Source organism: Notolabrus celidotus, chromosome 2 (genome assembly GCF_009762535.1).
Source record: "Notolabrus celidotus isolate fNotCel1 chromosome 2, fNotCel1.pri, whole genome shotgun sequence".
Lineage (NCBI taxonomy): Eukaryota > Metazoa > Chordata > Actinopteri > Labriformes > Labridae > Notolabrus > Notolabrus celidotus.
In genome coordinates this window covers 21,714,888-21,999,231 of record NC_048273.1, presented here as the reverse complement: position 1 = coordinate 21,999,231, position 284,344 = coordinate 21,714,888, and the positions used below count along the sequence as shown (strand labels likewise).

At 43.3% G+C, this 284,344-nt stretch overlaps 20 protein-coding genes and 1 long non-coding RNA gene across 47 annotated transcripts in view; 9 read left to right on the top strand and 12 right to left on the bottom strand.

The window, feature by feature from the left end:
• ptbp1b (polypyrimidine tract binding protein 1b) overlaps nt 1–9,278 on the bottom strand; it is a 20,293-nt gene extending 11,015 nt beyond the window's left edge. For 4 of the 8 annotated variants that reach the window (XM_034703523.1, XM_034703549.1, XM_034703540.1 and 1 more), the window contains exons 1-2: nt 8,929–9,278; nt 3,097–3,130 (exon numbers count right to left, since the gene is read on the bottom strand). In XM_034703523.1, the coding sequence (XP_034559414.1) occupies nt 3,097–3,130; nt 8,929–9,263 (369 nt within the window). In that variant the 5' untranslated portion in view covers nt 9,264–9,278. Of the gene's footprint in view, nt 1–3,096; nt 3,131–8,510; nt 8,530–8,928 lie in introns of those variants that run through there. The other 4 variants (XM_034703531.1, XM_034703567.1, XM_034703561.1 and 1 more) reach the window with 4 other exon arrangements.
• Nucleotides 9,279–12,943: 3,665 nt separating this feature from the next.
• stil (STIL centriolar assembly protein) lies at nt 12,944–28,730 on the top strand. Of its 2 annotated transcripts, none has more exons than XM_034676377.1 (16): nt 12,944–13,342; nt 15,264–15,371; nt 15,673–15,788; nt 15,894–16,078; nt 23,507–23,754; nt 23,838–23,921; nt 24,185–24,271; nt 24,343–24,490; nt 24,565–24,671; nt 24,775–24,883; nt 24,992–25,990; nt 26,321–26,405; nt 26,725–26,920; nt 27,044–27,134; nt 27,216–27,484; nt 27,761–28,730. In XM_034676377.1, exons 1-16 carry the CDS (start codon nt 13,263–13,265, stop codon nt 28,323–28,325), a joined length of 3,477 nt encoding a protein of 1,158 aa, XP_034532268.1. In that variant the 5' UTR covers nt 12,944–13,262; the 3' UTR covers nt 28,326–28,730. The 2 variants fall into 2 exon arrangements, with proteins under 2 accessions (XP_034532268.1, XP_034532276.1); XM_034676385.1 differs by having other exon boundaries at nt 12,945–13,342; nt 24,568–24,671.
• Nucleotides 28,731–28,825: 95 nt separating this feature from the next.
• serpinc1 (serpin peptidase inhibitor, clade C (antithrombin), member 1) lies at nt 28,826–34,770 on the top strand. Of its 2 annotated transcripts, none has more exons than XM_034676418.1 (8): nt 28,826–29,192; nt 30,185–30,557; nt 31,117–31,332; nt 31,425–31,562; nt 31,956–32,174; nt 32,568–32,742; nt 34,284–34,348; nt 34,514–34,770. In XM_034676418.1, the coding sequence occupies exons 2-8, from the start codon at nt 30,186–30,188 to the stop codon at nt 34,688–34,690; spliced, it is 1,362 nt and encodes a 453-aa protein (XP_034532309.1). In that variant the 5' UTR covers nt 28,826–29,192; nt 30,185; the 3' UTR covers nt 34,691–34,770. The 2 variants fall into 2 exon arrangements, with proteins under 2 accessions (XP_034532309.1, XP_034532317.1); XM_034676426.1 differs by lacking the exon at nt 28,826–29,192 and adding an exon at nt 29,524–29,566.
• Nucleotides 34,771–35,164: 394 nt separating this feature from the next.
• Nucleotides 35,165–48,909, bottom strand: zbtb37 (zinc finger and BTB domain containing 37). 2 transcript variants are annotated; one of them, XM_034676396.1, is made up of 4 exons: nt 48,439–48,905; nt 45,692–46,633; nt 45,517–45,616; nt 35,165–42,327 (listed from the first exon to the last, which is right to left on the bottom strand). In XM_034676396.1, exons 2-4 carry the CDS (start codon nt 46,612–46,614, stop codon nt 41,800–41,802), a joined length of 1,551 nt encoding a protein of 516 aa, XP_034532287.1. In that variant the 5' UTR covers nt 46,615–46,633; nt 48,439–48,905; the 3' UTR covers nt 35,165–41,799. The 2 variants fall into 2 exon arrangements, with proteins under 2 accessions (XP_034532287.1, XP_034532297.1); XM_034676406.1 differs by having other exon boundaries at nt 38,705–42,327; nt 45,517–45,610; nt 48,439–48,909.
• Nucleotides 48,910–49,526: 617 nt separating this feature from the next.
• On the bottom strand, nt 49,527–59,552 carry s1pr1 (sphingosine-1-phosphate receptor 1). Of its 5 annotated transcripts, XM_034676473.1 has the most exons (5): nt 54,479–54,655; nt 53,951–53,983; nt 51,883–52,173; nt 51,500–51,790; nt 49,527–49,975 (listed from the first exon to the last, which is right to left on the bottom strand). In XM_034676473.1, exons 1-5 carry the CDS (start codon nt 54,639–54,641, stop codon nt 49,782–49,784), a joined length of 972 nt encoding a protein of 323 aa, XP_034532364.1. In that variant the 5' UTR covers nt 54,642–54,655; the 3' UTR covers nt 49,527–49,781. The 5 variants fall into 5 exon arrangements, with proteins under 5 accessions (XP_034532364.1, XP_034532338.1, XP_034532350.1 ...); XM_034676447.1 differs by lacking the exons at nt 49,527–49,975; nt 51,500–51,790; nt 51,883–52,173; nt 53,951–53,983; nt 54,479–54,655 and adding exons at nt 55,592–58,316; nt 59,303–59,494; XM_034676459.1 differs by lacking the exons at nt 49,527–49,975; nt 51,500–51,790; nt 51,883–52,173; nt 53,951–53,983; nt 54,479–54,655 and adding exons at nt 55,598–58,316; nt 59,518–59,552.
• Nucleotides 59,553–69,667: 10,115 nt separating this feature from the next.
• On the top strand, nt 69,668–78,263 carry dph5 (diphthamide biosynthesis 5). The gene is made up of 7 exons (XM_034711043.1): nt 69,668–69,979; nt 72,320–72,444; nt 73,278–73,386; nt 75,576–75,696; nt 76,932–76,971; nt 77,351–77,457; nt 77,665–78,263. Exons 1-7 carry the CDS (start codon nt 69,845–69,847, stop codon nt 77,895–77,897), a joined length of 870 nt encoding a protein of 289 aa, XP_034566934.1. The 5' UTR covers nt 69,668–69,844; the 3' UTR covers nt 77,898–78,263.
• On the bottom strand, nt 78,261–89,172 carry slc30a7 (solute carrier family 30 member 7). 2 transcript variants are annotated; one of them, XM_034711031.1, is made up of 11 exons: nt 89,057–89,172; nt 88,550–88,651; nt 85,778–85,891; nt 85,607–85,694; nt 84,112–84,241; nt 83,377–83,580; nt 83,091–83,141; nt 82,296–82,431; nt 79,181–79,271; nt 78,934–79,083; nt 78,261–78,812 (listed from the first exon to the last, which is right to left on the bottom strand). In XM_034711031.1, the coding sequence occupies exons 3-11, from the start codon at nt 85,861–85,863 to the stop codon at nt 78,765–78,767; spliced, it is 984 nt and encodes a 327-aa protein (XP_034566922.1). In that variant the 5' UTR covers nt 85,864–85,891; nt 88,550–88,651; nt 89,057–89,172; the 3' UTR covers nt 78,261–78,764. The 2 variants fall into 2 exon arrangements, with proteins under 2 accessions (XP_034566922.1, XP_034566914.1); XM_034711023.1 differs by having other exon boundaries at nt 88,933–89,152.
• Nucleotides 89,173–97,736: 8,564 nt separating this feature from the next.
• vcam1b (vascular cell adhesion molecule 1b) lies at nt 97,737–109,652 on the bottom strand. Its single transcript, XM_034673246.1, has 10 exons — nt 109,460–109,652; nt 106,719–107,021; nt 106,123–106,428; nt 105,620–105,880; nt 105,089–105,361; nt 104,556–104,834; nt 103,065–103,367; nt 102,087–102,362; nt 100,181–100,441; nt 97,737–100,045 (listed from the first exon to the last, which is right to left on the bottom strand). The coding sequence occupies exons 1-10, from the start codon at nt 109,494–109,496 to the stop codon at nt 99,885–99,887; spliced, it is 2,460 nt and encodes an 819-aa protein (XP_034529137.1). The 5' UTR covers nt 109,497–109,652; the 3' UTR covers nt 97,737–99,884.
• Nucleotides 109,653–111,090: 1,438 nt separating this feature from the next.
• On the bottom strand, nt 111,091–130,393 carry cdc14ab (cell division cycle 14Ab). Of its 2 annotated transcripts, XM_034709103.1 has the most exons (16): nt 129,873–130,383; nt 128,201–128,291; nt 128,012–128,087; nt 126,291–126,383; nt 125,967–126,046; nt 122,488–122,554; nt 121,928–121,990; nt 121,000–121,087; nt 120,641–120,871; nt 119,623–119,761; nt 117,925–118,102; nt 117,631–117,731; nt 117,394–117,441; nt 117,114–117,242; nt 116,489–116,852; nt 111,091–113,490 (listed from the first exon to the last, which is right to left on the bottom strand). In XM_034709103.1, exons 1-16 carry the CDS (start codon nt 129,967–129,969, stop codon nt 113,461–113,463), a joined length of 1,875 nt encoding a protein of 624 aa, XP_034564994.1. In that variant the 5' UTR covers nt 129,970–130,383; the 3' UTR covers nt 111,091–113,460. The 2 variants fall into 2 exon arrangements, with proteins under 2 accessions (XP_034564994.1, XP_034565001.1); XM_034709110.1 differs by lacking the exon at nt 116,489–116,852 and having other exon boundaries at nt 129,873–130,393.
• Nucleotides 130,394–134,647: 4,254 nt separating this feature from the next.
• Nucleotides 134,648–138,348, bottom strand: rtca (RNA 3'-terminal phosphate cyclase). Its single transcript, XM_034673702.1, has 11 exons — nt 138,161–138,348; nt 137,943–138,043; nt 136,831–136,974; nt 136,558–136,681; nt 136,323–136,381; nt 136,098–136,239; nt 135,858–135,979; nt 135,577–135,635; nt 135,282–135,376; nt 135,061–135,165; nt 134,648–134,894 (listed from the first exon to the last, which is right to left on the bottom strand). Exons 1-11 carry the CDS (start codon nt 138,200–138,202, stop codon nt 134,796–134,798), a joined length of 1,092 nt encoding a protein of 363 aa, XP_034529593.1. The 5' UTR covers nt 138,203–138,348; the 3' UTR covers nt 134,648–134,795.
• A 1,656-nt stretch (nt 138,349–140,004) lies between these two features.
• Nucleotides 140,005–141,037, bottom strand: LOC117805107. The gene is made up of 3 exons (XR_004629348.1): nt 140,905–141,037; nt 140,663–140,822; nt 140,005–140,308 (listed from the first exon to the last, which is right to left on the bottom strand). It is a non-coding gene; the product is annotated as an uncharacterized LOC117805107 (long non-coding RNA).
• A 1,448-nt stretch (nt 141,038–142,485) lies between these two features.
• On the top strand, nt 142,486–151,773 carry dbt (dihydrolipoamide branched chain transacylase E2). Its single transcript, XM_034673689.1, has 11 exons — nt 142,486–142,751; nt 144,544–144,676; nt 145,056–145,131; nt 145,294–145,475; nt 145,555–145,682; nt 146,646–146,901; nt 147,060–147,226; nt 147,307–147,384; nt 147,901–148,092; nt 148,202–148,273; nt 148,755–151,773. The coding sequence occupies exons 1-11, from the start codon at nt 142,707–142,709 to the stop codon at nt 148,920–148,922; spliced, it is 1,497 nt and encodes a 498-aa protein (XP_034529580.1). The 5' UTR covers nt 142,486–142,706; the 3' UTR covers nt 148,923–151,773.
• A 129-nt stretch (nt 151,774–151,902) lies between these two features.
• lrrc39 (leucine rich repeat containing 39) lies at nt 151,903–157,208 on the top strand. Of its 2 annotated transcripts, XM_034706978.1 has the most exons (9): nt 151,903–152,017; nt 152,824–153,038; nt 154,143–154,251; nt 154,391–154,547; nt 154,689–154,825; nt 154,938–155,083; nt 155,160–155,312; nt 155,515–155,702; nt 156,924–157,208. In XM_034706978.1, the coding sequence occupies exons 2-9, from the start codon at nt 152,911–152,913 to the stop codon at nt 156,947–156,949; spliced, it is 1,044 nt and encodes a 347-aa protein (XP_034562869.1). In that variant the 5' UTR covers nt 151,903–152,017; nt 152,824–152,910; the 3' UTR covers nt 156,950–157,208. The 2 variants fall into 2 exon arrangements, with proteins under 2 accessions (XP_034562869.1, XP_034562877.1); XM_034706986.1 differs by lacking the exon at nt 156,924–157,208 and having other exon boundaries at nt 155,160–155,368; nt 155,515–155,630.
• Nucleotides 157,162–161,543, bottom strand: trmt13 (tRNA methyltransferase 13 homolog). The gene is made up of 11 exons (XM_034706930.1): nt 161,401–161,543; nt 160,994–161,043; nt 160,829–160,895; nt 160,590–160,649; nt 160,433–160,502; nt 159,883–159,989; nt 159,420–159,605; nt 159,074–159,146; nt 158,929–159,003; nt 158,357–158,750; nt 157,162–157,448 (listed from the first exon to the last, which is right to left on the bottom strand). Exons 1-11 carry the CDS (start codon nt 161,509–161,511, stop codon nt 157,271–157,273), a joined length of 1,371 nt encoding a protein of 456 aa, XP_034562821.1. The 5' UTR covers nt 161,512–161,543; the 3' UTR covers nt 157,162–157,270.
• map1sa (microtubule-associated protein 1Sa) lies at nt 161,072–177,160 on the top strand. Its single transcript, XM_034706923.1, has 8 exons — nt 161,072–161,168; nt 163,458–163,766; nt 168,570–168,671; nt 169,201–169,283; nt 170,059–170,199; nt 170,981–174,098; nt 174,567–174,799; nt 174,885–177,160. The coding sequence occupies exons 1-8, from the start codon at nt 161,087–161,089 to the stop codon at nt 175,038–175,040; spliced, it is 4,224 nt and encodes a 1,407-aa protein (XP_034562814.1). The 5' UTR covers nt 161,072–161,086; the 3' UTR covers nt 175,041–177,160.
• A 1,724-nt stretch (nt 177,161–178,884) lies between these two features.
• Nucleotides 178,885–193,005, top strand: palm1a (paralemmin 1a). Of its 5 annotated transcripts, XM_034706941.1 has the most exons (10): nt 178,885–178,995; nt 181,853–181,898; nt 186,421–186,501; nt 187,055–187,182; nt 187,453–187,516; nt 187,730–187,751; nt 187,830–187,898; nt 188,973–189,038; nt 190,445–190,576; nt 191,973–193,005. In XM_034706941.1, exons 1-10 carry the CDS (start codon nt 178,991–178,993, stop codon nt 192,560–192,562), a joined length of 1,203 nt encoding a protein of 400 aa, XP_034562832.1. In that variant the 5' UTR covers nt 178,885–178,990; the 3' UTR covers nt 192,563–193,005. The 5 variants fall into 5 exon arrangements, with proteins under 5 accessions (XP_034562832.1, XP_034562835.1, XP_034562843.1 ...); XM_034706944.1 differs by lacking the exon at nt 188,973–189,038 and having other exon boundaries at nt 178,886–178,995; XM_034706952.1 differs by lacking the exon at nt 190,445–190,576 and having other exon boundaries at nt 178,886–178,995.
• A 4,549-nt stretch (nt 193,006–197,554) lies between these two features.
• misp (mitotic spindle positioning) lies at nt 197,555–204,698 on the top strand. 5 transcript variants are annotated; one of them, XM_034702014.1, is made up of 5 exons: nt 197,579–197,737; nt 200,557–202,609; nt 203,462–203,664; nt 203,816–203,854; nt 204,198–204,698. In XM_034702014.1, the coding sequence occupies exons 1-5, from the start codon at nt 197,678–197,680 to the stop codon at nt 204,285–204,287; spliced, it is 2,445 nt and encodes an 814-aa protein (XP_034557905.1). In that variant the 5' UTR covers nt 197,579–197,677; the 3' UTR covers nt 204,288–204,698. The 5 variants fall into 5 exon arrangements, 4 of the variants coding, with proteins under 4 accessions (XP_034557908.1, XP_034557905.1, XP_034557906.1 ...); XM_034702015.1 differs by lacking the exon at nt 197,579–197,737 and adding an exon at nt 198,652–198,738; XM_034702016.1 differs by lacking the exon at nt 197,579–197,737 and adding an exon at nt 200,162–200,289.
• A 5,620-nt stretch (nt 204,699–210,318) lies between these two features.
• Nucleotides 210,319–221,177, bottom strand: plppr3b (phospholipid phosphatase related 3b). Of its 2 annotated transcripts, none has more exons than XM_034677415.1 (8): nt 221,127–221,177; nt 219,950–220,043; nt 217,907–218,092; nt 216,455–216,581; nt 216,100–216,295; nt 215,956–216,013; nt 215,616–215,789; nt 210,319–214,040 (listed from the first exon to the last, which is right to left on the bottom strand). In XM_034677415.1, the coding sequence occupies exons 2-8, from the start codon at nt 220,031–220,033 to the stop codon at nt 212,622–212,624; spliced, it is 2,244 nt and encodes a 747-aa protein (XP_034533306.1). In that variant the 5' UTR covers nt 220,034–220,043; nt 221,127–221,177; the 3' UTR covers nt 210,319–212,621. The 2 variants fall into 2 exon arrangements, with proteins under 2 accessions (XP_034533306.1, XP_034533299.1); XM_034677408.1 differs by lacking the exon at nt 221,127–221,177 and adding an exon at nt 220,650–220,996.
• Nucleotides 221,178–221,464: 287 nt separating this feature from the next.
• Nucleotides 221,465–229,276, bottom strand: med16 (mediator complex subunit 16). Its single transcript, XM_034676996.1, is given in 17 exon segments — nt 221,465–221,726; nt 221,953–222,036; nt 222,527–222,740; nt 222,982–223,098; nt 223,101–223,173; nt 223,283–223,416; nt 223,530–223,740; nt 224,053–224,259; nt 224,377–224,594; nt 225,191–225,346; nt 225,441–225,546; nt 225,812–225,961; nt 226,036–226,317; nt 226,504–226,673; nt 227,874–227,981; nt 228,121–228,305; nt 229,118–229,276. Coding segments are annotated over 16 exon segments (2,496 nt in total). The 5' UTR covers nt 228,260–228,305; nt 229,118–229,276; the 3' UTR covers nt 221,465–221,599.
• A 1,851-nt stretch (nt 229,277–231,127) lies between these two features.
• tmem259 (transmembrane protein 259) lies at nt 231,128–247,584 on the top strand. Its single transcript, XM_034677000.1, is given in 15 exon segments — nt 231,128–231,571; nt 238,101–238,509; nt 240,323–240,628; nt 240,756–240,870; nt 240,873–240,938; nt 242,535–242,552; nt 242,555–242,614; nt 242,617–242,643; nt 242,832–242,954; nt 243,447–243,547; nt 243,700–243,757; nt 244,427–244,514; nt 245,140–245,274; nt 245,483–245,582; nt 245,771–247,584. Coding segments are annotated over 14 exon segments (1,989 nt in total). The 5' UTR covers nt 231,128–231,571; nt 238,101–238,284; the 3' UTR covers nt 246,338–247,584.
• A 5,047-nt stretch (nt 247,585–252,631) lies between these two features.
• grin3bb (glutamate receptor, ionotropic, N-methyl-D-aspartate 3Bb) lies at nt 252,632–284,038 on the bottom strand. The gene is given in 11 exon segments (XM_034699701.1): nt 252,632–253,677; nt 253,877–253,944; nt 256,588–256,752; nt 257,054–257,205; nt 257,793–257,902; nt 258,085–258,217; nt 258,220–258,229; nt 261,954–262,057; nt 262,060–263,045; nt 271,781–272,412; nt 283,427–284,038. Coding segments are annotated over 11 exon segments (3,705 nt in total). The 5' UTR covers nt 283,952–284,038; the 3' UTR covers nt 252,632–252,857.
• Nucleotides 284,039–284,344: the final 306 nt, after the last annotated feature.

The following is a 284,344-nucleotide window of genomic DNA, read 5'->3' as shown; positions in this document are numbered from 1 at the left end:
AACTGAAACACAGATAACAAGCCACCAGCCTGAGACCTTCATCATTACTGTGAGACACCCCTTCAGAACCCTCCCCTCCACACACACACACACACACACACACACATACAGCAGGCCTGAGGGGGTGGATTCCTGTGCTGCCGAGCTCAATGGAAAACAGATGTAGTAAAAACAGGCCGGGCTTCATTCAACACATTGTACAGAAAGAGACTCTCGCTGCAGCATTAAACTCATCCTGCTCTGATCTGATTTGTGCACTTCCTGTTGTTACTGTGTCACAATAAAAGCCTCATGCAGGATCCATCAAGTATTCTGTGCCTTTATTTTGTGTGGGGCTCTATCGATGGAGAAGTGTTGTCTGGTTGCTTTTATTGAGCAAACATTGATGCCCTGACAGCTTTCAGGTCCTCCTGTTTTCACTGTGCAGCTATGTGGATCAGTAAATGTGATGTGTTGCGTTTGGGTGACGGGAAAAAAATAGTCATAATTAACAAGTAACAAGTACTGGCATGTAAAAGCTGAAATACCCCAAATACAGGACCATCCCACTTTATCACAAGCATGACACAGGGAAAAAAACGTCCATATTCAGAGCAGTATGGTTATGATTCGGCACGTTTTCCTACTGGACATTTTGGACGATTATATCTTTATCTGCCAGACAACTGCACAGGAAACTGGCAAACGTACACACGCACGCAAACACACACACAGGCAGACATGCACGCACACAATCCTGTGCAGCAGGTATATTTAATTTATAGCAGACGGGCCTAGACTGGCAGACCAATGGTTTCAGATGTACTAGTTTCCTGTTTCTCTGTGAAGCATCTCTTCAGTAAACTAAACATTTCCTGCTGCGGTTTCAAATTAAAAGTCTCACTGAGGCGCCGTCTCTTGTGCTTTTAATGTGAAACATCTGCAGGAAGTGCTCAGTTTTACTGGCATGTGTTTATCTGTTGAAATGTGAAACATCACATCACTCTACCCATCCACATGACTCTCAAATCTGTTATCCTGAAGTCTAATTAGAAACTTCTGTGGGGCTTTATTTGGACGGTTGAGCTCTCCTGTTCGGTTTTCCTGTTTGTAAAGAGAGGAGGAAATGAATGCTCAGACAGAACAAAAGACCCGAAGACATCAAACACACCGACACCTTTAGGAGTAAAGTATTCAGCAGCACAGGCAACAATAAATGGCTCACAGTCACACTGAAATATCGGTAATAATGAATTGTCCCCTCAGCTCTGTCTTTCAGGCTACAGTTAAGAGGAACCTGAGCAGGTTCCTATGTTAACAAAAGCACCTCAGATCTTCTTTCAGCTCTTCACATGAATAATAGAACAGAAACCTGAGTCCTGGTCCTGTCTCTGGATCTGAACCTGCTGAACAGCTGCTGATCCACAGACCCTGCAGACCTCTGCCTAAGGCTACAGAGGGGACAAAACACCCACAGACACTCAGACACTTGACTGATTCCGCTAAAAGAGACCAAACCACACCTCAGTGCACCCGGATCACTGCTTGTATTATATCATACACAATAGGGATGGGAATTTACAGTAATCCTTGTAATCGATTGCTCGAATTTACTAATGAACGATTACTCGAGTACTCGCTTTTTTAACCATAAACAAAAATAAATAAATAAAAGTCCGTTGGACACGGACCTACCAGACCAGAGTTGTAGTAAGTTCTGTTGCTTTTTCTTCAGACATCTTTTCCACTCTCATAGTTGTTGTTCTCTTTGATGGTAGCTCGTACTCCGGCTCGACTAACGCTGTCAGCTCTTTGAAGCCTTCTCCTTCCACAAAACTTAATGGGAGCATATCTCCAGTTACCATTTTGGTGATTATCAGGCTAATCTTCTCCGCTCTGGTTTCATCACAACGACGTGTGCTAACAGGGCGAGCAAAAGACGTGATGCGAGACTGCCTGTTATCGGTCTCCGCTGTTTTCTCCTTCTGCTTTAAGCGCATGTGGTTAAACATCAAACTAGTATTTCTATGGTATGTAAGTTCAACGCCACATATCTTGCACTGCACATTAACTTCAGCGTTTTTTCGAAGTACTTCCAGTCATCACTTTTTATGTCGCAGGTGTCGCAGACGGTTCTGTGTTCGTTGTGCTTTCGCTTTCGGTTGAATAACGTGTCCCTAGAGAGTTGCCGTAGCTGCCGTAAAACTGTTGTTTTTGCTGAAATCTGGCTCGGTGTGTTCTAAAGCTGAAGCCGTGGCCGGAGAAGTCAAACGTTTATATCCCGTTAATTATTTTCCTACCTGGTATATTCATTTAGGCGAAAACACAAAGCACATGGTCACACATGAAACGCTGTTTGATTATCTTGCCAGGTACGCGAATAACAAAATGCTATTCGAATAATGGGGTCAACGGCGAGTACTCGAGTAATCGTACCCATCCCTAATACACAACACAATTAAATACAATTGAAACCCTAAAGGCAGGGGCCACAAGCTGCAGCTCCTCCAGTGTCCACTTGAGGCAGTGTCCTCAAAAAGTGAGTCAATCCAGATAGACCTCCATGTTAGAATGTCTATTTCAGTGAAAAGCAGACAGGTAAACGCCAGGAACACCAACATCTCTGTGATTAAACAGAGGGGATTGAACATTGAGGTCCTGCTGATCTGTGTCTGGATCAGGTTTCTGACTTCCTGCCTGTCGGACTTCCTTCCTTCAGGCAGCAGAGAAAAGTTTCAGTTCATCAGATGAAACAGTCTTGTCTGTCTGTTCACGTGCTGTCTGATCTTTGTTGTTGATTGTTTCTGAGACTAACCTCTGACTGTAACACATCCTCTGTCTGTCTGTGTCAGAGTTTATACTGAGTGAAATTCAGGAGGTGAAATTAGCGGTTTGCTCCTTTAGGACTGAAATCAGTGCGTTGTTTTATAATCTGATTATTCTCCGACCTGAGGAGGAATGTTACTGCACACTGAAAACTATATCAGACACACAGCAAACAGCCTGAAAGACGAATCACAGCAGACAGCAAACCAGGCAGAGGAGGAAGAGGAGGAGGAAGAGGAAGACATGCAGGAAGAGCAGCAGGGGGGAGGAGGAGGAAGCAGAGGTGCCTACCTTAGTACCAACTGTTATATCGTGGTGGACACTGCTGGGAAGAGAAGACAGCGTGTTAGCTGCAGCAGGAGAGGAACTCAAAACAAAAAGCAAAACAAAGTTAAAATGAGGTTAAAGAGAGTGTGCCTGAGCAGACGAGCTCAGGGGGAAAAACACCCAGCCTGAGCAGACAAGAACGGGGGAAAAAACACCCAGCCTGAGCAGACAAGAATGGGGGAAAAAACACCCAGCCTGAGCAGACAAGAATGGGGGGAAAAAACATTCAGCCTGAGCAGACAAGAGCAGGGGGGAAAACACCCAGCAGAGAGCAGACTGATAACACAGAGCAGTGTTTTTAAGTCTTTGAGATGAATTACAAACTTTCACTGTAGCGTGATGCTTTCACTGTCATCACGTAGCAGCCTGTACTGAAAGTGTGTTTTGTGAGCAAGTGGCAACCCCTGGTCTCAAACTATGAAGCCGATGCGGAAGTGTTATAAACTGCAATACATCGAGAATCTGCTTGAGGCTGGCTGCAGAAACACCAGAAACCACATAGACACCAATTCAAAAAAGACGATCTTTACAGCATATGAAGAAGATATTAAGATTACGAGTTTTTGCCCAAATAAAGACATGACTGATTTGACTCCTAGATGGGAACACATAGCTGTTGGTTGAGAGGCTGAAACTCCGCTTCTTTACGTCACACTATGCCTGGTTGATTTCCGCATTTCCAATATGGCTGCCGCCGACGATTGGTTTCAAAAGAGCGCTCAAAAACAGATGGGTGACGTCACGGATACTATGCTCCATTATTTACAGTCTATGGTTGTGAGAGGATGATCAAGTTAAACCTTCGGAGCAGTCCGGATCTTTTGAATCTAAACTAAACACAATCTAAACCTCCTAAAGCTGAACTTACACATGATAAAGAGTCATCATTAAAAGTTATTAAGACTGACTTTAAAATATGAAAATGGTTTCAAACTAATTTTTTCTTTCATAAAAACACTTATTTAAAGAGGTTATATTACTTGGATTGAAGTTTAACTATAGGCTTCAGGGTTACACAGCTGCAACTGCCCCTGCAGTCACCACTGCAACATGGTTGTTGTTGATAAAGTTATGTTGACAGACACTTCCATGAGTGCTCAGGGCAACCGCCTGAAGACTTACAGTGTACAAACTAAAATCACCTCACAGATCATCAGAAACATTAAAGGTTGGGCTCGTTACAGCACAGAGCACTGATCAGAGAACTGATCCAGGATCTGTTAGACCTGCAGCTGTGCAGTGTATGTTAACAGTTCTCCATCACAGCAGGTAAGACTCTCAGAACAACAACAACACCTGTTTATACAACAAACACCTGCAGCGCTGTGGGTCAGTGATGACACTGTCAGCAGGGACACGCTGCAAACACAGGTGTTGAGACAGACATGAAGAACAGCAGGTACACATTTACACTGTCAGAGCTCATGCACACCATAATAATCACACTCATTATACTGAAGCTGTGGCTGGGGTCCAACATCAATGTCCTGTTTATTATTTCATTATTAAGTAAATACAGTTAGGTGAACCCTGAATGCTCAGTTACACTCAGTGACAGCTGACGTTCGTGATCAGGCTGAGATGATTGCTTGAATTGTGGATCACCAATCAATTATACAAAATGCCCTGATTTGCTCTTACCTGATTGCTGAGATCAGAAGCGGGACATTCCTATCAAACATACGAATAAAATATTCAATTACGACCAGATCTGTTCTGCTTAACGCTGCTAAATAAACACACTGAGCCTTTAGACCTGGCTGAGGATCTAATACAAGATCTCTGCAAGGAAGCTGCTATATCAGTTCCACCATACAGACAGGACTCAACTTCATTTCCTGTCTGTTCTCTGACTGGTCCTCGATCACAGTCAGAGGACAACAACCCACAACAACAACTGACAACAACCATCAACCCCCAGCCCACAGTCGGATCTGAACCCCGAGTCAGTGTGAGTCCGGTGAAAAAAGCAGAGCTGAGTTTAAATCATGTGAAATAATAAAGAATGCTTCCTGTTATCAGACATGATGATGTCTGAGAGCTGATCATTTGATTTGACTGATTTGACCTCATATAACCTTCTAACTAATGAGTGTAGAGTAAAAACTAATCCTTACTTCATATAGCGTGTGTGTTATGCTGAGCTGTCATTTATAACATAAGAAAACGCTTCCTGCAGAGAAACAGACTGGTTCCATGTATTGAACTCATGCAGGTTTTGTTCCATTTCCTGCTTTGTCTCCGAACTTCCTGTTACTGCCAAGATGACATCATCTCTAAACGGTCACTCCTGATTCACAGAGCCTGCTCGCATTTTACTGAACACAGGAGGTGATGTGAGGAGGAGGAGGAGGATGCTGGTCTCAAAAGAGGAAGGTAAAATAAGATGACTGAGGGATCAAAAGAGGGAAATATGGGATTCAAAAATATAACTAATATTACTAATAATAAATCTATACACCATGTTCATATTTACACCTGGAGGTAAATACTTCAGGTAGTTTGTGTTAGGACATTTCAAAAACATGTGTGTGCCGTATCAAGATCTGACTAGTATAGGGTTAAATATGTCAGAAAAATATTTCACATCATAGAGGAAATGGTTGTAAAATGTGCATTTGTATCAGTGTTAAGCTCAAATATGAAGGTGTCACATGGACGGAGTGATGTAAAACTGTGTTTGTGTATTTTCTAAACATCTAATAAAGTATAACCAAGAATAATGACTGATAATACATCCTGCAGAGTGTGATCGTGCTCTACTGTGTGCGATGATACTCAGACTCAATCTTTAAACCACAGACTGCTGATTTAATGAGAGTCAGGTAAAGGTGAAGGTGATCACAGGCAGCAGAGAGGCAAACTGAGCCTGCTGTTACTCACAGCAGTTTAGTTCTGATCTTCAAATCAAGGTAAACATGCAGTCTTCATTTTTTGTAATCACACTACGTGTATATATGATACCACAGGCAAAAACAAACACATTCGAGCCTGGAGCCTCTAAAAAAAAGACCAACAAGCGAACCTCTTCAGACACGTTTTCCTGTTACTCCTCACAGGGTCAGTTTGATCTCTGATGATGTTCATTCAATCTTTAGTTTCTGGTAAATAATGTTCAGATTGCAGAGACACACCTTTAATTCATTCAACCATTAAGTGTCCAATAGCTGTTCACTGGCTGCTCTCTAGCTGTTCACCAGCTGCTCACTATGTGTTCACCAGCTATTCACTACCTGTTCTCTAGCTGTTCACTGCCTGCTCTCTAGCTGTTCACTGGCTGCTCTCTAGCTGCTCTCTAGCTGTTCACTGTCTGCTCTTTAGCTGTTCACTGGCTGCTCTCTAGCTGTTCACCGGCTATTCACTACCTGTTCTCTTGCTGTCCACCAGCTGTTCATTGGCTGTTTACTAGCTGTTTACCGGCTGTTCACTGACTGTTCACTGGCTGTTAACTAGTTATGACTCCATGTGTTGTATCTATATAATAAATGTACTAAACCAGGGCTATTGAGTTTAAATATTTGGTTAGGCCAGATTTTCAGACTAAGGACATGAGCTGTGCCGGACATTTTTAGCAGACAGTGAGCAAAGTTGACCATTTAAAAGAAAATCAAATAGATAAGATAACAAACACACTGGATGTTCACTAACGTATTAGCACATCCAAAAGGGCATAAACACATTAAAAGAGCAGTACTTATGGGTTAGTTGCTAAGTTACGATAAGTGTTGCATTCAATATTTTTAATAATGTTTGAATTTTTGTAAGAACTTGTCAGTGATAGTAAAAGATGTTTTTCCATCTGGACCCAAGTCACAATCACTCTGCCGTTGCTTTTGGGCCGCTAAATGAATAGGGCTGTACAAAACTGCACCTTTGTGAGACTTTAGGGAAGAACAGACCCATAAAAAGACAGGAAAACAGAGCTCCTAAACTGCACGGACACTCGGCACATGCATGTGTCACATGTGGAAAGAAACCTGCAGCAAAATTGGACTTGCGGCGTGAGAGAGTGAAGGGAAACACTGAAACAAAGAGAAACCGGCTGGTCAGGCTGAATCTGACGTGACTGTACAGACAGTGGAGAGGACCCTCGGGGTGTGAATGAGCCCTGACAAAGCACAAATATTCACAGCAGGAACTCAGACGTCTCACGGTCTGCAGCTCCACGCTGAGGCCTACATCACACCGTCAGAGCATGAGAGTACAATCCTCTGCTGATAAAACACACAGAGGAAACCTGCCTCCTGAAAATGATTGCAAACATGTTCTCTAAATCCTCCTCATTAAAACCAGTGCTTCAATCATACAGTGATCAGCTCAACCTGTCAGGGTTTCCTCAACAGTTTCACTGTTGATTACATCTACAGCTGCAGGACGGACTGGTTGGCACATTTCCTCAATTAGACAGGGAAACATACCTGTAGATGCATATCATTAACATAATATCTGCAGGAAAAAGCTTAACAAGTTCCTCATCAATATCTGCACATTTGAACATTTCCACTTATACATACTGCCCATTAAGTTGCTGCATTTATTATACCCACTCAATGACAGCTTACACCAGCAGCGAACTCCAACATGTCAGCTGTCCTCAGCAGTTTAACGTGTTGGCAACAGAAAGCTCAGTAGGTATGTGCAATGCTTGTAAATCACAGGTGATGAAAGAAGGAGCCAAAACAATAAAACGGATTAAATGGTGCATGTGAAGAACAGGACCAAGACAGACAGCCTCAGCTTCAGTTAACAAAGTAATACAAGAGATATCACAGACTCCATGTTTCTGAATGTTTGAAAATAAAGCATTTAGAATATATTGTTGTCTCTCTTGTTTTATCTCTTTCTAAAACACAATAAACTTAAAGGTGTTTAATGTACTATGAGTTATGCTAATAAAGAGCTGACATGCATGCATATAATTATTGTTTTTATCTAAAATGTGAAAATAAGTGAATCTATCTCGGTGAATGAACTGAGCCGCGTGTGTAACCCGATCACTTCTGCACAAACCAAACTCCGAATAAAAAACTGTACATTTAAAGATCTCCTCCTGACCATCGAACCATAAACCATTGACAAGCTTATCCTTTACTCTAAACACAACACGTAGAAACACTCTTTGATTCGGCACACCTGTAACACCTGGTGAAGTCATGTTTTAGTGACTCCGACCTCTCAAACAAACATGTTTGTGTAGACTTCCATCGGGCCTCAGTCACAAACAGCATTTCTGAAAATCAATTATGATTTTTATCAAATTAAACTGATCTGCTCATAAAAAACAACCCACCGGATCAAACGTGTTTATTTTACATGTCAATAAATACATGAATCTACTCTTCCATTCGGCTCATATATAACACCTTAGCTTCCCTTACCTGGAGCAGAATCTAAACTCTCACAGAGGAGTGTCCGCGGTGGGCGTGAGAGCTCCGAGCAGCGGTGTTAGAAATCACTTTAGCTGCTGAGTGATCTCCAAATAACTTCACGGTTACACGTTAAAGAAACAAATTTTCAGGTAACCGGGGACATTTTTCACCTGCATGATCTGTGAATGGAGTTTTGTTGTGGAGAATGGCCCGTTCTCAGGCTAACACTAACACGAGCTAACTCGGCTAGCTCAGCTTCCTGCTACAACAACAAACACAACTTTCCTGAGAGCTAAGCTAACACCATCAACACTGCTTTCATCTGAATCAACCTCATCTGACGACATGTTTGAGTAATTGCTGTGAGATGTGCATAAAACAGCTACAAAACTAGCTCGAGTGTGAGTGTAGATGAGGGAGAACTCACCCGTCCATTGCACAACACGGAACTACGGAGCAACAGGTTCCAGCCAGCGGCCAGCAGGAGACCCCAACCACCGCCGCTGGAGACGGACAAAATGGCGTCCTGCCTGGAGCAGCCATCTGATTGGATGCCTGGTATGCTTTGTGGGCGGGGCTGTCTGGAGCAGGGTTCTGATTGGCTGGTTGGATAAGAAGCACAACAACAAAGGCTCGAGATTCCAGCGAGCGTCGATTGTCTCTGGGGGAGATCCACGCCTCCTCCTCATAGGAGAAACAGACTACTTTTACCCGGGTTAGTGGGCGTTGTCCCGGCAGCACGTTGTTGTGCGTGTGCCCCATGTGAGAGGACCGTGGACTATATAATAAAAAGACCCATGTGCTCGAGTCTGTACCATCATTAAAGTCAATAAAGATGGTGTTATAATGGATAACAGAGAGTAACATGAGGCTTACTGCATCTTAATCATAGTTCATTAATTACTAATTCATAGGATAGTCGATAGAAAACAATACATCCAAGGAGAGGAGGTTTGCTTTTTATATTAGCTATTACTATTTGGTTAATCCATACAGATTGAAGATTCAAGAAAGCTTTATTGCCAAGTGATCTCGCACACACAAGGAATTTGACGTGGTGAATGGAACACCGGTACTTAACAACAAGACAGTAAGGACAATAAATAAATAAACCTAAACACAAATCCAAAAAATTCGAAATACAAATAAAATATGTAGAAAGAAAGGTATAGAAGTACTTTTACAAGAGGTTCAGAATTGGAGAGTTCATTCAAACTATTGCTTTAAATATTTAGATGATAAATTTCATATTATTATACACACATTTCTGTTTTAAGTAGTCAGTGACATCTGACTTCTTTCACCTTCGCAATACTTGTGTTATAAGTTGGTTCACAAGGCGTATTAAACTCCCACCATGGCTCAGCCCCTTTGTCTCTCCTTTGAAAACTTCCCCTGTTTGTCCCTGTGACTGGACTTCATTTAAAACATCTGCAAACAATCACAGGCTGACAAAAAGTGTCCACACTGATGGGCCCAGCACAGCAGACCAGTTTGAAGAGCTCGGTGAGGCCTTTGCTGACATCAGGTTTATTTATCATCTCTGACAGAGAACCATGACTTCTTCAAGACCTGAAGTCGTTCTCCTGTCAATGCTAAGGAAGAGGAGTCAACAGGGAAGGGCCTCCTCCACCTCAGTCTCCTCATCCTCCCTCTCCTCCTCTCCTGAACGAAAATAGTTAGTTTGTCCTGGAGGTGTTGTTTGATCTCTCAGTAAAAGGAGTTTTTGTTTCCTGTGAGCTCAGAGCTACATCAGTTAGACCTCGTTAGACCTCATTAAAGCTTGTTAAAGCTGGCCTGAGTGCAGCTGCAGCAGAGCGGGGATCACACCTGCGACTGATCAGGTACACTGCAGCATGGTGCACTGACCTAATGTTACATTAACTGAAGTACTGTAGAGAAAGTGGGCATACAGAGGTCCCATATAGACCACAGTCTGAAACTGGCAGCTGGAGAGGTGGGTCACATGGGCTCTAACAAAGGCGCCCTCGAGCAAGGCACCAAACCCTTAACAGCTTGAGACTGTGTGCAGCCTCCTTGCTCTGACGTCTCAGTCAGTGCATGTTCAGAGGATCCTGTGTGTAGCATGGTCAATGACTGAGTGAAATAGTTGAATTCCCCTTCAGGTGTTTACAAAGAACGTCTTCTGTTTTTAACAACATTGTGTGGAAAGTATGAAATCTGGTGTTTACAGCTCAAACCGTAACCTGCCCAGCAGCTGAGGGAAACACATTTTAGATGTTTTTAAGTCACTTTTCTGGTAAAAACGTTTCATGTTTCATCTCATCAGATGTTTTATATTTGTTGTTTATTTGGACTGTTGCTCAGTGAAGGTGAATAAAATATAACTTCAAAAATCTAATCTGCTTCCCTCAAAATAGTCAAAATAATCTAATATCTAACATAAAACAACATGTTTCTACTTTTGACTTCAGTGGTTACTAAAATTCTTTACCAAAGTGCTTCTTCTCCATTAGAGGACGTGAAAATGTGACAGGTGCGCGTGTCTGTGTGGCTGAGGGTCCTGTGTCACGCTGATGAATAATTTGTCCACATGCTGCTCTTCAGGAGATTACTTTGTGTGTAGGAACATGATCCAACTGCTCTCACGTGAATTATTCATGACATGCACACACACTCGCACACACAGAATGTGTTGTGGTGTAACAGACTGAAACAGTTCCTGAAGTTCTCAGATCTTAGGCTCGCTCATAAAAACACTGCAAGCTTAAAAACTGTGCAAGTTAAAGATGTTCATTCAAAACAAACCAGAAACTCAAACACGGCACGCATGATGAAGTTGTTAAGTAAAATGACGGAGTGTGGGGGAACATCTCTGGGCCTGAATGAACTTTTAATGAATCGTAAAGCTGACATGACCTTCTTATCCAACACATTAATGTTTTTGTTTTTTTCTTTTGGTACAATGGTGATGATTAAAGTAACTTCGACTTACAAAGGCCTTCGAGAATGAAGGGAAGTGAGTACATCCTGCACGAAAGAGACATGGATGTGATCTGTGATATCAGTGGAGGACGGAAGTCAGCTACCTGACTCTCCTGGAGAGAGTGTAAGTGGAAAAATATGGTCATGTTCTTTATAGCACCTGCACTGAAGCACACAGAGGGGCAGACAGCACACCGCTGTAAATATGAGACTATGAGAGCTAAAGATAAGACTAACTTCTGTTTTCAAGTCTTAAGATGCCTGTAAGCTCCACTGATCTGAAATAGGTTCCATTTTTTTCTACTCATCTTCTCAGTTCTGTTCTGTACATTGTTTTATACCTATGCTACAAGTCTGTGCACACTTTTCACCGCATCACTGGTTCTGTAAATATTTGTAATTTTACTTATGGGTTGTGTATAAACTTCGTAAGATAGTTTTATTCTATAATCTTAATTGCTAATAACTTTTTAATAATTGTTGTATACTGTTTTGCACTGTGTACTTTGCTGCTGTAACACTTAAATTTCCCTGTTGAGGGATGAATAAAGGATTTTCTTATCTTATCTGAGTAACGCTGGTGCTTACCAGCGTTAGAAACACAGCCACAACAAAAAACACCAAGATAAGTACCATGAGATTAAAAAAGAAGAAAAAGATGTTATGGTACACAATAAACAGAAAATGTTCAAAAATACAAAACATAAAAACAGAGCAGCTGCTTTCACTTGAACGTGAATTATGTTTGGTATGTTGGCAGAACATCTTTCCCATTCTTATCTGTAATCATGTTATATGATAAATATTAAGCTATTTTATTATGTGGAACTTACGAATGACTTGTTCTTCAGGTTCAGGTTACTTTATCTGTACCCGTAAACGATGTTAGGTCAATACAGAGATAGAAGACAGATGTCAGACAGAACAAACTACTTAATGTGGAAAACATACAGAAATATCCTAAAGATAATCAAACAATAAAAAAGGTATAATTAATAGACATGATAAAATGGTAAAAGTGCTAAAGGTTCCATTTAAAATGCATATCAGAGAACAGTCAACCAATAAAAACTCATAAAAACTATAAAATCACGTAAATAAATAAGAATATCTGGGCTCAAGTCTTTTTTTTATACATTATTCGTTGACTTTTATATATGGACATAATGTCTTGTAAATACATGTCTAGAATAAATATAGGCCTATCTATGATGAAGAAATCATTCGTAATGGCCCTTTAAAACAAGTTCAACACTATCCTGACCGGTGGGGGGCGGTGTTGTACCTTTGGCCATTCAATCTGCCCGTCACAGCACACAGAGGGGGAGAAAAAGACAAGGACCAAGAGCCATGCCATTGGACAGAATCACTCCGCCGGCGCTTCCTATTGGCTGGTTGAGTCGCCCCGCCATTGGTCAGAATCACTCCGCCGGCGCTTCCTATTAGCTGGTTGAGTCGCCCCGCCATTGGTCAGAATCACTCCACCGGTGCTTCCTATTGGCTGGCTGAGTCGCCCCGCCAGAGGAGCGTAGAAACAGCGCCATAATTAAACAGCGCTTAACTCTTGTTTTCTGAGGACGGTTTGCGGTGGAATAAGCCTAAACATGACTACTTTAACCTGTGGGAAATAGTTTTACCAAGCTCTTGGTGACCCTTTACTTCCGGGTATTGTCAAAGCGAGTTTAACCTACATGTTAACCTAACAGAGTTAACGGATGTGGTCCAAGTAGGAAGCTAAGCTTGCTAACGTTGTCAGTTGCGGTGTCTCAGTGTTTCTCTCCCGCTATCAGGGTCTCTTTGTCGGCCACAGCAGGGATGAGCTGCCCCGTTAATCTCACAGCTCTGCCTTCCGGATTGTTTGAGTCCGTTTTGACTCCAGAGAACATCAGAGGAAGGTAAGCAGACGTCCTCGAACTGGGTTCAGGTAAACTACACCTAATGTGGGCGTCACACCTTGACACTGTCCTGAGGGGAAAGTGTTTTATTCAGTGCTACAGTTATCTATTTTAATACTCTACTTTTATTACTTACTAATTTATTACTGTACTTTCCATCTCTTTATCTCATGGACAGAGTAACTGTTTGTGTTTGAGAGTCATTTTATTAGCACAGCTTTTGGAAGAGTCTGTCTGAAGTGTGTTTTAAACTTGAATGCCCTTTATTCTCTCTATCATCCCACCAGATTACACAGATTATTCTATTTTAATTATTATTTATTTAACCAGATGACACCCATTGACATCAAGACCTCATTTACAAGGGCGACCTGGCCAAGAGGTCAGCAGCACACCTCAAAATAAATAGCACAACTCAACAGCATGGAGCATATATACAGACAGTATGTAGAAACAATCAATAATTTAAAAGTGCAACTAGTTTGCAAATAAAGTGCAAATTGTGATCATTAAAACAGCATTTTAAAACACAGGCACTGTTCTGGGGTCTGTCTTTCATTTAAGATGGAGCCAAAGCCATCAAGTGAGGTAAGATCTGACAATCTCAAGTCTTTCTAAGCAGTAGGAGCAGCAAAACTAAATCATCATTTACCGAACTCTGCCCGAACACGGGGAACACACACTTGTAAAGTGTTGCAGGAGCGCAAGGCATGGTGGCTTTTTGTTCTTTGTAGATACTCTTTATTCATTAGAGGAAAACTCAGGTGTTACAGCAGCACACGTGTAGAAATAAGAACAGATAAATCATACACAGATGTAATGTGAAAGATACAAAAAATTGCAAAAGCGTTCACTCTCCATCTTAAAAGTTCAGTACCCAAACATACTAGACCAGTTTGACTAAAACTGCTGGTACAGAGGATTACAATTAATATCAAAGAGACGAGTGGGTATTTTACAACCCCTATTCCAATAAAGTTAGGATGCTTACTGCATTAAAAACAAACATGACTCTGTAGTGGAAATCACTGTATCGGCTCAAAAACACTTCTAAAAACCATCCTCTGTGGGCACAGCTTAGGTTCAAAATGTAACATGCAAATAGAGCACCATATATAAACAGGATCCAGAAACACAAGAGACTTCTCTGGACCTGAGCTGGACTGAGGGGAAGTGGAAAACTGTCCTGTGGTCTGATGAATCCAAATCTGACAATCTCTTTGGAAATCATGGATGCTGTGTCCTCCCCTCTAAAGAGGAGAGGGACCATCCAGCTTGTTACCAGCTCACAGTTCAAAGCCAGTGATGTATGGGAACGTATAGGAGTCTATGACATGGGTAGCTTACACATCTGTGAAGACTCCATTAATGCTGAACAATATACACAGGTTTAAGAGCAACACATGCTGCCATCCAGACAATGCTCTTTTCAGGGAAGACCTTACATATTTCAGTAAGACAATGCCAAACCACATTTTCCACATATTATAACACCATTCTGTAGTAGAAGGGTCCAGGTGCTAAACTGGTCTGTCTGCAGTCCAGACTTGTCACCCAGAAATCATGAGACAGAAACTAAAAATACAACAAAGGAGTCCCTGTCCCAGCTGTTCGAAACATGTTGCTGGAATAAAATTTAAAATGAGAAATCATATTTTTCATTAAACAACAACATTTCATATGTTGTCTTTGCTCTATTTGCAGTTGAATATGAACTTTAAATGCTTTACAAACCATCAAAATCTTTTTTATCAACACTTTACACATCATCCCAATTCTTTTAGAATACGGGTTGTTTAAAGCTTCAGTAGATACAAGAAATGATGGACTGATGTATATTGACATTGAAGTCGGTTTACTTTAATGTAGACACACAGTAGTTCCTTTAATGCCACATTTTCTTGCTCTTGTTTCTGAACAGAGGCTCGATGAATTCTCTCACTCCGCTGAGTTTCCCCAAGTCAAGATCAGCACTGTGGGATGGCAGCCCTGCAGGACAGAAGCTCCGCCTCCAGCTCTGCGCTCGCAGGTATGCTTGAGCTGTATTCACGCATGCACTAAACTCATGCAAATGTCTTGCTATCTGAACACACATGGTAAAACTTCTCCCTCCGACACTACCTGGAGTTTTCCTCACCAGTGGTATAGTTATTGTTAGGAGTTGGGGTGGACCAGTGAGTTAAAATACAGCAGGTAAGAGTAAGGAATATTCATCACTATATTCATGTGTGTGTGTGTGTGTGTGTGTGTGTGTGTGTGTGTGTGTGTGTGTGTGTGTGTGTGTGTGTGTGTGTGTGTGTGTGTGTGTGTGTGTGTGTGTGTGTGTGTAGGAAGCCTCGGTTGGTGCTGATGGAGAAAGCTCTGCGTCTGGCTCAGCGTCACGCCCGTCAGAGCAACAAGCCTCGCCTCCTCTGCTTCTTCCTGGGATCAGTGTCTGTGGATGCAGGTCAGAGGTCACTACCAGCTCACTCTCAACACTGATTTGCTTTTGTTTGTGCATCATTTATATTCACTCCTGTTCTCTGTGTGTGTGTGTGTGCATGTGGACCAGACGAGGAAGGAGTCACAGTGACCCTGGATCGGTTTGATCCGGGTCGGGACCAGGCTGGATCTTCAGGCAGGACACCCTCTTCTCTGCTGCCTGGAGATGTCCTGGTTCCCTGTTTGTTCTCCTCACAGAGTGAGACATCTGACACTGTTGTCCAATCAGAGGCTGAGCTGCATCACTGCTTTAAGGTGAGTGTGACCCCACCTGCAGCTCAGAGGTCAGCATCTTGGCTCTGAATCAGGTGCTCAGGTTTAAATCCAGCCTGACCCAGACTGTTCAGAAGTGATTCCAACATGGTTAAACTGATTTAAAACCAAGGAAGAGGAGAGAATTTTAAAAAGAGTAAAACTACAGAAAATACAGAAAAGATGGTGCTCTTAGTTTGAGGGTATGAAACTCAAAAAAACTTGGCACTCTTTTGAAGAGAGAAGGTTAGGGTTACTTTATTAACCTGGCAAGTTCTAAATGTAGAACACAATTTTGAAGTATACTTGACGCGTCTGTCCTTCATCAGGGAGTTACAGTTACATGGTGAAACACAACTGACATACAAAGGGAGAACACATCCTCAGGTGTCAGCAATCAGTGTTTAACTGTCGGAATTACACCGGCAATGTAATGTGAATGTGCCTACATGTACAAGTGACAGTGATGATTCCTGATTGTCTCTGTGTATAACTGAAGTTTAGTGACAGTGAAGACAGCAGCGACTAGGGATGTCAAACACAAACTCAGAGCTGGTTGTCGTAGTTTGTGGTTTGATTGTAAAATATTGAAGACGTTCAATGGTCCCGAAATCATGACCAGTTTGCTTGGTAGCTGTCGTCTGTTGTCACGGCAACATCTCGTTTATGTCACCAGCAGCTGATTCCTCTCTGTGTGTTGTAGTTTGTAGTAAGAATGAATGTAATCATGTCACAACGATGTTAAAGGCTTTAAAGCTTCGTGGAAAATCATTTAGAATTTTCAAACAATTTTTTTTATTTTTAATCAACTGATGTTTTAATTACTCTTAAAATGATAGATAGTTCAGAAAATGCTCATCAGTGTCCTGACAGCCTGAGTTCTAGTCTTTTTGCTCAAGAAATTAAAAGAGAAGTAAAGAGATCATAAAGATATTTAACCTTTTGATCAGTTAACTGATGAATCAGTGCAGCCAGGGAGTAAAATTAACTTTTTACCTCATCTGCCATTGGCTAGTGACCTACAAAAATGTACCGGCCAAAAATATTTTTCACTGGCCAAGTAAAAAAAGACTTCCTTATTTGATTTAAAATATTTACCATAAGTTTTTATTATGAGAATCCAGCTTAAGCATCACTTAAAGAATACAGTCATGTACAGATAAAATTCGATTATTGCTATTTTATTAGGTTATACTTCATTTCAAGGGGACTGCTGCATCATCATGTATTAGAAATATTCAAAAGTGCAACCTTTTACATTGACTGAGTGAACCAAATGTCTGTCTCACAGCTTTAACAGGAATGTTCCTTTTAACCAGCAGGAAAAGGGATTTTCCTTTGGGATGTTTTCTTTGAAACGTGGTATAGTGACATTACTCCGTTTAGCTGTCTGTTCCTCTTCTTGATCGTCTCCTGCCTCTTTGTTTATCCTTTTTGTTTGTGGTGGCTTCACGCCAGGAATGTGTTGCCACATCTTTGTGGAAACGCTCTTCCCGCCGTGCTTCTTCAAGCAAAGGGAATGAATAGAACTCCAGTAGCTGACGTCACACCGTTCCCAACGTACCAAATCACAACACAAGTACAGCGCGCCATGTAGGGCTGGGCGATATGGAAAATGATGTTATCACGATAAAATATTTCATATCAGTCGATATCAATAATATCACGATAAACATCAAATCATTATTTCGTTTAAATTTAAATGCAGATTTTGGGTCCTGAGTGAAAGTTGAAGAAGCCAGACAGTTGTTAGTTTGTATCTGGATTCAGTTTTCTGATAAAATTCTTGAATCCATCATTTCTGATGGTGCTAATAGGAAGCAGGTCTTTTGTGTAAAATTAGATTTTTGAGAAGTTTTAGTTTGTAGGTTCTTATTTTTCTCAGATTTAGGTTATTTCCACAATTTGATTTACATTTACAACAAATATATATCAAATTGTGTCCTGTGTATCAATCAATCAATCAATCAATCTTTATTTGTATAGCGCCAAATCACAACAAACGTTATCTCAAGACGCTTTTACAAACATAGGAGGTCTAGACCACACTATGTCAAATTATGAACAGAGACCCAACACCAAGACAGGGTAAGACTCAGTCTGACCCCACCTTAATCCATCATGAGCATTGCACATCGCAGTATTTAGCTAGTTACAGTGGTGAGGAAAAACTTCCTTTTAACAGGCAGAAACCTCAGGCAGAACCAGACTCATGTTAGACAGCCATCATGCCTCGACTGAGTTGGGTCTGGAAAGACAGATAGAGGGGAGTAAGAGAGAGAGGTGATAGTGATGAGACGAGTCGTAGAAGCTGTTGCCGCTGGAGTCCAGCACGTCCGTATCAGCTGGAGTCCAGATCGTCCGCAGCAGGAGGACGTCTACGGCAGCTCAGAGGAGTCTACGAGACAATGGAGCTCAGGGACTCCAGAAAGGTCTATGGTTAGTAACTTTAATGGGACAGGCAGAGTTAAAGTAAGTGATGAAGGGGTTGGGGGGAAGAAGGTGAGCTAGGATCCCAGTGTCAGTGTGCCAGTTCCCCCGGCAGTCTAGGCCTATAGCAGCATGACAAAAGCTGGTCCAAGCCTGATCCAGCTTAACTATAAGCTTTATCAAAAAGGAAAGTTTTAAGTCTACTCTTAAAAGTGGAGAGGGTGTCTGCCTCCCGGACCCTGACTGGTAGATGATTCCAAAGGAGAGGGGCCTGATAACTGAAGGTTCTACCTCCCATACTACTTTCAGAGATTTTAGGTACAACTAGCAAGCCTGCATGTTGGGAGCGTAGAGTTCTAGAGGGGTAATAGGGCACTATGAGCTCTTTAAGATACGAGGGTGCCTGATTTTTAAGGGCTTTGTAGGTTAAAAGAAGGATTTTAAATTCTATTCTACATTTTATTGGGAGCCAGTGTAGAGAAGCTAACACTGGAGAAATGTGCTCCCTCTTCCTAGTTTTAGTCAATACTCGAGCTGCAGCGTTTTGAACTAGCTGAAGAATCTTTAGAGACTTATTAGGGCAGCCTGATAAGAGGGAGTTACAGTAATCCAACCTGGAGGTAACAAATGCATGGACTAGTTTTTCTGCGTCGCTCTGAGACAGGAAGTGTCTAATTTTAGAAATATTGCGCAAGTGAAAATAGGCTGACCTTGAGATTTGCTGAATTTGGGAATTGAAGGATAAATCTTGATCAAATAGGACTCCTAGATTCCTAGCCGAGGTGCTGGATGCCAGACTAATGCCGTCTAAGGTACTTATATTATTAGAAAAAGTCTCTCTGAGGTGTTTGGGGCCGATAACAATCACTTCAGTTTTTCCTGAGTTTAGCAGTAAGAAATTTCTGGTCATCCAGGTCTTTATGTCTTTTAGACAAGCAACTAATTTAGATAACTGATTGGTTTCTTCTGGCTTCACTGATAAATAGAGCTGAGTGTCATCAGCATAACAATGAAAATTAATAGAGTGCTTCCTCATGATGTTACCTAGAGGAAGCATATATAAGGTGAAAAGAATTGGTCCTAGCACTGATCCTTGTGGAACTCCCTGACTAACCCTGGTCTGCACTGAGGACTTTTCATTTACGTGAACAAATTGAGATCGATCCGTTAGGTACGATTTAAACCAAGCTAAAGCAGTCCCTGTAATGCCAATTAGTTGCTCTAATCTCTGTAACAGGATTTGATGGTCAATCGTATCGAATGCAGCGCTAAGATCTAATAAAACAAGTACGGAAAGAAGACCACTGTCTGAGGCCATTAGTAGATCATTGGTTACTTTTAACAGTGCAGTCTCTGTGCTATGGTGGGCTCTAAACCCCGACTGAAAGTCCTCAAACAAACTGTTGCTCTTAAGAAAGTCCCAGAGCTGAACTGACACCACTTTCTCCAGGATTTTAGAGATAAAGGGGAGGTTAGATATCGGCCTATAGTTAGATAAGGAGCCTGAATCAAGAGTGGGCTTTTTAAGGAGAGGTTTAATTACAGCTACTTTAAATGATTGAGGTACATAGCCTGTCAGTAAAGACATATTAATCATACTTAGTAAAGAACTGCTAACTAGTGGAATTACTTCTTTTAGCAGCTTAGTTGGGATTGGGTCTAAAAGACAGGTCGATGGTTTAGCTGAAGAAACTGTTGAAACCAGTTCAGGAAGGTCAATGGGTGAAAAACAGTCTAGGTATACATCTGGCTTTAACGCCGTTTCAATGATCCCGCTGTTGGTAAAGGGTCCTACACTAGTTAAAGGTAAGAGGTTACTAATTTGATCTCTAATCTTTAAGATTTTATCATTAAAGAAGCTCATAAAGTCATCGCTGCTGAGGGCTAAAGGAATACATGGCTCAGTGGAGCTATGACTGTCTGTCAGCCTGGCTACAGTGCTGAAGAGGAACCTAGGGTTGTTTTTATTCTCTTCTATTAGAGAGGAGTAATAGGCAGCTCGAGCATGCTGCAGGGCCTTCCTATATTTATTAAGACTATCCTTCCAAAGTGAGCAGGTTTCAGTTGTTTTATTGGAGCGCCATAATCTTTCTAGTTTTCTAGAGTTTTGTTTTAGTTCACGGGTTTGAGCATTATACCACGGAGCTAGCCTCTGTCGTCTAATAGTTTTCTGTTTAAGAGGAGCGATTAGGTCTAGGGTAACCTGCAGAGAACCTGTAGTATCATCTACAAACTGATCTAGCTGAGAGGAACTGGAGCTAGTATACAAGCTTTGAGCTAAGGTTGGACTAAATACTGAGTTTAACGCAGCAGGGATAGCCTCTTTGAACTTAGCTACGGCACGATCAGACAAATTCCTGGTTATTACGTTTTTATTACCTTGAGTAGAACCTACTAGGAGGAAATCAAACGTTACTAAACAGTGATCTGATAAAAGCGGATTTTGTGGGAAGACTAATAAGTCCTCAATTTCAAGACCATAAGCCAGAACAAGATCGAGGGTGTGATTGAAATGGTGAGTAGGTTTGTTAACAACCTGTGAGAAGCCAATTGAGTCCAGCAGGGACATAAACGCAATGCTAAGGCTGTCATTATCAACGTCTACATGAATATTAAAGTCACCTACTATGACTATTTGATCTGAGCTGAGGACTAAATTAGATAAAAACTCTGAAAATTCAGTTAAAAATTCAGAGTACGGGCCAGGAGGGCGGTAAATTATGACGAATAAGATTGGTTGCACTGTTTTAGAAACTGGATTGGGAAAGCTGAGAACTAGGCTTTCAAAGGAGCAACAGCCCAGTTTGGGTCTAGGGTTAATCTGAAAACTAGAATTGAAAATAGCTGCCACTCCACCACCTCGGCCAGTTACTCGAGGGTTTTGAGCATTAAGGTGACTAGGAGGAGTGGCTTCATTTAAACTAAGGTATTCATTCTCACCCAGCCAGGTTTCAGTTAGTGAGAATATATCAAAGAGATTGTCTGATATAATCTCGTTTATTAAAACAGCTTTAGCAGACAGAGATCTAACATTCAGTAAACCACATTTAATTTTAATATTATTCTGTTCAGCTGCATTCGAGGTTCTAATTTTAATCAGATTGTTTTGATTTACTCCTTTGATGTTTGGATTGTTTAACAAGAAGGGTCTCAGTCGGGGGACAGACACAGTCTCTATGTGATATAAACAGTGGCTGGGAGACGGCCCCAAAGGAAGCGCAGAGGAGCGTGTAGGACTGCAGCTCTGCTTCCTGGTCTGCACTCTGGGTTGTCACTTTTCTAAACTAATAAAATCTGCCATGTTTCTAGTTAAACGGATGGCACCATCCGAAGTAGGATGAATGCCATCTCGGCTAATCAGACCAGGTTTGCCCCAAAACGATCTCCAGTTATCAATGAAACCCACGCCGTTCTGCGGACACCAACCCGACAGCCAGCGGCTGAGTGATGAGGTGCGGCTAAACAACTCATCACCGGACTGAGTAGGAAGGGGTCCAGAGAAAATTACTGAGTCAGACATCGTTTTAGCTAAAGCACACACCGATCCCACATTAAGCTTAGTTATTTCTGACTCGCGTCGCCGGGAGTCGTTAACGCCGACATGAATTACGATCTTTCTGAATCTATGTTTAGCCTTTGCCAGCAGTTTTAAATTTGCCTCGATGTCACCCGCTCTGGCCCCAGGAAGACATTTGACTAACACCGCTGGCCTTGCTAAGTTCACGTTTCTGACTATGGAGTCTCCAATGACCAGAGTGTTAGCCTTCTGAGGCTTTACAGTCTTAGCAGGTGTGTTGCTAAGTGGGGCAAATCTGTTAGGAACGTGAACCGGTTGGTAGTCTGACATGGGATTCTTTAGCTTACGGCTATGCTTTCCCCCTCGCACCGTAACCCAGCCACTGCATCCCGGCTGCTCGGGATCTGCCGTGGGGGGAAGCTAAGCTAGCTGAGCTAGGTAGGCTAGGTTGCCCCGCACCGGCTACAGGGGGCTGGTTAACTGCCTCTGCCTTGGTGCGGAGCCGCGACTCTAACTCACTAACCCTCGCCTCCAGGGCTATGAATCTGCTACACTTCCAGCATTTACCATTATCAGTAAAGGAGGACGATGTATAACTGAACATCTGGCACATCGTGCAGCACCGTGCAGGAGAGGAGACTGTATCAGTTTGGTAGAGTATTGTTTTGAGTTGTGCTCTCCCCTTTAAGATTACTACGGGTTACAGGCAGAGTGATGTTGTTTCCGACAGTACTGTGAATGCATCACGCTCGTTCGGTGCTCCGTTCGCGGTGGACATTAAACATGTTAGAAATGCACAGCAGAAGTTGTGTCTGTGCTCTTCCTTTACCCACATCCTGAAAGTTTATTTAATGTAGTGTGTTAAGTTAATAGTTAAGGCAGAGTCAGCACAGTGTCAAACTAACCAATCGCTGTCCCTCGTCTCAGCTGTGTTTACATTCTGCTCCCAACTTCTTTAAGCCCTGCACCCCTCTCACCCTGCGACATGATTGGCTGTTCAATGCCTCTTCTTCTACTGTCTAATGTTGGGCGGCCACTAGCGTTTAAGGCTTAAGGCCCCCCCTCCATTTTATTTGGCTGGGGGGGTGTAATTACATGTTTATTTATATTGAACTTTTATCGAAAATGTTGTTATTTATATTGAGAAAAATTATATCGCGATAATTATCGTTATTGAATTATCGCCCAGCACCATGAGGATCAAAGCAGCCTGACAGTCGGCAGAAATGGTCGAAAGTATAAAAACAAAACCTCACAAGCAATACAACATTTTCCATCGGCCACTGACGGGTGTGTGTTTTTGTTTTACACGGCAAACTAATTTTTTACCCGCCATTGGTGCTTAGCGGGTGTTAATTTTTCAGCCCTGAGTACAGCGCTTAACAATCCCCTTCACAATCCCTCCTTCAGATCTCTCTTTATCAATCAGGACAGCTTTCTGTGAGATACCAAATCTTTACACATTGTGTGTGTTTGTTTGGCAGGCATTGCAGCAGTGTGTGAGCAGCAGACAGACTCTGGATCTGGGTCAGCTGATAAAGTTCAGAGGTCATGTGGTCTGCTGTCAGCAGTATGATGCTGCAGTGTTCAGCCTCAGCTGGTCGTTTGTCTGTCCGTCCATCAGTGTGGACGTGCAGCCGGTCCGGTCAGTCCCCATCATCCCCACCGCTCTGCTGAGGAGTTTGACCAGCTTCAACAGACCACTGCCGCAAGCCGCCAGCCGACAAAGAGGGTAATTACGTGTTCCTCTAAGAGAAGAGTCCAGGTGCGTATGATGGACCCGGGTCAGGTCTGAGCTGTTGTTTGTGTGTGCAGGTTTCTAACCATGGACCAGACCAGGAAACTCCTCCTGCTGCTGGAGTCTGACCCAAAAGCCTCCACATTGCCGCTGGTCGGACTGTGAGTCAACACACGGCCAATCAAGAGATAGAATTTAATCTGACCCTTAAACAAGCCCAGTGTTTTTGTTATACCATGATACCATGAATACTGGTCTCTGATTGGCTGCACAGCATTGACACCTGACCATCAGCATTATTTCTACCATCACTGTTCAGCTTTACTTCAGGCTGACTGCAGACACATACACACACACACAGATTATCAGGTGTTCACTCATCAGATATTTGTGTGCTAACGTTTCTGTCCCTGGCATGTGACAGCTGGCTGAGCGGAGTCACACATGTCTACAACCCTCAGGTGTGGGCTTGGTGCCTTCGGTTCCTGTTCAGCTCCTCCCTCCAGGAGAGGTATGTCCTCTCACCTGCTCAGATTATTTCACCCCTGCGTTGTTCCGTGTCTGACAGTTCTCCTGTTTCAGAGTTTTATCGGAGAGCGGCTGTTTCCTCCTCGTCCTTTTTGGCTCCACACACAGAGCGCCGCAGTTCTTCCAGTGTCGACGACCAGGATCAGGTCTACAGCTAGACTACCAGCTGCTCACTGCCTCCCAATCTGTTACACTGTACCAGGTAACAACACACCTGATGGGTTCTCTGGGGAAGCACTGTGCTCTGATTTGGACTAACATGGCTCTGTGTCCCAGCAGCAGGCGGTTTGTGTGGAGGGTCAGACTCTGCGGTGTGAGCTGGGTTCAGAGGATCTCAGCAGACAAACTCAGGTGTTCAGAGATGCCATGAGCTCCTTCAACAGGTAACAGTTCAAAGGGACAGCACGACAAATTCTGCAGAAAAAAGAGCAGACGTGTTGTAGCCCAGCGTTTGTTTTGTCTCATGTTGTCCCTCTGTGTCCTCAGTGCCGTCCATCCAGCTGCCGGTTTGTCTGTCAGCGATCAGGACTCCGGAGTCGAGGATGAAGATCTGTCTCCACGGCCTTCCCCTAGCCCCCACCTCCCTGCCCAACAGGTCAGTCTTAGGTGGAGTTAAAGACACCTGCGCCTTTTCTCTGTCCTCTCTGCGGAGCTGTGATGTATTCTCTGATACGTCAGACATTAACAATGGTTTGTGTTTCAGTCTCGCAGAGTTCAGCCGTCTGTCCCTGAACTGTCTCTGCTGATTGACAGCAGCTTCTCCTCCAATCCCAACATCTGGCAGAACCCTGGCTCTGCCCACAAACCTCCAATGCCTGCTCCTGCTGACAGACAATCTGTTCCTCATACTGGAAACACCGCTTCCAACTCTTTAGCCCCTACAACTGCTCCTCATCCTCATCTCCACAGCACCCCTCACTCCAACCTGCAGCAGCCCTGCACCTGTTGCTCCTCCCACACCTACAACTGCACCACCATCTATTCCTCCTCCCCCACCCTCCACCCTGCACCTGCTGCTTCACCCCATCACAGAAACAATACTCCTCCATGCTCCCGTCATCAAACTCCTCCTCCCTCCAGTTTCAACCCCGCCTCTCCTCCATCCTCACAACACCACAGCAATCCTGCTCCATCCTTACACCATCAAACTTCTCCTCCTCCTCTGTCAAGTTTTCACCCTGCTTTATCCTCCAAACACCATCACACTGCTTCTTCTGCTCCCTCCGTCCATCGTCAGACTCCTCCTCCCCATGCTCTTCGCTCTGCTGCTGCATCTCCTACACCTGCTGTTTCTCCACATCACCACAACACTCCTCCACCACCCTCCCATCATAGAACTCCCCCTCCTACCAAACCCCACCCTCCGTCTCCATCCTCCCATCATCAAACTCTTTCTCCTCCCTCCGAAAACCATCAAGCTACTCCTCCCTCCCGTCATCATTCTCCACCTCACTTCTCAACCCACTTAGCTCCTTCTCCCTCCCACAGTCCCGTCTCCCTTCCCTCTCTCCACCACCACCACACGCCCCCGCCCTCTAATCACCTCTCAGGTCCTCCTGCACCTTCCCCCAGCCTCCTAACACCCTACCCGTGTCCCTCCTGTGTGAATCAGTGCTGTGATCTGGTGGGTGGAGGTGCATCAACCGACACCTATCAGCTCCTACTCCATCAGGACCGACAGCTACGCCTGCTGCAGGCTCAGGTGAGAAGAGAAGCTGCTGTAGACCTCCCCAGGTTCTTTATAAAACCTCATCAGAGCAGGAGAACCTGTATTTATTCCACATATACTCATGCCTACATCACCCATAATGCACCTCTCATTCTGACTGCTGTGATTGGATGGGGTTTGTTAGCTGAGCAGAAACTAATTTAGTCTGGGCCCTTATAAATCTGACAACATTTTAAACATTCAGTGGAGAAACTAATTCAGCTCCAGAGCCCTCTGATTGGTCACAGTTGGGGTGTGTCTTTGTGTTGTTGTCATGGTCACTGCATACTGACAATTAACAGTGTATTTGCTGAATATTTTCAGGTGCAGATGTTGTTGGAGGCTCAGGGGAAACTTCAGGTGGACACTCCAACACCCCGCAGCACCGCCAGCATTGCAGTAGGGACAGGTGAGACTGGAGAGGGCTCCGTTTAAGAGTCTACCAGGTTTATAGACTTGTGGTCTTAGATTTTAGATGACAGATTTATGTCTGAAGACTGAATCAAGCACAGTCTGGATAAGGTTATGATGGTTTTCTGTGGATATTGTTTTTCTCGCGACCTTCCACATTATTTAAATCTGATGTCTGATACGTGATGGAAAATAAATCCTTGTTTAAAAGTTAAATTTAAGTTTAAAGTGTTAAGGAACCCTGGAGGAGACAGGTTATAGAGATACCTAGTGGACAGACTGTTGACTGACACACAGGTGTGTTTTTTTTGGTTCAGGTGCCAGTCTTTTCTGGGGGGATCCTTGGCAGCCCCTCCCTCATCAGGAGGACAAGGCTCTGCCCACATCATCCCCCAGCCCCACCTCCTCACCCAGGCCTCTCCCTGTGTCCTCCACTGCCCCACACACTGACTTGTCCTTCATCAGGCCAGCTGAGGATGGTGACATCAGAGATCAGGAAACTGCTGGGCACAGGTGAGAGATCAAAGATGTTCCTAAACAACAAGAAGAGTAGAGAGGAAGATGAGGGTTGATGGTGATCACAGTGATGAATGCGCTGATCATGATGATGATTATGATGGTGGCTTTCTGTTCCAGTCTCAGTGGACTGCAGAGTCCGGTCCTAGGAGAGAGTGTCAGCATGTTCACACCCGCAGACCAGCAGCAGAGCTTTTATCAGCACCTGAAGGTACCTGAGAGGATCAATGATGCCTTTAATGTCACTGATGATTCTCGTTGATAAATAAACCTGATTTATTCTGACCCTCAGAATCAGCTGACCAGTCGTCTTCAGGAGTCAGACAGTAAACAGGAGGAGAAGAGAGACTCCAGAAGGAGCAGCCTGTCTGCAGCTCCTGACTCCTCCCAGTCCTCCTCATCCTCCAGCTCCTCTTCATCCAGGAGGAGACAGCACAGCCTTGGTGGAGACCCGGTGGTCAGTGCCACCCTGCGGCAGCTGCAGCAGCTCGGAGTGAACGTGGATGAAGATGATCTGACGGAGTCTGAGAGAAGAAAACACCAAACTGTGGAGAGCAGCAGGTAAAACACACATGAGAGCTCAGCTGATGGTTACCTGTCTGTAGGTGTCTTTAATGTCCCCACAGCTTAAAATCAGACCTCGGTGACTCTGTATTAAACATTCCTGATCATCTCTTTAGCGACCTCTGCTGGAGAAAGATAGACGTACAGCTGAGTGATTAGCTTAGCATGTTTTCGGTTATTCACACACAGTAACACAATGCATGTTCTCACTGTGTGTGTGTGTGTGTGTGTGTGTGTGTGTGTGTGTGTGTGTGTGTGTGTGTGTGTCATCAGCACTTTGGCGGCCATCAACCCAGCTGCAGTTCTGTCCAGACTGAGCGTGTCCGAGCCGTCAGCCAGCACTCTGTTTCCAGGAGCCAGCGTTGATCTAAGTCTGGAGGCCAACGCCATCGCCCTGCGTTACCTCAGTGACTCTCAGCTCAGCAGGCTGTCTCTGGGAGGCCACACCCCCCTGCCAGGTCCTGCTTCCTCCTGCAACTCCCTGTTGTCACCTAGCAACATGTCCATGGCCACCAGGAAGTACATGAGGAGGTACGGTCTGATCGAGGAAGAGGATGATGAGGATGAAGAGCAGGGGATCAATGCTCAGGAGGCGTCAACTCGCCCGCCACTGGGTGAAGCTATGAACGTCAAGCTCCTCCCACAGAGTCAGCTGATCAGAGACCTGAAGCCCAAAATGCAGCTGTTAGCAGACAGCAACAAACCGCACACAGCGGATAAGGAGAACTGTTCCAGCGGGCGGCCATCTTTAGTGAGGGCAAGCAGCCGTCAGACAGAAGGATCAGTGGGAAACATCCTGGACCTGAGCCGCCTGAGACAGCTGCCCAAACTCTTCTGACGACAACAAAACTGTCCACTCATCGGATAGAGACGCTTTAATTTAAACTTTTATCTTTTAAATTGTGTCTAGTTTAAAACTCAGTCAGCTGCCTGAATTTCTTCTGATAACACAACCCCAGAAACCAGCCACAGTCTGGAGGTACCGGGTGGATCAGTTTGAACAGACTCAGACTCAGACTTCAGACTTCAGATGTAAGAAGCTGTAGTTTCTGGTGTGTTGGATGTGATCTGGGTGCTCAGACTCTGGACATGCTTGTCTCTGGAAGTCTTCCAGCTTTACTCTGTCTTCACTTGTTTATGAAATATTTTCTGTGTTTAATCTTTTTTTTAATAATTTTTATGTTTTTTTGCACAGATTTTTTAAATATTTATGATTCCACAATAAAACTCATGAAACTTTAAACTCACGTGTCTTCATAGAGCTCATGGAGCCTTTAAAACCTCAGTGTTACAGCCTTTATGAAACCCTCTTCCTTTGTATGTGCGTTCATGTGGAGGCTCCTCCATTTCACATCATTATTGATTTGATCTATTATGAACCTGCAGCTGAACCTGCTCCCTCCACCTGATGAAGACAGCTCTTCTCAGTTGTGGGTGTGACTTCAGAGGTCAGCCGAGTAGAAGTGGGGAGGTTGCGCCTTGTCCTCTGCTGGTCAGCTGTCCGTCCTGCAGCTGTTTGTGTTATTGATCTGTGATTGGTGGAAGTCCTGTGGCAGTGGATGTTCCAGGAGCTGTGAGCTGTTGACTAACAGACGATCAATGTCTCAAAGGTTGCTGTGATGTTTCAGTGCTCTGCAGGACACTGACCTGAGTTCAGCTCACACCGACGATCTAACCGTCTGAATCTGCTCCACTACCTGCTCAGGTAAGAATCTACTCCTGGAGCTCTCTCCTGGATTCAGGTGGAATATGTATGTCTTGTTTTTATTCTGATACAGTGAAGCTTTTCCTCCTCTGGTCCTCTGTCACAGGTTTTAAACTATTTGTATTATTTACTCATTGTTATGGTTCAGTGTTACCTTTGTTATTTGACTAACGTCATACATGAACAGCTCCATGCAGGTCACTCAGTTTGATCTGTTTGGAAACAACCTGATTGTTAAAGTACATACATTTTTTTTATTGATGATGGTGGTTAAATTTAAAGTCTGCGTCTCTGATATTCGTCTGAGCATTAAGGGTTTATTTTTTAACTGAGCTTTAACGTCAGAGGAGTAGACACCTGCAGGGCTCAGCCAGGTAACGGCAAACTTGAGATTACAAAGTCTGAAAAGTTTTCTTAAACTGACGTAAAAAAGACAAAATCAAAGTTTGAGGCTCAAAGTGCAGTGTGGGTGTGTGCGTCAGTGTCTGTTAGTGTGCAGGTGTGTTTGTTGTGTAGTTGTGTGTGTGTTAAAGGTGTAGACCCTCAGAGTATTGGTAGCAGATACTCTTTCCTCTTGTGACTTTTTATTTGTTGTTTAAAATCTTTTTTTTCTCTTTGATCTTCAAACGGAAACGTCCTGCTCTTGAGGGTTTCAAGTTGAACTCCCAGACATGTTATGACTCTGAGTGTCTCACCGTGTGTTTTTGTTTTGTCTCAATCAGTCAATCAATCAATCTGGCTTTCTTTGTAAAGCCCTTTTCATACAGTCTGAAGAAGTTCATCAGATCCTCTAGCAGCTCAGGATGAATATCTGTACTGTTTTCACATTTAATTATATTTTATGATTGCGATTTGTATATTTTACAAGTGTCCATATATTTGATCTGTTGGTTGGTCGATGCTCTGAGATGTTTGTGATGATAAAAGATGAAACACTGTCCTTTGCTCCGATTAAAGAAAACAACATTTTTTCTGATTGGCTCTCCATCCAGGATGAGGGCTTCTGATTGGCTGTTGGTTTTGGTGTCCCTGCTTCTCATCTCCTTCACGGTTGATGCCGACATCTGCAGCGCCAAACCCAGAGATCTCCAGCTGGAGCCGTACTGCATCTACCGCAGCCCTGACTCGGACCCAGAGACCCCCGAGGACCCAACCACAGAACCCGAGCCAGTCCCCGAGTCCACAAACCCCAGAGTCTGGGAGCTGTCCAAGGCCAATGGCCGCTTTGCCCTGGCGCTGCACAAACAGCTGGCCCTCAGCAAGACGCCAGACTCCAACATTTTCATGTCCCCCCTCAGCATCTCCACGGCGTTCGCCATGACCAAGCTTGGTGCATGCGAATCCACGCTGGAGCAGATCATGAAGGTCAGAGAGAACCTGAGGCTGCAGAATCGCCCCCTTAATTAAACAATCAACTAACCAATCAATGGTTTCATTTATGGAATCAACTCATAACCAAACTTATAAAAACAAGGTGCTCCGACAGAGGAGAAGACACATACATAAGAACAGAGCAGAGGAACCAACAACAGAGCTTAAACTTCGTAACCCAGACTCCATGAGGAACCATCAGAGCCAACAACAGAGCTTCACATCATCAACCCAGACACCATAAGAAACCTTCATCGCTGCCTTTAAAAACTTGAGGGGGTAATAAAAAAAACCATTAAGGATTTGGATAAAATGAAACATAAATACATGGCTACAAAATATAGGCATCAACAGCTCTGATATGTAGCTTGGAGTAAGACCCAGACAAGCTTTAAAGGTGATCAGAAAGATCTTAAAATCAGTTCTCAAACTTACAGATAGAAAGACTCACTAAGACCAGAACTAGACCCACCAGAGACTAAAACCAGACAGACTTGAGACTGGATGTAGAGAGGAAGAGATGATGAATTGATGTTCCTGTTTTTGTCTGCAGGTGTTTGAGTTTGACACCATCAAAGAGAAGACATCTGATCGGGTCCACTTCTTCTTCGCCAAACTCAACTGCCGTCTGTACAGGAAAAAAGACGAGACCACCGAGCTGATCTCTGCAAACCGCCTGTTTGGAGACAAATCCCTGGTCTTCAACGAGACGTACCAGAACATCAGCGAGACCGTGTACGGAGCCAGGCTGCTGCCGCTCAACTTCAAGGTAACCTGGTCTGACAAAAGTCCACACAAGAATCTCTCAGGGCTCATTACTAAAGATCCCTGGTCTCTAATAATCCTGGTTCTGTGCTGAAGGAGAACCCAGAGAATGCCCGGGTAACCATCAACGAATGGATCTCCAACAAGACAGAGAACCTGATCGAGGACACCCTGCCACAGGGGGCGCTGGACTCCAACACTATCCTGGTCCTGGTCAACACCATCTACTTCAAGGTATCTGAGCAGATTCCACGCAAACACACATACACACACAGCGAAGAGCTTTGATGAGGATGGGAGGAAATGTTTGAAACCTGCTGGTCACAGATATGTTACGTGTGTTCTTGTTGAACCTGATTCAGACTGAGAATCTCTGCTGGCACTCCCAGAGGAAATGTTCAGACTGAACAAAGTTTGTGTTGGAGCTCTTTAGGAGGAAGTGATTTCATTTTAAACCTGTAAGAAGTCCAGACTGGTCTTGATGAGTCTGTGAGCCAGCATTAGAAATATAAAGCCTGGTATCATCTGCGTAGAGGAAGAGGTTGTTCGCACATGCATCAGCCATTAAAAGGAATGAAGGAGTCATGTTTTTGTGTCCTGAAGCTCTCCATGTTTCTTGTCTCTCAGGGTCAGTGGAAAAATAAGTTCGACAAAGACCTAGTGTACGGCTCAGACTTCCACATCAGCAAAGATCTCACCTGTCGGGTCAACATGATGTACCAGCAGACCAAATTCAGGTACAAGTACTTCCCCGACGAACAGGTGCAGCTGCTGGAGATGCCATACCGAGGAGACGATATTACCATGGTGATCATCCTGCCCAGCAGAGGCACCCCACTCAGTCAGGTAAGCCTCTGACTCTGCTCCCTGTGATACACACCCGAAGGTTTGTTTTCTTTGTCTGGGTTTCTGTCTGGGTTAACTCTTCATAGTTTCCACAGGTGTCTCAGTTCTTTGTTTCTTACTTGTTATTTCTCTGAACATCCGAAAGAGTCCAAAAATTTTACTCTACCAAAGTTAAACTGGACTGAGAATCAAAGAGCGCCTGCCAGAAGCCAGGGCTCAGAGATAATCTGAGTCTTCAGCAGGGGATGGAAACCATAATCTGAGTCTTATATGGTTAACCTAGCTTTAGATATAGAAGAGGCTCTAACACGGAGCCCTGAGGTACTCCAGCAGAATAGGGAAAGTTATTCAGGAACAGGGATAATCACCTGTGTTTTACTGTGTGTGTCAAAGGTGGAGGATAATCTCGACCTGAAGAAACTCACTGGCTGGATGGATGAGATGAAGGAAACCACCGTCTCAGTCCACGTCCCTCGCTTCAGGGTAGAGGACAGTTTCAGTCTGAAGGAGAAGCTGGAGGCGATGGGACTGACCGACCTGTTCAGCTCCGACAAGGCCAGCCTGCCAGGTGAGCGGGCGGGGTCACACATTTGGTATCGAAGTGATACCTCAGTGAAGAAACTGTCTTTAAGAGCTAACTCCAAAGTTCCCATTCAGAAGAAGAGTCACAAAGGAGAGCATTGAGTCAAATATAACGTCTTGGAGGTTTAAACGCAGAACAGAGGAGCTAAGCCGAGTATTAATCACTGTCAGAGCTGTACAGTAACAGTAGTGTTGGCAGGTAGTTAAAACTTTAAGTGTGTAAATTAATGAACACAAGGTGGTGTATGATATAACTAACAGTACAGTTCAATGATGAAGAGATATATTACACATGATCTAAAATAAAAAGATCAATCTAAAAAGAGTTCAGGTCCGCCTATCACATTTCAATCAATACTCTCAGCAAACAGCACACACACCTGCAGCTCAGAGGTCCAACAGTGACTTTGGTCAAACATTCATCAGGTTGTTGAACACCGGGACATCACTGTGGACTCCACCGAGGATTTAAAAAAGTTCAGATGTGTCTGTTTTATTTTTATTTAAATATCATTTTAAATCAATGTTGCCTCATCTGCCTCACTCATCAATGTCAATCAGTCCTCCTGTCTGTCTGTCCTGAGGATTAATATTCTAATCTTAACTAATCTACCCTAACGTGATTTTATCTAATTTAACCTTCTCTAATCTAATCAAATGTAATGTAACCTAACCTAATCCAGTCTAATCTAAGGATGCTAATGGAATCTAATCTAATCATATCATCCTAATCTAATCTAATGTAGCTTTACCTAACCTATCTGTCTAATCTAATCTAATCTTTCTGTGTAATCTTATCTAATCCAATCTATTGTTAATTTAATTTATCTAATGTAACCTAACCTAACCTATGTCTTATTTCCGCTAAACTAATCTTATTTTATGTAATCTAATCTAATGTAACTGAATCTAGTCTGAACTAAACTCAACTAATGTAATTTAATCTGTTTAATCTCAGCTGCTGTTGTATAAATCCCGAGTCGTGGGTTTGACAGGCAGCAGCAGAGACTTAACAAAGTTAACTAATCTAATCCTATCTAATCTCATCACATCTAACCTTATTTATCCTAATCTAATCCAAAATAATCTAATCTGTTTAATCACATCTGTCTAAGTGCAGGATATATTTATTGTGTTGTGCATGTTGACAGGCAGCAGCAGAGACTCTGATGTTTGTCCTCATGTTCAGACTCTTCAGGGATCCTCTCCTCTGAGGACTCACAGCTGAGTGCTAATAATCTAATCTGGAGCTAATCTGAAGGTTTTGACTCGTCGCTAATCCCTGTATGCTGGAGTCGGCAGCAGACTGTTTTCAGCTGCCTGTGGTGTGACTCGTCAGGAGTCATGCAGCTGTGGGGTCATGATGAAGAGCCAGGAGTCATAGCAGATGTTTTCAACAGGTGTTATGACTATAGGAGATTGATGTTTCTCGTTCTGTAAAAGTAATCAGATTATTTGGTTTATTCTGGAGCGCAGCAGCGTGTAGATATGTAGTGATCTGTCCTTAATAAGGTCTGTGTGTTTCAGGGATGCTGGAGGACGGAGGTGATGGTCTTCACATCTCAGACGCTTTCCATAAAGCCTTCCTGGAGGTCAGTTACACACTGTGACATCACCGACAGCTGTTTACTGTTGAGTGTTTAAACTGGTCCCCTGTGAATGTGTTTGTATTGGAGTATGAGACACTCAGAGGTGTGTTAGTGCTGTTGTCTCATCTTGCCCTGATCGTCCTGACTGAGCCTGTCTTTGACTGGCAGGTGAACGAGGAGGGCAGCGAGGCGGCAGCAGCCACCGCCGTGGTGGCGATCGGGCGCTCTCTGAACTTGAACCGGGAGGTGTTCACTGCCGACCGTCCATTCCTGCTGCTCATCAGAGAGTCCACCATCAACGCCCTGCTGTTCACAGCCCGAGTGGCCAACCCCTGCAGCCAATAAACACTCTGCTGCTCCTCGCCCCGCGTCAGCATCAACACCTGTTTAATACTTCAAAATAAACCTACATCCAACCTTTTCAACCCTTACAACCTCTGAGACACTCTTTGACTTCAACATCACATCTTCCCTTCCTCCTGAGGGAGTTCAGGTCAACGCACCTGGGCCCAGAGCTCAGTTTAACCCCATCAGGTGCAGACACACCTGAGCCCAGGGTATAACTATTGACATCACTGTGTTTAGTTTGATTTGGCTTTAAACTTTGAATCCATATAATCCAGCCTTAATCCAGCCGTCTGCTGGGGTAAGGACAAAAATAATAATAATCCTGAGTTTTGAAACAAATCTTACCTGCAGGTTTAATCATTGCTGGACACTGTGAGCTGATTTTAACATCTGTCCACCTGTGCAGTGCTCCCTGGACTGGTGGACAGGTGTATTGTGGGTTACTGAGTGAAGAAAGCAGAGTCATTGCAGTTTGACACTTAAAGTGCTTTATTTCCTCTGAAGGAGATGCATCCTGTGAGTGATCTAGTGGTCATGGTGAAAGAAGCGTCTTCACATTTTATTATCTAATAATCGACCTTTGACCCACCCCCCCACCCCCCCACCAACAGAGACATGCAACATAAAGATCTTCACATAAACCTCTACAGAGCGTTCAGTACCTCCTCTTTAAAAAATGTACAGTAATAAAAGTTAAATTTACTAAAGTTGTTTTTCTTTGTTTGATATATTAGGATATACTTTAGGAATCAACAGTTCAGAGTAATCTCATGACGTGAAGAAATGATCATCGTTAGGCATGTCGTGGTCAAGGTTACGGAGATTCAAAATGATTCACACAGAAATAAAAAGAACACAAGTTTGGCGTTTATAAAGCAAAAAGAGAAGAAGAAGAGCCTCGACCGACCCACAGACACCATGAGACCAGAGCGTGATGATGATAATGATGATGAAGATGAGGTTTGGCTGTTTTCACAGTTTGAAGATGAACTGAAATAAACTGAGGAACCATGGAGGAGGAGGAGGTGCCAGCATGTCACACTCAGGTAAAAGTTTATTCTGAGTATAAAATGTCTTCAATGTGGGCGGAGTTTACTGACAGAGGTCAACTGGAGACATCCTATCCACATGAAGCTGGATGGGTTTAAATCAGCGTCTGCTCTGTAATAGATAACAGATGTTTTTGATAACCAGCAGTCTTTGAAACACCTCATCATTAATCAGACGTTACTTTATCACAGATTGATTTTCATTCGGCTATGAAGTCAGCGATAAGAGAACCTGCTGATGCTGAAGACTCTGTGGTTCATGTCAGACCTGAACCTTAACTCTGACTTGACTCTTCCTCCTTCATGGATCCTCAGACCTGACCGGACCAGCTGATCTGGAATCCGCTGTTTGATAAAAACTGGCTTGACATGAGTTTAAAAAAAAAAAGATGTTTCAGTGCAGAGAGGAGAAAAGTGTCCAGAGGACCCGACCCGTTTATTCAGAGTGAAACATGAGGATGGAGTTCAGATGTTCCTCCTGTTCAGGTGATCAAAAAAACTGAAGACATGTTTATTTAGGATGAAAGGACTCGTCTCTTCACGTCTCTTCTGCACTGAGGTCTGTCTGTCTGCTCCTCGAGTTTCTACAGGACGAACGATCGAGTGTCTGAGCTGGACAACATGGAGACATTCTGGTTTTCTAGTTTGAGAGTAGTGTTTGAGGGTTACTGTTTGATGATGCATCCATTCAAAACTAAAGCACAGACCTTGGATGGTTCAAGCTTCAGACCTCCAGAGTAGTGCACAGACTTGGCTCTCTGATGAGTTGAGCCTAAAATTTACTTTTCTTTATGTTAGCCTAAATGAAGACATCATGTTGGTTAGCCTAGCACAGGTGAGTATCCAGACTGTTTCACTGGTGATTCTCATTAGCTAAAATACATTACCCATGGCACACTGTGTTACGGTCACCTGACTGTTTTAAGCAGAGTCGTAACCCAAAGTGCCCCGAGTGCTGTATGGTTTAAAAAACCTGATGGTAGAGTGGAGACAAGCTCAGTGATGAGTCTTTTAATCATCTTCAGGTGTCTTTATTAAATGTGGAAATTTAGAATGTAAAACTAACGATCACTGATAACGGTCATATGATACAATGATGAGTGGAGTACCAGGACTTAAAGAACAATTGGCAACACTCTGGCTGTTTTCGAAACAGCCTGCTACATACTACCTACTAATGTAGTAGTCAGTAGGTATTGCCTACTATGTTTGAATTTAGTATGTAGTATGACTGTTCTGTTCGATCTGTGTTGCAGTACACTGGGTCAGACGTCACTGAATTTCCGGTTTCAGAAAGCGGAGGTAAACAACGGCCAAGCCGATAGAGAAACTGCTTCTTTAGCATCACTTATGATTAAAAAAGGTAGGAAGTGGTTTATATGGAATTGAATCATTTTCACAGCACCTAAAAACTGAGTTTCCCCCGTCCAAAAAAGAAGAGAAAACAAAAAAGCGTAACGAGCGCTATGCATTGTGGGAAACAGTACGCAAGGCAGACTGGTCCAATGCAGACTGAGAAATGTTCCCGAATCAATACGACATCCGGGGAGTTTTGGCTTACAGCAGATTTTGCTCTTTTTCACATACTACTTACTACATACCGACTTTTGGCCAAATAAGTACGTACTGCTAGTATAGTAGGCGGTTTCAAAAACAGCCTGTCTCTAATCCTCCTGGAGGCTAACTCATTGTTGTCCAGCTCAGGTGTGTGTTTTGTCGCCTCCTGCAGGGACTCAGAGGAGTATCTTACCTGCTGCTGCTGTTGTATATTCACAGGTGAGTTTTGTTTCTGTGGCCTGCAGCTCACATTGAGGTTTAGCCGTTAGCATTCTGCTACGTAGGGAAAGGTAAACGTCTGATTCACTGATAAAGAAAGAGTCTGTATACCTGATAGTTCCTGGTTTAGCCTGAAGAGGGAGTGCGGCGGTGGCAGCGGCGGGTTCTGGGAGGAAAACGGAGTCCAGCCAGCCGAAGTGAGGACAAGCCGCTGGCTTCAGTTGCATAAAAAATGATGGGTCCTCTGAGTCTGATTCACAGCTGTGTAGAAAAACAGTAACAGCCAACCTGTGTGCTACCTGCCTACCTAGCATACATCTGCACTTAGCCTGCTTACATAATAATGCAGAAACATTGTAGTTGTTTAAATATGTGTCTGATAATATGAGGAGTAATAATTCAGTTCTTATAAAAAGTTCAGTTTGATCCCGTCTCTCTCTCGCTCTCTGATAAGTGCTGAAGTTGTCTCGCCAACGTGCTCATGTCGTCAATCCTTTGGTTGCCAGGTGGTCCCACCTGTTCCCCCCTCCAGCAGGTGAACTTTGACCTCTGGAGGGTTCTTTTAGTCCAGCTCCTGCCTGGCTTGTACATCCATCTGGTCTGACAGGGTCCAGCTCCTGGTCCTGTCCCTACTAACTGTGTCGACCTGATCAGAGCAGTCTGCTGTGGCGATGCATTACCTCTGCTGCTCTGGTGTGAATGAACATGTACCTGGTCACTATGAACACTCACCTCACCATAAGGGTTACATTATTGTGAAATTAAGGTTCTTTGGATCATGTCCTATTAGCTGGTGAGCTAAAGTTAGCTACAGATTTAACACATGCTTGGGAGCCTGACTCTCTTCAGGTTGAGCCTACTGTGTCTTTGTACTAAGCTAGGCTAACAAAATTTCTGGCAGGAGGGGAGGTTTCACTTTCCGTCTGAGGGAACAAGTTTTCCTTTAAGTCTTCTTTCTGAAGTTGAAAATAGGACGTTAGCATGCTAATATTAGCTCCCTGGTTCACATACATTAGCTTGAATACAGCTGAGCTAGCTAAAAATGAATCTGTTTTTACACACGGTAAATAACACACTATCTGACGTTAGCTTAAAGTCATGTGGTCTTTGTGCTCTGAACCAGTAAAAAACAATTTGTTTAGATACATTATCTTAAATATGTTAAATCTAAATAATAAAAATTAGCTTGATAAGTAAAGCTAGCTTTATTAGCAGGAGGCGCTGTGCTGTGCCATCAGTAAAGCAACTCTTAACCACCAGAGTTCACTTCATCTGCTCTATTAAAAACAAATGGTTAGCTTGTTGGCTAAATAAAAAAAAAATTGTCTGCTTGAGGCTTACAATGTTAAGTAATTAGCATCAGTTAGCTTGTGTTACCTAAAGTTAGCTCTTAAATTTAGGTCTTATATCCAAAGAGATCTGGGATGAGGGATGGATTACTGCAGCACTGTAAGCACATGTAATCTGACACAATAACTACCCTAAAGCTAAAGTTGATCTCTATAATACATGTTAACATCAACTAGCTTCGCTTGCTAACATTGCTCTGTTAACTATGAGGTCTTAGGTTTGTACTGAAACTAACAGAGAACAATTTGTTCATTATTATTCAGCAGATAAATTTAGCTCCTATCTCAGTTTGTCCCGTTTCTCTGAGGATGAATTAAAAGCTTTTAAGGCTTAAAAGCTCAGTAGGTCCAGTTTGACGTCTCAGGGCGTACTCTTGGTCTGGACGGGCGGCAGATTTAAGGCGTCACCAGCCCAATAAGACACTGTTGATCAGGTCGACTCTTCCTCCTTTACGTGCAACTCCTGTCGTTCATTACACACATTGTCAGAGCAAAAAAGTGTCCGAGAAAAACAAAAACAAAGAACACATGCTTGTCTATAAAAATATCTGAGAAGACTGACGGGGCATTCTGTGTGAGTAGGTCAGAGCGCCCCCCGGTGGTGCTGTGCTGTGCAGTGCAGCAGCCGTATTGCGTAGTGATGAGAGGTAACTGAGCTATGTAGCTTATCTGAGGCTGGACTGAGTCCAGATTTCCTGCGGTGAGTCAGTCAACAGGCTGCCGGATGGTTCCTTAAATCTACCCCAACGAGAAACTCCAACGCTAAAGAATTTGAATTTCTGCCAAGTTAACAGATCCAGTGTGATCAGAGTTTCAGTCCGACTGTTTCTTCTGCAGGGAGCGTGAGGAAGATGAGGCTGGAGATTCATTACCTCCTTTCTGATTCATCCCTTTATAACTGGAACCTCACATGCATGCCATGACCTTCTCCAAGAGCTGAACCTGAAAATCAGGTGAATGTGAGTTTTGAGGCTTGAACTTGTTATCAACATACATTTTAGTTTCCTGTCATGTAACACCAGCTGTTCACTGAAGGCCTTTCTCAGTGGGCATTTTTATATTGTCTGTGTTCTCGTGCCCCCCATGGTGTCCCAAATCACAAGTTTACGCTTCACCAAGAATGGTTTTAATTAAAAGTTCTCGACCGGCCAATCTTACCCAAGATGCACTGGAAGTTAACTTGTGTGAACTTGCAGATTGCCCCTCTGCTGGGAGTAACACCTGGAAGATAACAGCTTCCCAAACTGTCAGCGCGTTTAGTTGGTTCGAGAACTTGTGAGGAACGCCTTAAAAGCAAGGACTCCATGAAAGAACAAGCCTGTTTTTTACATTCTTGGTTTTAAAAAGCAGAGACCTCTGCAAGGGTCACCTGTTCACACCTGGACAGGTTCAGTTTACTGGAGAAGTTCATGAGACACAGTAGAAAGCTCCAGAGAGGTTCACCAGGTGAGTTCTGATTAATTAACGCAGAAGATCAAAGATCATCTACAGTTCTCAATCATTCGATTTAGAAAACACACTCCCTGCTTTAAAACTACATTTAAACTGACCGTATCATCTTTAATCTAAATCTAGATTTCAAATGTGTATTTCAGTTGTTTAACTGTATATGTATCAGCATTTTATTCCGGATAGAGCTTAGGTTTGTGTGGTGCAGTACGCCAAGGTTACCCAGGGATTACAGCCAGGTTTGTGTACTGAAACAAAGTTTTAGGCCATGTCAGTGCACCCTGTTGTTGGGATGCATGTTTTCATCTGAATTGGAGATCAGTTGAAAGTTGTTTTATACGAATTAAAGGTTATATGGAACTAAAATGTATAAAAATTGATCAATAAAATTCAACCAGAAAAGTGCTCTGAAGGTGTTGCTTTAACCATGTTAAGGAGGTTTATCAGAGGTTGAAAATGGATCACAACAGTAGAGATTATATACTGATGCTACTGAAGTTCTTAGTGCTGATTATAGAAAATGTTGGCTTGTTGAGTCTGGAGAAAAAACAGAGTCAGACTTCTTCAGCAGCATCAGTCAGTAAACTGAAATTTAAAATTTAAACCTCTATTCTCATTTGGATCAGGACAAACGCTTTTAAAATTATCAGACAATTTTTAGATAAGTCAACATGTGCTCTTTAAGATTGTCACAAAGTTGTTAACCAAATGATTAAACTACTTATCAGTTTCAGGCCAAGTGAAAAAAAGACATGTGGTTTGTAGGATTAGGTCTAAGTGATCAGTTCTGTCGGAACAGGATGTGACGGGTTTGCTTGAGGTTATAAAAATAAGTGTAGAGTAGTGTGAAGCAGTGTAGTGTGAGACTGTCCTCAGTGCTGAAATGTACTGTATATGTGTGGACACTGGCATCTCAGGTAAGAAACTCAGATCACACTGGAGCAGATCTTAAACAGTCATAGTTTTCTCTTTGAACCTTTTTGTGCAACGTCATCTTTTCATGCCGCTTTGGCACTTAGAGAGCACGCAGGATTATTATTAGTAACCTCGCTGCTCCAGATTGTCTCAAGGCAAAAACGAAGGATTAAACTGTTAAACTGGCACTGAGTAGTTTGGCAAGTTTCCACCAGACAGACTGTTGTGATGCTGCATTGTGAACCTGTAAGAAGAACCTGTAATACCTGTAAATATAAAAGTAGAAATCTGTAACATAACGAACTAGACGGAGGCAAACGAGGACCACTGAGTGGTTTATGAGGTTGTTGGAGTGTGTGGCGTTTCTTCATTTTTAGCTTAATCTGTTCCATTCGGTTAGTGAAGGTAGATGCGGTTTAAAGCGGAAAATCTCAGTTTGGACTCTGAGGTGTTCGTTCGGTTGCTGCTTTGACTTCAGCGGGTTCAGTTTCCTGTTGTTTCAGGTACAACAGGGTAAGACTGTCATCCCCAACCCAACCTAAACCCTGCCTTTCCTCTTCCCTCAGGGTCAGTCGGGTCCTGTGGTGGAGACCGAGGCCTGGGGACCCTCACTGTACTGGCCCCCACCGCTGCTGCTCCCACCACCCCCACCCTCAGGATCCTCCTGGCTGGGAGAGGCCTCATCGCTCGGCCCTCCCCTGGACGTGACAGAGGTGGTGGTAGTCTCGGGGGATGCACTGTGGGCCTCCTGGGGGGCACAGCCGGGGTGGTTCTTGCGGAAGTGCTGGTTGAGGATGGCCTGGAAGGGGAAGCTCTTGCCACAGACATGGCAGTGGAAGGGCTTGTTGCCAGTGTGCTTGCGGATGTGGTACTCCAGCTGGTCCTTGCGGGTGTACTTCTTCCCACAGATGCGACAGACAAACGGTGTGATGCCCATGTGCAGGCGCATGTGGCGGTCCAGGCTTCCTTTCTGGTTGAAAGACTTGCAGCAGTAGATGCAGGTAAGCCTGGGGTTGTAGCGGAACCAGCGGTCCCCTACCTGCTCCCTCAGGTAGTCCTCATAACCCCCCATGTCAAACGCGGCATTCTCCTCCCCCTGACAGAAAGAACAAACAGTTAACCCTCACTCATCTCATAGCAAACTGGATTTCAACTCTCTGGATGAGCATTTAGCACTGACTAACTGCTGTGGCTCAGGTAGAGGACAAGCCAGGTTCAAGACCTGGTTCAACGCTCTGAAGCATTAACAGGTGTAGCTTATGGATGGTTACAAAGGAGGTTCAGGGGATCTTTTCAGAGGATATAGTGGTAGTGCTGATGGCTTTTCGGGTTTTTGAAGATGTTCTAGTGGTAATTGAGGAGAAAGGCAGATTCCAGGGAACTGCTCAGGTTATGATGACCACTGGATAGTTCTACATCCCACAAAGGAAGTTGGAGGGGTCACTGGTGGATTTTAGGGTCAATTAAAGAGGATCAGGAGGTCTTCAAGAAGGTTCCAGTGGCAACATGGGGAGTTCTTCAAACAGATAGAATTTTGTGGTCCTTACGGAGCAAGTGGTTGGAAGTTATTAGGTTCTAGAGGTAACTGAGAAGATCCTGGGGCCAATTAAGGAGGCAGGGGATATTTTGGGATGTTCCTAAGGCAAGTGACAGGGTTCTTGGAGTAGTTGTTTAAGGGCTTCTCAAAGGGTATCCAAGGGTTGGTTTGAGAAATTCTAGAGGTTACTGTGGAGATTATCTGGTGAACTTAGGTTGATCAACTTTTAAAGATGATTCCTAAACAACAGTGGAGGTTGCCTATAAATAAATACTTTAGCCATCCTCCAGCCTAGTAACCCTGAGAACGTGAAAGCCAAAAAAACCTCTGCATAGTTTTTGTAGCCCACCTGCTGGGAAAACAGAGCTTCCAGGACCGATTGCCACTGATTGCCAGTCGTTTGTGTGGAAACATTTCGGGTACCTGATGAAAACATAAAACAGCAACTTGCTCTGCAGTTGGTTTCAAAAAACAATACAAATGTCTTTATTCTGTCCCAGCACAAGAGGACTTTTCATTTCTTCCAATGGTGGCTACAACTGGTGCTGATTTGTTTGTTTGTACCAACCACTTCACCTCGCACTGCTTCAAAAACGGGGGCCAACAACATAAAGTTACTTAAAGGGATATTTCAGTTTTTTTGAAGTGGGGTCGTATTACTTACAGTACATTAGTGCTCCTGCTAGCCACAATGAGTGCCGGTGAGCTCTTCCCCTTTAATGAGAAAATTCCCAAAGGACCGGCCGGCAAACTAAGCTACAATTCTCTGCGGACGGGGCCTCCTATTTCAAGTAATTTCGCTAAAGTTGAGAAAATATGGTCCAGGCACTCATCACGGTGCAAATGCATGCACCAGTAGAAAAAAATGGAGCTATTCAGTTTGCCGTCAGAAAACCCCCTTTGTTTTGGCACTATTTTCGGACGCACCTCGCAGACCGGTGTTCTTCCGCTGCATGAGCACGGATACACGCCGATCAGCTGTTCGGATTAACAAGCACATAGCAGGATCAAGTAGCGGTATCGGTCTTTAGAGTAAATTAAACTCACTTTTCTGCAAGTTTAAAAGATGGGACGTACCTGTATTTATCCCGGCTGTTCAAACAAGCAAACCTCCTGTAAGGCAGGGAACTCTGGATGATGAGTGATGCAGACTGGAGCCGTATGTGAGCCGCTGGTATCCTCTGATTCAGAAAGGTCCTGAAGTATTATTGTCACTAAGTCCCTCTCCCGACAGCAGAAGCTCTCTGGGTTCATTGGCATGGGCTCACATTTTACACACCGGCACCACCAGGTAACGTGGGATCTCTCCTGCTCACTCGTTAGCACAGAACTTTCTCCCCTCTTTTCTTCGGTACGTTTGGTCTGCATCTGGAGTTCTTCCTCTGTAAACTCTGGTTCATAGAGAAATCCTCGTGTCCACAGTAAACGGCATGTCATCGTCGCCGTCAGAATCACTTATTTTGTGCAGTTTGTAGTTTTTGTTCCTAAAAGTGTCTGCTAAAAATGCTACATGCTTGTTGATCCAAACAGCTGATCGGCGTGTATCCGTGCTCATGCAGCGGAAGAACACCGGTCTGAGAGGTGCGTCCGAAAATAGTGCCAAAACAAAGGGGGTTTCTGACGGCAAACTGAATAGCTCCATTTTTTTCTACTGGTGCATGCATTTGCACAGTGCTGAGAGCCTGGACCATTTTTTCTCAACTTTGGCGAAATTACGCGAAATAGGAGGCCCCGTCAGCAGAGGACATAGCCAGTTTGCTGGCTGGTTGTTTTTTGCAACTCAACTCAAACCATGGCTTTGGAAACTATTTAGAAATGATTGTAACAGCTTAAACACCATTATATGGGACCTTTAGGGGATCCTGTAGGAGAAGTTAAGGGCAGTGAATGACGTTGTAGAGGTCACAGAGGAGATTCTGGGAAAAACCTGAAATGGTTCAAGAGGCTTTTTGAGGCTTTTTATTCCTTTAGGAGGATCCTTTGGGATTTCCAAGGTTCTAGGGGTTATTTTGAGATGATCCTGTAAGTTTCTGGGTGTTATCAGATAGGACGTATCTTTAAGGGGTAAAAAGGGCTCTTTAAGATATTCTAGCACTATCTGTCGAGATACCAGTAAGGTCAACCGCGTCTTTGAAAGGACTTTGTGGCAATGGAGGTAGTTTGAGAGAGTTTAGGATTTAAGGGTCCTTAATTAGAACTTAGGGGTTACATGTACAGTAGATGATCTGCAGTTCACTGAGACGATCCTGGGACAAACTGAGGAGGCTCAGGAGGTCTTTTACGAGGTTACTGAGGAGTTCCTCCTCAACACTTAGATCTTTGGGGTCCTTTGGGGGTATCTGGTGGGATTTTGTAAGGTTCAATAGGCCACAAGAGATTCTAGGGTCAAGTGGGGAGTTTCAGGAGTTTTTCTTTGGGGGTTCATGTGGTGAATCAAGATTTAAGTAGTCCTTTGGGAATAATGAGAGGTGACATTAAACAGTCACAGAGACAATGTGAAAGTAAGGAAGTTCTTGGGAAAACATTGGCATTGTTTTTGGAAGCGTACAGAATTCAGAATTCTAAACAAATTTTAAAGTTTGAGTGATCAATGATGTGGTCAGAGTAACCATCTGTGATCTTATAGGTGGCATGTAGGTGGTTAACAGCAAATGTCAGAAATGTACCTGGTTATTATCTCAATACTTTCTAATCTCACAGGACACAGGCACTGCTATGTGGGCTAGTTTTTGGTCTGTTTTTTGGTACCTGAGAGCTCGGTTGTCGCAGCTCGTCTGCTCTGCTGGGAGACTCGCTCTTCGCTCTCTGACGCTCCGCCAAGACGACCACACTGCCGGTGGGACTGAACCTGACACATAAACACACATTCATAACACACACTAATAACACACACTGCAGCCATGTTGTCATCCCAGTATCTCACCTGTCAGTCTCACTGAAGCTGGAGGATGGTTGAGTGCTCCGAGTCCCCAGCGCTCCCACTGGCCCAGTCACCAGCGTGCTGCGTCCTGACGTGTCAATCATTACAGTGGTCCCCTCCTCCATCGCCCCCCCCTCTTCTTGGTGCTCTCCTGCTCCAATCCAGTCCTCCATCCTCTCTGTCTTGATTCTCACTCTCTCCATGCCCCCGCTCTCCTCAGCACTGCCGCTCCTCTCTGGCTCACTGCTCGTCTCAACATACCACTGACCAGCTCGATTAATGCGAAGAATTGGTTCTTTGCCCACTCTGACGGCAGTGGCTTCCGGACCTTCCAGTCCACTGTGCTCCACTGTCGGTGGGGGACTGAGAGGCTCCTCCACAGGGCTGATCGCCTCGCAAGCCTCTGCTGCTCCTCGCGGGCCGAGGAGTCGCAGGGTTGCAGGATGACCAACTCCTCGCACCACCGCCTCCAGGGTCCGGTTGCCCCTGGACACTCGTATTGCATCCTCAGAGGTCTCCTCATCCAGGTCAGCCAGGCTGATCTTTAGGTGGATTCCCTCCAGGATCTGAGTGCAGCGGTCAATGATATGCTGCATCTGCAGGTAGCTGGCAGCCGTCAGGTAGCTGATAATGTCCGCAAGCTGCAGGCAGAGGCGGCCTGTGTAGCAAAAGGACAGCAGCTGCTCAAACACGCAAGGGTTGCGGATCACGGTGAGCGACACAGTGCTCATCTGGCTCAGAGACATGTGGTCCCTGAAGTATGGTGAACTGGCAGCAAGGACTACCTTGTGCGCCCGGAAGCTCTGGCCCTGAACATTGACCACAATGTCACAGAGCCGGCCCTGAACACGCAGCTGGTTCAGGTGTGATAGAACAGAGTTACTGAAGTCTGGGATGTCCAGCTGGATGCTGCCAGAGCGCTCCATACTGCGGCCTGCAGGATCACTGCAACAACAGGGACCAGGTTCAGACCAGAACAACATCAAAATATTTAAACATTTAAATCACACTCTGAGGATAGCAAGTGACAGCAGGTGTTTTCTACCACTGCTAAAATACCTGCAGTGACATCACTGATTGGAGGCGTGGCCAGAGGAGTATTTGTATTTTAAATGTCTCTCCGTTGTTAGGGTGACAAAGCTGTTAGATCTGTTATTAACACAGAGATAAATGTCTCTCCCTTAGCTTTTGTTAGGACAGATTTATGGTTTAAGGATATAAATCAGACGGCTGTGGTTTGTCTAATAAAACATAATAATTAACAATTACCTTCTCAATACCTGTGCGAATTACTAGGCTGGATGTTTTCTTTGTAAACAGTTTAAGCAGGTCATCGGTAGGCTGCTTCATCACCTTTACAAAGTCTATTTTATTATCAGTTGTAAACCAGCTCTGCTGTCTCTTCAGGTGCCATGTTCCCCTACCTGTGCTGGGAGGACTGAACATTGTTTCCATCTGCTGTACAAACTTCAAAACAACACCAGTTCTAACACAGTTAGAGTAATTTTCAGAATCTGGGCTAATTTATTGTCACTATACCAAATACAAAGGAAATGTGTGACAGCTTTCTGTGACAAAAGAAATTATTAAAAACAGTAAACAGGTGCAATCAATTAGAGCTAGGCCAATTAATCAGGCTGATTAGTGTGCCTGCTGTAGAGTAATGTAAACATCTGACAATGAATGACAGCTGATAAGATCAAAAACACAGACTGTCTGGTGTTTTAATAAATTCTGTTACAATGTTTAACATTGTTTACATATACATACATATTACTTTTGTTGCTGACATAAATATCAGTCATGTTCTCAACTCTGTACCATAACACAATGCATTTTTTTTTTAATATTAATAATCTATCTAAAGCATGTTACTGGATAAATCTGCTCTGCACACACCCTAAATTATTTCAGGTCAGATTTGCCTCCAGCACTAATCGGGGGCGTGGCCTGAATCAGGAAGTGTTGTAACCTATTATTTGTCCTAATACTCCTCAGGTGTGTGGTGTCAACATGAATACTGTCAGCTCCAGTAAACACACTCCAAGAGGACCTGCTTGTGGAATTATTCGTCATACCACAACGTGATATCGGCTTCATATATCAGCCCTCAGTCAACCTGCTCTTCACTTATCGGCCGATGAAAAACCTATATACAACAAGCGCTACGATCAGACATAGAATGATAAAGACTGATCATTGATGAAAACTTCGAGGAGTCGACAGAGCTGATCTGTGACCCAAGAGATCTGTCTGCACGCCGCCGTGAAATGTTCTGCAGAGACACTTTGTGTTGAAGAGATGATCCTACACCTGAGAGAGACTTCTGAAGATATTTAGATCCGAGACAGAGACACGTTTATACTGAACCTCGTGTACCTGAGATCACCTGAGCTACAAGACACCTGGACTCTTCAGAAGTTAATCAGGCCCAGACTAACATCTCAGTCTGAGTCCTGCTCAGGCTCCACAGACTGACCTGGACCCTGAGCTCACCTCTTTGCCACGTGACTCCGAGACCCAATGTCACTTGATCCAAGTTGACCAGAAACCAGATGATCAGAATGTGTCAGGTCTCAGCTGTCAGCAGAACACCTGCTCCAGTCTGACAGCAAGACTAAGAACCAGACCGGGACCAGAAAAGTCTGTCAGCAGGGCCCATGATTAATATATCTAGGATCTGGGAACAGGACCAGGTCCGTGTTGGTCCTAGGGGACCAGGTGCACCGTCAGGTGTGTTACGGACTTACCTGATGGGGGTCAGGAGGGATCTGTTGGGGGTTCAGGGTGCGGTGCAGTCGAGGCTTCAGACCAGCAGCTAGCTGGGCATCGTTAGCAGGGAGGGAGAGGACGGCAGCTCAGCTCAGCTCAGCACGGCTCGGCCCGGCAGGCTGCAGCTCCACCCGCCGCTCCTCCGGGCTCCGAGGCTCCAGCGGCGGACGTGACGAGTTCAAGGCCGGGGAGCGGCAGCTGAGCTCGGGCTCCGGTCCGTCAGCAGCCGCTCTGCCTCCATCCCGCTGGGAGTCAGACTCGGTTCAGGTTCGACTCGGTGTCGGTGGACTGCTGCGGACTCTCATCTTCCTTTTTCACAGCAGAAGGGCCGAGGCTGCAGGAAGGAACGAGGGAAGGAAGAAAACGCGCAGGGTGTGCTGGGAAATGTAGTCTATTTCCGGGAGCAGAACTGGCTTATCGGCGTGCCAATGACAACATGTCCCGGCATGCACCTGCGAGGAGCGGGGTCATCACGGCACTTGGAGTTTGGCAAAGTGTGGAGTTATAACACACACACACACACGCACACGCACGCACGCACGCACGCACACACACACGCACACACACCTACGTTTACACACTCGCAGTAGAGTTGTCAGACTGACAGACAGACTGATGTCTCCCTCACTGCAGATAAATTATGTTACATGTTGTTTTAAAGCCGAGGTGTGTTTGTTCAGTCAATGTTCACTGAAAGTTTTTAGATATGTTGATATTATTATAATTATGAGGGACGCTAGATGCTCTGCTATTTCACTGTATTATTTCATCCTCCATGAATTTCATTTTTTTTACACATGTTTAATGTTTTTATTCTTTATCGTAATAACTATTTAACCTGATTATCTATCTGTCTGTCTGTCTGTCTGTCTGTCTGTCTGTCTGTCTGTCTGTCTGTGTCTGTATATCTGTCTGTCTGTCTGTCTGTCTGTCTGTCTGTCTGTCTGTCTGTGTCTGTATATCTGTCTGTCTGTCTGTCTGTGTGTAACATGTCAGTGTGTTTCAAACAGGTGAGAGTAGGTGAGGTGAGGAGCTTGGCAGGAAATAAAGGGAACCATAGACCACATACAGCTCACTGTGCATTCATCACACAGCTTTATTCTCCACAGACACACAGACGGTCTCAGGTGAGGTCTGAGGACTTGAAGGACAGGTCACTGATCTTTCTCCTTTTTGCGACTGAAGAGTAAAGTTTGTGTCATATTTGAAATCTCATGAGAGTACAGACGGTGTTTAAATGTCTCCACACTGAGCTTGGTGCTGATTTAAAGCAAAACAAAGTGTGATTGTAGGAGGGGGGAAGATCTACACTGAACTGGTCTCATGGATTATCAGAGGTGATGGCCTGGACACAGTCCCAGGTCTTGTCGGTGGTCAGGCTTCTGTTGGACACCTGGACATTGACCAACAGTCCCTCTGCATTCACAGACGTCCAGCTGCCATCTCCGAATCCCTCCAGCCGATCATGCTCCACTTGGACTCTGCAGTCCATCGGGTTGGAGGCCAGATTTGCATCTGCAGACGGACGGACAGACACAAGACAGAGTTCAGATACAGAGAACAGAGTTTAAACACCGAACAGGTCTCATATTAAAATCTCAGTGGTCTGTCTGTCTGGAGAACATCTGAACTGAGGTGAACCAGACTTAGGTCCTGTGTCTGCTAATATTAGCGTTCCTGCACGCTGCCAGGTTGACTATGAATCAGGATTCACAACTATATACAATCTAAATGTATCCATCCCCCCAACCACAAGACCCACATTTGGATTCAAGGGGTGTGGTGTTTATGGACTTATTTTATTTAGACACACGCCCCCTTACACTGAGGACACCAAGGAACCTAGGGACACTGAGGACACAGGACACTGAGGACACTGGTGACACTGGTGACACTGAGGACACTTAAAGCACTGAGAACACTTAAGACACTGAGGGCACTAAAGACAGAGTAGTACCCTGAATACCCTGATGACACCAAAGGTACTAAGGACACTAAAGACACTGAGGACCTTAAAGACACTGAGTACCCTGATGACATTAAGGACACTAAGGACCCTGAGGACTCTGAGGACTCTGAAGACACTGAAGGCTCTAGGAAACTAAAGACACTGAGGACACTAAAGACATTGAGGATACTAAAGACACTGAGGACCCTGAAGACACTAAAGTAATTGAGGACCCTGAAGACAATGAAGGCACTAGGACACTAAAGAAACTGAGGACCCTGAAGACAATGAAGGCACTAGGACACTAAAGACACTGAAGGCACTAGGACACTAAAGACACTGAGGACACTGAAGACACTTGAGACACTGAGTACCTTGATGACACTGAAGGCACTAGGACACTAAAGACACTGAGGACCCTGAAGAAACTGAGTGCCTTGATGACACTAAGGACACTGAGGACACTAAAGACACTGAAGAACCTGAAGACACTGAGGACGCTGAAGACACTGAGTATCCTGATGACACTGAAGGCCCTAGGACACTAAAGACACTGAGGACACTAAAGACACCGAGGAAACTAAAGACACAGAGGACACTAAAGACACTGAGGACCCTGATGACACTGAAGACACTGATGACACTGAAGACACTGAGGACACTAAAGACACTAAGGACACTGAGGACACTGAAGACACTGAGGACCCTGACGACACTAAGGACACTGAGGACACTAAAGACACCGATGACACTGAAGACACTGAGTACCCTGATGACACTGAGTACCCTGATGACACTGAAGACACTGAAGAGTGTTGAAAACACTGACACAATTGGTTTGTTCAAAGAACAGTAGTTGGCATTTACAACAATACTGTTAGTGGATACAAACCCCAAGAACTGAACTTAATAGACCTGCACTAAGGAGCACCAGACCTTACTCGACTGATCTAGACCGAAGTTATCCAGGCAGATCTGGACTGCAGAGATCAGGGGTGAACCTCTGAGGTAGGTGCTCTCTGTTAAATGCAACAAAATGTGCATCTGATTGACTGAGCTGTGACTCAGGATGGATCTGATTAGTTCCTCACCGAGCACTAGCAGCAGGTGTTGGTTGCTTGGCTCTGAGCGGATCTCCAGCTTTGGTTTTGGATAGTATCTGCAAGTCAGGTTGACAGGGAGTAGCAGGGTAGGTTTCTCCCAAATGGCGAGCTGCTGTCCAGTCAGGTTCCTGCTGCAGGACCCCTCAGCAACATGGATGTCGTCTCTGTAGAAGTGACAGCTGTGGACGGGTAGGACAGGTGGGGAACAGGTGGCCTCCACGGAGTCAGTGGGTGAGAGGATGCGGCGGCTGACAGAAAGCCTGGGACTGGGACTGCTACCTGGAGCACAAACCACCAACAGATGCAGGTCAATACTCAGCATATATATGACTCTGTGTTAGCATAAGTCCTGAGAGCAGGATCACTCTTACCTGACACGGTGACCCCTGTGGAGTCACTGTGTACGGATGTGTACTGCTGCAGGTGGTAGTCACAGGTGAAGGAGACAGTGCTGCCCACAGACTTTGTACCCAGGACCTCTGCCGAGGACAGGTGAAACACACAGAGGTATCCCGACTCCCTTGTCACTTTTTGGGGGAACCGGCTGTAGTCTCTGTACAGGCGACATTCACCTCCGCCATAATCAATGGGAACTGTGCAGGTGAACTTCACTGACTTTCCATTCTTGATCTCATAACTGCTGACGATGAGACTGGGTTTCTCTGCAGGGTCATATCAGGACCAGAGGACAGGTTAAGACCAGAGGTCATATTGGGACAAAGGACATACAGTGGGGCAACAAAGTATTTAGTCAGCCACTGATTTTGGAAGTTCTCCCACTTGGAAAGATGAGAGAGGTCTGTAATTTTCATCAGAGGTACACTTCAACTATGAGAGACAAAATGAGAAAAAAAAATCCAGGAAATCACATTGTAGGATTTTTAAAGAATTTATTTGTAAATGATGGTGGAAAATAAGTATTTGGTCAATAACAAAAGTTCAGCTCAATACTTTGTAACATAACCTTTGTTGGCAATGACAGAGGTCAAACGTTTCCTGTAAGTCTTCACCAGGTTTGCACACACACTGTAGCTGGTATTTTGGCCCATTCCTCCATGCAGATCTCCTCAAGAGCAGTGATGTTTGGGGGCTGTCACTGGGCAACATGGACTTTCAGCTCCTTCCACAAATTTTCTATGGGGTTGAGGTCTGGAGACTGGCTAGGCCACTCCAGGACCTTGAAATGCTTTTTACGGAGCCACTCCTTCATTGCCCGAGTGGTGTGTTTGGGATCATTGTCATGCTGGAAGACCCAGCCACGTTCCATCTTCAATGCTCTCACTGATGGAAGGAGGTTTTGGCTTAAAATCTCACGATTCATGGCCCTGTTCATTCTTCCCTTAACATGGATCAGTCGTCCTGTCCCCTTTGCGGAAAAACAGCCCCAAAGTATGAGGTTTCCACCCCCATGCTTCACAGTTGGTATGGTGTTCTTGGGATGCAACTCAGCATTCTTCTTCCTACAAACATGACGAGTTGAGTTTATACCAAAAAGTTCTATTTTGGTTTCATCTGACCACATGATATTCTCCCAATCCTCTTCTGGATCATCCATATGCTCTCTGGCAAACTTCAGACAGGCCTGGACATGTACTGGCTTAAGCAGGGGGACATGCCTGGTGCTGCAGGATTTGAGTCCCTCTCGGCGTAGTGTGTTACTGATGGTAGCCTTTGTTACTTTTGTCCCAGCTCTCTGCAGGTCATTCGTCAGGTCCCTCCGTGTAGTTCTGGGATTTTTGCTCACCGTTCTCATGATCATTTTGACCCAACGGGATGAGATCTTGCGTGGGGCCCCAGATCGAGGGAGATTATCAATGGTCTTGTATGTGTTCCATTTTCTTACGATTGCTCCCACAGTTGATTTATTCACACCAACCTGCTTGCCTATTGTAGATTCACTCTTCCCAGCCTGGTGCAGGTCCACAATTTTCTTCCTGGTGTCCTTCAAGAGCTCTTTGGTCTTGGCCATGGTTGAGTTTGGAGTCTGACTGTTTGAGGCTGTGGACAGGTGTCTTTTATACAGATAACCAGTTCAAACAGGTGCCATTAATACAGGTAACGAGTGGAGGACAGAAGAGCTTCTTAAAGAAGAAGTTACAGGTCTGTGAGAGCCAGAAATCTTGCTTGTTTGTGGGTGACCAAATACTTATTTTCCACCATAATTTACAAATAAATTCTTAAAAAATCCTACAATGTGATTTTCTGGATTTTTTTTCTCATTTTGTCTCTCATATTTGAAGTGTACCTCTGATGAAAATTACAGACCTCTCTCATCTTTCTAAGTGGGAGAACTTGCAAAATCAGTGGCTGACTAAATACTTTTTTCCCCACTGTATTAGGAAGGAGGACATGTCAGGACCAGAGGACAGAACATTTGAGGATAAATGCTGTTAAAGTTAGTGTCTCTCAGAAGGACAGGTCTCTGTTGACATCACTCACCTGACCATGATGACCTGGCCTCAGCTGCCAAGCCTGTCAACCAATCAGAAAGAACAGGAAGTCAGACACATTTGGGTAAAACCCATAATCACATGTTCTGAGACCGGAGTGTCAGAGCCACATTAGTCAGAGATTTTCTGAATAAAGGCGTGATTTTTCTGGAAAAGGTCAAAATATTACAGAAATCAAAGTTACAGCCGGCGGTTAGCCCGTGTCTGTCTTTAGAGGTGTCACATTGTATAAAGAGACAACCCATGTTCAGATGATTCAAGATTACTTAATTCTGCTGTACAGTCAGGAAGAACAGAATTGTTTAACACTCTGCTGCCGATAAGAAACACCTGCAGATAAAACACAGGGCTGTAAAACTCCAACGGCTCCTCTCGTTCACATGGTTTAATATAAAGAACACCTGCTCTGCTCTCTGAACTGGTCTCTGATCAACCCCTGCAGCCAAACAGTGTCTGACGTCCTTATCATTAAAGAAAGAAGAGGGGTGTGATGTGTGTGTGATGTGTCATATCTCACAGCAGAACAACAGAGTGAAGAGCAGAACCAGAGCCATCAGATCCTCCTGAAGTCCAGAGCCTTCTGGCAGATGGTCTGATCTGAGTCTGGATTGAACATTCACTCTGTGTTTGTTCACTCTGTTTGTGTAGCTCGGGCTCAAACACAGTCTGATCCATATCATCTAAGGACATTAACTATCAGCTGGCTCAGGTGTCCTCATGTTTATGCTCCTGATCAGCTGATTGTAAAACATGTGACAGCCAAAAACCTCGAAATGTTCCTGTTGGAGCGAACTGTGTTTCCTTTGTTTTCAGTCCCTCTCTGCAGCGACGACAGGTGACAGTGAGGTTATGAATCTACCTGTACCTCCAGCACTGAACACAAGGTGGAGTCTTTGCTCATGGTCTGCAGAGAGCTCAGGCCTCTAACGTCTAACATGCTGCTCCTGTTCCTCTAGTTTTCAAACCGAGGATTAAATATTTCCATCACTGTGTTCACTTTGAATAAATCGTCTGACTGTAGAGCAGCTCTGTTTAAAGTGAACCTGAGCGTGTCAGACACTGAGGGCTCTGCAGACTCAGGGAGATATCTCAGGGCTGAGTGTCTTCTCTTCTCTGTGTGTTTTTATATGTCATAAGTCAGAGAGCGAGTATCATGTTACTTTAGTTAAATTTGAGAACACCTGCTGTTGTGTTCAGAGTACGTGTGCGAGTCTGAACATGAGAGAGTTACTTCCTCTCAGGTGAACACACTCAGTGGGCCGATGAAGCTGATCCTCTGCTGTCATGTGACATGTTTCTGTCTTAATAATAAATTAATGATGATACTGCTGCTGCTTGTGATGATAATGATGATGGTGGAGATGATAAGACTAAATCAGGTCTGACACACATTCCTGCTGCGGACTGAACTCTGTGATTTACACATCAGCTCACTGACCCTTAAACACACTGAAAACTAACTGCACTGAATTTAATGTAATGTCCTGATGTGACCACAGGGGGGAAGCACACTCACGTAGTCTATACGTGATAATCTCAATCACCCATCCCCTCAGACTTCCTCCTCTTCTTCTCCTGTTGTTTGTGACAGTTTATTCAAACTCACGGCATGTTTTTATTTGTCTTTATTAAGAGCTAACAAACACACACAGGAGTTAAACAGTGAAGACACTCACACACCCACACACCCACACACACACACACACACACACACACACACACACACACACACACATTAATGGATTAATAGATCTGCTCCTGATGGACTGAAAACACCCAGTCACCACAGCAAGAGAGTCTGAACTATACAGAGGCTCATTCCTGCCAAAATATAAAAATCAACCAAGATCAAGTGACCAAGACTAATGTTCCTTTCCAGGGTTAAAGAGAAAGCAGCAGCTTCCTCTAGGGGGCACTGAGTCAGCTCTGGAGATTGAACAGGTGTCCCATGTACAGAGGCTACAGTCCTCAACTTACTGGTCGTAGGTTTGAATCAAAGTCCTGACATGATTCAGTGCATGTCACCTCCCCTCTCTCTCCCCACATTCCTGTCTATCTCAAGCGCTCATTTCAAATAAAAGCATAAAAATACAAATAAAAAATGTACATTTCAGTTAATGTTTAAAGCTCCTGTAGGGAACTTTTGATTGTGTTTGTTTTGGCGCCCTCTGGTACATCTTATATTTCATTATGCTGATGACTATATACAAACAGATTAATGAGCTGATGCCTTCATCATCACTTCCTGTAATCATAGAGAGGGTTGAAGTTTGACTCTGGGCACGTTCATTAATCTGTTGAATTTTGGCAAAAAATGAGCCTCTTTATGTCTGGAAGGTGACTGAACAACATAAAACTTGATTTTAGATTTTTACAGACCAAATGATTTTCTTCTCGTGGTTACAGAGATAAATTAATTTGACTAACCTGACGTCACTACGGAACAAAAAATCAGACAGGAAGTAGAAAACACATTCTGACAACAGTTTCTAAAACAGTTAACTTTTTACAAAATGTCACAGAGGCACAGAAAGTCAGAGTCCAGGTCCGTCTGTCCGTCTGTCAGGCAGTCTGTTTGATTTAAACCATCACATTTTTACCTTCATGACATCTGACACAATCAGCTAATCTCTGACTTCCTGTTTGGGTTTCACATGAAGTTTTTTTAAGAAAGTGTAGGAAAAACAAACATTTCCATGAATTAATTTGAACTCTTAAATATTCTCCGTGGTGTGTTTAAGAGCTAAAGGACGGCGTGGTTCTTAGAGGGTCAGTAAACGTCTCATTCTTCTACTAGGGTCACAAACACTTTGTAAGAAGCTACCTTGCTGCGTTAGTCCTCCATCCAGCTGATCGTCCTGCAGGTGTGACTCAATGACTCGTCACAAGTGAGAGCTTCTTACAAAGTGTGCACCATCACCACCTGAGAGTCCTCTGGTACCGGTCCATCCAGTCTAAGAGTCCTCATAAGTGCTGTGAGTCCGCATCAGCTGAGGGTTCAGTTTGGTCTGTGATGACGCCAGGCGCCATTCACAACTTTTTCCTGTCAAATACAAACCCTACGTCTGAGACTCTACGACTCGTTCACAACAACTTGCTTGTGCGGAGTGTTTAGGAGGAGGAGGTGACGTTCCCTGAGGAAGCTGCTGTCGTCTCCCTCTGCGAATACTCTGCCTCCTCCTTGTTTGGGTGGGAGGAGTTATCTGACTTGCTGCGGCTAAACTCCGCCCCCATGATTGGCCCGGTGAACTTAGCCCTGGGTCGGAGGCAGGCAGTGCAGCACAGCAGGGTCTTGATGAAGGCACGACGCATCTCGTTGCTGGTCAGCGTGTAGATGAGCGGGTTCATGGCTGAGTTGAGAACGGCAAGCGCCAGGAACCACTCAGCCTTGTAGAGGATGGGACAGGTGAGGGTCTCGCAGGCTGCGTCGAGCAGCAGGAGAACAAAGAGCGGTGCCCAACAGGCAATGAAGCAGCTCAGAACAATGATGACGGTCTTCAGCAATGCCAACGACTTCTCTGAGCTCTTGATGTTGGCGCCAGAGCTTCCTCGACCGTTGGTGACTTTGCGGAAGACGAGCTTGCGGCTGCGTGTACGAACCAGCACGTAGATTCGGGCGTAGAGCACCACGATGGCCATGAGAATGATGCTGAAGACGGTGGTGCAGAACAGGATGTAGGTCTTGTGGTATAGCGGCAGCACGGTGGAGCACTGTGTCATGCTATCAATGCAGTTCCAGCCCATCACCGGCAGGCCGCCAAGCACCGCCGCTATCATCCACACTGTGCTGATGAGCAGGAAGACCCGGAACGTGTTCCCATTGTTGTGCAGCTTCATCTTCAGCATGGTCAGGTGGCGCTCTATGGCAATGGCCAACAGGCTGAAGACGGATGCCGCCAGGGCCACAAACATGCTGCCCTCCCGGAAGAACCACTGAGTAGGTGTCAGCTTGTAGGTGTTTGCGCCTGACAACAGGATGTTGGCGGTGTAGACGACGCCCGCCAGCAGGTCAGACAGCGCCAAGTTCCCTATGAAGTAGTACATGGGCTTGTGGAACTTTTTGGTCCTCCAGATGGTGGTCAGGACCAAGATGTTTTCCAGAATGATGAAGCAGCACACGATGATGAAGACCACTGAATCGGCCTTCAGACCCGAGTCCTGCTGCGTCTTGCGGAACTTTCCGGTGTAGTTGTAGTGTGTGGCGATCAGGTCGGAGTAGCTGGACTCAGCCATGGCTGCAGCTGCAGCAAGGGTCCAGCAGGGGGCGCTGCTTCCTCACACTTCAGTTCTTCATATCAGGCCGTAACCTTGAAGAAGAGCAGAGTGAGTCCTGCACCAGGAGAGGGGACATGGTCCTGCAGAGAGACAGACTACAGTCAGATGCTTACACATAACAGGAGCAACAACCAGTAATAACACTGATCTGAGATCAGATCAGTGGTCAGACTTCCTGAAAACTGAACTCCTCAAACTCTCTGAAACAGATCAGAGGTCAGTTAATCATCTTTTTACTGCAAGTCAGAGTGAAGAAGGAGAAACCTTCACCTCAGTTCATCCAGATTCAAAGTTTCATAGGATTCATTCATAACCTTAATAACTGATCTCTGATCAGCTCTTAGAAAACCTCAGTCATGTATTTTGTCTCAGGTCCCTTCAGAGCACAGACTCTGCTCAAACACCGTCATGACTTCAGTTTGTTCAGCAGACCTGCTAGATGTGTTTTAAGTGATCCAGTAAAAACTGTAAACCACATCATCAAGGAAAGGACCCTCACTAAGTTTACTGTTTCATAGCCACACAAAAATATGTCACAGCTCAAATAAAGCCCCTCTAACTGATCTCTGGACAGCCTCTGACTGCTGAAGTTTTAACCCTTTACACTTTTTTAATAAACTGTAAATCTTTAGATGTGAAGAATGAAGACAAAAACTACCCTTATACATTTAGTTTTATTTTAAATCTCTGCAGCAATAAGAAAAACGTTCAAACATTGAAGTGATCTGAGATCAGCTCATGATGAACAAACATATTCCTCTGATGTGAGTGGAGCGGAGCTGAGAAAGCTCTGTGAGCGGGTATAAAATAAAGAACCTAAAGAAACTTTCAGCCTCAACATGAGAACAGAGAAACATCTCACCGTGCCTCTGAGCGCATTTTAACCTTCATTCAGACGATTTGACGCTCTCAGTGAATAAAGTGAGTATTCACTGATTGATCCCTGATCTCACAAACCCGAACCCGAGTCCGCTCTGTGATCTAACACATCGATTATTCTTCGATAATTCACTTTTTTTTGCTTTGTCGAAATAAGGGAAATCGCGGTGTTACGTCACTACACTACCTGAAAGTTTAAGATTTTAAAGTTCAGTTCAGAGAAACTGACGCGTTTACAGGGACCCGGGTCACACTGAACGCGGCTCCGCTTCTTTCTCATCTTCATCCTCCATCAACAAAACATTAAAACCTTCATGTTGTCAGAATCGCCGAGAGTCCCCGAGGCTCCCCACCAAAGTCCAGACAGAAACACAGATTTAACCGAGAAGAAGAAGAGTTTACCTTCAGCCAGAGTCCGCCGAGGAAAACAGTCCGACAGAGAGAAGCGCGAGAGAGCACAGAGCGACCACACACACACACACACACACACACACACACACACACACACACACACACACACACACACACACACACACACACACACACACACACAGACACACACACACACACACACACACATACACACACTGATGCTGATGGGGATGATGGTGTTGCCCTTCTCTTTGTATTTTCTGCTCCTTTATCCTTTATGAAAACTGATCAGATCGATAATGTTAATGATGAAGATGAAGAGTGCAGAGATAATCAGTCAGTGAAATACGACTTTATCATTACAGAGAGAATAAAACATGTAAATCATATTTTACTGCTCTTTGTATTTTAATCTGCTGCTCTTAAAACATTTTTAAATAAATCACATAAAATAAACTGATTAGATTAATATCATTTATATTTATATCATAGGAATATCAATCAATCATTCAAGCTTTATTTCTATAGCACCAAATCACAACAAACTTTATCACAAGATGATATAATAAACTCTCATATTTATCCTCTGTGGGAAATAACCAGCTGAACAACCCCCTCCCTCACACACACACACACACACGCTGACCCCCCACTCTCCATACTGACTCCGAGTCATTGTCCTCTGACCTCTCTGTGGGGTCAATATAGGGGTTATGGTTTCTGGGGGCCTCAGATGGGGCCCTGCTCACATCACCCTGCTGCAGGTGGATATTATGATTTAAACAGAAGAAGAAGAGCTGGGCAGGTGTGTGATGGGGGTCGGGGAGGTGCCAACTTTCCATGAATCCCCATATTTGCCAAGTCTAGCTGTCACTATCTTGTTTTTTGTTCCAGACTGAAAACATGTTTATTTCTGCTGTAACATTTTGACATCGGGCTCTACGGGGACTGACTCACTGCAGAAGACACACTAATGGACACAAGGGGAATTGTAGTTTCTGACACTGTAGGGTTATTTATTCTTATTTTAAAAGGTCTAAAACAAAGCTGGAAACACGGGAAATACAGAGACTATACTAACTGGGACCATACAGCGTACACTGTGAAAACATTACTGAGAATGTACTGGAAATTTATTGGTGCTGGAGGATATATACTGTATGTGTGGAGCTATTTGGGGAAAATACTGGAAACACTGGAAATATACGAGATGTTAGGATAAATGAGCTGAGATGAGATGAGATAAGCAAGATGAGACTATATTGATCCCCAGAGTGGGAATTCTGTTGATGCAGCATCTCAGACATTGTAAGCTAGTGAGTAATACAATAAGGATAAGAGTGTGATTAATGTATATAACACATCATATGTACAGTATGTTTTCCACTTTGAATCCAGAACTCTCTCTGTTCCAGTTCCTAACGTAACCCCAGTTTTACCTCATCATCATGCCTGTGTTGTCCTGTGCAGAGTTCCCAGTATGGCTCCAATTTACTGGACTTTATCACCAAACTATCTCCATTAAGGTTCTCTCTTAAGGTTATATTGTGTTCCCATTTGTGGGGCAATATTTCAACATATCCTGGTCTATGAGTGGGCTAGTTATTTTCCAGTATTTTCTCATTGCTTTAGTCTATCTACTCTGGATGGTGTATTCTGTCTTTGGCCCTCTTATGTTATGCCCTCCAATTATACCACCAGCATTACTCCAGAATAACTAGTAACCCTCTTTCCACTATGGTGCCAGTGGGAATCTGATTCAATATGGTAATTTATTATGAAGGTTCTGGTTCTGTGTGAGAAAGCATGTGCTGGGCTGGGATCATACTGGGAGCGTTCTAGTTGTTGGACATGTGACCAGTCCACTCTGCTGCTCAAAGTCTAATCTGGATCTGAGATGAGGAGAAGCTGATGGGAGAGTGGTGGGGGGGTGAAAGGGGTTGTGGGTAACAAAGCCCTCTTTCCTCTGAGCCGCTGACTGTATTCAGACTCTGCATAGCTGAGCATCACCATGACGACAGCTGGAGGGAAACAGGGGGAACTGAGCAGCGTAACAAACTCTGAAACTCAAAAACTAAAACACAGATCACCTACAGACCCAGAAACACACAGAAAAACTCCAAGTTCTGTCAGAACCTTTAGAATCCTGTAAAACCTGGTAGAACTCGATAAGCTGTGTGAGAACTCCACAAAAACTTTCAGAATCTGTTAGAACACTGTGATAATGTGTTCGGGTTGTGTTAGAATTCTATGAGAGCTCTATCATTGTTAGAACTATCAGAACTCTATGCGGGGCTGTTTTTGAGTTCTGTCAGAACCATGCAAGAACTCTTTTTTAGAGCTTTGTCAGAACTATATTAGACCTCACAGAGCTTTGTCAAAACTCTGTTAGAAATCTTTGAGAGCTCTGTTAGAACATTTTGAGAGCTCTGTTAGAGCTCCTTGAGAACTCTATTAGAACATTTTAAAAGCTCTGTGAGAGCCCTGTTTGAGCTTTGTTAGAGCTCAGTTAGAGCTCTGTTTGAACTCTTTGAGAGCTCAGTTAGAACTCGGTTAGATCTGGATTTCAGATTGAGTTCTTGTTTCAATATTTTAACCTGAAATCCAGCCTGGACTTAATTAAACTGCATGTGGCTGAAGGGGAGCAACTGGTGTGTGGAATATTTGACTCACTGTAAGAATCAATTTTACTGATCTTTAAGCAGGTCTGGTGTCTGGTCCAAGTCCTTGACTTAGTTCAGGACCAGAACCAATTTTTTTGTGGAGATTAACAGGAGAGTACAACAAATGATCTTTTACTTGGTCTTTATCCTGGCCCTGGACCCTGAACCTATTAAAGGTCTTGAATTGTAAAGGTTTTTTATGGATTCCAGATGTGTGTTGGCATGGGTTCTGATCCTGGTTTAGGACCAATGTGCAGTTGTGGGATAGAAGCGCTCATACCTGGTTTCGTTTTTTTTTTTACCTTAATCTATTTCGGATCCTGCTCTTTGTTTTAGTCCCAGTCTTTAACCTGGTGCGGGTTATCATCTGTCCCTGCTCCTGGTGTTAAAATATGCTCAAATCTTTGTCCAGGTCTCAGCTCTTATCCTGGTACTGGTTTCATTCCTGCTCCTGTTGGTCTTTAAATTTTGCAGTTCTGACACTTTAACTGTAGAACATGCACAGACTGTAATTATGGTTTGGACTCAATGACTGTGTGTGTGTGTGTGTGTGTGTGTGTGTGTGTGTGTGTGTGTGTGTGTGTGTGTGTGTTACAGGAAAGCATTAGGCAGCTTCTTCCTCTTTGACTTCCTGTGATGTGATTGGTTGTTTCCCAGGCGATGAGGAATGTGGCGGCTCGCCATCGTTACCCTTGGGGGGGGGGCAGTAGATGTGTGTGTATCTATGTATGTGTGTGTGTGTGTGTGTGTGTGTGTGTGTGTGTGTGTGTGTGTGTGTGTGTGTGTGTGTGTGTGTGTGTGTGCGCGTGCGTGTGTGTGTGTCTGTGTGTGTGTGTGTGTGTGTGGGTTGAGAGGGAGGGGAGTCTGATGTGCTGTTGCATTAAGTGAGGAAGAGAAATCATAGCTGCTGAAAGTGTTTAACTTGGACTCTTTTAATCCAGTTTCTGTGTTAGAGGGGTCAGTGTGTGTGTGTGTGTGTGTGTGTGTGTGTGTGTGTGTGTGTGTGTGTGTGTGTGTGTGTGTGTGTGTGTGTGTGTGTGTGTGTGTGTGTGTGTGTAATCTGTGTTTGTTGTGTCTGGAGTTCCTGTGTTCACTACAAACACCACAGAAGACGTGTGGATGTTGAAGCGGCTGTCTCAGAGCTTTTGATCATATCTCTGAGGACCTAAACAGGATCTTCATAGTCCTGGTACTGTTTCTGATTAGTTTCAGGTGGGGTCTGTTTCCGTGGTGATGACGATGATGATGTTGATGAATATGATGATGATGATGATGATGATGACAACTACTTAGAAAGCGGGCAGATCTCCAGAAAAGAGTGTGACATGCCTTTGACAGAGACTACTGTAGAGTCTGATACCTTCAAACCAAACCTGTTCACACAGAGCTCATTCAACTGATCACAGATCAAATTTAACCTCTCTGTATTTCACACTCACCTGAGGCCTCTCTCTCTCTCATCTTCAGGAGCTCTGTCTCCAGAGTTTTAGAGCTGCTTGCTGTGGAGGTTTGGTGTGAGTGCAGCTCTGAGTCTTTGGTCCCAGTGACGTTTCAGCCCTACTGTGTTTGAGATACACCAGCAGTCACAGAGACAGAGTTACCTCGAGCAACTAGAAATATCAAATGTAATCAGTCAGTCCAACCTTTCTCTGTGTGTCTCCACTAAAATAAAGGTGAGGTCAGTCCTGGTCCAGATCCAGGATCCTCTCGGAGAGCCAGTCTGGATCGATGCAGAAAGGAGATTACAAACTAATCAAAGAATTTAAAAATCAATATGAAGCTGAAAGGAAACTGGCTGAATGACTTTTAATGTGTCTGTTTAAGCCTGAGTCAGCGCTCATTCAGCAGTCTAGATTATTAACATTTGCTGATTTATTGAGTTCATTATCAGAACAGAGAGGAGAGTGTTATGATAACCAGCCTGCAGCGCATTACAGCATGTATCAGTCTGTGTGAGCCCAGAGAAACACGCTCACTTAACAGATCTTCTGTTTCATGATGTCCCATCAGAGAGAACTTCTCTGATGCTGCAGGGTCAAAAGAAAGTCAGAGTTCAGGTGAAGAAACCACTGACCTGCAAAGACCAGCTGTCTGACACTAAAACACAAAAACAAGCGGAGACTCAATCATTTTTTTGTAATAACCAAATAACCCCACTGTCCACATAAAATACTGTTTCATTTAGAAAATCGTAAAATTTCTGTTTCATGAGCTGTTTGTGTTTTAAATGATTCCACATACTCTCAACAATGATGTGATTATTATAACCAAGTAACACCGGAGCACACGTCACAGAGGCAAGAAGTTAGTTAATGCTAACTTGCTGCTATTTCAGCTCAACCAAACACAACTTAAATATGAATCAGCACCACTGACTTTCAGCAATGATTTATAACCATGCAGACTACAACTCCCATGACCCCTTGCAGCTTCATGACATCATCAAACTACTCTTATCGTTGTTTTGAGTGTCAGGCCCCTTTAGGTTGAAATGACCAACTGTGCCTTTAATGCAGGAATAAAATACTATAAAATAAATGCATCAAAAGTAGAACATTTGTATGCATGAGTATTTTTACAGAGTGGTACAAGGACTTTTACTGCAGTAGTAGATCTAAGTACTTCCTGTTGAATCTGCGTCTGATGGGGCTGATGGTGTTCAGAGAGAGGAGGCCCAGCCTGGACGTCCTGCTGCAGGAGGACAGAGGGCCTCAGGGGGAGATAGGGGTGGATGTTGGGGGGTGGTTGTGGGTGGATGTTAGGGGTGCTGAGGCCTCTGCTGCACCCCGCTCTCCTCTTAGCATTCAGCAGAGCGCTCATTAGACATGCAAAGCTGCAGAGCTGGAGCTCTGGGCCTGAATGAGCAGCCTTTGTCCTGTAATTGGAGATGTTTCTGTGGGAGCCACAAAGAAAGCAGGGCCCCCTCACCCTCCTCATCTCCTCACCCTTCCTCACCCTTCCTCATCTCCTCATCCCCCCTCTGATTCACCCTGTCCTCCCTCCCCTCTCTGTTGTATAACTTGTTGCATAAAGATCCAGCTTTCCCTGGTCACATGATGTCACCTGCAGTGATGGACACCTGTTCAGCATCATGTGGCAAAAAAACGATCATCATAACACAGTCACCATCCTACAGTCTCCAGCCTTAGAGAAAAACTCAGACAGGAGGAAGACATGTTTGTTTAACTTTGGAGACAGGAAGTTACCCTCAATCTGCAGGAAACAGTCAGAGGGGTGCTTTTTGAATTATCTTTGAACATCTGAGATCAAAACTTAAATCTCCCTAAACATGTTCAGAGGGATTTACTTCTTTAAGAGGATGACAGGGGAATTATCACAGCTGATTTATGAACAAAAAGTGTTGTGTGTTTGTGTGTGTGTGTGTGTGTGTGTGTGTGTGTGTGTGTGTGTGTGTGTGTGTGTGTGTGTGTGTGTGTGTGTGTTTGTGTGTGTGTGTGTGTTTGGTGTGTGTGTCTTGAAGAGCCTGAAAGCCTGTAAACCATTAAATATGTCAGCTCCTCATGATCATCACAGCCACAGTTTAAACCACAGTTGTGATTACAGACTCACAGACACACCCAGAGAGTGCACAGCAGCATCACATCGCACCAAACCACTTTGGATTTATGACACATTAAAGACCCGTCCCTCTGCAAGGAGACGGGGCATCACGGCACGAGTTTTAACACAAGATGCACTGTCTCACAATATGTACATTACATAATACACTTTAAGGGCTGTGGTCAAATTTAGTGATACTTCAGGGATCCTGATCACAGCTAGACATGGCAACAACAACAGAACCTTTAACTTTATTTTAAATAAATGAAGAGTAAACTTGAGAGGGAATAAAAGCAGGAGCTCTGCAGAATATAAATATACACAATGTTGTAACACACAAGACAAAGTGACAGATTAAAATCTGAAAAAATATCTGAACATAATCTAACTTCAGTGTGTGAGAATCAAACAGCTGATCAGATTAAACCTTCAGACTAACAAACAGATTTAATCCTCCTCAGATTCTTTATCTGTGTAATCCTGTTTCTGTCTGCCTGTGACTGCTCATGTGACCACTCATGTGACCTCACACACCTGGACAGAGACAGGTACATCAGTCAACAGAGTGAACACAGAGGAAGGTTTTTATTTGGACATGTTACTGAGTCACTCTGAAGATAGAAAATTATATATAGAAAAATATAAAGATAAATACGAGAAATGCTGCTTTAAGAGCTAGAGGTGGAAACCATAGACTGTATAAAATATGGTCGTAGTATCCTTGACGTCACCTGTCTGTTTCTGAAGCGCTGTTTTGAAGCCAATCATGGGCGGCAGCAATATTGCTGCTGTCGAGCGTTGGTGACGTAAAGAGGCGGGCTTTGAGCCTCCTGGCCAATAGTTACAGTGTTCCCGCCTGTCAATCAACTCAGCTGTGCCTCTCATTGGAAGACTCGTAATCTCAATATCTTCGAAATTGCCGCGTTAGAAAAAAGTTCACCCCCCCTACAGTGTGTGCCGATCGAGAAATGAGCTACCCAGACTACACTCGTCTTTTGTACCAGGCTGTAAACATGTTTATTCCTGCTGTAAAGAAAAGCTTATTTGAATTGGTGTGTATGTGACTTCCGGTACTTCCGGAGCCAGCCTCAAGCGGATCCTCGATGAACTGCAGTTTTTAGCACTTCCGCATTGGACTCATATTTTTAGACCAGTGGTTGCCAGTCAATGGAAACCCTCGCTCTTCGCTCCTCCATGAATGACAGTACTAAACGTGGGCAGAGGTTCAGATTGTGAGGTAAACATGTTGACGTAGTCCCAGTATGAGACCACAGGCTGTCCTAACAACTTATTCAAAAAGTCACATGAGATTACACAAGAGGAACACAGGATTTACTCCAATGATTACGTCACTGAAGTGATTGCTGGTTAATCTTCTCTCATTTTCCAAACTTTCTATGTCAGATTTGGGGTCCTAAACATACGGCCATATTTCATCATTTATTACTTTAAATAGAGAAACAATACTTTGTAGCATGGCAACAGTGGAGGAGGCCTCTACAATGTTGGGTTCCAGAATGCTGGGTTCCAGAATGTTTGGTTCTGGAATGCTGAATTAAGGAGTAAGGGATTTTTCAAGTTGTAAATCACATGAAACTGCTACAGAGCATCAGAGGGACGATATAAAGACTGGGCATGACAAGAACACCCCCTCTTTAAATCTAACACAATGTACATGGGTGAGTTGTATATTAATTCAGTCCATACACTTGTCATGAATGGAGACAATGAGCTAAAGAGACCCAAGCTCTTTTTTTGTATCAGGCTGTAAACATGTTTATTTCTGCTGTAAAGATGGACATTTTGACATAGGGTTCTATGGGGACCAACTCACTGCAGGAGACACACTCTAGTGGACACTCAGGGAACTGCAGTTTTTTGTGCTTTGGCATTGGTTTATTTTTTTTTACACCTAAAGTTGGTGCTGGATTCGAAAACACTAAGAGGACAAGTGCTCAGTTGCCCAGCTCCCCTCAGACCAGATTCTATGTTTACATTTTATCAGGCTCAGGATCAGGATCAGGATCAGGATTAGGATCAGGATCAGGATCAGAGTCAGGATCAGGGTCATAAACAGTTAACAGAGATGGAGCGATGATTCTTTGGATGACCGGAGTAGAACAAGCTCTGAAACACAGCAACAAAAGACCACAATCCTCCTCTGAAGCCCCCGTCCCCCTCGCCCCACCTCACCCATCCTCCTCCTCCCCCAAAGAACAGGGAGAGGAGCCCATTATATAACCCACACACCATCCCAGCCATTAACTGGTTCCCAGTTTAAAGACTGGGGGGGGGCGCGCGATCACGTGGGCCATGGAGGCTTGTTTACCACAACAAGGGGTGAACGAGGGAGAAATAGACTGTGAAGAGAGAGAAGGGAGAAGAGGAGGAGAAAAGTTTTTCCCACCAACTCATTCACAACTCAACACTTTCACAGACCAAGCTGCTGACTGTTGTTACCATGGAAACAACCAGAGAGAGAGAGAGAGAGAGAGGGAGAGAGAGGGAGAGAGAGGGAGAGGAAGAGAGAGGGGGGTCTTTGAACCAAAAAAGAGTTGTGGATAGTTTTTAAAGTTGCTCATAATTGCTTATATAAACTATGTTTAATTTTTCATCATTGCGTATCTTTATACACTTTTGTAAACAGTGTTGACATTTTCCCCAATAAAGCCCTGAAGAACTTATCTGAGCTAGAGAGAGAGAGAGAGAGAGAGAGAGAGAGAGAGAGAGAGAGAGAGAGAGAGAGAGAGAGAGAGAGAGAGAGAGAGAGTGTTCATCTTCTTCTCCTTTGGTTAACTCTCTCTCCGTGTTTCTTTCGGACCCTCGTGACTCAGTTTCTTCAAGACTCTAGAGAGCAGTTATGTGCTGCTGTTGTTTCTGTGGTGGACTGTTACTTAGAGCAGACCAACATTCTTCACTCATAAACTTACATTTTTTCTTGTTTCATTAATCACTAGGCTCATAAAATAAGGACTGTGGGTGAAATGTGAGGAGAGCCTCTTCAGTTCAGCACAGATCAAATCCACCTCTCATCTCCTCATATGTTCACCTATTACCTGAACTTCCTCCAGCCTAACACAGGGCTTCAACAATTATGTAGACTTTTATTTTAAAACAAACTTAATAACACCCTCCTCAACAAATTACAATACATACAAAACTCAGCTGCACGCCTCCTCACTCACACCCACTCCAGAGACCACATCACCCCAGACCTCCAGAACCTCCATTAGCTTCCCATCACCTCCAGAATATACAAAATGCTCCTGATCACCTACAAAGCCCTCCATAATCTAGCTCCCTCCTACCTCACCGACCTTCTGCAACCATACAATCCCACCCGCAACCTCGGTTCCACCAATGCCAACCTCCTCATCCCTCTCAGCAAACCCAAGCACCGAACCTGGGGGGACAGGGCCTTCTCTGTCGCTGCCCCCACCCTCTGGACCCTCTGGAACTCTCTCCCCCAACACCTCAGACTCTCTCCCTCTCTCACTCTCTGTTTTTGTTTTTTGCTTTGCTTTCCTTTGCTTATCTGTTGTATAATTTATTATTTTGTCAAGTGTCTTAGATAAACTTTTAAAGCGCTTTTATAAATAAAATGTATTATAACAATAATAATAATAATAATAATAATAATAATAATAATAATAATTATTATTATTATTATTATTATTATTATAATTATTGTTATAATTATAATTATTATTATTATTATGATTATTATCATTTTTATTATTATCGTTATTATTATTATTATTATTATTATTATTATTATTATTATTATCATATGTTAATTTTCTGTGAGCCGAATTGGAGAGCGTGTCTTAATGCACCAGATTTTATACCTAATCATATATTATATTGCATTAAACTCTGTCAATAAGCATGAATCTAACAATAAAAAATCTGTCTCAGGAGTTTGGTGCAACTTGTCCAAGAACAGAACGTAGTGTGACTGAAGCTGTCGTGAATCGTAAACAGTTTACGGCATGCCGTATTCCAGTCCGTCTGTGTATCCTACACGTGAAAACAGAGAAACAGACAGTTAACGGAGTGATTTAAGTGTTTCATGAGATATTATCCGGTCTGCTATCTGACACCAACCCTCCGCAGAGAGTGAAGCCGACAGGATGCTGTACCTGATCGGCCTGGGTCTGGGAGACGCGGAGGATATCACGGTGAAGGGTCTGCAGGCGGTGAAGGGCTGCTCCAGAGTCTACCTGGAGGCTTACACCTCCATCCTGACCGTCGGCAAGGAGGCCCTGGTGAGTCCGGACACAAAGACACACACGCCGACCTGTGCGTCTATGGTGCCAGGGTTCAGATGTGTTTTCATATTCGTGATAACAGCTCAGAAAGTGTCACCATGGAGGAGACATCATGTGATAATAAACATAAACTCTTTAATCTAAATGTGAGCTACAGGAAGCTCTAGGTGTAAAGGGTACAGCGTTAGTGATGTTAGTGAAGTTTGAGGAAGGTATCGGACCTTACTGGCTATTGATCTGTGTTAGTGAATGTCAGACTGACAGCTCACAGCAGCATCAGGTGTCAGTGGTGATCCTCTGTCATACAGCAGACAGGTAAATTGGTGAGCAGTGAACACTAACGTCAAGATAACTTTTAAAAAGTTTATATTATTGATGTGTGAAGTTTAAAGCTCCTGTCAGGAGTTTTTGGGAGGTGGTGAAACAGACTGATCTTTATCCTGCTGTCTCTGTACGAGCTGTTGAGACAAACACCACCATCAGCACTAAGACAGTTTCTCTGTATGTCTATATCATGAGTGTCAAATGCATTTCAGTTCAGGGGCCACATACAGCCCAATTTGATCTCAAGTGGGCCGGACCAGTAAAATCAATACATAATAACCTACAGAGAAGGACAACTCCAAATGTTTCCCTTTGTTTTAGTGCAAAAAAAGTACAAGTTCATTCTGAACATGTTCACATTACATGAACTATCTTTTTAGAGAAACAGCTGTTGTTGTCGCCATGATGAGTCTCATAGTTGGACCTATGACGTACGCACATGTATGGTAAGCATGTAAACGATATGTGGCTCCTTTTTTTTTGAAAAAGTCTATGAATTTCCACTGGATTACGCAAACTGCAAATATTCTCCCGGAGTGCCGTTAAGGTGCGCTCCATTAGCACTATGATTGTATGCGAATCCCAGAGGAAAAATTTGAAATAGCACTTACTTTTATTGAAAAATTTTAGCTAATGTCTTCTCTGTAATTGTTTCACTTTGGGAAGTCATCCATGGGCCAAATTGGTACATCTTGCTAGCCGGTTTTGGACCGCAGGCCGTATGTTTGATACCCCTGGTCTATATTAAAGTGAGTTAGTGCCTTCTCAGCCACAGGAACACTCCAGCCCTGTTCATACTGCGAGTCTGCCTCAGCTCTGTAGTGCAGCTTGACTGTCATCACGCCTTAGAACTTTCATGTTGACCCCACATATCGTCTCGTTGAACTTTTCGCATCCATCCATCTTCTTCCGCTTATCTGGGTCCGGGTCACAGGGGCAGTAGCCTCAGCAGGGAAGCCCAGATGCTCCTCTCCCCGGCCACTTCCACCAGCTCTTCTGGGAGGATACCGAGGCGCTCCCAGGCCAGCTGAGAGACATAGTTTCGCCAGCGTGTCCTGGGCCTTCCCTGTGGCCTCCTCCCAGACAGACATGCCCGAAACACCTCCCCAGGGAGACGTCCGGAAGGCATCCTGGCCAGATGCCCGAACCACCTCATCTGGCTCCTCTCGAGTAGCGGCTCTACTTTGAGCCTCTCCTGGATGTCTGAGCTCCTGACCCTATCTCTAAGGCTGAGTCCAGCCACCCTGCGGAGAAAGCTCATTTCCGCCGCTTGTATTCGCGTTCAGTCACTACCCACAGCTCGTGACCATAGGTGAGGGTTGGAACGTAGATTGACCGGTAAATAGAGAGCTTTGCCTTCTGGCTCAGCTCCCTCTTCACCACAACAGACCGGTACAGTGTCCGCATCACTGCAGACGCCGCCCCGATCCGTCTGTCAATCTTGCGCTCCCTTTTCCCCTCACACGTGAGCAAGACCCCAAGATACTTAAACTCCTCCGCCTGGGGCAAAGACTCCCCTCAGACCCGGAGAGGGCAAGCCACCCATTTCCGACTGAGAACCATGGCCTCAGACTTGGAGGTGCTGAGCCTCATCCCCGCTGCTTCACACTCAGCTGCAAACAATCCCAGTGCGAGCTGGAGGTCACTGCTCGATGAAGCCAATAGGACCAAATCATCTGCAAAGAGCAGAGATGGAATCCCATCGTATCGTATCGGAACTGGAAATTGGCTATCTTAATAGCATAGAAATCACACTGCCAACTAGTGTTCAGTGGGAGTACTGCAGAGCAATGAGGACACTCCCTCTTCCTCTTGGTTATGATGTTCTCTGCATTAGCTCCTCCCTCCTCATGTCGGTCCTTTCGCTATCCGTGTGACTAGCTTCTCCCTTCTCAAGTTGGTCCGTTTGTTATTTGCATTATCTTCTATCTCCTCATGTCACTCAGTGTGTTATCTGCATTAGCTCCTCCCTCCTCATGTTGGTCTGTGTGTGTCTGTCCGTTAACTCCTCAGGAAGACTTCTATGGGAAGGAGCTGATCTTGGCGGACAGGGACCTAGTGGAACAGGGGGCTGACGAGATCCTGAAGGATGCTGATGTGACTGATGTGGCGTTCCTGGTGGTGGGCGACCCGTTTGGGTGAGTCATGTTGTCCACGTATGAGAAGGACTGTGTTGTCCCGGTATTGATCCCACATTGCTGAGGTCTGCTGCGTCAGCACGCTCAGAGTTTGATGTGACCACAGAACTCCTCTCTGAGCTGCTCGGCCTCCATTTCTGCAGATTTCTCCCCAAAACCACCAGATTCCTCAGTGAGCTAATAACAGAGTGCAGAGCGCCTGCAGCTCGCGGTCTCTGAAGCTCTGCTGACATTTGTTCATGTGAATGTTGGTTTTCAGTTTACATGAAAAGAGAAGCTGCTGCTTTGTGACCCACTAAGGACTAAAAACGTCAACTTTCTTTCCATCACACGTTTGTTTAAACCGTCTGTGACCTCAGCATCTGCTCGTCTGAGTTTCAGCCACTCAGTGAGGCCTCTGCATCAAACATCAGAGAGCTTCACTCTTTTTCCTCCTCTTCCCCTTCTTCTTTCTGTTATTACTCTCTTTATATGAGTCTTATCTGTAGTTAAGTTGTTAAGTGTCACATTTAGACTCAGGGACTCTATGAGGTCCAGAGTTTCCTGATGTTCGTGAAGTGTTGATGAAATATTGAGATACAGAGAGGTGGTTTGTAGAGAAACAAAAAGTGAGTCTGAAAGCCTGGACAAAGATGATTTATAGAAGACAGAACAACCACTCTGTTTAATTTAATGTGAACAAAATAATGAGTGACTAACATAATGTAACAAAAGTGTGTGTGTGTGTGTGTGTGTGTGTGTGTGTGTGTGTGTGTGTGTGTGTGTGTGTGTGTGTGTGTGTGTGTGTGTGTGTGTGTGTGTGTGTGTGTGTGTGTGTGTGTGTGTGTTTGCAGGGCCACCACCCACAGTGACTTGGTCCTGAGAGCAGTGCAAGCTGGGATACCGTACAAAGTCATCCATAATGCCTCCGTCATGAACGCAGTGGGCTGCTGTGGGCTGCAGGTACGTCCCACACTTGTGTACCTCACAGTTCTCACTCTGTGAAAGTTAAAGATCTTTGTGTCTCTGGGTCGCCTGATGGAACAGTGAGAACAGTCTTCAGGACAGTTAGTTTAATGTCAGTTGACAGAAGCTAACCAGCTACTTCCTCTGTCCTCTAGTTTTTGTAATGTTTTAAAGAAAACCAGAAACACCTTTATTATTGAGGTTTTAAATCTAGAACAAACAACAGAACCATCAAAGTTAAGAGGATTAGTTTGATCAGTAGTTATAGAGACAAAAGAAACAACCATGAAGCCTTAGGGTCCTCTTCTCTTTACCTCACTTTAGAGTCTGTATTCATCTAAAGATGATCGAGCTGATGAACGCTCTGTCTCTGTATAAACATCAGAGTCCTTTTTTCCCCTGGAGTGATGATCTATCAGAAATAAGATCTGCACACACACGCTGATACTCAGTCCTCTCTGTGCATGAGTGTCAGGGTGGACTGTTCAGGTGGGATGTAGGCCTGAGAGTCAGAGCTCAGGGCTCAACACCCCCTTCATTTGGTGTGTGTGTGTGTCCCATCTGCTGATGAATCTCATTAAACTAATGTTGTCACTAATGTGACCTCATCAATAACTGACCTGTCACAGCGACCAATCAGAGAGCAGGACCCAGCTGTTCTCTCTCTCTCTCTCACACACACACACACACACACACACACACACACACACACACACACACACACACACACACACACACAGAGTGAGAAGCATTGCACCTAGCAGTGTGGGCACCATCATGTCCACTGGGGGTCGTTAATATGCTAATGAGGGGGCGGGATATGTTAATGAGTTGGGAGTCAATCCCATCAGCCCCTGCAGTCTGCCCCAGCCCTCACCACATGACCCTCTACACTTATTCTGAATGTGTGTGTGTGTGTGTACGCGCACGTGTGTTTAGGTCAACTATGTTTTTGTAACAAAGCAGAACATATGATGAAACTGTCACTCAAAGACGCCACGCCCCTAGTTTTCTTTCTTTCTTTCTTTCTTTCTTTCTTTCTTTCTTTCTTTCTTTCTTTCTTTCTTATTAGGATCCCTATTAGCATAAGCATCAGCTATTCTTCCTGGGGTCCAACACACATATAACACACATATACAATCATGATCTGAGATCAAGTATCAAATGATCCACACCTGGAGGTCTATCTTTGTTTTTGTTGATGAGACACTCAACATCTGATACACATACCTCAGCAATTTTATATGTACACTTCTTATTCTTCATTAAATTCTGTATCAACATTGTTTATGCATTTTAATTGCGTATTTGTTCTTAACTTATTCACCTTATCATGAAAATAGTCACCAAAATAATAAGCAATTTGTTCTGGTTCCGTCAAAAAATTTCCCTTCAACTTCGAGATATGTTGGGCAGGATTTAGATCTTCTTCCTGTCAGTCTATTAACTAGACCTCACAACTTCTTCTTATCATCCTTTGCATCCCTATATGTATTCTCATAGCACAATTGTTTTTTCTTTTTGTTCTGTGCAGTAATTTCTTAATAATTTCTTAACTTCTTATGAATTTGCCAATCAGACAGGTAACTTGATATGGTTGCTACCTTTTTTGCATCCTCTCTTTGTTTCATCAGTTCCCTTAATTCTTCATCTATCAATACTGATCTCAAATTAGATTAATCCTTAATCTTTTTTTTTTATTTACGTTTTATTGATTTTGTACATAAACAACAATGAACATGAAGACCTATAGACAAGTACAAAGACTTTGGGGGGAAAGTAAAGACTTACATAAAGAGACTGGTAGACACCACCAGAAAAAAAACAAATATGAAAATAAACAGATGAGTGTCAATCACAGTCCAAGCAGAGATCTGATTAATCCTTAATCTAATGTAAACAGGTGAGTTGTATATAAATTAATCCCGTACAGTTGTCATCCAGAGAGTAATTAACCACAGAGACCCAAACTATTTTATACCAGGCTGTAAACATGTTTATTTTTGGTGTAACCCCACTGACCTCAGATCATGTGTCTGTCATGTTTTTGGAGGTCTGAGGTTTTAGTGCTTCACGCTGAAACAGGAAACACATTCATCCCCAGCCTCCGCTTCCTGTTTAATGTCCTCCTTATACTCCGACCTGAGACACCTGACCACTGACCTCTGTGTGTGTGTGGGTTCCAGCTGTATAACTTCGGGGAGACGGTGTCATTGGTGTTTTGGACTGACACGTGGAGACCGGAGAGCTTCTACGACAAAATATGTAAAAACAGAACAGCTGGACTACACACGCTCTGTCTGCTGGGTGAGACTCACACACACACACACACACACACACCACCCCACACACACACACACACACACACACAGAGTTAACCTAAAAGCTGACCTCAAACAGTAATCTCACCTTGTGAGTCTCAGCTGATTGCCTGGCGACATCACTGTCTGCAGATATACATCTTATTTATGTATTTGTTTGTTTGTTTGTTTGTTTAAAGGGACAGTGCATATTAATTAACATTTCACTATTGCATCAATGTAAATATGCCAGAGTTAGACATAAGGCTTATTTTCATTCCGTAGTCCGCGGCAGGTCAAAACAGAGTTCAACAGTACATCATGGTAGCATGACAATGAAAACAATAATACATCACAAGAGCATAATAAGTTATACAAAGGTGCAAGTTAGTGCATTACAGTGCCATAGAGCATAATCACGCAGAATGTCCAGAACTGGACCAGGTAAAACATCTGAACTGAATCTGTGAATCAAACGTCCAGTGGATAATCTTCATCAATTTAGAAATATGGATTAGACAGAAGGTGCATGTTTGATACTAGCACATGTTAACACTGACATGAAAGTAGCTCTGTGATGTGTCACCTTGCAGAGCCTCCACACACCGTTCACAAAAACACGTTTTTGTTTTTTGTTTTGTTTCTTCGTGGAGAGACCCCTGGTGTCTGTTCATCCAGGGGAGACCATCATCATCAATCAGACACCCCCCGCCTCCCTCATATGCATTCAAACACCCCCTATTGAAACAGTCCTGAGGGAGGAGAGGAACCTGCTGGTGACTGTTTGTGTAATAATTATTGTGTGTGTGTGTGTGTGTGTGTGTGTGTGTGTGTGTGTGTGTGTGTGTGTGTGTGTGTGTGTGTGTGTATGTGTATGTTTTTGTGTGTGTGTGTGTGTGTGTGTGTGTGTGTGTGTGTGTGTGTGTGTGTGAGTGTGTCCCCCAGCTGGTTTACATTCATTACAAGAAGTAAAGGAATAAAGGACCCTGAAATCACAGACACTCATCCATCATCCTCTCAGACGCTCTCCATCTCTGAGCTGAAGCTTCACACACTTCACTGAGTGGTGCCGTCTGAGTGGATTGATTATTATAAAAACGTCTCTTAAAAGGTCCTGATGTGTCTCTCGAATCGATATAAACTATCTACACACTGAGGGTCAAACATACCTGTCCCCGCCTCACCTGTGTTTGTGAGGAGCAGTTTTCTGTGAACTCTCTAAATGTTTGTTTTAATTTTCAGACATTAAAGTCAAAGAGCAGACCGTGGAGAACATGATGAGGTAAGGTCCTGATCTGGACCCAGCTTTGGGTGTTTGTTTGTGTAGTTGCTCTCGGCTGATGTCGCTGATGTCATCCAGCTGTTTTCCTCACTAAGCGCGTGCAGTGGCGGTGGCATGAGCTCATGGAAGTAAATGAATAATTATTCAGAAGGAGGAGAGCGATCCGATCAGAGACAGCTCATCAATAAAACGAATGAACTGATGATTTCAGCTCTAAGAGGTCCTGATGAGAAGATGGTGTAAAGTGAGCTGAAGGACTTCCCTCTGTAAAATAATGAAGTTTAGAGAAGACAGAGTTTATGTAAAGACAAGAGGAGTAGTCTCAGAGGGGATGTGTGAGGTAAACTCAATGATCAGAGCGGTTTGATTTGTTTTTCAGAGGGAAGAAGATCTATGAGCCTCCTCGCTTCATGACAGTCAGTCAGGCTGCAGATCAGCTGATTCAAATCATCCAGAGGAGGAGGGAGGAGAAGGGGGCAGAGCTTGGTAAGTGGCCTGTGATTGTTCGTCAGGTTAAACAAACAGAGTCTGTGTAGATTAATGCAGGACATCTATAGACTCCAGGTCTTTATGATGTATGTCTCTGCTGTTTGTGTAAACTCAGATGTTTAGGTTAACAGTTAACTTGCTCTCAGAGCTCATGGCGCCAATTGGTTGTTGGTGGTGACAGGTGATGCCTCTGTACCCCCACAGGTGTAACAGAGGACACGGTGTGTGTGGGCGTGGCCAGGCTTGGTGCCACCGACCAGAAGATCTGCACGGCGACATTACGTCAACTGGTGTCATGTGACCTTGGGGGTCCACTCCATTCGCTGGTCATCACTGGACGACTCCATCCACTAGAAGTGGACCTGCTGCGAGTGAACGCAGAACCAAATGCACTAGATCACCTGCACATGATTGACAGCTCCACCTTCTGCTCCTAACACACACTCACACTCGTTTATACATACCTGTGAGGACCCCAATGACACCTTGACCCTGAAACTGGCCTGGACACTTAAAATGTCCTCATAACTCAGAGATGTCCTCACTGCAGAAGTTTCTAACTCTGGTCGCCTTTGAAACCACAAAACAAACTCACACACTCACACTCACACACACACACACACACACACACACACACACACACACACACACACACACACAGTTTTTATCCTCACAGTTCTAAATATGTATAATCCATGATTCTGATTGTTGCTGATGAACTCTTACCTGTGAACCAGGTGAGAACATTTGTTGTTGGAAGTTTTCAGTATGATGTCATCAATAAAACTGGAGATCAATAATCAGCTCAGAGGAACAGAATTATTTATTACAGATGAAAAAAGACTGAAACCTTCAGACCACTCACATGGTTTGGTCACATGGTTTGGCACAATAAAAACACAGGGTGACATCACACACTCACACCACTGACCAATCATCAGTCTGGTCCCATCAGTGATGTCACAGGAGGGAGGGGCATCCAAACAGGAAACAGGCTCAGATTGTCTCTGATTCATAGCGAAGGCACTTACCCATAATGCTTAGCTCCAGTCTACAAAGTGCAGCTGGTAGGACGGGGGTCACACTGCCCACCGACAAAGACAGGTGAGGTTATAAAATGGGGGCGGAGCAGTTTGAGTTCATCCAAGATGCACTGGGCTGGAGCATCGTGGGAGATCACAGTCAATTTCTCAATGCCCCCTCATCCAGTCTCAGTGTGACCTGCAGTGACCCTGAGGAGGTCAGAGGTCTCCTACAGCAAACTGAAGGTGATTGGTCCCAGGTGTTCAGAGGAGGAGGAGCTTCTACATGGCGGCTGTTTCAATCTGAACATACAGCTGTCGAACTCCGGCCTGCAGAGACACGACACAGACATCATCGATCACCTCCACTGCACTACTAATACAATTACTATCAATCAACACTACAACCAGCTCTGTTACTACTACTGCTGCAAAGAAGTTGTTGAAGTACCTGTGTGAATATATGGTGTGTCTGGCTGAGGACCCAGCGTGTGTCGGCATCGGGGGCGACCAGCAGCTTCAGGGTTCCGATGTAAACGTCTGTGCACAGAGTCCAGAAGTGCGGCTCCTGCAGGTTATAAACTCCCTGCAGCTGCTGCACCTGAACGCATCAAAGCCAAACCAGGGATGAAGGCGTGGAGACACAGAGACAGTTGATGCAGGTGACAATGTTAAGTTGGAGTGTGGTCTGTACTCACCCTCTGGTAACACTCTGGGAGGGCTTGGTCCAGGGAGGGAGGAGTCCTCTGCATCAGGATCCCGATGGACTCTTGCAGTAATGGCACCACACTAAGGGTCAGAGGTTAAAGGTCAGATAGGACTGAGCATGTGTCAACATTAACAGTTGAGTGTGGTTCAGAGGCTTCAATTACATCACATTATGGACACACCCACTGCAACTTTAAGAACTTCAACAAACATGAACTGCTCCTATCATAAACGAACAATCAATGCTTACTCAGCAGTACACAAAACCATGTACAAATACTATTCATGCTACTACAGTCGGCTACATACAGACAACGTTACTTATTCAGGACAGAGGGTCAGACTGTCAATCAGAAAGCAGTAGATTATCAACAGGATTTTGGTTTGGATAGAACCACACATAGATCAGATCCATGAGTAGAATCAGTGAGTTTTGAAAAGAGTTTGGTCTGAGTAGTTTTCTGAGTTAAGCTCAGATGCGAGAGTAGAATCAGTGAGTTTTGAAAAGAGTTTGGTCTGAGTAGTTCTCTGAGTTAAGCTCAGATGCGAGAGTAGAATCAGTGAGTTTTGAAAAGAGTTTGGTCTGAGTTGTTCTCTGAGTTAAGCTCAGATGCAAGAGTAGAATCGGTGGAGTTTTGAGTGGAGTTCAGCAGTTTCCAGCTGCAGTAACCTGATGCCTGTGGTTGTGTGCAGGCCTCTGAGCTGACCACAGCTCTGCTCTGCTCCTCGCTCGGCTGGCTGCTTGAATCTGCAGCTGCGTTCTCTTCCAGCCTATCAAACCACATCAGCACACAACATCTCCATCTATCACAGAGGATTCTGGGAAATCTGACTGCTGCGTTTACATCCAGAGGAGCGGCGAGCCCAGGCCGGACTCCAGAACCCTTTCCAGTCTCATTCCAGTGGTTTGGCATGTTGGAGTCCATTAAATACTAATTATGCATTCCTTACATTAGTGGAAACTATTTTCCAAAGTCTCCATCAGAGATTGATTTCTGCTGCTGACGACTGGTTTCAGGCTACAGAGCTGAAACCTGAGAGACAATCCATCACATCAGTTTACTTCGGTGAATGGTCAGAGCTACATTACACATGCTGACTGACTTTACTGACAGTATATCAGTGGTGTGTTCAGGGACACACTTAATATAGGTACTCTAAAGTCACAATGATGTTCAAAGCTAGGGGTCATGCTCACTGGAAAGGATCTGACAGTCTCTTGGAAGGTTTAGTGGTCATTCAAATCTCTCGACAGGTCTCTGAGGAGGGTGTCGAGGTCACTGTTTAGGTCTTGGGACCGTTCCGAGGTTCCTGCGGCTATGAAGCACGCTGTGGTTCTTTAACTTGTGGTGATGATGACTGGATGGGTTCTATGGAGCCTTTAAAAAGTTCTAGAATTAATATAGAGGTGATAAGGATCCTTACAGAGATTCTGAGACTCCTCCACTGTGTTCTAGAGATTAGGGAGGAGGTTCTTACAGTCCTGTATGTAGTTAGGGTCTGTTCACCACGGTAGGGATCTCCATACAGACACAAACAGATGACATCACACACAACTCCACATCATGATCATCAACATCATCTTCACTATCACCAACAACCTTTCTATCACCAACAACCTTTACATCACCATCATCATCATCATCACCATCACTGTGTGAATGTTCTGTCTGAAGGTTTGACTCTTCAGTCACACAGTTAAGACACACACACCTACGCACCTACACACTCACACACACCTACGTAAACACAAACACTCCACTATGTATAAAAGCCTCAGACTGACCTGCAGTCTGTTATTACATAGAGAGGAGCTGAGGGTGAACACCACAACATAGAGACAGCCGGCCCCACCCCTCCACAAACACACACACAGTGGTCACAGCTGGCCACAAGGCTGCTGGTATAAGCCCCGCCCACCCTGCTCTTTTCTTCTATAGGCACAAAGAAGCTGTCAAACTTCAGAGTTCACTGTAACTCTGACACAATATGAATTATAACATCGACATCATGAGTCAGTACAGCGTCTGTCGGTCACCTGTAATGACTGATCCATCATTAATACTGCCAAACACACACACACACACACACACACACACACACACACACACACACACACACACACACACACACACACACACACACACACACACACACACACACACACACACACACACACACACACACACACACAGAGAGAGAGAGAGACCACACGTCCAACAGCACAGACTGACTGAGGAGAGAGGACATGAGGAGGAGGATGAAGATGAAGGTGAGGATCAGGGTGAAGCAAAAGATGAGGATGAAGATAAGAATGAGGATGGAGATGAAGATGAAAGGAAAGATGAGTATGAACATGAAGGTGAGGATGAGGGTGAGGATAAAGATAAAGATGAAGGTGAAGATAAGGATGAAGGTAAGGAGCAGTATGAAGCTTAAGATGAGGATGAAAGTGAGGATAAGTATGAAGATGGTGAGGAAGACTATAAAGGTGAGGATGAAGATGACGCTGAGGATAAAGATGAAGGAGAAGATGAGTATAAAGATGAAGATGAAACTTAGGATGAGCATGAAGATGAAGGTGAGGATGAGGATGAAGGTGAGGATGAAGATGAAGGCTAGGACAAGGATGAAAGTAAGGATGAGCATGAGGATGGTGATGATGAAGATGGTGATGATGAAGATGAAGGTGAGGATGAAACTAAGGATGAGCATGAAGATGAAGGTGAGGATGAAGGTGAGAATGAGGTTGAAAGTAAGGATGAGCATGAAAATGAAGGCAAAGATGACGATGAAGGTGAGGATGAGGATGAAGGTGAGGATGAAACTAAGGATGAGCATGAAGATGAGGATGAAGGTGAGGATGAGGATGAAGGTGAGGATGAAGATGAAGGTGAGGATGAGGAAAAAGGGGAGGATGAGGATGAAGCCAAAGATGAGGATGAAGAAGAAGGTGAGGATAAAGATGAAGATGAGGATGAAAGTAAGGATGAGTTTGAAGATGAAGGTGAGGATGAGGATGAAGATCAAGATGAGAACAGGGATGAAGATGAAGATGAAGGTGAGGACAGGGATGAAGATGCAGGTGAGGATGAGCAGTATCACCTGACTCCGATGAGCAGGGCGATTAGCATGGAGCAGATAGGGTCAGCGATCATCAGGTCGTATTTCTGCATCAGGAGGGCCGAGATGATCACACCCACGCTGCCCAGAGTGTCAGCGATGATGTGCAGCAAGACGCCTGCAACACGCACAAACACGCACACACACAAATTAAATTATGTAGATCTCGATATTTATGACGTGTTTGCTATTTGCAGAACCAAACTTCACCCCCTGAATGTTTAATGTACCACCACAGAAGAAGTTGTTAAATTGTTTGTTTTTCTGACCTGTTCGACCCCGGATCAGAAGTTATCTAAAAACATGTGAACATGGATTTCAGAGGACAGCCCCCCCCACCCCCCCTGCTGCTAATAGCTGGAGGAATATCTTTGATGTGGTATGGTAGTGTGTCATTGATAATCTGTTGGCGCCCCCCAGTGGTCCCAGCTCGTCTCTGCATACTGAGTTGTAGAGGAGAGGGATCAGTGTTTCAGCTGCTTAGTTACAGACGTGTTTTTAAATCTGTACTTCCAGTCTATCCTGTAAGAGTTAGTAATGTCACTCAGTGTGTATATAACTGCATGTATGTATTTACATATACCGTATAAATAAAATGTTCTTTATATTGTGTGGTGTGTTTTAATCATCATGTATCACCTCCATCGTATTATAAACATTCACAAATATTACAGATAGAACAACAAAGTCATGTTTTCTAGTGTGTGGTATTTTCAATTAATAATGTGTGTATGTGTGTGAGTATGTTTGTCTGTGTATGTGTGTGAATGTTCTTACCCTGCAGGATCTGTTTACTGGATCCCTTCCCTGGAGTGTGCAGCTGCTCGTCTGAGAGAGACACAACAGCAAACACTGACTTTAGGTTAAAAGAACTCACTTTAAATAAATAGATCATGAGAAGAAGGAGAAGAACACTGAGACATGTTTTCTCTTTAACTCCACTAGATTCGCACGCATCCTACATGAACACATTGCTCTTCTTTTCATGATGACAGAGCTCTTTGAGCTCATTGAACTCTATTCTACTCTTACATCCAGCATCCGTCATCTGCCAAACACTCACCGAGACTGTGCTCGTCATGTCCACCATGGCTGTGTCCGTGTCCTCCGTGACTGTGTCCATGACTATCATGACTGTGTCCATGTCCTCCGTGTCCTTCATGTCCGTGTCCATGTCCATGTCTGTCTACAGATTTATGATCGTGTCCACCGTGACTGTGTCCGTGATTCAGACTGCCGTTAAACAAAGAGTGGCTATGACCGTGACCTGAGAGAGGAACAGAGAACTGAGGCTGTGATGACTTACACATGAAGTTATGTGATCTGCATCAAGGTTACACTTATCTGCAGTGAGGTTCTATACATCTACAGTAACAATTTTCTTATCACTATCATCTCTCTCTGTCTCTTATTCTCCTCTATCCCTCTTTCCAACCCCAACTCACATGAGTCTTCTGCTCAAGGTTTCTGCCTGTTAAGGGAAGTTTGTCCTTGCCGCTGTAACTCGCTAAATACTGCAAGGTGCAATGCTCATGGTGGATTAAGATTAGATAAGATCGAGTCCTGTCAGAAAGAGGGGACTGGATATTATCCTGTCTTGATGTTGGGTCTTTGTTCATAATTTAACATATAGTACGGTCTAGACCTGCTCTGTAACATTAATGTGATTTAGTACTATACAAATAAAGATTCATGATTGATTATCAGAACCAGGTTTTCACATCTGCAGTGAGGTTCTACATAGTTTTGTTCCTTTCAGAATTTGACAGTAATATTCTGGATGTTATGCACACAATACCTTCTTCTCCGTGTGAATGCCCGTGTCCTCCGTGCTGGAACACAAAGATCCCGACCAGGTTAACCAGCAGACCAGCTATAGAGACGGGGAGCAGCCGGTCATGGTGAACGTCAGGAGGCTCAAGAGCTCTCTGACAGAGAAAAAGACAGAAACATGATCTTATTAGTGTGTGTTTCTTTCTTTCTTTCTTTCTTTCTTTATTAGGATCTCCATTAGCACAAGCATAAGCATTGGCTTTTCTTCCTGGGGTCCAACACATATACAATCATGCACACTAACACACAATCAGCAAAACAACCACAAAACAAAAACAAAAACAGCTCCTCATAATGAATTACAAAATAACATACAAAGAGAAACAAATTGGTCATTAATTTGGCAAATGTCAACACAAAACCATAGTAACAAGTAAATTCATGTTTTAACTTTCACTGTGCTCACATATACAAATGTACACATTCACATGTAATAAACACTAAACATCATCTGAATTATCACTTATGTTACTAGGATCACGTGTTATGACATATCAAATCAAATACAAGAAAAGGGTAAAGAAGACAATTATAATTATTTTACTCTTATCAAAGAAGCAGTTCTACCTTCATCCAAGCTAACCAATTTTATCAATATCTGTTTGCTTGTTGAATAACTTGGGTGTGTTTATTTAATTCTGTTTGATTAGAGACATAAAGATATTTTTTTAACAAAAATTTGAAGCGATCTTTATTAACTTCTTGAGTTATACCGGCAAAGAGTTCCATCTAAGCATGGCTCTGTACAGGACTGTTCTCTGTATTATACCTGTTCTCACCTTTGGTAGAATGAACCTTTTTTCTGTTGCACATCTGGTTTGATACTTATGTTGAGCAAACTGAGAGCATAATGTTTCATACAATAACTTTGGTGTCTGTGTCACAAGTATACTTCTGAGAAAATTTAACAAAGCATATGTAGATTTCTGACTTACTGTTAGCCACCAAAGACTGTTATGCATGTCAGTAATATTAGTCCTGTAGGAGCACTGCAAAGCACAACAGGCTGCTTTATTTTGCGCTATTTGTAATTTTTTTAAATCTTTAATTGAGACACTGGACCAAATTATAACAGTAATCAAGCGGCGACAGAACTAGAGCATTCAGAACTTGTCTGATGATATCTGGAGGCAAAGATTTACATGCCCTTCTCACAGCTGACACACCCCTTTCCATTTTGTTCACAACATTTTCAACAGTTCACACAATTTGTTTAGACCACGCAAGATAATGATCCACAGTTATATCCAGAAGTTTTGTCTCCTGCACTTGTTTAATGGGAGTATTATTTACATATAATTTCAGTGTTGGTTCAGACTTTAACTGATACCTTGAACCAAATAAAATTGACTTTTGTTTGTGTGTGTGTGTGTGTGTGTGTGTGTGTGTGTGTGTGTGTGTGTGTGTGTGTGTAAGTGTGTGTGTGCGTGCGTGTGTGTGCGTGTGCGTGCGTGCGTTACCTCCACTCCTTCTGAGAAGATGAAGAAGGCTGTGAAGATGAGGAAGAGTCCGTTGACGAAGCCTGCCAGAACCTCTGCTCTGACGTAACTGAAACACAATCATCATCATCATCATCATCATCATCATCATCATCATCATCATCATCATCAGATCACAGAGCAATGTCTCACCCATAGGAAAAGCTGTCATTGGACCTCCACCTGGAGATGACAGAGGCTGCCAGACCTGCCAGCAGGGCGGTGCAGTCAAAGAACATGTGGAAGGAGTCCGAGATCAGACCTAAACTGAAGAGAAAACGCACAACACATGTCAAACACACACACACAGCAAATAATCTATAAATGAATGAATGCTAAAATCTGATCTTCTGTCAGCACCTCTGAGGTCTCTCCTCAAACTAATCTGTCACACCTTAAAACAGAGAAACCTTAAATTCTGATTGGACATTAAAACTTCAGTGATGATTTTATTCATCACTATCACCGCTCCCTCTGTCTCTTATTCTCCTCTATCCCTCTTTCCAGACCCAACTCGTTCAAGGCATGATGGCTGTCTAACATGAGTCTGGTTCTGCCTGAGGTTTCTGCCTGTTAAAAGGAAGTTTTTCCTTGCCGCTGTAACTAGCTAAATACTGCGATGTGCAATGCTCGTGATGGATTAGCGTGGGGTAAGACTGAGTCTTATCCTGTCTTGAAGTTTGGTCTCTGTTCATAATTTGACATAGAGTAAGATCTAGATCTCCTGTTTGTAAAAGCGTCTTGAGATATTGTTTGTAGTGATTTTGCACTATACAAATAAAGATTTATTGATTGATTGATCTGTAGGTGAGTATCAGAAAGTTATCTATCAGTGTAGCTGCCAGTGATTAAAGTTTATAGATTTAATTCATTTCAAATTAATATAATAAATTAACTTAAAAACTAGAATAATTTAAGGTTAGAATATTTAGCTGTTTAATATATAAGTTGTTAAGAATTTGTTCTCAATAGAAAGTGAAAGTATTTAGAGCAGAGAGAAGCTTCCAGGACATGAGAAAGGGGGCGGGGTTTAGAGAAATGCACCTCATGCTTGCCATGCAGCAAGGTTAATGCAGAGAGGAGGAAGTTGCTGCACATTGAAAGACCTGGGAAGCCAGAATTTCATTTTTACTCCCTTACAGTTCATGGGGCCAATGAAGTATGTGTTAAAGTTTGTTTGTGTGGCTGAATTCTTTTCTTTGATGTGATTATAAGTGAAACAGCATATAGTTTCTATGTATATTGATTTGATAAGTAGTGTGTTATGTGTTTATGTGATTTGTGTTTAAGCATTATCAAGCTGATATAATGATTTTTATTACAGTTCTCACAGCATGCTCAAAGGCACAGATGTGCGAAATAAATGCCCGTAAGAAAAGGAATGCTTTGTGTCCCTGTCTTGACTTGAGGGAGAGTTACAATCAGAGAAACTTACTTTATCTTTAGAATCAAAAGCTGCTCAAATAAAACTGCAACCAGAAACATGTGTTGAGGTGCATTTCATAATTCTAAAGCTAATGTTTGTTTAAAGGTCAAAAGTATAAAGCAGGTTCTTCTTCTTCCCTTTCTGCTAAACATGTGGAGACCCCTCACAGCTATCTGCTGACCATGTGGAGGGGCCAGAGTCTCAGGTTGGGATCCATTGCACTAAATGAGCCAACTGATAACTGAAATAAGAATAACAACCAGGCTTCAGAGAAAGATGATAACTAGTTTAGACTGTACTGTAATACTATATCATTACAGAGAAAAAGTCCTGCGCCGGCTCTCTGACAGTAACTGAACACGGATGTTCTCAGGTCAAACAGCTGACTGACACATCCTGCATGTTCGTCTGTGTGTAGGATTTAAAACTCAACCTAACTAAATGACAGTTAGTTAGGTTGATCTGATCTCCTCTCATTTTATGCTCCAACCCGATCACTGAGGTCCTTGAATGCTTCCTTGTGTGTCTCACACAAGCACCGGCCAGAGAGCTTTCTGTTTTTGCGCCCCTAAGCTGTGGAACTCTCTACCTCTGGACAATAAAACGGCGAGCTCTCTGGGTGTTTTTAAAAGTAAACTTAAGACTTACCTTTTTAATCTAGCTTTTAATTTGGAGTAATTTATTTTTAGCCCTGGACTGCATTATTATTTTTTATTATTTATATCATTTTCTCTCTGTGTCTCTTATTCTCCTCTATCCCTCTTTCCAACCCCAACTCGGTCGAGGCAGATGGCTGTCTAACATGAGTCTGGTTCTGCTCGAGGTTTCTGCCTGTGAAAAGGATGTTTTTCCTTGCCGCTGTAACTAGCTGAATACTGCCAGGTGCAATGCTCATGTGAAGTATTTTATTTATAATCATGCCTTTTATAATTTTACCATTGCTGTTGTTTTCTGTCCCTTTGTTATTCTGTGAAGCACTTTGGGTTGTGTTTTCTGATTAGACATAGTGTGTTTTCTGATTAGACGTAGTGCGTTTTCTGATTAGACGTAGTGTTTTCTGATTAGACATAGTGATTTGCACTTCAGGGCCACCATAGAAAAGTCCTGTGACAGTAACTGAACACAGCTGATGTCCTCAGGTCAAACAGCTGACTGACACATCCTGCATGTCCATCTGTGTGGAGGTTTTAAAACTCAACCTAACTAACAGATCAGTATTCAAACCTGATTCAAAGTTAAATAAAACATATATCAAAATCAAATTAAAATAAAAGGCAAAAATAATATGAATTAATACAATGCGCTGGAAAATCCAAATTACTACAGCCTTCCACAAATGTCAGTGCTGGACAGGAAGTGACTGAGGGTTCTTTCAGAATAAAGTGACTCACTCACTCTCAGACTCACACACTGTGGGTTCCTCCATGCTAACACATACGTGGCACATCCACAGAGCAAACAGAGGGGCAGACATCAGCTGGGGCTAACACTTAGCTTACCTGTTACTCCAGATGCCATATGATAGCTCCACAAAGGCGAAGGAGAGGTTGAGGCAGAGGAAGAAGAACAGGTTCCGGGAGGTTTTATCCGCTAGGATCGACCTGAAACCACAAAACAGTTACTACACCTTCATCACAAGAGCCCCAAACCTGGGAAACCCCAAGAAACCACCACCTGACCACCCCGTTCACACACAACAGCCCCTCTTTAACACACCTGAGGGGATGACACACAGGTGAACCCCTCGTAAACTCACACACGGATCACAGAGGACAGATTTGTGTAGGCTAGCCGGTTAGCATCACTAGCAGAGTTCTACTAGAGTCAGCTGTTACAGACAGAGCACAGCTAGCTACAGCTCAGCTAGCAGCAGTGAGTTTACCTGAACCATCCTGACAGCTTCAGCAACAGGTTGAACTTGGCGGGTTTGTACTCGTCGTCTTTGACAGATAAAGGTAACATCTTCACACCTGAACACACACTCTCTCACACACACACAAACTAACCGTGTAGAGTTAGCAACAGTAGGCTAACAGGCAACTTCCGGTTCACCCTGGTTTCACAGTAAAGCTTTCTTTAACACTTCCTCAAAAACAGACGTTACTCCTACACAGTGGTGGACAAAGAACACATCTTCATTACTTAAGTCAAAGTATAGATACTCCAGATCAAATATTACTCCAATACAAGTGAAATTTGCTCTGTCAGATTATTACTTGAGTTTAAGTACTAACGTACTTGCTTTTAAAAATACTTAAGTATTCAAAGTACTTTTTAAAATATCTCAAAACGTTGTATTTTCACAAAGCATGAGTGCATTCAAGAATACATAGAAGTACATTCGGTTCCATCATGTTTATTTAGAAACCATTACTTGAAATGTCTAAAAACAATACCATGGAATAAAAACAGAAACTAAGTTACTCCAAGCACAGACAACTTAGTTTAAAATGTTCATCTGGAATGAAACAAATGTGACGTAGCTCAACACACTTTCTCAGGTTGGACAGTGAATGTTTGTATGTTTTGGCAGAGTGGGAAACAGTGTGAATATTTCAAACGATACGTATCATTCTTCATTTCAAAAACCTCTAACACAGGCTGAAGATATGGACATGGGTGCTCAGGTGGAGAATTATAGCCATCATTACCATCTCTATATGAACTGCCTGATCTGAGTGAAATGTGCTCCATGTTCAAACGTGGAGATGCAGGATATACAGGTACGACTAAACCACTGAGACAAAAAGAACTACACAAACACATTTTACTGTCTGAGGGATCAGATTTCAGAAAAGAGAAGGAAATTCATGAGCTGACTTCAAAGCAGAAGTAGTGAGTAACTAGAGCAATGATAAAAATGAAGTGGAGTGAAAAGTACAATAATTGTCTTCTGAATGTCGTGGAGTAAAAGTAATAAGTATCATCAAAAAATAATACTCAAGTAAAGTACAGATACTCAAAAAATTTACTTAAGTACAGTACTCAAGTAAATTGACTTTGTTACTGTCCACCACTGACTATTACTAACAACTCCTACTACTACTGCTACTGCCACAGTTGCTGTCATTATTATTATTATTACCCATTATTGTTGTTATTATTATTATGTTAACAAACAGATCAGATTATGATCATATAACCCCTCTTCTTAAAACTCTGCACTGGCTCCCTGTTTCTTTTAGAATTGATTTTAAAGTTATTTTACTTGTTTTTAAAGCTCTTAACAGCCTTGCTCCTCCATACATTACTGATCTCTATACATGTTATGTTCCAGCCCGATCATTGAGGTCCTCAAATGCTTCCCTTTTAAACGTTTCTCGTGTGTCTCACACAAACACCGGCCAGAGAGCTTTCTGTTTTTATGCGCCTATGAACACTCGGCCTCTGGACATCAAAACGGCGAGCTCTCTGGGTGTTTTTAAAAGTAAAAGTAAACTTAAGACTTACCTTTCTAATCTAGCTTTTAATTTGGAGTAATTTATTTTTAGCCCTGGACTGCATTATTCTTTTTATTCTTTTTATTATTATTATTTGAATCATTATTATTTGAATCATTACTTTAACATATATTTATCTCATTTAATTATTTATTTATCTATTTATTTCTTGTATTCATCCGTTCTTGTTAACGCTACCTTATTTTTAACTTTTCTTTCCACTATTTTATTTTATTGATTTTACTCTATTGATTTTATTTTATTTTTAAGTGTTTTATTTATAATCCTGCCTTTTATAATTTTACCATTGCTGTTGTTTTCTTTCTCTGTTATTCTGTGAAGCACTTTGGGCTGCATGTTTTTATGTATGAAAGGTGCTGTATAAATAAAGTTGAGTTGAGTTGAGTGCGTCTTACACTACGTTAATATTGTCTCTATGAGGTTGTCTGTTTGCTGTTTGTTCAGGTGACTGTTTAACTATGACTACTGAAGTCCAGATTTCAGAAAAAGAGTATTTAGGGTTCAGATTCTCAGTGTTGGTAAATGAAGCCTGTTGTTTTGTTACTGTGCTGCAACTGCGAGTGTGAACAGCAGGAGGCGTCAGAGTTCTGACTTTATGTTTCAAGTTCAGTCTGCTGTGACCCCCAGTCCCCCCTCTCTCTGTCTCTGGAGCCTCTGGGTTTGTTGACTCGGAGTTTCATCATGAAGGACAAAGTCTGAGCTGCATTCACACAGAGATCTGCCTGATCCTAACACGCCACTCCCACAAACAACAACTGTATCAAATTAAAGCTGAAAACAGGCACAACGTGGACTTCATGTAGTCCCTGAGTCACTACATAAGCAGTGAGTTGAGTTAGCGGCAAACTACTCCTGTCAGCAGACACCTGAATTAAAACTGCAGCACCTCTTCATTGCTAAGGAAGAATGTAAATGTTTACATGATGCACACATAAAGACACATATATTCTATTTATTTCACACAGGATACGTGTACTTTATTCTATTCATTTATTGTATTTATTTGTATTGTATTTATTTTATACAGAAGCACACATTTATTTTGTTTTATTTATTTGTTTTATTTCTTATTATTTCATGTATTTATTTCACACAGACGCACTCATTTACTTTACTTTTCTTTATTTGTTTAGTATTATTTTATTTTATTTATTTCACCAAGAAGCACACATTTATTTTATTTTATTTTATTTGTTTATTTAGTATTATTTACTGTATTTCACACAGAAGCACACATTCTACATTTCTCTCTAGCACTTCTATATTTCTCTTTTTTTTTAATTTGCTTCTACAGTATTATGGTGACTCTGTCTGTAGAGTTAAGGCTACGTGGTTTTATTGCACAGTCCTATTTTTTAAATGTTGGATGTACAGATAATATGAAACCCTGATGAGTGGATGCATGGTGTTCAGGTCTGTTACATAGCCGAGCCTGGACCCTGACAGTTTAAATGTAGTCCTGGTGAGATGACCCACCTTTATAAATATAACAGTTTCAAACTCTAAGTTTAGCTTCAAGTTTACTCTGTGAAAGAAACCAGCATTTATCCTCCAGATTATATAAACATCAGTCTCTGTGTGTGTGTGTGTGATGAGAGAAATCACTCATCAGTTTCCATGGTGACCACAAACCTCCATGACCTCATCAGGAGAAGACGCCGACGCTCCATCAGCAGCAGTTCCGTCCTCCTCCACAGCCCGCCATCCACAGGTCAGACAGACGACAGGTTCTGGAAGTGATTGGTCGGCTACCTGCTGTGAGAACACACTGCATGTCTGAAGAGAAACATCTAGCAGGTTTCATCAGCTGCCTCACCTCTAGAGGGCGCTACATCCACACTGCTCCTCTTAACTTTAAAGGACTGTGAAGAAAGGAGAAGAGGATGATGTGGCCTTCTGTTTGTGCAGAATGTAAGGTTTAATTTCTGCTTGCCTTTGAGATTACTTTGTCGAGTCAAACAGTAACTAATGCACTACAGGGTTAGACTGAATCTTTTCACTTTAAATATGCTGTCATTAACACATCCTGTCTCAGAGCGATGCAGAAAAACTAGTCTATGCAATTGTTACCTCCAGGTGGATTAGTGTATTTCCCTTCTATCAGACTGCCTTAATAAGTCTCTAAAGACTTCAGCTGGTCTGAAACGCTGCAGCTCGAGTACTGACTAGAACTAGTAAGAGAGAGCACATCTCTCCTGTGTTAGCTTCTCTACACTGTCTCCCCATAAAATCTAAAATAGAATTGACAGCCTTTTAATGACCTAAAAAGCTCTTCATGGTCAGACAACTTTGTATCACAAGAGAACATAGGCTCCCAGCATGCCGGCCTGCTTGCCTTAAACTCTCTTAAAGAAGTATTGGAGGTAGAAACCTTCAGTTATTAGTCCCCTCTCTTTTGGAATCATCTACCAGTCAGGATCCAGGTGGCAGTGTTAAAACTTTCCTTTTTGATAAAGCTTATAGTTAGGGCTGGCTCAGGTTTGGACCAGCTCTTAGTCAACCTGCTATAGGCTTAGTCTGCTATAGGCTTAGTCTGCTATAGGTTTAGTCTGCTATAGGCTTATATTGCTATTGGCTTAGTCTGCTATAGGCTTAGTCTGCTATAGGCTTAGATTGCTATTGGCTTAGTCTGCTATAGGTTGAGTCTACTATAGGCTTAGTCTACTAAAGGCTTAGTCTGCTATAGGCTTAGTCTGCTAAAGGCTTAGTCTGCTATAGGCTTAGATTGCTATTGGCTTAGTCTGCTATAGGTTGAGTCTACTATAGGCTTAGTCTACTAAAGGCTTAGTCTGCTATAGGCTTAGTCTGCTAAAGGCTTAGTCTGCTATAGGCTTAGTCTGCTATAGGCGTGGTGTTATTGCCAAAGCAGTGTACAAAATACATTTTACAGTTATACTAAATATTTTCATAACTTTAATGGATAATTCATATTTTTTTTATAATTCGGTACTGTTCATCACTATATCCGAGTCAATATATAAATCAATTAAATACATTTCATGAATACAACACAGTTAAATAACAGAGTATGTATCACACAGGTTCTGGTCTCCAGTCTCAAGGGGTCTGGTTGTGATCTCAGGGGCTCTGGTTCTGCTGGAGGTCTATGTAGAGGAGGTGTTTCTGTCTGGAGGTGGATTAATGTTAGTCTCTGTGAATAACAACACACAGTAGTTTACAGCTGCTCACTGGTCTCTGTTTCTACATGTGTTTTACTAAAGATTTCATTAGATCATACTTCATAGATAATATAATTTAATATATGATAATACTTTAATATATATATGTTTGGGTTGGCTAGTCTGCAAAGGTAACCTTTAATAACCTGCATCTGTAAGACTGAAGAATCTGAATAATCCACTGAAAAAGGAAAGGTAGCATTCATTTCCTTTCCTCATCCTGGACATTACCATAAAGCCTCAGATATCTTATTGTGAAGAGCTGCTCTGACCTTGTATCTGTGTCCCTCTGATGGATCATCTAACAGTTTGAACCCTCTAAAATGTTTAACCTTTGGTTTCCTCTGAGAGGAAACGTTCCCTTTTCTTCAGGTCCTGAAAATAACTCTCAAAGTTAGTGAACTCTCCCGCCCACTGCAGAAGAGAGCTGAACGTGGTTTCATGTTAAAGAGACGGAGTCTAAAAACACACGGACACCGTGACCTTAAGATTTATGAGCCCTGCAGACGGTGATGAAGCCGAGGACTCCAAACGCTCTCTGAACCGTCACCACTATGACACGCAGTCCTGTTTATGATCCAGGTCCTCCAAGGATTCACTGTGGAGCCGAGGACAGGTTTCCACACTGTGGACCAGAGCTTTGTACTGTTTCGTTCTGTTCTGCTCTGTTCTGTTCTGTTCTAAAGACTAGAAAGCCAGGACTGGGGACAAGAGGACCAGACCAATGATGCACCACAAACACAGAAAACAGTTAAAGACAAAAGACAGAACCAGAACTAGCTTATTGCTGTTCTGTTATTCTGCTCTAGTCCTGACCTTGCAATCAAAACCAAGACCAGGACCCTGAGTCACAGAGGTCTCCGAGGACCCCTCAGGCCTCATTTTGCTGCACCTGATAGTGACAGCAAAATGAGATGTGATTGGTCGAGATCTGTGAGGGCCCTCTAACCCTAACCCTGCAGAGCTGTGATTGGTCGAGATCTGTGAGGGCCCTCTAACCCTAACCCTGCAGAGCTGTGATTGGTCGAGATCTGCGAGGGCCCCCTAACCCTAACCCTGCAGAGTTGTGATTGGTCGGGGCCTGTGAGGGTCCTCTAACCCTAAGCCTGCAGTGCTGTGATTGATCGAGGCCTGTGAGGGCCCTCTAATCCTAACCCTGCAGAGCTGTGATTGGTCAGGGCCTGTGAGGGTCCTCTAACCCTAACCCTGCAGTGCTGTGATTGATCGAGGCCTGTGAAGGCCCTCTAATCCTAACCCTGCAGACTTCAGCTCAGAGAGCGAGCTATCTGCTGAGTTTAAATAAAGTTGGAGGAGTTTGAACGGAGGGATCAGCTGGAGTCTGTCTCAGGGAGGAAGAGGAGAATCTGCAGTGATGACAATAAGGATTATTATGAGGATGATCAGGGACGCTCTGACCCGCTCCCTGCTTGCCCTCCAGCTGCTGACTGAGACAGGAAATACCAGCAGAATTTCAGATTAAAATGACAAGACGCAGCAGAACGCCGTCCGTTCCTACAAAACAGAGGCCAGAGGTCACGGAGGCCCTGCAGGACACTGAGCGCCTCGCGAGTGAAAAACAGCAGAAACACATTTATCAACACTTTCCCCGAAAAGAGCTTCAGCTGAATGTACTGTGACCTTTGACCTTTAAACCTACTCTTAGCTGTATCATAAATCAAACATCATCCCTAAAAGCAGGAGCTGCTGCTGAGTCAGTCCTACTCTCGCTCTGATGGAGACCAACAGCAGGGGGCGCTGCTCTATGATGTCTGCGACTCAATGTTCCCTTTGAACATGGAGGACTGAGTCCACGTTGCCTTCATGGTCTGAATATCTGTCAGGACTAACACCTGTCAGCTCTGTTCAGGTGATCAGTTCAGAGAAATAAAACACACCTCCTCTTCAGCCTCCATGCTGTCTCTGTCTTATGTCTCAATGGGAGCACCTGAAAGCTTCACAGCACAGGTGACCCCAATAAATCCATCTCTGTGTTCAGTCCTCCAATCCCTCATAGGATTCTGTTTGAGCTCTCATCACTCCTAGCTGCTCTTTGGCTGTCATGGTCTTGGATTCTGGTCTTCTGATCATGTGATTGTGAACAGATTAAGATCATGGAACATACCTGAAGGCTCCTTAATAACCTGTAAACAGACCTCACAGTCAGGCTGGTGCATGATCTGTACAGAGAACTCTTTGATCCACTTTCACACCTCTCAGCTGAAGCCTTCCTGTCTCCATGACGACCAGCTGAGAGCCAATAAGCACTGTGTTGGAGACAAAAGCAGCGGAACATTTAATTTATTCATTCAGCTCTTTGAGAGCTCAGAGGGGTCTGTTAACGAGGTTAAGGGAGAGAGGTAGGGAGAGGAATTGAAGGATCCCAACACAGAGAAGAGTCACATGTTTCAAACACGCCCAGACCAGACCAGGACCAGCAAAGTCCAGGTCAGCCATATGATGATGATGATGATGATAAACTGTGACTTTCTTCGTCACTAGAGAGTATTCAGGGTCTGCAGGGAAACAAAGTGTGCTTTCTGCTCCCTCAGTTCGGCCCCAGTTCGGATGTTTCTTTCACTTTTCTGTCACTTTGGATCAAATCAGAAATTTAAAGACGTCTTTAGGTTTCTGAAAATCAGAATCAATCTTCTAAGAATACAATAAACAGATTTATAGATCACTGAATAAATATTTGTTATCACTTTTATATTAGACTCAACTGTGATGTTTTCCATTGGTTTGCGTACCTGCTGGGACTTGTTAATGTAAATTTAAATCCAGTCTACCAGGTTGGCTTTTATGAAGGGTTTTTAACATTTTCTTATCTTTTAGATTTATTTTAGTATTATATTATTTTATTTACCTTTCTAACCACATTTTATTAAAATTGAAATATTAATATTTTCTTTTTATTGTGCTTAAATTTATCTTTAACTTATATCTTACATTTTTTAATATTTTTAAACTTTTATTATCTTAACTTTGAATGTTTCATCTTTTCATTTATTTGTTTGAGCTAATTTCCTTTATTGTTTAATTATATACATTTAATACAGACCATGTGCATTAGTCCCTACTTCTAAATCCATTCAATTTTATTTTCATACATTATCTATTTTTTTATGCTTTTATTTTATTTTTTATTATTTCTGTGAAGCACTTTGATTTGTTTGAAATATGTTTTATAAATAATTTAATAATTTAATAATAATTTTTTGTCAGCTGGATTTAGAGGTGTGAACCAGAAGAGACCATGTTTAATCCTGATTTCTAACGATCCGATCAGCTGATTGATCCGAGTCTTTAAGAACAACCAGACCTTTCAGTGCATCCATCAGGTATCCATGGTAACCACCTGTCAGTCCCAGGTGATCCCTTTCTGACTTCTACTCTACTTCCTGGCCTCTGAGTCACTATGAGTCCCTGTGAGTCTGTGAGTCACTGTGAGTCCATGCAAGTCCCTGTGAGCCCCTATAATCCTCTGAGTCCCCTTGAGTGTCAATGAGTCCATGTGAATCTCTGTGAGTCCCTGTGAATCTTTGTAAGCCCTTCTGCGTCTCTGTGAGTCTCTGAGTATCTATGAGTTCCTGCATCTCTTTGAGTCCATGTGGTTCTCTGTAAGTCTCAGTGAGTCCATGTGAGTCTCTGTGAGTCCCTGAGTATCTATGAGTCCCTATAAGTCTCTGTGAGTCCCTGAGTATCTGTGAGTCCCTGTAAGTCTCTGTGAGTCCATGCGAGTCTCTTTGAGTCCCTGAGTATCTATGAGTCCCTGAGGTTCTCTGTAAGTCTCTGTGAGTCCCTGTTTCTCTGTGAGTCCCTGCTTCGCTGTGAGTCCCATACTTTGCTGAGTCCCTGAGTCTCTATGAGTTCCTGCAAGTCTCTTTGAGTCCCTATGATTCTATGTGAGTCCCTGTGAGTCCTCTATGATCCCCTGAGCCCATGTAAGTCCCTGTTGTCCCTGTGAGTCTCTGTAAGTCCCTGTGGTCCCTGTGAGTATCTGTGAGTCACTGTGAGTTTGGGTGAAAACAAGCAGGAATCAACAGAGGTCCAGTTTTGTAAAAGAGACATGTTTATTCACTCGTCTTCTTCATTACATTCTTTCCACTCACACACACTCAGCAGATCTGGGTGTCTTGGGTCCCTTTGGGTCGGGTTTAACTCCCTCTCTGGAACACTGCAGTTCCTCTCAGCAGCAGGTCAAACCCGTTCCTTCAGACTGGCCCATATACTCAAAGAGGACTCCCTGTGTGAACAGGAGCGTCGCCTTGGTGATTGGCTGGGATGTGCTGAGGACTTCCAGTAAATAGAGCGAGGGAGAGAAGTGAAAGGGAAAGCTTTCTGAGCGGCTGCTGAATCACAGGAAATTCCAAGAAAATCTGATCCTTGCTTATACGAGCTCCAGGACCAGAGAAGAAATAAATATGTTGGATAACTCCCAAACAGAGGACCCCCCCCCTGTGTCAGATCCTAATCAGATCATTTCACATCAAAGCACATGAAAAATATAAAAGTCAAGGTGCAGCAGTACCAAACCACACTGGAAACTTTCTGTTCCAGCTTTAGTTTCACTTCCATCCTCCTCAGGTTCACGACGGAAACCCCCAAAGTCTGAGAGATTGATCTGTTAACTCCTTATCTTCTGTTATACAACCCCAGGACAGTCTGAAGTCTTATATGGATCATTGTGCAAAGTCACCCGTCACGTCTCGCTGTCCTGAACGAGGCAACCATTGGAGTTCGGTAGCTACAGTTCAGGTTTCTGTGGTCCAGTGTATAAGTCTTAAGGAAACTAATGAGGACGAGGAGCCAAATCAAGACCCAGAGGTCACTTGATAAAAGTAAAAAGCCATGAAATCAACCAGATGTTTGGAGAGTAGTCCCAGACTGGATATCAAAGCCACCTTAGGATTCTGGTTGGGAGTAGGTTGTCATGCAGATCATATGTTGTCTCATGTTGTTGCTTCATGCTCGGCCACGTTTCAGAATCTTAAAACAAAGTGTGTTCAATCTTTAAGCCACATATGTGAAGGTGTTAGTTCAACGAGGGGAAACAAAGAGATCACCACATGTTGGGAGACGGTGGTCACAGGACTGGAAGTGGTAGCTCCATGTTAGCCTAATGAGACAGGACATGGTGGCTACAGGAGGAAGATTAGCTAACATTGACACGTTAGCCACACTTTCATATCATATTGTCACATTTCAGGATATAAAGGCCACATGAGATAAAATGCGCTGTGAAATGGTGCTATATAAATAATTGATTGATTGATTGATTGATTGGCCACATATAGGTTAGATGGTTGTCACTTGTTAAAAATTACTCTTAATACACTTATCAATCTGGATAGTGTGGCAGCACATACAAGCAGAAAAACGAGATGTTGACGTGACAGAACCACACGGCAGACATGGTAGTCACATGATGACAGCTCGTTGCCACATGTTGGCTTATAAACATACAACACTCATGCATGTACACGTTGTCACTTGATGGAAACAGGCAGCCACATGTTCAAAATCAGTAGCCACATGTTCAAAATCAGTAGCCACATGTTCAAAATCAGTAGCCACATGTTCAAAGCCAGTAGCCACATGTTCAAAGCCAGTAGCCACATATTCAAAACCAGTAGCCTCATGTTCAAAATCAATAGCCAAATGTTCAAAACCAGTGGCCACATGTTCAAAACCAGTAGCCACATGTTCAAAGCCAGTAGCCACATATTCAAAACCAGTAGTCTCATGTTAAAAAGCAGTAGCCACATGTTCAAAATCAGTAGCCACATGTTCAAAACCAGTGGCCACATGTTCAAAACCAGCGGCCACATGTTCAAAACCAGTAGCCACATGTAAATGCAGAGTAGTCCCTTTGTTTAGTAGATTGAGCCACATGCTGGGAGCTGCCTTCCAAAAAGGTTGATATGAAGAGTGATGGTCGCGTGTTGCTAATTTGCAGCCACAGGTCTGGAAGTGCCGTGGACGGACAAAAGTCACCACATGTTAGTGTAGTGAAGCTACGAGTCAGGACATGATAGCACATGTTTGGATGTTATAGCCACAGACTGAGATACAGAAGCCACATATTCAGACATGAAGCCCCATGATTTCAAATGTTGGGGTACTGAAGCCACGTATTGGGGTACTGAAGCCACATGTTAGGGCACTGAAGCCACATGTTGGGTGCGGTGCTGGCCTCAGGCTGAGGGCGGGGTAGACTGGGGAAGCTGATAGAAACCCTTCTTCTTAGACCGCCTCAGGTAGTCAAGGAGCAGAGCGGCGGCTGCTAGCCCAGCGGCTACACAAATGGCTGGGATGATGACGGCGCTGAGTCTAGGAGGAAGTTTAGTTCTTCTCTCTGCAAACAAACAAGTGAAGACTTTAGAATGAACTAATACAGGTGTTACCCACTCTGTTCCCATGTAGTCTCTAAATTAAAAATTAAGCCATTACTGAATGAACCTTCTCTGCAGAGCTAACAGGTGTACCTTACCTGTGACACTGATACTGAACATTTTGACCTGGTACCCGAGATCGTTTGTCACATTGACCTGGTAAACCCCAGAGTCTCTGGCCGTGACGTTGACCAGTAGGAAGGTGCCGTTGGAGGAATGTAGCTCCATCCCATTGGTCAGCTTCTTCAGGACCACGGCTGAGGGAGGGAAACTGACGGTGTGGCAGCACACAGTGACGTTTTGTCCCTCCTGGACCACCGTAGATGGCAGGACGAGGACTGTGGTGTTCCTGGGAGGAACTGGACCAAGGGAAACCAGGTTAGAGCTCTAGCAGTGATTCAAAGTTATATTTTTGGGGCTTTTAAACCTTTATTCAGAGGAGAGGAAAGTGGATAGAGCATGAAAACTGGCAAAGATTGGGGGAATGACATGCAGGAAATGGGTCGCCCGCTATATGGGCATGCAATTTCATCATTAGGCTGCACTGTCACTGGAGAGCTAACTTTCCTTTCCAGTCCTACTGCAGCTCGCTCGTAAAGAACTAACTCTGCATGCAGCATGCAGACGTTTGTGCTGTCTTACTTTACTCTGCTGTGCAGAGGATTGTGGGTCAAATACTTGAGGCGTATGCTGACATGCTTACTAAAACATGTGACCTGATTTAGCAGAATATCCTGGTATTTTTGGCACACACATGTACAGGCACATGTGGTGTTATGGAGGTATGGTGCTGCATGTGTTTCTCTGTCAACTTATGCTGTCTTGATTTAACCCAGCTGTGAATTCATGCAGGATCCTGCTCGTCATGTCTAAAGAGCAGTTACCAGTGCAGCTCTGAACCGCAAAGTGTTTTAGCTCTTCTATTTTCACTCTTTACTCCAGGGAGTTGTTCGTGTTTGTTCAGTCTGAGCTCTCTGCTGTTCCCACTGAAGTCCCAGATAAATCCAGTTCTTTGTTATTTAGCTGCGCTGTCAGAGAAGGTATGATCCTCTGAATAAATCAGTCCTGTGTATCAGCCGCTGAGCTGACCCTGTTGACCTGTAGTCAACCCTTCAACTCACACATCATCACCTGATACTGGACCCCCATCATTTGACCACGTCTATTCTTATCTCACTTCCTCTTTAGACACAAATTTAAATCCTTTAAGCTTCTATTTTATTTAAACAGTCTCATCACTGTCTCATAAATCATTAAATCAGTGTTATTTAAAATCAAAGTCTGCAGTGATTCTGCAGCTCCCTCCTCAAGTGTGAACACACCTGGGTTTGACGGAACTTATAATAGCTGTCAGTTTGACACAGAGCTGCCTGAGCCTGAGACTGTCTCTGAATCAGCTCAGTCTTCCTCTCAGATTCCTCTGAGGTTATTTCTGTCTGCTGAAGCTCTCAGCATCATGAGGAGGAGTGAGAGGTCTGCTTCCCTGATAACAGCCGTCAGAGCCGAAGAGAAAAATACAAGCAAACAAAAAGCAGAAGGAGAATTGGAGGACTGAGGGTGTTTGGAAATCCCCCTTTTAATGTTTCCCATCATGACATTCAGACAGAGCTGCATAGATCTCGGTCCTCCTCTGACTCCAAAAGTTTTCAATCTTTAGCATCTGTGAGCATCTTCATCCCTCTGTGCAGAGCTCCTCGAGCCCAAGTGAGGACAGATCAGACTCTCTTAATGCAACAAGCAGCAACCACCTATTAACAGACAGTCCAAGCTTCACCTTTAAGACTACACACACACCTCCATCCACCATTGTGACAGGTCAAAGGTTTCACCTCAGGGCCAAACAACACATCAAGACTTATTCTGTAACTGTTAACATGCTGCTGAGGCCAGCTACCTGAACAACAGTTGTAGAGACAGATGTGTACCGTTAAGATCAGGTGTGTATAGTTAAGGTCAGATGTGTTTATATTTAAGGTCAGGTGTGTATCGTTAAGGTGAGCTCACCTCTGACTGTGAGTGAGCTGCTGACTAGCTGGGATCCGTACTGGTTGGATGCTTCACACTGGTAGTGGGCGGAGTCTTCCAGCTGGGCGGAAGAGATGTTGAAGGAGAGCGAGGAGGAAGAGGAGGCAGAGTCAGTCCTCTTGAGCTCCACCCCCTCTCTCTTTAACACCAGTACAGTGGACGGAGTTCCCTCTGACTGACAGGTAAACGTCACCTGTTGGCCCTCCACCACCTCCTCACCTGGACTAAGTGAGAGGGAGGTGCTCCTCTGAGGATCTGAGAAACAAACAGACCAGGATTGAGTTAGTGTCAGAGTTTAGAAAAGGATCTGAGTTCATACACCTGTCTGCATCAGTGTTTATAGCAAACACTCAGAAGAAGGTCAGTATGTCTCCCTGACTTTCTGTTAGAGAGGGATACGCTGTTTTTACTTCTTGCTTGAGCCTCACAGATGAAAAAATGCATCCTCTGCAAACATGTTCATTCTGACTCCATCAGACACATAAGACTGGATGATCATAACGGTAGGGGAGGGTCACATGTTTACACTTCCCCTCCTGAAACATTCACACAGATATCTTCAGCTGTTTGAATGTAACGGACAGAAATAAGTGTGTGAACGTGTCCAGCACCCCCTCACAGCTGACCAATCACTGATATGGACGTGACACAACCACAACCCACATCCTGACCCCCCCACCTATGTCTGATGAGAGTTTCTGAGTTTCCCAGTCTGACAGACCTCTGGACAGACCCTGTGGTCGCAGCTGCTCTCAGACTAAAACCAGAACCGAGAACACCCCGATGAACCAACTGACTCACGGATTTCAAACGTCTCATTCTGTCCGTTCTAAACAAATCCAGGACCCTCAGTACCTGGGTTCCACTGCTGCTAACTGACCCCACACTTCCTTTAGCTACTTCACAATGAAAGCCTCCTTGTGATGACAAAGCTCTGCAGCATGCTCAGACACTCACAGTGGACCTGCATGTTGATGCTGGTCTCCCTGGTCCTCCACACGTCCCCATCCTCTGTCAGCAGTTCAGCTCTGCAGGTCAGAACCTGCTGCTCCTCTAAGACCAGGTGCTGGTGAACAGATGAGACGTTCCGTACCGAACCGGAGAACGTGAGGGACTCTGTTGTCAGTGTTGTGTTACCCATCAGCCACTGGATGCTCATCTGATTGGCAGAGAAGACGTCTCTGACGCCACAGCTAAAGACTGCCTCCTGACCCAGCAAGATGGGACCAGGATCCCTTACATCCGGATCAGATGGAAAGGCTGCAGAGGAGAAAACACAGAACATGTTCAGACGCAGATATTTAATAGTAGAAGAAGAATCAGGAGCAGCTTTTGTCACACAGACACATCCCTGCTGCATGTGACCGGCTGATATTAACATGGATGCAGGTTATATCAAGTGACTGGACTGAGCTCTGTGCAGTGTTGACGCTGCTTCATCCCTCCTCTCTGCTCCCAGCATGTCCTTCTCCTCTCATTCACTGATATGTCCAATCACACGCAGCGTTGATAGAAACACAAACACTTTCAGAGTCAGTCTCTGCTTCATCGCCTTCTTGGAGATCTTGAAACATCAGAGACTACCACAGTGTCCTTGTTACACCATAACCCTCCTCTCCGTCACGCTGAGGGACATGTGTGAATAACAACTTTAGATAGATCAGGGACAGGCTGTCCTCAAACTCTTCAGGAGTGTTTGTGTGTGCATGGTTGAGTCTGAAGGAGAAGAAGAATTTGTGTTTGACTATTTATCAGCATAAAGTGATACAGCGTCCGTGGGATGGACGCTTTAACGGGATCAGACAGTCAGATGTTTAACTTACTATGAGACACTGTGTCTCTGTGGGGGAGGACCTCATTCTGCTGCAACAAGAGTACAGTGTGTGTTTGTGTATGTGGGGGGGTATTTGGTTCTTTCTCCCCTGTTGTGTCACTTCCTGTGGGTCAGAGCTCAGATTAGAAACAGATTTTTGTAAGGAGGTGTTTATAAAGCTCTGTGACCTTTGACCCCCTCACTCTCTCCAAACACACTCCAGTCTGACTGGGATCCAGGACTTGGACTGACTCTGACCCCCCACTGAGACCAGGAGGAATGTCTCCACATAAGACCTGATCCAGATGGTGATCCAGATAAAAGCTGGCTTTATTTTTGGACGTCAAACAAACTCTCCCATGATGCACTGTGTCTCATGTTAGTGTTGACACTAGCGGATGGAAGCACATATTTATCTCCTGATTTGAGAGTCCTTCATTAAGGAGTAAATCTAAGTCACCTCCACAGATAGTGCTGCAGGTGTTAAAGAACCCCTTCGAGTGAAACAGCTGACTGAAAATTCTCCTCAGTGTTCTCACAGCTATCTGTCCTCTCTGAGCCACCATACCTCAGTGATGCTACTTGTTCATAAATCATTAACCTGGTACCAGGTGTGTCAGGTGTGTCACACTCACAGTACACCTGGATCTGGGTGTGTGCGGTCCTGATGACGGAGTCACACTCAGCCTCACAGGTGAATCCCCCTTGATACTGGAGGTCCACGTCCTTCAGGTGGAGCAGGGACAGTCCATCTTGCTGATTTGTCCTCTGGAAGACTGTCCCATCATAGTCTGTCCGTCTCCAGGTGAGAGTGGGGGGGTGGAGACATCCAGAGGCATTACAGGTGAGAACCAGAGCTGAACCCAGCTCTGCTGCAAAGACAGGGGGACTCACCTCAACCTGCAGAGGGTGAGCTGAAAGCACAGCAGAATAATGATCTGGATTACTCTCACATCAGGTGTGTATTAGTGAAGGTCCAGTGTGCATAGTTAAGGTCAAGTGTGTATTAGTTAAGGTCTGGTGTGTATAGTTAAGGTCAGGTGTGTATAGTTAAGGTCAGGTGTGTATTAGTGAAGGTCCGGTGTGTATAGTTAAGGTCAGGTGTGTATTAGTTAAGGTCAGGTGTGTATTAGTTAAGGTCAGGTGTGTATCATTAAGGTGAGCTCACCTCTGACTGTGAGTGAGCTGCTGACTAGCTGGGATCCGTACTGGTTGGATGCTTCACACTGGTAGTGGGCAGAGTCTTCCAGCTGGGCGGAGGAGATGTTGAAGGAGAGTGAGGAGGAGGAGGCGGAGTCAGTCATCTGGAGCTCCACCCCCTCTCTCTTTAGCACCACTACAGTGGGTGGAGCTCCCTCTGAGTGACAGGTAAACGTCACCTGTTGGCCCTCCACCACCTCCTCACCTGGACTAAGTGAGAGGGAGGTGTTGGTTGGAGGGGCTGTGGGAGGAGCAAACAGGTGAGGCGGCGGAGTCTAAACATCAGTTTTACTGGTAATGAATTATGTGACTTTAATGGCAAAACATACTGAACTACTTTATTACTACTGACTCCAGTAATAAGGTAATTATACTAATGATAATGGTACTACTAATAATACTAAAAATCATTATCATCATCATCATCATCATCATCATCATCATCATCGTAGTAACAACACATGAGTTCTCTTCTATAAGACAGGACTTTAACTCTCACCATGAACTTTGACCTCTACAGCAGCGGTCTGGTTCCCCTCAGTGTTTCGTGCTTCACAGTCGTACCATCCTGATTCAGACAGAATCACCGGGTCGAGGACCAGCTGAAGGCCTTGACCCCGCCCCTCAGACCCTCCCTCAGCTCTCCTGAAGGTCCAGGTGAGCGTGGGCTCAGGGTTTCCCTCTGCTGAACAGTTTAGAGTGAGCCGAGAGCCTGCCATCACCAACATGGAGTCTTTAGTCACAGTGACCACAGGAGGATCTGAGGAGGAGATCAGGATCCAGGATTCAAGATTTAGGGCTCTGACATTTAACAACATGAATTTAACCAATAGTATTTATGCTGCTGCTGCAGGTTGAAGAACATTTGCTCAGGTTTAAGTTCTGACTTCAGGGAGTCTAAGATCAGACCTTTTATTCCGTTTGGACCCTGTGGTCTTGGCTTAACCCCCCTGAGGACATGACCCCCTTCATTAACAAACAAGAGGTCTGTGTGGGACTCACAGAGTGGGTTCAGGAGGACACTAGTCTCTCTGGTGTGGTCCTGGGACGGTAGGTCCTGTATGTCCAGCATGGCTCTGCAGCTGATGAACCCTCCTGAGTCCTGGGCCTGAGGGATGAATCTATACTCAGACTGGACAGAGCTGGATCCAGGATCTCCCATGATGCTCTGCAGGACAACATCTCCTCTGAGCCAGCTCAGGGTCAGCTGCTCAGGGGGGTAAACCTCAGACACCTTGCAGGTGAGAAGAGACTCTGCCCCCAGCCTCAGGTGGTCCTGTCCGCTTATCATCGGGGTTGATGGGAAGGCTGGAGGGGAAAAAGAACCAATCAGAGAGCAGTTAGCTGATGACTTTTGACCTGGAGTGAAAAAGAATCATGACTCAGCAGCTTCCTTTTTGAGTCCTTACAGTGATACAGACTGAGTGATACAGATTAAGTGATACAGATTGAGTGATACAAATTGAGTCATACAGATTGAGTCATACAGATTGAGTGATACAGGACAGTTGGATGGAGAAGGAGAGTGCTTTCATCACACAGAAACAGAGCTCAGATCAGGCCCAGCATCATGAACACCTTGCACAGGTAGAACTCACAGTAAACTTTGAGGGAGGTTTTGTTCTGCCTGGTCTCTCCTCCACAGCTCACTCTGCACACCAGCATTCCCTCATGCTCCATCATCACGGGGTCAAAGGTCAACACAGAGCCCGTTCCGTTGGTGCTGATGGAGGCCGTGAGAGGACGGTCCCCTAGTACAGACCATGACACGCTTGGCCTCGTGGGACAGTCCTGGACCGCACATACCAGCTGGCTCCGGCCCCCCAGTTTAAACAGGGGACTCTTTGGAATCAGATCCACTCGCAGGCCTTGAACGCACCATGATGACATCATCGTGACAGCTGTGAAGATAAACAACAAAATCAAACAAACATCAGGACTGATTCACTGTGATGCCGCTCGTAATCTGAGTTTATTAAGGTGTAACAACAGCCTGACCTTTGAACTCCATGATGGGGCCCCTGTAGAAACGAGTGGTAACTGCAGCCTTTCTCTTATTTTATCACTTTAAATCATTTAATTGTCTGCAGACATGATCGCTCCTGTGTCTGTTGCCATGGTGACCACTGACTCTGGCGATATGCAAAGTGTTTTCTCCTCCGTCTCTGAAAGTGTTAATTTATTCATCTCACCACAGAGACTGAACTTTAATTTGACTGAGAGATCATCCTGTCCTCTCTCCAGAAAGACTCAAGGTCTCCTTCAGAGCAGAGAATGTTTCAGAAGAAGAATTTTTAATTTTTTCTTAAGTGTCTTGGGATTTTGAAAAGCACTTTATCAATAAAATGTATAATTATTATGATTATTATGCTTTTTATAAAGATGTCCCCAGGGTTAACGGTTACCATGGAAACAGTTCGGACTATTTTCAATATGATATAATTATTTTAAATAATTAAAGTCATATTAATATTTAGTGTTAAATTATTGATTTTTTTAGTTCAACCCCAATTCCATAAGAGTTTAGACTATTAAATGTTGAAAACAGAGTTTGATGGTTTTTAATATCTTAAAGTCAATTCATAACAAAGACAATATATCAGATGTTTAACTAAAATATGTTACTGTTTTCTAAATATATATGCTCATTTTTTAATTTAATGTAAGCAACACGTTTCAAAAAGTTGTGAAATAGACTAGAAAACGGTGAAAGGTTGTATACTGTGTGTGTGTGTGTGTGTGTGTGTGTGTGTGTGTGTGTGTGTGTGTGTGTGTGTGTGTGTGTGTGTGTGTGTGTGTGTGTGTGTGTGTGTGTGTGTGCAAAAAAACCCAAAAAACACCTCATCATCCTCAACTAATGAGTTCAATGATCAACAGTTTAGTAACGTGACAGATAATAAAAAAAGACAACCCAGAGAGGCTGAGTTTCTCTGAAGGAGAGATGGAAAGAGGTTCACCACTCTGTAAGAGACTGTGTAAGCAAAGAGTTCTACAATTTCAGAATAATTTTCCTCAGAGTAAAATGACAACGATTATATCATTGAAAGATTCAGATAATCTGGAGACATCTCTGTACAACAGGGACAAGGATCAAAACTGGATGGGCCTGATCTTACAGCCCTCAGGTAGCACTGCATTAAAAACAGCTATGACTCTGTAGTTGAAATCACTGCATGGGCTAAAAATCACGTCCAAACATCATTGTCTGTGGACACAGTTCAACACTACATCCAGAAATGCTGGTTAAAATTGTGACATGCAAAGAGAGCACCATATATAAACATGATACAGAAACATCAGAGACTTCTCTTAACCTGAGCTGGACTGGGGGAAAGTAGAAAACTGTCCTGTGGTCTGATGAATCAAAATCTGATATTCTTTTTGGAAATCATGTATGCTGTGTCCTCCGCTCTAAAGAGGAGAGGGATCACCTGGCTTGTTGCCAGCTCCCAGTTCAAAGCCAGGTGATCCCTGATGGTATGGGGATCATAAGTGTCCATGGCATGGGAAGCTGACACATCTGTGAAGGCTCTATTAATGCTGAACGATATATACAGGTTTAAGAGCAGCATATGCTGCCATCCATACAAGACCTTACATAGTTCAGAAACACTGCCAAACCACATGAAACACAATTGCAAACATGTCCATGTTCCAACTGTTGGAAACGTGCTGTTGGCATCAAAGTTAAAACAAGCATTTACTTTTCATAAATCAAGGACATGTTTCAAATTGTTAAAGACAGCAGGAGGAGGTCTTTTTTCCAAACATCTCTAACATGTGAACAGGTCATCAGCACAGAGAGGAGACGCACTACTGTAACCACAGGGGGCGCAAAAATAAACTTGGATCCTCAAAGGAGCTTCTAGATGAAATCAGCAGATTAAACTGATACCTGATCAATTATAGTTCACACAGTTTATCAACCTGGGGTGGTGACCTCTCCTGGAGTTAACTCTTGTTTACTGAACTGATCACCTGATAACTGACTGATCAATAATCAATACAATAAACTAAGAACAGCAATATATATTCTTCTTAAGAATGACTCATGTTTAAATAAAGATAAACAACTGAAAACAGCTAGTGAGTCTCATTTATTGTTAATATCCCATAAATGTGTTCAGTTCTATATCTGTATTATTACTGTTATTATTGTTATATCATTAACCACACACACACACACACACACACACACACACACACACACACACACACACACACACACACACACACACACACACACACACACACACACACACACACACACACACACACACACACAACGACAGGGTATAAATATAAATAAAAAATAGAGGATTAAAGGTAAAGATCTGACCTGATACCAGCAGAGGATGAATCCAGCACACACACATCCTCACACTTATGAACCAGTGAAGAAATGAATGAAGGAGTGATGGAGATCAGAGTAGCGTCTCTCTCTCTGCACGTTTCACAAAAACTGTCGCTGAAGGCGAAAACACAAAACACCTCCTTCCCTCTGCTCCTCCTTTCAGGGCTCTGTCTGACCCTCTCTCTCCTTTATGTCTCTCTCTTTCCTCTTTATGTCTCTCTCTCCTTTATGTCTACCTCTCTCTCTCTCACTCTGTGTTTGTGATTCTGTAGACCACAGCGCCCTCTGCTGGTCAGACTGGAAACATTTCTTCTTCACCTTCCTTCTGTGTTTCTTCACTTTCAGATTCTCTTTTCCTCACTCAGAATGAAAACAGATGAAAATGGTTGTTTTAAACAGAAAGCACTGATCTAAATATCTGATATTATTGATGAACTGACTGATTGTTCCAGTTGATATTTGATTTGGCCTCTAATGACAGTGAGGCTCTCTCTCAGTGTCCTCCTGTAAACACCTACTGGAGTGTTTTCTGTACCTGAGTCTGTGACCTGAAACTCTCCTCAGACACAATACAAAATTTTACTTAAAAACGATTTTTCAAACTTTGAAACTTTGAAATTTTTTCAAAGAGACAATGGGTGAAAACTGAGATGTCTCAGTTTAATGGTCTGATTTAGTTGAATAAAGTTTAGTTTATTGGGATCTCTGATTCTCTGACTGATTGATTGAATGATACATCTATTGATATATAATAACAGGCTGACTCTGTGCTGAATCCTGATTGATCTGATTGGTCAGTCTGATGAAGTCACTGATGACTTAGAGTCATGTGACCACTCTCACTTTCACTGATTGAACTGATAGGTTTAGGGATTGCAGTTAACAGTTCTCAGTCTGTCTGTCTGTCTCCAAGATGATTGTTGAGTGATTATTGGTTTGGACATATTCTTGGTTATGCTGCTATGACTCAGGCTGCTATAGGCTTAGACTGCTATAGTCTCAGGCTGCTATAGGCTCAGACAGTTAAAGGCTGAGACTGCTATTGGCTCGGACTGTTATAGGCTTAGACTGTTAAAGGCTCGGGCTGTTATAGGCTAAGACTGCCATTGGGTAAGTCTACTAAAGGCTTAGGCTGCTATAGCATGACACTGTCATAGGCTTAGACTGTTATAGGCTTAGACTGCTATAGTGAGTCTACTAAAGGCTTAGATACTGATATATATACTTTTGGACTCCTATAAGCTTAGACTGCTTCAGATTTAGACTGATATATGCTCAGACGGTTATGGCCTCAGACTGCAAAAAACTGAGACTGCTAAAGAATCAGACAGCAAAGGGATTAGAATACTTTATAGTAAGACTGCTAAAGGCTTAGACTGCTCCAGGCTCAAACTGTACTAGGCTTAGATTGCTATAGGCTTAGATTGCTATAGGCTTAGATTGCTATAGGTTTAGACGGCTATATGCTCAGACAGTTACAGGCTCAGACTGCTCTAAGCTCAGACTGCTATAGGCTTCTATCGGCTTAGACTGCTATAGAATTAGACTGCCAGGGGAACTGGCACACAAGCTCCCAGTGGTTCCCAGTGATCTCAGAATAAACACAGGAAACTGCGTGAGAAGAACAATGATTTTATTTTCTGTTATTGCTCAGATAGGAACTCAGAAACTACTACAAATTATTTTCCAACTTTTCTCTTCATAAAAGACTTCAGTAGCTCTTTAAAAACACAAACAGGACATTCTGCAACAGGGAACAACCAAGTTCCTCATTTAGACATGGGGTTACTTTCAAAATAAAAGCCCTTTGCTGCTGTAAGCAAACGGGGAACATTCAGACAGGATTTAACTCTTTAAAGGCACTTCTGTGACTTCAGCCTGAGTAGATTCACATCAATATACCTGACTGACGCTGTTACACACATGAGACCTGACTGACACTATGACACACCTGAGACCTGCCAGGTGAACACACAGGAAGTGACACAAACATTTACCTTCAACAACTTAACAACGTTTTCTCTCTGTTGCTCTACTGAGCTTTTATTTCTTAAAAGGTCTGTAAAGTTTCCATGTAAGACAATTTGAAGACTCTGTGACCCAGGACATTAATGTAACAGGAAACGGAGACCTTCAACTGCTCTGGGTGTGCTGGTTGACGGCAGTTTCCTCACTGACATCTCTCCCTAAGCATGTTCACTGCATGTGTGTGCATTTGTATGTATATACCAAAAAAACTGTATGTGTAGCATGTCCAAAAAATAGCATGAGTGGAAAAAATTGAATTTCTCCCCTGGGGATCAATAAAGTACCTTCCTTTCTTTCTTTCTTTCTTTTTCTTTCTTTCTTTCTTTCTTTCTTTATTAGACGAGGTAGAAACTAAAACATCCATCGGTCCGACTTGCCTCCAATATTGTTTAAATATTTAAAACCTTGTATCAGCCAATCAGAACACCCAGGTCAGCTGACCTCAATACAGCCACTCAGGTGGGGTCACGTGATCACTAACAAGATCATAAACATTTCAATTATCTGTATTGTGAGTGTCTTTAGTTTCATTTTAACTCAGTCATATCTCACTGAAACATCAACACGACTCTGTTCAGCTGAGTTTAACTTCAAACATGAATTTGATTGGAGCATGTATATATGATGGATGTGTTGCAGATGTTAAATGTTGTATGGTAAGCTATAAATGAATTGCCCTTCTTGGGATCAATAAAGTTGTCTGAATCTGAAACGTGAAGCTTAAATGTTACTGCTCTGAGATCTGCTTTAATTTATCCTAACATGATCCTTTTGAGCCTGCAGAGATTAATGCTCTTTCTCAGAAATCTCTATACAGAGCAGTAAATCACAAATCAAAAATGTAAACTTAGGTGGGAGTCACAGGAAAGCTCTACCTCACAGATAAACTGGTTTCTCTTTTTGTTTCTTTAAATTAGTGGATTCATTAGAGTTCTTCTGTCCAACAATCAGGACGAACATTTTCTCTCCCGATTCACTTATCAAACGCAGAGTCTGACCCGTGCTGGTTTAGTCTGCTGCAGCAGACAGGCTGTCAGAGGTCAAAGGTCACCACTATATCATCAAATACTCAAGAGGTCTATCAGAGTTACAAATCTCAGTTCTGGGTTTTAAAACACGGAGACGCAGAGAGAAGAACCTACTGATACAGAAACATCAGCTGCCTCTGTGTTTTAATAATGATCGAACATTAATCTTCATCACACGTGCATTTATAGAAGCTTCATGTTAAATAAGAGCAGGTGTGTCTGCAGATCAACCTCAGGCTGATTAGCACACAGTTAGTGTTTCACTTAATTATGAAAACATACTTTAGTCAAAGACCCCCCAATGATTAAAAAAATAAAAGGTGAATGTCGGGCTGAAGTCAGGCCACAAACACAAAACTTTATACCAACGCGACAACGAATCAAACTGCTTCTTTAAGGCTGAGTGGGCGGTTCCTGCTGCTGGCTCCGCCTTCTCTATCTCTCTCTCTCTCTCACACACACACACATTCACTCAAACACACACCCCTGAGGTTTTAGGTCCCTTCTTCTTCATCTGTCATTATTATTGCTGTTTCTAAAAGAATGTAGTTCATCAGAAAATAAAACAATCTGCTGGTCATGTGAAGTAAATACTGTTACCATGACGACAGAGAGTCATCAGTGGCTGATCCTTCAGTTTATCAAAAAGTCTTCAAACAAAAATAAGTTTTCTTCTGTCACAAATATAAAATCTGTCCTCTTTATCTAAATAAATCTTCTGTTTCAGCCAAATCACACGTGTCCTTTACATCATATTTACAAAACACAATGCTCGCTAGCATTAACGTCATTAACATACTGTCACTTATACACAGTACCGCCTCAGTCTCTTCAGTCACTGAGCAGGACTCTGCTGCTTCTTCAGCTTCCCTTTGAGCCTCCCACACAGGGGGGTTGTTGGTAATGAGTCCTCAGGTCGGGGCTCTAGATTTAGTACTGGACATACTCAGACTGAAGCGACTGAAAATGAGAGAGAGATAGAGAGAGATAGAGAGAGAGAGAGAGAGAGAGAGAGAGAGGGAGAGGTAAAGAAGGTATGATTACACAGCAATCACAGCACAGAGACACAGCCACATCACAAGACAAATAACAGGGCGGTATCTCAGCCCTCAGTGCTGTCTATAGATGTGTCTGTCTGCTGGGAACAGGTAAGCCAGCCTGTGGGGAACCTCACCACAGCTTGTTAAGTTTGACGCTGTGACTGACGGATGATTGACAGGTAACAGACAAATTATTGACAGGTAAATGATAGATTATTGACAGGTGATTGAGATATGATTGACAGGTGATTGATAGATGATTGATAGATGATTGAAAGATGATTGACAGATGATTGACAGATTACTGATAGATGATTGACAGATTACTGATAGATGATTGACAGGTAACTGATAGATGATTGACAGATTACTGATAGATGATTGACAGGTAACTGATAGATGATTGACAGATTACTGAAAAATTATTGATAGATTATTGACAGATGATTGACAGATTACTGATAGATGATTGACAGGTTATTGACAGGTAACAGACAAATGATTGACAGGTAAACATGAAGCTGGTTGTTTCAATGACACACAGATTGTCATCATGTCATGTCACTTAGACTGTGGTCTGATGTCATCAGGAAGGAGGAGCCAGGGTTCGGCTTCCATCAGCAGAGCGCACTCGCTTCACGTAAACACAGTTGGTCTTTTCAAAAGTCTGATTTATCTACAACCAACTAGCTGACTGAAAGTGGAACCTGACGGACAGCAGTCATAACCGTGTCTGGTCTTATGATCTGCATCTATGTGAACACCTGAGATACAGTGACTGCCAAGCAACACATCTCTATCAACTGTAACCCCTTTAAGTCTTCTTCACACTCAGCATTTATTTTACTTTACCATCATAACACTTTTGAATAATTAAAAATGTAATAGTAGTAGTAATAATACGTACAATAAAAGTAACAATAATAATAAATTGTATTAATAATAATTAGAATCAAAATAACAACAACATTAATGTGATAATAATAATAAAATAATATTATTAATTATAATAAGCACACTATAAATACTACTACTAATAATTATCATAGTAGCATTAATAATAATAATAATAATAATAATAAATTATGTAGTTGATTTCTTATGATTTCTCCTTTGAACAGTTTAATGTGAGCCAATCCTCCGCTCAGCAGCAGCTTACTGTTAGTGTGAGAGGAGTTCCACAGACCACCCACTGTTAGCACCAAATACACACTCAATAAAACACAGTGAACCCCACAGATAACCTGCTGATAATACACACACCGACCCAATGATGCCCCTGAATGCATACACAACTGAGAGACACTTCTCACACACACAATTCTCACACACACTTCTCACACACACTCAGAACGTCACAATGTTGGTCACACCTGAAAATGAGTGACTTCACATTAAGAAATCAGTGGCTCACATGACCATGTGTCACCAACATGAACAGGACAGACACACTGAAGATGTCTGATGTGATGACAGCTGAGGGGTAAACTACGAAGCGAGTTTGACATATTCCAGCTATCCTCTCCTGATCCGGCTTCACTGAACCCAACAAAGGAGATCGCACTAAACTGTCATACGAAGCTGGTTATCAACATGTTGAGTCAATCCAGAATTACCCTGAGCGCGCTCACATTAACGGGGCGGAGAAGGCAACATGTGACCAATCACAGACATGGACAGGCTGCTGTCAGCACATCCACATATTTTTCAAACACTGCACTGATATTAGAAGACGTGAAACACATAATCCAGATTAACTTCAACACAGCTGTGTTTTAAAAACATGAAGGAAGAACTGAGATATAAGACGGAAACTGTTTGAATGCACAAATGACATCTTATTTCTCATCATTAGTGCAGATAGATCTGACTATAATAACTCTGTTTACTCCCTGACAGAGATCTCTCTCTCTGATTTAATCTTGTGTCGTGGGTAAGTTTTAGACGTAATATTTCAGCTGCCGTCCTGACCGTTACAAACTGAGCGCTGCGGTTATAGGACTAATAAAAATGTGAATATGATTCAAAGTGATAAGCACGCGCAGTTTTCTATTTAATGCATTACAAAAATGTAATCTGAATAATCTGACTACAGACTCTGTTTAAGTATGATGTAAGGAAAGATAATCAATATCGTTCGTCATTATTTCACAAATAAAATCATACAGGTAGACAAAGTGTCCTGCCCGTCTCTTCTCCCCCTCCCCTCACGATCAGCTCACAGAGCTCCGTGATCGAGCGAGCTGATTGGTCAGGGGGTGGAGTTTTCTCCAAACTGATCTCTGATCCTGAACATAACCTTCCCCGGAGCAGGGTAGGAGTTCAGCATGAGTAACCATGGTGAACAACCCTGGTAAGACAGGAACCACCTTCGTAGTAGTGAAAATCCAGAGTTAACCCTGAAGTTACCTCGATAACCGCAAATACTGCGTCGTAGTATACCCCTCAGGTCATGTGACATGTGGTCATGTGACATGTGTTAGAGGTGGGCAGTGGTTAGGAGTGAAGAAGCAGACGGACTGAAGAGGAACACCAAAAGACTTCCTTAGGCTCTGATTGGATGACAGAAGGACAGGTAAAGGTTGCATGTCTCATCATCAGGAGGTTCACCTCAAACACCATGAGTGTGTTTACAAACACAGGCTGCTCTTAAAGGTCCGGTTCAACAGGACTCTGATCCTGTCCCTGAATCAGGTCTGACAGGTGATCACCTGATATTCCTCTATTGATTTAATTATTAATAATCTCATTGATCGCTGATTGTGTTTGCATCTGAACCTTCTGATGAAGGCCACCTGAGTGAGGCTGTCATCGTCATGACAACACTCAGGTAAGAGTAAAGTTGTGTTAGTGATGTGAGGATAGAGAGTCAGCAGAGAGGGGAAGGGACTAAGCTGCTGCTGTGTCAGAGGACTTACAGGTATGGAGCGGCTCAGGTAGCGTCCTGTGGGGCCCTTCAGACCACTGTAGAGGCCCCTGTATGGACTGAAGTCCTGAGGCCCCGTCCTGCTCAGGACCAAGCCTGGGTTTTTCCCTGCATGGGGCGCCGCAGAGCCCCCGAACACACCGCTGTTGTTGTTGACTTCATGCTGTAGGCTGCGAGGGCTGTTACCATAGCGACTCATAGAGGATGGGGCCAAAGAGGAGGGGGAGGAAGTGAGAGACATGGGGGGGGAGGAGGAGGAGGAGGAGGAGGAGGGGGGAGGAAGAGGGGAGTATGGAGAGCTCTCCTCCTCCAGGTCTGCAGAGTACAGATCACTGAGAGAGACCGCCAACCGGGAGCTGCAGGGTACACAGACACGTCAGAACCTGATCCACATCAGACCTGATCCACATTAAAACCTGATCCAGGTCTGATGTGGATCAGGTCAGTTCAGGTGAACAGAAAACTCTCTGGTCTGTGCTGTTTAACAGAAAGTACTCACTGACTCTTTCTATAGTGTTCACAGTAACTATCAGCTGCTGTAACCCAGGTTTACACACGTCTTTTTACCAACACGTCTTCTTCCATGAGACAGACAGGAAGTGGATGGTGACACTGACCTCCTGATGTTTGACGCCGATGACGATGGATTTCTTCCAATCCTCTTGGCGGCAGCAGAAGCAGAGGATGATGAGAACTTGGAGGACTTGAGCGGGGAGGAGGGGCCCTGACCTGCACCCATCGACAATCTGATCGTGGAGAGAAACAATCATCATGAGGATTGTCATTTGTGATTGTGGTGTAATCATCTGTGGATTATGTTCCCCTTAACAGAGTGCCAAGAAAACATCCTAAAATCTGCGTCTGATGATGTGTTCAAAGGTCAGAGGTCAGAGTTACCTGAGTGGCTGTGAGGCTGACCTGCTGTGCATCTTCATCTCCTCCACCCTGAAAGTAAACATCATCATTACTACAATCATCATCTTCATCAAGCTCACATGGATCAGGTTATACTAACGCTGAAACAGGAGGTTCAGGAGCTGATTTAATCACTAACACAACCACAGCTTGACTCTCATACAGAGGTTTTTATTGTGGTCCTGGTTTGTGCTCTGGGTTAAGACCTGTTTCTGGTACCTGAGGGCTCCGGTGGTTGCAGGACGGGGTGGACGTCTGCTCTTTAAGGCTCTAAGTTTGTCTCCCTGAGTCAGAGCTGGTCCTCCTTCCACCATCTCACTCTGAAGACAGAACACACACACCATGAGACTGACAGAGACACAGTGTGTGTGTGTGTGTGTGTGTGTGTGTGTGTGTGTGTGTGTGTGTGTGTGTGTGTGTGTGTGTGTGTGTGTGTGTGTGTGTGTGTGTGTGTGTGTGTGTGTGTGTGTGTGTGTGTGTGTGTGTGTGTGTGTGAGAGAGAGAGAGACAGACCTCAGTCAGACGGTCAGAGCTGCTGATGATGCTGTTGTGGGCGGAGATTGTAGAGTTGTATGTGGGTTTTAGCGTGAGCCCGTCCATGCTGGTGATGAGTTGAGGAACTGCCCTCTCTTCCAGCTTGGCCTTCTGGGAGCGCTGGCTGTCGCCTATCAACCACATGGCTGGCTGCTTCCTGTAAACACAAACACTCTTCAGGTGATTTTTTTCTCCACATTACAAAGGGAGTTCCTCAAGGTTCACTTATCGGGCCTGTGTTGTTCCCCATTTATATAAAATGACATCACTCATTTAACACCCCATTTCCATCATTCTGCCGATGACACCATCCTTCACACATCTAACACTTCCATCCATGATGCCACTCTGAACCTGCAGCGAGCATTTAACCTCTTCCAAAACCATCTCTACGACCTGAAACTAGTGCTGGACTGAGCAAAGACTACAGGGATGTCCAAATACAGGGCATACTGAGTGTGAAAACGTTCAGTCAATCCGCAGATCACAAATAAGCTGAGAGCATCATTATAAATATCTGTGGATCTGGGAAGAAGAAAACTGAATTTGATCAAAACGTTGTCAACAGCAGGTCTTTCTTTGTTAGAAATAAATCCTGCCTCCCGTCGTTCACCAGGAGAATAATTACTCAACCTCTCCTTGCTGGATCATGAGGGTGTTTTTTTTTTTTATGGAGGGAAGCTCAGCTCTCAAATATTTAGATGCAGAAATCACTCAGCACTTTGATTCTTTGACTGTATCTGCAGAGCTAACCCACACCTCTGACAAAGCAGTTAAACAGAGAAATTACATTATCTGTGACGATTTTATGATCTACCTGTTTTGGTTTGCTGCTTTTGTACCTTTGAAAAGAGCTCTATAAATTAAATGTATTATTACATTATTATTTTCAGATGGCTTGACCTCAGTTACCCTCTACATAACAAACCCCATACCTCTGTACAACCCTGCAGAAACACTGCACAGTGTTGGCTTTGCATTGTCTGCAGGATGTTATCAGTATCCTTTGGTTTTTAACAGCATCAAATGAAAAACTCTGGGTTGAAACTAGAGTTGATACAACACCAGAGGCTCTATGGGACAGCAGAGTATGTGTAGAGTCCATACAGAGTGTGTGATGCTGATGAAAGGAACAACAGGACAGCTATGAGTTGAACAGAAAAACAGGATCAGTGTCAGAGTGCTGCAGGCCAACACAAACACACACACTGATAGCTGGAGATACCAACTGCTACTGTAGCAAGTTTAGTGAGGTCTTCTGTGGTGATGCGAGCTGAACTCTGGTCCTGGTCCTGTTTGATAAAGGATCCAGCTCACGCTCAGAGCTGTCAGACTGTTGTGTTCGTTGTCTATCAGAAGCTTCTTTAACTCTGTGCTCCCGAAGATCTCCTGACATTACACAGGTGGGCTGCACCTGATAACACTGACCCTCTGCCTGTAAAAGAGCCTGTGTGAAGTGGATAGGAGTTTAACTGGGATACACTGGTCAGAATGAAACTCAAGAGGTAGACCTGCTCAGCCACAGTGGAGTCAGAACAAAGACTGTTAAATCATTCTGCGCGGTCGGTTCGGTCTCCGGTAAACTGAACGAGGTGTTCAAGGACACTTTTTCTCAGACTGAAAGGAGAAAACTATACACCACAATAAACAAACACATGAAAATAATTAGACACTCACTCTTCTAGAAAGTTCTGCTGAGGTCCGATCACTGAGCCTGGTCTGCACATCCGGATCCAGGCGATGGCTTCACCCGCTGTGAAGCGGTAATGTTTCATCAGGTAACAGCCAATCAAAGAGCCTGTCCTGCCAAGACCAGCTGCATACACAGACACACACGTACACACAGTCAGTATGCATGAGGAGTTTAAAAATGAGATTAATAAAGGTTTGAACGATTAGTTTATTACAGCGATTCAATGATAGTTGATGATGAGAAAATTTATCTGTGCATCTTTTGGGAACTGAATCATGGTTTGATTTTCCAGCACATCTCTCACTGAATATATTTCACCAGGTAATAGACAGGTCCCATTTATGAACAGAGAAAGGTGGAGCCGAGTGGTGCTCAGGAAACAGGAGCATGTTTAACATTATGAACACAAAGAGAACTGATAAAAGTAATGATGCACAGACTGATACAAATGTGTAGAACAACAATTTAACTGTCAGCCGATTCTAATGCCACCGTTTTCCCTATTTCCTCTCTGTAACTGCTGGTGCACCTCTGAGATTTGATGTGTTTAAGTTGTTACTAGTAGTCCATTTAAGTCCCTCTTAAAATGTCACTGGAACATGTCATAGACTTCTCCTGCCTAATAAAAACCTAACCTCTTGCCTTCAGTTGATGCGATAAAGATGCTCTGAGATAAACATCAGATGCTACAATCTGTGCATGTCACATCATCTGCTGATGTCTGGTCAACAGGTGGTAATGTGCTGACATATGTAGACAGGTGAACATGAGAGCAACATCAGTGTTTTCCTCAGCAGACACAACAGACAAAAGAATGAGAGCTCCCCCTACTGGATACACAGTACAAACTGTGATGCTACACACTGTTAATAAAACCAGACTGTCTCTAACTGTAGGAGCAGCGACTAAGCTGGTCTCAGAGAGCACCTGAACACATCTCAGGTCAGACCAGTACAGACCAGTACAGGAGTGGATGTTAAAAACTGAACAGGAAGTGGTCACCCTTGCAGTGAACGGCGACTGCGCCATCTGTGCTCTCACAGATGTGCAGGAAGCGGCGAGTGATGATGTCACTGGGCGTGCTGCCGTCTACGAAGAAGAGGTCATAGTGGTCGAAGCCGGCGTCCGTGAAGCGCTTGGAGTCGTAGATCTTCTTGTTCAGACGGATGATCGTGGTCACGTTGTGTTTCCTGAAGTACGGGAAGTACGCCTCAGGGGCATGGAGAGGGTAACCTACAGGGGGCGCAGTAAATACAGGTGTTACAGACAAATCTGCCCCCCCCCCCCCCCCCCAATACACACACACACACACACACCACACACACACACACACATACAACAAATTAAACATTGTCACTCACCGTTCTCTATTTTAGTTTTAGGGTGAGGACCGCTGAAGGCCAGAAACTTCCCCGGGACAATCCAGTTCAGATCTCCATTCTCCACACGCTGCAGAGTAACACACACAGACAAACACACACACAACATAAGGTCATACCTGAACCATGAAATCAAACATCTCATCATCACGTGTTCCTCCCTGAAACACCTGAGTCCAGGTGCTTTATTCCACTAAGCAGAGTTGGTTAACCAGCTAACTTCTTACCCAACATTGAATCAACACTGATGACTAACTGACCTTCATACTTTTGGAAATCCAGACCCCAAAAAAGGTTTCTCCACAGGTGAGTCTTAAACTAAACACTCTTACCTGGACTGTTTACATACCTGTCAGGACTGTAAACCCATCAGGGTGTTTTAATCACACTACAGCTAAAACAGTACAGAAACTAGACTCACACCTGTTCACTAACCTTGTTTGTCTCAGCAGGTGAATAAAATCTACCCGAGTTACACTTCAGAGCCTCACAACCACATCCTGTCAGTGAAGAGTTAAGGATGAAGCTCTTTAGAGAGTTCAGGTGTGACTGACATTATTTAAGTTACATTCATCAACCTGAGGGGGGCACCCTGTCCTCATCTACACCAACAAGACCCTTTAACCAGCATGATTATGATGTCATCATCTATCATTTATTCATTCTACATCATGAACAAACTCACCTGCCGAGTTTACCTGTCCTGACTCAGGACTAATGACCTCACAGTTTAAACCTAGTCTCTGTGCTGCTGATAAACAGGTTTATCTCCCAGAGAGAACACTTCAGCTGATCCGGAGTCAGATCCAATAAACAGCTGACCCCTGACACAGCTTTTTATTCTGCTGGTTCAATTATTCATCAGTCTGCAGCTTACACACACACACACTGAGACACACACTGCTATTACCTCGTAGTGTTCGTACTCGTCCACATCAAATGTCTCAAAGTCAAAGAAGCCGTGCTGCAGAGCCTGAAACACAAACACATGCAAGCTATGTGAACACACAGCAGGTAGACAGGTGTATGTTTAACACCTGCAGGTAGACAGATGATGGGGGGTCATTCAAGCAGCATACAGGACATGATGCTGTCTGTCTGTCTGTCTGTCTGTCTGTCTGTCTGTCATTTCACATACGTCTCACTTGTTGCAGCGTTAGGACACTCGGATTGCTGCTAACCACTCGTCACATGATTACACAAACAGAGAGCTGCTCTGTGATTGGCTGCCGTCGCTCCTTCAGAACAACAGCTTGTTGTGCTGCAGACTGACTCTGTTATATAACCCAGATCAGCTGTGAGTTACTGACTGACAGACAGACAGACAGACAGACAGACAGACAGACAGACAGACAGACAGCCTCTAACTGTGGGATATACACTAGCCAATACAAACACAGGGGTCAAAGGTCAGGCTGAGCCTGGATCACAGGTTGACCTGGTACACAGAGTGGGCAGAGTCACACTCACCTTCCTGATGCCCTGCAGACAGTCCAGCACAGTGAGGTTGAAAGTGCAATTCCCAAAAGAAGCATCCCTGCAGACACACACGTCAGGACATTAATGCATGTACACACACAGCAGCAGCACATTAATGCATGCACAAACACACACATACAGCAGCAAATTATTGCATGCCCAAACACACTCAAACACAAACACACAGCAGCACATCAATACACAGAATAGTCCCGACAGGAGGCGAGTGCTTGTGTGTAAATGGTGGCCCGTTCTTATCCTTATGTCTGAGACTGAACGTGTTTAAAGGTGTGAGAGGGTCAGACAGGAGTCTATTCCTAGGGTGTAGGGAATCATCAGCTGAACTCAGGTGATCACACTGCACACCTGTACTGTGATGCATCTGACATCATGACCTCAGCTCAAAGATCAGGTGTCAAACTTGAGCAGAGCTTAAGAATGAGCTCAAACTGATGCCCTGTCAGTGTCCATGTTGTGTTTTGTTGTTGTCCATCCCACACGTATGTTTGTGACCAGATGTTAAATGTTAGATGTAATATTTAATGTTTTTTTATGTAAACAGAGCCCTGACACCAGTCTGTTCCCTTTCTGAGTGTCCTGTCTGTATAAACTCTAAGTAGCCTCACAGTTAGCTGAACAGACTCAGTCTGTTCATTCTCACAGTGCTGTGATGACGGGAGGCACACTCCCTGTTCTCATAGCTGACACATATCTCACTTCTTTATCTGGCTATAACACCTGCATCTGAAAAGTCTATGACTGTACAAATATGAGATCCTCCTGTTACTGCTGAGCTGTGAGCATGAAGGAATCAGGTTCATAAACTCTGGACTCCTGCTAACATCACTTAGGTGTTGTTCTCATGTGGAGGTTTACATCTGATCTAAGACTGTGTTTACTCTCTGTAAGCTCTACTCAGATTTTACCCACCGTCATTCACTCAGTGAAGTAGCTGAGTTAGTCTCTCACTCCCCCTCACATTCATCTTCCTTTACAAAACTTAGTGCCACAATCACCCATAATGCATCTGAAGTCTGCAGCCTACAAAGGTAGAGCTCATCTGTTAATAACTACACACTGTCAGACTGTTCATAAGACTGTATATCAGACTGTTGATCCGACTGTTCTTTAGATCAGTGGTTCCCAAACTTTTCAGCCTGCGACCCCCAAAATATTGGTTACAAAGACTCGCGACCCCCACTGTCCCTCAAGTGATTTAATGTGGCTTTATTCAGCTGGTCTGCAGAAATTGAGCCTACCTATATGAGCATGTGTCTGTGTTTCCTGTGCCGTTATGAATTAACCTACTGATTAACTGCTACTGATGCTTTAGATAATTAACTGTTCACCAACCCTAAACTTAGGAGTCATCTAAAGAAAGAAAGGCAGAAAACTCATTACATTTTCTAATTTCAAGGTTTTATTTCAAGTTAAGATACTATTTTTGTCGATATTTTTTACTATAATGGGTAAAATGTACTATTTTTAGGTCATTTTAAAAAATATATTCTGGAAGACATCTCACGACCCCCCATTTGTGTCCAGCAACCCCCCAGGGGGTGTACCAACCCACACTTTGGGAACCCCTGCTTTAGACTGTTCATCAGACTGTTCATCAGACTGTTCATCAGACTGTTCATCAGTTTGCTTATCAGACTGTCCATCAGGCTGTTTGTCAGACTGGTCATATGACTGATAAGCAGTCTGACAACCAGCCTGACAAACAGACTGTTCATCAGGCTGTTTATAAGACTGTCCATCCGGCTGTTGATCAGACTGTTCATCAGGCTGTTTATAAGACTGTCCATCCGGCTGTTGATCAGACTGTATATCAGACTGTCCATCCCTAAGTTCATCAAGCTGTTCTTCAGACTGTTCAGACTGTTTATCTGACCATTTAGATAGTCATATTATCAGCGGCACACAGCTTCCAAAGAGATACTCAAGGCTTAATGCTTCATTAAAACAAAAGCAAGAGTGCTCCTGAACACCTGGAATCACCTGAAAACAGAAGACCTCTTTGCTATTTCATTACTGAAGAGCACTCATTCCATGTTCATAGGATCCTGTTTGTGCATGTGTCTGTGTTTGGCATGTTGAATAACAGAGAAACACTGAAATTCCCCTTGAAGTCTAACAGAGTACCTGTTTTCGAAACCGCCTACTATACTAGTCGTATGTACCAATTTGTTCAAAATTCAGTATGTAGTGTGCAGTATGTGAACAAGAGCAAAATCTGCTGTGTGCCAAAACTTCCCTCCCCTCTTCGTCGTACTGATTCGGGAAAAGTTCTCAGTATGCAATGGACCAGTCTCCCTTGCATAGTGTTTCCCACAAAGTACAGGACTAATGTTCGGCTTCTTCTTTTTTCAGTCTATGACGGGGGACACTTTTTTTTAGGTGTTGTGAAAATTATTAGATTCTATACAAAGTACTTCTTAGCTTTTTAAATCATAAGTGATGCTGAAGAAGCAGTTACGCTATCAGCTTGGCCGCTGTTTACTTCCGCTTTCCAAAACCGGAAATCCAGCGACGCCTGGGCTGGCATACTGCATATCAGATCCAACAGAACAGTCATACTACATACTTCCATCAAACACAGTATGCAGCATGCACTACGTACTGCATACTGCATTCTAGGTAATATGCAGCAGGCAGTTTTGAAAAAAGCCAGTGTGTTTTCTTCCTCTCCTTGCAGAGGGTCAGTGAACACCTCAGTGTTGTGTCACAGAGTGGGCAGGGCCTCCTCATGTTTAATCCAGCAGCAGCCTGCAGAGAGCTCAGAGCAGGACTCCACACAGCCGCTCACTCACTGTTACATAACCACTGAGACAACAAGCAGCCCTTTATCCTCCACACACACACACACACACACACTGAAACACACATACTGAAACACACACACAGAGTGCATTGCTCGTGGCACTCCACAGTGTAACCTGTGTGTTGGTGTCTGAGCCGGAGCAGCACTGACCAGCTGATCGGGCTGTTACTGGCTGAATATTAACAACGATGCTGATGTTGTAACATGTTCTCATGTAGTCCTCTGTGTCTTTAAAGTTGATATCAAAATACAAAGAGGTTTAGGATTTTATCAACACGTAATCTGTCATTGGGTTTAAGCCTCACTCCTGAGCGAACACTGAGTTTTGTTGTGTAGATAATCTTTATCATGTTTTCCAGAGTGGATCATTTCACAGACCCATCCTGCCCTAAGAGATGTATTGTACTCTGAGTCAAGCACTTCCTGATTCTAACTTTCTCCCTCTCCTCTGGCTTCCATCGGGAGCACAGGACTTGAGAGCGAGCAGGTTCCTGCCCCTCCCCCACTCTTCTCCTCTCAGTGTTTCTACATGATGAAAGTTTAGAATCTGCCCACGTGCTGTTTGTAAGACAGAGTAGGCCAACTCTAGCAGTACGACAGTAACACAGCAGTACTACAGCATCACAGCAGTATGAGGGCTACCCACCTGAAAGGCAGGTAGGAGGCGTTGGAGCCGGATATCAGAGCTCTGTAGGCTTCTTCTGGAGTTTTCTTCAGGTAGATCACCTGCCACAAAACACAACACAACACTCGTAAATATCTGCAAAATCAACAATAAGGGGTGCCAGGCTAAAACTTTCCCTCTGCTTCCAGTCTTTATGCTAAGCTAGGCTAACATGACCTGGACCCTTTACATGGAGAAATAAAACTGACAGAACCTGCCTGGTCCAGCAGCCTCCAGCAGACAATCAAGTCTCTGAGCTCACCTGTCCCAGTATTTTCAAAACAGGAAGAGGAAGTGATGACTTACAGCGTAGCCTCCAATTAGCACAGCAGCATTGGATCTCTTCCTCTGGTCGAAGCTGGTGTAGTGAACTATCCTCTTCCTCGTAAGAGTGAAGGACTGAACCGAGAGAAGAAGAAGAAGAAGATGAAAGATCACATGACCACAGGTGAAGCTGAGAGGATCCACGGAAATCATCACATCATCACGCTCTCTGTAGAAATCATTCATAGACTAATTAACCGGTAGATATAAATAAGTGATGTTAAAATAACTTTTAAGTAGAGTCAGAGTTAGAACTAAAGGGAACATGTGAGAGCAACAGGCAGCTGCAGACTGTCACACAGAACTGTCAGATCTCACAGTGTGTGTGCTTGTGTGTTACAGTTGCAGGTTTGTGTGAAGTGATCCATTAGTATTAGTGATTGTAGAAAATAAGCCTGCATGTTGACTGACAGTAGAAATCAGCTGGGTGTGTTTATGTGGATAGACACAACTGCGTGTACCTTTCCTCTCCCCGTCATCCACACAGTCAAAAGAAACTAATCAACAACAGAGGTATCGGCTCTGACAGTTTGTGACACAACAGGAAGCAGTGTCTGTTCAGAGCTGCACAGCAGGTTTACCTGTGCAGTGACATCACCAAGGTGAAACTTGTATGATCTCATTTTGATTGTATGTTCATTTGTTTCGGCCTCACTCCCGTCATGCTCTGTGTCACAGGTGTGCACACATGTACTGGTTCACTCTGTATTATCATGTGAAGTGTCCAAATAGGACCTGATCTCAGGATGTGACTCCAAATCGCCCAGTGAACATGTCGTCATGACGAATGACAAAAGTCCATCAGAGGAATGGCATCGCCAAGGCTACAAAAAACAAAACAAAACACACTGACAGAACTTTTTTTTTAGAGCAGAAAAGAAGAAAATGTAATATCCAGAAATACACCTGTTCACTGACTAGACCTGGTGTGACTGGCAGAACCAGGTGTGACTGACTTACTGAACCAGGTGTGTGTCTGATTGACCAAGTGTGTGACTGACTGCCTGAACCAGGTGTGTGACTGACTGACTTACTAACCCAGGTGTGTGACTGATTGAACCAGGTGTTCGACTGATTAAACAAGGTGTGTTAAAGACTGACTTAACCAGGTGTGTGACTGATTGAACCAAGTGTTTCTGATTGAACAAGGTGTGACTGATTTAACAAGGTGTGTGACTGATTGAACAAGGTGTGTGACTGATTGAACAAGGTGTGTGACTGATTGAACAAGGTGTGTGACTGATTGAACCAGGTGTGTGACTGATTGAACAAGGTGTATGACTGATTGAACCAGGCGTGTGACTGATTGAACCAGGTGTGTGACTGATTGAACCAGGTGTGTGACTGATTGAACAAGGTGTGTTAAAGACTGACTTAACCAGGTGTGTGACTGACTGACTGAATGACTGACTTCACCAGGTGTGTGACTGATTGAACAAGGTGTGTGACTGACTGAACCAGGTGTGACTGACTGAACCAGGTGCTTGACTGACTGAACCAGGTGTGACCGACTGACCCATGTGTGACCGATTGAACCAGGTGTGACTGATTGAACCAGGTGTGACCGATTGATCCAGGTGTCTGACTGATGGACCATGTGTGACTGACTGAACCAGGTGTGTGACTGAGTGAACCAGGTGTGTGACTGAGTGAACCAGGTGTGTGAAGGAACAATTGTTCATTAGCAGTGTCATTAGCCTCACCTTGAGCTTCTTGTTGAGTTTGCAGCAGTATCTGTACAGCATGGCAAGGTTGAGAGGACCAAAATCTGCGTAAAAACTGACACACACACAGACGGTCAGGACACAGTGAGACCTCACCTCAGCAGGTGTATTGACAGACAGTGGAACATGTGTAAACGTCTTCAGACTGAGACTCTGAGCTGGACATACTTCTCATAGAGGAACTCATCATCAGTGCAGAAGTAGTGCGTGTTGGCGGTGCTTTTGGGTTTGCTGCGTAACGTGGCGAAGTACAGTCGTTCTGTCAGAGACACAGAGAGGAACATGTTGGAGACACTAAGCCAAAAAGGAACCAGGATCAGATGGCATGGTAGGGTAAAAACTGGTACTATGAAGGCCTCACATTGACAGACAATCTGAACCAAACATCAGACGCACAAAGAACCAACACCAGGTTCTTCTCTGAATGCGTGTGTGTTTGGTGGGGGGGATTGTAAACCCAACCATAACCCCTGTAGTGTGTGTGTGTGTGTGTGTGTGTGTGTGTGTGTGTGTGTGTGTGTGTGTGTGTGTGTGTGTGTGTGTGTGTGTGTGTGTGTGTGTGTGTGTGGTCTAAATCTTGACCAGCAGTAGACATTGAACATAGGATGAAGAATGATCAGAGGACAGCCATGTTCACATTGTGAAGCACACAGGAGGGTTTAGAGACGGTGATTAACTACCGTCTGTACATCAATTAACCAATTAGCTCTGAGAACCACCAACTAACCAATCAGATAACTAATCAATACACTTACATTACCTGACACGGTGTAACAACAGAGTATCACGGTATATTATAAACATTACAGGACAGGTTCATGGTGCCATGAAGGTAAACAGTGTGTTCCTTCAGGCACCTGTTCATCACCTTCAGTCTGAGACAAGTAACTCACATCGATCTAATATAACATGTATTAACATCTACAGTTATTCTACATATTCAATTAAAGTTATCCTGAAGTTCACCTGAGGTCTGGTGTACTTGTTAAACACAGATGAGTTAATGTCCAGTGTGAAAAGGTGGATTGCTGCAGGTTAAACCTGTTTCAGGTTTCTAACGTAGACGTGACTGAAACATAAAGTCAGACTGTTGTTAATTAAAGGGTAGATTTAAACGTGTATAAGAGGAGTTACTCTTACCTTTGTATCACATTTTGACTTCTTTCACTGAAACTATCATTTAAGACTTTTACAGACTTATCATTGTACTGAACCTTTCAGTGACTGAGTGTGTCACAGGGGATACTTTAGACTGTGATTGTTATAGTGTTTGTTTATTAGAGTGTATTTGTTATAGTGTGTTCATCATAGTGTGTCTGTTATAGTGTGTTCATCATAGTGTGTGTTTATTATTAGTGTATTTGTTATAGTGTGTGTTCATTAGAGTTTATTTGTTATAGTGTGTGTTTATTCGAGTGTATTTGTTATAGTGTGTTAATCAGTGTGTGTTTGTTATAGTGTCTTGAGTTCATCACAATGTGTTAATCAGTGTGTGTTTGTACCTTTAATAAGCTGAGCAGCTCTCTGATATCAGCAACTATTTTCATCCACATTTCAACTCCTTGCATTTATCAGACTGGTTATTATATTATTATTATTATTATTATATTATATTATTATTATAGTCTGTATTGAGTTAAGAAATTAACCTGTAAGCTGTATAAGTGTATAATACTACTACCTTTAATAAACTTGTTATGACACTTTCTATCTAAGTATTAAAACGTTTATTAAACGTTTTATTTGTACTTTTAATGAACTTAGTTATTGCAGTTTGAATTTAAGTATTAAGCTTGTTATTAAACTTTAATAAAACCTTTGATCAATCTTTATATTGTACCTTTGATGAGCGGAGCGGCTCCCTGCAGCTCGGGCTCCTCTGTCATGCCGAACAGGGCAGACAGGATCGGGGAGTGTCGCACTCCTTCCACAGTCATGGGTCCGTCTAATTCCTGGCCTCACTCACTCAAACAACAAGCTCCACCGTCATGGATCCGTCTAAGTCCTGGTCTCACTCACTCAAACACTCCACCGACATGGGTCCGTCTAGTTCCTGGCCTCACTCACTCAAACATTCCACCGACATGGATCCGTCTACTTCCTGGCCACACTCAAACACTCCACAAACTTTTAGCCTTTAGCAGGCTAAAAGGCAGGTAAACGGACTCTGTTAAAAAGTTAAAAACTTCCTCTTCAGTTTCCCATCAGTCACTGCGGCTGATCTCCTCTCACAGAAGACTCCTTTCTACCGTGTTTTCCCCGGTAAATACTCGGTGTTGGCATGTTCGCCTGTTCTCGAGGCTCCAACAGTCTGAAACTCAGATTGACCAAATCCCTCCTTAAGACACGTTACCACAGCAACGGGAGCCGCTCCCATAGCAACAACAGCCAATCACCAGACGGGACAGGCTGTGCTGCCTTCACGGTCCACTGGGAAATACGACAACAATGAGGCTTTCAAGTGCCGATGGAACAAATCAAGTTTGTCAGTGAAGCGAAAAGAGACAATGCCTACTCATTAAACTTTAAAACGATAGGAAAACTTTTTTTTCATATTAGATGAAGAAGAAGCTAGAGGCCATTCTAAATGACACAGATCATCCACTTCACAACTTCTTTGTGGACCAGAGAAACAGCAGCAGTGGACGGCTCATCTCTCTGCACTGCAGGACAGAGAGATACAGAAAATCATTCATCCCTGCAGCCATTAGGCTTCATAACTCTCTAGCCAATGGGAGATGAGCTGACAGACACCTGAATTACTTGTTTTATGTGATTTTTATAATTTTGTGCTGATTTCAGATTATTTGAAGCGATTAAACAGATTTAAGAATTGTGATGTTTTGAATTTGTAAATGTCCCCTTGATTACACAGTTAAATCACACAAAGTCAAGCGAGCAGGTTTTACCAGCCCAAGGCAGGAAAAAAATGAGCACAAACATGACTTTCTCCTCCTGAGTACACTTTTTAGACCCCCAGTCTAAAATGTATTTTCTGTTCCTCCTCCACTGAGAAGGAATGCTGACATTTAAGACTTTTACTGACTTATCATAGTACTGAACCTTTCAGTAAATAAGTGTGTCACTGGAAATACTTTAGACTGTGTTTGTGTTATTGTATGTGTTTATTAGAGTGTATTTGTTATTTTGTTAAATTTATTTTCTGTTCCTCTTCCACTGAGGATAAATCATCAGGATACCTGAAGTGTCTCTTTGTTTACATGTCTCACTGTTCCGAGCAAACAAACATGTTAATGTGACAAGTTACAAAGCTGTAAGCTATTATCTCCTGTACACATCATACTTGCATTTTATAAGGTCTACAACAAGACCTCATGACAAAGCTTATTTCACCTAAACTTTATTCTGAAGACTGATTAAAGTGAAGTCAGTGTGTTTTTCAGATGTTTGTGTCGTCTTTGCTCTCAGCTCAGTTTGTCTAATTAAGGTTCAAACAGCTCACAAACTTTAATGTCCTCAAAGAGGCAATTAGTGATACAGTACAGCATAGAAACATTCAAAGCACATTAGACACATACGATAGAGATCAAAATAATCTGCAGCAGCTGTTATCAGTATTGCAATAAGACCACATCAATGAACATGACAGATATTCGCAGTTATCCACAGCATTTTTTATCAGTGCACTCTTGGTCTGATGCATGTCAACAACCATAACACAATAAATAAAATAAAGCTGGGTGTACTGAACAGTCCCTCGTACCCCTAGTAGACAACCATAGTCCATATGTTTCTCCAGACTCCTTGTAGCTAATATTAATATTAATATTATTAGTTAATTGAGTTGATGCCGTGGGGATACTTTTTTTTTATCACAGTTAGTTTTGGTGTATAGGAATCTTTACCTCCAACCAGAAACTCCACTGAAAGTGGGTGAGAAGTATCCATTCAGACTTTGTCTGCCACCACAGCCAGCCTGTACAGCACGACCAGGTCAACTTGCTGCTCCCTCATATTTCCCCACAGGTCTTACATTTGTTCTAATGCGTGATTTTAGCATGAACATACTAGCATACAATACAATAACAAATGATACTTTAATAAAGTATTTATAAAATAAAGTTAAAATGTGTTATCAACATTAAAAAAGCTAAATTTCCTACAAAAATACACACACTGTCGTCCCTTCTTAAAAACCCATCAACACATGGGTTTCAGGAGTATTTGTGATTCATGATAAGACTGAGATACTTATACTCTGTCATTACCTCCATCTCCTCTCCTCTGATCCTAGACGGAGCAGGGGGTGGAGCCACATGTCTGAAATCAATAATCAGCTCTTTGGTCTTAGATATATTCAGATAAAGGCGTGAGGCCTCACATCAGTTTACAAAGTCATTTAACACTGGACCATGTTCTACTTCACCAAAGTGGTGTCGTCCACAAGCTCAATGATATAATGCAGTGGGTATCTGCTGCAACAACAGTCTGTGTATAAGATATACTGCTGACAGCATACTGTGGCCGACATAGCGTTACCTACCCTCACACTTTGAGCTCTGTCTGTGAAAGAATTTAAAATCCATGTTATGAGTTTAGTGTCCAATCCAAACAGATGTTTCAGTCTGTCAGCCTGAATCAGAGGATATGTTCTGAACACATGCACTCTGCATGTGTTCTGTCCTCTTCCAGATTCATGTACAAAAGGTTTAAGAGTGTTGCGTCGTCTGTCCCTTTTCTGTAAACACACTGACTCTCTGACTGTCTTCACCTGGAGCTGAGCTGAACCATCACGTGACACCTGCTGTGAAACTTGGTGAACAGGTGAACATGTTGAAACCAGGTGAAGTACTCTCATCTGATTGGTTGCCTTTAGACCTAAGGCCCTGTCTGAACAGCAGGTTTTAACTCTGGACTGTTCCTTGAATGTGATGCATCAAAGCCTCACCTGCGATTAGAGAGATCCACACATGGTTTGGAGCTGGTCCTGGTCCCAGTCCCGGTCCTGGCTGGAGGACCCGGGGGCCGTCCTGGTGCGTCCTCCAGGCCCCGGCGTCCGCCATGCTGCAGGGTGGCCAGCAGACTGCAGGGGAGGCGGCCAGGCGGAGTTGAGGGGGTGTCAGGTGATGTGGATCAGGTTACTCCTGGTTTCAGAGGGGACAGAGGTGTGAGTTTACAGCCGCCTCAGGTTTCAACACACATTTAGGTCTGAGCTGGACTTCCTGCTGTACTCAATGTACATCAGCTCACCTGTTGCAGGTGACTGAAGCAGGTTAGGGGGACAATCAACATGACACCATGATGATGACATCACGGAAACAAAACCAGGACCAAAGGAAGTCCAGGTCAACCAGGGGAGTCCACAACAGGACAGAGACAGACAGGTGTCACCACCCCCTGTCATAGAGGAATAAACTACAGTACCCAGAAACACCAACTTCAGTGTAACGTGGAACCGTCATAGACACTCTGAATATAAGGTGTTTGTTTATAGTCATCTGCATCCATCGTCTGACAGTCAGACCTGACAGACACTTTACATCTCAGTCTGAAACTCATCTGTCTGATTATTCTGATGCCCCCTGAACACATCACTCTATAGAAACTGGTGGGAGTGGTGTTTGACCAACAGAGGATGACAGAGTGACACTTGGCCATTTATAAGAGTACATGTTTATACATTAGGTACATAATCATGTGTGTGAGTAAGGTCAGATGTTTGGACTCATATTATTGTTCAATATATTCCCACACCTCTGACCTAAGTTTCTAATTCCTGGTGAACAAAGTATGTCTAGTTTTTATTACTATGTTTAATTATGTTTTTTTTCTAATCATTTCTGCCACCTGTGTTTTTATATTGTTGTCTGTAGTATACCATGTTTCAATTCTTATTTCTGTCAGTTGCTTTAAAAAGTGAGTTTGGTTTTCATTTTTTTTTTAATCTTTTTCCAGATCTGAACCACCCTGAGAAATTTAAAAAAAGTCCATAATCAGATCCAAACTTTATATTATTTTAGATCGCTGCTCTCTCCTGTCTTCATACCTGCTGCTGCATTATCAAAACCTTAGCCCAGATAAGAAGCAGATAGATGGATGGATGGACGGTTTAATGCTGTGAAGTTTTCATACAGGTAAAAGACAGCCCTCCTTACTCCACACACCCTCCTCGGGCAGCAGACTGACAGTTTGAAACACATCAGTGCCCTTCAGTGGCTGCAGATCCCTCCTGAAAAGAGACTGATCTGTCTGTGGTGAGATTTTTATTTGAATCCTGTTTCTTCTTAAGAACATTTATACACCTGAAGATAGCAAACGGAAAACAGAAAACACCCATGTTTGGAGCACTTTGTTTTCTTACTTTTCTGTGACATTAAATGCCTCACAGCCCCTATATACTGTGTCCTGAGGCTGAAAGCTTCACCTGAAGTCAGCCAGAGAACCTGTGAGCTGTTTATGAACAGACTGAGCAGACTTCCTGCTGATGACGGTCATGTGACGGGATCTCTCTCGGAGCAGAGACACTTCAGTCTGCTGCTGTGGATTTAGAGACTGTTTTTACAGTTCAATACTATAAGAACAGCAGCTGCAGTATGGACTATGCTGCACCTGCACAGGTGAGTTGTGGGACATGCAGTAACAGACAGAGTCAGACGCGGTTTTATTTCTTTATTCAAGCATCGAAGAATCAAGAAACACCCTGTAAGAGAAGCTGAGAGACGGCCATGACAGAGCATCTACAGGGTCCACAGAGAGAGATAGAGGGCGACAGAGTGTGTATGTGAGTGTATGTGAGAGATTGCTACAGGTGGGGGTTTGTAACTCCTGATCCTTCACACTCTATGATGTAGGTTTCGTTGGTGCTCAGCTCGTCTTCACACTTTGTGATCGTGAACTTTGCCTGAAAGCAAACAAACACACCTGTTAAAGAAAACACATCTCTACAACACCTTTCATATGTAACCAAACAGAGTGTGTGTGTGTGTGTGTGTGTGTGTGTGTGTGTGTGTGTGTGTGTGTGTGTGTGTGTGTGTGTGTGTGTGTGTGTGTGTGTGTGTGTGTCTGACCTGAGTCAGCTGCTCCGCCACATGGATGGCAGTCTGTGTGTGCAGCGTCACTGGGCCGGTTCGAATCCGAGACTTTCCCTTTGCTAATGCCATGAAGATGATAAGCTGAGGGGGGGAAAACAGTACTGAGCATTTGCAGTGAAATAATCCAAATCTCATACCCTGATCCTAAAAATGTCCAACTGTGATGCCACAGCGATGTCGTAAGGTGTGGTTCTCACCTGATCCTGCAGGAACTCGTCCACACAGCCGTTATTTCGAATGTTTCTGAGCAACATCTCTGCAGCTTCCATACCCACTTTATCTGCATACACACCTGAGACACACATGTTACACTTTTAACACAAATGCAGACTCCAGATAAACACTGTTTGACTGTAACCATGGTGACAGCTTATCATAAAACTGCGCAGGTGTTCAAATATGATCTGGTTGTGTGTGTGTGTGTGTGTGTGTGTGTGTGTGTGTGTGTGTGTGTGTGTGTGTGTGTGTGTGTTAAGTCAGGTGACCTCTCACCTTTCTTTCCTAGAGCGGACCCTGCAAACACACAACCTGTGGACGACTCAGCGATGATTCTGTAACACAGAGGAGACCGACCAATCAGAGAGCAGCTCACCTATCTTACTCAGCAGAGCTACATTCGCTGTCCGTAGGAAAAAAACAAACTGAGGTTGGTGTGTCTGTAGAGTGACTGTGCTCAGTTATGGTGTTTCAATTAGTTTTTCTTTGCTTTAATATCCTACCACCCTGTTGGACAGTAAGCGCATCAGTGATGTCATTTGGTGGGCGGGGCTTACATGATGCCATTGCCGCTGCCATAGGCTTTGTCTTTCTCCTGCAGTGACTGGATGTTGACGTACAGCTCTTTGATTTCCTTCCTGATGGTCCGAACAGCAGCTGTCGACATGTCTTTAGCCAACTGGTCACAAAAACAGGATTCATATTTCAATTAATTATAGCCTTACACTTAAGCACTGCTTTAAGTTAATACATTGCATTTGATGAAATAATTTACTGTGTAACAGAGGTCACTTTACTTTGAAGGGCAGCACCCCAGCAACAAACGTCCGGCCATAGATTTTGGTGATGTTTCCTCTCTCCATCATGTTGACGGGCTGCAGTTCTTTGACAGGGTTCACCGTCACCATCACCTCACCTCCACCTTTAGGGTAGTACCCCCTGACACACACAAACATACATTGTAACACACACACAGCTAGGGAACTTTAATACGGTCTCTGATGAGCAAACACGAAACTGACCTCATTCTGATGTCGCAGTCAAAATTGATGCCAAACTTCTCCACAATTGGTTTAAACACCTGAAAGAGAGGATGAGACGTTAACACCTGAGAGAATGAAAGAATAGAACACTGTGGAGAAACAACACATTTACAGCGTGTACTCAATCAATAACAACTGTGTAATAAGGGTGTAATAACACTATGGTGACAGTATATTTAGGGTAGAGTCACAGTATGGTGATAGTGTATCAGACCTTGACTGTGTAGTCGATCTGAGGAGCCATCTCTGCATTGGTTCCTCCCTTCAGACAAAGCTGTGAGGATGAGTCAGCAAACAGAGCACAGGGCAGTGCCACCTGCATGAGGAGACACACACTCCTGACAACACACACACACACACACACACACACACACACACACACACACACACACAGATTACATACTTATAATAATTTGTGTGATTTGTATAGGTAAGTGTGTATATGCGTTTGTGTGATGTGTTTATATATTCATGTGAGTGGTCTCACCCTGCTGTCTGTGTGTCAGCTGTGTGGTCTCCAGACCGGATCTTTCCTGGAGTCAGACTGATGTCTGTGGATCCGATGGTGGCGCCCTGCAGATTTCCTGAACACAGATCCGAGACCAGCTGCAGGCCGCTCAGGTGCTGTGGTCTGAATACACACAGAGATCTTACATGTTATATCTAAAACAGTGCAGTTCTACAGCAGCCAGACTCCATTTAGACACGTGATAATTTTCAGATTATCTTTGCATCGTTTAAACAAATCACCTTATGGACTCTCCTGCTTTATCAAACTATTAAAAATGTCTTTTGGGAGTTAATCTTGGAAACTCGTCCAGTCATCATCAAGCAGCATGTTTTAACATCACTGAGACTACACACTGGGGGGTTTTGATGATTGAAGTTCGGGTGTGGAGTAATCCTTCACAGGTGTTTTGTCACGATGACTCTGATGAACAAAAGATGAGCTCAGCTGTTTGAGAGCTCCTCCCTCCGATGTCCAGAAACTCCATTAGCTCAGAGTCATCACTTTGAGTTTCTCTGTCACATATTCACAATCAGATGAGTGAAGAGGATCGATACCAAAGTGAAAAGACGTCTTCGCACTATTGATATTAGCCATTAAAATTTAAGAAGTCAAAATAAGCATATCTTACGACGTAAATATAAAGCAATGTACAGAATAGAACCGAGAAGATGAGTAGACAAAACGTATTGCACATGAAAGAAGAAAGGGATGAGTAATTGTTTTTCCTTTTCCTTTTCGCACATGTAAAGTAAAATGATTCAGTGTTTGCTAAAGGAACTGATTGATTTTGTTTCTTTTTTATAACTATTTCTTAATTTCTACTTGTATGTTTTTTTTCTATTTTACTTTTACATGATCGAAATAAAGGCATCAAATCAAATAAAAAATGTTGTACAAAAACAAACAAACAAAGGTGACCCGAGAGATTCCAGTTCGTCATAGACCCTATCCGGATCCAGTCCGGGTTTAAACAGTGTACCGATGGCATGGGTCTCGCTGGAGCACTGCTGTTATTGTTAGTCTGAGCTAACTTATTAGCCCAACTTCAATGAATAGGCTAATGTTAGCCTGCTAGCCGGTGGACTCACCTGAGCCCCGGTGTGCTCCTGCCGGCTCGGATTTGGGATATTTTGATGGCGGTTCCGGTGATGCAGCTGAGCGCCGCGGACACCCTGAGGATCTGCCCGCCCTGGGGAGAACCGAGACCGGGACACAGAACAACATTAGAGACCGGCTGCTAAGTGTTAGCCTTCTGTTAGCATGTTAGCTGAGAACAACAGCGGACTCAGAGAGAAGAAATACTCACCCCCTCCATCACACTGCCGTCTATCTGCATCGCGGACTCCATCTACTCAACTTAGAGAACACTTTAAACTCTGAGAGGTTCAGACTGCTTAGTGCTGCTCAGTTTATCTTCTTCTGTTTCTTCTTCTCTGAAAACTTCTAACTTCACTGAACCTCACACTGCAGGAGGACTGACACTTCCGGTCGCCTTCAAAATAAAGTGACGATCCTCTGATGGAGAAAGAGTGACACACTGTCTTATAAATATATAAATCTGTTTGTATGTCCAATAAAATGTTGTCTATGGTTTTATCAGGATTATAGTCATCGTATTAATCTTTTTTAAACTATTGATATTAAAACGGAACCAAAAGGATATATGTTTTTATATTCGGTAATTTTGTCATGTATTGTTTATGTGTGCGTTTTTGTGATGTGCACATCTTTACCTCATCTACAGCAGACTGATAACCATATTTAAGTCCAGTTTTAATATCTTTATTCATTCTTTAAAACGTCCCGCAGACATCGCGTTGTCTGGAGAGCTTTATTATTTTGTCTAAATTAAATTCGTCTTTTGTTTTGATGGTGATTTCCGGTGTTGCTCCGGTTTTTAAACCCCTGATGTTTCTGGTCGTTTAGTGTTGTCGCCCCTGCAGGGGGGCGACAGCATCCTGCAGCTGCCTGCAGCATCCTGCAGCTGCCTGCAGCAGCCAAGAGTACCCTACTGCAGGCAAGATGGCGCCGCCACAACATCCACACCGGAAGTCCATACCGGAAGTTACAAAGCTAAAAACGTTGCAATAACATCCACACCGGAAGTTACAAAAATAAAAGCCTTGAAAAACAGGAACGTGAACGCAAAATAAAAGCCTTCAAAAACACGTAGGTTTACGCGTAATTCTATGAACTTTTTTGCACTTACATTTTAATCGTATCAGTATTATTGACTAGTTGATTGTCTCCAAAAGTGTATAGGCTGTTGAGAATTCAAGTTACTTAGAAGCCTGCACGAATCACTAAGTTATAGTGTTAACGTCTCAGCCATGCACAGCCTTTTGTTCCGAGTGTGTGTTGAAATACTTAAAGCTGATTATGATGCTGCCGTGATGACATCTGCATATGCCTCTCTTGTTTTGTCTGGGTCATATGTTATTTTATGTTGTGTTAGCCTGACTGTACCTCAGTACAGTTTGCTGTAGTGTTTGTTCCAAATTACCTTGCATGCTGTCTGCCTATGTGATCACATGTATAGATTAATGAATGAATGAAATACAGATCCAGAGTAGATCCACAGTCACGAGAGAAGAGCAGAATGTTATCTATGGTGCAGGGGCGAGTGGAGGAGGAAAATGTAGAGGTGTGTGGTGACTGTTTCTTTTTTAACATAATTTGTAACACGTTACAATGACACAGTGACAGGGGTGTTCATTAACCACAAGAACAAACGGAGGGAATGGTTTCTCCTTCTATTTTGAGACATTAGATGGGCGTAAACACTCTGAGCTTGTCAAACAGTTTTATTCAGATTGAATGCTTGATGCATGTACACCAATGTCTTAACAAGATCACTTTATTTGGCGTCCATGAAAACATTGAAGTTGGAACCTTCAATTAGAATGACTAGAAAAACTGCAAATGTATACATAGCTACTGTTTCTTTCCATCCAACCCCTACTTGAAATGTAGAATTATACTTTATTTTATGTTCTTTTAATGTTATATGTATGATGTCTTAACCCTTTTGTATTGATAATGTTGTACTTGAAAAAGAACAATGCACTTTTGCTATTACAAACTCCAAATCAACATAAAATATTAGGACTAAAATATTTCAACTTGAGGCACCACTGTCAGCCACTGATGATAGATGTACAGTACACATTTCTGGGGAGCCTCTGTTGTTTTTGTGGTGAATATAGATCTCTGTGTACAGCTTGAGTTCCGTGATGTCTTTTTCTTTATCATGTTTTCGTTGAACATGTATAACCAAATTCCTCTTAAAGAGGACAACTGGGCAGTACGGGCACTTAATGTGGGTTGGGGCAATGGGCTCCTCTGAAGCAATGGGCTCTGAAGCAATGGGCTCCTCTGAAGCAGTAGCCGGCGCTGACTGACCCACATCTGGCTCATCTGGAGCAGTGGAGATTGCATCTGCAGATCATCATTTCTAAAAAAAGGGCAAGAGTAATTGTTTTTAAAAATCATCCAGTATCTGAGAGAAACATTTTCATTTAACATCATATATTTAAATATAAAAATAAATAAAGTATATACAGATGTATCTTTCCTTACTATAAACAGTTACGTCTATTTCAAAAAGTGAAACAATTCCCCTGAGTGCTGCGAGGGATCACTTGAAAGAAACTTGCTTTATGTGATAAGCTTATAAACAGTTGCAAAGGAGTGCAACTACAATATAACACTGGTTAAAGTATGACCTTAGACATGCAGAAACCAAGGTATCGTTAAAAATGACATGTGAAGGTATATGATCTCAAAAAGATAATTTTTAAGGCCATACCCATGAAATGCACTGCATTTGTCACATGAGCTTCCAGGTGCCTCTTGATGACTCCTGCACTCCGTGTGGTGAAGCTGGGGCAGAGGGGACAGCCAAAGTGGGATGGTGACACACTTGTGTACTCCAACCCCTGGTCTCCTTCAATAATCGACGGATGCATCTGGAAGAAAGGAATAAATATACATTTCAATACGCAAGCACACGTACACACAATGGAAGGAGCAGTGTGCATGTGTGTTCACTTTAATTATTGGAGTGTCGTGTCTCGAGAAGGCTGTTTTATCGCTAGCTTTCTGCTAATTGATTTAGCAGCGACAGACTAATGCAATCAATACGCTACACGAAGAAGAAACTTCCAGTTTGAAGCATCCGGCATTGGGTAGAGAGGGGGTTAAAGAATCACTTCCGGTATGGACATCCGGTATGGACTTCCGGTGTGGATGTTGTGGCGGCGCCATCTTGCCTGCAGTAGGGTGCCTCTCGCAGCAGGTGGAGTCCGGTCTGATAAATCACTGCAAACTGTTTAAATATAAGTAAACTCTACTGATGTTCAATCATCTGTATTATTGATTATTTGTACATTGAGTGTTTTATGTGCAAATATAAAATAAAAAGTTTACATTGTTTGGTCCTCACAGAGTTTCATTCTACTAGCGGATTGAACTCATGAGAGGAAGAGGGTGAGATGAAGATATTCTATCACTGATAAAAGATTAAAAACCTATAATACAATCACTCAACAGATAATCTGAGATATCCTGAGACATAGAGCATTACTGAGAATAAAAAAAAAAAAGACTCAGTAACTGGAGGAATAATAATACAATAAATAAAATTTCATGATTGTTTTCAGTGATTAAAAAGAAAGTGTGAAACAATGAAGGAACTTTTGATGAAGAGAGTGAGCTCCTTAGAGTGGAGCTGCTGCAACTAAGTATAACTAACTTAAATATCTTTGCTAAAATAAAGACCCCGAAGGTCAACAACGAATCACTAATACTCATAACTCTTAACTTTAATTATAACTCATAACCTAATAACTCATAACTAATCATCAGGGGCGGTTAATACTGGTTATGCATTAAACAAAAATATATGCTTAAAACTGTCCTGGTTAACTGACCCAAAACTAGCTACATATCAATACATTTTTTTTTTAATTCTCTAAATGTACCTGCACAATATTGACCTTCAGACTGTCCACCTCTTTACACAAGATTATTTGAAGCCAAGTGACTTGTTGAACAACAAAAAGGGGGCATTATTTGGTATAATCTAATCTCATTAAGTTAAATAGCTCTAAAAACCTACAGTTTACTTTCAATCAGATTCAGCCACACTTGATGTTGTGAAAATATGATAATTCCCCACTTTAGGCATGAGACGCGCATCTCAGGGAGACGATTCTAAAACTGTGTAGTTGTGCCCACCTTTCTTTTGAAAGAAAGCTGTTAAAAGCCGTTTCCCTTCAGCTTGCTTCTTTACTTTCACTTTTTTCTCTTTCTTTCTTGGAACCCCGACCCTGGCTTGGGGAACATGGTGCTGCAGCATCACTCTTAAGTAGACTTACTGCTGACAGATCAATCTAGTCGAGAGGAACGGGACGGACTAAACCATTCTGTGCAATCGGAAGGGGGAAGAGAGGGCTTTGAGAGAGACTCCCCTTCTTTACAGAAAGGAATTCTGAATGTTTGTTTATTTATTCAGAAAATATTAGTTAGCCTGTTGCAGTTATAAAAAAATAAAATAAAAGCGTAGAAACATTTTATTTCTGGCCCATTAGGGAGCCCCCTCCCCACTTGGGCCCTAGGTAGTCAGTCCCACTTTTCCCATCGTGAGTCCAGTCTATGGTCCAAAGTGACCTCTCGTTATTTAAAGTGAACACACTCCACTAAACTTCGTCTAGTCCCCGCTGGGCGGCAGCCTTTAGTGGTCCTTGTTTCCAGAGTTCTGTGGATCCGGATCAAGACGCTGAGCTGTGATTGGCTCCTGAGAGGGGCGTGCGGCTGTGACGTCAGAGCGGCAGCGGCAGCAGACAGGAAAGATGGCGGCGGTGACCAGAGGCTCCTTCAGTGTGTTCAGACGGCTGGTGAGAAACATGAAGTTTAACCTGCTCCTCTTTACCTGTTCGCGCGCTCTGACGCTGTTTGTTTGTTTGTTATCCTAATGAAGAAGTACCTGAGTGACGTCACCGCGTTAGTGTGGCCTGTTAGCTGCTGTAACCTGTACTGACATGTCCATTCTGCTGCTAATGCTAACAGAGCATCCTTCTGACTGACAGGGTTACCTTTCCGCATGCAAACCGGACACTACATGTGTGCTAGCATGCAGCTGCAGTTAGCTTCAGGTAGGAGAGAGACCAACACCTGAGTTAGTCTGCTCTCCATCATCACCGAACTCACCTGAACAGGTACACAGGGTCAGCTTCAGAACTCAGTCTGCAGCCTAAGAGCTGAGTTCAGCACAGAGGACAGACGCTGTCCAGGTAGGCTCCTCTCACAGGGACACAAGTCCTCTGCAGTGAGGATCCGGGTCTGTTAGAAATAACAATCAGGACACTTCAGGATCACTACACATCTGAGGATTATTAACACCTGTATCAGTGGTCAAAGTCAGTACAGGTGCAGCTCTTTAGTGTGACCTGTAGGGTCATGAAAATTTTGTTTGTGACCAAACTGAACACTTTCACTGATGAAACTGAGAGTATAACAGGACTGGCATTAGCACCGTGGATGCTGACCAAAACAGGCATTAAACCCGCAGATAAGTCGTAGTCGCTCCCTCAGGTGTGTTCAGTCCTCAGGTGTGTCCAGTCCACAGCAGAACAGATTATTGTGTTTGATTGTGTTTGAAGCAGACACGCATGGTTCTTGAAAGTTCAATAACTCTTGAGTTATTCTCTTGCCGTTCCTTCTCTACTCTGATAACCCGGTGCTCACAGCGCTGCAGCCTCATTGGTCAACAATGGTGTCACTCCCTCTCTTATTATATCATCAAATAACTCATTCAAACTAAACTAGTCAGTTAAATGAACACTGTGGCATAAATTAGAATTATAAGAATTAACTATAATTAATTAATTTGACTTGTGTTTAGATTTTACAGTTTCACCCATGTTCAATCTGTTAACATGTAGAGTGGAGGGCTTTTGACTTATACTGCAGACAGTGAGCCGGCGGAGCTCTGAACGAATTGCCTCACAGTCAGAGATTAACACCCAATCCCAGTGTGACTCATGATAGAAACCTGTACTGACATGGTGACACAGCGATCCTGTGGTGCACTGTGAAATATTCAGAGTATAATGTATCACTATATCTGGTTAACTGAAAATAAGAACACCTGCCCCTAAACGGGAAAGTACAGAGTAATGTGATAGCCGTCTTAGTTAACATATTAAATATGTTTGGTCAGGACGCTGTCACTGAGGATGTTTAATCTGTGTCCAAGTGTACTCTCGCCATGGACCTACAGTGTCACCTTTCACATCCAGGCCGTTTGTTCTGTGAGACTCATCAACTGTGCGCCGCAATGTCTAATCACGCACACACTCAGTCATATGAGCAGAGCTTTGATCAGTCACATTATTTCATGGTCACAGCAGACTTGCATCATTCTCCATCCTTTCATCACATCATGCTTTGTTTTCTGCATTTTGACCCCAGCAGACCTCTGTAGACTTAGGTACACAAATCATTAGTTTCACATCATGGGGCAAGCTGTGGCTCAGGGGCAAAGTAGGTGTTTGATCCCAGCTCCCACGGTCCACATGCCTAAGTGTGCAGACAGAAAACACAGTCAGGGCTGATGGTCCGGTATCGTCTGTGTTAGCAAGTCAATGACGTTTTAATACAGTGATGTATTCTGTGTCTACCCATCAGCTCAGTCAGCAGTACCGCCGCAGGTGTTTCCGCCTGCAGGCTGTCAGATGTGAAAGAACTCTGCAGCCGCTCGCCTTCAGATGCGACAGAAACTTCTTGGTGTTCAGCAGTAGGATGCTGCACACTGCCACAGGTAAGTCCTGGAGCATAATCCTCTCAGGTCTAGGGGCTAGAATCATCTGGGGGATTGTTCTTGCAGGTTATAGATCAGAGGTTGGTCAGTCTCAGGTGATCTTATATCTGATAGGTGTCCATCCCTTCTTTAAAACACGTTAAGCACTGTCCCTTTTTCCTGTTTTGTTGTCTGTCCTCCACCCTGACCGGTGAGGTCACAGGGAGCTGCTGAATCTTGGCGTCATTCTGGCATGAGAGGTTCAGATAAACAGAAAATCCGATGTAAAAGAGGTTTCAGAATCAGGTCTCAGATCAGTGAAATCTCTCAGTCCCTCTCTAACCATGCAGGTGCTGTGATGATGTTATAGATGATGTCATCAATGTGTTTTCTCTCACAGTGAGTCGAGGACCGATCGTCCAATTCAAACTGTCGGACATCGGAGAGGGCATCATGGAGGTGACGGTGAAGGAGTGGTACGTCCAGCCAATCATACAACAGCTAGATACCTGTTATTTATTTATGTTTATGTAACCAGGAAACAACTCATTCAGATTAACACAGTCAGTAAAAAATGAGATGTTAGATTTTTAATGAACATCTATATTTTGGTAAAGGTGATGTTATTATGTTGTCAGGTACGTGAAGGAGGGAGACAAGGTTTCTCAGTTTGACAGCATCTGTGAGGTTCAGAGTGACAAAGCCTCCGTCACCATCACCAGCCGCTATGACGGAGTCATCACCAAACTCTACTACGATGTGGACGCCACAGCACTCGTGGGCAAACCACTGGTTGACATCGAGACAGAGTCCGGCTCAGGTAAGACACCAACACCAGATCTTAATCCTGAACCTGTTGTGCTGGTTTGATCCAGACTGAAACTTGAACTGTTGTCCAGAGGTGATCCAGGAGGAGGACGTTGTAGAAACACCCGCCATGGCCCGAGAGGAACACACCCACCAAGAGATCAAAGGTCACAAGACACAGGCCACGCCCGCCGTCAGACGCCTCGCCATTGAGAACAATGTGAGACTGTCCTCATTGTGACCTCACTCCAATCTCCCTCTGACCTCACTCTGTCCTCATTCTGATCTCAGTCTTTCCTCACTCTGACCTCACACTGTCCTCATTCTGTCCTCACTCTGCCCTCACTCTGTCCTCATTCTGTCCTCACTCTGATCTCAGTCTTTCCTCACTCTAACCTCACTCTAACCTCACACTGTCCTCACACTGTCCTCACACTGTCCTCACACTGTCCTCACACTGTCCTCACACTGTCCTCAGTCTTTCCTCACTCTGACCTCACTCTGACCTCACTCTATCCTCACTCTGCCTTAACTCTGTCCTCAGTCTGTCCTCAGTTTGACCTCAGTCTGTCCTCATTCTGTCCTCAATACGTCATCACTCTGTCATCACTATCTCCTCAGTCTGTCCTCACTCTATCCTTACTCTGAGATCAGTCTGTTCTCACTCAATCCTTACTATGACCTCAGTCTGTCCTCACTTTGACCTTACTCTGTCCTCACTCTGACCTCACGCTGTCCTCACTCTGTCCTCACTCTGACCTCACTCTGTCCTCACTCTGAACTCAGTCTAACATCAGTCTGTCCTCACTCTATCCTTACTCTGACCTCAGTCTGTCCTCACTGACCTCACTGTGACCTCACTCTGACCTCACTGTGACCTCACTCTGACCTCACTCTGACCTCACGCTGTCCTCACTCTGTCCTCACTTTGACCTCAGTTTACCCTACAATGTCCTCAGTCTATCCTCACTCTGATCTAAGTCTGTCCTTACTGTCTTCTATCTGCACTCAGACAATCCTCAGTCTGACCTTAGTCTGTCCTCAGTCTGTCTTAACTCTATCATAACTCTGTCCTCACTCCGTCCTCAGTCCTTCCCCGTTGGTTTCCTGTCTTACCCGTCCTCGACATTGTGAGTCAGAAATTATTAAAGATGTCTTCATTGTGTTGTGTTTGTCCCTTCAGATTAAGCTCAGTGAGGTGGTTGGGACAGGGAAAGACGGTCGGATCCTGAAGGAGGACATCCTGAACTTCTTGGCGAAGCAAACTGGAGCCATTATAACTCCGACGCTGTTTCAGGAGATCCAGACTCCGCCCCCAACTCCTACCCCAGTGGCTGCTGTGGCTGCCAGCCCCGTGAGCACTCCTGCAGCCATCAAACCTCCACCCACCACACCCAAACCTGTCTTCACCGGTAAAGACGTCACCGAGCCGCTCAAAGGTGTGTTTCCCTATCAGCAGCTCTAAACCGGAGATGGACGTGAAGGAAGTTGAACCTGTTCCCTCTCTGTGAAGACAGGAAGTGGCTTTAGACGCAGATCACAAGTCATTTTCAGGGGCATGTTGAGCAGGTCATGATACGGTTTTTGTCTCCTCCAGGCTTTCATAAAGCAATGGTGAGGACAATGACGGCCGCGCTGAAGATCCCTCACTTCGGATACTGTGACGAGGTGGACCTGAGCCGCCTGGTGGCTCTGAGGGCGGAGCTTAAGTCCACTGCGGACGCTCGAGGGGTCAAACTAAGCTACATGCCATTCTTCATCAAGGTGTGACTCAAACAGGCAGAGACGTTAATGTTGATGCTGATTGGTCACCTGGCGTTAACTCTGTGCTTTCATTGGTCCAGGCCGCATCCCTCGGCTTGCTGCACTTTCCCATCCTGAATGCCTCGTTGGACGAAGGGTGCCAAAACATCACCTACAAGGTGAGCTGGACAAGTCACACCAGTCAGTGTGTTTTATGTGGTCTCCTCATCAATCAATCAATCAATCAATCAATCAATCAATCAATCAATCAATCAATCAATCAATCAATTAATCAATCAATTAATCAATCTTTATTTATATAGCACCAAATCACAACAAATGTTCTTTGAAGACGCTTTACAAATATAGCAGGTCTAGACTGTACTCGGTTATATTATCAACAAAGACCCAACATCAAGACAGGATAAGAACTGGTCCCATCTTACAGACAGGACTCTGGTCTGATCTTAATCCCCCATGAGAGGAATACTTTGTAGCATGTGCCAGGTTACAGTTGCAAGTACAAACTTCCTATTAACAGGCAGAAACCTCAAGCAGGACCAGACTTATGTTAGACAGACATCTGCTGAGATCCAGAGGAACCTACGAGATGAGGGAGCTCAGGCACTCCCAGAAAGGTCTAAGGGGTTGCTGCAGACCTGATATTGTTGTTATCACTTTTTTCTATGTTTCAGGCGTCTCATAACATTGGCCTGGCGATGGACACGAGTCAGGGTCTGCTGGTTCCAAACGTGAAGAATGTTCAGCTGCTCAGCGTGTTTGAGATCGCTCAGGAGTTAAACCGTCTGCAGGTGCTCGGAACTGCAGGTCAGCTGGGAACCAATGAGCTGACAGGGGGAACCTTTACCCTGTCCAACATCGGATCAGTGAGTACATCAGCAACAACATCCACAACAGCTGAATCAAGAGGACACAGCAACACAACCAAACAGTCGGAAGTCTGCAGATCTGACGTCAGCTTTTGTTTTTATTCAGATCGGAGGGACGTACGCTAAACCCGTCATTCTTCCTCCAGAAGTCGCAATTGGAGCTCTTGGAAAAATCCAGGTGAGTTCCAAACTTTATCCAGGTTCTTAAAATTGTGGCAGACATTAGACAACAGACCTGACAAACAAAGACAGAAGGGATCAAAGTCCTCCTGTGTCATCTGTTCAGGTCAAAGACAGAGGTTTTGGATTTCAGGTTCATGATCTCTGATTCTGCTATCTTCACGTCAAGTTAAACTCATTGTCCGTGTGTTTGTTTGATCTGGATTATTTACATATGATCATAGAAATGATGCAGTTGCAGCTTTTCTCCAGGTCAATAGGGCTGATAGTAAGGGGCTACTTTAAGGAAAGGAGTGTGAAGCGGAGCGTCATCTGCGTATAAACACATGAACCTGATCTTGAGGGGAGAAGAAGCGGACCAAGCACAGAGCCATGTGGTGCACCGCAGTCTGATCATCTGTGACAGACACCCAATAATATAATGAAGAGAGATTAGACTCCCTTCAGAGATCAGACCCTAAAACAGTTTCTGTCTTCAGGTTCTTCCTCGGTTCGACGCCGGCGGTCAGGTGGTCCGTGCACACATAATGAACGTCAGCTGGTCAGCCGACCATCGGATCATAGACGGAGCCACCATGTGCCGCTTCTCCAACCTGTGGAGGGAGTACCTGGAGAACCCAGCCACGATGGTGCTGGATCTCAAATAGACTGGGGAATGTTACCCATAAGCCCCGGTGGGGGACGGGGCCACCACACTAACAGACCTTCACTCCTCCCCCTGACGCCTTCGCTCCCTCTTTCTGTTCGGGGCCTTTATTCATTAACTCTTTCACTTCCTGTTGCCTTTGAGCAAGGCGCCGGGAGGGGGAGGGGTCAGCCTGTCAATCATGTTGTTTCCATGACCACTAACACACACAGACACACACACATACAAGAGCACAGTGGAGGCTAGAGGTAGGTAGTTACCCAGAGCCAGGTGAGAGCTCAGCTGATCTCTTTATCATCTTAAACATCTTCATCCCTACAGTTAATAAAGAAGACTGCTCTCGCTGATCTCAGATTCTCCCTCTGAGCTAAAACACACCTCGGCATTAGAACGGGAACACCCGAGAAAGAGACTGAAACCAGCTGAGCGTCCACATGACGATCAGTGAGATGACAAATTAATATTGATACCCTGTTTAACCAGCAGAGGGCACTATCTGTCTGTGACTTCTCTTGTTGGATGTCATCATCTCTTCTGCAGCTGAACAGAGGTGTACAGACATGGAGGCAGCAGGTGAAGATTTTGAGGACCACTAGAGTTTCCCTGACGATACCTGGAAGACCTGACAAAGCAGATCAGACCAACATTTAACATTATTATATTTAATCTGTATAAGATTGACATCTATCACTTAATAAGAGGACGATCTCTCCATTCCGAGAAGTGTCTCCACACCTGCTCTGCACGTAACACGGAGAGAGAGAGAGAGAGGTAACAGACAGCACTACCACAGCATTCAAGCTTATGTCTCTACAGTGTACAGGGGGCACTAACACAGCCAACATTTTTACTGTTGATCCTCCTTTTAGCTGTTCTCTTTTACTCCTCTAGCTTTACCCTCTACAGGAAATTCCATAGGGTCCTTCAAAGTAAAAGCACATTTGTTTTCAAAACAGAAAATTAAGTAAGCCAGGTACAATGCAGTCAAAATAAAAGTGTCACAGATTTACAAGAAAGTCTGGAACCTTTCATGTTGAGTCTGTGAACCTACCTCAGACAGGTTAACAATGAGTCATGGAGTGACTGCTGATTGGATGAGCCAGTTAAAACAGTTGTGACTGAATATTAATCTATGTGCAGGTCAAAAGTAACCTGTCTCAGTCACATTTCTCAGCCTTCAGCTGCTGTCTCTCTCATCACTTTCCATGGTGTTTATGTAGCTCTCGTTGAGGGTTAGGGGGTGGAGACTGGGGTCACATGGCCAGCAGTTATTAAGAAAAAGTAAACTTTTCATTTGTCATTCTGATAGAGGGCCAAAACAGGCTCTGAGGTGTCTGTTCATGTGACTCCAAACAGCTGTGGAGGAGACCTGGGCCTTGATCTGGACCTGTTCTGGGCCACACTGTTAGAGTTTCATGGCACTGTAGGGTCTGAGTTAGCCCTGGTCTGTTTGGAGGGGAAGAGAACTGCAGTCTGACGACAGTTTGGCATCTTGCTGTCTGTGGTGACATCTGTAGGGCAGTGTGGCTGACAGGCTGGCTGTATAAGTCACTACACGGCACCACTGTATTGTGGCCTTATAGCTCTGTCTGATGTCAGACACTAAACTGTGACCACTCACATGCTGTAGAGCTGTCAGTATATACCTGTCTGTAGTCTCACTTGTTGGTCTTTGAAGAGTTGTTATGAAGCCCAAAGATGGAGGTCACCATGTTGGAAATACAGACTCCAGCAAACTTCCTGCTAATCTAGAAATGGAGAAAGACGTGTGGCTGAGTCCAAAGCCTAGCCACTTGGCTAACAGCTACATCACACCCACCTGTCAATCAAAGAAGCCACGCCCCTAACTCTACCTCCCATTAAATGTTAATCTGATGTAAACAGTTGAGTTGTATATTAATTCAGCCCGTATAGTTGTCGTGATTACATAAATGAGCTATAGAGACCCTTTTGTACCAAGCTGTAAACATGTCTATTTCTGCTGTGCTGTTGGACATTTTAACTCGAGGCTCTACGGGGACTGACTCACTGCAGGAGACACGCTCTAGTGGACACTCAGGGAACTGCAGCATTTCTTCATGCTGGTCACAGAGGGATCCCTGAGGAGGTGTGTGTTGCTCCTGGAGGATGTGTTGTCAGACTGAAAATGATTGGTTCAGAGATATAACAAGGAGAGTCTAGTTACAAGGATCAGACAACTCTCACTGTGACCATGCTCTACCTGCAACTCCTCTCCCAGCACAGACAGGTACGCACAAACAAAATATATTTGTAGCTGGTTGTTACATTTTTAATGGGTCAAAATGCAGTTTTCAGAAATTCCCTGGTCCTCGTTCTGGTCTGTCCTCTCTCCTGAGCCTTCAGTCTGTCAGAAACCCTAACTCTTGAAAGGTAACAGACTAAAGATTTTGAACGGAAGTGGTTCTCATTGAGGTCTGGTTCCTACTGGTGTGAAAGGGTCAGACCCAAGACCTGATCGTGGATGATTTTGATCTGTCTGTTGTGTTTTGCTCTGCAGACTCTCTAACCTTTAATCTGATATCTGACCTGGGATCAGCTCTCTATTGACATGATAATTATGTAAAGTTCAGTTTGGTGTTTCAGCTCTTGGTCCTGGACTTCCTGGTCCAGGTGGCTGCTGGGTAACACCCACATGTCAGCTGGATATTACACGTCTGTTTGTCTCCTCTGTGTTTTTGTTTTTAGTGACAGATTATATGTAACTGTTAACCAGAGTGGTTGGGTTTTGTATTTTTGGGAATGTGTAGCTAAGTATTTTTTTTTTTTGGGAAAAGATGAAATAAAATAAACTGTTTGATCAAAACTTTAAATAAAGTTGGAGTGCACAAACATTGAAGTCTTTTCATGAGTTTTTATTTTAAATATTTGAAGTCACATCAGCCGATCGTTCCAATCTGAGCTCAAAGAGAAAATACAAATTGGAGTGTGGTCATGTGACTGTTTGGTGTCAGTGTGGTCATGTGACTGTGTTTGGCATCATAGTGGTCATGTGACCTCGAGTCTATAGATATCAAGGTCTGAGGTCAGGTTTCAGCTGCAGAGACGCAGCATGGAGGACTGCTGCTTTCGAACAAGGTGAACACTGACAGTACTAACATAACTTACCCCTGCACTGATACCTATAACAGTACTAACACAATTAACAGTACTAACAACACTAACACTTCTGACAACAATAAAACAAACTGTAACACTAACACGACTAATAACTCTGACACTACTAACACAAGTACTAACCACACAGTTCTACTGCATACTACATTGATACTACAACAACACTGAGGGAACACCACGGTACTATATACTGTGGTATACCTGTGTCTGTGTGTTTGTGTGTGTGTATGTATATGTATATGTATATGTGTGTCAAGACTAAAAGCAGCAGTCTGTGTCTAAAGACAAAAATCTGCTGATCTAAAAATGAGAACAGGAAGTGACCCGACAAAATAAAACACTAGGCTACACTTTAGGTCTGAACACGTTGTAGTTTTCATTAATGAAGTGCAGTAGTTTTTTTTGATGACATGCAGTATTTTTGATATTGTGTAGTTTCTATTGATGAAGAGCTGTAGTTTAGTTGATGAAGTGCTTTGATCATTTGACTTGATTTAATACCTTTTTTAAAAATCTGATTGATGCCAATCAATCAAACAATCATTCATGATTGTATTTAAGTCGTTTTACTAACAATATTACTCTGATGAATGGTCTATTGTCTATTCTTTACTGTCCTCCCCTCTTCTTAATATTTACAGGTAAACTGATGCCTGTGCACCTGTGATCATAATTTAATATTCCTTATAAATGTTGAAATATTAATGTTGAAGGTTTAATTTTGGATCGCTGTTGTTAGTAGCATTGAAATATTTTTGATTGAACAGGATGGCGGTATGGTGGGCAAGGCTGCAGATCAAAGATCTACCTGTTCACCTGTGAGCTGTGACATTAGCTAACAGGAAGTGGTCATAATGGTTGGCGTGGTGGCGTGTGGCTCTGTGAGCTCCATCAAGGCTCTGTGGGAGACCAGGATCAAGAAGGTCGAACAGGAGCAGGAGGATCAGAGAAGCAGGAAGGCTAGGGGCGGGGCCACAGGCAGGTAAGGCTCCACCCTCCTCAGTTGGGTGCTTATTATATTACTTAAGACAACAGGAAGTATGATGTTTTCCTCTGTAGGTCAGTATTGATAGCCACAGCTGGTGTCTATAGAAAGACAGAGCTATGCCAGCCATTTCATCTGTTTCTATAAAGCTAAACTAACCACCCTCAGACCAGTGTTGCCAAAACTGTCCCAAGGTAAAGTATCGGTGGTCTGAGCTGGATCTAGATCAGTTCTGTTATATCTTCTAGAGTGTTGCCTTTTAACTCGGATATCTGAGCTGGGAATGACATCACAGTACTGATGAAATAATAGACTATTCGAGTAACCTTTTACACGCTTTTGTAAATTAAGGTTTGTTCTAGCTAACTCCATTTAAGTTTGTCATAGTAAAAGTTTCTTTAGAAAGATTAGTTAGATGTAGAACCTTTTTGGCTAAAAAAAGTGCATCATATCACTTGGAATAAAGCTTTTAAAATACAATTTTAATGTTTACTTCCAGTTAGGATATGAAAACAGAGCTGGAAAGTTGTTGAGCCATTAGCTACTGTTCTTAGCATTATTAGTAAATACCAGGCGACAACAACCAATACCTGATATTTCACGAGTGGAAGCAACTGCAAAACTGCAAGAAAAGCTTGCACAATACTATCAGTGTGTTTGATTTAATGATACAAAAAGAGAATGAGTTGCTGACAAACATCAAAAGAACAGCTGTTTTACTGTTGATGCAGGGAGCAGCCATCTTGGATTTTGAGCTTGATGTTACTGAAATTCCTCAGAGTTTCTGAGTCAGAATCAAGACTTCAGGGGGCATTCCGGATGACGACACCATTTGTCCTCAGAGTCTTGGTACATTTGTCCTGCAGTGTTTCCTGTGGTCCATGGTCCTGGTCCAGACTGTAATTTTTCGTGTGCCTATTCTGATCTGTGGTCCTGTTTAAGACTGGGCCATGGTAACTAATGTCTCAGGTGGTCCTGGTACAGACCACGCCCTGATCGGTCTGGTCTGTCATGATTTATGTCCTGAGTGGTCCTAGTTTAGAAGGATTTCTGGTTTGGTTTATGGTCTGGTCTGTAATGTCTCTTGTGGTACTGGTTCAGGCTGAGTGTTGGTGTTTGGGAGGACCGGGCGGTTCTGGCTCGACTGAAACAGAAGCTGCAGACTGAAGATGGACGTCTGATCCTCCGAATTGAACAGGAGGAATGGAAGGTAATGTCCTCCCCGCAGAGAGTGGACTGCAGAGGTGGATTTGTGAGATGTGAGATGGTCTTAAGGATCACAGTTTTCTGCTGTCAGGGGATTTTTTTTGGTAATATCTGTATTTTTCTGCCCCCTTTCCCTCCCCCAGTCGCTGCCAGGCTGTCTGGTCCAGCTCAGTCAGGTCCAGGAGTGGCAGATTCACCGAACCGGACTACAGAAAATCCCTCACTTCATCTCCAGCTTCCAGAATCTTTTAGTTATAGATCTATCCCGTAACGGGATCACAGAGATCCCCAAACAGATTGGTCCGTACCTCCCAACTTAGGATCATAATAAAGATAAAAATGTAGCATCTGTGATGAAAACCTGCTGGATTCATGTCTTGGGATTCGAGATAAAGGTCTAGTCTGTTTCTGAGTCCTCTTATGTCCTGGTTTTGGTCTCAGGAAAGCTGACTCGGCTCAGGGAGCTCCTTCTGAGCTACAACAGAGTCCAGTTTGTTCCTGAAGAGCTGAGCAGCTGTGAGAGTCTGGAGAGATTGGAGCTGGCCATGAACCGAGACCTGAACCAACTACCTGACCAGGTACAGTCCACCACATCAGACTGTCCCACACCAGGTTCGAGACAGAACCCAGACAGGTTACCATGGACCTGAATCTGAGGGTTCTGATCTGAGGTCTGTTCTCTGAAACCAGCTGCAGAACCTGAAGAACCTGCAGCACCTGGACCTGTCCATGAACGACTTCACCTGCATGCCGGACTGTGTGGTCGCTCTTCCCGCACTTGAGTGGCTCGATATGGGGGGAAACCAGCTGCAGCGCCTACCTGAAGACATACACAGGTAAGTGAAGAAAACATCTGAGCCCCGCCCCCTTTCTGCCATCAGCCAATAAGCAGTGAAACATGTCTGTCCTCAGGATGGAGAAGCTGCACACTCTGTGGCTGCAGAGGAATGAGCTCGAGAAACTCCCTGACAACATCAGCAGGATGGCCAGCCTGGACACGCTGGTCCTCAGCAGCAACAGACTGAGAGACATCCCGTCTCTGATGGAGGACATGTCCAACCTCAGGTCAGTCTGTCCGAACACTGGTCAGTCAGTCTGTCCACAAACAAGTCCAACCTAAGGTCAGTTTGTCCACAAACAAGTCCAAACTCAAGTCAATCTGTCCACAGAGTTGATTGATGTGTTTTTTCAGATGTCTCCAGGTGAAAACATGTCCATATTAAACTGTCTCTCAGACTGATCAGGTTTTGTGTTTCTGTCAGAGCAGGTTTGTGAATTTCCGGGACAATCCTCTGACTCTGGACGTGACTCTGCCGTGCAGCAGGACTGAGACGGAGGATGAGGAGGACGACGATGAAGATGACAGAGAGATGTTTGGACGAGAGTTCATGCTGATGTACATCAAGGAGTCCAGGAAGAGAGCGTACGCTGTGCTTAACATGCACTGTGTCAACCGTTAGTATCACCAGAGAGATCAACGACCTCACATGAAACCTTCTAATTCTGTTTGGTCTTCACTGAGACACTTTAACTTTGTCTAACTGTGTGTCTTCTGAGGTAGCATGACGCAGATTTTATGTCATGGATGTTTTCCAATGCAGCATGAGAATCATAACTTCATCAACCAACATGCTTAACTGGGACATAAAACTCTTGTTTAAAGGCGTCCTTAGCAGGACAACCAGCTCTCATCGTTCTCTGAGTTTGGTGTGAAAGTGTTTCAGCTTCCCTTTCCCCTTATTTTAATGTCTTTGATATTTTCATAAAGAGATTTGTACCATTAACTCAGCAGCAAGAAAACAAGTTTAACTTCCTAAACAAAGAGAGAGCAGAGGAGGCAGAGAGGGGCCTCAATGATCCAGCTGAGACGATTGTTGTTGAGTGTTTGTGTGATAGTGTTTGATATCAATGAGACATTAGTTTGAGACTTCAGCTTCATTGGTGTCTCTCTTCAATGACACTTTTGGAAACAGAAAGAGCAAACAAAATCCAGACCAACAATTCCCATGACACACCTGGAAAGTCTTTGATGAGAGCCCCCTGCTTGAAAATCAGCCACACCTCCAGTGTTTCAGTATCGATAGACCGATCGATCAGATAACGGTCTGACTTACTTTGAACTGGTTTGAAGACCAACCAGGACCAGAAACTGGACTACGTGCTGTACAATAAATCTGCTCTTATGGTTTGTTAATTAGTAAAGCAACTCAGGAGAGGTCTTTTTCTCTTTAAAGTTTAGTTAAGGTGAACTCTGATATAAAACCTGTTTGTTAGTCAGAGATTTCAGAGTGGAATAAATCCGTCTGTAATCTGTTTCACAAGAGAAAGTCTGAAAACACCCAATGATGTGATCCTTTAATCCAGTTAATCCTGCTGTGACCCTCTGAGGGGTCCAGACCCACAGGTTTGGAAACTCTTCACCCTGTTTCCTACCTTAGCATGAAAAAGTCGTACATTCTTCAATGTGATGGTTTCACTGTCAGATGGTTACTTAAACTGTAACAAAGTAATAATATTAACATCATACCATTTCAAACATTAAACTACAACAATAATACTGTTAATAATTACAATAACAAACCTTCATTTGATTTGTACTTTAAAAAACGATTGAAATGAATTAAATTGGTTTGTTTTCACTGGACATGATAATCTGACGTCATGTTTCTGTTACAGAGCCGATCGATGACCCTTCAGAATAAAATTTCTTCTTCTGGACTTTTCTCTAAGAGCTCAGCATCAGGTTTTACAATCAGAGAAGACAAAGATTCTCAGGCGCCAAAGTTCTAGAAAGACTCTGTGCTCACTGTTTGTAATGTGAAAACTTTTTACAAGTTCTTGTCAGATCATGCAAATCCTTATCATACTGTATTTTTCTGTAGTTTGAGTTTGTGCATTATGTAGAACACTAGACTGAACACATGAGGGAGGAGCTTTATTAAAAAAACGTAACAAACATTCAAACAACTTGATCCTGTGAGTTTCTTTCATAATAAAAAAAATCATTCAGAGACAGTTTGTCCTCAGGACAGGGATAAGGGGACAGCAGTCAGGAGAATGTTCTCCAGAGTCACTGGAGTGTCCACGTATTGAGAAAGTTTACCTTCGAACCCCCTCGCCTTCAAGAAGTGAAGTCTGCCGCAGTCAATCAGACGCTTACACAGAAGCCCGATCTGCTCACGCTCAGAAGATGACAGAAATCTGCAGAGGAAATAACATGAACACATGAGGGACACAAGAAACACATGAGGGATATATGAAAAACACATGAGGCATGTATGGGAACACATCAGGAAACACGAGAAAAAACATCAGGGATACATGAGGAACACACAAGGGACATATGAGGGACACAAGAAGAACACAAGGGATACATGAGAAACACATCAGGATACATGAGAAAGACATGAGGAACATATGAGGGATACATGAGGGATACATGAGGAACACACAAGGGACATATGAGGGACACAAGAAGAACACAAGGGATACATGAAAAAGACATCAGGATACATGAGAAACACATGAGAAACAAGGGACACATGAAAAAAGGATAAGGGATACATGAGTAACACATGAAGAACACATGAATAACACAAGGGATATATCAGAGAAACATACCAAAACATGAAGACTACATGAGAAACACACGAGGAACCAATAGGGACACATGAAGAGTACATGAGGGATAATTGAGAAACGGAAACGAAAGGATTAATGAGGAACAAATAATGAACACGAGGGACACAAGGGAAACATGAGGAACACATAAAGAACACAGTCCAAACACCAGGAACACATGAGGAACACATAAAGAGTATGAGGGATACATGAGAAACACAAGAGAAACACACGAGGGATACATGAGCAATACATGAGGGATACATGAGAAACACAAGAGAAACACATGAGGGATACATGAGCAATACATGAGGGATACATGAGCAATACTTGAGGGATACATGAGGAACACAAGGGGGATACATGAGAAACACAAGAAGGAAACATGAGAGGATATTTACAGAGACATGTAGTCTTAAGTCTCAAACTGTTTGTGAGCTGCAGCCACAGCCATTTCTATTTCCATGTGTCAGTGGTCAATTATCTACCTGTTCACAGCGTCCGTCTCCTCCACTGGTTCATGCTCTTCATCATCTCCTCTGTCATCATTTGGAACCTGAGACTTAGACTCCTGACTGGCCGGCCTGAGTCCACATGTGGCCCAGCTGGACATCCGACAGAAAGCAGAGAACTCTGCAGGTCCCAGTCCTCGCTCCAAGAAGAACTGCTGACCCACATAGTGACGCCACTCGCACCGATGGTGGCAGCAGAGAGCCACCACCAGGCCCAGCACTGGACCAGGACCAGGACTAGGACCAGGATCTGGTCCTGCTGTTGAATCCCATTCTGAATCAGCTGGTTGTGAGGTTTTGAGGCGTTTGGGGGGCGGTTCAGTCTCCTCTCTTAGACATGAAGTTCCCAATAAGCAGCGCAGAGCCAGATCTGAAACGGACACCAAAACCAGGACCATAAAACTGATTTCTGGGTTTGTGTTGTTATACTGAGTCAGCTGATGGTTCAAGTTCTGGGAAATGAAATGTGTTAGAATACACAGACTGACTGTGCTGATTGATGACTCAGGAACTCTGATGTTATGTTATTCAGAGAAGTCATCTCTTACCCGTCGCTGCTCCACACAGGTGTTTCCCGACTCCAACCAGCGGCAATTTCTTCAGTCTTAGCATCTGAACCTTACCTGCGAACATCCACATAGTCAAACCAGAACCAGATTCAGAACCAGCAGACACCATTTGAGTAGGTCTTACTTAAGTCCAGGTGCTGAATGTCCACCTGTAGCCGCTCAAACTGGACTCCAGAATCCTGATTTTTCCCGTCCACCTGGACCAGATCAGACAAGATTATCCTGATAAATTTGTCCAGTAAAAAACTATAATTCTACCAGGGCTGCTGTTCACAGATTTAAAGTCTGAAGTTCTCTCTAGGTTAAACTGAAGTTTGTCACCCCCTACTGGTCTTAAAAGTACCTGTCATACAGAGGACTGTGAGATAGAGCTAAGGGAAAAGTAACATTTTCAAGAAAATTTAACTTTACTATATCATGACCAGAAGGTTAAGTATGGTTTAGGACTCGTAGATTGAGGGTTTTCTTGCCTTGAAACGAGTGCTGCAGCGCTCCACCAGCAGCATCTGCAGTTCTTCCTGAGTCTTCAGATGGTCAGGAGTCTTCAGGGCTTCATGGATCCAGTGAGAAAGTTTCCCTCGACCTGCTCCAAACTCTATGAAGCACTGCCCCCTTCCCAGCAGTCCCTGCTCCTCCAGGTGACCTAGAATAGAGGACTGAACACATCTGACGGATGAGACAGGAACAAAACTGAAGGCTCCACCTCCTCAGAGGATGCAGCTTACAAAGGTGTGTCACCTCAAGAGTCATCACAGAGTGGGACACTGTTTATAGAAGTCACATGACCTGAGGCCTCAGTCCAACAGATTAACTTCAGAAGAGCTAAATTTCACCTAAGCCTAACAGAACAGAGGACCAGAGTTAACCCTGCTGTTACCTCACTAACCTCCCGTCCTGCCTTGCAGCACAGAGCTGCTGTGTTCAGCTGTGTACCTGCTGCTTCAGGTGTTTGTGGGCGGAGTCTCCATTCTTTGGGTTGTTGAGTTCCTCCTGGACAACTGGATGAGACAGAACGCTGTCCTCTACTTCACACTGCAGACCTAAAACATCATCATCATCATCATTACCATCATCACTATCACCATCATAAAAAACTAAGACGAACAGAATGGAGGTAATAAATAAGATAATAAAACACTAAGATATAATCAATAAAAATCAACTAGGGTAAGATCAAAGTTAAATAAATAAATAACAAACTATTTAAATACAAATATTTAAAATTAGAATTTAATTATTAAAATAAGACAGTTTGTGAGGCATTAAAACACACTACAATGTAAACTAAATAAATAAAGTCAATAAATAAACTCACATAATATAAGATATATGAAACTCAGTTAAAAGCGAGACTAAAAAGGTAGGTCTTGAGTTTGCTTTTAAAAATGTTTACATTCTGTGCAGTCATCATCATAGTATGGGTTTATTGATCAGAGGTGTTTCAGGTGATTACAGCTAAAGGTAACAAAAACATAAATCTGACCTTTGACCCCTTCTTTAAGTTTGTCTACGAGAGACTCCAGCTGAGAGTGGCTGAGCTTGCACAGGCTCACCTATCACACACAAACACAGATGCCAATTTCAAATAATGAGCTTATTGACAGAATTATTGAATGTGTGTGTGCCTGTGTGCGTGTTACCTGTGCGAGCATCTCGTCTCCGTCAGTGGATCCAGCATTTATATTCTCCACATAAAACACCTGCGGAACATCATCAGAGCAAAGAGAGAACTCAGCAAACAGAGGAGCACAGTGAGGGTCAGAGAATGCAACACAGAAAGGAGCACAGTGATGGTCAGTTAATGCAGCACTAAGATGAGTACAGTGAGGGTCAGTGAATGCAGCGCAGAGAGGAGCACAGGATGTTCAGTAACCCTTACAGGTTTGGGTTTCTCTCTGGAGTTACACTTCTTCAGATGTTTGTCCAGTTTGTCTTCATCCACAGTGCTGAAACACACACACACACACACACACACACAAACTGAGGTTATAATAAAAACCTTCAAACCTCAGATGAATAAAGTTATTGATTATTGCAAACTCACTGTTTGGGATCCAGAGGACACACGATCCTCCTCCTGCTGACCCCTCCCTCCTAAAGAAAAGAAACAGGAAGCTGTTAACAGGTGTTGGGGTTCATGAAGTACAAATTAAAGAACCCTCTTCATCAAACCAGCTTCACCTATTTAAATCACTTAAAACCACCAGTGTGTCCTACAGGTGAGTCTGTCTGCATCAGCTCAGGTAAGAGGTGTAGCATGTTAGTAAACAAAGAGCTTTAATCACACTCACAATGATAAACTGTTCAGTCCTGTTTCTGTCTCCATGTTGAGGAACTAATAAAGTTTAAATGAAGATTCCAGGGCTCAGCAGACCTCAGTTATTACCCTTCCTGTTTCCTATTAACGTGCTACGATGTGGCCGTGAATGCACCACGTGTCCGTGAACTCACCATGGTCGCGTGCTCTCCACAGAACACTTTCCCGCTCCCCACAATCATTTTGCAGAAACGTTTCTTTTTCTCCAAGAAGAAGCCACATCTGCCGGGCAAGGGGGCTGCCATGTTGGAAAACACGCAGGCAGCTGACCGACCGTGCTGCGTTCAAGTACCCACTGAGCTGTAGGAAAAATCATGCGAAACAGTTTTTACAAAAGGGTGTCGACCTTCAATGGAGTCACCATTAATGCAGAATATTTACCTTCAGAACAGGTTCATATGTCACTGTTAAAAATGTTTTTTTATTTTTATTTTTTATATCTCCATCACTACTGAAGACAGTATTCATTCAGATTTGATGTGTTTAATGTTCCTACCTCTGTATTTTCAGGAGTACATTGTATGTTTTTTTTTTTTTTTTTTTAAAGTTATATTTTTGGGGCTTTTTGCCTTTATTTGATAGGATAGTGAAGAAAGACAGGAAATGTGGGGAGCAGAGAGCGGGGGAAGACATGCAGGAAATGGTCGACCAGCCGGGAATCGAACCGGCAACCCCTGCGACCAGGACTATAGCCTCTATATGTGGGGCGCTTAGACCGCTAGGCCACCAGCACCCCACATTGTATGTTTTTAACTTTCAGAATTATGTATTCACCCACGTATAAATCATTAATGGCATTGTGTTTCCTAAACAAACACACGTTTTGAGATAGTTTTAGTAGGCTTGATAAAAATGTAAAGAACCCAAAATATGGGTTTCAGCCATGGTTTCAGCCTTTTGGTGTAGATTTTTCTAAACAAATTTTGGTTGTATAGATCAACATTTCTATTTAAAATGTTGTTACAGCTAAGTGTATATTACTTCTTTGTATTTCTGCTTATCTCTATGTACCTCCCATAAAGCGTTATTTACAACCTATAGTCTAAAGTTCATGTGTGGACAAATTGTCTAACATTTAGTTTGTCATTTAACTGCTACTAAAATAATAAAACCAAAATGTATCCACACAACAGAGGCAGAGCTCTGACATCAATGATTCATTGAGGATAGTCTCTGCATAGTCACTGCTGATTTCTATCTATCTATCTATCTATCTATCTATCTATCTATCTATCTATCTATCTATCTATCTATCTATCTATCTATCTATCTATGTCAGACTGTCAGTTCATCTAAATAAATACATAAGATACATTGGTAAACAAATTAAAAAATGAATCTGTATCAGTCAATCCTAATCAATCAATGATTATGTAATTCACCATGTTATCTTAGTACACTTTACAAATAGAGCATGTGTTGACTGTACTCTTTGTCTCTATTAATGTTAAGCAGATAAAGGGAATCATTTACAGTCAACCTCCATGTAACGTCTTCACATTTATGAAAGGTTACCACAGGGGTTCTCATACTTTTTTGGCTTGTGCACCCCCTTTCAAAAACAAATTCAGCCAAGTACTCCCTTGTATGGCCAAGAAAAAATTTCAGGAAATGATATGAGAAAATAACATGAATAAATGTATGCATGTGGTTTTACAGTGTCATAATAACATTGAAATGAAAGATGACACAAATTCTATGCATTTGTAGAGCAATATTTTTCAGAAATATTTAAAGATTGAGGCAGCTAGTACCTTTGATGGCCCGAGGAGCACACCAATTTATTTCTGTCAAACAAGAAGCATTTCAACCACCTGTCCACCGTTATCCTCCTGGCCATGCTTTTATTAGCATGCAAATGTCACTCACTGAACAATTGGCGGTTTTCCAAATAATATATTTAATGAATGAATATGCTCAATTTGGAAATAATGCCCTATTTGATGTTGCATTGAAATAAAAATGAAATGCTGTTGATAAAGTTGTGTTTAATCAGATTTTTTTTTAATTTGTTGTGATGCAGCTTTTTTTTTTCTACATTTGTCACGTACCCTTTGCAGTACTCCCACGTACCCCTAGGGTTACACGTATCCCTATTTGATAATCACTGGGTTATCAAATTTCAACCTCTTCATGATACTAGCACTGAATTCTCCTGAGCAGCCCTTGAACGCCCCTCTCCTCTGATTAGGCACATCATCTCTCCCTGTTCCTCGACTCTCCTATTTGGTTGGTGTCCTCGTATGCCAGCTAAGAACATGTCCCGCCTCTGGTGACAACAGGGCGGACTCAGGGCGGACTCGGTTTTTGTGTGCGGATGACATCACCAGTGGACTTGTCCAAACCATGATGGCGGCGGCAGCAACGGAGCGGGGCGGCGGTCCCGGTCCCTCTCCTCCTGGCTCCCTGCAGCCTGCGGTGGATTATTCAGTGTTGGTGGTGGTCGGAGTGTCGCGGCCCGCCGGCCTGCTGGAGCGGCTCCTGCGACAGATAGACTCAGGTGAGTTTCAGTAAAGTTAACCTGCACCCGAGACACAAGAACCGAGCTGCAGGGCGGGAAGTCAGCGGAACCTTTCACATTAAAAGCCCTGAACTGTCGTCGTCACTGCTGCTGTTGTGTCCACATATGTTACCCTTAAATATTATCTGTTCTTATGTAATATTACCACGCACATCTAATGTCTGAGGGTTGTTTTCACCTGTCGGTAGAATGTGAACCTTTAAAGTTTCGCGTTATTCTCTCCTGGTGTTAAAAACTTAGTAGGCTAACTCTGAAACATGGGAGGCAGCGAGCTAACTGAGCTTCCTCATTACTTTAGAGAATAACTCAGACACACAGGGAGATGTCTCTGTTGGGATACACATTTCTGACAGCTCGGGATGTTTGTATAAAACTCTTGTTTCTATTGGTAATGTAAGGCCACTATAAAACACTCATTTTAACGGGGCGCAGTTCCCTCTGCAGGGCCGGCCCGGGGGAGAAGCATGGCCCCCTTGGTACCTGATAGCCCCCCCCCCCCCTAAACCCTGAACCAAGATTAGGGACTTAAGTTCAAATCACCTGTTTGAGCTGTGATGCCTTTAAGCTTTAGGGGCGAGGTCCTCTGATGCTTCTGTTTGTTTTGACTCTTTCAAGACAAAGTGAACACAGTAGGGATGTACATTTTCCGTGATCGATTTTTGGAAATGTTAACGATCAATTATCCATTAATCAATAAAAACAATGCCAAATATGTTTTTTTCCCCAAATATTTTCTACAACAAAATGCATATAACTGACGGTATTGAATACGGGTACATGTTTAACACTTTATTATCAATGATCAGGCTCATAAAAATATTCCCCATGGACATAGTCTTATAATGTGAAGGCTCATAATACTAAAAAAAAAGTACTTCAGGCTCACAGTGTCCAGTTTTCTGTTTACTCGTTCTTATTGAGAAATATAAACGTGTATTTGGTCAGGTGTCAGCCGGGAGCGCAACCGGGTCATAATCAGTCCAGCGGCAGAAAAGCCCAGGCGCCTCTGATGTTGCTGCTCTGCAAACATAGCGTACTAGCAATTCTAACCAGTCTGTTGGCTGTGTATCTAAAGGTGGGGAAATGTCCTGTTTGAAGTTATCAGCCTTTGTGTCCATGTCGTTGTTGGTAGCAGTTGCGCAACGATCCTCTTTAAAAAGTGGAGACCTGACGCACAGCCGCCGGCTGAGCGTCTCCGCTGTGTGCAACACCTTTAACAGCTGATTCACATCGAAACATGCTCTAAACTTAAAACACCTCCCTGATAGCTGAGTGTAATATGAGACCACATGTTGTCCATTTCACATGACGGAAAATTGAAAACAAAAATGTGTGTTTCGAGTAATGTCTTAACAATCAATTATCATAATCAATTAATTGCGTACATCCCTAGAACACAGTAAAGTGAGTTTGAAGCATGCAGAGTAACTTTAAACAGGTCACCACTGAGGGAAGTAGATGTGCTGCCGGACATCTTTGAATTCCCAGTTACAGTAAGCTCTGGTGAGAAGTGCTCTGAAATAGTGTGAGTGGACACAGGCCCTCATCTGTATCTATGCAGCACATTTTGTCTTGTTGTAATTTAAACTCTAGATTTGTGTGTGTGTCCTGCCCCTGCACGAGTCTGTGCCCCAGTCAAAGCACTCTGGACACAGCCCTGCTGCAGCTCAGCAGCTGTTTGGTGTGTTGGGATAAATTTAGAGGTGCTTTCACAGCAGACGGTCCGGACATCCTCTTAGAGACACCGGACAAAGACTGTGAAGCTCTCTCAGGAAATCAGGCGTAAAGTCACTGTCAGTGTGAAGAGGAGTGTTTCAGCTGTTGGTTATTTTGGGTTAATAAGATTTTCACACCGTGGTTAACACATGACGCTCTCTGCTGTCACAAGATTCAAACACAGACACGTCACTGACATGAGATAAAGATGTGAGTTTTAACTCATCTTAGTGTCACCCTTGAACATTATAACTTTTAAACATTCATCAGTATTGATCACTGTAAGGAGCAGCTGCATTGTTGTTGTTTGTGGGTATGCCTTTATTTTGAAAATCCCATCCACCGGATGTTGTATATTTTTGTAAATTGTACAGTTATTTTCTTTTCTTGTAAAAGTAGGTTGAAGTGAGAGAGCAGCTTCATAATCCTGTTACCTCACCTTAGTTAATGAGTTTAATTTGATGAATGTGGCAGTGATCCTCAGAGACAGTGTCAACACTACTTCTCTTTATAATTATGTAATGAGTGAGCAGCTTTATTTTGATAATCAGATTAATGAACGTTGGCTGTGATCCTGCTGAGGGTCAATGACATAAACAGCAGCTGATGAATGAATCTGTGAACACACTCTGGAGTCCTCTCACAGATGCACTCCTGAAAGCTCCAGGACAGTCTGCCTCTGTCCCTCACAGCAGGAAGTCCTCACTGTCAGATAGAGAGGGGGGATGTTTATAAGGTCTCTAAGATGCCAATGAAGCAGAGGACGTATTCACAATACCAGTGAATGAGAGGAGTGGAACATGCTGGGAGGAGAAAAGAGTATGAAGCAGCTTCATCACTGCAGACAGACACTGGTCACGTGATATAAACTCAGTGAATTTACCTGACTTTCACCTGCTGTGTTCACACCTCAGCTCACCCTGAACATATGTAGAGGTTTCAGCAGGGAAGTGAACGTTTCTCAGAGAGGAGCAGAAGTCCTCCCCCCACATAGGAAGTGACCTCACAGTAAACACTGAAAGTGCTTTTATTGTATGATCAAAGAAAGACGAGTTCAGGCCTTAAAGGTGACATATCATGCAAAATCGACTTTTTAATGGTTCTCTACCTGAAATATGTGTCCCTGGCATGTCTACAAACCCCCCGAGAATGAAAAAAATCCATTCTGCCCCTGTTCTGATTTCTCCACTTTCTGTAAATGTGTGTGAAACGAGCCGTTTCAGACTTCCGTGTGTTTGTTACGTCACAACAATATCCGGTCTGTAACAGAGTCAGAGCTCGGAGCTTGTTCAGCCCATAGACTGTATAAAATACAACTCCTCCTTTGTTTTTTATTCCCTGCACACATGTGTGCTAACAAGGAGCTTAGGAGGGAGGCATGCTAGTTGATGGCTGTCTTAATAAACACAGAGGTCGGTTTTACTCCCCACGTCTGCAGATTTGAAGATCTAGTGGATTTTTATTTGTCATGGAAAAGTGCTAGCGCTAGTTAGCATAGCTACATAGCTACAAGTCGTAGCTTAAGCTGTAGCTGTGTACCAAGACACACGTCGACATACTGACAAATAAAACAAGAAACACTAAATCTGTGACCAATCGTTAAGAAAGGTCCTGCTGCCTTTCTGGCAGAGGTCGGTTTTACTCCCCACGTCTGCAGATTTGAAGATCTAGGGGATGATTTTTATTTTTCATGGATAAGTGCTAGCGCTAGTTAGCATAGCCACATAGCTACATGTTTGTAGCTGTGTACCAAGACACACGTCGACATTCTGACAAATAAAACAACAAGAACACTAAATCTGTGACCAATGCTTCAGAAAGGTCCTGCTACAGGCGCCTCTCCGTCAGGATCAGATTCAGAGGGTTGAAGTAACGTGATCTCTGAGCAGCCGTGTATATTCAGCCAACATGTAAACATTAGATCAACGTGCCGGAGAGCTGAGGCCACATCCAATTCCTAAGGGGGCGTGGTCAGAGGGAAAACAGACTGTTCTGAGGACTGCTGAAGAAGAGGGTTCTTTAGGCATGCCAAAATCTGATTTTAAAGTGTTTTTTTGAGCATAAACTTTAAAGACATGTTTTGGGGACCTCTTAGACCAATATATATTGATGAAAAAAGCGTGATATGTCCCCTTTAATAAGAGGAGGAGTGATCAGGCTCTGCAGGTCCAGACCACAGCCTGCAGACCAAGCTGCAAACAGAGAGCTTCAGAGACACAGTCACCCTGCATCAGCCAGAGATTATATATAACTGTAAGTGCTGATGTGTCCCCCAGGTCGCTGGGACAGAGACAGTCAGAGGACTGACGCTCTGAGGCTCTGAACTAACTGTTCACAATGATCTCACTGTGACTGTTCGCACACAGACTGCCCTGAGCATGGTGTAAGAGCTGTGCATATAGGAGCAGACTTTATCTCAGTGTTTACAGCCTGTTATCAGTCCGTTTCCGTGTGTGTGTGTATGTTTTTTTTGCCTGCTGATACAAAGAGGAAGAGGTGTTTCTGAATATCTGTAGCTTCCTGTTTGTGGAGGAGGAAACAGGTCATGTGATAGAGATAGGAGGAGACATGGCGGAAGGTCTCACTCCCTGAAGGCTCCACAGTACGAAAGAGTTTGACACCCAGGTGTCCCCTGTCTGACTGCTTCCCTGCTTTTTGCTCTCTGGGACTCTAAAGGGGACCATCATTTACTAAATGAACATCATGCTATCAACCTTGAGTTGCACACATGCACACACACTGATAGTACTCCTGTCTTTACTCACAGCTGGATGTCTTGCCCTGCTTTTGTCTGTCATTAACAGGAGGGACTGAAAGACCTCTCCCTGTTTCTGATCACCTGCAGAGCACTCGACTGAAGGAGCAGAGAGCGATGAGAGATGGTCTAAATAATTGATCAGGGACGACGATCTCAGATAGATTAATAAATGTTGAAATTATAGGAAATTTGTTTGTGTGAGGGGAAACACGGCGTGTTCTGTTAGCTGCTCTCACAAATAGTCTAACCCATCAGTCTTGCACACATTCAGACAACGTGTCTGTGTCTGTTTTTTTTTTCTTTTTCAGGTGTGCGGTGCTGGCCTGTAGACCTGCAGGTCTCTGTTCTGGACCAGCAGCTGAAGCTCTTCGTGTCGAGACACTCAGCCTTCCAGTCAGAGGATGTCCCAGGTGAGCGTAGACACATCCTCTCAGATCCTCAGGTGTACCCTACACCATACCACCATATGTACCATGATCACATGACCTAGAGACCAAGTGGTGAAATATGTGTGTTCTCAGTCTCAGTCGAACACATGAACACAGTCAGCTGAGAGTCTGCTGAACAGCCTACACACACACACACACACACACACACACACACACACTCACACTCACACTCACACACACTCACTCTTTGAGGAACTGTTTGGCCAATCAGGACGCTTAACCATATTATCGTCCGTGATGTCATCACCTAATTGCAGCCGTTGTCATGGTAACTATTTGTTCCATTGTTTAGTCAGTACCTGTGCAGACCTCCGTCTTCCTCTGAACAGGAAGTACATGACAGTGATGAGATGTGAAGCTGTCCAACAGGTGTGGAGCAGAGTGTTTACCTGTGAAGTGTATAGACAAACAAGGGAACCAACAACCGTCAGCCTCATGTCTGTCTGCCACTGTGAATGACTGACCAATGTTCCTGTGTCGCCCCCTGCAGGTCAGAGGACTCTGCAGCATCGTGGAGACGTGTTGGACACGCAGGTTGTCGTGAATCCAGCTCATGACCTGCTCTGCTCCGAGGTGAGACAAGGATGTCATTCCAGACCAGAAATGCAGACAAACATCCTCTGATCAGAGCGTCTCAGATTCAATCTGTGGAACTGATTCAGATTCTTCAGCTGGTTTACATCATGTGTTTGTATCTGTTTGTGTGTGTGTCCTCATATGAACTGTCTGTTGGTCAGTTATCTGTAAACAGAAAACTGCCTATAGTCAGCGTATGAGAGGTGGGTGTGGTCAGTGGGCACGGTCAACAATGCCCATTAGTTTGTTAACAGTGATTTTAAAGCTCTTACTTTCTGACCCTCATGTTGGCTTTTGGGAGCTAAAAGTGACCATATTTGGACAAGGGGGAGGAGTTGGGAGCAAACTGGTTTCAACAAAAAGCACTTACTGACAAAGGAAACTTGGTAACCACAGGTCAATCACAGGTGTCCTCTGTCTGTCTGACTCCTCCTCTGATTCCTAGTCTCTGACTCTAAATGGGTCCATCATTCACAAAATTAACATCATGCTGTGTTGAAGAAGACTTGAAACTAGAGGTTGAGTCCATAAACTCATCAGGAAAATGTTAACTGAGGGAATAAATCAGCTGAGACAGAGGACCATTTTCTAACAGACTGATATACAGTCAGACTTATTTACAACCAGAGGAGTCGCCCCCTGCAGGACGTCAGAGAGGATGCAGGATTAAGACACTTCAGGATTGGCTTCCATATTCAAATTCATTCTGTGCTTTAGCCCTCTGTAAACCCTGTGATGATGTGTTTCCTGTGACGATGTGTGTTGCATTCAGGTTCGGCGGCTGCTCTGTGGTTCGTCGCGTCACAAGCTGCTGGTTCTGGCAGGACAGTGCATGGAGGGGAGCGGAGACATTGTGCTACAGAGAGGCTGCTTCTCCCTCACTGACCTTGTCAACATCCTCTCTGATCCAGAGGTCAGAAAATATTAAAGACTACCTCACACACTGTCAGTAAATATCAGAAACAGCCAGACTGATGGTTGATCAGAACTCCTTTTCGCAGAATAATTCAGAGTCCAGTATTTCCAACCAAACACTTCTTTCTCACAGCTGCTCTCGTAGTCTTTTGTTTATTGTGCTGTGCTTGTACAGTTCTTATCACAGCTAATAATGATTTGGGGTTTTATTCATCTCTGATTTCATGGACAGTATTTTCATATGTTGAAAGTGTCTCTTGTCTAAAGACTTCATTGTTAAGACCCAAAAATCAGGTCAGTGTGTTGACTCAGCAGTGATCGTTTCAATAATTAAAGTCAGTGTACTGGAGAATGAAAAATTTAAAACATTAAAGTATCTGTGGGCCTTATCGCTTAGGACTGATCCAAGATCCACCATTGGATGTGTGCCTCCCTTCAGTGGGTGGTATTAGATTTTGACTTAAGTTTACTGACCAGTGGTAGCTCTGGATGGAGTTTAACTTTAAGCTCTATATTGGGATTTAAACCCCTGAGTTTTCACTCTGGGAGGGACTTCTTGCTGTGCACTCTGTATTTTCTTTAAATTTTGTCCATTGACGCTGAGAGGAATTAGTGGAGGTATTAGCAGAAATGAGAAAACAGACAGGATGAAGTGCTTCACTGTGCAGAGAAACATGTTGAGTTATCTATAATCGCAACTCTACCTGGATTTGTAGTTGATGTCTAAAACAAGAATGAACTGTCCCTCTGATCTTTGATGTAGTTCCTCTCTGTTGTAGGTGGGTGAGCTGTTGAGCTCTGCAGACCCGTTGATGAAGGCTAGCCTCACCGTCAGCTGTCCAAACTACGGGGTTTGGAAAGATTGTGCGTTAGAGAAACATCCCCTGCAAGACTGCATCAACATCCAGGTCAACCCGCCCCCCATCCTCCCAGAGATGGAGGGCCTGCAAGAGTTCACAGAGTACCTCTCAGAGTCTCTGGAGCCTGAGTCACCATTTGAGCTCCTGGAGCCCCCAAGCACGGTCGGGTTCCTGAAACTGTCTCGGCCCTGCTGCTACATCTTTCCTGGAGGGCATGGCGATTCCGCCTTTTTTGCTGTAAACGGTTTTAACGTCCTGGTGAATGGGGGCTCCGATCCTCGCTCCTGTTTCTGGAAACTGGTTAGACACCTGGACAGGATTGACTCGGTACTCCTGACTCACATCGGGGTGGACAATCTGCCCGGGGTGAACAGTCTGCTGATGAGGAAAGTCGCCGAGCAGCAAGAGGAATCAGCTGGACCTCAGTCTGAGGAGGACTGGATGAAGAACCTAATCTCCCCTGAGATTGGGGTGGTCTTTCTGAATGCTCCCGACAGGTTGAGATCCATTCAGGCAGACCCAGGCATGCTGCGGAGCTGTGACCAAGCAGCGCTCACTATGGAGCACTTACATAGACTGGAAATCAAACCTGAACCTCTGAGCCGGTCTAATGGACCCACTATAGAACCAGTTATCCTTTTTCAGAAAATGGGAGTGGGCCGCCTGGAGCTGTACACATTGAATCCGGTCACTGGCAGCAAAAACCTGGAAGCTTTGATGCAGACTTGGCCAAACAATGGATCCCATGTAAAGGGCTCTGATCTCCCGCTGCCGTGCCTTGTGTCCATTTGTGCACTGCTGGTCTGGCATCCATCCAGTCCTCAGGACAAGATCATCAGAGTCCTCTTCCCAGGATGCACTCCACAGAACAAAATTCTTGATGGACTAGAAAAACTCAAACATCTGGGTTTCCTCAAACATCCATTTGTGTGTTTGAGAGACTTGGAGACGGCAAAAACCGAGAAACAACCAAAAAGAGCAGAGAGTCGAGAAAGCCTTAAGTCTCAGTCCAAGGAAGTCAGAGCCAGCAGTGCCTTTCAGAAAGATAAGATTGGACGAGTAGACGTCAAAAAACAGGAGGTGAAAATGAAGCCAAAGGTAGCAGGTGAGACTTCACCAAAAGAGAAAAAGGATGTGGAGGAAAAGCCCAAAATGAAAGAGTCAGATGCTAAATCAAAGCTACAGAAACCTGCTGAAAAGCTTGTTCCAAAGAAAGAAGTGTCAAAAGAAGAGAGAAAGGACGTGAAGAGGGAGGAGAGGAAGGCTCCTCTTACTGTGGTAAAGAGAGAAGAGGGTGCAGAGAAGAAGAAAGAAGCCATTAAGAAGGAAACTGTAAGTGCGAAACCAAAGAAAGAAGTCAAACCTGAGCCAAAAAAAGACAGCAAGAAGGATGTCAAGCCAGAGGACAAGAAGATGACAAAACCAGCTGTGAAAGAAATGAAGAAAACCACAAGTGGAGCATCAACAACAAGCACAGAACTAAAAAAAGGTAAGATTGGGACTCTGAAGAAAGATGGTACTCTGCCAAAAAAAGACACTGTGAGCAAAGGGACCAAAGGGAAACCAGGTTCAACGGAGCAGGAGAATCTGAAGGACAGCTCTAAGGTGTCCACATCCAAGGACATGACGGCTGAATTTGAAAGACTTCGATTGGAAGACCAGAACGGGAACAGCGGCCAAAACTCAGAGGTCCCAGCACTCAGGAATTCTGATGGAGGTAAAGTCAAGGGGAACCAGCCCGCCAAGGTCGAGAGCCCAGAGAAGTTTCGCAGTTTGGAGTTGGACCAGGCCAAGGACCATTTCAGCGCAAACTTTGACCTTTCTCCAACTGTGTACCAGCCAGTCCACGACTCCTTGAAGAATGGGCAGGATGACGTCTGCATGAGCTCAGAGGAAAAAACTCTGGAGCTAGTCTCTCCTCCAGAACAGTCCCCTGAAGAGGACGGTCAGAGTTTAGAGGACAGCCTTGGGGAGAGAGGATCTGGTCTGGGCTGTGAGGAGTACAATCAAGGAAGTTCTTGTAGGACTTCAGAATTTGGCTCCATAAGAGAAGGTCTGGAAAACTCCATGTCTTCTCAGGACAAACAGTCCAGTCTTTTGATGCTCAGTCCTTTCAAAGACTCTTCCTCCACCTTAACCTCCATGCCCGCTGAAATTGGCTCTCCTCAGTCCACAGAGGTGGATGAATCTCTTTCGGTTTCTTTAGAACAAGTGGCGTCACCCAAAGGACCGCTGGGAATCCACTCTAATGGACATGTTAGTGACTCGGACTCGAATACCGGGATAACCTTACCTCTGAGATCAAACCATAACGGGTGCTGTGGAGATGGATCAGAGGAACACATCCACACGCTGTCTGAGCTGATATCAGATGTTCCCCATGATGTGGATCTCTGTTTGGTGTCCCCGTGTGAGTTCCTGCACCCAAAGACTTCAGAGAACCAGAATGTCAGTTCATGCCCCACTTCTGGTACCTCTCCAGACCTTTCTGACAACAACAACCAATCACAGGACCAAAGCAGCAGCGACTGCCCCTCAGCCTATAGCCAAGAGACTCCACCCACATCAGTCAGCAACTCCCTTTCAACTAACACAGACTCTGACGTCCCCCCTGGGACAGAGGACTGTCCTTCCATTACAGCAGACATAGACTCTGATGATGACTCCAGTGGCCTTAACCTGTCCGATCATCCAAGTCCACATCAATTATCTTACAGAGTGGGGCAGCTTTCCTCACATGACCCGCCCCCAGCCCCCATGAAGGATCTGCCTCCCTTACCCCCCCAGCCCGGAGCATGCATGGCAGACACCGAAGCTGATGGATCTAGCAGAAACCTGAAAAGTTTAGCCCCAAAGACCAAGAAACCGACAAGTACAATGCAGAAGACGACATCCGGAAGCACAGCGGCCCTGAGCAAGTCCAAAACCAGCACCACCACTGGGTCCTTGAGAACCAGCGTGAGCCTGGACACCAAACCCTCTTCCAGAAACTCACTGGGAGGGTCCCGAATCGGAGCCCCAAGACCTTCATCTGCAGGTAGGCAGGCTCAGACTAGGTCAAAGTCTGACCAGGACAAGCTCGGACCAGGACAGGCTCGGATAAGGGCAGACTCAGACTCAGACCAGGCTCAGATCATAGCAGACGCAGGCCAGGGCAGTCTCAAATCAGAGCAGATGCAGACCAGGGCAGTCTCAAATCAGAGCAGATGCAGACCAGGGCAGACTCAGATCTGGGCAGACTCAGACTAGGTCAGTCTCAGATCGAGTCAGTCTCAGACCAGGGCAGACTCAGACCAGGTCGGACTCAGATGGACTGTAAACAGACAGTCAGACAGCAGAGGGAGTTTATGATGATCTGAATATCTGCTCCAGAAGCACAGTCCTAACTGTTAGGACCATATTACAGCTGCAGCAAGTTGTTTCTTCTCTTTCTGTTGTTTGTATTTTATTTGTGCATCTTCAGGTTTATCTGAATTGTTCTAATCTCAGTTCTCTGTCTCCTCAGGATCCAGAGCTGCAGGCTCTGCAGGTTCTACAGGTTCTGTGGGTTCTGCGATCTATGTGGACCTTGCCTACCTCCCGTCAGGGTGTGCGTCCTCCTCAGTGGACCTGGACTTCTTCAGACGTCTCCGCTCATCTCATTATATTGTGAGTGGAGATGACCACATGAAGGATGACGCCATGAGGACGCTCCTGGCTGCTTTGCTGGATGGGAAGACCAGCTGGCCCGATGTCCAGGTTTGTAAAATTCTTCGCCATGTTTGCTTGAACTGTCATCTAATGATCTGGGCTCTGATTGATCTGTTTCCCCAACCCCCACCAGGTGACGCTGATCCCAACGTTTGATTCCCTGGTGATGCACGAGTGGTACCAGGAGACGCACGATCGTCAGAGGGAGCTGTCAATCACCGTGCTGGGCAGCAACAGCACCGTGGCTATGCAGGAGGAGACCTTCCCCGCTTGCAAGGTGGAGTTCTGAGCACAGAGCCCTTTCCCAGGGAATTGATGGTTACATTTAGTAGAGACCAATGACAGGGTGGGTGAAAGCCCTGCCCCCTTCTGGAGAGAGATTTTTAGTGAGCATGCTCAGTTGCTGCACAGCCCTCACTGTTCACCCACAGGTAGACAAACAGCAAGTTCAGTTTATTACAAAGGGTTATTACATTCCCTGTTCCTGTATGACATCACTGCACAGTAATCACCTGTCACTACGTGTCACTTCCTGTCTGCTGGATTAGGACCTTCAGCTCACAAATGTAAACAAATGTAAGCACATTAGCATGACATTTATCAAACAGAATATTTGAAACAGACTCACTGAGATCTATAAACAGAACATACAGAGAGTGAGTACTAGCTAAAAAAAAATTGTAGCATGCTAACTGTAGAGCTCAGTGTTCAGCCCTAGCCTGTCTGATTAGCTAATGTAAGCATTGTCTGCTCACTGTAGTCACTCTAATTAGCTAAATTTAGCATAGCCTGCTAACCGTAGCCTTTCTGATTAGCTAATGTTAGCTAAGCCTGCTAACTGTAGCCTCTCTGATTAGCTCATATTAGGGTAGCCTGCTTACTGTTGAGCTCAGTGTTCAGCTCTAGCCTCTCTGATAAGTTTATATTAGCTTAGCCTGCACACTGTAGCCTCTCTGATTAGCTCATGTTAGAGTAGCCTGCTAAGTGTGTCCTCTGATTGCACTGCTCTGGTTCAGATTGTCTCTGATTAGAGCCGAGCAGCGCTTTCTGAGAACAAAGATGGTTCATTGATTTCATGCCAGACTGAAGGTTTATAAACATGAGGCTCTGTGCTTCATGGTCTTTATTTAGATAGAATATAAACGCTGTCTTCATATTAATGACATGCTGTTAACTGTGTCTGAGGTCGTTGTCATGTGATCATCTGTTGAGGATCTCATGATTTCCAACTCAACAACAGGAGCTTTATTTCGTGATGATGATGATGAGATACTCTTCATCCTGTTTTCTGAAACATATAAAGATAAATCCTCATCAGTCTGTATCAGGCTGATTATAATCTCAGATTACAGATTAATGTGTAACGCTGTGGTTTGTGTAGTTTGTGTAGGAGCTTCTTATCCAGCAGACTGACAGGTAAAGTGTGTTTGTAGTGAGGAGATATTTGGGACCACACGTTCTTCTGCTATTTTATTAAATGTTTGATCACAAATCTTAGATCAGATGTTAGTGAAGGAAAATCACTTTTGGATACTTTTACACTTTTTCTTTGAGAATAGTAGTTTGTATTTTTTCTGTGCGAAACAATCTAAATCCTACATTACCCATGAGCCTCAGCTGCTGGAATTATTTTAAATTAAAGTGAATCAAAGGTTTCAGACAAATCCTCAAAGCCCACCTGTGACTTCTGCCTGGTGACAGAGTCTGCAGGTCTCTGGTTGGCTGGTACTTACAGCGGGGCTTTGTTGGAGTTGTAGTTCAGCCTGCTTTAATCTGAGGCGTGAATCAGTCTGTTTTATTTTTCTATCATAGTGAATTTTACGTTTTCAATCTGTAACGACTGAAACATGAAGATGAGTCTTTAATGTGAGCTGTTTTTATTCCTGCCTACAAACATTTCAACATTCAACATTTCAATCTTTAACTTATTTATTTATTTCAATTTGTTTTTGTCCTCCTTGGAAAACTTTGATGAAATCTCTAAAGTGAACTTTGGTACGAGCTCCTCCCTCCATCTTTAACTTTCTGTAAACAGCGAATAATCCTGGAGTTTGTGAACCAGTGAACCTTCATTAACTTTTACAGTCTCAGACGGTTAACTGCAGCAGAGTTCATTAAACTCTGAGTCAAAGAGACGAATGTCATCATCAGCGACTATCGCTATAAAATAACATTACACATTTAAATTTAACTGTTTCATTCAGACTTTTATTGTCAGTCAGTTGGATCATCATCTGATCAGCGACTCTAAACTGTTTCAAATGTTTAAATAGGGCCTTTCATTGTTATATTAGACATGTGATTTATTGATGTTTTACACCCAAACACACAAACACACACTCTGAAGTGATATGTTTATTGAAACACTAATTTTAATGATTCTTTCAAAATAAAAGTTTCCCCTCAGTAGAGTGCCTGCATTGTGTTTTATTGTGAAAAGATGACTCATGAAGTTTGTTGTGATGTGAAGAAGAAAAGATGAAAAATGTTCAGATACACTGAGAGCTTGGACTGATCTTGGATCAGAAATATTTATTAAAACATTGAAGAATCCCTGACAGGAAAGCATCATCATCTCCTGTAGGAGTTATGGATGCTGTTGTTTAATGCTGATGTCTGATGCTCTGTGTAAAGAAATGAAACTGCCAACACATCTCCTCTGCTGTCTGATTGACTCGGTCCGCTGGTTTATCACAGTCAGATTGTTGAAATGAAAAGAAGCAGGTGAACTCAGAGCTGAGCTGCAGAGTCCAGGTGACCAGGTGATGTCCTCCACCTTGTTTGTTCTTCATGAGATGAGCTCAGTAAATATTAATAATTAGACTCAAGTTTTGAGGTTTTAGATCAACAATCTCTAAGAGACAGAGCCATAAATCAACTTCATTCAGTTTCATCTGATGACAAGTAATAAGATTTAAATTCTATTTGATCAATAGTTCAATAGTTCAGCGTGCTCTGCTCAGTAGGACTCTGCTGCCACCTACTGGATTATTTAAAAAGGGATTAAAGGAGAACACATGAAAGTGAATCAAACTACGGTTTATTATAAACTGAAGGATTATTAAGGGTGATCAGATATTCAGATATCTTTAACATAGTCACTTTTTAAGTCTATGTTTAATTGAAATCAGCAAAGACAGCATATCAGATGATGAAACTGACAAATGTGATTATTTTATAAATATATATGATAATCTTAAATCTGATGACAGCAACACGTATCAAATAGTTGGTACAGAGACAACAAAACAGGTAACCACTTTGTGAGCAAATAGTTCAACAGTTTCAGAATAATGTTCCTGAGAGTAAAATTACAAAGAATTAGTCTGTTTCATCATCTACTGTACATAACAGAGTTAAAAGATTCAGAAAATTTGGAGACATTTCTGTACTAAAGGGACAAGGACTGAAACCACCAGTGGATGGACGTGGCAGCGCTGCATTAAAAACAGACATGACTCTGGAGTGGAAATCACTGCATGGGCTCGAAATACTACTACTACTAATAATAAATTGTATTTATTATATAAAGCAATTTTCAAAATACTCAAAGACAATTTACAAATAATAAAAATGCACTTTAAAAAGCATGTAAAGGAAACAACACAGTCAAACATGGTTCAGAGGGAAGGGTCAGCCATGTTGAACGCTCTGTCGTCCCAGGTTCAAGAGCCCTGTCCAACTGTTTGAAACGTGTTGCTGACATCAGATTTAAAATTATGATTTTTCATGAAACATTTAAATCTTCATCTTCACCACCACCATCATAACCACAATCATCATCATCATCATCTGATACTTCATCTCTCCTTGCTCTCCTCTCATCTACACTCCAGCGTCCTCACTTTCCTATTCCTTTTCTTCTCTCCTCTCTTCCTTTTGTCCCTCCTTCTCTTCCACCCTCTTTCCTTCTCTTATCTCCTTCCTCCTTGTCCTTTCTCTGCCCTTCCTTAGCCTTGTTTCCTCTGTCTACCCATCCTCCTCTCCTCTTTTCCTATACCCTCTATTCCTCACCCATGTATTCCTCTTTGTCCTTTGTGTTCTCCCCTTTCCTTCCCTTCTGTCTTTCATATTTTCTTCTTGTCCTCCTTCTGATCACCTCCTTTCTCTCACCCTTTTTACCTCCTCCTCTGCAAGTCCCCCACCCCGTCCCCCACCCCCCTCGGTGGGCGGGTCTCCTTTCTCCCTCGGATGTGGATCAGATGATTGGGGCTGCAGCGGACTGATCTGCAGTCAGACATGGAGTGAGTACACTTTGATTTCTTTTCTCTCCATCATTACTCTTTCCTCCTCCTATTCCTTCTCTTTTCATTCCTCTTCCACTTCTCTTTTTCTTTTCTTCTTCGCACGTTTTTCTCTGCAAGTTTATGACGTAGGGTGTGACTTTAATGTGAGCGCGCGGAGCCTCGTGTGTCGTCATGGTGCGGCATCTGCCCGTCAGACCGCTGAGTCAGGACCAGGACCAGGACCCGGTCTGGACCAGGACCGGGAAACACGCGGGACACTGCGCAAACACTTTGTGTTGGAAACAGCTTGAAAATAGCGTGCAGGTGTGGTCAGAGGAAGAGAATAGAGGAGACCAGGAGGTGACAGAGGGAGTCAGAGTGTCTGCTGCGGCACGTGAAGGGTTAAAGTCATTAAAGCAAGCGGAGGGATACACTTACTCAGAGATCTACTTTTCTGCGCGGAAGTAGTGGACTGATCCGATCACTCATCAATAAGCAGCAGGAGCAGGTTATTGATCAGAGTTTATCATGAGGGACCTGACTCATCCTCAGCATGATGTAAAGGTATACTCGGAGACAAGACTTCCGGTCACACCTTTCAACTTAAAAGCCTCGATAAGGTCTAATAATAATAATAATAATGATGATGATAATAATAATTGTCATAATAATAATAATAATAATAATAATAATAATAATAATAATAATAATATACAAATGTACTCTGTTGTCCTTTTTTAATAAATCTCAAGCCAGTCCCTCTTTTGATGAACTGCGAGACTTCTCTGTCTTTAATTGTAAAATATTTTCTCTTCTTCAACTAACTTTTAAAAATAATATTTATTAATCAATCTTTTAAGCTGCACTTTTATTGTAAAGGAGAGCTTGGCTAGCATTCTGTGTAGAGTGTTGCTGCAGCAGGGGGGCGTGGTCCGTGTGTCTGGGGGGTGTCTCAGGGGCGGGTTTGGGGGTCAGGGGTGGTTTCCTGGCAGGGTTTCAAAAGGAAAAACACAAAGTTCAGCTTTTATTTTAACAGAAACATGACATTTATTGTGAAAAAAAACCCCCAGAAAGGTAGGAGCTGGGTAAATCTGTCTGACCAAGAGCCACATCATTTATAATTCTGTTTCCTGTTTCATAGCACTGCTTTATTTTGTTGACTCATTCTGTGATCGGCTGACGGATCAACTGACTTCCTTCTCAGGTCTTTAAAGACACTTTTAACACAAATTATCTCATTTTTATTTATTTATTTTATTTTGTAGTTTCTTAGTCACTTCCTGTGACTGCTTTCCAATCACCCAATGTGTGTGTGTGTGTGTGTGTGTGTGTGTGTGTGTGTGTGTGTGTGTGTGTGTGTGTGTGTGTGTGTGTCTATAAGCTCAGATGGTCTGTGCATGTGTTTGGTCTCCATGGAGACCTGCAGCAGCTTTGTTCTGAATCCTTTGAGTTCAACAAAAACAGAAAGCTGTGCTGAGATCAGCAGAGATCACAGCGTACACTCTCAACACTAGTTAAACTAGTTTAACCAGTTAAATGATTCTAGGTTAAATATGTTAAAAGTCTAACCTGGTTGATCACTCTACCAGTTTAACTAGTTTAACTTTTTGGAACAACTTATCCAGTTTATACCTTCCTGGATTGTTCTGGAAAATATCAGACTGTGTGTTTATAATGTTAATACAGTCAATAAAAACAGATTTCATAAAGTTGATGAAATAAATAAAGTTTTATAAAGTTATCAAGGTTGATAAAGTTAGAAAGGTTAATGTTATTGAGGTGAGTCAAAGCAGGGATAATTCAGGGTCAAAGGTCAGAGATCATCTCTGTCAGTCTGACAGGAAGATGTAGAGCTCAAACATTGTTCAGAAAGAAACATTTTATATAAAGTTTTATTTTGAATCTGGAACTGTAAACAGGAAGTGTTCTGTATGGTTCAGTGTTCATCCTTGTTCTGTCTTGTTCAACAGCTGATTTCTTTTGGTCATTAAGCATCCTCAAAATCATCAATGAAAGTAAACAGTAAAAAAATCAGTTCAAAAACATCTGATATACAGTCAGACCATTTCTCAGGACTGTGTGGGCGTGAGTCAGTATATTCCACGTCTGTGGGCGTGGCTTGTTGCATATTATACATGTTTGGTTAAATATCTATTTGGCAATAAATATCCAAATAAACTCTGCCCACTTATCACCCAGCATCGGAACATTTTCAAACACTTCACTGATAACATTTCTAACATGCGTTTAAGTTAATCAGATAAGAACTCTTCACAGGAGCTTTAATAATGCAGTGACATAAGAAACAAGCTAGAAGCTAACCACTAATGATCACTAGACCGTCAGGCTAAAATACAACAGCAGCTCACAGACTTTCAAATGTCCTGAATGTCAAACGTCCTCAGAGTGCAGACAATCACCTGCAGCAGGTTACTTTATTGTTGCTGGTATATTCATAGGCTGTAGATGAGAGGTGTGCTTGGGCACAGTGACATCACTCATGGGTTTGTGGACTAATGTTTTAGAATCCATATTGATTTTTAGGTTGGTTGAGACCATAAACTCATTAGGAAATTGTTTAAATGAATGAATCAGTTGAGAAGGAGGAACATTTTCTCACAGACTGATATATATTCATGATTTATAATCATAGGAGTCAACATGGAGTCGGTTAATAGTAATGAACAATGAGCAGACTGTGCCTCCGCCCACAATCATGACCTCATTTCCCTTTAAAATGCTTTGTTATTATGTTTAAATAACACATCTCTCTCTCTTTTTGTGTTGTGTTTGTGTGTGTGTGTGTGTGTGTGTGTGTGTGTGTGTGTGTGTGTGTGTGTGTGTGTGTGTGTGTATGTGTGTGTGTGTGTCTCAGGGTGGGTGAGGCTCTCGGTCAGCAGGATCGACTGCAGCTCCTTGCAGTAAGTGTACTTATATAATTTACACACAGTCAGTGAATACACAAACACAAACACATTCACACACACACACACACACACACACACACACACACACACACACACACACACACACACACACACACACACACACACACACAGACACATACATACACACACACACCCACACATGATGTCATTGCTTTTGTTGATCTCAGGCTAAAACAGATATTAAAATCTCCATACACACACCCATTAGAGCCCCCACACTAATGCACTTATTGATCCACACACACACACACACACACACTCACACACACACACACACATACACACACTGTCACTCTGTCATGCAGTAATATGAGTACCCATGCTGCAGTTATTCTTTGTTCACACTGTGTGTGATGTCAAATTAAACAGAATTTTAAAAATATTTTTACAGCTCTATAAAAAATGCTGATGTCAACTCTAAGTACTTTAAACTAAACTGTAACATGGTTTTTGTTTGAGTACTGGTGCAGCTAAGTTGGGACCATTGTTCGTATAAAGGAGGACGCTTCATCATCTCCTCCCACTGTGAATAAGTGAAGCCAAAATATCTCACAGCTCCTGTCATGTCAGAGATCGGCTGGCGGAGCTGCAGTACTGACACCCTGCCCCTTTCTCTAACAAACCCACAAATACCTTGTAACTAAAGCGTGATCGCTTCCTTAGGTGTGTCCAGTCCTCAGGTGGATCTGATGCACAGCAGAACAGATTCTTGTTTGGGTTTGAAGCAGACACTCACAGTTATGGAAACACTCTTGCGTTAGTGTCTCACCGTTTTTCCTCTACTCTGATAATCCGGTGCACACAGCGGTGCAGGAGCCTCATTGGTCAACAGAGCTGTATATCATGACATCAAAACCTACTCTTTCAGGGTTCCCACGCGTCCTGGAAAACCTGGAAAACAGTTGACCAGTTTTCCAGTACTGGAAAACACCTGGAAAATGGGAGAAAAAGTAAAATGTCCTGGAAAATCACATATAGTCCTTGAAAATTATTCCAACATGGCTGCGTGCGACCTGACCCTATTAACAAAACACATCCCCATTCATTGAAAGTTGAGTCCACGCTGTGCTGGAAAAGACAGCGACACTGCACAACTTTTTTCACATCTTTTCTCCTTCACTTCATAATCATGCATTCACAGAAAACGGGGGTATATTGTTTATGTTTTATGGTACACTTGGCTCAATTACCGTACTCTAGCTCAGTTGTTCTCAAAGTGGGGTCCTGGGACCCCTAGGGGTCTGCGAGCCATAGCGTGGGGGTCCGTGAAATAATTTGAATAAATTTCTAGTAAATCATAAAATTGTGCTGTCATTACAAAACAGCATACACCATTGTTATGATACCATTTGGTGACTCGAAGGGATATGTGAGTCTTGTTACTGTTAATTTTCTGAAAGCGTTTAAGATCAAATACTTGAAAAGTCTAAATGATGTCATGTTGAGTCCACAAGGAATGAAATGACCCTCTGTTTTAAAGTATCCAAGTGATATTGACTTGATTCAAATTGAAGTGTTATCTGTTTATCACTATGGTACAGGTCTGAAGTATTTACATTGATACGTTTTACAATACAAATAGTTCCAAGGGCAACTAAGAGTGCCAATGGTAGTAAGCATGTGCTTTAGTGATGGGAAGTTGGGCTCTTTTCAGAGAGCCGGCTCTTTTGACTCGGCCCCTAAAGAAGAGCCGGCTCTTTTGACTCCCGAACGGCTCTTAATTTAGGATCTTTTGTAGCCGTATATTTTACCTTAACTTTGCAAAAACTAATGGTTTGTGTTGAAAACCCTTTTACGTACGGTGTTTTAATGAGAAGCCTTATAATTGCCCAATTGTGTGCATTTCTTCTGTTACAAAATCATTCTCACCCTGATCCTAGGGTTAGGGTTGTGATTAGGGTTAGGGTTAGGATTAGGGTTAGGGTTAGGATTGTGATAAGGGTTAGGGTTAGGGTTAGGGTTAGGGTTAGGATTAGGGTTAGGGTTAGGGTTAGGATTAGGGTTAGGTTTAGGATTAGGGTTAGGATTAGGATTAGGGTTAGGATTAGGGTTAGGATTAGGATTAGGGTTAGGGTTAGGGTTAGGGTTAGGATTAGGGTTAGGGTTAGGATTATGATTAGGGTTAGGGTTAGGGTTAGGATTAGGGTTAGGGTTAGAGTTAGGATTAGGGTTAGGGTTAGGGTTAGGATTAGGGTTAGGGTTAGGATTAGGGTTAGGGTTAGGGTTAGGGTTAGGATTCGGGTTAGGTTTAGAACCAGAACTAAAATTAAGCATATAGAACCAGACGCAAACTCATGCAAACAGAACCAGAATCAAACTCAACCAGAACCGAACCCGAACCGAACCAGACAAGAACCAGAACTGAACCAGAACCGAACCAGAGCCGAACCAGAACCGTACCAGAACTGAACCAGAACCGGAACCGAACCGGAACAGAACCGAACCAGAACCGAACCAGACAAGACCCAGAACTGAATCAGAACCGAACCAGAACTGAACCAGAACCGTACCAGAACTGAACCAGAACCGAACCGGAACAGAACCGGAACAGAACCGAACCAGAAACGAACCAGAATTGTACCAGATCCGTACCAGAACCGAACCAGACTTGAACCAGAACCAAACCAGAACCAAACCAGAACCAAACCAGAACCAGAACAGTACCGGAACCGTACCAGAACCATACCAGAACCGAACCAGAACCGCACCAGAACCGTACCAGAACCGAACCAGAATCGAACCAGCACCATACCAGAACAGAACCAGAACCCAACCAGAACCGAACTCAAGCAAACTGAACCAAAACCAGAACCAAACTCAAGCAAACAGAACCAGAACCAAACTTGAGCAAACAGAACCAGAATCAAACTCAAGCAAACATTATTAATGTCCTCAGGTTGGCATTGAGAAAAATCAGATGCCTCAGCTTGGATGGGCTGATCTGATTTCTCCTCTCAGTGAGTATTTGCCCGGTCTTTAAGAAGACTCTCTCTGAAAGAACAGATGTAGCCAGGATACACAGCCTCCCCTCCGTCACCTGTATCCTATATCCTCACATATGATTGGCCACATGGCCGCCATGCTGACCAATCAACACTAAGTTCTGCTATGAGCAGAGCTGGGGCTGAGCACTGAGAGGGCTAAGCAGTGAAAGGAAAAAACTGGGAGCCGGCTCTCTCTTGATGCGAGCCGGCTCTTCTGATTCACTATAAAGTATCGGCTCTCAGAGCCGCAGCTTTTGATCATGACACATCACTAATGTGCTTAATCTGTGTTACAATTATGAGGGGGCCATGGACAATTTTCTCCCCAGTAAGTGGTCCCTGACTCCAAAAAGTTTCCGAACCCCTGCTCTAGCTAGTCAGAGTGCAAACTCCCAAAACGGAACAAAAAGAGTGACACAGCTGCACAGAAACTCCACGTTGTAAACATTGCTGATCATAATAGACATCGCCATGCAGGAAGACAGTTTACATTTTTTTAAATCTCTGAGAGATCTTCAAATACAGAGTGTGTCTTTACACCGGTGCGATTTTTTCAGAGTTTACGGTAACTCAAATAAAAAACGTGACATTTGCTTTGTTTTATATCGACCACTTAGCAGGATGAATATCATGATTAAGAAGGTATATTTTGAGTTTGAGTTGAGTTGAGAAACATTTGTGGCCATTTTTGTCATTCAGTTCTATTTAGGTCATTAAAGCACTGATCCTCTGATCATTATTATTATTTAATTATTTCAGTAAGGCAGCTTCCTGATTCCTTTGCTGGCTCTTTTTTTTTCTTAGCTCATTTTATATTTTTTGAGAAAAGAGAAAGCTGAGATGAGAGTTGCCCATCATTGTTACTTGGTTGCACTAATAAAGTGAAGTGCTGTATATCTGTGGTTGCATTATTCTATTATCAATTTGCCATCATTTTTAAGTATGTAAGAGATGATTTCATTGACTATAGACTACATGTCTTTCAATGTAGACTTCCACTGAGAGGAACATATTAGGCTATTTAGGAACTAAATTAGGAACTAAATTTAGACGGTCATACCAGCTTGATCATCAATGAAAATGTCCTGGAAATGTCCTGGAAAATGATCTCTGGAAAAGAGTGGGAACCCTGTCTTTTTATAACATCAAATAACTCATTCAAACCAAACTAGTCAGAGAAGTGAACAGTGTGACATACATTAGCAAATAAGACTAAAAATAACTATAATGACAGAGACCATGTTTGAAAAACAAAAAAAAAATTGACCTGCGTTGGATTTTAGAGTTTAACCCATATCCCTTCTGTTAACAAGGAGGAGACAGTGTTTATGACTTATACTGCAGAGAGTCAGCAAGGGGGGCTCTGAATGTTTTGGCTTCACTTAAGGGGAGTTGTCAGGTCGTCCATTGTACGTGGTTTAAACAGAAAACATCTGCTGACACTGAGAAAAAAATGATCTGAGAGCTGCTGAAGCTTTGTCTGATTTACTCTGTTTTCCATCATTCCTCAGGAGAAGAGGAAGAGACAGACAGAAATCGAGAACAAGAAACGTCAACTTGAGGATGACAAGAGAGCACTACAACACCTGAAGGTGAGACAGACAGACCAGTCTGCTTTCAGCTGTTGTTCAAAGTCAGTGAGAGTGACTTTTTACAGTGTAGCTATTTTTCCAGGGTACTTTAATAGTGAAGTTATTATACAGTGTAGATGCAGAGGCATGACCCTGCAGATGACAACAGCTGCACTGTAAAAATACCAGATCTAAAAGGAGATGGGACTGAACCAGACTCACGGTCGCTCAGTATGAACAGCTATCAGCTGTTGTCTGATCACATGACTCACACACACACACACACACACACACACACACACACACACACACACACACACACACACACAAACCTGTTAGGTCATTATCTGCCCGCACTTATAGAGCTCATTGTTATTGTGTTATTGTACCTGGACAGGTGATTGTTGTGGAAGTTGAGGATGAGTTCAATAGTACAATGGAATAATACTGTAATCAGTTTTAGTCAATAGGAATGCAAACAATGCTAACTGAAGATGACAGGCCAGGAAACGAAACATTAAAGTGAAAAAACATGAATTTATATTTATAATAATTATTGTGTTTCCTGTTTCAGTCTAAGGCTCTGAGGGAGCGCTGGCTGCTGGATGGAGCGCCCCCTGCTGGACAAGAACAGGACGAGGCCAAGAGTCGGCTCGAGCAAAATGAGGCTGAGACCAGGACCCTGGAGGACACCATCAACAGGTATGTGATAATCTTATCCCAATAATCTGATCCTAATAATCTGATCCCAAAAATCTGAAACCTTAAACCTAGTGTCAGATCATGACATATCTGATAATCTGTTTCACTGACTGTCTCTCCCCCATATTTTCAAACAGACAGACTCAGAGTGGATGGAGTCATGTTTTTCCTATGTGTTTTTCTGATTGTTCAGTTTATAATCTAAGATATATATATCAGAATATATTTAAACTAGATTATAAAGTAAATGATTTTCATGTTTTCTTGCAGGTTGGAGAGAGAGCTCGTCGACCTGGAAACTGGAGCTCTGTGTGAGACTATAATACAAACTGCTGTGAGTACACGTGTAAACAAACACACGCACACACACACACACACACACACACACACACACACACACACACACACACACACACACGCACCTTACTGTTAGTAGTAGGACAGTTATAAAGTAACTTTAAACAGATGTTATTTAAAGTTGAAGATCTGTTACCTGTTGGACTTTTATTGTGAAACTGAGCTTCCTGTCCTTGATTTGTGTCTGCAGGTGTCCCCAGGATCAGTTACAGGTACATTTCTTGGCATTTGTCTCTACCTGTGTCTTTGTTTGAGCTGGTTTCTCCTCCTTATTGTGTGTTTCTGATTAGCTGTAGAGGTCGAAGGTCACAGCATTTGTCTGCCGGACCCCCCTGCAGTGTCAGGACAGGTAGTTCAAGGTGAGACTCAGCCAGACTCTACTGGACTCTACTGATCTTTTCCCACCCACACTGGACTCTATGTGACTGTACTAGACTCTCCTGGACTACACCGATATCTGATAGACTTTGCTGAACTTAACCAAACTCTACCAGACACTACTCAACTCCCCCTCTGTACTGGACTCTGCTGGACTCTATTAGAACTTACTTGACTCTACCAAACTCACTAGACTCTACTAAAACGCAATGAACTCTACTGGACTCTACTGTACTGTTTCTTTGGTTCTTTTTGCTGTTTTCAGAAATCTCAGGTTGCATATCACTTAACAGTTAAAACATTTATAGACAGTCATCAAACAAACTGCACCTGTTCTACTCTGATGAGATTACAGTAATCAGATTAAAGTATTCAGATTAGGTTTATTTGATTAAATTATTTAGGTTGCAGTATTTAGATAATAGTTCTCGGTTAATAGGAATCAGCTTACACCCATTCGATTACAGTATTTATGATGTGCTAATTGATTTATCAGAGATCAGAAATCTGATTACAGTGTTCAGATTATATTGACTGGATTATATTTATTAGAGAACAATAATCTGATTACAGTGTTCAGATTATATTGAGTGGATTATCTGTATTAGATAACAATAATCTGATTACAGTGTTCAGATTATATTGACTGGATTATTTCTATTAGATAATAATAATCTGGTCACAGTGTTCAGATTATATTGACTGAATTATCTGTATTAGATAACAGTAATCTGATTGCAGTGTTCAGATTATATTGACTGGATTATCTGTATTAGATAACAGTAATCTGATTGCAGTGTTCAGATTATATTGACTTGATTATCTGTATTAGATAACAGTAATCTGATTACAGTGTTCAGATCATATTGACTTGATTATCTGTATTAGATAACAATAATCTGATTAAATTGTTCAGATTATATTGACTCGATTATCTGTACTAGATAACAGTAATCTGATTTCAGTATTCAGATCAGAGGTTACTCCTCTTGACCTCAGAGTCTCAGTCTTTTGTCTCTGTGCCTGCCTCCTCTCTCTCCCATGACCCCTTGCAGAGGTCAAAGTTCACAAAAGTTCTCGTGTGAACAAGCCAAGGGAGATGACGGAGGAGATGAAGAAAGGTGAGTCAAGGGGAGCCCGATTATCCGAATAATGACGGGATGAAACACCAGAACGATGATGTCAAATCTCCACCTGATTGGCTGGCTATGTGTAACATTAGTGTAGTGAATGGTGTGTTTCATGTTTACATGAACATGAAAGCTTGTTGTCATGGTGATTTAACACACATATTATGGGTTTTTCTCAGCTACCAGCTATGTTAGCTCAGCTGTTACCTCCCTGATCTAATCTGTAGCTTAAACACCTGAGCTCCAACATACCTCCAACTCACAGCCAATCACAAGATGTTATTTAGTTTCAGGTAGCTGCAGTTAGAAACATGTGTCACACGACCAACTGTGACATCACACGACCACCAGGAGTCAAAATCATAAACACAGGTATCTGTCTGTGACACCTGAACCACCTCTACTCACCTGTTCCTCAGTCCGGTGGTTCAAATTTTGGACTGACCTGGTGATAAACAGGTCATAGAGGTCAGAGGTCACTGCATGCAGACAGGTAAAGTTGAAATCAGTACAAAGAGTTCAAGTTATAGTGCTTGTATAAATAACTCCTGTCTGTCTCTAACACGTATTTGTCCACCTGTGTGTGTGTGTGTGTGTGTGTATGTGTGTGTGTGTGTGTTTGTTTTAATGAGTCTGTGAGCTTCAGTGGTTTTTATTTTCCCCCTTCTGTTTCTGTTTTAATCATCATGTTTAATGTGGGTTCCCTTGTGTGTGCAGGTGTATATTAGGGATGTAATAATTCTCAATGTAACCGTTCGGTGTGCTATCCCCAGTCCTGGATCAGAATCGCAAGCTTGTGAATTGTATAGAGCTAGTCTAAGCGCTGCCCTTTCGGGATGAGGAAACCCCTACCCGGGAGTAAATATCCAATCGCTGTGCGCTACAGTTTGGGGAAGGTGACTGTACTGCTGTCAGATTTCCAGTCTTTTGTCACTTTATGAAAATGCTCGTTCTGCGTTACAGAGTACACTCAGGTAATTCACAACCTCTACGAAACAACACGTAGTCCTCCAAACCTGTCCGTTGTATGAATGTCTGACAAGCGCTCATTTGGCAGAGGAGAGGGCAAATATGTCACCTCTTGTCACAACAGATAATATTTTGTTAATGTTTATTGATTATCTTGTATCATACAATACACCCGGAGTGTGTATAAACGGAACTGCTTTTGCTTCAAAGTAAAATAAAGAAATACATTTTGGAATTTAAAAAAAAGCGTTCCCATAAAATCTGCCCGTAAACATCTTGAAAGCTGGGCCGCCAGAACCAAACCAAAGAATGCTATCAAAGGCACGAGCAATGAGCTCACAGTATTGTTGCATCCCTAGTGTGAACGAGTGTGTATGTTTGTGTGTCTGTGTCTTGTTGACCCTGTGTGGCCTCCTCCTCCTCCTCAGCCATGTATTCGGTGGAGATTAAAGTAGAGCGGGACAGAGTGACGGGGGAAACCAGGGTTCTGTCCACTAATACCACACTTCCTGTTGACTTCTCTCACCATGGGGTCAAAGTTTACGAGGACGAGCGGAAAGGTGATGTCATCACATAAAACAAAACACCTGGCTTTTCCAGACCTTGCTCCTGAACAACACGGATACAAAGATGTCCTTATAGCGGACAGAAACAGCTAACACAGATAGTTCCTGGTTAGCGCCGGGTTGTTGGCTGGCAGATTGTTCCCAACAGGATCTGGATGTCTGATGAGCACAAAGATTTTATTTACTAGCTCAGGAAAGTTCTGCTTCATGCCAGAGAGTTTGAGAAAGGCAAATGAATTTTAGTATGTGTTGTATTGAATTTACGTATTTATTTGTGCTGGACGGTTTCAGATGAGCGCTGGATCTGTTGAGTCAGGTCCAACAGTTTCCTCAAGAAATTGTGTTGGTCAATGGTTTACTGTTTGTTGCTTCAATGAACTGCAGGAGACTTCTCTGAGAGTCAAACCTGACTCTGAGCAGCAGGACGACTATGTATGATCTCCCAAACCCCTCCTCTTTAAATAATCCATCAGTTTCACAACAGAGTCTCAAATTAACCAGCTACGGTCAGGTGTCAGGTAACAGTCAGGTGTCAGGTAACAGTAAGGTTCAGGTAACAGTAAGGTGTCAGGTAACAGTCAGTTGTCAGGTAACAGTCAGGGGTCAGTTAATAGTAAGGCGTCAGGTTACGGTCAGGCGTCAGGTTACAGTCAGGCGTCAGGTAACAGTCAGGTGTCAGGTAACAGTAAGGTGTCAGGTAACAGTCAGTTGTCAGGTAACAGTCAGGTGTCAGGTAACAGTCTTGTCAGGTAACAGTAAGGTGTCAGGTAACAGTAAGGTGTCAGGTAACAGTCAGGTGTCAGGTAATAGTAAGGCGTCAGGTTACGGTCAGGCGTCAGGTAACAGTAAGGTTCAGGTAACAGTAAGGTTCAGGTAACAGTAAGGTGTCAGGTAACAGTCAGGCGTCAGGTTACAGTCAGGCGTCAGGTAACAGTCAGTTGTCAGGTAACAGTCAGGTGTCAGGTAACAGTAAGGTGTCAGGTAACAGTAACGTGTCAGGTTATGGTCAGGTAACAGTCAGGTGTCAGGTTACAGTAAGGTGTCAGGTAACAGTAAGGCATCAGGTATCAGGTAACAATAAGGCGTCAGGTATCAGGTAACAGTAAGGCGTCAGGTTACAGTCAGGTGTCAGGTAACAGTAAGGCGTCAGGTTACTGTCAGGTGTCATTATAAGGATTTGTTTGCAGCTGAAGGTTAGGATCTTGTGAATAATTTCCCTCTTTTGGAAATTCTTGTTGTTGTGGTCTTGTAAGGTTCATCTTTTTACTGTGGCGATATCATACATGACATCAGAATTGAATTTATTGTCTAATAGCATGAGGTCACCTGTGAGCTGTAATAGCCAAGTGTTCTCACCTGGATCCTGGTTTTGTCACTGTCTGTCCCACAGTGGTCCACGAGATGAATGGTGAAGATGGCGTCCAGCTGCTCAGCGTCACTGAGGTCGAAGAACTCATCCACAAAGCTGACGAGGCCTCAATGATGTCACAAACTGTCGCCACAGTGCCGTCTCTCCCAACAGAGGAGGTCCAGGAGGAGGAGGAGGAGCCTCAGCCAATTCTGCCAGTTCCAGCAGAGATCACCGGGCTGGAGACTAAACCCAGCGGAGAGCCAAGTGTGGAGGAAGCAAGCGCAGAGAAGCCAGTAACCATGGTGTTTATGGGATACCAGAACGTGGAAGACGAGGACGAAACCAAGAAGGTTCTAGGTCTTCAGGGGACAGTGAAGGCGGAGCTTGTTCTCATTGACGACTACAACGGGAAAACCCCACCAAGTGAAGGGAAGGAAGAGACCGCCATTCCCCCGATCGCAGCTCCGCCCACTTCCGCCTCCACCCCTCTGATTCCTTCCACCAAAACTCCGGATACGACATCAGCAGCAAGCAACGGGGAGACAGCAGGGGAGGCGGGGGAGGTGAAGGGAGGAGCAGTGCAGATAAAGAAGGAGAAGCAGCCATGTAAGTGCTGCAGCATCATGTGATCCTGCAGAGGGCGCTGCCTTAACATATAGTAAGATAATGTAAACACAAAGAGGACAGAGACTTTCCAGGACAAAACTACAGGAACTAAACTCCACCCACTGCCCTAAGCCCCGCCTCTAATGACATGACATCATTTCCCGTTTTTCATTCTGCTATTTTATAAAACCTTTCCTCTTTTTTCTATTTTATTGAGGCCTTTTAACTTTTGTACTCCTCCTGTTTCCAGTAGTATTAGCATTAGCCTTAGCATTAGCCATGCAGTCCTGATGTGAGTCGTGTTAACCTCTATGTGTCACTTTATAAGCTCTATAATATTAACATGGATTAACGTTAGAGTTGTGATTATTTGAGTTTCTCTGCTGCAGAGTGAGATTCACATTTTTGTTTTTTTTTAAGAGAAAATAAAAATCGATCTGATTGGTCGACTCTGTGCTCAACACAACTATGCTTTTGGTTTTCTGTTTGCAGACAACACCACAGACGCTCCCCATCACACCCCCCCCCCCCCCCCCCACCACCACCACCACCACCACCACCACCACCACCACCACCTCCCTGCTTCCCTCTGTCATTCCCCAATCGCACCGCCTTTTCCCCTCCCCCTCACATTTCTCTGCTGTTTCTTTGAGACTCTTTGGATGCAGCAGGTTTTTTGTTCAGTGACAGATTTTCAGCTTTTTATTAAACCAAATCTAAGCCCCACCCCCTGTTGCCTACCTGAACATTTATTCAATTATCTTAACCGATTGGCCAACTTATAAAACTGATAGAAATGTAGCATTGGTTATCAATTATATCACAAGGTATAAATATGTTATATCCATGAATATCAATTGTTGTAAAGCAAGCAGCAGCCCTCAGAATAAAAACAAAATACAAATAAAAGTGAACACGTCACACGGCTCACACCTGTGCTCACATCCAGATGTGAGTTACAGCTGCAGGTGTGTGCCACCCTCAGGTGGACATGATGGACTAGGGGCATCTGAGAGGTAGTACTGGCTGTTACCAGTAAGTGGAGCTGTGTAGATAAATAACATTTTTCACTGAGTACATGAAAACTTTGACCTGATGATAAATCTTTGAAAAGTCAGAAGATCTTTAGAGTTCATCCTGAGTGGAGCATGAACGTTTGACACAATTTACAACTGCCCATCACACCTGGTGAGATCATACAGACAGGAGGACGGACCGACTAATGATTGATCAGTCTGTTTGTTGCACAGTCTTCATGTTTCATCAGAGCGGATACATCAGCTGATCTCTGTATCTCTGCCATCACTCGTCCTCCATCCTCTAGTTAACCTGTTTATTTCTAATCAGTCTGCGGCCTCACACGCTTACCGGGTTTAAACGGCTTCATGTCTCGTTAACAGATCTGAACTGATCTGATGAAGGACCGTTACCATGGTGGCGACACAACAAAGATGGCCCACTGAAACAAAGATGCTCTGATGAGGAGAGAGGGATCAGCCCTGAGAGGAGAGATAAAGCTGAAGATGTATCCTCTGGGGATCAGAAGTCTGACCTGACCGGCGTGATCACGTCTTCCAGCATGATAAATACTAACTGTGTCATCACAGCTAAACTAACACAGTCCTACCTAACAGGAAGATCATCCTCAGATGTTCCTACAGTCTGCAGGTCAACATCATCATCATCATCATCATCATCATCATGCTCATTGGTCCTCCTCCCTGTCCTGCTCTGAATTCAGGACGAGATGAAGAGCTGACACCATACCAACAGGGAGTAACTGATGCCTTCAAAATAAAAGCCCACTCTCTTCCCCTTCCTTCTCCTCCTCCGCCGCCTGTCTGCATGAAATGATTGCTCTTCCTCTGACAGTAGACGTGATGAAAGTAAACATCATGCAGGTGTCAGACTGCTGCCCTGTAAAGTCTTCCGAGTACAAATGTCACATCTTCACCAATAAATCTAAGACTCTGTGAACTACATCATCTGTCTTATGCGTATTTATTTGTGTTTTATAAAAGAGTTATATGAACTCTTTCATTCGTTTTCCCTCAAAGAAAAACTGAAAAGTTTACTAATCAGACCCCCCCATTCACACACTTTAACTTCTTCATCAATGTCTTCACTCCTCCACCTGTACCTGAAACCTGACGGAGATGAACATGCAGGTTCAAAAGTTAAACACTGACAGTTAACCAGCTAGACAGAACATCAACAAGTTAGTTTACCGTACAGTTTTCTACTCTCTCTCTCTCAAACACACATGCATACATTGGCATAATGTCCCTCTGTCCTCCTGTTGACTAGTTAAAGTCATGCAAAAACAGACATCAGCAGGAATGTCAGCACTTCCAAAGTAATCCTTCCTTTCACAGGCAGAAACCTCGAGCAGAACTAGTCTTGTGTTAGACAGACATCTACTGAGACCGGGTTGGGATTAGAGAGGGGGACAGAGGGAGATGAAGAGAGTGAGGGATGGACAAAGACAAATAACAATGACGACATCAATGTCATCAGTTGAAGTCAGACCATTCTTGAGATTAGTGTTGTAGCAGTAATGAAAGTGATGAGACGGATAGCAGCAGTTGTAACAGCTGGAGTCTGGTAAATCCACAGAAGCAGGCCGTCTAGGGCAGATATCCAGAAGAACCTACAAGACAATGGAGCCAGTATGGTCCATGGTAAGTAACTTTAATGTGACAGGAAGACTAAAAGTGGCAGGCAGGCAGATGAGGGAGAGAGGGGAAAGTTCAGTGTCAGTCCCCCATAACAGTCTAAACCTATAGCAGCAGACAGCTATGAGTCATGTGACCCTCTCTGTAACAAACAATCAATCAATCAATCAAACAAACAAACAAACAAACAAACAAACAAACAAACAAAAAAACAAACAAACAAACAAACAAACAAACAAACGTCTGGAACAAGTGCAACTTTTTATCTTAAATCCACATTTGGTTTTATTATCACGGTTAAAACTTGCAGCTCACATAAAGGTCCCGACACACACACACACACACACACACACACGCACAAACATGCACACACACGCACACACAAGCACACACACCTTGTTTGGATGTCCAGCAGTCACCTTATGTTGTCATGGCAACCTGCTAGCTGAGGCTCACTGCTGCCCCCTGCAGAAAACAATAAAAACTCACGATGTGTGTGTGTGTGTGTGTGTGTGTGTGTGTGTGTGTGTGTGTGTGTGTGTGTGTGTGTGTGTGTGTGTGCATGTGTGTGTTTGTGTGTGTTTGTGTGTGTACGTGTGTGTGTTTGTGTGTGGTGGGTGAGGCCAGTCATTGTGTTTGTTTCTGTTTGTCAGCAACATTCCTGACAAATTCTATTGCTCAGCAACACACTCACACACACACACACACACACACACACACACACACACACACACACACACACACACACACACACACACACACACACACACAGAAACTCACATGCACACACAAACACACACAATTACACACACACAGACACACAGACACACACACACACACACACGCACACACACACACACACACACACACACACAGAAACTCACATGCAGACACAAACACACACAATTACACACACACAGACACACAGACACACACACACACACACACACACACACACACACACACACACACACACACACACACACACACACACACAAACTCTCTGAATCAGTCGTCGGTCAGCTGGCGGAGCAGCACCTGCAGGTGAGTCTTTTTTGTTCCTACCTATTTTTCATAGCCATGTGACATCATGCTGACATCACTACCTGTGTCTGATTGGCTGGATGACATCATTGATCAGTTTATTGATCCTGATGGATAGAAATATTGTTTTCCTAGCCCTGCCCGCCTTCAATATTCTGCTGATATGATTGGCTGGTGTGAACGGTTCTTTGGTGATTGAAAACACTGACAAACAAACCCTTTCAGACTTTGCTTACTTTAATGTTTGTAAACATGTTTGTTGGCAAACAAAGCAACAATGATTTATGTCTGTCTTTGATTGGACGGACTACAGAATGGTTGTTTCAACATTTGTTTCTTGTTATTGTACAAATCTTTTTTTTTTTTGATTATCAAAGTTTAACTCTTGTGAATAAAACATTTAAACATTATTCTAAAAAACAGGATTGAAGGTTATTCTGAGCTGAGATACTGACAGAGTTTAAAGTTTCATGAATTAAATGTGGGGTTGAGATAAAGTTTGAGATGAGCTGGGTTGAAGTCAACTCTGTGACATCAAGGTCAGAGATTAAGGGATACTGGATGATTAGCGGGTGGTTATGGGAAATACATAGAGGATTTAAATACTCCCCTCCAGACATGTGTGCTATAAACACTCTGTTACTTCTTGGCTTATTACTTCCCCCAGAGGAGCGTCCATGCATCTGTTTGTGGTGAGTCTCAGCTTCACTGTAAACAGTACGTTGCACAGAGGGTTGACTCTGGTTTACTTCAGCTGTATAAACCTGAAACAGAAACTTATGTTCTTTTGATTTTTTTGTGATTAATGGGTTTAAAGTTTTTTTGAAATAAAACATCATTATGCAGATTAGTCAAAGGTCAAAGCCAAGCTTTGTCAGAAGAAATGAGAAGATAACTACTTCTACAATGTTTGTTTGTTGAATGGAGGTGGGATCCATCATTTCTGATGCATTCCAGGAAGTCAGGAAGTCTAAACAATAGTTTTCTTTAGTGACACATCATCAGGCAGATTTGAGTCTCAGTGTAGATGTTTGATCTCAAACCGATTGTGAGCTGCTCTTCATGCAGAAATCTGTTTATAGAGAGAAATAAATCCTCCTGTGGTTACCAACAATGGGAGCTTGGATGTCCTTACTCTTGATTGTGTTCCTCTTGCTTTTGCTCTCCATACAGACTGTTTGGACTAGACTCCAGACCCTGAGTTCACTTCAGATCCTCATTTTTTTTTAATGTAGAATCTGCACATACAGATAAAGTTGTCAGATCACTTATTCTCTGTTTCTCTCAAGGTGGATGGTGATTGGTTCCTGCTGGCCGAGGCTCTTACTGATATCACCATAATCATCCCCACCATCTTCATCATAATCATCATCATACTCACACAGACGGAGCCAGTCAGGAGTCCAATTCAGGTCAAGAATGTTCAGGTACACCGCTCCCTGGCAGGTTCTCTGTCAGAGTCTGGACCACGACAACAAGGTGAGACAAAGAAACAAACAAACAAATAAACTAACTAACTAACTAACTAACTAACTGACTGACTGACTGACTGACTGACTAACTTAATTTATTATCATTATTATTATAATTATTATTACATGTATTATTATATTTATTATTATTATTATTATTATTATTATTATTATTATTATTATTATTGTTCATATCATTATTCATATCATTATTCATGTTATTCATATTATTATTACTATTATTCTTATTCATATTATCATTCATATTATTATTATTATTATTATTATTATTTTATTATTATTATTACTATTATTATTATTATTATTATTATTATTATTATTTTTTGTATTATTATCTTTATTATTATTATCAAAAAATGGAAACCATTAAGAAGCAGTCAAACAGACATATTTCTTAACATGCACACACAAAAACACACACATGCATGCACACATAAACACTAGCAGGGGGCAGCAGCAGTTCATCATCAGAGAGAACAGAGAGCAGAGGAAGAATCAGAGTGTTAAACATTCACAAATGATGAATAAGAATGTGTTCTATAAACACATAAAATCAACAACACAGATCAATACAATCAAACCCTGAACCTTGATTGGTTGGAAGGTTTAAACGTTTCTGATTTAAAGTAACCATAATCCAAACCAACCAACCACCCACACTGCACACATGTTATCGATAGGTCTGATCACGTGACCACAGAGTGATCACATTCACAAACCAAGGAACTTTCAGTTTCTGCTGATGGTCAAAGGTCAACACTCGCCCTGACTTTATACCCTCACAGGAGACGGTCCTCACAAGTATAGCACTGTATGTGTGTGTGTGTGTGTGTGTGTGTGTGTGTGTGTGTGTGTGTGTGTGTGTGTGTGTGTGTGTGTGTGTGTGTGTGTGTGTGTGTGTCAGAGGGCGGGGCGTCTGATTGGTGGAGAGCAGTTGAACTTTGTCTTGTCAGTTATTTTTCAGTCTGAAGTTTGAGCTGAGCTGAGGTAAGACCTGCTCACATTTATATTATTAGATATGTTTATGAATAACAGAACAATACTACAGATTACGTGACCTTTATTTGTTTAATCATGTCTGCTTATGTTATCTTGTGTGTTTATTAATCATGTTTGTTTATTAATCATATTTGAGAGTCACTCTGTTTTTATTCAAATATTCATTAACCTGTTTTATGTGATGATTTTTTGTTTATTTGAAAATTGACAATAAACTGTGATGTATGTTGTTGATCAGTTATCGATTAGCTCAGATGTATGTCAGAACAGGAAACATTAAACAATCATCAGTCCTCTAACATTATATTCTTAATTTTATCTCGACGGGTTTAATGAAGCAGGAAGTGTGTGTGAGCCTCTGTGAACAGCACTGCAGGCTGCAAACCTCCTCGCTCACAACATGATTCATTTACATCACGCGGCTCATCCTGTTGGTGTCGCTACAACCAACATAACACTGATATTAACCTGCGTGTTTGTGTGCGTGTGCGTGTGCATGTGCGTGTGTGTGTGTGTGTGTGTGTGTGTGTGTGTGTGATAAACTGCCCCACCCATCACCACCCTCTGCTGTCAGCTGATAACACGACTGTTTATGACACAGGGGGTTAAAGAGGAGTGCTGTCTGGGCAGGCACTGAGTTTTCCTAAAGTTTAGTGAATGTCTCAGACTGTTCAAACCGTTGAGTCAGTCACCTCTCTGACACCTATGGCGGTGATGTGTAGGCCTACACAATAGCATGCTTGTGATTGGGTGAATGTAAGGTGTGAGCCTGGGCACCTGAGATGCTGGTGCGTGATGCGGAACCAGGGGACCCTAGGTTTGGTTGTTTTGGCATTGGTCCACAGCAGTCAGTGTTCAGTCAGTGAAGCCACACATGGATACGTTTTACTTGTTGCTTCACTCTTGTAGAGTAAAATATGTAAAACATGTACATTTATATATCCGACTCATCCTGTGTGTGTTTGTATTTCAGAGCAGTGTTTGAACATTTGAACACTCAGTAATGGTTCGCAGCGTAATCAGGCAGACCTGAGGTTTCCAGGTCAGATTCACATGAGTTCAGAGCCGTCAGTATGTGAACATGAGGCAGCTGATCCACAGAAGGCCTCTGAATCCCACAATGCATTGCCTCATCTGTCCAGGAATAGTATCTACTTTTGACAGGTTGTAAACAAACACCACAGACTGCAGGCTGATGCTGTTGTTTCTATAGTAACCATCCTCTCTGTAGAGAGCTGCCCCTATGGTCGTCATAGCGACAGAACCTTTCCTTCCTGTCTTTTCCACAGAAACAACCAGTGTGTGATGAGTTATTTGTACAAATGCAAAATGAGAGCTAGCATAGAGAGAAATGTAGCATGCTTAGTTAATTTATTGACATGAAAGCAGTGTGAGTCAAAGTCACTGGGTTTGTTTGGACTGCTCTGTTTGGAGCAACCAGCTCTATCTGTGAATGTTTGACCATGTGACCGACCACCTGCAGAAAAATAATCATGATGGCGGAGTGGTGACCAGCTGGTCTGACTGACGCAGATCAACGTATGGTTTAACGAGAGGGTTCTTAATAACACTCTGTGACTCTGAGCAGAGTTTGTTTGTGTTTGTGTGTGTGTGTGTGTGTGTGTTCGTGTGTGTGTGTGTGTGTGTGTGTGTGTGTGTTTGTTTGTGTTTGTGTGTTTGTGTTTATGTTTGTGTTTGTGTGTGTGTGTGTGTGTGTGTGTGTGTGTGTGTGTGTGTGTGTGTGTGTGTGACCAATGAATTCTGTCTTTTGTATCCGTGGTAATGGTCTCTCCTGTTTTTTTTCAGAGACTGTCGTCAGGCGATGTTTTAGCATCTCATAGTTTGCAAACATCAAGCTCTGTTCAGCTTCTTCCCTCAGAAGCTCCGCCCCCTCTCGGCCCCTCAGCGCCCCTTGCAGACATGGACAGCATCCCGAGGAGGTGGGTGTTGAAGCCCCTATCTCCACTGCTACAACAGTCAGACCTGCGCACCATCACCAGTCCGACCTGGACCCCCACCCCTGACATGGACAGTCCTGTCTTCAGCTCTGACAGCATCTCCATCACTCGCAGTGTGTCTTCAGTGGTTGTCTCCTCACAGGGGGACCGGTCCAGAGACGTGGTGGTTATGGCACGGCAGGTCGCGGTTTCACAGGATGGTGGCGGCAGAATCAGAAGCAGCAGCAGCAGCAGCAGCAGCAGCAGCGACGAGTTGCATCCTAGCAGCCCCAGCAGCAGCTCAGGCTCTCAGAACGGGTTCTACTCCTTCGTAGAGGATCCAACAAGTCTGGAGGCGGAGCTGAATGAAGCCTGGATGATCTCTCCTCAGCGGCAGAAAAAGCTGGCAACTTTGAAGGAGGAAAAGGGATTCAAGCTACAGACCTACAGCAGCAGCAGGAAGCCAGAGAGTCTGTTCTCAGAGACCAACGGGGACTTGCAGTATAAAGTGGATCCAAACAGCAGCCTAGTGGCAGTCAGAGAGGAAGAGGAGAAGCAGCTTCGTAAGGAAATCATTCGTAGTCAAGCACCAAAGAGTCCGGTATGCGAAGACCTGAATCTCAATCTGAACAGATCCACAGACAGACAGATCGAGGGGTTCAGTGTGAGCTACAGTCCTGTCAGATCCAGACAGGAACCTCCTCCTGCTGATTCCGGGTCCATCAGCAAGGAGCAGATCAACTTCAGTGCTGCCCGTCAACAGTTCCTGAAGATCGAGCAGGACCAAATGGCAGCTCTTTTCAACCCCCTGAGGTCCTCCAAAACACGTCTGAACCAGTCTCTGCAGACAGATCCTGAGGAGTCCTCATCCCAGCAGGTGTTGAGCTCTGATAGCGTACGGGTGAGTGAAGACACACAGATGTTCATACTGACAGAAGAAGAGACCTTTCCCCAGAGGAGAGTGATGGTGAGTCAGACCGAGGACAGTCTGAGCTGCCGAAGCAGTGTTTTCGATGACCTGGACTCAGGCCTGGAGGAGCAGTCCCTGGAGGTTGGAGGGGGCTATACCAGTGATGAGGGCGAGTTCAATGACAAGTCCATGAGAGAGACCCCAATTGAGAGGGAGATCCGGTTAGTTCAGGAACGTGAGGTGAACCTCAGACGCTCACGTGGGATGACGCTCAGTGAGGACAGGGCAGAGATGATCCAGATCAGAACCAAACGTTTAGCTTCACTGCAAACACCTGTCAGAGGCAAAGAGAAGAACCGAGTCAGCTTCATGGTCCAGCGAGAGATCCAGAAGGAGAACCAGGGGAAGGAAGAACTTGAACAGGGAGGATTCCTGGATAAATACAGCCTGAATCCTCCACAGGAACCTGAGTACATCAAGAGGGCATTAGACCCAGAAGACGAGGTGGAAGGGTTCAAACTGAGACCTCAGTCTGAGGTGTTCCCATCCCCCTGCTGTCCTCATCGACATCCTGAGGAAACGGAGCTCTACATCAGCCAAATGAGTTCATCTCAACCCTTCTCTGTGAGAGACTCAGTGGTCCAGGACACAAGAGGATTCTACCGGGATCCAAGAACATCATCATCCTCCCACTCCTCCTCCTCCTCTCACTCCTCTCCTATGCTGACACGTTGGTGTGACATGACCGTGACCAACCCTCATTCCTGGAGGGAGAACCTGGAGTCCACTGGCCTCCGGTCTAGGGGACAAGGAGCACCAGACTTCATTGAGAAGGAGATTGAGGAAGTCCTGAGGAGGGAGCAGGAGCTGAGGGAGCTGAGGGAGCTGAGGGAGCTGAGGGAGCTGAGGGAGTCCAGGGAAGAAACTGATAAGGTGCTAAGCTCTCCAGCTCCTCTGGTGGATCAGGCAACCAAGATCGCTGTCAGTCAGTTCTACCCACCTCCAAAATCAGGTATGTAATCTTTATCAAGGCTAGATCCCCAACTAACCAGGTACAGTGGCAACTTTTCCTAGACACAAAACACCAGAATCCCCAAAACCAAATCTCCCTGAACACCTAAACCACATACACTGTGCCAGTCCCTTCAAAGTCCTTTTGAAGCAGCTGTTTGTAAATCTGTTTTGAACTCTGTTTTAGTCACTAACCAGTTTCAGAGAGGTGCTGTAATTAATCAAGCTCCAGGTAAGTTATGTCTGAGCTAGAGAAGACCAGTTAAAACTGTCCAATCAACAGGAAGTGGTGGTTACACCAAGGATGTAATTTAAACACCATGAAGAGGAATAGGTGTTGACAGAAGCTGACCCTGTTATCAACTCGAGACTGACTAATTGAGATGATTGAGTTTTTAGTCAATTCAGGTCTGATTGTGAAATTTCAGTTACAGTTACCTCAGTTACCTGCCTAACTGCTAAGCTAAGCCAACCTCAGCTACTTGACTTCTGGTCCAGACCCAAGGGTGGTGTCTATATGACCCCCTGATCCCTCAGAGGAAGAGAGGATGTTCAAACTGATCAGAGAATAAACAGGAATTTTGATTGACCCCACTAAAAAGTGAACAGGGTTTGGTGAGTCTGTGCTGTGAGCCTCAGATGTACTGGAGAATCAGTAGCTTAACGAGGGGACGACTGAAGTCCAGCCGCAGTTTGTGTCAATCAGTAACAGACACATCAGAGTCCACACCTCTTCCACAGCTCAACCCACAATCCGCAGGTCAAAGGTCAGCTGACATTGCACTCTGTCACTCATGATGCCAGTCATGATGTCAGTCGCGACTTTACTCATGTTCTTCCTACTGTGTTTCAGATAAAATTGTATCTCTGTCCTCTTCGTCTCCTCGTCCTTTTGCCCGTCTACCCATCATCACGGCTCAGCCCTGGACCAACTCCCCCCTCCCCTCCTCCTCCTCCCCTGTGGGGATCAGGCAGACCCCTCTCATGGGTCTGTCAAAGACTCTCCTTCAGGACTTTGAGGAGAGACGCTTCCAGCTGAAGCTAGAAGAGAGTGCAGTGAGTCACCTATACAGAAATGCTCTTATTTTGGAAGTTAATTTTGTCAACATGTCCAATGACTCTTAATTGTCCAAAATAAGAGTGTAGATCAAAAATGTAAAAACTGAAGATCAGATAATCTGTGGTAATCAAATCTTTTTTTTCCCAGTATGCAGGAATCCAACCAGTCGATGACGTCAACAACGAGGTACTGCACCTTAACTGAGTGTTAACCAGACAGCTAACCAGATAGTAAACCAAGCAGCTAACCAGCAAACCAGACAGCCAACCAGATAGTTACCCAAGCAGCTAACCAATTATTAATTATTATTTAAAAATATTACTTTCGTCTCTTTAGTCTCGTAGTCACTTTGTCACTTTGTCACTTTGTCACTTTGTCACTTTGTCACTTTGTCACTTTGTCACTTTGTCACTTTGTCACTGTCTCCTTGTCTCATTCGCTCTTTTTTTTTCTCTCTCTCTCTTTCTTTCACTCTTTGTCTCAATGTGCCCGTCTTTCTCTCTTTCTGTTTATATCGCTTTGTGTCCAGGTTGTTGAGTCAACTAGAGTCATTCGACATAAGAACAAGCGAGCTCTGCGCTGGGAGGCGGGAAAGTTTGCCAACCAGGAAGACCAGTGAGAGCAGCAGCAGGTCCAGATCCAAACCTGTGAATGCATCCAGATCCAGAACCTCCTGACATGCTGGATGTCCACTGATCCTCTCACAGGATGTTTCTCTGATTTTCTGCTTCAGGTGATATTTGAAGCTTTAAACTGGAACAAACCAATGAGGCAGCTCCTGATTGGACCATAGAGATCCCCTACTCTCTCCTCGTCCAATCAGCTGTGGGCTGTTAGGTAGATCTGATTCATGTAGAAAAGCAGTAAAGAGGAGCTGCAGACTGGTGACACTTTCTGAATCAACTTTGATGGTTTTCATGATTAAAACTGGAGCTTCAAAAATCATGCAAAGATTAAAGAATATTTTTTAAATTAACATCCTGCTGCCTGCAAGATTTTCAAAATAAAACACTGTATCTACACCAACAAACAGACTTCATCACACAGACTCATCTGTAAGAAGGTACTGTAAATATTAAACTGAAGAATATTTCAATCATAAACAGAAAATGGTGTTGGCTCCCACCGACGATTGGCCAGTGCTTCAGAAACAGATGGGTGACGTCACGGATTCTATGTCCATACTTTATACAGTCTATGGTAAAGCCACAGCATGATTATGTGTTTGTTGATCACTTGTCAATGTTTCTTGCAGACAGTCTACTGATTAGGATTTCCCTTTGAGACAACAGCAACAACATTAAAGACAGTCATTCATTTCACATGAAAATCGAGTTAGGGGGTTGAGTGGTGAGCCTAGTGGTTAAGTCGCATGCCCTATATACAGAGGCCACGTGCCACAAGCGGGCGGCAAGGGTTTGATTCCAACCGCGGCCCCTTTTGCACATATCATTCATATTATCATCTCCCATACAAGCCGTGCCATTATGCACAATAGGGTACAGGAAGTAATCTGGTCATAAACTGTGAACATTGTCACATCTGTCACAATAAAACACAACTCTTTTGGTTTAAAAGTACAGCTCAACCACATTGTGAGAAGTGTTTCATTTCCATCTCACAATGGAAGCCAATATTGGGATTTGAACCCATAAGCATCATGGGCCATGACTGCATTGTGATATCAGCTCTCTCTGTTGCCTGCAGAGGGCGCCCTCCGTCCATCTGTCTGTGTTTCTGCCGTCATCCAGTCAGATCTCTCCTTCACAATGGGCATTTATCCAACACACACACACACGAATACACAACAACAAACTATGTGCCAAGCTGTTAAAGTGATAAACTGCCCCGCCCCCCCGAAACACAACCCCCTTACATACACATGTATTCCTTGTTGCAGTTGCCATGGCAACAGGATAGCTGTTGGATGGCCTCCAGGAAACAAAGAACAGAGAGGAGGTATGCGTGTGTCTCTGTGTGCGTGTGTGTGTGTGTGTGTGTGTGTGTGTGTGTTGGAGCTCTCGCCTCAACATCAGCTATCCATACTGTTGCCATGGAAACTGCATAATGAGGCTGGAGCTAGAGGACAGGAGGCGCAGAGTGATGTTTGTGTGTGTGAGAGAGTGTGTGTTAGAAGTGTGTTCATAATGTCAGTGTTCACGGGTGAGCCAGGTGAGCTGACCCTTCACACCTGTACAGGAGGTAGTGATATGTTTCAGAGACCTCCATAAACAAACAAACAAACAAACAAACAAACAAACAAACAAACAAACAAACAAACAAACAAACAAACAAACACATAAGCTTTAACTCTTCTTGAATATTCAGAGGGACACATTATCCCTCTCTGATGCCCAGAACCACCTCAGACCTAACACATTGAGTCCCTCTGACAAACCCACCTTTACCTTGTTGGGTCCACTTCTCAGGTGGGTCTAGTCCTCAGGTGGGTCCAGTTCTCCGGAGGGTCTAGTCCGCAATAGTTCCTCCTCTACACTGATAATCTGGTGCTAACAGCGCTGCAGGAGCTACATTGGTCAACAGAGCTGTCAATCATGAGGTCACAGCCCCTCTTTTTATAGCATCAAATGACTGATTCAAAGCAAACCAGTCAGAAAAAATGTTGACAAACATTTTTTTGACCTGTCTTTGATTTTACTGTTTGGCCCGTGTCCCAACTGTTAACATGGAGGATGTGGGGTTTTAAAATTAAAACAAATGTGAAGAGGTTTATAGCGGAGTTATGTGCTGAAGTGCTAATGTTTGCTTATCTTTGGTCAGTGTCTGACGCACAGTAATGTAATCGTTCTCTTCTCTCCTCCAAATCAGTCCACCAATCACCTAACTGCAGCAAGTCACAAGGGGTAGCTCTAAAAGTTCGGCTTCACTATTAGGAGCATGTCATCCATCATTTTATATTGACTGCAAACACCACACTACCACACAGCTGCCCCTCTTCATGCTCTTCATACTAATGAGTTAGTATCTCATAATTATGAGACGTGTATTCCTTTTAACCTCTTGCATTGCATTTTGTTTTGCATTGTTAAAATTCCTCCTCCCTGTCTTTCAAAATCTTTGCTGTTATTTGAACCACGCTTTGTTTGTCAAAGCACTTCGTAAACATTTGTTTTTAAAGGTGCTATATCAATAAAGTTATTATTACTATTATTACTAAGTCATAATTCTGAGATACTAACGCATAATGAGTTAGTATCTCAGAATTATGGTTATGGTTTTCACCTTTTTTTTTTACTTTTCCTTAAAAATGTCGTGTGTGTCTGTGTGTGTGTGTGTGTGTGTGTGTGTGTGTGTGTGTGTGTGTGTGTGTGTGTGTGTGTGTGTATGGTGAAAGCGGGGCGGGTCAGTAAAAGTTAAATGTTTTTATTATAGTGTTCTCTGGAGGCTGACGGAGTATATCCCACAGTCTGTCTGACTGCGAGCCTTTAATCTCTCAGCACTAATTGGTCGATTTAACGAGGCGCCCGTAGTGCCCTGAACTCCAGGAAACTTAAATTATAAATAACTGAAGGAGAAGATAATCCCAGGCTCTTATTCTGAAGGATTAGAGATGAAGGCTTATCTTTGAGGATGTTTTTATTCCTCCAGTCACTCTGCAGAAACCTAAAAGATTAACTAGATAGTAATGTGTTGTTAATCCAGGTGAGATGGTGCAGCAGGTGATGCTTCAGTTATTAAATGTCTGTATCTCTTAAAATCTGATCCATTTAGAGAATAACTAAAGCCCACACCTCTGTTTTAGCAGACCTCACATGCTTACTTATAAGTGGATCAATTCTCTTCTCGATCCTGAGAAAGCATTCAAGTTCCTCATAACGTGTCAGAAAAGTACACACTGCCCTCTATGGGCTGAAACACAGTTACTGCAACTGAATGTCTCTATTGGCTGATCTGGAGGCAAGCGACGTACACGGAGAAGCTGTGATCACCAAACCCTGAAACATCTACTTCACCTGGCTCCGTGTGAGCAGGGAAGTGGACAAGGAGAATGGCTCTGGTTGTTAGATTTTTCCAATGTAAGCGAGCTGGTAAATTTAGCATTGTTAGCTTTAGCTCATAGTGTATCCAGTATGGTTAGGCACTGTTATTGCCCAAGCTGCTATAGCACTTCCTCTCTGAGAAAGACTCTGGGTGCAGCTTGCACCCTCTCAGGAACTTATAAATAGTCAGCGTTGCACTGAAAAATGTTTAGTGGACACTGCTAGCTATAGCACCTCGGTTCATTGGCCGCTGACGCTGCAGATCCACTCTCTGTGTATGAGGCTGATGAGGTTTTCCCATTAAAATCTCAACGTTCTTTTTTTTAGTCCACAAACTAATTAGCTTGCTGTCGAACACGCTGTGGTAATATGATGATATGGTGATCAGCGACACAGGGATCGTTTCACTGACAATCCGAAAAATTCTGGCTTTAGTCGCCCCCCTGCACTCCGCTGATGTTTATGTGACTGTTCGTGTGAATGTGTGTGACACAAAGATTGTATGACGTTGCGGCTGACAGTGACATCACAAAATAGTTAGATGAATCTTCACCCCCTGCCCCGCTCGCCTTTGATACAATGATGGTCTAAAACTCAGTAGACTAGAGGGTTTAGTTACACTCTGAGATGCGCAATGCTTTTATTTTGAAATCTGACTACATTTACGTTAGAGCCACGTTACATCATATCGTGAATGGGATGTGAATAGGATCATTTTGCACCTGTAGTCTACATGTTTCTTTGATGTATCAGATCAGGGCAGATGTATCGGGAAGTGCATCAAATTGGTCTCACGTCAAATATTCCTAACCCCTCCACGCAGTTTCTCTTTTCAACTTGGATCCTTTAGAGCTCTTAAGTCTGAGGATGTTTGATTAATCAGACATTTATAATGCCTCTGATTTATCAGTCTGCTTAGGACAGAAATACTGAAATACTAAAGTCAAACCTCTGGTGTGAGTCACATACTTTGTTCTGTATTTATGAAGATAACAAAGCTCAGGCTGAGAGGTGACACTGAAATAAAAGGGTGTAAAGCCGGCTGAAAGAGGAGTTAATAGTTTTTATTAAAGTTGGATGGAAACAGAGCATGCAGCGTCCTCTCCTCTTCGATGGGACATTAAAATCTTTAAGCAGCACGTCCACAGATTTCAAAGGACCTCAGGTTTTTACATTCAGAAAATAAACTCCATCAGACATGAACGACATGCAGACACACTGTTACACTGCTTTAATTTTCACAGACACACTCTCTGAGTCTGTTTCAATGCCTCACACACACACTTCCTGTTTGCTCCTTTCAGAGTAAGAGACTCTCATAAAACTACACAGACTTTAAAGGTTTAATATGTTTCACTGACAGTGTGCTTAATGTTCATTTAAAATGAACATTTCATTTCTATTTAATATTAACAAGCCTGTTGAATATTTTACTTTGTAAAAATGAATATTAATGAATCAGAATTCATTTTCTTTAACTCAGATGAAAAAAGTTTGAAGAGTTTGAGATGATTTAAAAATATCTTTAAATGAGCTGATGGTTAAATTTTTTACACATTAGAAACTCTTTGAGTGATTTTGGCTCTGAAAAAAAATCAGAGAGAGCATCTTCACAATCTGAACATCTATGTTAATATTTAATCTCATGATGGTCCAATCTTCATTAATACACACATTCTCACACACACACACAAGTGCACACACAATCACCCACGCGCACACACACACACACACACACACACACACACACACACACATACAACTCCTCAATCATACACAAACACACACAGACCACACAGACACCCATTCACAATCATTCACCACACACACACACACACACTAACAGAAAAACAGACTAACAGCCTCAGCCAATCAGAGTGCAGCACATGAACAACAAACATGCTAGGAACCACTATAGCAACCAAACCATCACAACAGAAGGCAGCAACAGTCATTCCTAAATTTACAACCAGTGCCACTTCCAAAACGGCCGCCAATATTTCTCTCAACAGAGGCCACGGCCCTCTTATGGGGCGGAGCCTGATGCCGGATATTAAGGGGCCCAGAGCTTCACTGCAGGTTTCAGGCTTGCTGTGTTTGTGCTTTCAGATTTAATCTGTTAAATAGTCTCTGTGACCTTTGACCCCAGCTCAGTTAAATGATCAACACAACAGATCCCAATGGAAACTGTCCTGCTTCCTGGTGGTGGCTCCACACTGTCATCTCTGATGAAGATGGAGGTAAACCGGGGGGGGTTTAGTTTGCTCACTCACACTGAACATACTGTCATACAGAGGTCTCCCGCTGAAAAGAGAAGGGGCTGCAGAGTTGTAATATTAAAGCAGTCTCTCACCAAGTTTGAGATATTTCACTTAATGCCTGTAACCCCAACCACGGGGTGAGGGGAAAAGAGACGCCTAAACGTTTGCTTTGGGGATTGGGGTCTCCTGGGGAATGGAGAAGGAGCAGTAGGAGATAAAAGCAGTTACAGCTGAGATGGATGGTTTATCCTAAAAAGGCTCATTAAAGGTGTAACAGTCACTTCTGTCTGGTGAATGATGACTCCGTGAGCATGAGCATGAGCCTGCTAATCAAAGTCATGTGATTTTTATGGCTGTACAGAAATAATGTGACCTCAGAACAAAAGACGGAGAAGCAACTTTTTATTATTCAGCTTAGACCTGAATAATCCCCCCGATGATGTCAGACCCAGAGCACCTCTTACTCTGTTCAACTTGGCTTAACTCCTTATGGATGCAAACTTATTTATATGAATTATTATTATTTTTTAAGAACTGCTATGTACCATTTTATGATGGAGTGTTCGGGCCACATTAAAGAAACTAACAATCAAGATTAAGAGAATAAAGTCAAGATGTTGAAGAATAAAGTCAAGATGTGAAAAGAGTCTTTATACTTTTAACTATGTGGAGCTGATGTGCCCAAATATTTAGTATTTTATCATTTTATGAAACACTCTCTAAAGTGTAATTCAACAAGATGCTTCACATTCTTCATTTTTGAACAGGCAGCTGGCTGCTCAGCTTTCCCTTTAAAAATAGGTCAACTTTATCCTTGTTATGTTATGATGTTATCCTCGTTATAGTATGACTTTTTCCTAGCTAAATCATGACTGTATTCTCATGTTATGACTTAATCCATGTAACGACTTTTTCCTTGTTATATTATGACTTTACTTTGACTTTATCATTGTTATATTAGGACTTTCCTTTTTAAAATTTGATATTTTTCCCTTAATGTCGTCCTGATTCTCCGTCATACTGTTTTAATGACTTTCAATGAATCAATTTAAAGAACTTGCTGGTTTCAGTTGTGTTGAGATTGGTAAGTGTATCCAGAAGTCTGAGCCAGCCTGTGAGCTGTGACCCCACACAGGCGGAGGAGCCTGTGAGTCTAAACCCAGGGGAAGATGTCCCCTCGAGTCGAGTTAATTTCCATGAGACCAACCAGTCTGAGAGTCCAGATGGATGGTGATCACTGACAGACCAAACCCACAATGTGTACAGCCTGTGGGTGGACTACCACCACAGCCCCCTGTGTGGGGTTTGTGGGGCAGTTCAGGGCTGTGACAGAGCAAACTCTGAGCCTGCATCCGAGGGGAGATGTTGCGGGATGAACTATTGTATAGAATCTATTTGGATTGAGGTGAGACCAGCAGGTGAATCTGTGTCCGTCAGGACAGTAGGACTCTGAAGTAGACTTCAGTACACTGATACACTAGTGGGCACGCAGAGTAAATTATACAATAGTAATCTCTCAATTTATTCAAATATTCTTAAATATTGTTCTGTTGGTTTTTAGCCTGTCTTGCCTCTTTATTGCTCTCTCTATCTTTCTTTCTCTCCCTCTCTCCTTCTGTCTGTCTTTCTTTCTTTTTCTATATTTTTTCTTTCATAATTCTTTTGAAGATGCTCACATTAGTCTTGTGTTTGCAGAGAGCTTGGACTTGCTCTGTGTATGAATGGAGCTGTATAAAGAACTTGTCACAGGAGCAGATTTAAGGTGCTTCTCTGTGGTTTGAGGCAGATTTGGTGTCGTTTCACATTCGAGCAGGTTTTCTGTGCTGCTTTTTCTTTGAGGCTCAAACTGTGAATCTGTTTTTCTCCTGGAGTCTGTCAGGGGAGGGGAGGAGATGTCCAACAGTCTGAGTGTAAAATGATGCGTTTGGAGTAAGATCTGTGGGCGAGGAGCAGAGTGTTTCTAAGACGATAAGGTATTTTAAAGCTGCTCTGCACTCTGATGATGGCATCACACCCATCCTAACTCTGAAACAGTCTGAGGTATGAACTCAAGTACAGCTGATGAACCGAGTGAGCTGGGTCTTAACAAAGCTAGAATCAGGATGAAACATGAAGCTGGTGTAAAAATAAAATGTATGGTGAACAACAGGCTGATTGTGTTAGTCGTACAGCCATACAAACCAGGTATTGTGAAAACAACCTGCACTCGTGTTTTTGCAAACTGTTGTTTTCTGGTTGACAGGTTATGGTAGCATGGTAGCAACTTGTCAATCACAGAAAGACACACCCTAAAGCAAACATCTCTCTGCAGTCTGTTTGAGTACAAGGGAGCCCAAATCAGGAAGCGTGTTTCATTTGCTTGTTTTCTGTTTAAATGTCTATCTCTGGTAACCCTAGGCTTGGTCATAGATTTGAGTTATTAAATGATTAATAATAATAATAATAATAATAATAATAATAATAATAATAATAATAATAACAACATCAACATGAATAAGTCGGCTGTTCGCCACAGAGAAACTGTCCCAGTGTTGAGCCACGATCTGACCTCCAGGATGAAACCTTTCACTTTTTGACCTCCACCTGTCCATCACATGAAACCACAGAATGCACATTCACACTTCCTCTCTGCTGTCCAGGTTCTGTGCAGAGCAGTTTGAAAATAAGGCTTTTATTTTGAAAGGTAAGAGACTAATCTTTAAACCTGCGTCCCTGTAAGCTCTTATAAAAGTTCTCCTGCTCGTTCTGGTTTCTGATCTCTCGATCCAATAGAACCAGAGCCGTCTTGCGCCTCATGGCCATCTCCCGGCGCTGAGCCTCTGCAGACATCTCCACCTGGGGGTGGGACGGGGGTGGGGCTGGGTCAGAGTCCAGGGCAGCACGTGGTGAGGCAGATCGTTGGGGCCGGAAGCTGCTGCCACGAGCAGCAGAGTCTCCCCGGGTCATGCTGTTGAGGTCATATGTGTCCCGCTGGTCACCACCATTTGGTGCCCCGGCCCACTCCCATGGGTTACCATTACCTGTAAGGGGTGGTGCGTGATGAGGGGGTGGGGCTTGGACAACTGGATGGTGAGGGGCATGAGCATCCACAGTGATAATACCCAACCCCTCCCTCTGTGGCTCTGAGGGGGGGCGGTAATGTGGGGAGTCGGTGTTGGAGGAGGTGCCGGAGCATGTGGAGGTGCTCTCGGAGGATTTCTCCCCTGAAGAGGAGGAGGGGAGGAGCCCCTGCTGCTTGGACATGGCGATGACCTGCAAAATCCGTGGCTGGTTGGTGGCACTGCGGGCTGACCCATCCCCGCTGGTCTTCTCTCGGATGGCGAGCCATTTGGCCCGAGTAAGGGCACTCTTAGGGGACACGGGTGGGGGTCCTGCTTCCGGGATCTGCGGTGGTCTTGGAGTGGCAACGGCTTTAGGACCTCCTGGTGGTGGGGTGGGGTTTCGACTAGAGGGTGCCCTCCCTGACTGCACTGGGTGCTGGTAGACGTGGCCCTGGGACCCCCCCTCATCTGTCCCTACAGAGCCCACCTCGGAGCCGTCCTCGCTGGCCTCACGCTCAGCATCGTCACGCATACTCAGGCCCCTCATCTCCATCGACTTCTGCTTCCACTCCGACACCAGCTGTGAAGATCTCATCGGGTCCACAGGAACCTGTACTGCCTTCAAACGTCTCTGCACCGGCTGCACCTGCTGCACTGGCTGCACTGCCTGCACCTCAGGCCCCGGGTTGGCCCCCAGGACCCCATTGGCATTCATGCTAGCTCTGGGCAGTGTGTTGCTAAAGGTCAGCATGGTCTCCTTACCCATGGGGCTGCGCGGGGCCAGTAGCTCCACGTCCACACTGGCCCTCTTCAGGCTCCCCATGGAGTCCTTCTCCCTCTGCAGAGGCTCCAGGGGCCCCAGGGGCCCTAGGCCCTCAAGCCTGTCCAAGGGGGCTGGAGCAGCTGCAATCTCATCATTACTTTCTGAGGCGGAGGCTGGACCTTTGTTGTAGACAGACTCATGTCCTCGCTCCGTCAGAGCTCGCAAAGGGTCCTGCTTGGGGGGTGGAGGAGGCGGGACTGCGATGATGTCATCAGAAGACCTAAAGTTGGCGACTGCGTGAAAAGCCTGAAGAAGAAAAAGATTGTCTCTGACATCTGACAGGAAAAGGGTGAGTCATGTGACTTGTGATCAGCTGCTTGACACAGGAAACACACAGATACACACAGACACACACAGATACACACAGATACACACAGATACACACATATACACACATATACAAACACACACATCTTTATATTATAAACAGTATTTGGTGCTGAAGCGTGTTTCAAAGTGATGCAGTTGTCATGGCAATGATAACAATGAGGTGTCAATGAACAGGGAGGGTACTGTGCTCCCACTAATGACCGCTAACATTTAACTGAGGATGCAGGGGCAGGTCCAAAAGATGACCATTACAGGCTGGACTGGATCCTGACACCATGACTTCAGTCTGACTTTCTGTGACTTTTAAAGATTAAGGGCATCCAGGCTTGGGTGTCTTTGAGACAGTCAAGTGACATCTCCAGAGAGCTTTCATCTGTCCTTTTCAGGAGCAAGTACATTTAAGTATCATAGGTGGAGAGACATGCCTAGACGGAGAAGGTACAGGGAAAAAGGATTGGCCCAAGACTTGAACCCTGGGGGACTCCTGATGGCTCCCTAAAGCCTGGGTTGTACTTCTGCATTGACCCTACGCAGCAGGGGCCAACGCAGACATGAGCACTATAGTACATACTTGTGCGTTGATGTGTCCATGTCGGGAAAATACTCCACCGAAACGCTTGGGGGCAGTGTGGTCTCTCTGATAGTCAGGTTGCCTGTTCCTGCCCTGTCGGAGAAGGGCTACACAGACCTATGGCGTAGGCTACAGCTTCGAATCGATGAAGAAGTAGAAACCATGCTTGAGTCTGAGAAACGTCTCCCTGACAAATAAGACCTAAACCTCTCTGATGCTGTATCTTTAAAACCCACACAGTGCTCGAGGCGAGAGATAAGAGTGGTGTGATCAACTGTATCAGAGCCTGCAATTCGTTCTAAAAGCAGTAAAATGACAGATCAGCAAAGTCCATAAAAGATCATTGAAAATTAAAATGCATACTCTGTGCTGTGAAGAGCTTTAAAACCAGACTGTTAAATCTCAAGAAGCCCACGCTCATCCAAAAAAGACTGAAGCTGTAAGAGTACTGCTTTCTCTAAAGCTTTAAAGGAAGCTTCGAGATCGGTCTATAATTAGAACAGAGGAGTCCAAGTAAGGGTTTTCAATCAGAGGTTTCACTGCTGCTTGTTTAAAACACACTGGTACAGTCCCGAATGTAAGACTGCTGTTTAGGATTTCTAGGGTACTAGGTCCAATTGTGTCCCAGACATCTTTAAAGAGGCCAGATGGGAAAATGTCTGTGAGACAGCATGCAGGTTTCAGGGACACAGGCTCAAACTAATGGAAAGCTGCAGAGGAAGTGACAGGGGAGGCTCTGATTAAAGCGAGATGTTCAACAAAAAGAAAAATTTCCCTGATCTCTGAAGAAGCTTCAACATACGTGAGCCACGTGAGTCAATGACCTACTAAAGCACTGGTGCTCAGGAGTGCTAGGCTTAGTGATATGACAGAAAAAAGTAAAATCAAATATAACAGACTTGATCATAAAATACACTCACCAGGTATGCAGCGATGAAGGCACCGATCAGGAAGCCAACGTAGACATCAATGGGGTGACTGCGGTGCTGTGTGATCTGAGTCAGACCCGTCAACGCTGCTGCAATCGCAAATGCAAACACCAGCACGGGTTTGAGGAGCTTGGTGCTGTCAGAGATGGTGGAGTTAAAATACATCTAAAACACAAAAACACACACCTGGTCACAACATGATCAATTCACCTGATGACCGCATGATCAATTTGTCTGATGGGATAACAGTATACAGAGTGATCGTCTCTCTGTATATTTTGTGTCCTCCGTGCCATAAATGGTGGGTGGATGTTGATGGTTGTTGACTTACTGAAACGTAAACAGCAGCAAAGGCGGACAGAGTTGCATGTTGGGAAGGGAAGGTTTTCCTGTGGAGGAGAGAACAGAGCCACTCGGATCAATCGTACAGTAACACCATGACCATAACACCAACAGGAAGCAGCAGGACACTTACCTGGCAGCCATGATTGCATGCTGGTCATGACCAGAGCAGATGTCTTTAGTGATGTAAGTGTTATGGTCACATGACATGCCCGCCAGCGTGTAGTTCGGTTTACAGACAGTTAGAAAAAAGGGGGCGTGGTAACCCGTCGACAGCTGGATGATGTCAGTGACCAGAGCCGTCGCACACAGACCGAACACATGCACACCTGAGAGACGGATAAGAAACAGACATGTGAGACACAGGCAAGTGTATATCACCTACAAATGTGTAGAAACTGACATGTTTAATAACTGTGCTTCACGTGCACCAGGTGATGTTTCAGGTACTGGAGTAAATGTTACAGGTGTGGCAGTCAGAGTCTTACCTACGAAGCGCACCGTCCTCCTGAGGAAGGAGTTAAAGTTGCAGCCCCCGGCGTTGATGCTTCCTTCAGCTCTGCGGAGCTTCAGTCTGGACTGCAGACAGTACACCAGACCTTCAACCAGCATGATCTGAGACACAAAATAAACGCACCCTCATTATGTGACAGAAAAACAAACGCAAGAATAATGAGGAAGCATATATATGGTGTTTCCTAATGATGCCACTAATAGTCTATATAGTATCATGAGGAACTATCTTATATATGCTTCCACTAGGTAGCATCATGAGGAAACTCCTTATATATGCTTCCTCTAGGTAGCATCATGAAGAAACTCCTTCTATATGCTTCCTCTAGATAGAATCATGGAGAAACACCTTATATATGCTTCCTCAAGGTTGCGTCACGAGGAAACACCTTATACAGTATATGCTTCTTATAGGTAGTATCATGAGGAAACACCTTAGATATGCTTTCTCTAGGTAGCATCATGAGGAAACACCTTAGATATGCTTTCTCTAGGTAGCATCATGAGGTAACACCTTATATATGTATATTTACTCTAGGTGGAATCATGAAGAAACACCTTATATATGCTTCCTCTAGGTTGCATCATGAGGAAACTTTTTATTGTTATGCAGATGACTCTCAGTTATGCTTATCAATAAAGTCAGAAGAAACCGGTCAGCTGACTATACTACACTAGAAGCATGTCTTAAAGACACAAAGACCTGGATGATAAGAAATGGTTTGCCCCTTAAATCTGAAAAAATTAAATCATTCTTTTGGGGCCCAAACACCTCAGAGGAATCTTTTTCTAATTATACAACTGCCTTAAATAAATCAGTCTGGCACCCAGCAATCTCCCAGAATCTGGGAGTCCTATTTGATCAGTATTTTCCTTCAACTCTCACATTCAGCAAATTTCAATGACAGCCTTTTTCACTTATCAAAAAGATCAGACACATCCTGTCTCAGAGCGATGCAGAAAAACTAGTCCATGTATTTGTTACCTTCAGGTTGAATTACTGAAATTCCCTTCAGGCTGCCCTATTAAGTTTCGAATAGACTCTTCAGCTGGTCCAAAATGCTGCAGCTGGAGTACTGACTACAACTAGGAAGAGAGAGCACATATCTCCAGTGTTAGCTTCTCCCCACAAAATCTAGAATATAATTAAAAATCCTTCTTCTGACCTACAAAGTTCTTAATGGTCAAGTATCTTTGGTGATGTTACCTTCGTATCTTAAAGAGCTCATAGTGCCTTATTACCCCTCTAGAGCACTGCTCCCAACATGCAGGCCTGCCCAAAGTCTCTAAAGATAGTATGGGAGGTAGAGCCTTCAGTTATCAGGCACCTCTCCTTTGGAATGATCTACCAGTAAGAGTCTGGCTTCTGATTCTTTGTATGTGTAAGTGTGTTTAAGTGTGTGTAACTGTTTGTGTATGTGTATCACCGAGGCAGCTGGTCCGGCGAAGGCGAGGCTCAGCAGCATCAGCAGGGGGATCAGCTCGTCTCCTCCGTCCACATACGGCATACTGAGGTCTCTGTCATGGCAGCGGAAACCCACCTGAGCAGGCTGCACCACATCAGTCAGCTCCAGGAAGTACAGAGATACCATAGAAGAAGCCACAATGGGCAGCTGCACACAGAGACACCACAGAAGAAGAACTGTGACCTCTGAAGAGTTCAGTGAGTCTAATGTTTTTGCTAATATCAGATTAAAGGAGAGCTCAGCCTGACTGTAACTTCATACAGAGTTGATTTTCTGTTTGTTACTGTATGAAGATACTTCAAACCTAGAACAAGCAAACTCTAGACTTCTTGCAGATTTTCAAACTAAAGTTCTCAGACTGTTGATACACTGACCCCCAGAACATTACACTGAAACAAATGGACAAATGAAAAGGGATGAAATATTTTGACATTACTGTGGAGTAAATTATGTCAAAAACATAAATCCACTTAGATTGAATCGTAAACGATATGATTTTATAATCTTGTGATTTCATCCCAAACTGTATCTTTATTTAACTGAACATACTGAGTCAGATCAGAGGAGTAAAAATAGTCTCCATCTGCTGCTTCTGATTCATGTGAACAACAGTCTCTCTCTCTCTCTCTCTCTCTCTCTCTCTCTCTCTCACACACACACACACGAACTGTCAGACTCTGGCAGCTGACTCCTGATGATAATACATTTCTTATGGGCTGATGTTCAGCTTCTCTGTATTCCTGTTGTAACAGCTGTCAGGGATGAATGACTTTCTTCTCTGTGCGCTACATGGTTTACAGTCCAGATAACAACCTGAGCAGTGAGCATGTGTTGAGATCAGAGAACAAAAGTTGAGAACGAAAATATAACCCCCTCCGGATCTGTCTGCTAAAAAAAACTGTCATTTCTTGGTTCATTCCGTCCCCCATAGGAGTGTCTGTTCATCTGTTAGTGCTGAGTCTCAGTTTCACTGTAAACAGTAAGTTCCACAGAGGCTTCACTTTGGTTTACTTCTGCAATATGAACCTGAAAGAGAAACTGATTTTCTTGTATTTAACAGGTCTTAAGTTTGCTGAAATAACAACATCATGATTAGTTTAAGCTGCTGTTGGTAGGAATGGTGTAAAAAACTTTCCAATGCCTTTGTACCAAGCGATGGTGTTATTCCCCTCGTTCCCGTTATGACGGACCAATCATAGCTAATCTCCAATCCTCTGTCCTGATTGGTTAAGGGGCGGCCCCTACTACATCCTCCGATTGGTTATGAGTCTGGCACTATCGTTACTGCACATGCCGATCTGTGTTGGGGGGCTAAGAGGAAATCTGGTTGGGAGCGATAGTGTTGACATTCGAAGTCTCTCTCTCTGAACAGATGTTTACTCTGTGACTACCAACAGCAGCTTTAAAACTAAAAAGTCAGGCTTTGTCAGGTCTGTCTTTGAGTGTGGGATCCATCACTCCTAATGCATCCCAGAAAGTCAAGAAATGTAAACGCTGATTGTCTTTAGTGATACAGCATCGAGCAGATTTGTGTCTCAGTGTAAATGTTTGATCTAGTTCAGATTTTTGGCTGCTCTTCATGCAGATACCTGTTTATAGAGAGAAATAAATCCTCCTCAAATTACCAACCATGGCATTATGCTGCATTGTGTTCTCCATACAGACTGTTTTTTTTTCCTGCAGAAACCAAAACCTGCTGACACCTGATTGGTTGATCCTACTCAGACTACAAACAGCAACCAGAACACTTCCCAGACTAAAGGCCCGTCCTGAATAGACAGATTCTGTATTTGTAGGTAGAATCTTTAAATACAGATCTGCATGGTGGTGACATAAAAGCTCCTGCTCTCTGTGAGGTGTTCAGGGGTTTTGGGTTTTCCCAGTCGTATGACTCTCTGTGACCTTAAACTTGAACTTTCACTCACAGTTAGCAGATCTGTCTACACTTAAGCTCACCCATCAGAATGAAGGCAGGTCATGTGACCATCTGAAGCTGCTTCTCACCTCCACAAAGTAGAAACATGGCAGCAGAGTCAGACTGTCCTTGGGAGGTTTCTTCTTCATCTTCTCTGACGAGTTCATCATCATCTTGATTCAGCTGCACACACACACACACACACGCGCACACACACACACACACGCGCACACACACACACACACACACACACACACACACACACACACACAAACCAGATTTTTATAAGACATCTCTCAAAGGGGACTTAACTGTATTAACCTACAATGACACCCCCCCTGCAGGAAATATATCATCCCCATCTGCAGCCACGTGACACAACAACCTGAACATCACACACCTCTGCCAATTAATCACCAACCAATCAGTGCACAGATACGAAGAGACAGAACGGCAGATCTATGCCTCTCTCTCTCTCTCACACACACACACACACATACACACACACACACACTGCAGCCTGGATGTTCCGGAAACATTCCGGGTCTGTTTTATTGTCTGATGCAGATTCAGCTGAACAATGAGTCAGAGGGTCCGCAGATCACACACACACACACACACACACACACACACACACACACACACACACACACACACACACACACACACACACACACACACACACACACACACACACATACATACACATACATACATACGAATGAACGCACACTGGACACACGCACACACGCGGTATTCCGTTATGAGAGCAGAACGGTCCGGTATCACCTCAAACCATCGATCCACTCTGATTCCCGTCACGTTTCCTCCTCCTGCAGCAGAACCGGAGCCGGAACTGGAGCAGGATCACCGAAAATACCTGCCTGCCGACCAGAGTAACAGCGGTCCGCTTCTGGTTCCGTTCGTACCGGTGTAAGATCCGTGCCTCCCGGAAAATAACGCAGAGCCGCCTCCTGATGATCTGCTGCTGCTGCACTGTGTGTGTGTGTGTGTGTGTGTTAGAGAGAGAGAGACTCGTGGAGGTGTTTCAGTCTATATGAGGGGTGATCAGTGCCTCCTTTTTCAAACACATGAGGGACAAACAATCATTTAACTGCTACACCCATCCACCTCAAATCCATCATCCATCCATCGTCCACCTAACATCCATTATCTTCCCATCATCCATGCATTATCCACCAACCTCTTATTACCTGCCTCTCTCTAAGCAGAGGTGTGTTATTAGGCTACCTGGCATCTTAATACCTTTATTTTACTTCTCAAGGCAGCTGAAGTGTAAAGGCCTGCTCAGGTCTTCATCTGTGACTAAACAGCAGAGGTTGGCACACTTGTGATGGGTGACTGCTCAGGTGAGAGGGAGGATCATTCTCTGAGAATGTGGAGCCTCTTTGGTTAAAAACAATTAATAATTTATTTATCAGAGGGAGTGAAAACTAATAGAAAGAAAGAGCAGATTAACAGGGAGCTAAGCCAAATAAAAAAGCGAACTGAGGAAAAGAAACAAATGCAGGTATGAATTCTATATGTTACAGAGAAATAATCAAAAAGACAAAAAGAAAGAGAAAAAGAAGGAATGGACTAAATCTATTTAGTGCTGGCTTTTATTTTGAAAAAAATATTAAAAAATGAAATAAAAAATATTTACAGGAAGAAAAGAGATCACTGAGCAAAACCAACACAGGACCACCTTCTGTGAGGAGTTCATGTATGTTATGCATTCAGGTGAGTGTGGGAGGGATCCTCCTCCACAGTCCTCCACACAGACAGTTTTTGATCCAGCGCTGCTCCCACTGCTTCATGGCGTTTGTTTTATTTGGAGAACGAAGCATCGTCACACAGCCACACCTGAAAGACAGCAAACTACACTTGTAAACAGTTCCTTTATGGTTTAACACACCTGTAACACAACAAACTATACTAAGGGTTCTTTTCATGAATGAGGTTAGTGAAAAACTTGTGAAAATCTGAAACAAATATAACATCTATGAAAGTTTGTTTTCAGTCCTTTTCTCCTGAAACACTAAATACTGGGGCTCATGTCTGTGAGCTTCTGTACTGTCTGTGGACTCACCTTGTGCAGGCTTTACTCTCCTCTGTGGGACACACACCCATATGAACACAACGAAGGTTATCCATCTTCTGAGAGCCAGGACTCCTATGCACACACACAAACACGTACACACAGTCAATGAAGTGAATCTACATCTGTCTCTTTAACAGAACTGAGAGCTGCTGCGCCAACATGTGGACAGTTATAAGATCATCTGTGTTTTCTATAAACAGTGTTTCATTTCTTTAAACTTCTGAAGGGAACACAATCTCTGTTTTAACCCCGCGTTCTCTCTAGCATCCAGCAGGGGGCGACTCCTCTGGTTGTAAATCAGTTTGATTGTATGAGAAAATGGTCCTCCTTCTCTGCTGATTTATTCCCTCAGTAAACATGTTCCTAATGACTTCATGGTCTCAATCTCTAGTTTCGAGTCTTCCTCAACACAGCAGGATGTTCATTTAATAAATCATGGTCCTTTTTAGGGTCACAGAGACTGGGAAGCAGGGGAGGAGTTAGACAGGGAAACAGTCACTGGTCTCTGAACTGTTTTCAGCAGGGGGACTGATGTGAGGACTCAGGTTAAGGTCTGAGTTACCTGGTGAAGACCTCCAACGTGGCGGTGCCCCCTCCTGGCAGAGACGAAGCCTTTCCAAACTGCAGCCTGAGCGGGTGTTTCCCCTGAAGCTTCACGATGATGCCATCATTGACCGGAAGCCAGTCCATACTGGGAACCAGCAGCTGACTGGGCAGCAGGCAGCACTCATCTATCAGACTCTCATCAGGATCCTGAGGGGGTCCATCATCCCGGGCTGAGACACAGACAGGGACACATTGAATGACAGAGACACTAATGTGCTGTTTACACAATGAGCTGCTGCTGCTGCTGCCTGTAGCCATTACCAGCATCAATATCTCTCTAGGTCCCTAAGATCAGAAGGCAGTTCTAAAGACCTGTTAATGACTAAAGAGTCAACTGCAATGTGCTAGACCCTGCCCTGGACCAGTTACAGCAACCTATACCAGGTCCAGGATAAAGTATTTGGATCTTACAGCAGAGCCACAGCTTGGTGAGGAGTCTGAACAGCAGCTGCATGCTGTCCTGGTTGTCGGATGTGGCGGTGAACGTGGGCAGGCAGCCAGGCTTCAGCAGACCCCAGATCCGGATCACACCAACATCTCCCTCAGCATCCCCAGAGATGCCCCGTCCCTCATAAAGCCAAACCCAGGCCGGACCATGGAGCCCTGCAGGACAGAACTCATTAGCCATGCTCTAAGTCAGAAACTTGAAATAAACTACAGATATTTATAAATGCATTTAAATCTGTCTGCGTTCAGTGACCTGTCAGCTCACCTGGTTTGGTAGGTTGGCCAGCAAGTAGAGGACAAAGTCTCCCACCCATTGGATGAGCTGCTGCAGGGACTGGAGAGGAGGCCCGTCCAAAACAAATTCTTCTGTCTTAAGATTGATCATCACCTTATCAATATCTGAAAAAATACAGATTAATGACTGCTCATTATCTGAAACGCATTCTCTCTCCTGTTCCTCTGCTGTCTCACCTGTCTCTGGGATTTTCTATCTGTCTGCCCTAACATCTCACCTGTGTCCGTGTTCTTGGCACAGATCTCGGTCAGGCGGTCACCTGGGGTCTTGTCAGGCGTGTTGAGAACGTGTGGTCTCAGCAGGGACTTTAAAGTGGAGCTGATGGCGATCAGCAGCAGTTTCGCGTGGAAGTCGCACGCTCGAGCTGCTGTTGCCGTGGAGAGTTTACAGAGTGACGCCTTCACCGCCACGATGCGTGTTGCCAGAACCTAAGAGAGACCTCACTGAGTTTAAAGGGTATGAGCACCTGCTAGGGCATCATGGGAAATGTAGTGTACTGGAGGAAACCGGAACAGGCGGCATGTGTGACAGTGTGTAATGCTCACTTTGAGAGGTCAAACGTCATCAAAACAGGTTTAATGTCTTTAAATCATTAAGATTGTTGATATAGAGTGGTGTTTAACAATCAGAGATACTCTGTAGGTTACTTTTCAAAGGTTTATAAAGTTTTAAAATATTTCTGAGAATGTTTGAAAGTCACTGTAGCACATTAAGACACAGGTAGTGATAATCCTGCTCACCTGCTGCAGCGCCTGGTTCTGCCTCATGTACTCCTCATGCAGTTTCTCCACCAGGTTGTGGACCATGCTTGGCTGCACGTGCAGCAGGACGTCCCACCAGTCATAGCCTGTCACCATGCAGTACTCCAGCAGGAACAGCAGGTGACGCAGCGTAGTGTTCATCTCCAGCACCTGACCCATAGAGGGTGACACTCGCAGCATGTGGAGCTGAGGAGAAGACAACAAGTCAGACATAAAAACACATCAGAAACATGTGAAATCATTTGAAATCTGTACCTGTTTAATTCAAATTCAGGTGTGTGTCAGGTATGAGTGTATCCTCACCTTGCCATGGTTGTCAACTCCAGCCAGGGCCAGTGAGGTCCAGGAGAACTGCAGGGCCTTGAAGTGGAGGGCGGGGCCTCCGGTTCTCTGGCGTTTGATGGCGGACTCGTCTCCTGGCCTCTGATTGGATGAAGAGGATCCGTAGAAAACGCCCATGGTGTGGAGGGAGAGACGGTGCAGGATCTGAATACTGCCATCATGGAATGCCAGAGCCAGACCTTAAAACACACAGAAACAGATCTCAAAAGGTCTGTAGGTAAAACACATATCCACCTGAAACTGGCATACACAGTGGGTCAAATAGAGTCCAACAAGTCACCCCAACCTGGACCAGGATGTTAGTTCTTTAAGAGTCCAAGGACAACATCCATTTGATTCTAAATGCATAATCTCTAACATAAAGTGCTTTTCCAACAAGAAGTACCAGGAACTTGTAGTTTTAGGAACTTCTCTTTAAGGAAATAAATGGTTCCTGAGGCCTATTGTTATCTGAGTTATCAAACCAAGTGAAATGCATGTGTGTAATATTATTGTGGATGGCAAATAAAACACTGCCTTACTCTACCAATCAGAAACTTCAGCATTCCAGCCCCCCTGCCCAAAAAAGTTTTTAAACCTTTGGAAAGTACTACCCCCTTAAAGAATCTTTTCAGGGGAGATTAACTACCCCAAAACTAAATTTAGACCCTGCTGTCAAAACATTCAAAGTTCCTCAAAAGGTCCCCTTGTTCCTTGGGAAAGTTCCTGCGGTCAAAAAGCACCTACAGAGACCAGGTTCAGGTTCTAATGTCCTGACTCAGGCTGTTCTGCTCACCAAGTCCGGGGCAGAACTTAGTGTCTGACGCCACCTTCAGGTCGGTGTTGGAGATGGAGATTGGCAGTTTGGGCAGCGCGATGGCTGACACTCGCTCCAGATCGTTGGTGGTCGTCAGGATCCTCCACTTCAGGATGGTCGGCTGTTTCTCCCCAACTGAACCACAGCAAGGGGTCAAAGATCAAACAATGAGATCCACAGCCATTACAGAACCAGCTATAACCAGTCAGAACCAGTCTGTGGGTCTTACCAACAGGTGAGCGGTGTTGGAAAATGTTGTTAACAGGAAGTCCCTCCTTCCTCAGTGACCAACATTCCACGATGCTACCGGTCTGATTGGATGCACACAGCAGAACCTGCAACACAGAGATGTTATGTCAGCTTCCTCAGTTCAACTTTAATCCAAGATTCTGACTGACTTCAGCTTGGTCCTGCTGTTTACAGCCCTGTTTGAACAGAACCCAAACTACACACATAATCTTCTTGATTCTTAACCTATTCAGAGTTCTTTGTGGTTCTAAAGGTACTCCAGGTTACCTGTTCAGAGTTCCCTCTAGTTCTAAAGATACTCCTGGTTACCTGGTCAGAGTTCTTTCTAGTTCTAAAGGGTCTCCTGGTTACCTGTTCAGAGTTCTCCCTGGTGAGGAACTTGAGATGTGTAACAGCAGGGTACTTCTCCCTCCTCAGTGGGTCAGTGGTACAGCGCAGGAACAGAGATGGTAACAGTTCCGTGTCAATGCGACACTTTTCGCTGACAACGCTGACGACCACCTGAGAACACAGAACGGGTTAACAGGAAACAAAAAGGTTAGAGGTCAACATGGATCTTGGGTGTGGTTCCTGACCTTGTAGAACTGGACAGGGGATGAGCTGCTGCCGTCTGTAGCGGCGACCACGATATTTCCTCCCCCAGTGAAGGCGATGTCGGCTAACGCCACACGACCTCTCAGCCGGCACAGACTCTCGCTTGCCGTCAGCAACGCGCCGCCCGGCTTCAGCAGCGACACAGTGACAAGCCCGCTCACTGTCACAGCCATCCATCCCTCCATCGGCTTCCCCCCGAACAGAGTCAGAGACGGAGAGAACTTCACCCGAGAAAACTTCTCCCCAAAGTTTGTGGAACCAGACTGAACCAAGAGAGAAAAGAAGACAAGATATGTTCACCTGCTCACTGTCTGACAGTCAGAAGCTCAAAACATGACTTTACTGATTATACCGCGTCGTAATTTCCCTATTTACATATCTGTCTATATATGTTAGACCTGCACCACAGACGTGTGTGCGTGTGTCTGCGTATGTGTGTTGTGTGCTACCATCTCCACGTGCAGAGCCAGCTTCACGCCGTTGTGCAGCCAGCTAAGAGCCACGATAGGGTCTCCGTCCAGAGACGACGACAGGGCGCTCTCCCAGCTGTTCACCAGGTGATCTGACATCGACCAGCACTTAATATGACCATCCCCATCTGCAGACAACAAACGAGAGCCTGCACACACACACACACACACACACACACACACACACACACACACACACACACACAAAAAAACAACTGGTTAATACAAACATAGGTACCATAGAAATCCCCTGTTTATTAGTGACAGAAGAAGAGCAGATCTCTCTCTCTGACTTCAGAAAGAAGGCAGACATTCCCCCCCCACTGCATGTTAACAGAGACACAGTACTAACATATCCATTTTTATATATATACCAAAGTCTGTATAAAACATTGACCTAGTCTCAGTAACGGCTCCCATCTTTTCTAAGGCAGAATTTTGCAGTCTAACAAGAGCAGGCGCCATACAGGAAATGCTGACTCAACCAAACATTCAGTCGACCTAACAAGGGGTAAAGAGGCGAAGTTGAGGTGGGCCTTTAGCCTCCTCTAATTATGCAAAACTTGTAAATTGAATATCTTCTTAACTTTAGGTGCTTCTGTAGCCAGCCTCAAGTGGAAACTATAGTTTTTAACACTTCATCATTGGTTTAGGTACTGTGTATGCATGTTTTTTAACTTATGTGTGTGTGTATGTATGAGAATGTGATGTATGTCTTTTCAACCTGAACTTTATTTCTTGATGCATTTTTCTTCCCTTATTTTTTGAGCTCCACAAAGACGGTGCAAAAGACTATCTCCCCTTCACAATGACAAGAAACATTCTGTCCTATTCTGTTCTACTCTACTCTAATCTGTTCTGATCTGGTGTTTACATGCCTGAGGCGCTGATCATTCCCTTGGTAGCTTGAAATCACAGCAGAGTGACACGATAAAGAAATTCTTTATTAGGAATAACCCCTTGCGATGTGTCATCTTGTTTCCGAGAGGGTCCTACAAAACAAATATATAATACACACATAAGTAACCCGGGAGGTTGAGTGTTTGTTCTGTGGCATAGTAGCTTTCGCTGTCTTGTTTTATTGAAAACAAATGACCAAAAGAACCCTTGTTTCATTCCCTGGCCAGGTTTGCCCACCATGTTGCTTCAAAGTGTTCTGCTGTCTCAAGTCACAAGCATGAAAACGTCCGCTAGCAGAATACAATCGGACAAGTGTTAAACTTGATTAAGATTCCAATCGGATCAGCAGTGTAATTCTGACCACAGCGAGTCATTTTCATTTGCTTGTGTTGTACTCACTGTCAGTTGTTCACAAATGTCCCCTTATTCACTGTGACAAGTGAACTCACCTGACTGGTCCCACTCCAGACAGGAAATAACCTCAGTGTGTCCAGAGCTGATGGAGTTAACGTCCCAGGGGTGCTCAGTGTCTATGATGTGGATCATGTGACTCACATCTGAAACACACACACACACACACACACACACACACACACACACACACACACACACACACAGGGTTAAACTCTTGTCTTGTTTTTATTATCAGTGTGATTTGGGTGTGTCCATGCCCAAGGTGAACCACTGTCGGTGTACCTTTGTCGTCCTCCTCATTCTTTAGGTCGGTGGTGAAGGCTACCAGGTTCCTGCAGGACCAGGAGCAAACGAGTGGGATGGAGGGACAGTGGGTGCTCTTTGGACGTTTCTCCCACTCACACACATAGGCCAGCTCCATGACTCCACCAAAGAGGAAGAAGCTGGAGGGCAGGCGAACACCTCACCTGAGAGCACATCAGTAGAGGGATGAGATGGATGAGTGCTAAATTTTACTGATGTCCATCTCTGAGTGAAAATAAAACTAAACTGAGAGGACATCCTGCTTTATGAGCACTTTTGTTTAATGCTAAAGACCGCTGATACATTATCATTATGTACTGATAAATTATTATCATTATATACTGACTTATCATTGACATAAACGTGTTTATATAAACTGATATATCATTAGTAATATACTCATATATTGTTACTGATATATGCTGATTTGTTATGATGATATACCGTGTACTGATATATTATTGTTAAAATATAATCATATATTATCAGATGTATACTGATATATTATATCTATAGTGAAATACAAATATATTCATATTTACTGACGTATACCAACGATGGTTATTGATACATTTATACATTGTGTTTATGTTGTTTATTTACTGATATTATGTATATCGATCACACTTTGGTACTCTAGCTGTAATGCAGCTATGTTATATGTATGCTTCAGTTTGCCTGGCAATGATGTAAACAGTCTATATATAATTTTACACCCTGATATTTGGTCCTCGCTGATCCCCGATTAAAAAACTTTACAATACAGCAGATTTGTTTGTTTCAGTTTACATATTAACACAAATAATCACGTTAAAAGCGGCCGATCTATAAAGTAAATCTCGGCCGAATTAAAGCAGGCTTTAGTCAGATTAAATTCCAGTCAATAGATGGTATTTAGTCCTGGTCAGTGGTTAGTTAAGAAGTAATAAAGGTTGTATGTATAGAGTTGTAATGCAGACTGGTAACGTTAGCTTACCTTACTCTTATTTCAGATCGTGGCGCAGGAACAAAATCAAATGTTTCCGCTTTCTAAACAAAAGATTAACTTTGACCTTGAAATAAAGAATAAAAACGAATAAGTGAGATCAGTTTCCAGTGATAGAAATGAGGTTTAATTGTGTAGTGTAACAAACAAACTAACCTCTCAGCTACAGTTCAGTTCAACCAAGCTGAAGGACCCCGCCGTCCATAGAGCTGTCTCTGGATGTGCCTATCTGTAAAATTTAGCAGGAAGCTATTAAACGAGCGATCATAGAGTAGATGTATAATTCCGTGTTTTATATGTAGTTTAATATTCGTATTTCCTGTTAGGCAGTTTGATCAGATTTTTCAAACAACTTGATTTCTTAAAGTTTGTGTATTTCTGACTCGGCGCCACAGGTCAGCCTCATCTGCAGAACCAAAGTGGAACTGCTCCCTGAGCTATGTCTCCCAGGTGTATCAATATGAGTTTGGTTAGCTACCAACATTAGTGCTGGGCAAAGCCACACTTTTATGATTCGATACGATACCGATTCCTTTTTTTGCAATTTATTCAATACCAGTGATTTATTTTTTTAAATAAAATGTAACCCTTGAAAGACAAGTCCCATGACAAATACTGTTGATTTAAATAAATTAATGTGCAAATCGTTTGCTGGCCTTTTTTAAACAATGAAATAAATTTAGAAAAACACATAAATAATAAATAATCAACATCCTCTATTTACATTATCTGAGTGGAAAGCTTAAAACAGCCTCTTCACCATGACTTCTGTTAAAATGACACTGTGATCATGATGTCTCTGAATTTGTCAGTACAAAACTTTGGAATTAGTTACCCTAAAAGAATCAGAAGTGACACTTGAGCTTTTATTTCACATTTATTAATTAGTATCAATATTTATTTATTTGTACTCTATGTTTTCTATAAGCTGTAAATCTGCAGCACGTGAGTTTAAAATGTGAATAATGTTTCATAAATAGAAGTAAAGGAGCAGAAAGTACACCCATGTGTTTTGAGTGCTCCTGAAAACACAATGTTCAGAGGTCTGAAGTAGTATAAATACTGAAGTATTTTTAAAGGAATGAGTCCAGGACGTTCACTCAGGTTATCTGTACTTTATTTGAGTATTATTTTTGGGGGAAACATATTACTTTTACTCCACTACATTCAGAAGACAATTGTTGTACTTTTTACTCCATTACATTTCTATCAGTGCTCTAGTTACTCACTACTTTTGCTTTGAAGTCAGCTCATGAATTTCCTTCTCTTTACTGAAATCTGATCTATAATGTGTTTGTGTAGTTCTGTTGTCTCAGTGGTTTAGCCATACCTGTATATCGTGCGTCTCCACAGTTGAATGTGGAGTAAACACAGAGCATTTCATTTAGAGGTGGTCATGATGGCTATAACTCTCCACATGAGCACCCATCGCCATATCTTCAGCCCGTGTTAGAGGTTTTTGAAATGAAGAATGATACGTATCGTTTGAAATGTTCACCCTGTTTCCCACTCTACCCAAACATACAAACATTCACAGTCCAACCTGAGAAAGTGTGTTGAGCTACGTAACGTTTGTTTTATTCCAGATGAACATTTCAAACTAAGTTGTCTGTGCTTGGAGTAACTTAGTTGCTGTTTTATTCCATGGTATAGTTTTTAGAGATTTCAAGTAATGGTTTCTGAATAAATATAATGTAACAGAATGTATTCCTATTAATTCTTGACTGCCATCATGCTTTGTGAAAATACAACATTTTAGATATTTTTAGAAGCACTTTAAAAAAGTACTTCAGTACTTTAACTCAAGTAATAATTTGACAGAGCAACTTTCACTTGTATTGGAGTAATATTTGAGCAGGAGTGTCTGTACTTTGACTGAAGTAATGAAGCTGTGTACTTTGTCCACCACTGGATAATGTAAATAGGTTTCATGTTGGGGTCATACTGAACAGAGAAATGGGAAACACTGTGCCTGAGCCTGTATACGGCAAAACAGTGTAGAGCCTGTCAGACAGAGCTCAGGTGACTCTCTGCTCTCGGACTGTGTTTCCGCCCTGCTGATGTTTCGTCTCTCAGCAGCAGCCGTCAGTCTGATGTTGGCTCTGTTAGCTTGTGTTAGCCTGTGTTAGCCTGTGTCAGTCTGTGTGAGCCTGAGCCGACGGAAGAGGAGCTCAGAGTTATTCCTGAACTTTCAGAAGAATCAAACGGACTCTGTAAGCCTCTCTGTCTGCTCCGGACCGAGCTAGCTGCTAGCTAACACACTCTTTTTAGGCTAACTAGCGTTAGCTGCTAGCTCCCTCTGCGTTATTCTTCCATGTAAGGCTAGCGCGCTAACGGAGCCAGCTAACAGTTCTTACCTGCTAGCTGTTAGTTTTAATGACTGTTCAGACGAAGAACCGATGAGGAGTTATTAGCATGGAAACACACCTGGACACAGAATAACAGGTAAGACAGCAACCTGCCTATATTAGCATAGAGCTACAGCTAGCTTAACACAGAAAGATGAGTATTGGCTGAATGAGGCGACGGGCCCGGAAACAAACAAACAAACAAACAAACAAACAATAACATCTGCTCTGCTGATAAACAGCACTACGATTACCCGAGCACTTATTGATTACCAAACACTTATTGATTACCAAACACTTATTGATTAACAAACACTTATTGATTAACAAACACTTATTGATTAACAAACACTTATTGATTACCCAACACTTAATGATTACCAAACACTTGCCGATTTCTCTGAACACACATCGATTACTGAACACTTAACGGTTATCGAAAACACATCGAATATTGAACACACATTGAATAACGAACACACATCGAATATCGAACACACATCGAATTACGAACACACATCGAATATCGAACACACATCGAATAACGAACACACATTGAATAACGAACACACATTGAATAACGAACACACATTGAATAACGAACACACATTGAATATCGAACACACATCGAATATCTAACACACATTGAATAACGAACACACATCGAATAACGAACACACATTGAATAACGAACACACATTGAATAACGAACACACATCGAATAACGAACACACATTGAATAACGAACACACATTGAATAACGAACACACATCGAATATTGAACACACATTGAATAACGAACACACATTGAATATCGAACACACATCGAATATTGAACACACATTGAATAACGAACACACATTGAATAACGAACACACATTGAATAACGAACACACATTGAATAACGAACACACATTGAATAACGAACACACATCGAATATTGAACACACATTGAATAACGAACACACATTGAATAACGAACACACATTGAATAACGAACACACATTGAATAACGAACACACATCGAATATTGAACACACATTGAATATCGAACACACATCGAATAACGAACACACATTGAATAACGAACACACATTGAATAACGAACACACATCGAATATTGAACACACATTGAATAACGAACACACATTGAATATCGAACACACATCGAATAACGAACACACATCGAATATCGAACACACATCGAATAACGAACACACATCGAATATCGAACACACATTGAATAACGAACACACATCGAATATTGAACACACATCGAATAACGAACACACATCGAATATTGAACACATCGAATTATGAACACACATCGAATAACGAACACACATTGAATAACGAACACACATCGAATAACGAACACACATCGAATATTGAACACATCGAATTATGAACACACATTGAATAACGAACACACATCGAATATTGAACACATCGAATTATGAACACACATCGAATAACGAACACATCGAATAACGAACACACATCGAATATTGAACACACATCGAATATCGAACACACATCGAATAACGAACACACATTGAATAACGAACACATCGAATATTGAACACACATCGAATATTGAACACATCGAATTATGAACACACATCGAATAACGAACACACATTGAATAACGAACACACATCGAATATTGAACACACATTGAATAACGAACACACATCGAATATCGAACACACATCGAATAACGAACACACATTGAATAACGAACACACATCGAATATCGAACACACATCGAATATCGAACACACATTGAATAATGAACACACATTGAATAACGAACACACATTGAATAACGAACACACATCGAATATCGAACACACATCGAATAACGAACACACATCGAATAACGAACACACATTGAATAACGAACACACATCGAATAGCGAACACATCGAATATTGAACACACATCGAATAACGAACACATCGAATATTGAACACACATCGAATGACGAACACACATCGAATTATGAACACATCGAATTATGAACACACATTGAATTACAAACACACATCGAATATCGAACACACATCGAATAACGGACACACATCGAATTATGAACACATCGAATTATGAACACATAGAAAAACAAACACACATCGAATAACGAACACATCGAATAACGGACACACATATCGAATAACGGACACACATCGAATAACGAACACATCGAATAACAAACACACATTGAAAAACAAACACACATCGAATAACGAACACATCGAATAACAAACACACATTGAAAAACAAACACACATCGAATATCGAACACACATATCGAATAACGGACACACATCGAATAACGAACACATCGAATAACAAACACACATTGAAAAACAAACACACATCGAATAACGAACACATCGAATAACGGACACACATATCGAATAACAAACACACATCGAATAACGAACACATCGAATAACTGACACACATTGAATAACGAACACACATCGAATAATGAACACATCGAATAACTGACACACAAATCGAATAACGGACACACATGGATTACCCAACACTTATTGATTACCCGAACCCACATGGATTACCGAACATGTATCGATTACCGGATAACACCGTTCATGACACCATGTGCTGTAAAGGGTCCTGCACGATTAATCGATTATTTGACGATTAACTATTTAATAGATTGTTGTCTAGAAGCAGAGGCTGATGACGTTGGTGTGAGAAGTTTGTTTTGAATCACAGTGCAGAAGCTTGATGCAGAGGAAAGCTGATTCTGATCAGTGTGTCAGACTGTAAACAACACATGATTGTGTAAGCACATAAACAACGATGGCGTTACGATCAGCTGATCAGGATCATCAGAGACTCAAACTCCTCAAGCAGCTTTCAGCCACACTGATGAGGCAGCCTGATATCAACAAGTCTACCCCTCACCTGCTCCACCTCTACCTGCCCCACCTCCACCTGCTTCACCCAGCTACACACTTGACACCTGCTTCACCTCCACCTTTTTCACCTCCTTCTCATCCTTTTCTAAATTACTGTAAAACCTCTTCACTTCCTCCTTAATTGCTATAAACCTGCTTCACCTACGCCTGCTTCAACTGCTCCTCCACCTACTTTAAACCTGCTTCACCTTCCTGTCTACCTACATCAATTTAGTCCTGCTTCACCTCCAAATACTTCACTTTAATCTCCACCTACATTACTTGAAACCTGCTTAAACTCCATCTCTGACAACATTACTTCAAACTTGCTTCAGCTCCACATACTTCACCTTTACTTCTACCTACATTACTTTAAACCTGCTTCACCTCCACCTACATTACTTTAAACCTTTTTCACTATCACCCACTTCACCTCCACCTCTTACAACATTACTTTAAACCTGCTCCACCTTCATCGTCTTCACCTCCACCCGCTTCACCTTCACATCCACTTACTTTTTCTTCAAAATCTACCCGCTGACTGGTGGATCCAGCTGGAGGAAAAAATGTGTGAGTTTATCTAGCTGTGTGTGTATGCAGAAACCTAGTAACATAGCCTGACGTGCATGTCCTCTAAAATGTAATCACCCGTTGATACAATGCAGACTGCAAGCCCTTTTATTAGTCAGCTGGACGGCTCTGCATTTACAGCACTTCCAGAATCTCCGCACATCGGCTGTCCATTTCATCTGCTCTGCAGCTCCTCTCTATTCTACCATGTATTCATGGATGTATAATAAATAGCAACATGTATCAGCTCTAAGTAAACGTAATACCCATAGACTGTATAAAATATGGACGTAGTATCCGGGACGTCAACCATCTGTTCCTGAGAGCTGTTTTGAAGCCAATCAATGGCGGTAGCCATATTGGAAATGCGGAACTCAACCAGGCAGAGTGTGACATAGTTAGAGCCTCCTAGCCAACAGCTATGTGTTCCTGACCGGGAGTCATGTCAGTCATGTCCTTATTTGGGCAAAAACTCGGAATCTTAATATCTTCTGAACCGTCACGTTAGAAAAAAAATCGCCCCCCTACAGTGTGTGCCGATAGAGAAATTAGCTTCATAGGACCAAGCCGATTTTTGAACCAGGCTGTAAACATGTTTATTAATGCTGCAAAGATCGTCTTTTTCCCATTCAGGTCTATGTGGTTTCCGGTGTTTCTGCAGCCAGCCTCAAGCGGATTTTTGATGTATTGCAGTTTATAACACTTCCGCATGGGCTTCATAGTTTGAGACTGGAGGTTGCCGTTTGGTAATAACTTCAGAATCGCTGTGAAAAAGCAGAAAATGTAGTGCATCTGGAAGCAGTTAACCAGACTTTCAGAGAGGCCACACCGCCCTCTAATGTTTCGGCGGAGTATTGCTGCGCGTCACGGACACATCAACGCACAAGTATTTAGTGCTCATGTCCGCGTCGGCCACTGCTGCATAGGGTCAATGCAGAAGTATGAATCATCCTTGACAATGTATGTGTATGTGTTTTAAACTGTGTGTGTGTGTGTGTGTGTGTGTATGTGTGTGTGTGTGTGTGTGTGTGTGTGTGTGTGTGTGTGTGTGTGTGTGTGACCTGTGCTCAGTATCAGCTGCTCCTTTTCTGATAACACAGCAGTTAACCTACATCTGCACACTGAGAATTCCCAAATCCCCTGAATGTCACATTGAATGTAGTTCAACCTGATTTCTGCTTTGTGCATGTGTGTGTGTTCATTGAGGGTTCTTATCGTAGACACAGCTGTAGTCTCCAGAGTAGGGGTGTACATGTACACTAGAATCACGGTTGCGTGTGTATCACGGATTTGAAGTTTGAAGACTTTAACACAGCGCCAGAGCAGCGTGGACCACTCAGGCTCTTAGGCTTAGATTCCTGTTTAAAATATTTTGAATTAAACATAAAAAAAAATGAAATTATGAAAATAAACTAGAACAGAAATGGAATAATGCAGAGACAGCTTTGGTTTATTAAGCTCACAGAATCAACCAGAACACACATCGGGAGCTCTGGATGTCCATTCAACAGTCCAGAGTGCTACAGCAATAGAGGTGGGCGATATGGCCTCAAAATTATATCACAATATAAAATAAATATCACAATAACAATGTATATGACAATACAATATTTTCCATCAGAGAATATTAACTTATTTTTTCTCTGCCACTGTTATGTGTTGATTACATTTATTTATTTATTTTTTAACCAAAGCTTTGTGTCATGGTGTGTGTGGTTATAAGTATGGCTTCCAAGTTTTTAAGTAAAAAGTTGAATCTTAAAGAAAAATATGCCAGCTTATCGGTACACTATTGATATGCTCTGTAGGGATGGGCATTTCAGTCATTTGTTAATCATTGGCTTCTATTCGGCAATCACACACACACACACACACACACACACACACACACACACACACACACACACACACACACACACACACACACACACACACACACACACACACACACACACACACACACACACAGAGACCTGTCCCATTAAAAGCCAGTTTGTTTGGCAGTCTCGTTAACCAGCAGCAGGTTGGGGTGCTGCTAGCAGTGGGCACTGACAGCGTCACTCTCAATCTTTACGTCTGTGTTTCTGTGACGTGGCATGTATGTTTACATTTTACAGCCATGCTAGGCCTCTGGCAAACAGCTTTAAGATGCTCTATAGCCACTGTATGCCGTATTACAACCAGGCACCGGTAGGATGAAAAATTGTACTTTTATAATGAGAAAATCTTTGCATTAGCACTTCGATTTGTACAAAGTTACAAATATTCAAATACTCTGAAATCATTGCCCATCCCCAATGCTCTGCTCTGCTCTCAAAAAGAAAACACCTATATTTTATTTATTTCAGTTTATTAGTCTGAGGCTTGTTAGTGCCCTCTTTGCAACCATGTTCTCCAAGGCTGTAGGAGAACAGGATTAAGTATTGTTAAGTATTTCCTGCTGAAGACGTCCTATTTCTTCATGTGGCTGTTTCAAAATTACGGCACTCCAACAACTTAACAAGCGAGGACTTTAATTGTGAAGACTTGCCGGAAACAATGTTTTCATCATCCCTCAGCTACATTCAGCTGTTTTCAATAACTCAGTGAAGAGTTTACGGTCGCTGCTTTCACTATGAGTCACATCCACAGCCTGCTTCTGCTTCTTGTAACCGTCAATGGCTGAGTTGAGCCATTCCAGCACATGGCCAATGTTAAAGCTCCGTGTTAGCAAGCACAACCACTTAATGTTGCTATTATCAGCTGACAAGGCAAGAGAAGGCAAGTTTAGCCAATGACTGAGCCACTGTGCACTTTCACTGTAAACATTAACATCAGCCTTGACAGAAGGAGGAGGCATTGCTCTTTGGTCAGCGAGCGTGTATGTCTGCATGTCTCTGCTCTGGAGCCTGATACTTCTTCTAGTCTCTGTATCGCTGATAACACAATGTCACACTTATCACTTCAAAATGTATTCTGGTACTATTATTGACAGTATGATATGGCACAGCCCTTTACAACAGATGCCTTAGACCAGTCAAATCCCTTCACACCTTTACCCCACAGTTTCTCCTCCACTGTAACTCCATGATGATGTAAACTGATCAATAATCAAAGTTCTGATGTTTGTTTTTCCTCCCTCAGAGTGAGCTGCGTGTGGGACTTTATCAGTTCACCTGCAGGTTCACACTGACATCACTCTGATCAGAGGTCAGAGGTCAGCTTCTCCGTGGCGTCCTGCAGACATGCTGACGTAGGATCAGCAGACATAGGACTGGTGTCTGTTTGTTTATTTGTTTGTTTGTTGTGAGCATCAGAGACATAGATCATGTCTGACAACGCGCCAAATAACAACAACAATGTCCCTCTGAACAACAACAACAACAACAACATGGGGCCAAACCGAATCAGGAACCCCAACATGAACCAGAACCCGCTCATCAACGTCCGGGACCCGCCTCTTCCATGCCCTCTTTTCAAGATGGCTGTCACCTACGCACGCCTGTTCCCCCCCTCCTTCAGGAGAGTGTTTGAGTTCTTCGTCCTGCTCAAGGTGAGAACGCCTCTGACCCTTAAGCCTTCAGCCCACACCGAGTCTGTCTGTAGACCACTTTGTGGATCCTTCTGGGACCAATTTGTATGGAACAACAAAAATAAAACATGGTGACATACAGACAACATTAAATTATACATAAGAACTTATACGCAGTAAAGTGTAAAAACTGATATCAGACAGACTCATAAATACATTTACATACAGAATAAATTATTAACAGGACCAGTTTGGTAAAAGAAGTCCTTAAACATTAAAGGAGCAAGTTGTCTTCACACTCAGTTTATCTTTGGACTCATATTTAGGACAGGTTTTAACCAAGCGGCAACCTCCGGTCTAAAAATATGAGTCCAATGCGGAAGTACTAAAAACTGCAGTTCATCGAGGATCAGCTTGAGACTGGCTACGGAAGTACCGGAAGTCACATACACATGAATGGGAAAAGGCAGATCTTTACAGCAGAAATAAACATGTTTACAGTCTGGTACAAAAGACGAGTGTAGTCTGGATAGCTCATTTCTCGATCGGCACACACTGAAGGTGGGGGGGTGAATTTTTTTCTAATGTCTCTGCTAATTTCAAAGATATTGAGATTCATGAGTCTTCCAATGAGAGGCACAGCTGACTTGATTGACAGGCGGGAACGCTGTAGCTGTTGGCCAGGAGGCTCAAAGCCCGCCTCTTTACATCACAATCGCTGCTGCTGTCGACGATTGGCCTCAAAACAGCGCTTTAGAAACAGATTGGTGACGTCACGGATCCTACGTCCATGTTTTATACAGTCTATGGTTTTAACTCAAGTTTACATCTGTCTTTTAACGTGCTGTTTCAATCAATAAATCAATCAATCAATCAAACGATCGTAGTTATACATTTACAGGACAAACTCTCTTCTGTGTTTGTCTGAGCAGATTCATGAGCATCTTTTATATTGAAGTCAATAAGATCACTTTAACAGATGTATGTACAATATTTAATGTATGTGGGGAAAAAAGGGGTCAGAGTGGGAGGTCTGTTCAGGTAAACATCTTAAACTGATTTGAAAACACAGAGCGTGACCCTGATGTGGATCTGGTCGGCTCAGCATTAACGGTCAGTGTGAAAAACAACCACACAGTGTTCCTGTAAGTTCAGAGAGTGTGTGTAATCTGTAGGAATAAGTATTAAACTGACAGAAAAACCAACAGTGTGTGTTTTCCCATCAGATTAACAGCAGTCACACCTTGCAGCTTTTCCCCCTGACGCAACGCAGACCGACCAGTCTTAAATCGGGCTGACAAGTCTGAACTCGGGCTAACAAGTCACTAATCAGCCAACCCTCTTTAAAATGAGGGGAGGCACTGAGGGTATGCCCTCATTCGCACTGACTAAGAGAACATTTTCATCATCAGTTCATTGTTATTCATAAATCTCTCAGTCATAGCAATGTTATCTTCGTACCCTTTCCATACAGAGCAGGTGGATAGCCTACTCCCTAATACATTATTAACAGAAACCCAACTTTAATCCAGCATCAGACAGAAACACCTGCAGACGAGAACCTGACCCACTGTAAACTAGAACCAGACTCACCTGAGGACAGATATCTGCTGAGAGAGAGCATTACAACAGATAACACAGTTATTAAATGAACCTTTAATGACAATAACTGCTGAGTTATCATAGAAGCTTAAAATGCTGTGTCATCATCATCGTCATTATTATCTCCATCATCTTCATCTTCATCATATGTTACTGATGATGGTATTTGGAGACAGAGCTGTATTTAGTACCCTTGACCTTCTATGTGATTATGTTGATTTGTTATCTTCAGGCGCTCTTCGTCCTCTTCATCCTCGCCTATATCCACATCGCCTTCTCTCGCTCGCCCATCAACTGTCTGGAGGCGGTAAGGGAGCGCTGGCCACGTGATGGCATCCTACGTGTGGAGATCCAGAGGAACTCCAGCCGGGCGTCTGTCTTCCTGCAGTACTACGACTCCTCCGGACTGCAGGAGGAGCTGGAGACCGAGGAGGGGGGAGGAGGAGGTTTGGCAGGGCTCAGCCTGGCTGCACTGCAGGAAGAAGAGGAGGACGAGGAGGAGATGACCCTGGAGATGTTTGACAACAGCTCCGTACAGGTAAACAGGCAAAGGCATCAGGTGTCACTACTGGTGGGAGGGTGTCACTACAGGTGTGGACAGGTAATGCTGATTGATCACCAGGTCTCTGATATCTCCCTCTGCTCTGTGTGTGTTCCTGCTGTAGTTCGAGCTAGACATCGAGCCTCGTCTAAAGCCATCTCTGATTGGAGGAGGCGCAGGAGGAGGCGCAGGAGGAGGAGCGGGGGGAGGAGTCAATGACAGCCAGGACGTCTCCTTCAGCCGACCACTAAAGGTATGCAGCCACTGAGGGACTCAGTGTCTGAGCTGGAGATGATGACCAGAGCAGGTAAACCCTCCTCCTTCTTCTCCTCCATCTCCTTTTCCCTCTCTTCTTCCCTTGCTTTTCCCTCTCCTCCTCCTACTCTTCCTCCTTTCATTACCTCTTCTTTCCTCATACTGCCTCTCTTCCGACCTTACACCTCCGGGTCCTCCCTCTGCTTTGTGTCATCCTCCTCCACCTGGACAGTAATTCCTACTGCGTTGTTTGTTTTACTGTCCTGTTCTTTAACCAGTTTAGTAATTAACTTTGGAAATGACCTTTTTATATCTTGATGAATGTGTTGCAGTTCTCCCTCACACCAGCAGGTGTCAGCAGAGTGTGAGGCAGACTGTCCTTGATCATCTGTTAAAGTGGTGTAGTGCTTTACTCTTCAGAGAAATTGAGCTGATGATGGACAGACAGGCATCAGAACATCTTTATTGATCCTGTTATAGTCCTTGGAGGGTAGAAATCAGTAATTGGTCTTTAAATTCTTTATTTGTTGGAATTACGTTGCTGTCAACGTGAAAAAAAACTAAATTGCACTCAGTTATTGATTTAGACCATTTAGTTTTCCTTCACTGCCAGTTGTAGAACTGAGTGCTTTCAAATTGCGTGGTGTCCTGTTCATTATGCGTATGCCTCATTATTTAATATAAACAACAACAGAAGTTAACCAGATACAGACCTACTGAGGACAGCTCTCTGATTTGGAAAGGGGAAAATAAATGTATTTCTGTAGTGGGAACTTTGGCACTCGTCAAGAGTTCTTCCTTTCACAGACTTTCTGTTTTAAGCCACAGTATGCCTGAAGTGATAAGATGCTATTGTTACATCCTTGGTGTAAAGCTGGTGAAAACTGACTGCTGTGCTGTTAACTGGACCTTCAACGCACACTTTCTAGTGTAGCGTGAAGCGTGTAATGCATTGTCTCGAAATGCCATTCCAAATCGCTCTTCTTCTAGTGCGACCACACTTGCATTAAAGATAAGACAGATGGATCCCAAGTTAAAGAAACAAAAATCCTCATCCTACTCTGGGTGAAAATATGAGTGTTTTCTCTGTTTAAGCAGCAACCATGTCTGTGCTAGAGTGCAGCTAGACACTAAATGATTGACAGCTATCCACTTGCATCCCTGCCCTGACAGGTCCATGCTACGTGCTAAGCAACACGTTGATAGTGCTACCCCAGTGTGGACAAGGCAACAACTTCAGTTGCTGTTAGGATGCTGAATTGTTAAACAACACAGGCCCTTTTTATTTTTGGGATCCTGTCCTGCAATCCAGGCAACGACGAAGAGCTTGTGGAGGATCTCTGAGTTACCCATCAATATGAGGACACTTTAACATTGAGCCGTAGTGATAATAGGCAACTATGTTCAAGTTGTGACTCAAAAGCTGTTACTTGTCTGTCTCTGCAAACTTCACTGTCTGTCTCAGATATTCTCACCTTCTGTCTCTATACTCACCCGTCAGACTATATTCTCATCTTGTGTCTCTATACTCACCCGTCAGACTATATTCTCATCTTCTGTCTCTATACTCACCCCGTCCGACTGTATTCCCACCTGTCTGTCTCTATACTCACCGGTCTGTTTGTATTCTCACCTGTCTGTCTCCCAGTGTGGCCTCAGGAGGAGTACAGGTGGAGTATTCTCTGGAGTATGGCTTCCTGCGTCTCTCTCAGAGCACACGACAGAGACTCACATCCCCGTCATGGTCGTCACGCTGGGTGAGACATACGTGTTTGTGACATATATTTTAGTGACACCTTTGGATTACATCTCTCTGCATCTTGGCTGTCTGCCTTCAACTTGTTTAAACCAAAGTTACTAAACTGTAAAGTGTGGGTTTGTTTGTTTTTCTTGTGTTTGTATGTGTCTGTCTGTCTGTGTGTTTGTTTGTTTGTGTCCGATTCAGACCCGATGAAGGACGAGTGTTTTGGTGACGGTTTCAGTCGCTTCCTGTTGGATGAGTTTCTGGGCTATGATGACATCCTGATGTCAAGTGTGAAGGCACTCGCCGAGAACGAGGAGAACAAAGGTACTGCCAACTGCTAAGCCACTCCCCCCAAAACAGGGCCTCCCCTTTGGCCCCTACCCCCAAAAGAGAGCCACATCTTCTTTTAGCCCCTCCCGCTAATACAGAGCCACCTCCTCTGTTAGCCCCCCTGCCAAAACGGAGCTACCTCTTCTTTTACACCCCCCCGCATCCTGATCTTAAATAATAATAACAATAATTGGGATTTATATAGCGCCTTTCAAGAAACCCATGGTCGCTTCACAGGGTCAGGTAGGGGGTCTGGGGGGTTGGTGGGGACAACACTAGCTGATGGGGAAAGGCCTTGAGGGGAAGGTGCGTATTGACTGCTTTTTGAAAACTGTCAAGGGTTGGGGCACTGCGGATGTCCTACTGTTTGGTTACCTCACATGTAATAAACCTGTAGAGACACTGATCCCTCCAGTGTACACTCACTGTTAGTTAGGGATGTGTTTACCTGTAAGTGGTTGATGATGTTTCTGTGGTGCCATGCAGGGTTCCTGAGGAACGTTGTTTCTGGAGAACATTACCGCTTCGTCAGCATGTGGATGGCTAGAACATCGTACCTGGCAGCCTTCGTCATCATGGTTATCTTTGTAAGTGACAAAAATGAGATCAGATCTGAGGAGGACATCTAGAATACACATAAGTTCAGGCATTAATCAATCAATCAATCAGTCAATCAATCAATAAATCAATCAATCAATCAATCAATCAATCAATCATGTTTCTGCTCCATGTTTTTCAGACTCTGTCCGTGTCCATGCTGCTCAGATACTCGCACCACCAGATCTTTGTCTTCATTGGTCAGTTTAAAACCAGACCAGACCAGACCCATCCAGACCAGACCAAAAATAGATCCACCCACCCAGACCCTAATTTAAAAACCTAACCAAACCAGTTTTAACGAAACCAAACCAAAAACAGTCAACCATGACCAGACTGTTCCAGACCAAAACAAGACCAGACCAGACCAGAACCATCCAGTCAATCTTAGTCCAACCCTGTTTACGATGATGCAGATGTGATGTGTGGTCTGGTCCATGTCTTAGAGATCTGGTCCAGTTTTTATGTCAGAACTTTGTTAATGACTCCCCTGACTTTGGTTCAATAAAAACCCAGCAGAGTCCGTCTCTACACCTGTGACACTGAAACACAGGACTGATCAGCTACCGATCAGGGATTGATCCGGGATTGAAGTGTTGCTGATCAGCGATCAATCTGTTAGTGATTAGGTGTTGATCAGGCATTGATGTTTCATTGATCAGGTGTTGGTTCGTTAATGGTTATGTATTGATTTTTTATCAATCAGGTTTGATCTGTAATTGATTAGTATTGATCAGGGGCTGAGTGCACCAGCAGGGTGTAAAAAAAGACTGTTATCTCACACTTCAGAATTATCTTTCATTGACATGATCGGGTGACATTCAGATGTTGATAATTTATTAATTTTTTTATTGATCTGTCCCTCTCAGTGGATCTTCTACAGATGTTGGAGATGAACATGACCATCGCCTTCCCAGCAGCCCCTCTGCTCACAGTCATCCTTGCTCTTGTTGGTGAGTCCACTTCCATTAAACTGGTTCTGGTGTAGACGGTATAGGATTTTCTTTGAATCCAGATTTTGGGGTTAATACTGGCTAATCTGGATTAGAGAACTGTCTCTGAATTAACAGGGGCATATAGATGCTGATGAACAGACAGTCAGAAGAGAAAGACAAACATTAGATCCAAAGAACTTCTTTTACATGAGAGTAGAACACCTGCCTCAAACACCTGTTCTTTAAAATCTGGTTCAATATGTTCCTGTTGCGAACAAACCACACACAAACACACGCCTCGTCCTCCTCAGTTAAATATAATCCTTCTAAATTAATAGGATTAAATTCAACCCTGAAACACTTTCAGGTGATTTTGAGACAGCTGATTGTGGGAGTTTTGATAGGGCTAAACTGAGAGGGGCGGTGTGGCCTAGTGGTCTAAGCACCCCACATACAAGGCTATAGTCCTCGCCGCCGGTTCGACTCTCAGCCGTGGCCATGTCCTGCATGTCTTCCCACTCTCTGCTCCCCACATTTCCTGTCTCTCTTCAGCTGTCCTATCATAAAGGCACGAAGCCCAAAAATATAACTTAAAAAAAAAAAAGTAAACTGAGAGCTGAGCTGTGATGTCACTTCCCTGTTGTCAGGCATGGAGGCATCATGTCAGAGTTTTTCAACGATACGACGACAGCGTTCTATATCATCCTCATCGTCTGGTTTGGCCGATCAGTATGAACGCCATCTGCTGCCCACACCAACACCAGCAAACGCCACTGGCTGAGGTGAGTCACATGAACAGCAGGGGGCCAGTACCCCTGCTGGGTTTTCACCAATCCCAGCACAGCAGGAAAAACAATACATAATACTTGACTGAGCCTTAATTATTAACCTTTAATGGAAACTGGAAAAGCAGATATTGTATTATCTGGTTTTATAAAAAACACACCGTGGTATTTGTGCAGTTCTTTAAAAGATGTTTTTGCCCTGCAGGTTCTTCTACCTTTATCACTTTGCCTTCTACGCCTATCACTACCGCTTTAATGGGCAGTACAGCAGCCTGGCACTCGTCACTTCCTGGCTCTTCATCCAGGTACCATCCTCATATCATCACCTGCCATTCAAATTAAAGCGCTTATGATGGAGATGATGGTCATAATAATAATAAATCAGACTTTATCATGTCACTGACAACTTCTTCTTGGTTCTTTACTTTTTGTTCCTCCTCCTCCCTTTTTGTTGTTTCATCCCCCTCCTACACCTCCTTCTTCTTCTCCTCAGCACTCCATGATCTACTTCTTCCATCACTACGAGCTCCCTGCAATCCTGCAGCAGATCAGGATCCAGGAGATGTTGCTTCAGAACCAGCAAGCGGGTCAGGCCAATCAGACAGCCCTACAGGACAACCTCAACAACAACCACACTGCTGCTGGACCAGGACCAGGACCGGGACCAGGACCAGGACCAGGACCAGGACCAGGACCAGGGCCCGGGAACATCCCCCAGCCTGGAGCCAGCACCACCCCTGGGCCTCAGACTGATGCCCAGCCCTCCTCCTCCCCTCCTGCTGCAGGAAGCGTGGGAGAGGTGAGGTCAGAGCTAAACTGGGTCGCTCAGACTGCCGCCCTCATCACTGAAGCTCTGACCTCCTCCGCTCAAAACCCCCCCCCTCAGCTGAGGAGGAGCCCCAGGAGTGAGGAGCCAGCAGGAGCAGAGCTCAGTGTGGCTGAGTTCTGGATGGGAGGAGCAAGAGGAGCAGGAGCATCTGAAGGAGGAGAAGCATCAGGGGCAGGAGAATCAGAGGGAGGCGAAGTATCAGGGGCAGGAGCATTAGAGGAGGAGCATTAGAGGGAGGAGCAGAATCAGGAGCTGCTTCAGTGGAAGGAGAAGGAGCATCAAGAGGAGAAACAAGCAAGGATTCAGTAGAAATTAAAACCTCAGCAACAGGAGAACTAAATCCTCCAATCAGACGGCCCCCTGCAGAGGAGGCGGGGCTCCCAACAGAGGAGACGGGGCTTTCTGAGGTGGCCCCCCCACAGACAGACTGCTCCCCCTCACAGAGTCCAGGATCAGACTGCCGAGCAACACAGAGCCTGTCCTGATAACATAATCACAACGTCACACCTCAGTCTGTCCAATCAGGTCCCTGATCAGTGATCAGCTGATTGATCAGTGATCAGCTTGGTTGTGATTATCTCTATTTAATTGATACAGATGGTCGATTAGCTGACTGTTTACCTGAGAGGGCGGGATCAGGTTAGCGAGACAGAAACCTGCTGATCAGAGGGGTGCTGACCAATGAAAAAGCTGATTGATTGATTATTGATCAGCTGTTCGAAAGACATGTGAGGTGTTTGGAATGAATCGGCTGACATCACTAATTCTACAAAAAAAACCTCTATTGATGATTGATGAGTTATTGGTTTATAGATCAGCCATGAGTGATCAGTTATTGGTTGATCTGTTATGGGTTAATTGATCAGTTATTGATGATTGTTGATGATTATTGATCAGCCTGATTTGGACAGACTGAAGCACATTTTGAACTCTGTTGCTTTATTTTCTTCGTGCTTTTGTTTTGAAGAAAGACTCTTAAAGAACAGGAAGTGGCGGTGAAGGACTGATTGATTATCTGATCAGGACTTCCTGTCAGATTGGATGCCTTATCAATAACCCTCAGCTGTCTGTGGACTCTTCAGCCGAGTGAGCTGATTGGTGGTGCAATATGACGCCAGCTGTGTCACACATCAGGCTCAGCCTCCTGTCAGGGGGCGTGGCCTGTCACTGTGATGCGTTCAGTGGACTGAAGGTGATGTGTTCAGGAACTCATGATCAGCTGGGAAACTTCAGCGTGGAACAGTGTGACTGGAACAGGAAACAAAAAACACTTTATAGAATAAACCTTTATTAATCGATGAACAGGAAACACAAACAAACAATAATAAACTACAGTAAACAAATTAATAAAAGGATGAAAAATGAAACAGCTGTAACAAACTTCGTCTCACCTTCAGGTAAAGGTGATCATGTTTTAGAACATGCTCAGTCCAAAGACAGTGACAGTGATTAGTATGAATAAAGGTTGGTCATGTGTGTGTGTGTGTGTTTGATCAGTTATTGATTTACCTCTTAATGTCTGAACGCTGAAGTGTGTCTGCATGTTCGTCTGTCATCACAAGGATTTAGCCTGAATCATTTTGTCTCTGTTTTAATTTTTATTTGAGCCACAAGAGACTGACATGCAGATTCCTGTAAAGTCTGAAATCTACAGGCAAGCAAGTGCACCACATACCACAGGTTACAGAGCCTTTCTGTGGTTGATTCATTTCATTGAGATATTATTCGTGACTTTGTTCTTCTACCTTTGCTGAGTAAGCCTTGTGACTATAAAGTTTAGTTAAGTGCATGGTTAAATCTGTTTTATAATGAGTTCTACTGAACTGTACAGACAAAGATAACAACTAACAGTCTATGGGCGAGGTGGATAACAGATATGTGGCTGTTTTGTAGTTCACAATATATCCATAATAAGTGTTTTTATCTCTATGATTTAATGTATGTTCAATAATCCAGACATTGTTTTTTATTTTGAAATTGATTGGATGGTGTTGTGTGTGTTTGACTTCCTGCCCTCTTTGTTCAGCTTGATGCGTGCTGGGTGTGGGCTCTGTCCCAAATAGACGTAGAGCGTATCTTTAGTGGAATGGAGTGGGAGGCGGAGCTAATGCGTGCCCTGGCACTCTTTGCTGAAACACCAGGATTTACTAGATCAGGCACAAATCAGCTCTGCGGCACTGACATATTGTGACGCTCACACTTCATGTGGAAATTGGAGGTAAGCGGACCTCTTGACTGACTCCCCTAAACACACCGTTGGCCAGCTCATCTCACACACGTTTGTGTGGTTAAGGAGGTGGAGCTTGAAATGAGCCTCAGTAGCAGCTGATAGGGGGGCTGTTAAAGTGTAATATTTTCTCTTAGTGCCTCTGCTGGATGACCATCACCTGAAACTCATCAAACTGTGTCTGTCTGTCCAATAAAACCAGAAAAACAATTTTAACAGAGGGAACCACTCAAACCATAGACTCGTGTGTGTGTGTGTGTGTGTGTGTGTGCGTGTGTGCGTGCGTGCGTGCGTGCGTGCGTCTAAAACAAACCCAAAAAACTTCACCTTCACCTTGATGCTTAGTCATCATGGCACCCTGAGTAGGGTCCAGTCCACATCAGAACAGAACAGCTAGTGTTATGTTTCCTCTGCCCGTTCCTCCACTATTCTGATAATCCAGTTAACACAGCACTGCCGGAGCCTCATTGGTCAACAGCTGTCAATCCTGGTTTTACAGCCCATTTCGTAGCATCAAATAACTAATTCAAACTAAACTAGTCAGAGAAATGAACGTGACATAAATCAGCACGATAAGAATGAACTATAATGGCAGAAAGCATGTTTGACAAACATTTATTTGACCTGTTTTGGATTTTATAATTTGACCTGTGTCCCATCTGTTAACATTGAGGAGATAGGGTTTGTGTAGAGAGGCTGTTAAGTCTGGCTCTCCCAGACACACCTCTGCTTTATGGACAAGTTCATGGTATTCAAAGAGAAACATAATAGCATGATGTGGGCTCAGAGTGTAACATATATGGCTGTTAATGCATGGCAAGCTTAAATGCTACTTTTCAGAACCTAACTTATCAAGAATACATCTAAAACCGCAACAACCCAGAAAAACAATCCCCTGGTCCACAGTCCAGCTTTTTCCAGCGCACATTGAGATCTGTGGTAAAATATACTCCCCAGCAACATCCAGCTGGGAGTGAGCGGAAAGGGCAGCATAGATCAGATTCATGGAGTCCTGGTCACCTGTGTTCAGTCCCTCTGATAGCTGCTGACAGAATAACAAGAGCGTTCCCTGGTCAAGCCGGGCAGTTGAACTTTAGGTCCCTTAGAATAAACGGTCCATCTTATCACACTTCCTACAAGGGCAGCGTGGGTCAGCTGTCAAGCTGTTTGGGCCAAGAGAGGTCAGAGCTGCCATCTCATCCCATACGGGTGGTATATCACACTGTGGCAGGGATTGGGCAAGCCTTCTGCAGTCTGTATTAAACTGAAGGACACAACTATTCCATTCCCTTTTCAGAAATTGGCAGTAATCCTCCACTGCAGGGATAGCTACTGAGTGACGGGCCTGAGAAATACCTGCCCAGACTCCTTCTGATGAGCTCAGGGATTCAACTGGAGTTGTGAGTCCCACAATCTTGGCACTACTCAAAACCCTAGAAACCACAAGTGGAACTAAGCTTCTTAGTACCAGTACAATGGGGTAAAACCAACTATCCCCTCTCTGCACACAGAAAGTAGGAGAAAGAAGTGTTCAACTCAGAGTCAGTTACATGTTTAAGTTGTGTTTCTGTCTTTTATAACCTGTGTCCTATAACTTGGGTAGCTACTCTACTACGTCAACATATGAGAAAAGGGGAATGAAAAAGCTCAACTTATAAAAGTCCCCCCCCCCCCCCCCCCGTACAGTGTCTGCCAATAGGGAAATTAGCTAAATATGACCTGAACTATTTTTTAACCAAACTGTAAACATGTTTATTTCTACTGTAGAGATCGGCTTCTTGCATGGGTGCGTTAGTCATTTCCAGTGCTTCTGCAGCCAGCCTCAAGTGGACACTCAAGGAACTTCCTCATCTGCTTCTTTCTCACCGCTGGAGGTTGCTGCTTGGGTCGGTCAAGTGACAATGTTGATGTTATGGTCTCAAACATAGAAGGATGACATCATTCGGGGTATGACCATAGTGACATCATCAAACACACCCAACAAGGTGCTGATGGCCTAGCGGTCTAAGTGCCCCATGTACAGAGGCTGCAGTCCTCGTTGCAGGGTCGCCGGTTCAACTCCTGGCCACGACCATTTCCTGCATGTCTTCCCCCAGTCTCTACTCCCCACATTTCCTATTTCTCTTCAGCTATCCTATCCAATAAAGGCGAAACAGCCCAAAACTATATTTAAAAAAATAACACACACCTGACAGCACCTGTCTGATGAACTTAAAAAGTAAAAAAACTTCACGTTAATTGAATTAAACTTTAAAGATAAAAAGTAAAAGTATAGATCTTATCTTTTGGATGAACTGTAATTAATTAAAAATAAAATCAGAAACATCTTCTTTCCTGATCATGTTTTTATTTATTAATCATCCTTTAAACAGCATCAATCAAACAGTCTTTATTAATATCAACCTAATGCTATGATGTCAGTTATGACATGAAACATAAAGATCAGGTTTCACATTAACTCATTATACAACTCAACAGGTAACCTTGATTATTTCACTTAAGCTGGAGCTCTTGGAAAGAGTTCATGTTCTGTGCACACCAGAACCAAATCTTCTGCTCACAGGTGAAGAGTTTTTATGGTAGACCTGAATGAGACGACAGGAAGTACAGAAACTTCTCTCTAATTATTGCTTCATGAAATGATTGTATTTGAAACCATCTGCTGAGACTCAGTGTCCCAGGATCAGGTCCAACATGACAGAAGTTTTTCTGATCCCAGTCTTGTGTTTTGTTTGGTGCTACGTTCACTGCCAGTAGTTTTTTTTGTCCCCTGAGCCTCCTGTCAGTCCTCAGCCTCACAGCAAGTTCAGTTTCAGCATCACCAGAATCCACAATGGTCCCTTAAACTGGGTCTAAACTCAGGTCTAAACTCTGGTCTAGACTCAGGTCCAGATCTGGGTAACTGCAGAAATTTTAAACTGTCTGAGGAGGATTTGTGACCAGACCAGAACTGATCAAATTTATTGACTTTAGTTTAGTTAGTTCATTAAGAATTAAATAGTTTTTTAAAGCTTGAATTTTGAATCCGAATAATGCATTTTATTATTTTTAACATTAAACATCTGAGGGAACCATGGAAATCTCATAAAAATCTTCAGAGATCGTGCGCCGTTCGTCTAGTGATTTAAGTGCCCCATGTGCAGAGGCTATAGTCCTCAACTCTGCACTCCCACATTTCCTGTCTCTCTTCAGTTTTCTTATCAAATCAAGGCAAAAATACTTTAACAAAGAAACCATCAGAGATAACTCTGAGCTTCAATGTTCCTACATTTTAAAGTATAACATAATACAAATTATCTTTTACAGTCAGGAACAAAGCAACATGAAACTATAAAATCTATATTAATGGATTATTTAAATCTGGAGTGCCTCAGATATTTATTCAGGGTTCACAAACGTTTGTAAGTAATATCCACTAAAGCTCTTCAATTAATAATCATCCCTGAAGTAACAAACATTTAAATCTGAATTATTATTATTACCATTATTATTATTATTATTATTATTGCTCACCACAGATCCATAACAAATTAGTGTGTTATGAAATATAAACATGTTATATATTGACCTGAACCCCATAACAATGGTTATAAACCTGATCACACACTTAAGTCATATCAAATCAATCCACAGAAAGTAGTTCTGAAGTACATCTAGTGACTTGTTTATTAGTTAACTTCTTCTTCTTGACAAGCTAACAAAATTGCTACTTTCTGATAGCATCTGTAAACAACATGGGGCACATTTTTAATATTGCGCTCAATTTGGAGAGCAGTAAACTTTAGATTGGTGGTCAATGTTGGCCGGTCACCAGCAGAGAGAAGACCATGATAGGATGAAAACAGAAACTAGTGAGGTATGTGAAAACACATGAGGAACTAGGAGAAAGAGACATCTAACAAACTGAAGAAAACAGACAAAGCAAACACAACACAACTCTGTATGAGAGAGAGTTACAGGACTGACTGAGAGAAGAAAACACCAACAGAGGAGTAACAAGAGAAGGTCCTGATACAGTGCTGCTGTTATTTTCTACTTCTGTTAAGAATTACAACAGAAAAATTAATGGAAAGGAAAATTTTCAGTGACTGTGGTATAAAACAGAAAAGCAGGATCATGTTTGGACTTAAAACCTTTTTAACTACATTGTTTTAACAAAAATGCATTTCAAATACATAATTCATGTATAGTTAAAAATCACAGTTTGCGGAGATTATGAGTGACTTCATTATTTTTTTAAATGGAGTTATCACTGATGTTATTTTGTAACCAGCTGTTTCACTGACATCAGGACCACAGAGTGATAGGGCTTTTATTGTGGAGGGAAGATTTTTAGCAACCTTTCTCTCTGCTGCCCCTATGGGAAAAAATATTCCAGTTTGAAAATGAACAAAGCCTTACCGAAGCACCGAACGCTTCCTGGTATGTGAGACATAAACATAAACCGTAATTATTTTTAGTTTATTTTCCTCTCATCAGTTTAAAAAGGCTGCTTTGTGCAGTGGGTCACATGACCAGAGAGTATCACCTCCTCTGATTGGCCAGTCTGCTCTGGAAAGGCCGGACTTTGGAAAGAACTTTGTGGGGGTCTGTCATGGTCGTCACACACTTAGTGTTGGCAGGCAGTGTTGTGACTGGGGCAACAGTAGGTGGTGGTCTGGGAGGGACAGGTGTTGGTGTTGTTGTTGTTGTTGTTGCTGTTGCTGTTGCTGTTGCTGTTGTTGTTGTTGTTGATGTTTCTGTTGCTGTTGCTGTTGTTGTCATAGTAACTACAGTAGTGCTGTTTGTCTCCGGGACAGCAGGTTTGGTTAGAGTGGTCTGGATCTCTGCCCTCCTCGCCAACGCCGTCCTCAGCTTCTCCCGCATCTGCTCGATCTGCTCCTGGAGCTCCTCCAGTTCACCAGGCTGGGGCGGGGCCACAACAGCAGGGGGAGGAGCAACAATGGAAGAGGGAGGATTTGTTATGGGGAGAGGGGCTTTAGCTCTAGAGGGAGGGGCAGAGGTTTTAGGACAGGAAGATGAAGGAAGGGACAGCACCAGACTGGCTAATGAAGCTGGTCCTCCATTCTGACAAACACTGCTGTTTGGCACCGCTGGTTTCTTGGCTGGCCTCTCTTCCTCACCTTTGGCTCCGCCTCCCTTGCCATCAGTGTTGGCGATGCGAGCGAGTAGGCGGCGGGTGTTGAGCGTCTCCAGGTTGAAGTGGACTCGTTTGAAGTCTTTGGCGTCCTTAACAGCAGCAGCAGCGTCCTCCTTAGTTGTCTCATTATTCCACCTGGCAGATGCCCCAGGGGCCGGAGGGGCAGGTAGACCCGAAGGGGGCGGAGCCTTCTGTAGGTTACAGCTAAACACAAACAGCGAAACAGGTGTGCTGATAAGATAACCTGTTTATTAGAATTTGGAGAGTCAGAAGACATCAGGATGTTTATTGTCCATCATCAGATTCCTGAACTTTAAAAATGAATAATTGAAAACATTCATCTGTTTCTGATCCAGATGTTTTTGATATTAATTATTTAAATGACATCAGACTCTACACAAACCTCTTCTCTTTCTCTGCTTGCTGCTTTTTTACGTCATCATAGGTCATGTTGAGAGCTCGATGGATTTTCTGTCAAACAGACCAGAAAGAACATCAGCACAGCTCCATCCTCCAAATGTTTCTCACAAACACACAGAGAAATACATTTTTTAGTTCAGATGTCAAGAGTTTGTTCATCTGTGAACTAGATAATCCTCAGATCCTCATCTAAAGCCTTAAGAACCCTCAAACCCTGATAAACTCCTGACATTCTGCCACTGTGCTGTATAAAAACTCTAACACTCAATCTACAGTCTGCACGACCATCTTTTCATTAAAACCTCCTTTGAACCCTTAGAGAGACTCTTCCACATCTCACTGCTTCATGAAGCACTCTTAAGTTTGAAGTCCACACTAAACCACAGACTGAAACTAGTTTTTACACAAATTTCTAACTAATTACTCAACTGTATTAAATACCTGATTCTGATTGGTCACTTTTACGTAACAATGTTTTTAAAATTCTTAATAGGGAAGGAGGAGGTGCGATCTCGGACTTCAGCTCATCAGTTGTTAGGTTGGGGCTTTCCCCTTTATCAGCTGTGATGTGAGGTCACAGCAGCGGCTTTTCTGGGCTGTGTTGGATCAATAAGTAAGAATTTGTGCTTTTTAATTGATAAGTAGGGGAGAAAATATATCAGCTGTTTTACAGGTGTGAATTTAACATCAGAAGAGCCCCTTGAGGATGCTCTGCCTCCTTTCCGCTGAGAGTCCAGGTCCGCCACTGGGTTAAGGTAATGGAAACTGTTAGGGTTAGGGTTAGGGTTATGAATAGGGGTAGGGCTATGAATAGGGTTAGCGCTATGAATAGGGTTAGCGCTGTGAATAGGGTTGGGGTTAAAGCTATGATTAGGTTTAGGTTTAGGGTTAGGGTTATGATTAGGTTTAGGGTTAGGGCTATGATTAGGGTTAGGGCTATGAATAGGGTTAGCGCTATGAATAGGTTTAGGGTTAAAGCTATGATTAGGTTTAGGGTTAGGGTTATGATTAGGTTTAGGGTTAGGGCTATGATTAGGGTTAGGGTTATGATTAGGGTTAGCACTGTGAATAGGTTTAGGGTTAAAGCTATGATTAGGTTTAGGGTTAGGGTTATGATTAGGTTTAGGGTTAGGGCTATGATTAGGGTTAGCGCTATGACTAGGGTTAGGGCTATGAATAGGGTTAGCGGTGTGAATAGGGTTAGGGCTAAAGCTATGATTAGGTTTAGGTTTAGGGTTAGGGTTATGATTAGGTTTAGGGTTAGGGCTATGATTAGGGTTAGGGTTATGATTAGGTTTAGGGTTAGGGCTATGATTAGGGTTAGCGCTATGAATAGGGTTAGCGGTGTGAATAGGGTTAGGGTTAAAGCTATGATTAGGTTTAGGTTTAGGGTTAGGGTTATGATTAGGTTTAGGGTTATGATTAGGTTTAGGGTTAGGGCTATGATTAGGGTTAGGGTTATGATTAGGTTTACAGGACATCTTCAAGCCAGAGGAAGTTGTGGAGGAGTTCCACTCTTTTTGAGACTTTGTATTCATTGTGTCAGCCATGGATCCTAACACTGATGTTTAACGTGTTAAACGGATCTTGGCACCTATGTGTCATCTCCTGAGATATTGTAGACTGCCTTTGAAATTGTGTTTTAACCGCTGTGTCTATTTTATGTTAATGTTATTCCTGAGAAAGACAGTGCTGGACAATGTTCCTGCCTGTCGCTGTCCACTGGCGTCGGTGCTGAACCATTCATTAATCCATGCAGTAGTGCTGTGTGCTGTCCTCGGTGCAGCTGAAACATTTGAACTCGACAAACTCGACAAGCAACCTGCTGCCTTTTATGGGATGTCTTTCATCAATAAGTGAGAATTTGTGTTTTTTATTGATAAGTAGGGGAGAAAATATATCAGCTGTTTTAGAGGTGTGAATTTGACTATCAGAAGGGCCCCTTGAGATGCTCTGCCCCCTTTGCGCTGAGAATCCAGCTCCGCCCCTGGTGTTGATTAATCTTCAGTGTAAAGTAACACTGACATCCAGTGGTGACATTGTCAACAACATGTATTGTTTTAGCAGAACTCTATTACTGTACAGGTTAAATTATCCTGGCTCATGTAAAATGACAGTGTGTGCACAGATTTGCGTGATCATACATTTTTAATGGATGTAATCTATCACAAAGAAATCAGTGCTGACACTGAACAGCAGGTAAAACCCTCTGCTCCTCTTCATTCTCTAATTTTCATATCTTTCAAAATGATGCACCATGACAACCAGTGTTTTACAGAGGACTGTACACCTGCTCAGAGCTAGGAGTCAAATTTAAGATGTCACTAATGCTTGGAGCTTGGACCTTGGGGCTAACTCAGGAGTGCATTCCCCCAACAAATTTGCAAAGTGTAAAGTCCATCCTTAACTAGAAATTGTGTTCAACCACGTTTTGAACTCGCAGACCTGGTGTGACCTGGTGATAATCAGTGCTCTCTGGTCAGAAACATGATCAACTGAGCTCTGAGATGTTTTGATGTTTCAGGTGTTGGGAATGACAAATTTGTTATTCCCAGCTAAGGGTAGATGACAGGTTATTCAGAGTTTATCTGTCTGTTATCTGTCACATTTCACTGGTTACCTTCATCTAGCCTCATGGGTCACTCTGACCGCCCTGGTTAAAATCTAAACCAGTAACCTTGCTCACAGACTCACCTGTGAGGTGTGCAGCCAGTACTTCAGGTTCTGTCGGCGGCGGATGTGCGGCAGGACGAGTTTGTAGAAAGCGTGTTCACATGCCAGAGTCAGCAAAGCCCCACCCACTCCGACACACAGCAACACGAACAGACCCGAGAAGTGACTGATCCCCATCTGCAGAGTCTGAGGGAGAGGAGGAGGAGGAGGAGGATGAGGAGGAGGCGGAGAGGAGGAGGAGGGAGGAGGAGGAGAGGAGAGGAGAAGGAGGAGGAGGAGAAGAGGAGGAGGAGGAGGAAGAGGAGGAAGAGGAGGAGGAGGAAGAGGAGGAAGGAAGAGGAAAGAGGAGGAAGAGGAGAGCTTTACCTTCCTGGCAGTAAGTAAGTTGAGTAAGTGGTCAGGAGTTGGAGGTCAGTGGTTGGAAGGTAAAAATGCCCAAAAAGAACATAAATAAAAAACATTTTAATGCCCCAAATAGCAGACTGACCTCAGTCACAGCGAAAACTCGGTTCCCACATGGCACCACTTTGTACCACTTGTCATGCAGCAAATCCATGTACCCTTCTGACTTGTACCTGCTGATGAACTCAGAGATGTTGGAGGTTAAAGGTGAGTTCTGGGGCAGGCCGATACCGTAACCTGGCAACAACAACAAAACGAACAATGAACATCACATAACAGTGAGATGTGAACGTATTCTTTGTCGTCATTAAACCTCTTAGACCTCTGGGCCCTGGGGTTTGTCTCTCAGGCTGCAATCAGACCTGTTTTAGGAGTAAAAGAGAATACACATCAGTTTTATCTTTAGTGTGTGTGTGGGTGTGTATGTGTGTACATGTGTGTGTATGTGTGTAAACTGCTGTGTTGAATGTTAAGTTAAAGTCTCTCTCTGATGAAATCTGATGAAACTTTATGACAGGAAGTGAACTGCAGAAACACAGACGTTCTGATGTTTCTATCCTTCTGAGGACCTGGAATCATCAAGAACGTGAAACTGTCCTGAGATCAGCATGTAACGTGACTCTGATACACACACCTGGTGATCAAACACACACACACTGCACTGTGATACATCCTTGACTGCAAATCAGTTTTAATTTTAATATTTCATTTTCACAAATCACTGTTAGAGAGATAATGTCCTCATTCCCTGAGCATTACCCTCACACACACACACACACACACACACACACACACACACACACACGCACCTCACAGTGTCTCACCTTCGATGGCAAATGGTTTCCCAACAGTTGCCAGTTTACAGTCTGCGTCGATGGAAACTTCGTAGTCGAGTAAGCTTTGTCCATGATGAAAGCATCGAGCTGAGGAGGATCTCCTTCAACACAGAGCACACCTTACTATGGCAACCATTGCATCACTATAGCAAACAGCATCTACAGTAAGAAACAGAGCAACACTGTTACTATAGCAACATAAACTTTGGCAACTTTGTGAAACTTTGCTGTTATGATCTCAACAGGTCTGATGTGTTCTGGTCGGGTTTCAGTCTCTTACTTGAGAGTAGCGACGCCTTCAGGTGTAGTCGGTTCATTGAAGCGTCTCATGTACTCGTGCATCTCAGGGAAACTTTTCTTCATGTAATCCTCAGCACTGCTCTCCCTCACTGTTCCGAACCTGAAACCCCAGGAGGGTGGTGCAGCTGGGTCACCAACGAAGAAGAAGAAGAAGAAGAAGAAGAAGAAGAAGAAGAAGAAGAAGAAGAAGACAGAAAAAAGATAATAGAAAAAATTACAAAAAAAAGTTAATAACAAGTTTAACACTTTAATGCTAAGTGATAGTGGCAAGATAGAGTAGTCAACAAAGACTTGTGTAGAGCAGATATGATGTGGGATATTGAAGATAATGTAGAGATACGGTCAAGATAAGTGTAGTAGACCGATGATTTAAGATTGTGTAAACATGTCAAGAAGAGGACAAAAGGATATCTGGAGATTATGAAGAAGTAGTATGATGTGATAGCGAGTAGCGAGGGACATAGAGAGTATAGCAGACACGTGTGGAGATGGTGTAGAGATGATTAAGAGGCATTTTGTAGGTGTAGAGCTGATGCAAGGATTGACACTGCCCATCAAGTCACCCGAGGTCATGCTTCCTTTCTGTTTATCAGTTTAAAGTATATTACCTGCTTTATTTTGATAAATTAACTTTTGCAGTAGTTCATGCAGGACAAATAAGTCATACAACTCAGCTGCTGTGATTTGTCAAGCTGCAGTTTGAATCATTGTTTTCCAATCCTATACAACCAATCACAGCTCATTCTAACGATTAGGCGGTCGTTGACCTCCTGATTGTGCTCACCTGTGTCTCATTTCCCCTGATTGTCTGTGTATTAAATCCATGTGTATTCTCCCTAAAGCTGCCAATTTGTTGTATGTTCCCTTGAGTCACCTCCTGCCAGCTTTCTTTCTTTCTTTTATACAGTGGGACAGGCAGTGTGAGTGGTAACAGTAAAAAAAAACTTGCAACCAGGCGTTTCTTGAAGTGTAGGCTCATTTTTTATTCAGCCAGTTATATTTAGGGAAAACACACAGTTTGCTGGGTTCCCTGTGATGACAAAAGAAAATTGAGAAAAATTAACATCAGGTTCAAAGGCTCTTTTTGGCCTCAGGTCACAAAACAGTGTAGATGTAGAGCGCCATTTCCCTGCAGCTCCTTTTAAAGCTGGTCACCTGCTCACTTGGCCAATCAGGCAGCAGCTCCCCAATCGTGGAACCTACTTCAGGTGAGGAATGAGGAGGACTCAAGAGGATGTGCACCTTCTTCTTGACACAAACAACAGCATTAACAAAAACTCATAATGTGCATTAGACCTCATGACTCTTTCTTTCTTCTTTCTTCTTTTTTTTCTTTCTTTTCTTTTTCTTTCTTCTTTTTTTCTTTTCTTTCTTTCTTTCTTTCTTTTCTTCTTCTCTCTTTTTCTTTTTTCTTTCTTCTTTTTTCTTTCATTCCTTTCCTTTCTTTCTCTTTCATTCCATTTTCCTTTCTTTCTTTCTTCACTTCTTTCTTTCTTTCCTTCTTTCTTTCTTTCTTTCTTTCTTCTTCTTTCTTTCTTGTGAGTTTTTCCTTCTACTTGACCATTGCCTGTTGTTTGACTTTTGCCTTTACCTGCCTCTTTGGATTTGTTTGCTGTATGGACACCTGGACTGCCATAAAACATTGCCTTTAATCACATCCCCCTGCGTGTGCCCACATTATAGGTCCATTTATCTTTTGCGTGTGTGTCAAGGATAGTGTAGAGATGGTGTCAGGGAGGTGTAAATTTAGTTTAGAGATGAATACAAGAGGGTAGAAATAGCTTAGAATGGTCTAGAGACGATAAAGAGATAGTGTAAGAGTGGCTTAGAGATGGTTTAATGATGATATAAACATATTGTAAGGATAGTTTAGAGATGATGTAGAGGTTATTCAGAGATAGTGTAGGGATGGTGAAGAGATTAAGAGATAGTGTAAGGATAGCTTAGAGATAGTTTAGGGATGGTGTAAGGATAGTTTAAAGATAGTTTAGGGAAGTGTAAGGATAGCTTAGAGATAGTTTGGGGATGGTGTAAGGATAGCTTAGAGATAGTTTAGGGATGGCGTAAGGATAGTTTAGGAGAAGGTGCAGATATGATAAAGAGATAGTGGTAAGTAGTTTAGAGGTGGTGTTAAGATATGGTAGAGGTGAATGTATCAGCATTATCTTTATCAGCAAACAGAGCGTGGCTCAGATTCAGTCATTATTCCGAAAGAGAAGCTCATCTCACAGATGGCCGATTATTAAACCTTGGAGCTCACTGCAGCCTTGGCTGTTTAAACACTCAGTGATGCGTTTCATGCTTCAGTTAGCTGCTGAATTAAAGTTTAATTAAAACGAGGCAGGTGATCTACAGAACAAATTTAATCTGTCATTATTTCACCACAGGACATGGGAGTTAAAAAACAGTCTGAGCTGCAGTCAGCCAAAGAACACCCAAAGATTTCACCAGTTTCATTAAGCTTCCTCCTTTGTTTTAACTGACTACTGTATTGTTATTGTTATTATTATTGTTATTATATTAGCTTCATATTCTTTTATAATTGATTTAAAGGTTATTCTAGTGTTTTTTTAATCTCTCAATAGTCTGGCTCCTTCTTTACCAGATTTGCTTTCATTGTTTGAGCCTGTGATAGTGATAGCCCACAGGTCTTCAGGTGGTTGACTTTGATTTGTACCAAAAGTCAGAACAAAAACTCATAAGGAGGCAGCTTTTCATCATTACTAACTATGCCTGTGGAACAGTCTACCTGAAGATCTTTGTTGTCTTACTTTTGCTGACACCACTTGGATCCTATCCCAGATTGATTGGTTGATAACTTTTAAATTAGTTTTATTTGATCATAGTTAATGTTACTTTATTTTATTTATTTTGTCAAGTGTAAATTTGAGAGTGTTTTATCACCTCACACACTGTAGTATTTAAATTTTATTTGATTGTCATTGTGGTCACTGAATTGTTTATTCGTTATTTATTTCACTTTTATCTTAATATAAAATTACTATCTAAGTATTTTTTTATGTTATTTATTACCTCCATTTTGTTTGTCTTAGCTTTCTACTTTAATTTTAATTTAATTTTATAGTACCTCCAGTCTTTCCTTATTAATGTCTGATGATAGCCTTTCCTCAACCTATCCCTTGTTTTGGCTCCATTTGGCTTTTATTTATAATGTTTTCTGTGTATGTAGTGTGGGGTGGGGATGGAAGGGGAAGGGGTCTTATTGACTGCTTATTTAATTTTGTTTTATAAAATACTTTTCACTAACAATTTCAGTTTATTTGATTATTTGAATGTTAATTGCTATCATTCTTCTTGTTCCTCTTCTTCTTCTCTCCTCTTCTTCTTCTTATTGGTAGTAAAGTAGTAGCAGTAGTAGTATCATAAGAAACTATCCTTGTGTCCTTGTGTCTCCGTGTGATTAAATACTTTCAAAGGATTACCATGGGACACTCTCTGTCGTGATGAGATAAAGTTGACGGTGCATCAGATACGTGTCTGTGTGTATGTTTGTCTGTGTGTGTCTGTGTGTATGTTTGTCTGGTGAGTCTTTCAGTCAGATTAACTGATCAAACAAAACTTCATCATTAATCCATCCAACCAGGAACTAAAGAAAAACACTTCAGCTGAAAAACTCAGCATCCAGACAAACAGTCAAACTCAATGTGAGAGGACAGACAAGTGCATGACACTGAGTTTGCATTGACCATGTTTCTATCAATCATTGTTTATTGATCGGGTTCCTATTGATCAGTTTTATGGATCAGATTTCTGTTGATTAAGTTTTTATTGATCAGATTTTTATCACTCCTGATTTATTTCCTTCAAGGACTTTTCCAGGACTCTGACCTTTGCGTCATGGATCCCAGACACCTCCTCAAAGGTCTTCTCCCCCACCATGACGGCGGCGAGGTTGGCAGTGTAGCTAGACAGCACCAGCAGGCAGAAGATGGCCACAGGTTCATCAGGAATCGGCCAGTCCAGCATTTGGGGGTTTTGGAGGAGACAGTGCGTCCGAACAGGATGGCATAGCACAGGTTAAGAGCTGACGAGTATGAAAACACCCTGACCCTGTTGCGTCCGTGAGGTGTCATGCCATATGGACTCTTCCACTCGTAAAGTGTGAGGAAGAGTGCCGTGATATGCAGTGCTAGGAAGATGCCCACCCACATGGACCAGTGCAGGGGCCACATGAAGGCTCCGATAGGGGCTGCCGTGTCCTTACTGCGCACCAGGATACCCAGGCTGGTGGAGAAGAAGGGCGAGGTGAAGTCGATGACTCGGCTTCGCGCTGAGTTGATGCTGAAGGAGGTGACCGCCATGTCTGCAAGTCTGTTCAGAAGGTCCCCCACCAGCCCAGTCCAACGCCCCCCCTTCCACGCACCATACTTCCCGTCTCCAACAATGTAGAGGTCAAACTCGAAGCCCAGGTCCTCGGCCAGCTTCTCCAACAGGTCGATGCAGTAACCATAGCAACATTTGCTGTATTCCGCTGGCAGGAAGCTACCATTCCCCCCCGCCACCTCCCTGAAGATCCGCTCCAGGATCTCTGAGCTGTTGGTGCTTGCGTCCAGGCAGAACTGACCAGCTGGACAACTTCCCTCATCATCCACGTCCCGCGTGAACACAAAGGGATGTTCCACCAGAGTCACCACGCGGACACGGCTCCCTGCCACAGGCATCCCTGCCCTCCAGCGCCCCCTGATTCTTCCCGCCCCCCCTTCTGTCCTGTGAGGAGGTTTGGGTCCCTGCCAGACTCCCTGGTCCTCCACCTGCAGCTCCCCTCCCTCCCAGCTGCCCACAGTCACCCAGGTGGGCTGACCCAGCGCATCCCGCCGCAGGCTCCATATGTGGAACCGCTGGGAGGTCAGGACCTGAGACTGGTTCTGCTGGACCCGGACCTGACCTGTCAGACCTGAGAAAGACGTGTTGGATAGGAACCTGCAGGAAAGGAGCAGAATGGCAGGTTACACACAGGCTGGAGGGATCTAAGAAGTTGTTTTTATTTAAAAATAAAAGCCTCCCCATCCCCACTCCCACACCCTAAACACAAAATGCCCAAGAGAGTCTCTGCTCCTGAAAAGTTTCTGTTTGAACGCAGTTTGATTTCTGAATGAGGTCTGCAGAGACACTAACTCACACATAAACTCGTTTCATTACTTCAGACACTAAAACATGTTGATGGTGTGAACCCCTGTGCTCCATTTAACAATGTTTCAGCTCCTTTAACTCCATCACAGCTGAGAGGGAGAGAGAAAATGAAAGTCCTCTTGTTGATTAAAGGAGAAACAGACTGAGGGATAAAAGATGAAAACATAAAGAGCGATGAAGAGAAACCATCACACGACAGGAAGCAGCAGCTTGTGTTTCAGAGTAAGATCACAGCACTGTAAAAAGACTCCTCTGATGGGAACATTTTGTTCATATGTTATGAGTGTCTCAGTGTCTCAATATGTTATGAGACACTCATAACATATTGAGACACTGAGACACTGAGACACTGAGACACTGAGACACTGAGACACTGAGATTGATTATTAAAACAGCATGACCTGTGGACAGATGGTGTCAGAATCTCTGTGATCCTCAGAGGAGGTTTGGTCCTTATGACCAGGTTCTGGTCCAACAGTTGGCTCATTGTGTTTCCTGATGTTCTCTCAGGGAGGATTCAGAGTCCTTCTGTTCAGGTGTCACTTTGACGAGTCGGTGTGTGATCTGATTTCTTATTAACACTCTGAACTTTCTGTTCCTCTTCACGCTCTTTTATTCCTTCTCTTTTCTTCCTCTGCAGCAGATAATCCGTCCTCTGAGGATTTCATCTTCAGTCTGAATGTGATTATATTTGATCTTTTCTGTCAGTGAACTCAACGTTGCGCTCAAATCATTTATCCCCCTTAAACCTGCAGCCTGTCTCCTTCACACCTGCTGCTCATCTCCTAGAGACCTGCAGCCTGTCTCCTCGTGTCCTTCGCACCTGCAGCTAGTCCGCTTTAGACCGGTAGACAGACTATGAGACACAGAACCCCGACTCTGCTGCAGCTCTGACTGTTTAATCCTACACAGATTTATCATACAGCTGAGTGTGTCCTACGGTGTGACCTTCAGTATGACCTTCAGTGTGTCCTACAGTGTGACCTTCAGTATGACCTTCAGTGTGTCCTACGGTGTGACCTACAGTGTGTCCTATAGTGTAATATGTTGTGACCTAAAGTGTGACCTACAGTGTGTCCTATAGTGTAATATGTTGTGACCTAAAGTGTGACCTTCAGTGTGTCCTAATCCTAGTGATGATGGTGATGATGATGATGATGATGATGATGGTATCGATGATGATGATGATGTTGATGATGATGATGGTATCAATGATGATGATGATAGTGATGATGATGATGATGATGATGATGGTATTGATGATGATGATGATGATGATGATAATGATGGTATTGATGATGATGATGATGATGATGAAGATGATGGTGATGATGATGATGATGATGATGATGGTATTATTGATGATTATGATGATGATGATGATGATGATGATGATTATGATGATGATGATGATGATGATGATGATGATTATGGCATTGATGGTATTGATGATGATAATGATGATGATGATGATGATGATGATGATAATGATAATGATGATGATGATGATGATGGTGATGATGATGATGATGATGATGATGATGATGATGATGATGATGATGATGATGATGATGATGATGGAGATGATGATGATGATGATGATGATGATGATGATGATGGAGATGGAGATGATGGAGATGATGGAGATGATGATGATGGTATTGATGGTGGTGATCTGACATTACATTTTTGAGCTGTATTTGTAAGGACTCCTCGAAAGTGAGATAACTCCTCTCGAGGTGGTTTTCCAAATGAAGAGTTCCATTTGGGCGAAAGGACTCAGCAGTCATGCTTTACAAGGTTTTCATGTTATTGTTTCATGTAGCAGCCGCTTTTGTCCAAAGGGACAGACATTTTAGAGTACGTCACGGGCAAAGATACAGACAGGAGAGAACAACATGAGTAGAACTTCTGTGTGCACACTTTTCTTCTGTTTGTTTTTTGCTGAACGAAAAAGAGAGAATTTGTATTTTAAAAACCTTTATCAAGACAATAAAAGAAAACAATCATTTTACTTCATTACACTCAGAAAGACATACTAACTAAATTTCACTGTAAATAATTTTAAAGCCAAGAACTAAACCTGCTTGTGGCTGTTGTTGTCTTGCATATATAGCATGCCCAACAGCCCAAAGAAGTCTCACAGTTTCCAGGTCTTTCACTGGCTTGTAATAAGCATTCTAGCAGCTAGCAGCCTTGTTTGCTCTTGCACTGGATCTGCAGACCCAGCCCCCTTCCCCTTGTTCTTTTCATAGATCCAGATCGTAAGCTCAGCTGTGTCCTACATAAAATTCTTTCATATTTGTTCACTTTTTCTTCTCATCAATACCTTGGACCAAAGCTAAATCATTCAAAGAAACACCCAACACACAACACACCCCTACACTCTCATCACAGAGCCAAACCTTGACACAGACGTCACAAACTTCCCCAGCTGGTTCTGCCCCTCCTGCCCCTCACCAACAGCTGGGGACACTTACAGATGGGAAGTTACATTTACACCCATAAGAGGGGGCTCAGTCTTCCCAAACAGTCCTGGACAGAAGTCTGGATGACCTCATGTTAGCCATTTGTCCAAGGACAAAACAAAGGCTCTTTAAAATCCACATCCATTCCCTGGCTGGACTCTCTGGAAGCTCAAGCAACCTACCAGGCTTGAAATATTGATGTGTAGTATGATGCGAGTCCTCTGCTATCTGCACCCCCCCCCCCAATCATCAGCTCCACAGTCCTTCAAAAGTCTATGGGCAGCTCGAAACCCAAAGACTGACACCCCAGACTAAACCTCTGTGTGTTGTACTGAAATATCAACTGACTCAGAGCCGACTAGCATGCACCTGTCTGGGATTCCTGACAAAATAAACCCGGACACAAGACAACCCTGTCCAGAGGATGACCCCCTATATGAAGACCAAACCTGGTTTTAATAAAGAAAACAATTTTACAGAAAACATAATCATAAAAAAGAAGCTATAAATAAAACAAGGTAAGTTAGTGTTTTTAACACCTTTAAATAAATAATCTTAAAACTAATCTCTCACGTTAAAATTAAATAAAAATGACCACTGATCACGTGTAAATAAAGCAAACAGTAATTTTCAGACAGTCTTACTGTGCTCGTCACAGCTGCTGGTGCTGTGAGAGAGACTGACGTCTGTCATCAGTCACTTTACAGACGAGTGGGGCCATGCTCCGTCTTCATATTTAATGACTTAAACCCTGAATTTAAGACCATCCAGTATCCATAGCACAATAACTTTATAATTATATTCAAAATAACTGCAGGTAATTGTTTTTGTCTTTCTCATAATGACTGCTTTGAGCAAAGTTTACACTCCACTTTCTTTTCATCGTTTTAAGAAAATGTTACCACACTTCTGACTTTTGAAACATGGTGTTTATTAATTGGAGGCCGTAAGCTGTATACAAACTGTGAAATATGTGTCACGTCTGTCACGCATATACAAGAACAGTCAAAGTGAAAATGTTATTAATGAGTTAATGCAAATTTAGCTTCTTATTAAATCAGGGGATGTTTAATTAACCTTTGCTGGTGTAAAGTTGGACACTACATTGTTTATATTTCAGTCAGACAACTCATGTTTACTTAAGATAGAGTTTATTGCACCATACAGTATTGTGTTTGGCGTTACTCATTACTCATTGTAGATTATTTAAATGCAGACATTTAGGAGTAATGAGATAGGACTAACCCCCCTAGGAGCCCGCAGGTGGATGCCGGGGAGGAGGTGGGCACGAAGTTTGCATACAGCACTGAGCAGAGGCAGAGACAGGGAGACTTGCAGCTTAAATAGATCGCCAAATGAGAGGATGTTGAGATCAGCTGAGGGAGCATGATGATGTGTTAGTATGAATGAGTGCAGCTCGCGTTTTCTGCCTGAACTAGCTTGCAGGTGGCCCCATCCATTAATTAGTAATGTTACACTCTGGTCAATATGCCCACCTGTTGTTGCTTGTTGGGGTCAAGTTTACCATGCCAAAGCAGGCATATTTGTCTACTCCCATGTTACTAAGAGTATCAAGAACTTGAAAAATATCCCTTTAAGTTACATCAACAACAGATAAAAAATGTGCGATTACTTTGAACCATGGAAATCATGCGATTAATCACAATAAAAGAATGTATCCTTTGACAGCAGTAGAATATATCACACAATACAATAGTGAGGACTTCCCCTCTCTATTCAGCTCATCATACAGGCTATGTAAACGGAATTAAGTGCCCACAGGATGAGAGCACACACTTCTGACCAATTCTTGGAAGCCTGCCTTTACTCACTTATAAAGGACGTGATCCAGGCTGTAGGAAGAGGCCCAGCATCAGATTGAACACTTTATTTGAGAAATTATGGTATTACATAACTGATAAAAATAATTACAAAAAGTACATAAAAGCAGATTTTGTCAAAACAAAGGTTGTAGTACCAATAAGAGGAGCTCATTTAGATGTGAGATTATTGTTTTGACACCACAGCCTTGTTTGGTGAAGTTATTACACACTTAATTGATAACAATAATCCTAGGACAGCCCTCAATACGGACCAACCAGCCTCAAGACAGCCCTCAATTTGGACCAACCAGCCTCAGGACTGCCCTCACATAATCTGGACCAACCAGCCTCAGGACAGCCTTCACTCAATCTGGACCAACCAGCATCAACACAGCCCTCAATATGGACTAACCAGTCTCAAGACAGCCCTCAACATGGACCAACTAGCCTCTGGATGGCCCTCAGTGTGGACCAATCAGCCTCAAGACAGCCTCACTCAATCTGGACCAACCAGCCTCAGGACAGCCCTCACTCAATGTGCACCAATCAGCGTTAGTAGAAGCTTGCAGAGCAGACTGCATTGTTATTTGGCCTTTAACAGACAGTACATCGAGGCAGACTACTTAAGCACCTTGACTGATCAGGCACTCAGAAAGACTTTAACCATGCAAACAGTCAGCCAGCACAGCACAGAGACAGGTAAACACAGACACACCTGGCTGCCCAGAGAGGATAGACTGTTTCAACTCTGTCCACACAGACAGGTGAAGACAGAGACACTTCCTGCTACACCGAGACAGCTGTGAAGGTGTCAGGGAAGAGCTCTTCTCAAAGATGAAAATACAATGTGTGACTTTTATTCTCTCTCTGAACAAACTAAAAAGCAACATGTTCTTGGAGAAATCAAAGTCAGCAGCAGAGATGCAGCAAAATATGTCCATCTCTGTCAAAGCCCAGGAAACAGTCATCACACCACTCCCCTCACAGCACTCACTCTGCCTCCTGATTTACATATCACATTAAATGTCAATTCTGTGTTCAAATGTTGATATTCAGTGTTGATTTATGTTATAGTTTTCTGAAAATTCACTAATTATCTCACACACACAAACACACGCCAAGCTTTACCATTTTCTGCAATTTTGTTGTTCTTCTAATTAATTAATTATCTAATGTACAACAAATGATTATAAAAGCTTTCTGTAATCATCCTCTTATATAATGGTGATATTGTTGTTCTATATAATGTTGTTTGATGTGATTTTCTATGTTGAATATGCTTTGGCATTATTTTACTGGCTTTCATGCCAATAAAGCTATTTTGAATTGAATTGAGAGAGAGAGAGAGAGAGAGAGAGAGAGAGAGAGAGAGAGAGAGAGAGAGAGAGAGAGAGAGAGAGAGAGAGAGAGAGAGAGAGAGAGAGAGAGAGAGAGAGAGAGCTTCAGGCTGTGTAATAAATCTCTTCATGAATAAAAGTTAAACCTTCATCATGTTTATATTCACACAGAAAAACACTCACAGACTGTTTTCATGAATATAAATGAATGTGGCGTGTGTGTGTGTGTGTGTGTGTGTGTGTGTGTGTGTGTGTGTGTGTGTGTGTGTGTGTGTGTGTGTGTGTGTGTGTGTGTGTGTGTGTTTCCCCCCTGGTGTTGACTCCTCCCACCTGAGAGGTGTGGATGGTGAAATCAGAGTCACAGCTGCAGCAGGAACACGTAAATATTTCAGTAAGTCTGATTAAATCTGATTTTATTTTTATATTTATTTCTGCAGCTGAACGCTGATCATCATCTGCTGCTGCTGACAACACACACACATTTGACAAGACTCTGCGTTAATGTTTTCATATCCTGCAGAAACAAAGATTCATCTCATATTAACAAGACATGATCGTATAAGAAACATAAACCAGAAGTGAAAGAAAACAACTTCAACGTCAAATAAAACCAACCCGTTAACACAGACCTGTTAACACAGACCTGTTAACACAGACCTGTTTACACAAACCTGTTTACACTAACCTGTTAACACAGACCTGTTTACACAAACCTGTTTACACAAACCTGTTTACACTAACCTGTTAACACAGACCTGTTTACAGAAACCTGTTTACACAGACCTGTTAACACAGACCTGTTTACACAAACCTGTTTACACAAACCTGTTAACACAAACCTGTTTACACAAACCTGTTTACACAGACCTGTTTACACTGACCTGTTTACAGTAACCTGTTTACACTAACCTGTTTACACCAACCTGTTTACACTAACCTGTTAACACCAACCTGTTAACACAGACCTGTTAACACAGACCTGCTAACACCAACCTGTTAACAGGTCTGTGCTAACACCAACCTGTTAACACAGACCTGTTAACATCAACCTGTTACCACAGACCTGTTAACACAGACCTGCTAACACCAACCTGTTAACACCAACCTGTTAACATCAACCTGTTACCACAGACCTGCTAACACCAACCTGTTAACACCAACCTGTTAACACAGACCTGTTAACACCAACCTGTTAACACAGACCTGTTAACACAGACCTGCTAACACCAACCTGTTAACAGGTCTGTGCTAACACCAACCTGTTAACACAGACCTGCTAACACCAACCTGTTAACACCAACCTGTTAACACCAACCTGTTAACACCAACCTGTTAACACCAATCTGTTAACACTAACCTGTTAACACAGATCTGTTAAAACCAACCTGTTAACACCAACCTGTTAACACCAACCTGTTAACACTAACCTGTTAACACCAACCTGTTAACACCAACCTGTTAACACTAACCTGTTAACACCAACCTGTTAACACTAACCTGTTAACACAGACCTGTTAACACCAACCTGTTAACACAGACCTGTTAACACAGATCTGTTAACACCAACCTGTTAACACAGACCTGTTAACACCAACCTGTTAACACAGACCTGTTAACACAGACCTGCTAACACCAACCTGTTAACAGGTCTGTGCTAACACCAACCTGTTAACACATACCTGCTAACACCAACCTGTTAACACCAACCTGTTAACACCAACCTGTTAACACCAACCTGTTAACACCAATCTGTTAACACTAACCTGTTAACACAGATCTGTTAAAACCAACCTGTTAACACCAACCTGTTAACACCAACCTGTTGACATTCACTTGTTAACACCAACCTCTTTACACTAATATATTAACTGCAACCTGTTAACACCAACCTGTTAACACTAACCTGTTAACACAGACCTGTTAACACCAACCTGTTAACACAGACCTGTTAACACAGATCTGTTAACACTAACCTGTTAACACAGACCTGTTAACACAGACCTGTTAACACAGACCTGTTAACACCAACCTGTTAACACTAACCTGTTAACACCAACCTGTTAACACCAACCTGTTAACACTAACCTGTTAACACCAACCTGTTAACACAGACCTGTTAACACAGACCTGTTAACACCAACCTGTTAACACAGACCTGTTAACACAGACCTGTTAACACTAACCTGTTAACACAGACCTGTTAACACAGACCTGTTAACACCAACCTGTTAACACCAACCTGTTAACACAGACCTGTTAACACAGATCTGTTAACACTAACCTGTTAACACTAACCTGTTAACACAGACCTGTTAACACCAACCTGTTAACACCAACCTGTTAACACCAACCTGTTAACACAGACCTGTTTACACCAACCTGTTGACATTCACTTGTTAACACCAACCTCTTTACACTAATATATTAACTGCAACATGAGTACACTAGACGATCTACATCAACAAGTTAACATGACCAGTAAACACCAACCTGTTAAAACAGACCTGTTAACATAAACTTGTTAACACCAACGTCTTTACACCAACCTGTTTTCCTCAACTTGTTTACACCAGCCTGTTACATAAACAAGTTAACTGTAACCTATGAACACCAACCTGTAAACGCCAACCTGTCAACCACCCCACTTACAACAATATGTTTACACCAGGGTTTCAAAGGGTAAATACTTTCTACTTCCTCTTTCACTTATAATGATGATAATAATGATAAATAATAATAATAATAAGAATAATAAGAATAATAATAATAATAATAATAATAAGAAGAAGAAGAAGATGAAGAAGAAGAAGAAGAAGAAGAAGAAGAAGAAGAAGAAGAAGAAGAAGAAGAAGAAGAAGAAGAAGAAGAAGAAGAAAAAGAACAGTGCTGGTTCTTACCTGGACAGGTATTGTCCTGATGATGTCACCTGGTCGTAGCAATTCTTCATGTTTTGGATCAGAGCCAGGTCTGGTCTCACCATGGTTGCTGTGGTGACAGCTCTCGTGATGAGCATCAGGGCATCTCTGACGTAGAAGTCAAAAGGTTTCCTCTGAACTTCACCATATGCCAGTAGGCCCAGTGGCAGTCCGATTGCATGCAGTGCGTCAGGGCTTAGTGGCTGACCTAGAACCCAGTGCATCATGGGTAATGTGAGTCCCAAGTCTTGGGCGCTACGTAGAACTGCTGCTGCGCATTGTGGGTCAGCTCCGAACAGCAGCACAGACGCTGGCGAGGACTGGTTCTGCCTGAAGTGTCGGGACAGGAAGTCATGAATCTGAGTGTCGTCATGTGATGACTGTGTCAGGTTCAAGACAGCGCGCAGGCGCCAGGTGGCCCGGCCCCCATCCTCCCATAATGTATCGCTACTGCTCCCACCATCCAGCAGCTGCAGGAGACCACCGGATTCCTCCCAGCCCCGACATAGAACCACAGTCCCCTCCCTCCAACCGGACCGCTGCAGAACCGTTAGCAACAGATCAGACAGACTGGACTCTTGAACCCCTGTCACCATCTGCAGGTGGTACTGGTTCTACACAGAACCAACAGGACCAACAGGACCAGGAGAACCAGGAGAACCAGGAGAACCAGTTAGAGAAGCAGGAGGAGAAACAGAATTAGAACATTTCTGGGTCTCTCTAAGTCATATCAATTCTTCATCCAGAGACTCAGAATTACACAAGCTGACGACATGAGGGTACTGCGCTTATGTAGCAGGTGTGTGATCTCTCTTGTTTTGCGTGACTGCATTTATATTTACTTTTAGCACACCATTTATTCTGATAGAAACATAAGAATTTTAGGTCTCTCAATCCACTTCTGTGGTAATAAGCTCCAGCAAATACTGAGACACAGGAAGAAAATATTAGGGTAACTGATGGTTAACATGCTACACCATGGAGATCAATGACATTCTGGCTAGCAAAACATAACAATGTGGCGAGGTTAAATAACTTGATAACAAAACAATAATGTAAAAAAAGGTGTTTGGCACTAAACTTAGAGACTCTCTCAAAGGTTGCAGGTGCATAGATAATATGTTCACCAAGTTAAAAAATATATATTTTCAACTTGTTTTAGCGACGCGGCACCACCTCCAACGGAACCAGGTATTGAAATTAGCAGCAAATAGTGACAAAATGTAGCAAAAGATAATGAGTGTGGGTGCTTTCATTACACAAAAAAACATCTGTCCCAGTGGAGAGTTAACAAGAATACATTACTGTTTACACTATCAAAACAGAAAAATAATGGAAATTAGTGGCAAATATTGACAAAATATAGCAAAAGATTATGAGTCACAGCAAGCGGAATCATTAACACAGTTTCTTGTTTCCCGTAAAAACAGACGTGTATAAAAAGTCTCAACTCAAACGCCAGATCCAAACGGAGAGAGGATCAGTCACCTGTGTCAAACTGAAGCACACTGATACTGCAGGGACAGTCTCATAATGACATCATGAGGGTACGGTGTGTGCGCATGTGTGTGTATGTGTGTGTGTGTGTGTGTGTGTGTGTGTGTGTGTATGTGTGTTTATTGTAAATGAAGAACCCTGATTGGTTAGGAGAGGCACCAGAGATGGAGTTGAGATCTCTGAGCTCACTCTTCGTCTGTTTTTGTGTCAAAATTTAGATAATTGATATTCAACACTCTGCTCCCCCCCACTCCTCCCTTCAACTCTCCCCTTCTCCTCTCTCCCCCTCATCCTCCCTTCTACTCTCCCCTTTTCCTCTCTCCTCCTCCTCCTCCCCCTCCTCCTCCTCACTCCTCCTCTCTCCTCCTCCACCTCCCTGTCTTCAGTCTGATGGTTTCATTATGTTGCTCTTCGTTCTGATTCGTTCTGTCTGAAATGATTTTCTGTCTCTCGCCTCACACCGTCGTCTCCCCTCCGACCGGGTGTCTCACAAGCTCCCTCCAACACTGAGGATATCACACTCCAATTGCTCCTTCTCTTTCATCTCCTTCTCCTCCTCTCTCAGAATCAGGAGGACAAACTGATCTGATTAAGTGGGAATGTCTCCCTGGGTCGTTTTTGTCACAGTGAAGCAGGATTCGGTATCGTCTTTATGACAACACTCTGACAGATGAATCTTAAAGGATCAAAGTGTTTAAAATGTTTGATAATGAAAAACAAACTGAATCCAGTATGAGCATCCAACATCTGCAGATGATTTCCTACCTCTGCTTCACACAGCTCTAGGCTACCGTTTCTACTCGCCTGTTTTAACTAAACTCTGCTGTTTACTAAACTCTTCTGTTTGTACCTAACTCTTCTGTTTCTACTAACCTCTGTTGTTTCTACTCAACTCTACTTCTTTTGAACCCTTACTATTGAAGTTTACTGTTTCTGCTTAACACTACTCTTTAAATTCCACTTTTTCTATTGATCTATTATGTTTCTACTTACTGTAACTCTACTGCCTCTACAGTCTTGTTTTGTCATCACCTATATAAGGTGTACATTATTAAAGAATCATTTTCAAAATCCTATTATGAGACACAAAGCACTCAATGGTTCAGTTCCTCAGTATTTTTCTGACTTGCTCACTAGCCATAACCTGACCCAGCCCCTTAGGTTATCAAGTGGAAGACTTTTAACCATTCCCAAAGTCAGATCAAAATCTGGTGAAGGGGCCTTTAGTTACTGCAGTCCGAACAAACTGCCTGCTGACCTAAGGTCCATCACAACTGTCTCTTCTTTCAAAACTGAGCTCAAAACCTATTTATTTTCCAGAGCATATGAATAGTTACACTGTTTGCATGTAAATGCACACAGTGTAATGTGCAGCAACACTTGGTTTTTGTTTGATTGCTGTTTGCTGTGTCTGATGTATGTTGGGTGTATCTAATGTTTTATGCTAAACGTAAAGCACACTGAGCTTACCTGTAATGAAATGTGCTTTATAAATAAAAATGCTATTACTATTATTTGATCTATAGGATTACTTGATAAACAGTTGCAAGAAAAAGTGTGTGAACTGTTTGGAATTACCTGGATTTCTGCATTAATTGGTCACAAAATGTGTTCTGATCTTCATCTAATTCACAACAATTGACAAACACTGTCTCCTTAAACTAATGCCACAAAAAAAAGCATATGTTTTCATGTTTTTATTGACCACACCATGTAAACATTCACAGTGCAGGCTGGAAAAAGTATGTGAACCCCTAGGCTAATGACTTCGTTAAGAGCTAATTTGAGTCTGAAGTCTGCATACCGGGAGTAAAATCAATGGAGGGGTTGGTGGTGTTGGTTAAAGTTGACCTGCGCTATAAAAAACACATGCCAGTTTTGAGTTTGCTATTCTAAAGAAGCATTGCCTTATGTGAACTATACCTTGCACAAAAGAGCTCTCAGAAGACAGACAGTTAATAATTGTTGACTTGTATAAAGCTGGACAGGGTTACAATCGTATTTCTAAAAGTCTGGATGTTCATCTACAGTAAGAGAAATTATCTATAAATGGAGACAGTTCAGCACTGTTACTACGCTCCCTATGAGTGGCTGTCCTGTAAAGATGACTGCAAGAGCACAGCGCAGAATGCTCAATGAGGTGAAGAACAATCCTAGAGTGTCAGATAAAGACTAATTAAAATCTCCGGCACATGCTAACATCTCTGTTGCCAAATCTATGATACGTAAAACACTGAACAAGAATGGAGTTCATGGGAGGACACCACGGAGGAAGCCTCTGCTGTCCAAAAAAATTATTGCTGCACGTTTGAAGTTTGCAAAAGGGCACCTGGATGTTCCACAGCACTACTGGCAAAATATTCTGTGGACAATTGATACCAAAGTTGAGTTGTTTGGAAGGAACACACAAAACTATGTGAGGGGAAAAAATGCACAGCACACCAACATCAAAACCCCATCTCAACTGTGAAGTATTGTGGAGGGACCATCATGGTTTGGGGCTGCTTTGCTGCCTCAGGGCCTGGACAGATTGCTATCATCGACGGCCAATAAATTCCCAAGTTTATCAAGACATTTTGCATGAGAACTTAAGGCCATCTATCCATCAATTGATGCTCAACAAAAGTTGGGGGATGCAACAGGGCAATGACCCAAAGCAAAGAAGTAAACCAACATCAGAATGGCTTGAACAGATGAAAATACACCTTCTGGAGTGGCTCTGTCAGAGTCTTGACCTCAACCCGACTGAGGTGCTGTGGCATGACCTCAAGAGAGCGATTCACACCAGACACCTCAAGAATATTGCTGAACTGAAAGGTTTTGTAAAGAGTGATAGTCCAAAATTCCTCCTGACCATTCTGCAGGTCTGATCTGCATCTACAGAAAACGTTTGGTTGAGGTTTTTGCTGCCAAAGAAGGGTCAACCAGTTATTAAACCCAAGGGTTCACATACTTTTTACAGCCTGCACTGTGAATGTTTACATGGTGTGTAAAAACATGAAAACATATGCTTTTTTTTGTGTCATTAGTTTAAGCAGACTGTGTTTGTCTATTGTTGGGACTTAGATGAAGATCAGAGCACATTTAAGACCAATTTATGCAGAAATCCAGTTAATTCCAAAGGGTTCACATACTTTTTCTTGCAACTGTAAATGTGTCATGATGTTTAATTCGACCTCATTCAAACTAACACAGCATCACTAACTGTAACATATAATGAATATATTTATGAGTGCATTGATTTCAGTGTGAATACAGAATGCGTTGACCATCAGATAGTTCAGAGTAAGGCAGGATTATTATTGATCAAGATTGATGCTGTATTCAGGTAACCTCAGCACAAACAGGGGTGCAGCAGTAACACTTCTGTCCTTAGAATAAAACTCTGAACACATCATCTTTCATTGGGTCTCTTTGGGATTGGAGCAGAGTGTCAGGGCTCAGCACCAGGTCACGACAGCTCTTTGTGAGTTCGAACGTAGCCAAGTTTGAACATAATTTCTAGTTTAGGATGGAGCTTACACTCTGCCAATGTGTTAGGTAATGCACTCCTGAGGTAGCTCCAACGTAAGCATGAGTTACATCTTAAATTTGACTCCTAGCTCTGAGCAGGTGTACAGTCCTCTGTAAAACACTTGTTGTCGTGGAGCATCGCTTTGAAATGTGAAAATTTGGAGGATGAGGAGGAGCAGAGAGTTTTACCTGCTGTTCTGTGTCAGGACTGTTTTCTCTGGGATAGATTACATGCATTAAAAATGTATGATGACTCTGATCTGTGCTCACACTGTCGTTTTACATGAGCCCGGATAATTTAATCCATACAATAACAGAGTACTGCTAAAACAACGTATGTTGTAGACAATGTAACCACTGAATTTCACTGTTGTTACTTTACACTGTAAATTAATCATCACATTGTCATAATGTTGTGTCATACTGCACACACCTCAGGCATGAGGGTAACACACCCTTTTAAGAAAAGACCTTTTAACTTAATGGCTAAATGGAGTGGAAACGTAATTTCTGCCACATTACTTTGTAAAGTTAGGACGCCACACTCTGCTAGTTGAGGATGAACCTTATGTCTACACAGACACAACTTAGGATGCAAACTAACAAGGCTCAACATATGGTTTAGTGTGAACTTTACACTCTAACTTACACAGCTTATACAGAGTAGCAGCTACAGCTACAGATCGATATGTCATCAGACAAAAAGTAGGTCAGAAGGATTAAACAGGACAGCCTTCATCATCGTCTTCATCCTCAGCTTCAGTCAAACTCTGAGCTTAAATCTCTAGTTTCATGTTTTCAGTGTCTTATGTTTTAAACTATTTGTGTTTTCTCAGTGTGTTCACAGGCAGTCTGTTCACAGTGTTTTGTTGTGTACCGGTGAGACCCTTGAACAACAGGAAGTCATTATTTATTGTTTTTCTGTGGGGGGAACATGAGGCACCAACTCCACACGCACTGTTTTAAACTCCAAACAAAACATCATCACACAAGCTCTGCTTCTGTTCCTACATATCCCATGATGCCCAAGGACACACTGGCCCCATTGGGGAGATTCAGCTGAGCAGAAAAATGTAAAAAGAGAAACAGAGTCAGCTGATTTTATTATTCTAACCTCAAGAAACACTGACTGCTTCAGTCTGCAGAAAGATTCTTTATCACCATCATCATCATCATCATCATCATCATCATCATCATCATCACAATCATCACCATTATCGTCACCATCACATCACCATCACTATCACCATCATTACACTGCCATCACCTGGGTTGTCTTTAGTTATGTGTCTTTAGTTATGTGTCTGTGTTTTTGCTTGTGTTTGAGTGTGTGTGTGTGTGTGTGTGTGTGTGTGTGTGTGTGTGTGTGTGTGTGTGTGTGTGTGTGTGTGTGTTTTTAAAAGGGGAGCTCAAGTTTTAAAGTTTCATCTCACTAAAAGCTTGTTACAGTAGAGAGATTAACGAGTCAGACTGGCTCTCATCCAATCCATCACAGCCTGTTTACATCCAACATTCAGCCAATCAGACGGCTCACAGCCAGCTGGACTCTGAACACCTTAAACAGATCTTAAAGTACTCTATATCAGACCACATTAGTCCACATATCTCTAGACATGTCAACAACATTCAACATCAGGGGTCAGACTCTGAGTCTGACCCTAAGCTCTGAGCAGATTTACCATCAGACAGGAAACTTTGAGTTTCAGTTTCAGAGCAGCTGATCTGAGTTAGCTCAGTCAATTTTGAGTAGGTTCACTCTGAGATTAGCGCATACACAGCAACTATAAAAAGACAACATGAATGGAGCCCTGATACTACAACTGACCACAGTAATAGCTGACAAAAGAAGGTTTGCCTCTGGCATCTCTCTGCAGTCAGAAATGCTCACACTTGCACTGAGCTTGAAAAATATTTACAGAAAGAAAAGTAACACTGCTGCAGGGATGAGAGAGAGAGAGAGAGAGAGAGAGAGAGAGAGAGAGAGAGAGAGAGAGAGAGAGAGAGAGAGAGAGAGAGAGAGAGAGAGAGAGAGAGAAGCAATGTAGGATAGAACTGAAGCTCGAGTCAAAGAGTAAGTTTGAATGTAGTCTGATTATTTAATATTTAATCACACTAATAATTTCAGAGTGCTGGGTCTAAGAACCCCTTCTCCTTCGAAACGTAACTCCCGACAGAGTAACGAAGCCCCTTCATCTACAGACTCCTCAAAAAAGGACAAGCCATGTTTAGAAAAAAGAGAACGTTTACGTAGACTGTACGTCCGGCAGACTGTACGTCTCACAGACTGTACGTCTCACAGACTGTGTACAGAATGTTGTTGTTTTTAATTAGCTGTTTTTGTGTTGTTGCTGTGGTTGTGTTGTTGCAGTGTTGTTACTGTGTTGTTGTTTTGCTATTGTGTCGGTTCTGTGTTGTTTTGTTGCAGTGTTATTATTGTTTGGTATCTGTTTCATTGTGTTGCTGTGTGGATGTGGTTGTGTTTTTTGCTGTGTTTTAACTTTTGTGGTGTTGCTGTGTCATTGTTTTGTTGCTGTGTTGTTATTGAGTTGTTGTGTTTTTGCTGTTATGTTGTGTTGCTTTGTTATTGTTGTTTTTTGCTGTGTTGTTGTGTTCTTGTTGTTTTCTTGTGATTGTCATTGTGCTGTTGCTGTGTCGTTGTTTTCTTGTTGTGTTGTTGTTATTGCGTTTGTGCGGTGATGTTTTTGCTGCTGTGCTGTTCTTATTGTGTTGTTGTTGTTGCAGCTGCGTTGTTTGTATTTTGTGTTGTTGTTTTGTTATTGTTTTGTTGTTGTTGTTGTTAGTTTGTTGTTGCTGTGTTGTAGCATACCAGCTGTTTGCTTTAAGATAGCTGTTTTAGAGGGAGGATCTCTTACTATGATGTTTATTTATGAACCAGAGTCCTGACTCACTGAGAGCAAAGCCTGTTGGGAGAACAGCTGCTTCACACTCTGCTCCATACAGAAAAAATAAAACAGAGGACTTCAATCAGCTGTTTATCAGCCAGTCAGCAGCTACAGTTTTTTTTTCTTCATATTTATATTATTGACTCAGAGTCTTGATCCCAACATCCATCCCCTCCTCCTCTCACTTCCTTCTCCTCCTCCTAAGAAGATGAATGAGGAGGTCCAAACCTCCCTCTGCTTCTTTGGAGGAGCTCCAGCTGGCTCAGAGCTGAATAAGATCTGACCGCATCACTGAGGTTTGGGATCAAATCCTAATCAGGTCCTAATCAGGTTCTAGAGGAAGCCAGACTTCTCCTGACTATTTCAGATTTTTCTTTAACAGATCTGAAAAAAACAGAAGCTGTCAATCCGTCCTCTTTCCTATTCCTGTCCGTCCATCAAACAGCCAATCAGCTCACAGCAGAGGCTGGCGCCACTGTGGAGACGTAGTAACAGCCGGATGATCAAAGAGACTCAAACAGGAGATTCAACTCATGCTACATTTAAAATACACACACACACACACACACACACACATACATACATGCACACACCGTTGCATGCACGCACACACACAAGGGAAAAAACTACCTCTCCTTCTCTCTCTCTCTGAAGCCAGCTCTCTTTTAACCTGGCTGGTTGCCATAGTAACAGAGAAGGTTATCTTCAGAGTTTTAGATTTTTAGTTCCTCGCGATGATACTCTGTATGTGTGTTTATTTATGTGTTTGGTGTGTGTGTGTGTGTGTGTGTGTGTGTGTGTGTGTGTGTGTGTGTGTGTAATCAGCAGTCTGCTTATAGTTCTGAGTGTCAGCAGCTAATTATCTGCTCGTTAAGTCTCTAACAAGGGACTCTTAACGAGATTTTGACATCTCATTCAGAGTTTCAACAACACTTCATCATCCCTTGTTTCTACACACACACACAAACACACACACACACACACACACACCAACAGACACATACACACACACACACACACACACACACAGAACAATGATATAACAATGACACAAGCGCAAATCAACTACACAACCACAACAACAATGAAGAAATATACAACAGCTCTACACAACAACAACAACAACAATAAAGACACAGCAAAAAATGAAGTAAAAATAGATTCATGACTTAATTACAACCTTGATATATAAATGTATCAATGAATGAATGAATTAACAAGAGAATACATTGAATAAAAAGTGAATTGAAATAAATGGAGGTTTTAAAAAATTAAATGAAAAGAAAGTTTAAGTAATGAAGTAATGAATGAATAAATCATAATGATAAACTTATTTACGGTCTTCAGCTCAAAGAGAGATACCAGGTTTCCTCAAGACTGTATAATTGATCACCAGCTTATACTGCTTTAGCTGATTTACCTGATTTACTTAAATTGGACCTCCACCAGATCCATGTCCGGTCCCTCTACACTCTTTTACAGTTCTGCTCCGTGTTCTCTCATCTCTCAACACCCACCAGCAGCGTTTTCAGAGAGCAGCACAGAGCAGGACTGCTGGACAGCTGGGGTCATGAGGCTGAGGATTTCCTGCGGTAATTACTACATTAACAATTAACCCCCTCCATGCTTAGTGGCGTCAACACGGAGGGTTTTATTCTGAAAATTAAAAGGATGTTTTAATTTTGTGTCTGTGTCTAACTTCCTGTCCCCTGGCATCTGGCAAAAATGGAAGTCTCGTGTATCTGCTGCGGAATGCTACAGAGCTGAGCCAGTGGAAGTTAACACGTTGTCTAGAAATGAAACCTATCTGTTCCATCGTCATGACGTAGAAGGGGTTGAACCAGACACGGATCCGATGCAATTTAGCTGTTATTCGATATAAGTGTGCCCTCTGTACAGAGGCTATAGTCCATGTCACAGAGGTTGCTGATTGAACTCCCTTTCATGACCATTTGTTGCATGTCTTCCCCCACTCTCTACTCCACACATTTCCTGTCTCTCTTCAGCTGTCCTATCAATAAGGGGAACATGCTCCACAAAAATATAACTTAAGAAAGAACCATTTAACATGCACTTGAGCTCTTGTTATACAGATACCCTTTTTACAACATTTATGAAGCCAAGTGGTGAGGTGTGTTCATGTAACAGTTAAAAAGTGTAACATGTTTGACCTAAGTTGGCGAGGTGGCTGGTAGGGGTGAATGAGTTCTGACAAATATTCTGGAGCCTGACCGTGTAGTGATCGGTAAGTAAGTCTGAGAATTTTGAACTGGGTTCAAGTAAATAACTCCATCTTAAAGCTGCTGTTGGTAGGAATGGTGTAAAACACGTTACTTTTTTTCTGCTGGGTTTGGAGAAAAGGTCATAATGCCCATCAGTACTCATCGCTAAGTGAAGTAATTTGAGACTATTGTGAAATCTCTGTGTTGCAATGCCTTTGTATCAAGCAATGTTATTATTCCCCTGGTCCTCTATGACCGACCAATCATAGCTAATCTCCAATCCTCTGTCCTGATTGGTTAAGGGGCGGCCCCTACTTCGTCCTCCGATTGGTTATGAGTCCAGCACTATCATGACTGCACATGCTGATCTGTGTTCGGGGGCTAAGAGGAAATCTGGTTGGGAGGGATAGTGTTGACATTCGAAGTCCTTCTCTCTGAACAGATGTTTACTCTGTGACTACCAACAGCAGCTTTATGTAATATGAGTATTATCACTTTAAATAGTACTTGTACTTGAATTATTTGTTGTGTTATAAGATATTAATAGCCCAACAATAAAAAGCTCTCATAACATGTAACCCGGAACTTCCACCCGTGTCCGGTCCGTCTCCAATCTGCTGCGGTCCGGCTCCATGCTCTGTCATCCTTCAACACCCACTGGTTGCGTTCTCAGAATGTAGCACGGAGCAGGACCGCCGGACAGCTGGAGTCATGTGACCTAGGTTTACCCGTGGTAATAACTGAATCAAGGATCATTCAACTCCTCTCCTCAATCATGTTGTCTTTGTCGGCCGCTGAAAACCTCCGACCTGTTGACTCCAGGCCTAGCTTCCCTTATTAAGACAGTTTGTTGATCTGGCGATAACACAGTGTTTAATTCTGAACATTAACCGATTTTTTTTTATTTTGTTTTGTTGCCTGACTTCCTGTCTGGTTGATCTTCTCTGTTGAGATTTAAGCGTTGTGCTCTGGCATCTGGCAAAATTAGATGTCTTGCATATATGCCAGTTATTTTCTTTTCTTTAAGGTTTGAATCTGTGAGAGTTTTTAATCCAGGCTGGAAAACGAACCAACATCAATCCAGATCAACAGTGAACCCTGAAACCTCTGGGGGACAAGTTTCACTGTTTTTAAACTAACAAACTTACAAACTTACAAACTAACAAACTAACAAACAAACCGACTATCTTACTAACTAACTAACTAACTTACTAACTTACTAACTTACTAACTTACTAACTGATTTACTAACGAACTAACTTTTGTTAAAATTCAAAAACTGGGACAAAAACCCCCACACTAACAGGTCAAGGTCAAACTCTCTCTCTCTCTCTCTGTCTCTCTCTCTCACTCACACACACACACACACACACGCACACACACACACATACACACGCACACACACACACACACACACACACACACACACACACGGAAAAGCATCCTTGTAGCGCAAGCGCAGCCCCGGGTCCAGGTGTGGTTCAGAGTCATACCTGTGTGCGCAGCGGCTCCTCGTGCTCAAACACGCTGAGGAACGGGATCTCCAGGTAAGAGGCCAGCAGGTCCACCTGTAGCAGCTCCTCGCGGCTCTGCGGGAAGGCAAGCACGGCGGAGACTCCCCGCACCACCACGCCCTCACACACGATCCGAATCACGGATTGTGGGTCCGCGCTGGCGGGCTGCCGCGTAACCAGCTCCAGACTCAGGTTGTAGGGCAGTAAGTTGTTCCGCTCCCGCTCCCGCTCCCGGTCCAGGTCAAGGTCCAGGTCCAGATCCCGGTCCCGCTCTCGGTCCCGTCTCAAAGCTGCCGCTGCGCGACTTAGTGCCGCCTGGACCCGCACGCGAGCCGCGCGCTGTGCCGGCAAGAGCGCACCGACGCGCACCGAGTGTCCGATCTGCGTCAGGAGGTGACAAGGCTGCGGGTGGAGGAGACACGAAGGCGCGAGTAGGAGCAGCAACAGGAGGAGGACTCGGAGAGTCTGGGACCAGGAGGAGGAGAAGGAGGAGGTTAAAGACATCCTGCCGGGATCTCTGCATTGCTCTGTCGCTCAGCTGGTTCGCCTCCTGCTCCGCCGAAGCACCGACAGGATGCTACTCCTCCTGCTGCTGAGGGGAAGACTGAGACGGGAGGAGGGGGAGACGGCAGGGGGGGGAGGAGGCTCCAAGAACACAGGAGGTGCAGAAGAGATCCAGTGAGAGAGGAAGAGGAGAAAGATGAAAGAGGGGGAAGACGTGTTTGAGGAGAGAAAAAACAGGAGGCCCAAGAAGGAGGAGATGAAAGGAGGAGGTGATTACACAGAAGAAAAGGGAGAAAAGGAGGTGAAAAGGAGAAGGAAGATGTTCATTTCAGACAGGAGGTGCAGAGGAGATGAGGGGGAGGAGAATGGGTGAGAAGACCAGGGAGCAAAAGG

Excerpts from the sequence above, each read along its gene's own strand:
- stil (XM_034676377.1), top strand. The coding sequence starts at position 13,263 with ATGAGCTGCCCCGTTAATCTCACAGCTCTGCCTTCCGGATTGTTTGAG. Across the intron at positions 15,372-15,672 it reads CTCCAGCTCTGCGCTCGCAG|GAAGCCTCGGTTGGTGCTGA; the intron begins GTATGCTTGAGC and ends GTGTGTGTGTAG. Across the intron at positions 24,491-24,564 it reads AATCTGTTACACTGTACCAG|CAGCAGGCGGTTTGTGTGGA; the intron begins GTAACAACACAC and ends TCTGTGTCCCAG.
- serpinc1 (XM_034676418.1), top strand. The coding sequence starts at position 30,186 with ATGAGGGCTTCTGATTGGCTGTTGGTTTTGGTGTCCCTGCTTCTCATC. Across the intron at positions 32,175-32,567 it reads GAGGCACCCCACTCAGTCAG|GTGGAGGATAATCTCGACCT; the intron begins GTAAGCCTCTGA and ends TGTGTGTCAAAG. Across the intron at positions 34,349-34,513 it reads TCCATAAAGCCTTCCTGGAG|GTGAACGAGGAGGGCAGCGA; the intron begins GTCAGTTACACA and ends TTTGACTGGCAG.
- zbtb37 (XM_034676396.1), bottom strand. The coding sequence starts at position 46,614 with ATGGAGCGCTCTGGCAGCATCCAGCTGGACATCCCAGACTTCAGTAAC. Across the intron at positions 45,617-45,691 it reads AGCTTCAGTGAGACTGACAG|GTTCAGTCCCACCGGCAGTG; the intron begins GTGAGATACTGG and ends TTTATGTGTCAG. Across the intron at positions 42,328-45,516 it reads TGCGACAACCGAGCTCTCAG|GGGGAGGAGAATGCCGCGTT; the intron begins GTACCAAAAAAC and ends TCTTTCTGTCAG.
- s1pr1 (XM_034676459.1), bottom strand. The coding sequence starts at position 58,194 with ATGGCTGAGTCCAGCTACTCCGACCTGATCGCCACACACTACAACTAC.
- dph5 (XM_034711043.1), top strand. The coding sequence starts at position 69,845 with ATGCTGTACCTGATCGGCCTGGGTCTGGGAGACGCGGAGGATATCACG. Across the intron at positions 69,980-72,319 it reads CCGTCGGCAAGGAGGCCCTG|GAAGACTTCTATGGGAAGGA; the intron begins GTGAGTCCGGAC and ends TTAACTCCTCAG. Across the intron at positions 75,697-76,931 it reads ACACACGCTCTGTCTGCTGG|ACATTAAAGTCAAAGAGCAG; the intron begins GTGAGACTCACA and ends TTTAATTTTCAG.
- slc30a7 (XM_034711023.1), bottom strand. The coding sequence starts at position 89,012 with ATGTTACCTTTATCTGTCAAAGACGACGAGTACAAACCCGCCAAGTTC. Across the intron at positions 82,432-83,090 it reads CAGTAAACAGATCCTGCAGG|GCGTCTTGCTGCACATCATC; the intron begins GTAAGAACATTC and ends TGCGTGTTGCAG. Across the intron at positions 79,272-82,295 it reads GCCCTGCTCATCGGAGTCAG|TGTGGTGCCATTACTGCAAG; the intron begins GTGATACTGCTC and ends TCTGACCCTTAG.
- vcam1b (XM_034673246.1), bottom strand. The coding sequence starts at position 109,496 with ATGTGTGTGTGCTGGATTCATCCTCTGCTGGTATCAG. Across the intron at positions 106,429-106,718 it reads AACCTCCCTCAAAGTTTACT|CCTTCCCATCAACCCCGATG; the intron begins GTGAGTTCTACC and ends TTTCCCCTCCAG. Across the intron at positions 104,835-105,088 it reads CAGCTCACTCACAGTCAGAG|CTCACCCTCTGCAGGTTGAG; the intron begins GTGAGCTCACCT and ends CTGTGCTTTCAG.
- cdc14ab (XM_034709103.1), bottom strand. The coding sequence starts at position 129,969 with ATGACTGTGGAAGGAGTGCGACACTCCCCGATCCTGTCTGCCCTGTTC. Across the intron at positions 126,047-126,290 it reads TGCTAATTGGAGGCTACGCT|GTGATCTACCTGAAGAAAAC; the intron begins GTAAGTCATCAC and ends GTTTTGTGGCAG. Across the intron at positions 116,853-117,113 it reads TCGGCGTCAAACATCAGGAG|CTCCCGGTTGGCGGTCTCTC; the intron begins GTCAGTGTCACC and ends TGTACCCTGCAG.
- rtca (XM_034673702.1), bottom strand. The coding sequence starts at position 138,202 with ATGGAGTCCGCGATGCAGATAGACGGCAGTGTGATGGAGGGG. Across the intron at positions 136,975-137,942 it reads AGGAGCACACCGGGGCTCAG|ACCACAGCACCTGAGCGGCC; the intron begins GTGAGTCCACCG and ends GTGTGTATTCAG. Across the intron at positions 136,382-136,557 it reads AGATCGACTACACAGTCAAG|GTGTTTAAACCAATTGTGGA; the intron begins GTCTGATACACT and ends CCTCTCTTTCAG.
- dbt (XM_034673689.1), top strand. The coding sequence starts at position 142,707 with ATGGCGGCGGTGACCAGAGGCTCCTTCAGTGTGTTCAGACGGCTG. Across the intron at positions 144,677-145,055 it reads GATGCTGCACACTGCCACAG|TGAGTCGAGGACCGATCGTC; the intron begins GTAAGTCCTGGA and ends TTTCTCTCACAG. Across the intron at positions 147,385-147,900 it reads GCCAAAACATCACCTACAAG|GCGTCTCATAACATTGGCCT; the intron begins GTGAGCTGGACA and ends TCTATGTTTCAG.
- lrrc39 (XM_034706978.1), top strand. The coding sequence starts at position 152,911 with ATGGTTGGCGTGGTGGCGTGTGGCTCTGTGAGCTCCATCAAGGCTCTG. Across the intron at positions 154,548-154,688 it reads AGAGATCCCCAAACAGATTG|GAAAGCTGACTCGGCTCAGG; the intron begins GTCCGTACCTCC and ends TTTTGGTCTCAG. Across the intron at positions 154,826-154,937 it reads TGAACCAACTACCTGACCAG|CTGCAGAACCTGAAGAACCT; the intron begins GTACAGTCCACC and ends CTCTGAAACCAG.
- map1sa (XM_034706923.1), top strand. The coding sequence starts at position 161,087 with ATGAAGTACAAATTAAAGAACCCTCTTCATCAAACCAGCTTCACCTAT. Across the intron at positions 161,169-163,457 it reads ACCACCAGTGTGTCCTACAG|GCACATCATCTCTCCCTGTT; the intron begins GTGAGTCTGTCT and ends TCCTCTGATTAG. Across the intron at positions 163,767-168,569 it reads CCTGCGACAGATAGACTCAG|GTGTGCGGTGCTGGCCTGTA; the intron begins GTGAGTTTCAGT and ends TTTCTTTTTCAG.
- trmt13 (XM_034706930.1), bottom strand. The coding sequence starts at position 161,511 with ATGGCAGCCCCCTTGCCCGGCAGATGTGGCTTCTTCTTGGAGAAAAAG. Across the intron at positions 160,650-160,828 it reads CCAGAGAGAAACCCAAACCT|GTGTTTTATGTGGAGAATAT; the intron begins GTAAGGGTTACT and ends GATGTTCCGCAG. Across the intron at positions 160,503-160,589 it reads GAGACGAGATGCTCGCACAG|GTGAGCCTGTGCAAGCTCAG; the intron begins GTAACACGCACA and ends TGTGTGTGATAG.
- palm1a (XM_034706941.1), top strand. Across the intron at positions 187,899-188,972 it reads GTCAGGACAGGTAGTTCAAG|AGGTCAAAGTTCACAAAAGT; the intron begins GTGAGACTCAGC and ends GACCCCTTGCAG. Across the intron at positions 190,577-191,972 it reads TTACGAGGACGAGCGGAAAG|TGGTCCACGAGATGAATGGT; the intron begins GTGATGTCATCA and ends TCTGTCCCACAG.
- misp (XM_034702014.1), top strand. The coding sequence starts at position 197,678 with ATGTTCAGGTACACCGCTCCCTGGCAGGTTCTCTGTCAGAGTCTGGAC. Across the intron at positions 197,738-200,556 it reads GTCTGGACCACGACAACAAG|AGACTGTCGTCAGGCGATGT; the intron begins GTGAGACAAAGA and ends GTTTTTTTTCAG. Across the intron at positions 203,855-204,197 it reads TCGATGACGTCAACAACGAG|GTTGTTGAGTCAACTAGAGT; the intron begins GTACTGCACCTT and ends CTTTGTGTCCAG.
- plppr3b (XM_034677415.1), bottom strand. The coding sequence starts at position 220,033 with ATGATGATGAACTCGTCAGAGAAGATGAAGAAGAAACCTCCCAAGGAC. Across the intron at positions 216,014-216,099 it reads CATGCAATCATGGCTGCCAG|GAAAACCTTCCCTTCCCAAC; the intron begins GTAAGTGTCCTG and ends TCTCCTCCACAG. Across the intron at positions 215,790-215,955 it reads TTGCTGCTGTTTACGTTTCA|ATGTATTTTAACTCCACCAT; the intron begins GTAAGTCAACAA and ends TTTGTGTTTTAG.